A 288,358-nucleotide genomic window follows, 5' to 3' on the forward strand; every position below is an offset into this window, starting at 1 on the left:
TGCGGGCAGGCCTGGAACATAAAGGTAGGCCTCCAGAACAGGAGCTCAGGAAGTTGCTGCTGCTCTGCACCAGCACCTCTGAATAGTGAACACGTGGAGCAGGGCTGGCTCCCTTATATAGAGTCTGGCCCACCCCAAAAACCACACCCAGTCATGCTGCAGGGAAAGCTTCTAGAAGGTCCTAGAAAGGGACCACACCGTGACACTCTCTGTAAGCCTGCAGCAATACCTTGCAAATTAACAATATTTGCAAACATTATTAATAGTGATTTCAAGGTAAAACTCTGCAATGCAAAAGGTTAACAAACTGCATATAAACACAATGCATGAATTATGCTTTTGCATAAAGACTGGGTTTTTGCATTTTATTCGCCCGTAGAGTGTGCACTGTCCTGATGTTGACAAGCCTGTTCGGAACACAAACGTGTGTTCCAGACCTTGATGGCCCTGGCGCAGAGGTGGCAGATACACCCTTTGACATAAATTAACATGACACTGTCTTGCAGGACTCACAACAGTTCCATGATGACAACGCATCTGCCAGTGCCGCATCCTTGGGAATAAGGGATGTACCAGCATCTAACTCCTGGATTCCAAAAGTTGGGGATCTAGTACGTGAAAATATTGCTGTGAAAAAGGAGTTTGGTCCTTCTTATCATGCACCAGTTCCAGTCCTGGGAATACACAGTACCAGAACTGTCATTCTACCACTGCTACCTGGTTCTAAAGAAAATCACTTTGTCTCCATTGACAATGTCAAGCTACACCATATGGCCGATCCTGCACAGCAGTCCTAGGGGACACCTGGGTAGTACCCAGATCCTTCTCACTGCAGATCAGGGTGTTTCTCTACAGGATTTAAGCAGCAACTCTGCCACCTCTCTGAGCTTGGGGAGGGTAGAAAATAAACTTTCATTGGTTCCACTAACTTCTACAACAGATAACACCAATAACATTGATCGATTTTATTCAAATTCTACACAAATGGATGCATAGTCTACTATGAACCACCGAGGGAGTCTTTTGCAAGTTCTCCTCTTCCAAACACGGCTCCAGTTGTTGCACAAACTGCTTCTGGATATTTTGCCGACATTAATGACACTTTCACTAATTCATCTGCCTCTACTGCAACAAAACTGTCAAGAGCACGTAAGCTGATAATTTGGCTCAAAATTAACTATTTCATTCTTCCATTGAACAATCTATGGCTCTTATTAATTGTACTTGCCTTTGTCCTTTGGATTGGGTTTGTCATTGTTTTCTTTTTACTTACACATGGTCATTACCTTCCTGAATGCTCTAAATTGAACTGGTGGATGAGGTATTCTGACCACATTTTTCTTCACAGAGTCATCAGAGACTTGTCCCTAGTGAACAATTCTGCCATACTAATTATTGAAGGGACTGTTTGGGATAGAGTCTTATTTGATATATATGGGCTGACTGAGGTCATTCAAATTCCACATGCATTCAAACTTTCCATGAATGATGTAATTACCACAGGAGTGGTTTCTGATGATTGGAATGTGGAAACTGTTGATTCTATGATGTTTGATTTTCAGGATAATACTGTATTTGAAAAAGAGGATGTGTATCAATCCCCAAAAAATTAAAGAGAAATGTTCTGTTATAATTATTATGGACGTCATTTTATTCACAGAGCAAGTACCCCAAATATAATTTTTAATTACACACAGTGGGAACACTGTCCGACTCTACCAGTGGAGAGTTCCAAAACTTATACTGAACAATTTGCATATTTCTCAGGGTACAATGTTAACAAGCATTTGCAATGCAACCGGTCTCGCGTTTGCTCAAGTTACAGCTATTCGCGTTTTAAACTTCTAACCGGACTTTTTTTGCCACATGAACTGAAAAGTAAAACAGTTTCAAATAAGCGAGCCCACGACCACCTTAAAACGAGATGGAGACACACAAAAGGAAACAGAAGTTTGCTCGCAGTGAAACGTATGGGCAAAAGTACAATTTTCCATGTAACTGGCAAATGTGCAATTAGCCCTGTAACTGGCAAAAGTGCAATTAGGTATGTAACAGGGTCGATGTGATGCAAAGCGCTTTACTACTGCCCAGCCAGCTTGCACTGCCTGCGAAATATAGAGAAAAAGTAGTCCAGAACCAATACGGAAAACACGGACCCTCGTATGTTTTCAGTGGTTGAGCTGTGCGCTCGAGGAGGGCTAAACACCGGAAAAGGCATGACCTATGCATGCCTTCCACTAATGAAATGACGTGAATTGTAAAAGGCAAGCCCACGAACCAACCAAACTCATGGGCCTGACATGGGTGTGGTTACAAGCCCGTAGAGAGATAACAACAGGGACAGAGCGCTTTGCGCCGACCCTAAAAATGCTGAGTCGTTTTATTTTAAATTGCCAGTGATGGAAAGTCAACATATCTTATTGACTGATACAAAATTAATTTATTCTGATTCCTTCGTTTCTCGGTTAGCTATTGAAGGCTATGATCATTAGTTGAAGTCGATAGACTTAAAAAGTGTGTGGGGAACTAACAATTGGCAAATAAGGGGAAAGGAAGCTTTATTTAGAGTATGCCTGATACCTGTTCAAATGATATTTGTAAATGAAACTGTACAACAGACAAGTTGTTTAGGCTTAGCAAAGATTAAGAAACTGAATGCGCCCAACATTTCTACCCCTGTAAAAGTTTACAAATAGCCAAAGTACATAAAAGCATCTGAAAATTCAGCTCAATGAATGGATTCAGAATGGAACATTTAACACATCACTTTCACTTCCTGGTGGGTGGTTTTTGTGGCCTGTAGACACCAATGGGTGCCATACACGTTTTGTAAACTCCACAGGGGTTTTAGAACAAATAGGCCAGACCCTTGTTATGTGTCCTCAGAACACTCAGGTATAGTGACAACATATAGTATAGAAACATTACGCCAACAGTGGTTGAAAAGTTCCTCACTAGATGCTGTTAAAGAACACCTCAAACTCCTGTCCAACAATACAGATTTACAGGATTTCCTGTTAGGCCCCAGAAGACAACTCAGAAAACGCTTCTTATGTGCAGTATATAATGAACTTTGTAAACTTTCCCAACAAGAAGCAAATGCCCGGTTAAGGCAAATTGATCAGGAAAAGTTATAGAAAGCATTAGCCGTGGCAGATAATGGTATTAACATCTTGTTCGACAGAATATACACCTTAAATAATGCATCCTCTGCAATAGACATAGTACAGAGTGATATGTCATCTTTACACCATGGACAGAGTCAGCTTAGGTCCATTATGCAGTTAGGCTGGACACTACAAACACTGAAAGCAGGTCACCTTCCCTGGCAATACGTTAGCGCAAGGGAAATATTTTCAACATTTAATTTAACGTGACAACAACAAATAATGGTTAAAAAGGAAGCAAATTACGTCATGCTAAATATTGAGAAGTTTAAAAAGTTGCCTTTTGCTGAGGCTGAAATACCATCTGCTGAATGGCTAATAAATTGGGTTATAAATCTGCCTATTTCAACACTTCAATTTACATCTTGTTTGAAACACATTCCGGTAGGCAGATATGAAAGGCTGGGAGAAAAACGCCGCTATGGAACCAGAACTGCAAGTTTTCCCGATGATCTTCTATGTTATGCTCCACCTAGAACACCAATGCCGATGAAGACAATGATGGTGAGTACAGCCGCCTAGCACACAAGAGAGGGAGGGAGGAAAACGAGAGTGACACACACACGCACAACACACACCATACACACAACCAGCTGCACACAAAAAACAATTTGCACCCAATACATGGCAGAATAATGCAAGGACAACAGGAATGCACGAAAGTGAATGTATTCATATCAACAGTAAATAAATATCAAAATGTCAATGAAATAGATATGTGAACCTGTATACAAAGGGACACTGCCCAGTCCAATGTTCAAAGGGCCTACATGGCCACAGGGCTCAGTCTAGGGCCCAACTCAACTCCTGACTTCATCTGGATAGAACTCTGCAGGGGAATCAGTTTGCAAGTGGCCAGGTACCTCAGGGAGTGGTGGGGCACCTCAGCCAGATGTGGGAGTAAGCCCACTGGTTCTGGAGGGGGGTCCATGCCCATTGCTCTGTCCTGGGGAGTGCAAGGCCACAGTCTCTCAGGTGAGTGACTTTCCCATTGGTTCTGGATGGGGCAACAAGCCCATTGCTCTGTCCTGGGGAGTGCACGGCCACAGTCTCTCAGGTGGTTCACTTGCCCACTGGTTCTGGATGGGGCATCATGCCCATTGCTCTGTCATGGAGAGAACAAGGCCACAGTAGCCCAGGTGGGTGACTTGTCTTACTGGTTCTTGAGGGGACCCCTCCTACAGCAGCCCCTGGAGGGTGGCCTACATGGCGACCGCCTCTGTAGGTGGTGATGGCTGCACTTCCTCAGCTGGCAGTGGGGACCCCGTGACCACTGGTGGTGGTGGAGGTGTCCCTCTGACAGCCTCTGCTGGAGCAGAGGGCTTCGCGCCTCCAGGACATGGGACGTGGATTCCTTACCCTTCCTGGCAGGGGTGGATGACTTCTTTCCCTTTTTGGATAGAGATGCAGGCTCCTTCCCCTTCTTGCCTGGAGGTGCACGCTTCTTTCCCTTCTTGCCTTGAGGTGTGGTATCCTTACCACCACGAGTAGGTGATGGCACCACTGTCCCTGTGGACTGTTTGGCTGAGGTGCTGGGCTGGGTCTTTGGTGCCCTGCTCTTACGGGCAGGATGGGGGGGAGGGAAGAAGTCAAGTTGGTCAAGGAAAAGCTTTTTAGGGATGGTGGAGAGGGAGGAGTGATGGGAGTGGAGGTAGAGGGAGTAGTTGTAGGAGGCGTATGTCTGCTGGATTTGGGCGCAGTTGCATGGGCTGTTGGGTGTGTGAGTGCTTGCGTTTGTGTCCTTTAGGAGGGGGGACAGACAGGGCGGGAAAGGACAGAGGGGACGTGTGCATGGCTGTTTTGGAGGTGCTAGTGAGGTGTTTGTGCTGCTTGGTGTGGTGATGCTGGTGGTGGATGTTGATGTAGTGCATGCAGATGTGAGTGCGGACATGACTGGGAGGGAGGTGGAGTAGGAGGAGGAGTGGGGAGACAGTGGAGGCAGTGGATGTTGTTGTGTCTGCAACTGTATGGTGTTTGCTGGAGTGCTTGTGTGATGAAGTGTGTTGCTTGTGTTTGTCTGTGCCATTCTTGGGTGTTGTCTTGTGTGCATGCTTGTCTGTATGTGTGCCTAGGATGGGTTGGAGTTGAGTAGAATGGGACTAGGAAGTGGTAGTTGGAGGGGGGAACGGTAGAAACAGGGGCAATGGCTGCCATCAGAGAGGAGGCCAGAACTTGAATCGATCTCTGTTGGGCCACCATCCACCGCGAATGCCCTTCAGGAATGCATTGCATTGCTGCATCTGGAATGCCAGCCCTTGGATGGCATTCACAAAGGTTGATTGCCCTACAAAGATGGATCTCAGGAGGTCAATATCCTCCTCACTCAGGGCAGCAGGGCTGACTGGGGCAGGGCCTGAGGTGCCTCGGGCGAAGGAGACGCCCACCATCCTGGGTGAGCAGGCACGGGCAACTCGCTGAGGGGCTACTGAGAGGGCGGTGCTGGTACGGGGTGACGGCTGTACCTGCAGCTGGGGTGGTCACAGAGGTGTCTGCCACCACTAGGGAGCTTCCATCGGAGGTGGTATCTGAGTCTGTCTTGTCACCTCCTGTCTCCGACGTGGTGCTCCCCTCGCCCTCTGTCCCACTGGTTCCTTTGGCATCGGTGGACTCTGTCTCCTGGGTCCTGTGGATGCAGCTCCCACTGTCGCCAGTGCCCCTGCTCCTCCAGCAGATGATGTAATGCACACAAGGACAGGATGACAAAACAAAAAAGGGGGGGAAGACACAAAGGAAACACTGGGTCAATGACTGCATCAACACCACAGTACCGTCAGCATACATAGCACCGTCACACAAAGGAAACAGGCTTAAGCACTATGCATTGCACTACCAGTGATATGGCTAGATGCTAAGGCAAGTTAAGGGCCAAACACCGCCAACTGCAGCACTCCTGGGACACACAATTCCCTGCCTGAAATGAACTGCTAACAACCTAGGTTACCTGTATTTGCCATATACACATTACCCTAGAGATAGCCCACGCTGCAATATCTGGCCTGGCCTTAGGGGCACCAACTAACACACATCCACCACCCGGATCCCACCCCACCTGCCAAAATATGTAATGATACCCACTGTACTCACCCCCTTGTGGCTGCTGTGATTCCCTCAAGCGCCCATCCAGCTCTGGATAGGCCACTGACAGTATGTAGGCCATCAGGGGGGTCAGGGTCCGACGGGCACCCCTTCCTCATTGTTGGTCTGGAGGCCCATACAGCTGTCCTTATTGGGGTAGGACCCCATCCACCAGTCGCTCCAAATCCTCTGAAGTGAGGGCAGGGTCCCTTTCCCCCGTCACACAGGCCCTTGTAGGTTCTAGGCACAGGTCACAGCACCACACGCAGTGTAGGTGTTCTCCTGTTGAAGGTCAGGAAACAAGTGACGAATCAGATAGAAGATGGCGGTCATGTCCGCGGTGGTGTACACCTTCACCGCTGGTGCAGATCGCCATTGACCACTGTACTCCATAGAGCCCCATATTATCCAGTGAGGAATTGCACCTCACTTCCACCTGTCCCTACATACAGGACAGGCGGTCGCCATTTCAGAGGGGGGGGGAACAGTCATATCGACATTAACTGCGTCACAGATTCGATTGGTACATACCTCGCCATTAACACTGTCCCATTACATAAGTGCACCAAGTAGACTGCAGTTGTGGTTCCATTGTTCCAATTGTGATAGCCTACTCACTCTTGTGTCCCTTAGATAGCTACTGCTGCGGATGAATAGAAGGTGGGGACATACCCCCGTGTACAGACCCCAATGGACATAGATACACTGGAGGACAGGCACATTATCCTCACCTATAGACTAGACAGGGCCACATTCACAGAGCTGTGTGCCCACTCGGAGCCAGACCTGATCTCATCTATCCGTCATCCAACTGGGATCTCCGCTCTTGTCCAAGTGCTATCAGTGCTCCATTTCTTGGCAACTGGTTCCTTCCAAGTGACAGTGGGCTTGGAAGCAGGAATGTGACAGCCAATGTTCTCAATCGTGCTGGCAAGAGTGTTGTCTGCCCTGGTAAAACACATGTGCAGCTACATTTCATTCCCCCAGGTGGAAGAATTGGCCACTGTGAAGGCCAGATTCTATGCAATGGGACATATCCCCAAAATTATTAGGGCAACTGACAGTACACATATTCCATTTGTCCCCCCCCCACCACCAGAATGAACAGGTGTTCAGGAATCGTAAGAGTTTCCAGTCACTGAATGTGTTGATGGTGTACCTGGTAGACCAGTACATCTTCCACGTCAATGCTAAGTATCCTAGGTCAGTGCATGATGCCATTGTTCTGAGGAATAGCAGCATCCCAAATGTGATGGCCCAACTACAGAGGCACAGGGTGTGGCTAATAGGTGAGCCTTAGTCCCCACCCCCTGTTTGTTAGTGTATTACTTCTGTTGTTAACCTCATGGGATTGTGTGAGGCTAAATGTGCTCCCTCAATACTTGCAGGTGACTCTGGCTACCCAAACCTATTGTGGCTGCTAACCCCTGTGAGGAATGCCAGGACAGGGGCTGAGGAACGTTATAATGAGGCACATTGGCAAACCAGACGGATCATTGAGAGGACCTTCGGCCTCCTGAAGGCCATGTTCAGGTGGCTCCATCTGACAGGTGGATCCCTGTGCTACTCACCCGAGAAGGTCTGCTAGATAGTAGTGTCAGGCTGCATGTTGCACAACCTGTCCATCAGACACCATGTACCTTTTCTGCAGGAGGAGGAGACTGGAGATGCCCCTGTGACAGCAGTAAACCCTGATGACAGTGAGGATGAAGAGGCTGAGGAGGAGGATGAGGACAACAGAACATCAGTTATGCATCAGTACTTCCAATGACACACAGGTGAGACAGTGCAACTGCACATTTCCATGACTATTGGTGTATTTGGTGTGGCTGTAGCATGATGGCATTATCTTCCTTTTTATCGCAACTTACTGTCACCTATGGTTTATCATTTTACAGATGTTGGTGATATAACAACTGTGTATTGATGTGCTGACTACAGACAGCTACATGTCATTATTTCTATGCTCTCACAGTGTACAATTCATTTGGATGTGAATGTTTCCATAAATACACATTTTCAATACATAAAATACTAGTAGTCAAGTTGTGTTCAAGGGTGTTTATTGTAGTGCTAAGAAATTGAGGGGAAAGTGCAATAGAATGGAGTGATGATGGAGGAAAGTCCAGGGTATTGTTCCAGCCCGTTTATAGCACAGGTGCAGTGTCCAAGGGACCATTGGAAGGGGAGCAACTGCAGTTCAAAGTGGACACAAGGTGACAGTGTGGGACACAAGGGGGACATTCAGGAGAGCCTAATTTCCTGGCGGGGTCTTGGCAAGTTTCTCTGGCTTCTGTCTGGGTCACAGGGAATGTTTGTGGGGTGGTTCACCTTCTGCAGGGGGAGGGGTGCTGGTGGCCTGTGGGTCCTGTTGTGGGGCCTCCTGCCCACTAGCTGCAGCGGAAGTGGAGGGCTGGTCAATGGACTGGCTAGTGGTAGGGGCCCTCTGGTGTGCTGTTGCCTCCCTCATGATGATGGCCATGTCTGCCAGCACCCCTGCTATGGAGATCAGGGTGTTGGTAATGGCCTGTAAGTCCCCCTTGACCTCTGATATTGTCCCTCCTGCAGCCGCCTGTTCACCTGCACGTTGTCAAGGATCTGGCCCATCGTGTCCATGGAATGTTTGTAGGCTCCCAGGATCTCGGAGAGTGCCTCCTAGAGAGTCGGTTCCCTGGTCCTGTCCTCCCCCGGCGCACAGCAGTCCTCCCAGTGTCCCTGTTAACTTGTGCCTCTGTCCCCTGAACGGTGTGCCCACTGACCCGAAGTTCCTGATTGTCATGAGGGCAAGGTGTGGCCTTGGGCACCTGTACAGGTGGGCACACTGCTGATTGACGTGTCCTGGGGACAGAGGTATGGGTACGCTGGGTGGGTGCTGTGGTGTTGGATACTGAAGGGGCGGCTCTGTGGTGGTCTGTGAATGGGCTTAAGTGACCAGCTGTCCAGTGGTCCCTGATGGGCCAGGTAGGTCATCCAATCCAGAAGTCCAGAGTTACATTCATCACTAGAGGCATCTTCTTTTGGGGGACTTTCTGTGGCACCTCCTGTCTACTGACATTGGCTGGGGTACCTGTGGGGATGTAAGTGATGTATTATGCTTCATGTGTGTGACATATTATACATCACTGGCTTCCCTTCTATCGTTGGTGTTGCCCTGCCACCTTTTGCCTGTGTATGGTGATGTATTGTGGGCTTGTTATTTTCCCTATGCTGTGAATGCTTTGGTGATGGGTGTCCATGCAGGGCTGGGAGGTCTGTCCATTCATTCGTATAGCATACAGGGCTTGGTATTGGGGTTAGTCAGATGTTTAGGTGCAGTATGTGGGATGGAGTGGGGTGATGGGAGTGAGGGTGAGGATGTGAGATGACATGCAGGTATGGGGTGTGATAACCGGTAAATATTGAGTTACCAGTGTCCAGTCCTCTGGCTACTCCAGTGAGTCCCTCAGAATGCAGTAGTGCCAAGACTTGCTCCTTCCATGCTGTGAGCTGTGCGGAAGGAGGTGGGGGTCCACCGCCAATCCTCTGTATGGCGAGCTGGTGCCTTGCTGATATTGAACGTACCTTCCCCCATAGGTCGTTCCACCTCTGCCTGATGTCATCCCTTGTTCTTGGATGCTGTCCCATGGCATTCACCCTGTCCACTATTCTCAGCCATAGCTCCATCTTCCTTGCAATGGATATCTGCTGTACCTGTGCTCCAAACAACTGTGGCTCTACCCTGACAATTTCCTCCACCATGACCCTTCAATCTCCATCAGTGAAACGAGGGTCCCTTTGTGGGGACATGGGTGTTGTGTGGTGTGTGTTGGTGAGAGTGCGTTGAGTAATGTGGTGGGGTGTGTGTTGTGGGGTGTGTGAGGGATGTATGGGTGTAAGTGCTGTGTGTCTAGTCATCGCAGTCGTCTTGGTGTCAGTCTGGTGGCAATGATTTGTATTCGTAAAGAGTTGTGGGTAATGTGGGTGTGTGTTTCATAGTGGTGTGGGTGTGTGTGGGTGTGGTGTGTGTATGGTTGTCAGGTGTGTGTTTTTCATATTGGCCAATGTAGTGTTGTTTTGCATGTGGGTGTCCATTCTGAGTGCGGCGGTATGTACCGCCAATGGTTTACCACCGCTGAATGTCCGCCCTGGTGATTCATGGGTCATAATGTGATTCGCGTTGTCGTAACGGTATGGGTCTTGGGACCGCCACTTTTGCACTGACCGTTGGTCTGGCGGATTTGTGTATGTGGCTGTATTCTGTCGGATAGGTGTGTGTGTGTCAAAATATGGCAAACGGATATTCGCCACCAAGGCAGTATGTTGGCGGCCGTCACCGTGGCCGTAAGCGGCATTTACCACCAATGTCATAATGAGGGCCTCAATATTTTCGAGTGTTTTGGGGGGATTTCTGATTACTTTGGCTATAATAGATGGCATCTTTATGTTGATACGTGTTGTGTAATGGCTGTCCCTTCACAACAAGGCGGACTGAAAGCGCTTCAACCAGCACAACTGTGTTGTGAACGCTTGAAGCAGTATTTCTGAGCACCACTCCTAGAACAACTCAAGTGCGACTGGCCTCTGTCATTCTGACCGGTTTTGGATTGTGTGCAGCCCGTGTTTCGATGTCATAGGTGCCCTTTCAAATGTGCACTGAAAGTTTGTCTTTCCACACGGTGCTTACTTTTATTGGACGCTGATCTGTTGATGTTCTCGATGAGGGCTCATTACCAGAAATGCACGTTGAGGGTGCTTTTAGTATGGGATGCTGTCTATGAGTTGCCCTTTGTGGATACTGCGATTCTTAACTCAACATTGGGCACCAAACGAAATGCTGCTGCCTCAGCTGGAGCTCAGGCTTTAGAACATGAGTACTCTATGGTTTTCCTTGGCAATGATTTGTATATTTTACCACCTGCCAAAATGGAACAATTCCTGGCTTCAATTGTCCTGGATATAATTGGAAATTTTCACAATGACACTGACGTTTGAATTTGATTTTATTGGTGCCACTGCTGAAGTTTAAATTGTCCTTCTTTTTCCTCCATGCTCAAATGCCTTTTTACTTGTCATTATTAACATTTATATTTGTATGCTTTTATAAATAGGTATTTATTGGCTTTTATTTCATTTTAGGCTTTGAACCACCTTTTGAACCGGCTAGGGGAGGGTGTTGTATAGCTATTTTAGCCATATTGTATACACGTTATTCTAGAAAACTAGGCCTGCTGTTGTGCACTTTAGCCCAGTTACATTGATTATTCAGCATCGCTGTATTTTTCTAGAAATAGCCAGAGTTGCGGTGTTGTTTTATTTTTCTCAATCTAATTGTTCTTTCACCTACCAAAGCAATATGTTCTCAGCCGCACATTCATTTCACTTTGTGCTTTCCTCAAGGCTGCAGTCAGATAGGGTTGTCGGCAATAGTGGTATGCTGTGTCTTCAACATTCATAGAAACACATATATTCCTATATGGGGACCTTTTCTTAGAATATCAACTGTTTTATTATAAAAACTCTCCCTTGTCCTATATACGTTAGAGGGAGATTCCAGCCTGATGACCACAACTGAATGCTGATTGCTGATTCCTCGCTACAGCTGTTTGCTTAGACTGCTGAACCCCTGGCCTACATGTGGATGGTAGACTACAGGCTTCCTTATTCAGGTATGAGGGATGATGTCTTCCCAGGGGGGGACACTGAAGGGCAGATTAAGGCTTATTATGCTGTGCTCTAACATAGCGTAGGTAGGAGAACTATAAATGACTCCTAGTGACAGTATGGTGGGACTGTTTTTGTAGTTTCACTCTCCCTGTCACAATCTTGCTTTTACAGTGTTTTATCACCCTAGTTATTGCAATACATGCCATTTTATTAAGATGCAGTTACTTAAATAAAACCTATTGAATTATATTCTACCTCTGTTTGTCTTTGCCTGTGTGAGACTAATGCAACTGAGAGAAAGGGATGAGATCTGATCAACCACGATTCCCCTGATGAGTCTTCCTTGTCATGTGCCCGTTTGCCACAATCATCCTTGCCCTTGGGTAGAGATGAGGTGCTGCTAGTTAACCCGAAAACCCGGGTTAGGCCGACAGGTGTCACATGGTGTGGAATTGTACTTAGTACCCCACAATTTATGTGATCCTACCACCCAAATCCAGTAGCCTCATTAGGATCCTACACAACAGTACGTCTGGCTTTTCGGTGGATGTCCAGGAAAACCTTATGGACATGCCCTTTGATGGGTCTCGCCTATTTCATGAAAAGACAGACTCTGTGCTGGAGCGCTTCAAGGTCTCCCGGGCTACGGCTAAGTCCTTAGACCTCTCGGCGACTCCTTGCCAACAGTCTGTCTTTAGCCTCTTTTGAGGATTCGGAAAGGGCAGGGTACCACGCCATCCTCAGGCCAGCCACCCTTCAGCTCAGCATCCAATAAGGGGACAAGGTCTCGCCAGAGGGTCTGGCCAGAAGTCATCCACCATCCAACCGCCCTCCTCCACAGTGCCGAAGTCCTCATAGTGTGATTCATCAAGACCATACGTGTCCAGTTGGAGGGAGGATTCAATTTCATCTCTCTCACTGGCGGTTCATAACATCGGACAAATGGCAGATCATACAGAAGGGCTATTCCCGCTCCTTCCAGTCTTTCTCTCGTTCTATGCTTCTGTTAAAAGAACAGCTGATAGGGGATCACATAGTCTTGCTCTGCGAGAAAGTTACAGCTCTCTTGGCCAAGAGAGCCATAGAAAGGGCCCCAATGTCAGACGTAGGCAGAGGTTGTTATTCCCACTACTTTCTGATACCCAAAAAGAACAAGGGTCTTCGACTTATTTGAAATGTGTGGGGCCTCAATCTCTTTCTCAAAAAGGAGAAATTCAAATGCTCACTCAAGCTCAGGGCTTGTCTGCCCTAGACCAAGGGGACTGGATGGTAACGATGGACTTGAAGGATGCGTATTTTCACATCCCCATCCTGCCTGCCCACCGGCATTACTTGCGGTTCAAGATGGGCCCTGAGCACTTTCAGTTTACTGTTCTCCCCTTCGGTCTCAATAGTTCCCCTTGGGTGTTCACCAAAGTGATGGCAGTGGTAGCAGCTCATCTGCACAGGTTAGGGGTTGCAGTCTTCCTCTGCCTCGACGACTGGCTGTTGAAGGCTCCTTCTCCCCAGACTGTCGTCACCTACCTCCAGACTACGGCGAACCTCCTGCATTTGCCGGGGTTCAGTATAAATGTGCCGAAGTCACACCTGATTCCCTCATGGACAGTCCCTTTCATCAGGACTGTTTTGGACACAGTGCAGTTTTTGCTTATTCTCCCAAGCAGCAAATCCAAGATATTCAGGTTCTGATTCAGGTGTTTAATCCTTTATTCTGGATTTCAGTGAGACAGACTATGAGGCTGTTGGGCTTCAGGGCCTCCTGCATCCTGTTAGTCAAATATGTCAGATGGCATATGAGGGCTCTGCAGTGGAAATTCCAATGGGCACAGCTTCAGGTCAATCTCAACGACACAGTTCATATCTCAGAAGATACTGCAAAAGATCTGCAGTGGTGGTTAGTGAACTGCGATTGGGTGAGAGGCAGACTCCTCTGCCTTTCCCAACCAGATCACTCAGTAGTGACAGATGTGTCACTTCTGGAATGGGACGGCCATCTGGGAGAGGTGGAGATCAGAGGCCTCTGGTGTAATCCAGACTCCATATCAACTTACTGGATCTCCTGGCGATCCGACTGGCACTGAAAGCATTTCTTCCTGTTGTAAAGGGGAAGATGGTGCAGGTGTTCATGGACACCACCACCGCAATGTGGTACTGAAACAAGTAGGGTAGTGTGAGGTTGTGGACCCTTTGTCAAGGACATGGCTGGAACAGCAGGGTAGAACACTGGTGGTTCACCACCAGGCAGGTTCTCTGAACGGCAGGGCAGGCTAATTCAGACGTCCATGCCTAGCGGATCCTTAGTGGTGTCTCCACTTGGAGGTGACACATGGACTCTTTCAGCAGTGGGGACAACTTTGGTTAGATCTGTTCGCCTCTGCAGAGATGGTCAATGTCAGCAGTATTGTGTGTTGGAGTTTCCAAGGCGTCACTCCCTTGCAATACTTTTCGACGCAAGTGGAGTTCAGGCCTCCTGTACGCCTTTCTGCCCATACCACTTGTGCCCACAGTTTTCAAGAAAATCAAGAACGACCGGGCCCAAATAATCCTGGTGGCTCCGAACTGGGCACGGAATGTCTGGTATCCTGAGATTCTGAAAATGAGCATCGATCCTCCAATCAGGCTGCCCCTTTGGGAAGATCTTCTGTCACAGCAGCAGGGCAAGGGTCTCCACTTGAACCTGTCAACTCTGCACCTTCATGCAAGGAGATTGATTGGCGATAGTTGACAACCTTCAACCTTCCACCCAAAGTCTGTAAAGTTATTCTAGCAGCCAGGGTCCCTCCACTATGATGGTAGGTACCTGCCATTGGAAACGCTTTGTAAATTATTGTACAGAAAGATCTATTGATCCTCTTTCTGCTTCTCTCTCTGACATTCTTCTCTTTATCTTATCCCTTGCCCAGCAGGGTTCTGCCTTGGACACTCTCAAAGGCTATCTTTTCTATTGTTACATAGATTTCTCAAAGGTCTTGCACATATGTTTCCCCCTGCGCCCTTTCTTATGTCTCGGTGGGACTTAAATCTAGATCTTACCTTTCTCATGTGTGCTCCATTTGAGCCCTTTCATAACTGTCCCCTCCAGCTGCTCACCATCAAGGCAGCCTTCTCAGTGGCAATAACATCTGCCAGGAGAGTGAGTGAGATGCAGGCTCTCTCATCTAAGCTGCTGTATCGCCCCATGTTTCCAGACAAGGTGTTACATAGAACTCGTGACTCTTTCCTCCCCAAGGACCTGAATCAAAACATCACCCTGCCCACTTTCTTACTCCACCGCTTCCCTCTAAAGAATACTAGCGATTCCACTGGCTGGACCCAAAAAGAGTTGACCGCACAAAAGAGTTCCGGGTGGATGATCAACTCTTTGTGGGGTATGTGGGAGCAAAGAAGGATTGGGCAGTGCAGAAACAAACCATTTCACACTGGGTCGTTCTCTTCATTAAGATCTGCTAGGCACTGGCCAAGAAGCAGCTTCTTGAGGGCTTGAGAGCGCATTCCACCAGGGGCAAGGCTGCTACCACTGCGCTAGCATGAGGTGTTCCAATCCTAGATATCTGTCAGGCAGCACGGTGGGCATCATTGCACACATTTGCAAGTCACTACTGCCTGGACAGGCAGGTCTGTAAAGATGGGCACTTTGCCCGTTCGGTCCTGCAGGACATTTTAGTGTGAAGACCTGTCCGCAGCCCACCAGGAGGTTATGGCTCGGGCATCTATTCTAAGGTAAGGAATCTGCAGCTAGAAGTCTCTATTGGATGAACAAGTTCCTTACCTTTGGTAACGCATTAGCTGGTAGAGACTTTATCAAGCTGCAGATTCTTACACCCACCCATGCATCCCCGCTCTGCGGACACGTCTAATAGGGTCCTGGGTGAGCAGGCACGGGCAACTCGCTGAGGGGCTGCTGGGAGGGCGGTACTGGTACAGGGGTGGCGGCTGTTCCTGTAGCAGTGGTGGTCACAGAAGTGCCCGCCACCACCAGGGAGCATCCTTCGGAGGAGGTATCTGTGTCAGAACTGTCCCCTCCAGTCTCCACCATGGTGCTCCCCTCACCCTCCTTCCCACTGGTGCCCTCACCATCTGTGGACTCTGCCTCCTGGGTCCTGTGGGATGCAGCTCCCTCAGTCGCCGGTGCCTCTGCTCCTCCGCCAGATGATGCTAATGCACATAAGGAGAGGATGACAAAACAAAAACGGGGGGAAGAGACAAAGGACACAGTTGATTATTGGCTGCACCAACACCACCGTTGGCATACACAGCACTCTCACACACAGGGAACAGCCCTAGGCAATTTGCCATTGCACTACCAGAGAAATAGTTAGCGGGCAAGCCATTGGGATGGGCACACACCACCAAATGCAGCACACCTGGGGCCCACGTAGCCCTGACCAGTAGTGGATGCCTACGAGCTAGGTTGCTTGATTTTCCCTTCAGAACCCTAGCTACCAGGGGACCTACACTGCAATGTCAGGCCTGGCCTAGGGGCACTCACTGACACACACCCACCACCCGGATATCACCCTGCCATGCATAAGTTGTAATGATGGGCACTGTACTCACCCCCTTGTGGCTGCTGTGATGCCCTCAGCACCCATCCAGCTCAGGATAGGCCACCACCAGTATGCGGGCCACCAGAGGGGGTCAGGGTTCGAAGGGCACCCCTTCCTCGTTGGGAGGCCATCCACTGTCTTCCGTGACCATCGTCTCAGGTCCTCCCACCATTTGCAACAGTGGGTGCTCCTCCTGCTATAGACCCCCAGGGTCCTCACCTCCTTGGCGATGGCCTGCCATATACCCTTCTTTTGATAGGTGCTGATCTGCAGAGGCAATAGACACAGAAAAATAGATGTGGACAAACAATCCTGCCTGTTAAACATATGGCCCACCATACCCGTTTCCATCACCAAATACACACACATGGCCCAGCACACAACCTGTACGCTGCCCATGAGACCTTCACACACACAACTGCATGCATTCATGGCACATGCATCATGCCCACAGTGTACTCACCTGTTGGTCTGGAGGCCCCTACAGCAGTCCGTACTGGGGTAGGACCCTATCCACCGGTCTCTCCAACTCCTCTGAAGTGAAGGCTGGGGCCATTTCCCCGGTCACACGGGCCTTGGTGGGTTCCAGACACAGGTCATACCAGCACATGCAGTTTAGGTCCCTTCCCATGGAAGGTCAAGTAGCAAGTAAAGAATCAGATAGAAAATGGCAGTCACGTCCGCGTCTGTGCATACTGTCACCACCGGTGTAGATCACCATTGGCCACTGTAACCCATAGGGCCCAATTATAACCAAAGAGGAGTTGCACAGCAGTTCCCGACCACCTCCCGCAATGGCGCACAACGTCAGCGGAATTACCTCACTTCCACCTGTCCCTCCACACAGGACAGGCGGACACCATTTCAGGGGGGGGGGCAAGCCCTGGAATAATGCTGCATCACAGGAGATATTAGGACATACTGGACAAATCACATTGACCCATTAGAAGTTTACAGGATGCAAAGTTCTGTTGTAGCACCATTGTTCAGTTTGTAACCGGCTCCTAACTCTTTTGTCCCTTAGATTGCTACCGCTGCAGATGAATAGGAGATGGAGACATACCCCCATATACAGACCCCTGGTGGACTTGGCAACACTGGTGGACAGGCACATTATCCTCACCTATAGACTGGACAGGGTCATAATCACAGAGCTGTGTGCCCAATTGGAGCCTGACCTGATATCTGCTATCCGTCACCCCACTGGGATCACCCCTCTTGCGCAAGTGCTGTCAGTGCTCCATTTCCTGGCAACTGGTTCTTTCCAAGTGACAGTGGGCTTGGCAGCAGGAATGTCACAGCCAATGTTCTCAACAGTGCTAACAAGAGTGTTTTCTGCCCTGATAAAACACATGTGCAGCTACATTGTTTTCCCCCAGGTTGAAGATTTGGCCACAGAGAAGGCGAGTTCTATTGAATGGGACATATTCCCAATATAATTGGGGCGATTGATGAAACACATATTGCATTTGTCTCCCCCCCGCCAGAATGAACAGGTATTCAGGAATCGTAAGAGTTTCACTCTATGAACGTACAGATGGTGTGCCTTGCGGACCAGTAGATCTCCCATGTCAATGCTAAATATCTAGGGTCAGTGCATGATGCGTTGTCCTGAGGCATCCCAAATGTGATGGGCCAACTACAGAGGCACAGGGTGTGGCTAATAGGTGAGGACTGGTTACCACCCAGTAGATGTTGGTGTATGGGTATGGTACATATGGGATAGTGTGTGGCTAAATGTTGTCCCTCAATATTTGCAGGTGACTGGTTACTCAAACCTATCATGGCTGCTGGCCACTGAGAGGAATGCCAAGGCAATGGCAGAAGTACATTATACTGAGGCACATGGGTGAACCAGAAGAATAATTGAAAGGACCTTTGGCCTCCTGAAGGCCAGGTTCCGGTGCCTCCATCTAACAGGTGCATCCCTGTGCTACTCACGAAAGAAGGTCTGCCAGATAGAGGTGGCATGCTGCATGTTGCATAACCTGGCCCTCAGACGCCATGTCCCATTCATGCAGGAGGAGGAGGCTGGAGATGCCCATGTGCCAGCTGTAGAGCCTGTGGATAGTGAGGATGAGGAGGCAGAGGATGAGGACACAGAACATCTGTGATCAGACAATACTTCCAATGACACAGGTAGGGCAGTGTTGCTTCACATTTCAATGACATTTGTTTGAATTTGTGTGGCACTGGCATGCTGATATTTTTCACTTCTATGCCCACTTACTGATCCCTTTGGCAATTAATTTTGCAGATGTTGGTGAGCTCATATATTCTCCTGGTGTGATCACTGCAGCCAGCTACAGGTCATTAATCTACGTTCATTTTCTGTTCAGTCGATTTGCAATGTTTGTACCTGTTTCAATGTCTACATATTTGATACACATGACATGCTCCAAACTTCTTTTTTTCCAAGGGTGTTTATTGAAGTGCTAAAATATTGAGGGGTAAGTGCAATGGGATGGGGTGATGATGGAGGAAAGTCCAGGGTATTGTTCCAGTCTGTTTGTAGCACAGATGCATTGTCCAAGGGGACATAGGAAGGGGAGCAATGGCAGTTCAAGGTGGACAGGGTGACAGGGTGGGACACAAGGGTGACAATCAGGAGAGTCTCATTTCCTGGCAGGGGTCTTGGCAAGTGTCTCTGGCTTCTGTTTAGATTGCAGGGAACATTTGCGGGGTGGTTCTCCTTCTGCAGGGGGAGGGGTGCTGGTAGCCTGTGAGTCCTGTAGCGGGGCCTCCTGACCACTAGCGGCAGCGGAGGTGGAAGGCTGTTCAGATGTCTGGCTAGTGGCAGGGGCCCGCTGGTGTGAGACTGCCTCCCTCATAATGTTGGGCATGTCTGCTAGCACCCTTGCTATGAAGATCAGGGTGTTGTTGATGGCCTGCAAGACCTCCCTAATCCCCTGATACTGTCCCTCCTGCAGCCACCTGTTCTCCTACACATTGTCCAGGATCTGGCCCATTGTGTCCTGGGAATGTTGATAGGCTCCCAGGATCTCTGCAAGTGCCTCCTGGAGGGTCGGTTCCCTGGGCCTGTCCTCCCCGTGGCACACAGCAGTCCTCCCAGTGTCCCTGGTAGCCTGTGCCTCTTTCCCCTGAACTGTGTGCCCACTGCCACTGACCCCAGGTCCCTGATTGTCTTGGGTATGAGGTGTGGCCTAGGGTCCCTGTAGAGGTGGACACACTGCTGATTGACGTGTCCTGGGGACCGAGGGGTGGGTACGCTGGGTGGGTGCTGTGGTGGTGTTTCCTGATGAGGGAGGATCTCTGGTGGTGTGTGACTGGGCCTGGGTAACCGGCTGTCCAGAGGTCCCTGTTGGGCCAGGTAGGGCATCCAGATCCTGAAGACCAGAGTTGCTGTCATCACTGTGGGCCTCTTCAGTTGGGGGACTGGATTGTGCTGGCAACTCCTCTCCGCTGACATTATCTGGAGTACCTGTGTAGATGTAAATGATGTGTTATGGTTTCTGTGTCTGACCTATTTGTACATCCGTGGCTTGCCCTCTTTGGTTGGGTTTGCCCTGGCAGCTTTCACTTGTGTTCTCTATGTTGTGCATGCTTTAGTGATGAGTGTCCATGCAGGGATGTCCATGCATTGGTAGAGCATGCAGGGCTTGGCATTGGGATGAGTGAGATGTGATGGTGGGGTGTGTGGGATGGAGTGGAGTGATGGGAGTGAGGGTGGGGGTATGTGATGGCATGCAGGTAGGGGGGAAGTAGTAGTAGAGAGTTGACCTACCAGAGTCCAGTCCTCCTCCTACTCCGGCCAGGCCCTCAGGATGCAGTATTGCCAAGACTTGCTCCTCTCATGTTGTTGGTTGTGGTTAAGAGGTTAGGGTCCACCGCCAGTCCTCTGTACAGCGAGTTGGTGTCTTGCTGCAATGGAACATACCTCTTTCTGATGTCATCCCTAGTTTTTGGGTGCTACCCCACGGCGCTGACCCTGTCCACGATTCTCTGCCATAGCTCCATCATCCTAGCTATCGATATCTGCTGCACCTGTGCTCCAAATAACTGTGTCTCTACCCTGCTAATTTCCTCCACCATGACCCTTAGCTCCTCCTCTGTGAAACGGGGGTGTCTTTGTGGTGTCATGGGGGTTTTGTGAGGTGTGTAGGTGAGGGTGTGTTGGGTAATGTGTTGGAGTGTGTGATATTGGGTGCGTGAGTGCTGTATAGGTGTGAATAGTGTGTGGCTCTAGTTGTGTCAGTGGTCTTGATGTCTCTCTGCTGGCAATGGTTTGAAATGGTAAATGGTTGTGGGTAATGTGGTTGTGTGTTTTATAGTGGTGTGGGTGTGTGGGTGTGGTGTGTGTATGGTGTCAGGTGTGTGTTGTTTGAATTGTCCAATGTGGCGTTGTTTTGTATGTGTGTGTCCATTTTGAGCGCGGCGGTATGTACTGCCAATGGTTTACCTCCATTGAATGTCCGCAATGGTGATTCATGGGTCATAATCTGGTGGGCGTTGTTCTGTTGGCGTAATGGTGTGGGTTTTGAGACCGCCAGTTTATCACTGACCTTTGATCTGGCGGATTTGTGTATCTGGCTGAATGCTGACGGATTGGTGTGTGTGTGTCATAATATGGTGAATGGATATCTGTGGCGGCGGCGGTAAGTTGGCAGCAGTCAGCGTGGCGGTAAGTGGGATTTATCGCCAATGTCATAATGAGGGCCAGAGCCTCTACTAGAAAATGTGTTACTGAAGGTAAGTAACTTGATTTTCATACCACGTACAGACCATATGGTGAAATATATACATTTAAATATGGTCATTAAGGAAGCCTATATGTTTCTGAAACATTCACAGGATATGGAGTTTAAGAGCAGTGGTTATTCATACATCTCTGAATTTTGTGGGTACCCATACTAGCATATGATTTAGAAGGTATTTTTCAGAATGCCTTCTTTATTACACAATGGCTTACAGAAAAACTGGAATTGGACACACCCCTACCCCAAATAGGAGAATCCAGTTTTTCTGCTCCTACCAGTGTAAGACAAGAGGCTTGCCTTCAGTTTACCCATTATACACAGGGAATTCTAAAGGGTGCCAAAACACACAAAAGAAGGGAGCTGCCGACCCTGGCATTGAGCTACACCCCTGCACCAGAAGGGGCAATAAAGTATTTCTCCCCCAAGGGGGCAGATAGGAAGTTTGTTCCAATTTGTGATGTAGCCTCAAATATGTCCCCAGCTGGGAGTCGGGGTGGTGGAGGGGGGGAGGAGGTAGAAAGTCCACCTGCACTAGGAATTTTGCCTTTGGGGTAAGGAAAACTAGTGCAGGTGTTGCACTCTGGCATTGGCCACAACACCACCCCAAATGGGAGAAACCAGAGTGCAAAATTCACATCACTTTCTTTTTGCCAAAATGCATAATCCTGATTGTCAGGTGGACTTTCTGCCCTCCCCGGGGACATATTTGGGGCTACCTCCCCAATGGGGAGAAACCTCACACCTGTACCTGGGGGACAAAGAGATACTATTGCCCCTTTTGCGGTGGGGCATGGTATGGACTGAATAGTCCTGTCCACATGCGAGGATCCTGTAGCACTTCTTAAAATATGTCTTCTTAATTGTACATTTCCACCTTTCTTCAGGAAGGCCTGGAAAAACACTTAATACATGAATAGTTTGCAGCCTACAAGAAAAGGCTACAATGGCCATTTTCATCAGATTGTATTTAAAAAGGAAAATTAATAAATAAATAAATATGTATAAGTGTGGTGTGTGTGCATATGCATGCATAATCCAGATTGTCTGGAAAAGGTTCTTGTGACTGGTTGAATCTCTTTCACAAACCCCTTTTTAAAAAGAGAATGTAAAGGAAGAGAGAACAGCGTAGCCAGATAGGCTGCCCCTAAGTAACTGTGAAAAGTGTGTATGTGCTTTTAAGGACTCAGATACCACCTGTATCCCATCATCCCCAGTAAGTGGCAGTTGCTTTACTTCTCTTTTCCGGCTCCTGGTGACAGGATCTTAGAGCACTGAGCTCGGCCTTTTCTCCTCAAAAATCTAATTAAAAAATTATTGACAACTGTTTCACTCAACGAATTTCATCTGCTTTAGTGTTTTTATGTCTTTTTCTGACAGCCTTTTTTCCCCTGGTCAGATAAAATGCTCTTTATTTGACAATTATCCTGTTTGTGGAAGAAAGAAGGCCAAGTCAGACCCTAATGATGTCTGCATCATCTATCTTCCAGAGAAGCATAGTCCTGACAGGTGTCCGCACTGCAGGAAGTTTTCCAGGTACACCCTTGGGGAAAGGGAGACAGAGAAGTAGTGCAGTCAGCGGGTGCAATCAGAAGGTGGGACCTCAAGGGAGTGAGAAGAGGGTTACTCCTCTACCAGGTCTCTGCCACCTTCCTCTGAGGACTCCTTGCATGGGAGATCCAAAAACAGAAACCCACATCACAAACAACGCAGTTTCCTTTACATCGAGACAAGATACATTTCCTACATGCTTGCCGTCGAGGGCTGGGTCGATGTTGAAGAGCCAATGTTCAACATCAAGACATAGGAGGTCGAAGCACAGGAGAAAGTCAACGTCAAAGAGTCTACTGATGTTGAGAGAGAACAAAATCATCATCAAGAAGTCTGTTGAATTTGAAGCAATAAAGGCCTGTGGAGAAAATAAGAAAATCAAAGTCAAGATATCTAACATCCACTTCTGACTCTGAATACCTAAGGGCATTTTCTCTGTCAATGCCTATGTTACTTCTAGACCCTCCAGCGACTCCTCCGCTTCCGACTCCACCACCCCCTCTGGTGCCTCTTCCACCTTCTTCACCAGCACTGCTTCTGCAACCTGTGGATGCGCCTCCCCTGATGCCTATACAGTCTCCTCAAAAAATAACATTGTAGGTCTCATCATCGTTCAAGGCATTCCAGACATCCAAGTTTAATGCTGATGCCGACATTTCAATACTGCCAGCCCACAGGTGTTGTCATGGTTTGGCATAAGAAGGCACTCTTGCCTTTGTTTTACAGCCCTAAAACAAGAATCCCAACAGCATATCATTAATCTTCCCTTCTCGAGGTCCACATTATTCAGCAGTCATACCGAAGACAAGATGGCTCGAATAAACACCGAGATGGAGACCTTGAATATGGTAGGTCTTGAGAAGCAAAAGGAACCATGCAAACACACGTACTAGCCTTGTCAACGGCATTTCTACCCGCAGAGTCTTCAACCCTCTCACTGGTAATAAGGCCAACAGCAAAGACCTTTTCAACAACATCAGTATTTGCAGCCCAAAAGAGCAGCTAGCCACCATCCTTCTCAAGCGGGAAAGCCACCAAGCAATGAATCTCTGCTTCCCCCTCTTCCATTACCCACTCCTTAGGGGGAAGTATATCTTATTTCCTGACAGACTGGCAATCCCTCACGAAAGATCCTGTGGTCTGATATTGTGCAGAATGAATATTGTCTCAGGTTTACCAGCCCTCTACCAAATATACCACTAAAACTATTCAATCAACATTTGCAGGTCCTGAGATCAGAAGTGAACATGATTCTGCGTAAGCAAGCGCTGGAGATCATTCCTCCCAAAAAACAAGGCATGGGGATTGACTTCCGTTATTTTTTTGGTGAAAAAGAAAGTCCCCAAAAACAAATTCAGACCCATTCTAAAACTGAAAATAGCCAACAAATGGGTTTGGAGAGAACAGTTCTGAATGCTTCTACTGCATCAGATTTATCCCCAAATGCAGAAAGTTGACAAGATGCGTACTTTCATGTTCCTATATCCAAAAAACACCGGAAGTTCTGAGGTTTGTCGTAGGTCACGATTTCTAACAGTACAAAGTGCTTCCATTTGGCCTCAAATCAGCCCCCAGAACTTTCTTGAAGTAGATGGAAGTGGACGCTGCACATCTCAGAATACTCTGAATATTCGTCTAGCCATATCTAGATGTCTGGCTGATCAAAGCAACAACACCACAAGAAGTACAATTTCATTATCAGTTGATGAGCAATCTTCTCTACTGATTAGAACTGCATGTCATTCAAAACAAAGCAACTTCTACTCCAGTCCGGTCTCTGAATTACCTAGGGGCCACAATTAATACCTTACAAGCAAGACTGCATCCTTTGGAGGAAAGACCAATCCATCTTAAGTGTCACCCGCTCATGAAAGTCCCTTCACAGCTCGATGGCTTTGTACATTTTCTGACTCCAAATGCCCCTCTCCACATGAGACCACTTCAAGAGTTTCTGGAGGATCAGTGGGATCAATAATCAGTCAGTTGGGAGGACAAGATCACACTATCTCCCAAAGCAAAACAGTCCCTGAAATGGTGGTGCTCTTTGACAAACCTACTTCATCAGGATGTTCCCTCTCAGACAGTAGTCATAGATGCCTCTCTGTTAGGTTAGGGAGTGCATATGGATCATCTTCAAATCTAGGGAACATGGTCTCTCAGGGAAATGACTTATCACAACAATCTCCTTGGGCTACAAGCGGTTCACGTAGTGTAGGAATTTGGCTCTGTATATACTATTTCAAAGTAAGAAATATTGTGCACAGAGTCCAAGAGTTCCCCTTAGAGGTAAGATAGTGGCAACATTAGATAATTCCAATGCTCTATTTTGTGGTAGTGTGGTTGAGCAGCAGGCTTATCAGAGGGTAGTGTAAGCATTTGTTGTTCACACACAGGCAATAAATGAGGAACACACACTCAAAGACTTACTCCAGGCCAATAGGTTTTTATATTGAAAAATATCTTTCAGAGGTTTATTTTAAGAACCACAGGTCCAAGATTTACATTAAACACTTTAAATGTAAGGCACCTCACTTAGATACTTTAGGAACTTTGAATGAAAACAATATCATGTACAGTGTTTGCAAAAATGGCAATAAGCTATTTTCAAAGTGGACACTAAAAATCAACAGTTCCTTGGGGAGGTAAGTAAAGGTTAGATTAGGAGGTAAGTAAAACACTTACAAGTCTCAGTTCTGGGGCCTAGGCAGCCCACCGTTGGGGGTTCAAGGCAACCCCAAAGTTACCACACCAGTAGCTCAGGGCCGGTCAGGTGCAGAGGTCAAAGAGGTGCCCAAAACACTAAGGCGCCTATGGAGAACAGGGGTGCTCCGGTTCCAGTCTGCCAGCAGCTAAGTACCTGCGTCCTCGGAGGGCAGACCAGGGGGTTTTTGTAGAGCACTGAGGGGGACACAAGTAGGCACACAAAGCACACCCTCAGCGGCCCAGGGGCGGCCGGGTGCAGTGTGCAAAGCAGGTGTCAGGTTTCAGGTAGGAAACAATAGAGGGACCCGGGGGTCACTCTAGCGGTGCAGGAAAGCACAGGGGGGCTTCTCGGGACAGCCACCACCTGGGCAGGGCAGAGGGTCGCCTGAGGGTCACTCCTGCATTGAAGTTCGGTTCCTTCAGGTCCTGGGGGCTCCGGGTGCAGTGTTGGTTTCAGGCGTCGGGTCCCTTGTTACAGGCAGTCGCGGTCAGGGGGAGCCTCTGGATTCTCTTTGCAGGCGTCGCTGTGGGGGCCCAGGGGGGGTCATTTCTAGTGACTCACGGGCTCACAGTCGCTAGGGAGTCCTCCTAAAGGTGTTTGTTCTTGAGCCGGGGGCGTCAGGGGCAGAGTGTGAAGTCTCACGCTTCCGGCGGGAAATGTGCAGTCTTTAAAAGTTGCTTCTTTGTTGCAAAGAAGTAGCTGGTTTTGAACAGGGCCGCTGTTCACAGGAGTTTCTTGGTCCTTTAGTCCAGCGCAGTCCTCTGAGGCTTCAGAGGTCGCTGGTCCCTGTCAGATGCGTCGGTGGAGCAGGTTTTCGAAGTTGGAGACAGGCCGGTAGGACTGGGGCTGAAGCAGTTTTTGTCTTCCTCCTTCTCTGCAGGCTTGTAGGTCAGCAGTCCTTCTTGTTTCTTCAGGTTGCTTGAATCTGATTTCCTGGGATCTGGGGAGCCCCTAAATACTGAATTTAGGGGTGTGTTTACTGTCCTTGAGGGTGGTTACACCCTCTTTGTGCCTCCTCCCTGTGGGGAGGGGGACACATCCCTAATCCTATTGGGGGAATTCTCCAAACTCAAGATGGAGGATTTCTCAAGGCAGGGGTCACCTCAGCTCAGGACACCTTAGGGGCTGTCCTGACTGGTGGGTGACTCCTCCTTGTTTTTCTCATTATCTCCTCCAGCTGTGCCGTCAAAAGTGGGGGCAGTGGCCAGAGGGGCAGGCATCTTCATTAACTGGGATGCCCTGGGGTGCTGTAACAAAAGGGGTGAGCCTTTGAGGCTCACCACCAGGTGTTACAGTTCCTGCAGGGGGAGGCGAGAAGCACCTCCAATCAGTACAGGCTTTGTTCCTGGCCACAGAGTGACAAAGGCACTCTCCCCATGTGACCAGCAACATGTCTGGTGTGTGGCAGACTGGCAGAAACTGGTGAGCCTACACTAGAAGTCAGGTAGGTATTCTCTAAGATGCCCTCTGGGTGTATGTTACAATAAATTGCACACTGGCATCAGTGTGCATTTATGGTGCTGAGAAGTTTGATACCAAACTTCCCAGTTTTCAGTGTAGCCATTATGGAACTATGGAGTTTGTGCTTGACACACTCCCAGACCATATACTCTTTTGGCTACCCTGCACTTACAATGTCCAAGTTTTGCTTAGACACTGTAGGGGCATAGTGCTCATGAACATATACCCTCGCCTGTGGTATAGTGCACCCTGCCTTAGGGCTGTAAGGCCTGCTAGAGGGGTGACTTACCTATGCCACAGGCAGTGAGAGGTTGGCATGGCACTCTGAGGGGAGTGCCATGTCGACTTAGTCATTTTCCCCCCACCAGCACACACAAGCTGAGAGGCAGTGTGCATGTGCTGAGTATGGGGCCTCCAGGGTGGCATAAGACATAGACATGCTGCAGCCCTTAGAGACCTTCCCTGGCATCAGGGCCCTTGGTACCAGGGGTGCCAGGTACAAGGGACTTACCTGAGTGCCAGGGTTGTGCCAATTACGGAGACAAAAGTATATTTTAGGGAAAGAACACTGGTGCTGGGGCCTGGTTAGCAGGGTCCCAGCACACTTTCAATCATAACTTAGAATCAGCAAAGGCAGAAAGTTAGGGGGTAACCATGCCAAGGAGGTATTTCCTTACTCCTAGTATTGAAGGCATTTCTCCCATGCTTGAAGACAAAATCCTTGCTTTTTCAGATGGACAACACAATCATGATGTACTATGTGAACAAACAAGGGGGAACAAGGTCCAGGCCATTGTCCCACCAAGACCACACAATTGTGAATTTGTTGATACCCAGAGACCTGTGAATCACTGCAACTCACTTTAAAGGTGCTCAAAGTGTTCAGGCAGACTCCCTGAGCAGGGTTCTACAGAAAAAACACAATTGGTTCCTTCATAGTGACGTTGTGCAAGCATTTTTAGCATGAGGGGAACTCCCCACTTAGATTTATTCGCTACAGCAGAATACAAAAAATGCCCAGACTTCACTTCGAGATACTTCCAGCCAGGGATGCTGGGGAATGCCCTGTGGATCAACTGGTCTGGCAAATTTCTCTACTCTATTGCCTCAGTGTTCCCTGATTCCGTTAGTTCTCATCAAATTGTCGTAGTCAAGGGCCAGAATGGTCTTGATAGCTCCGGAGTGACCCTGGCAATGGTGGTTCACGGACCTTCGCCACATGTTGGAGCGTCCACATATGAGGGTGCCGTGCAGACTGGACCGTCTGAAATTCAGAAGTCAGAAGGTTCACCCCAATCTTGCCTTTTTTTAGTTTTGTCAGCATGGCTCCTGAGCTAGTACAATATGGGCATTTGAATCTGCGACAGGACTGGATGAACATCCTCAAAGAGGCAAGATGTCCACTAACATGTTCTGCTTATTCTTTTAAATGGAAAATATTCTGTATCTAGTGTTCTGACAAGAACTTTGACCCGACCAAGTGTCAAGAAATTATTCTTCCATACTTTCTTTACCTGGCCAAATCAGGCTTATAGTTCTCTTATATAAAAGTTACTCCCTACAGAAAATGTCCTCCACAACCTCTTTTTTTTAAAAGTCCTAAAAGCCCGGTTGTCAGGGATTTCTTAGAGGGTTTGAAAAATATTTTCCACTTCCATATATCGTCCATCTCTTCCCTCAGAGTTGAATATAGTCCTTTCACACCTCTTGCAGGCCGCTTTTGAGCCCATTCATAAATCCTCATTGCAACACCTATCTTGAAAAGCTGCTTTCCTTGTAGCTTTCAATTCAGCACATATGGTTAGTGAAATTCAGGCTTTATGTTCTCACGAACCATACACTGTGTTCTATTCTAGTAAGGTGGTCATGAGGACTCATCCAAAATTCCTACCGAAAGTTATTTCGGATTTCACATTAATCAAACCATTTCTTTGCCTACTTTCTTTCAGCACCCTTCTACTCCAGCTGAAAGGACTCTCCATACTCCAGATGTCAGGTTAGTCTTAAAATGTTATCTGGTCAAAACAAGATATCTCGAAATTGGATCAATTGTTTGTAAATTTTGGATTGGTCCATGCTGTTTTAGCCACATCCAAACAGTCTATATTGAGATAGGAGATAGGTAGTGTCTTTCATACTGTTTTGCTCTTAGAAGGTAAATCAGGTTTTGTCTGGTAGACCTGAAGCACATTTGAGTAAAAACAGCTACATCTTCTTTAATGAGAAATATGCCAATCGCTTAGATCTGTAAAGTGGCTACATGGAGATCTGTTCACACTTTTGCCAAACGCTATTGTTTAGACTCAGATACTAGAACAGATGCTCAAGTAGGTCAGACCTCCCTGAGAAATTTATTAGCCTAACCTGGTCTGTTGATCGTCTCTCTTCCGTTTTCCACTGCAGTTTTGTGGGGATGGGCTTGCTACTCTATTTAGTGCTTATAACTATCAATGGAGATCCCCTAAGAGAGAAGTAATGGTTTCTTACCTGTCATCCCAGTTCCCTTTCTGTGAAATCTCCACTGAAGCCATAAACAACCCTCACCCCCTCCCAGGTGGGAATAACAGAGATGGCTGCTGGACAATTTTCCTACCGAATACAGCCACTGTCTCGGCAAAACAAACTGAGATAATTGCCACCTGCTGGGCAAGATGGGATGCTGGTGGTCTTTGAGCCCTTAAAAGCTCAGCCGCTCTTTTCACAGTTACATAAGGGTAGCCCTTAGGGGTTAAACTGTCCTCTCTTCCTTAATTTTTCTCTTTATAAAAATGCTTGTGAAAGAGATTTAACCAGTTGGCCATTGTAGCCTTTTTTATAGGTGGTCAGCTAATCCTGTTTTACACTTAACAAGAAATTTTATAAGAAGTGGTCCAGGGTCCCCGTCTGTGGGTGGGACTATTCAGTGCATATGACTTCAGTGGAGATTCCTCTGAGAGAGAACTGGGATTATAGGTAAGAAACCATTCCATCATTATGAAACGGGGTTACAGATCTTACCCTTACATACATTTGGCGATTACAAAACATTTGAAAAAGGATTACACTGTGTATTTTAATGTTCATCGGACACATAAACATTTTCATCATTAATAAGCTCCTCAGCAATAGACCTCCAAGTTCTGTCTGACCATACCCCAGTGTTTATGGTACTAGAAGACCCAGCTCTCATAGCACAGGTGCCCTGGATGTTGAAGATGAAATTCGGGACCATGCATTACTTTAAAGAAACTGAATCAGAGGAGTTGACCTAGTCGATAATAAGGGATGCAGCTAAAGCTGGGCCAAAGGGAATACTTATAAACCATGCAACAGCTTACATTAGGCCGCTCTGGGTTGAAAAACAGTATTTAGAAGCTGAAGTAACTTGTCTGGAACTAGAACACAAAGTTAAAGTCTCAAGCAGAAACTAGAGAGTTCGCGTAGACCAAGATGAAAATGGATGCTATGCTGACTAGGAACATGACCTGGCAACATTGGGCTAGATATTTTATTCAGTTGGTAAAGGATAGAGCTGGTTACTCCAGACTATTTATTCTGGCATTCTGGATACTTTGTTCCATTTTTTCAACAATGTATATATTTAAAAACCAAGTGATCCACTGATAGAAGAGGATTACCAAGAGGAGACACAGTTGGTCATTTCACCTGAACTGAGGGAGGAATTGGAGCAACCAATATCAGAGGAAGAGGACAGAGAGGCAAATAAATCATGGCCCACTCACAACATGCTGGACCTGGTGGGTTCCCTAATTCCATTTATAAAGCATTTGTTGGGGGGCGTGGCCAGGCCTGCCAGCAAAATGGCTGTCACATTGTGAGGCTCTGTTATCCTGCTAGAGCAGACGTCCCAGACATATTTTTCACTAGGAGGCCCCTCGGAGATACGAGTGCCGCTGGCGGTCCACGTGGCGGGTTGTGCAAGGGCCGTTTGTTTCTGTTTCTCCAGGTACAGGGGAGGCAGGCTTTGCAGCTCAGGCGGGGCCCGCAATGCTTTGGAGCGCCTCGCTGGGGGTCACCTCCTTCTCACCGGCAGGTCCCGCAGGCGTGGCGGCGCTGCTTATTATGGCGCCCGACAATAGAGGGGAGCGGTGAGCTCTCCCTCTCGAGGCCTGTTCAGCGGGCAGATCGAACCGTGGCCTCACTGCCCTCGGGGCGCAGGCCCATCTATATCTTGGCGCCGGCGGGCCTGGCTCGGCCGAGCTGAGAAAGGTGGTCTTGGGCCGGCCTACTGGAATCTTTCTTCACTGTGAGTGGAGCTCTGACTGGGCAGGGAGCTTCCCGGTCCTAATACCGGTCTGGTCGCGCCGCCATGGACTGATGGTTGGCTGCTATTCCCTGCGCTGCTGAAGGAGGTGAGGGGCTCAAAGTGCAGGTCTCTTGGATTGGAGACCCGGCGTGATTGCTGCTGTGTGAGGGTGCATCCTGGGCCTCACCTACTGGAGGGTCCCTTCGCTGGTCTTTTCGGCCCTCAGGGAGGAGGCACAAAGAGGGTGTAGCCACCCTCAAGGACAGTAGCCATTGGCTACCTCCCTCCCAGACCTAAACACACCCCTAAATTCAGTATTTAGGGGCACCCCAGAACCTAGGAAACTAGATTCCTGCAACTTGAAGACGAAGAAGGACTGCTGACCTGAAGCCCTGCAGAGAAGACGGAGACACCAACTGCTTTGGCTCCAGCCCTACCGGCCTGTCTCCCCACTTCAAGAAAAACTGCAACAGCGATGCGTCCCCCAGGGTCCAGCGACCTCTGAAGTCTCAGAGGATTACCCTGCATCTAAAAGGACCAAGAAACTCCAGAGGACAGTGGCCCTGTTCCAAAAAGACTGCAACTTTGCAACAAAGAAGCAACTTTTAAAAGACCACACGTTTCCCGCCGGAAGCGTGAGACATTCCACTCTGCACCCGACGCCCCCAGCTCGACCTGCAGAAAACTAACGCTACAAGGAGGACTCCCCGGTGACTGCGAGCCCGTGAGTAGCCAGAGTTGAGCCCCCTGAGCCCCCACAGCGACGCCTGCAGAGGGAATCCAGAGGCTCCCCCTGACCGCGACTGTCTGCTTCAAGGAACCCGACGCCTGGTAAAGACATTGCACCCGCAGCCCCCATGACATGAAGGAACCGAACTCCAGTGCAGGAGCGACCCCCAGGTGGCCCTCTTCCTAGCCCAGGTGGTGGCTACCCCGAGGAGCCCCCCCTTGCCTGCCTGCATCGCTTAAGAGACCCCTGGGTCTCCCATTGAAACCTATTGCAAACCCGACGCCTGTTTGCACTCTGCACCCTGCCACCCCTGTGCCGCTGAGGGTGTACTTTCTGTGCCTTCTTGTATCCCCCCCGGTGCCCTACAAAACTCCCCTGGTCTGCCCTCCGAAGTCGCAGGTACTTACCTGCTGGCAGACTGGAACCGGGCACCCCTGTTTCCATTGAAGCCTATGCGTTTTGGGCAACATTTTGACCTCTGCACGTGACCGTCTCTGAGCTGCTGGTGTGGTAACTTTTGGGTTGCCCTGAACCCCGAACGGTGGGCTACCTTGGACCCAACTTTGAACCCTGTAAGTGCTTTACTTACCTGTGAAACTAACAAATACTTACCTCCCCCAGGAACTGTTGAATTTTGCAGTGGCCAATTTTAAAATAGCTTATTGCCATTTTTGCCAAAACTGTACATGCTATTGTGATGATTCAAAGTTCCTAAGATACCTGAGTGAAACACCTTTCATTTAAAGTATTGTTTGTAAATCTTGAACCTGTGGTTCTTAAAATAAACTAAGAAAATATATTTTTCTATATAAAAACCTATTGGTCTGGAATTGTCTTTGAGTGAGTGTTCCTCATTTATTGCCTGTGTGTGTACAACAAATGCTTAACACTTCCCTCTGATAAGCCTACTGCTCGACCACACTACCACAAAATAGAGCATTAGAATTATCTATTTTTGCCACTATCTTACCTCTAAGGGGAACCCTTGGACTCTGTGCATGCTATTTCTTACTTTGAAATAGTGCATACAGAGCCAACTTCCTACAACTGGGTTCTTAAAATCATCTTAGGTGGATAAGAATTGTCACCCACTGCCCTCCTCTTCTTTCTTTGTCCTCTGTGGGCCATACATCCATTCTCCTGCAGGACATTCTCAACCTTTGGAACAAATGGGTTAGAAAGCTTGTTCCAGAAGACAACATCAGACATGGATTTTACAAATGTTATTTCCTGCTCCAAAAGACGGAGGGGGCCTTTGGTCTATGCCTGATCTTTGTGTCCTGCATTCCTTCCTTTCGGAGGACAAATTGAAATATTTCCTCTTACTCAGATTGTCTTGTCCTAAAGATTGAAATGGAATGATGTTGATTGACCTGCAGGACATGTATTTTTACATAGCAGCTGTTCGGTTGCACAGAAGGTTTTTTCAGTTCACAGTGGGTACCACTAACTAGCAGTTTACAGTCATACCATTTGACCTACTTTTGGGGTGTTGTGTTTTGACAAAGGTCATATCTCTGGTCATAACACGTCTTTACTGGTTGGGACTGCATGCATATCTTGAAAACTGGCTGCTGAAGGTGGGTTTGCTGCAGTTGTTGTCAACCATCTTCAGAGAATCACCTCACTGCTCTTTGACTTGGGTTTCTTCTTCACCCTGAGCTTACAGAGCACCTCTTTTCACCAGGGCAGAGCTAAATATTGTTGCTCTCAAAGTTTCCACCTCCTCAGAGAGTACAGAACATTCAGAGTCTGATTCTAATGTTTCTATAAATGGCTCATCTTCCCGCTCTTACAGTCTTGTCGCTTTTGGGATTGCATTGTTTCTTTATCCTGCTGCTTTCCCCTGCTACTGGTACATGCAAACTCTCCAGTGTTGCCTCCGCTTTCAGTAACCTCACCCCATGGGATTCCTGAAGGAATACATTAATATTTCCTCAGAGGGAGCTCAGGCTGGTTCCAGAGCACAAAAGTTGTGGAATTGACTTTCACCCTTCACTGTCAGTAATGTTAGTGGTGGCGGATGCCTCCTCCCTCGGTTAAAACTGTCATCCTGACACCATGGGCTTATGATCAGTTGAGGAGCACATAAACAAAATAAATGTGCTTTGGCTGGTCCACTTGCCCCTCAAGGCTTTTGTGACCTGCTTTTGCAATCAATTCAAGTCCTTATTATTGATTGTGATGTGGTACACCAAGAAGCAGGAAGGTTGACTTATATCCCCTGTACTTGGAAGGTGCGGGTAAGCATTAAGCATACTCAAGCAGGTGACCTCAGTCAGCAGTACCTTGCTGACCATAAGTGGTGTGTATCCGAAGGTGGTTCCGTCCATCTTCGCTTTCTAGTGTACCTCTTTACCACTCCCTAAAACGCTCACTGTCTGCTGTTTTGCTCCCTCCAGTTTCTGCTATGAGGGCAACTGGGAAACCTGTTCTGCTCACCTGGGACCTCTGTGTTCTGAGGGAAGTGGTTTAGGATTGTGTGCTAATAATTGTGATAGCTGGAAATCTGCTTTCAGATATACTGTGCCTTTCTCTATGCCCTCCACTTCTGCTTCCACTCAGGACAGACCTCCTTTCTCAGTGGTAGGGGCAAGTTCTTCATCTGAATTTCCAAAGCCTCCACCAATGGGAGCGCCTGTGATTTGCTCTTGTTGGTGTTGAATACTTTTTGTTTCTTGGGGAGCTGTGGAAAAGGGAGTCTCACTCAATGAGAACTTTTGCTTTGTTTAGCCCATCAAGGCTTTGCTTTTGACAATGTTAATTGGTATTTGTTGGCCTTATTCACTTTTTTTGTTTGCAGTATCAGCTTTCCTTAAGCAAGTCACCTTTTGTGATAAGTTTTTAACAACTTGCCCTACATGTCCCCTCTTTTATCTCTCTTTATGGCTTGGTGGAACATGAATCTGTTGCTCACCTTGGTGAAGGGTTCACCATTCAATCACATACACAATTGTTGCGCAATTGTTTCTTTAAGTTTCAGTTGTTCCCTAAACTGCCCCAATCTTAAAACTTTCTTTGACTGCCATTACCTTTGCTTGTCGAGTTAGTGAGTAGCAAGCTTTGTCTGTGTGTCCAACTTTCACCTTTTATCTAGTATTGGATCTTTCATAGATTCACATGCTTGAATCATTCCCCATCGATGATGTGAGAGTCCTGTGGTATCTTGGTAAAGCACTATGCAAAAGTATCATAGACCATAATGGCACTAGGCCTTCAGTTTAATATTCTATCTTCGTCCTTTTTAAAAAAAGAACCAAACTTGAACTATGGCCAATCAGGTGCAGGCACCCTCTAGAATACTCCCAAGAGAGGTAGAATTCCTCAGATGTTCACTACATGTCGAGTGTGAAGGGTGACTCCATGAGCTCTGCTCAGTTTGTCTTCTTCAAGAAGGTACTGGAAGTTTATTTCTACTACTATGTCTGACTCTAAAGGTTTTCATTGTTCCTGGGATGAAAAGGGTGCATATGGATGACACACATAAAAATTGCATTTACTTCCTTTACCTAGACCCCAAGTCAAAAGAGTACAAAATATGCTGCACATCTTCACAAAAACATTAAAAGACAGGGAGCGGAGGCTGCTCTTGTGGCTTCAAAAAGCTAAAGCCCAGAGAACATCTTCGGAAGAGGACAGTGACACCTCCTCTAGATCCAACAAGAGGGCCAGGATTCAGGAAGAAACTTCTGAGGACAGCAGAAAGTGCCTTAAAATTTATCATCAGACTAAGGACTCAAAGAAAAAGGAGAAACAGAAACCATTCTCCTCAGAGACAGCCTTATCTGTGCCCTCTAAGCCTTCAAAAAAAGATAAAGATCTCACTCATGCCTCCTCCTCAGACACGTCTTTAAAACTCTGTTGACGACACCATGACCGTTGACAGCAAGAGCATCGATGACAACAATCACAACTATCTTGATGTTGTGACCGTTGATGGCAAAAATGGTGAACAGCCTCCATTTATGATCCCATCTCGTCAAAGAAGATTGTGGAGGTGACTAAGATCACGTCAACAATCCCGTCGACGATGACCCCGCCGATGCTACCTCCGTCGACGACAGCCTCATTTTTGATCACATTGACCGTGATTCCTTCGATGACGACTCCGTCAACAACCGACACACCACAGAGGAGACACAGGTCTCAAGCAATTACCTCATCCAGGTACCAGCTATGCCATTTTCTTCTCACACAGTAGGTGCAAACATTTCCAAGCACATCCATCATTGGGACAGCATCACATCAAACAAGTGGGTATTGGACCTCGTCACCTACAGCCATACCTTGGAGTTACGGAGAGACCACCAAACAACCCAACAAGGAGATTGCCCCCCTCCTTCTGCACTTATTAAGAAAAGAAGCCCTAATAATGCTTGCCAAGGTTTCAATAGAGAGGGTTCCAGTTTCTCAAAAGGGAAAAGGATTCTACTCCAGTGTTTTCCTCATATGCAAGGCATCAGGGGAATGGAGACCTCTTCTAGATCTCAGGAAGCTGAACAAGTTTCTTCGCAAACAATCCTTTTGGATGATTACGCTTTCTGGCATCCTTCACCTACTAAACAGTGGGAACTACATGACATCTTTAGACCTGGAAGATGCATATGGTCAGATCCCCATTCATCCCAAGCACCGCAGATACCGCCATTTCACCATAGCTGATACCCATTACCAATTCAGAGTCCTTCCATTTGGCTTCAAGTCAGCCCCTTGCATATTTACCGGTGGCAGCAGCTCTCAGAAAACAAGGTCATCAGGTATTCCCTAGCTGCTAAAAGCTTCAATTCCAAAGGAAGCTGCCACAGCTACGAAAGTCTGCCTGTCGCTTTTTCTCGAACTGGTCATACCATGAACTCGCAAAAGTCCTCAACCACTCCTAATCAAATGATGACCTTTCTAGGAGCTTACCGAGATACAATTCAGAACAAAGCCTACCTCTCTCAGGAAAGAGAAAATAGGCTAGCAGTCTTGGCTCGAAAAATATCAAGAAAAAAGTATGTTTCAGTGAGGCTGTTCAAGTCTCATGATCTATTACGCAATTGACCCAGTCCCATGCACACACCTCAAGATGAAACCATTGCAAGAATAATTACAACTTGAATGGATACAATCGCATGCTCCTTCAAGGACTTGATATCCATAACCCCACAGGTCTCACAGGCCTTTAGTACTGTTAGATCCGGGCCCATTAGAACAAGGTGAAGGGTGCTTCACTGGTGTTATTCAGTAGTGTTCTAGTTCTGGACGTCTCTCAGACTGCAATGTGGGTTTCAGCCCACACCTCCACCAGGCTTTACTGCCTCAACTCTGAAGTCCACAAAGAGGGCCATTTTGCGAGATCCGTGTGGGAATGCTTCTTAGTTTGATAGACTTTGCAGCCCTCCCAAATCTGTAATATTATTTCGGGACTATGCTCTGTTTACCTGCATATTGCTCACCAACTTCCCTCTCTCCCCATTCTGAGGAGTAGTCTTGCACCTTTGGTCCCAAGTTAGTATTCTGCTTTGCATTCCTGTCAATTTTGTTAGTCTTATCCCAGCCTCTAACGGCCTGGGGACTAAAGCTGGGAACAAACATCAGTGTTCCAGGTGGTGCCATATGTGGTTCTTCAGCGTTGAATCTTTCATATATTCACATTTGAATACTTCCCCATTTTCAGTCTGGCAAAAGGAAACTATTGAAGCATATATTCAAGTGAACGTATTAAAGATCCAGTGCTGATGAACTGCAACTACAGGTAAGTAGCTTTTCTTCTTCAGCATTTGATCTTTAATCGATTCACATGCTTGAATAATTCCCTGTTGTCAGCATAGAGAAAGGGGATTATTCAAGCATGTGAATCTATGTAATATACTATGCTGAAGAACTACAGTTTCAGGTAAGTAGCTTTTTTAACATGCTTGAATAATTCCCTGTTCTCAGCATAGAGAAAGGGGATCATTCAAGCATGTGAATATATGTAATATACTATGCTGAAAAACTACAGTTTCAGGCAAGTAGCTTTTTTCTTCTGTGATGTTATGACTTTGGTGGTACCAGAGTCCAGTGAGAGTTGTAGTGACACCTGTTGACACAGGAGAGGTATATTACAAAGAGTTTTTCTGCCTATATTTTATGCTTAACCTGCAAAATGTTGCATGAAGTGCCCAGTCCACCAGCCGAAGAACAAAAGTGCAGATCTGCAGATCCCACTGCCACAGTTCCTTGTCATTCATCCACAACTGCAAAGAATTGGGATGGACTTGATATGTCTCATTGAACTGTCTGGATGGAGTTATTTATTCCTTCTGGTTATCATAGACTATGCAACCAGATACATACAAGACTTTCCCTTTCACAAGATTAACAGTGGCCCCTGTAAGTGGTGAGCTTAAATTATCCCTTTCTTTGGATGAATTAGGATACCTCAGGAAATTTGAAGATACCAGGGGACAGATTTTAATTTACAGTCCATGGTACAAGTCTGTAAAAGTCTAAGGTCCTTGCGCTAAATACCTTCTATTCCAAATTTTCACCTCGAAAATATACATAACATGCAGAATCTGTTTTGAGCACTCTAAAGTCTCCATATTTTGCCTTTTTGCTGCACGTTACTTCCACCAATACATTCAGCAGGATTGACCTGCTGGAAGCCCTCAGGGAAAACTGAGAGGATCTGATAATTATCACACAACTTGTAGTTCCAGTCTTTGTGTAAACTTTTGTTTGCACAGAGATCAAAATTAAGCTCTTAACTCAAAGACTTTAGTACATCATCCTCAAACAGATGGACTAGCAGAGTGACTCACTAAAAGAATAAAGCATATGCTAAAGTAAGCCACATCCCTAGATGGGAAAGATTCGGATAAGGTTTTCGCTCTCAATTTGAATTTTCTTTTGGGCATTTACCAATAGATATTCTATGTGTAACACAGGAAAAATGGCATGAAGAAGAAGGACCTGATAAAACATTGGTAAATTATAGCCCTCATTACAACCCTGGCGGTCGGTGTTAAAGCGGCGGTAATACCGCCAACAGGCCGACGGTAAAAAAAATGGAATCACGACCATGGTGGAACCTGCCTACATAGACAGCCACTTTAACACTCTGACCGCCACGGCAGTAGCAAAAAACACTGCGGCGGTAACCGCCAACAGACAGGTGGAAGACAATGTACCGCCCACCCTATCACAACCCACCAATCCGCCGGCTTTTCTGGGACGATACAAACAACATCAAAGGTTCGGCGAAAACATGACTTCAAAGGGACTCCACTCACCTCTCGACAAGAAACGAAGAACCAGGACGCCATGGAGTCCGAGCTGCAGGTCCTCCCCATGCTGGTGTATCTTCTCATACACGACGGATATCAAAGGCGGCAGTGACGACCACGGTGAGTACTGCACCTAGCACACAAGGGAGGGACGAGGAAAAAGAGAGTGACACACACACGCAACACCCCCACCCCCACCCTCACCCACAACACCATACACACAAAAACATGTATCAACATTACATTTACACCCCGTTACCCCCTGGAAGAACGCAAGGACAAAAGGAATTGAGTTAAATCAGTGATATATTTGAAATAGGCAGACATAGTAAATGTTTAGAAAAACAGTATATACAAATATTTACAATATGTACAAAAGGCCGTACACTGTCCATTGCAAATGTCCATGGCCCACTGGGCCAAAAAATCATGGGTGAAGCCCACACTTGACTCCTGCCTCAATACGGAGAGAACACTGCAGGGGCATCAGGTCGAAAACACACAGGTACCTCAGGGGGATAGGGAAGGAGGGGCACCTCAGCCGGAAGATGGCACTACGCCACCGGTCCTGGAGGGGGCTACATGCCCACAGAGCTGTCCTGGGGAGTGCAAAGCCACAGTCTCTCAAGTGGGTTGTTTGCCCACTGCCTGGTCCTGGGGAGTGCAAGGCCACAGTCTCTCAAGTGGGTGCTTTGCCCACTGCTTGGTCCTGGGGAGTGCAAGGCCACAGTCTCTCTAGTGGGTGGTTTGCCCACATGCTCTGGAGGGGGCAACATGCCCTGTGCTTGGTCCTTGGGAGTGGAAGGCTACAGTCTCTAAAGTGGGTGGTTTGACCACTGCTTGGTCCTGGGGAGTGCAAGGCCACAGTCTCTCTAGTGGGTGGTTTGCCCGCATGCTCTGGAGGGGGCAACATGCCCTGTGCTTGGTCCTGGGGAGTGCAAGGCCACAGTCTCTCTAGTGGGTGGTTTGCCCACTGCTTGGTCCTGGGGAGTGCAAGGCCACAGTCTCTCTAGTGGGTGCTTTGCCCACTGCCTGGTCCTGGGGAGTACAAGGCCACAGTCTCTCAAGTGGGTGCTTTGCCCACTGCTTGGTCCTGGGGAGTGCAAGGCCACAGTCTCTCTAGTGGGTGTGGTTTGCCCACATGCTCTGGAGGGGCAACATGCCCTGTGCTTGGTCCTGGGGAGTGGAAGGCCACAGTCTCTCAAGTGGGTGGTTTGACCACTGCTTGGTCCTGGGGAGTGCAAGGCCACAGTCTCTCTAGTGGGTGGTTTGCCCACTGCTTGGTCCTGGGGAGTGCAAGGCCACAGTCTCTCTAGTGGGTGGTTTGCCCACATGCTCTGGAGGAGGCAACATGCCCTGTGCTTGGTCCTGGGGAGTGCAAGGCCACAGTCTCTCAAGTGGGTGGTTTGACCACTGCTTGGTCCTGGGGAGTGCAAAGCCACAGTCCCTCTAGTGGGTTGTTTGCCCACTGCTTGGTCCTGGGGAATGCAAAGCCACAGTCTCTCTAGTGGGTGCCTTCTCCTCTGGTTCTGGAGGGGACATTGTACCCAGTGTGCTCCATCCTGGGTTGGATGCGTTGAGTGGATGGCTTCTCCACTGGTTCTGGAGGGGGCATTGTGCCCAGTGTGCTCCATCCTGGGCCGGATGCGGTGAGTGGATGGCTTCTCCACTGGTTCTGGAGGGGACATTGTGCCCAGTGTGCTTCATCCTGGGAAGAATGCGGTAAGTGGATGGTTTCTCCACTGGTTCTGGAGGGGACATTGTGCCGAGTGTGCTTCATCCTGGGAAGGATGCAGTGAGTGGATGGCTTCTTCCACTGGTTCTGGAGAAAGCATTGTGCCCTGTGATGCAGATCTTGGGGACTGCAAGGTCACAGTCTCTCACCTGGGTGTCAGACCCACTGGATTTGCAGGGGCCAGGACGCACAACGATCCATGGAGGCAGGACTACACACTGCCTGCCGGCAGTGACGGCTGCTCAGTGGTGGCAGTGGCGGTGCTGGTGTCGGTGCTGGCACTGGTGGTGGGAGGCTCCAGCATGTTTCCTGCAGCCTCGGATGGCTGCTCACTGGGGCTGCTGTTGTTGGTAGTGGTGGGGGAGGCTCCAGCCCATCTCCGGCAGCCTCGGACGGCTGCCCACTTGGGCTACTACTGATGGCAGTGGTGCTGGTGGCGGTGCTGGCAGTGGTGGGGGGAGGCTCCAGCCCATCCCCTGCAGCCTCGGATGGCTGCCCACTGGGGCTGCGGCTGCTGGCAGTGGTGCTGGTGGCGTTGCTGGTGGCGGTGCTGGCAGTGGTGGGGGGAGGCTCCAGCCCTTCCCCTGAGGCTAGAAACAGGGACAATGGCTGCCATCAGGGAGGAGGCCGGAGCCTGGATTGATCTCTGTTAGGCCGCCATGCCAGAGTGAATGCCCTCCAGGAATGCATTTGTTTGTTGCCCATGGGCTGCCAGCCCATGGATGGCATTCACAATGGTTGACTGTCCAACAGAGATGAATCTCAGGAGGTAAATAGCCTCCTCACTCAGGGCAGCAGAGCTAACTGGGGCAGGGCCTGAGGTGCCTGGGGCGAAGGAGATGCACACCCTTCTGGGTGAGCGGGCACGGGAAACCCACTGAGGGGCTGCTTGGAGGGCGGTGCTGGTACGGGGGTGGCGGCTGTACCTGTAGTTGGGGTGGGCACAGAGGTGTCCGCCATCACCAGGGAGCTTCCATCGGAGGAGGTATCACTGTCAGAACTGTCCCCTCCAGTCTCCGCCGTGGTGCTCCCCTCTCCCTCCGTCCCACTGGTGCCCTCACCGTCGGTGGATTCGGCCTACTGGGCCCTGTGGGATGCAGCTCTCCCTGTCGCCGGTGCCGCTGCTCCTCCGCCAGATGATGCTAATGGACATAAGGACAGGGTGACAAAACAAAAAGGGGGGGATGAGAAAAAGGATACCCTTAGTCAATGGCCGCAACAACACCACTGTTGCCTTACACAACACACTTACACACAGGGGAGCAGCCCTACGCACTAGGCAATGCACTGCCAGTCACAATGCTAGTCAGCAGCCCATGGACAGGGATACCTAACGCCAATTGCATCATACCTGAGACCCACAGACCCCTGCCCAGTAGTGGAGGCCTACTAGCTCGTTTGTAGGAGATTGACATCAGACCCTGCCGAACATGGGCCCTACCCTGCACTGGCCAGCCTGGCCTAGAGGCACCCACAGGCCCACATCCCCCACCCGGATGCCACCCCACCACACACAGGTATAGGGGCACTGTACTCACCCCCTTGCGGCTACTGTGATGTCCCAAGCGCCCATCCAGCTCCGGATAGGCCACTGCCAGTATGCGGGTCATCAGTGGGGCCAGGGTTCGACGGGCACCCCTTCTGTGTTGGGAGGCCTTCCCCAGCTGGGCTGCTACCATCTTCTATGCCCAGTGTCTCAGGTCCTCCCACCATTTGCGACAGTGTGTGCTCCGCCTGCTGTAGACTCCAGGGTCCTCACATCCTTGGTGATAGCATGCCACATACCCTTTTTTTGATGGGCACTGACCTGCAGAGAAATACACATAGGAAACGGTATCAGTCAGACCGTCCTGCCTGTTACACTCATGGCCCACCATAGCTCTCACATCCCCTTACGCACAGACATTGCCCACCATGCAAGGAGCACGCTTCCCAGGGCCCTTACCCCAACCCCCCCACACATGATGCCCTCACACACAGAACTCCATGCATTCGTGCCCCATTCATCATGCTCACAGTGTACTCACCTGATAGTCTGGAGGCCCATACAGCATTCGCTACTGGGGTAGGAACCCATCCACTAGTCTCTCCAACTCCGCAGCAGTGAAGGCAGGGGCCCTTTACCCAGTGACACGAGCCATGGTCAGTTCCACACACAGGTCATAGCAGCACTTGCGGTGTAGGTCCTCTCCTGTTGAAGGTCAGGTAGCAAGTGAGTAAACAGACAGAAAATGTCGGTCACATCCGCGGCGGTGCGTACAGTCACCACTGGCATACACCATCATTGGCCACTGTAACCCACAGGGCCCAATGAGATCCAATGAGGCGTTGCACAACGGTTTTCGACCGGTTCCCGCAATGGCGCACACCGTCAGAGGTATTACCTCATTTCCACATGTCCCTCCATACAGGACAGGCGGACGCCATTTCAGGGGCTGGGGGGAAGGCCTTGGCACCTAACTGCGTCACAGTACACATAGGCACCATTTGGGCCTATACAACAATATTGTGTTACAGTCACAACATGCAATGCAGTGTAGTGTTTGGGAATATCGAATACTGACCAGCTACTCACCGTTTGCCCCCTAGATTGCAACCGCTGAGGATGAATAGGAGATGGAGACATCCCCCCTGTACAGGCCCCTGGTGGACTTATCAACAATGGAGGCCAGGCACATTTTCCTCACCCATAGACTGGACAGGGCCACAATCACAGAGCTGTGTGCCCAATTGGAACCTGACCTGATATCTGATATCCGTCAGCCCACCGGGATCCCCCCTCTTGTGCAAGTCCTATCTGTACTCCATTTCCTGGCAAGTGGCTCCTTCCAAGTGAGAGTGGGCTTGGCAGCAGGAATGTCTCAGTCAATGTTCTCAATAGTGCTGACCAGAGTATGTCTGCCCTGATTAAACACATGCACAGCTACATTGTGTTCCCCCAGGTGGAGGATTTGGCCAAGGTGAAAGCTGATTTCTTTGCTATGGTACATATCCCCAACATTATTGGGGCTATTGATGGTACACATATTGCATTTGTCCCCCTCCCCCCCCCCGGAGAAATGAACAGGTGTTCAGAAATCGAAAGAGCTTTCACTCCATGAATGTGCAGATAGTGTGCCTGGAGGAAGAGTACATCTCCCATGTCAATGCAAAGCATACTGGGTCTGTGCATTATGCCTTTATCCTGAGGAATAGCAGCATCCCATATGTGATGGCTCAACTCCAGAGGCACTGGGTATGGCTAATAGGTGAGCCCTGGTTCCCACCCAGGGGTTGTAGTGTATGGGTATGATGTGGGCCCTAAGGGTTAGCGTGTGGCTAACAGTTGTCCCTCGATATTTTCAGGTGACTCTGGTTACCCCAACCTCTCTTAGCTACTGACCCCTGTGAGGAATCCCAGGACAAGGGCAGTGGAACGCTACAATGAGGCGAATGGGCGAACAAGAAGAATAATAGAAAGGACATTTGGCCTCCTGAAGGCCAGGTTTCATTGCCTCCATCTACCGGGTGGATCCCTGTACTACTCACCCAAGAAGGTGTGCCAGATCATTGTTGCATGCTGTATGTTGCACAACCTTGCCTTACGTCGCCAGGTGCCTTTTCTGCAGGAGGATGAGGCTGGAGATGGGCGTGTGGCAGCAGTGGACCCTGTGGACAGTGAAGATGAGGAGGCAGAGGATGAGGATGAGGACAACAGAAGTGCTATTATAAGACAGTACTTCCAATGACACATAGGTAAGACACTGTAATTACAATTTACATCAACAGTTTTGTATTTGACATTGTCTCTGGCAAGCTGATTTTCCAACTTCTATGGCCACTTCGGCACTTTGGCATCTCTATTTTCAGATATTGGTGTCCCACTATCGCTTCTGGTGTGTTCACTGCAGCCAACTACAGGTCATTATTATGTATACAATACTGTACAGTTATATTGCAGTATTTAAAGCTTGTTAAACAATTACATGGTTAAATGATTTGACAGACTCCATACTTGTATTTAATGAAATGGTATTTATTTAAGTGCTAATGATTAGAGGGGGATGTGCAATGTGCTGGGGTGATGATGGAGGAAAGTCCAGGATAGAGTCCAGTCTATTTGTATCACAAGTACATTGTCCATTGTCCAAGGGGGCATAGGAAGGGGAGCAATGGCAGTTCAAGGTGGACAGGGTGACAGAGTGTGACACAAGGGTGACATTCAGGAGAGTCTTATTTCCTGGCAAGGGTCTTGACAATGTTCTCTGGCTTCTGCCTGGATCGCAGGGACCGTTTGCGGGGTGGTTCTCCTTCTGCAGGGGGTGGGGTGCTGGTGGCCTGTTGTTCCTGTGGCGGGGCCTCCTGTCCACTAGCGGCAGCGGAGGTGGAAGGCCTTTTAATCGGTTTGGCTAGTGTCAGGGGCCCAGTGGTATGCCACTGCCTCCCTCATGGTGTTGGCTATGTCTGCCAGCACCCCTGCAATGGTGACCAGGGTGGTGTTAACGTTCTTCAAGTCCTCCCTGATCCCCAGGTACTGTCCCTCCTGCAGCCAATGGGTCTCCTGCAACTTGTCCAGTATTTGGCCCATTGTCTTCTGGGAATGGTGGTCTCTGATCGGCCTGTGTTTGTGTGGGCCTGGGGTCCCTGTAGTGGTGGACACACTGCTGATTGACGTGTCCTGGGGACAGAGTTATGGGCCCGCTGGGTGGGTACTGTTGTGGTGTTTCCTGAGGGGGAGGCTCTGTGGTGGTATGGGACTGTGCCTGGGTTGCTGACTGTCCAGAGATCCAAGGTTGGTCATCCAGATCCAGGCATCCAGAGCTGCTGTCATCACTGTGAGCCTCTTTTGGGGTGGACTGGAAGTTGCTGGCACCTCCTCTTCGGTGACGTTGGATGGGAGACCGGTAGGAAAATAAATGCAGTGTTATTGTTTCTGTGTGTGCCATCTTGTGCATGGGTGTGTTGCCCTGTATGGTTGTTATTGCCCTGGCAGCTTTGCCTTGTGTGAGTAGTGATTTTGTGGGCTAGGTGATTCTCTCTAATGTGCATGCTTTAGTGATGGGTGCCCATGCAGGTCTGTGAGGGGTGTCCATGCATTGGTGTTGCCTGCAGGGCTTGGTATTGGGATGAGTGGGTTGTGATGGTGGGGCATGTAGGAGGTGGAGTGATGGGAGTGAGGGTAAAGGTGGAATTTTGTGATGGCATGCAGGTAGGGGGGATGATAGTGATAGAGAGTTGACTTACCAGAGTCCAGTGTTCCTCCTACTCCTGCCAGGCCCTCAGGATGCATGATTGTCAAGACTTGCTCCTCCCATGTTGTTAGTTGTTGGGGAGGAGGTGGAGGTCCACCGCCAGTCCTCTGTACAGCTAGTTGATGTCTTGCTGCTGTGGAATGTACCATCCCCCATAGGTCGTTCCACCTCTTCCTGATGTCATCCCGTGCTGTCCCACGGCATTGACCGTGTCCACGATTCTCCGCCATAGCTCCATCTTCCTAGCAATGGATGTCTGCTGCACCTGTGATCCGAATAGCTGTGGCTCTACCCGGATGATTTCCTCCACCATGACCCTTAGCTCCTCCTCAGAGAACCTGGGGTGTTGTTGCGGTGACATGGGTGTATTGTGAGTGGTGTGGGTGAGGGTGTGAGGGGTGCTGTTCTGGGGTGTGTGATGTAGGGTGCATGGATGGTGTATAGGTGATGGTGGTGTGTGTCTGTGGTCTTGGCTGTGGTCTTGCTCCCTCTCTTGTGGTACTTGTTTGTAATGGTAAAGGGTTGTGGTGAATGTGTGTGTGTGTTTTATAGTGGTGTGGGTGTGGTGTGTGTATGTGTGTCAGGTGTTTGTAGTTTGAATTGTCCAATGTGGTGCTGCTTTGTTAGTGTGTGTGTATTTTAAGCACAGCGGTATGTAGCGCCAACGGTTTACCACCATTGAATGTCCGCCGTGGTGATTCATGGGTCATAATGATGTGGCCGTAGTTCTGTTGGCGTAACGGTATGGGTTTTGCTACCGCCTGACCTGTATAGTGAAGGATTGCTATGCGTTGGTCATAATATGGGTGGCGGTAATCCGCTGCGGTGGCGGTATGTTGGCGGTAGTCAGCATGGTGGTAAGTGGGATTTACCACCAATATCATAATGAGGGCCTGAATGTTTTTATGGACTTGAAGAGAAACGTTGAGTTGCATGGAAATTATACAGACAACGGAGTTAAGAATGACAGTCAGGTTGATGAGAATCCTTTACGCACATGCATGCACCTGTGTACACGGGCAATTATGTATAGATTTGTTTTTAGTTTCAGTTATGTAGGTGGTATGGTATTTTTGTGTCATCCTTCTGTTTGAAGTCAAATGTACTACCTGTGTCATTTCACATCATAATGTTATTTATATATGGTACTAATTCTATTAATTCTGTTATTTTTCATAAAGAAGGAGTTTGAATATCCTTGAATGTTTTCTTCAAACATTCTCCAACAATGTTCCAGTAACAACAGTTGTTGGTTGTTCCCCTCCTCCATTGGGTGTAACTTACCTCTCCTTCAATATGTATCCTCTTCAAACGCACTCATGTGTGGATCTTCAATAAGCAGCTGTTCTCATCCTCAGTCTCCCTGCTTGCTCCTTCATTTTTCGCCATCTTAATGATCTCCAACCTCTGGTAGAAGCCAAACAGATTCTATTCAAAGGGCTTTGCATATGCAACCGTTCTTACCATAGCACTAGTTCTCTCTACCCTCAGGGCACTCTCGGGTCTTATATCCCTGGCAAATTGCTCAGTTGTAGCAACTTCTTTTACAGCAAACCACATAGTTCCTCTTCAGCCGTATAGGTGACGATCCTTCCCTCACCTCTCTTATATTTAGAATTCACTTTCTGTTCATACATACTGTATCACTAATCATCTCATCCTCTGCCTTCACATCAAATGCTTTCTTTTCTAATGATACATAGTGCATCACCAGTATATCTCTAGGTAAAAGTATGCACTGCAAATAGAAACTAGATAAATAAATAAATACCTAAATACAAAAGGATGAACTAAGAATATTATATAATTTATGAAGTTGATGGCCCTTAACAAAAAACTGGAATAGACCTTTAGTTTAACATTTAAACTTGATTATTTTTAGGTTAAGCTTTCGAGACCCATTGTTGATACTTTGTGGGCTACCGCTCACCCTCTGCTTTTCAATTGTTTGTTTCAGTGTCCTTTAAAATTGTTGCTTGCTAGTGCTAAATTCTTCCTCTTTGTCCCTCCTTTTTGTCTTTTGTTTACTCATATGGAGTACTCCCAAGTGCTGTATCCTTACGCTTGGCAGTTTATCTGTTTTGTTGGACTACTTTTTTCTTTGATTCCTGTCAGTGTTACTGTTTGCCTGCTCTGTTGCTTGCTTTTAATTGTCTTCTGTACGTGTTCAGCTTCGGCACCTGTCTGTGCCACCCCGCCACCACCACATGTTCATCACTGCTTGCCACGCTAAACCCCTCCTCATTCTGAACCAGCTTTATCCATTTGCTTAGTAAACGGTTTGGATGAGCAGACTTCTCACACATGGTTCTCAGGGCTTCTGTAGCCATTGCCACTCTAAAACCTTCCTGCCTCCAAACCCTCTTTTAACAATTTACAAAGTATGCAATACAGTAGGCGTTTCACAGATGATTCTCAGGGCTACCGTAGCCAATCTGTTTTCAGTGTTTGCTGTGTATTTTTACAAAACATTAAGCTGGAAACTTTTGTTTTTAAACTTTGGACATAAAAGATCCCTGGACATGCAATTTGTCACAGTAGGCCAAATGTCTGTTGCATTTTCTGTTGGTTTACTCCATTCCTGTCAGAGTGCACAATCGGGTCTCTGCTGGCAGCCCTTCATTGTCTTGTTTACCATGCAGTCGCGGATCGCGCTAAGCTGAAGGGGCGGATCGGCACGTGCGGGGGGGGAGAGAATTAAATTAAATACAAAATGTTAAAAATTTTTAAAAACACCTACCTCCTCTGCCGCGCGCCGCTCCTCTCTCTGTCCCTCGTCGACTGCAGCTACAGGCTCCCGGTCTGCCCTTCGGCCAATCCTAACACTGCTCAAAGCAGCGTCAGGATTGGCTGGGAGCGCTCAGCCAGGGTGCTCCCACACAGTTGCAGGGCTGGAGAGTGCCCTGTGCGCATGTGTGTTTGGCTGGCCCAAGATGGCTGACCGAACATACATGCGCTCTGAGGGGAAGTGCTATACACTCCCCCTCAGTGCACGTCACCCCATGGCCCTGCCCCTTTTCCCAAAAAAGGATCAAAAACACAGTTTATGATCTTTTTTGGGAAAAGGTTTGCAGATGCTGGCGGGGGTGACGCTCCTCCACACTTATGGAGGAGCCGCCCCTGTTACCTTGTCTGCAGTCTTGCCTTCTAATGGTGTATTTATGTAGCCCAGGTCAAGCCATTTAATCTTTATGGCCATTGCCAAGGGAAATGTAAGTACTAGTGGTATGTGTTTGCTCCGTGTGTAACCTTCCCACATTTGCTGTTACATTAAGGAGTTTGTGTGTGAGAGCTTATTCTAATTTTAAACAGGGTTCCACTTCTTTCCTTCTTGTCCTTGTTTTGTTTTCAATTTTCAATTTTCCCAGTGCTCAATCTTTATTTTCTGTTATTTTTCACCTCCTGTTAATTTAACCAATAGCCAAAGTAGAAAGAGTGCAGTGGTTCGTATTTCCGCACCTGGACTTCGTTTTCCTGGCTGCTCTATGACGCTTAGTTAGTGGAGAGGGCCTCAGGGCTGCTATACCGCTGGGTAGAAGAGACAGACCGTGGACATACCGAGGCTCCTATCACTGCTCCTGTCACATGACACTGGGTCTCCAATCACTGTAGGTCAGTCCCCACCCATTACAGATGACAGCAGCATATGGGTGTATTGCTTGGAGTTTGGTGATGAGTTGATGGTTGTTCTGCTTCTCAAGTGTGAAGATGCCAAAATCAATTGTAACACTCCTCTCTCAAGTAAAAAAAGGGTTGTTTAACCACTTCACATTTAACGTTCACCACACTCTCAACAAGTGCATGACACCTGCTCTCCTGGTGCCAATTAGTGAGAAGCCTGAAACAGCAAGGTATTATTTCTTTCCACTCCGAATATGGCCTTTGGACCATCTGAGAGCTAAAACTTACTCTACCCTCTCCTGATACAGCTGCATTTCAAGTAAAAATTGATAACACCTTTTGGATGGGTGGTAGAAAAGAAGAACTTTGTACACCATGACACCTCTGCTGCTACTGAAATGGAACTCTGGTTCACAATTGCTCTGCATCTACTCACCTCTTCAGGCATGTGTCGTGGTAGAAGCTTGACAATTGCTGCTGAAGCCTAACAACGCTATGCTACTGGCCAGACGAGTGGGGGATCATGGCCATCATCATAGAATGGAATTCTGCATAATCCAGTAGTGCTACTGTCCAAATTACCCAAACTGATAACATCTTCACTCCTGGCGAAATTGAGGCCACTAACTCCGTAAATAATAGCTTTATTTCCACCTGTGGGTCTGTAAGTGTTTTTCTCTATACAAGCCAAAACATTTGCTTTTTTCTTTGTTTCATTTTTAACTGTGGTCTACGTTCATTGTGTAGTAGCTCCTCCTCCATAGAATCCGAAAGCCATGTCGTTTACTGCTGCAAAACATTTACGTTTTATGTAAAAATCAAGGTCTTTCTCGTCCAGCTTCAAATGTTTCCTCCTCCACACCATACAAAAAGTGTAGATGTTTGTTTCAAGCTCTTGTCTTTAGAAGTTCAAACCTACCCCATTTTGCAAATTTGAGCCATTTTTTCAGCTCTTTGTATGTACTGAAAGGTGTCAGTTTTATTTTGGTGCTCAGGAATATTCTCTATCCCAGTGCAACCTGATTCTAGGCAGTCTACTAGCGATTCCTTTGTTATTTACTGAACAGCAGGCATATACTTGCTACTAAATGGGTGTTTGGATACATAACGAACTGCCTGTAGGAACTTCGATGTGTTTTCCCTAGCATAATTAAGCTGGTTGTTGTTGTCTCATCGTTTCAATTAGTTTCTGGTGGCGATTGTAATATATAGATTTGTTTGCTGGACTATAACTTTTCAGCATGCTGCACAACACCCACACTACTCTACAACGTAGCTTAAAGACATTGGCAAAGCCGTTAGCTCTGGCTAAACACATAAGGACCCAAAAGCGAGACCCTTGAGCTATGCCACTGCTTGTTTATTCATGCCTCCTCTTTGTTTTTACTTTATGAGTGTAGTGCAAGAGTATTTCTGTTTAACAAAGTGTAATGATCCTATCTCCACAGGCATTTATCGGTAGTGTGTGCCCTCAGTTCCAGACAGGAATGATGGTGGTTCAGACACATAAGCAACCTTCAAATTGTGTGTTAGTTTATTGAAAATGTAAATGATATAAAAAAAAATCTTTTTTTAATTCTGTAGCAATTTAGATGGTAGGAATAATATCAGCTTGGTCATCTTGTGACTTTTTTTGTTTTACCTTTAACTTTTCGGCAAAAAAAAATATATTTTTTTTAATTAATACTCACAAAACAATTTTCAACATCAGTTTTTTAGGTCTGGCATGACAGTGATGATGACTGCTGGAATTATTGTTATTGGCTATTTAAAGTATAGAGTGGACTTTGGCTCCACCCTGAAGAGGAGTTCTACTTTCACACACCATGTTATCAGTTGTTTGTTGTATCATTCTGCCTTGCAGGAAGTGCTTCCATTGGAATGCATAATAAACTATTACTTCAGAAATGTACACTCATTCGTTCTGCTGTTTGCAACATTCACTTCTTTATATCCTATACCCATTCTATACAGAAATCAATCCACTTCTGCTACTTTTTTCCAAATAGTGCAAGCTTTATTTAATACGATAAAAAACATTAGTCGTGTAACGCAGCTACACAGCAAATTTGAATGGCTAGGTTTACATATGTTGCCACATTAAAGCAAGGCAGTTTTATTTTGCCAGTGCTTGTTTCTGTCTCTATTTGTAAAAATAAGATTTTTCAAAGTCATCCAAAATCATGGAACACATAAAAGTAGATAGAGAGGGATATGCTATTAGTGGCATTGAACACACCAGGATAGCTAATGGAGGCTCTAGGTGCAAGGAGTGCAAGGAAGTTCTCCATGTGCTATTCAGATGTTGCCCTTCTCCTAGTCCGTATTGCGTTATCAGTTGCTACAAAATTAGACTGTAGATGGAAAACACGAAAATATAACAATGTGGTAACATTGCAGCATTTTCAACATAGTTTATAGCTTCTTTTTTATCAATGTTTATTAACACATTTCAAGATCTACAATGAATGGCTTGTTATGCGGTGTACACAGCAATTAGACAGCACTTATAACAACCAGTGCCACGTCTTTTCAGAAGTTATGTATGCTCAAGCTTGCTTCTTCAGGACTGCATGTACTGCCTTTACCCAGACCACTCTACCAAGGACTGCAAGGTATGTCGCACTTTCTTTTCCAAGACCATGAAAGATAGAGCGGACGGATTATTAATGTGGCTGCAGAAACTTAAATCTAGAGACAAACCAGTCTTTGATTCAGACAGCGATGATTCCTCCACATCTTCCAGAAAGTCATCCAAGAGACCTAGATCTCATTCAAGATCTTCCTCAGAGCATCTAAGGAAGGCCCACAAAAAGACCACCTCAGGGTCTTACCGAGGCCGCAGCCCTTCTTCACCACCTCATAAATTCTCCAAAAAGGGAAAGAAGACATGTCAGCAGTTACGAAAGGCCTAGAAAATCATCTTCTGTGCCTCCATCTAAGTCTGCTGAACCTTTTAAAAGGCCCTCTTCTGCTCCTACGATTGACAGACCATTGGCAAAAACTATACCGTCGATGTAAGCCTCATTGTCGACGACAGCGGTGAGTGCCATTTCACAGTCGACAATGGTTTCTACATTAATACCATCGACGGCCGCGCTGACGATGACATCGTCAGCGATGAGCCTTCCACCATCGACAAGGACAACGTCAATAATGTCATCGTCGACGAAGACCTACACGTCGTCGTCGGTGACAGTGACCATGGTCTCCTCATTGCCGTCTTCATCGTCGAAGACCCTGACGATGGTAGCTCCCACCTTGAAGCTGTTGATGATTAAAATTTCCATGCGGACAACATCGACGACTACACCATCGACGAAGGCGTCTACGACTCTGTTGACGAGCTCGTTGACAACAAAATCGACGAGGGAAAAAATCTGCAGAAGCCAGGAAACAGCAAACATTACTCCAGAGCATACTTCTCCTAGTAAGATAACACCTCTAATTCCAGTACATCTTTTGGAGGATGATGATGACTCAGATGATGAGGGACCATTTGGGACAGAACACATCCCCTCACAGTTGGACGTAAAGTATCAGGATGACAATGAGGAGAACAGCGAAACGTATGATTCACAGTACTGCAGGGGGTCAGCCATATCTGGAGGATGTGCATATGCCAAGCTCATTACTATCTGATCTCAGAGCGATGCTAGCCGACTACAGTAGGTGCTTTCCTCCTCCAGAACAGGTGCAAGCGCAACCTCCTTCATCGCCTGTTTCAAGGATAACCACCCCACGTCAGAGAACAACCATTCTACCACTAGTGAATGTGGCCACACCAGATATGACCATACCACATGACACTGACATTTCGGAGGGAGAACAAGAGGAAAGTGAGCTCCTCGACAACTAGTCAAAGTGGGATGAATGTATTATTCCAGCTCCTCCTTCTCCTTCTCATCCAAAAGTAGATTCACCTCCAGATGACATCGGAGGATTCCATAATCTTTTGGAAAGAGCAGCTAAGCATTTTGCACTTCCAATGCCATCCAAGCTAACTGATTGCTTTCTATATGATTTTAAAGAACCATTCCAGAAGTCAGTACCATCCATACAATGGTCAGTTACATGTGGGAGGAGGGTTTGAAGGTTATGCAAAACCTGGTACAGTCACAGCTGTACTTCCTCGCTTGGATAAGAAGTACAAAGCACCGGAAGATGCACCAGCATGCTTGACTGGTCACCCCCATCCAGATTCAGTGGTAACACGAGCAGCACAGAGAAGTTCCAAAAATCTCTGTGTTCCAATTTCCGCACCTTCTGACAAAGAGGGAAGACGATTAGACAACATCGGTAAGAGACTTTCATCAATGTATGGTCTCATTATAAGAGAGGATAGCTCCCTGGCAGTGTTAGCCAGGCATGATAGACAATTATGGGCAGACATCTCCCCATATCTTGATCAGTTGCCGGAGGACATTAAATCAGAAGCTAAAAAGACATTGCATGAGGGAGAACGCACATCGGCGGAGATAATAGATTGTGCAATGGGCATAGCCGCTACTGGGTTTCGTCACCTTGCAGGTTTGGCTGTCCTACGAAGGCAAGGTTGGTTAAAGGCCACATTGTTCCGTCCGGAAGTGCAGAATAAGATCCTGGATCTTCCTTTTGATGGTCAAGCACTGTTTGGCAAGCATATTGACGAGGCATTGCAGTCAATTAAATCCGACACAGACACTGCAAGAAATTTGGGGACACTCCAGTTTCGGAGCCCTTCCTTTCGAGCCACAAGAGTGCACGGAATGCCTTCAAATAGGGGAGGCTGCCAGCAATTCAGATATCTGTTGTTTCCTTCCTCCTCTTAGCAATTTCATCAACATTACACCCAAAGACAGGGTCTCCAGGGGACGGTCAGCTCGTCCAACTAAAGACTCGGCTCACAGAGCATAAGGATGCGTATTTCCACATCCCCATTCACCCAGCGCACTGACAATACCTGAGATTCATGGTAGCCAGAAGCCATTTTCAATTTCGAGTCCTTCCATTTGGCCTAAAGTCATCTCCCAGAATATTCACGAAGTGCCTCGCGCCTATTGCAGCCTTTCTCAGGAGGCGAAAACATCAATTATTTCCATACTTAGATGACTGGCTGATAAAAGTAGACACCTATGCAGCAGCACGCAGGTCAACAAGAAAGTGCATTGCCTTGCACAGCAGCTTAGGCCTGACTATGAACTGGGAGAAATCCAAACCTCAACCATCACGCACGATCATTTGTCTAGGGGCAAAACTAGACACTCAATCCACTATGGCCTGCCCCACTGTGGAGAGACAACAGAAACTGTTATCTCTAGCAAAATCAATGCAAAGAAAAGAATACATTTCAGTACACCTGTACAAGTCCTTATTGAGGATGATGTCCTCATGCATACCTCTAGTTGCTCTATGCAGACTCAAAATGCATCCCCTGCAAGAGTAGATCAATCTGCAATGGCTCTAGGTTTCAAGAAGCTTCAAAGATCAGATAAAAATTACTTCAGCAATCACCAAGGTTCTGGTGTGGTGGTCTCAGAAACTTCATCTTTCCATCAGTCTATCTTTTCTTCATCGCCCAGCACCATGGACAGTCACTGCAGATGCCTCTATTGAGGGTTGGGGAGCAGTTTTACAAGACCTACATATCAGTGGCAAGTGGCCACTAGAGTTGCAAACAATGCACATCAATCTGCTAGAGCTCAAAGCGGTCCATCTAGCTTTACAGGCTTTCCTCCCAAAGACTGCTGGTTCAGAAGTGGTAATAAGAACAGACAGCATCACTACGATGCATTACCTCAACAAACAGGGAGGCACAAGATCTCTTCCTCTCTCCAGGGAAGCTCAGGAGATTTGGAATGGCATGCTCCTCACAGCAGTGCACCCTCCAGGTATCCAGAACAGGATAGCAGACTCGCTCAGCAGGCAAAAATCAATATGTCACAAATGGGAACTGGACCAGTCCACAGTCAAGCACATCTATTCTCAGTGGGGAACACCCAACCTCGACCTCTTTGCCAGCCGATCGAACCCCAAATGTCGATACTTCGCAAGCTGGCATCACCAGAAGGGATCATGTGGGAATACGTTTTCCATAGCATGGTCAGGAATCTTTGCATACGCTTTTCCCCCAATTCCCTTGGTCCTGAGAGACCTAACAAAGATGAAGAGAGAACCATGCACGCCAATATTAATAGCCCCGTATTGGTCTCGTCAACATTGGTTCACAGAGCTTCTTCTCCTGTCAGTGAAGCCTCACATCTCACTAAGAATATTTCCGCATCTGCTGACAATGAACAACAAACAAATCTTACATCCGAATCCTCAATCAATGCAATTATCAGCATGGCTCCTGATTACCGTGAGTTTGCCCATCTAAACATTCCGCCGCAGTGCAGGGTATTCTGTCCAAGGCCAGAGCAATTAGCACCAACAAGACTTACTCATGTAAGTGGAAAAAGGTTTGTTTGTGGTATCATCAGCAACAAATTGATCCTCTTTCTTCATCTCCGGAACAGATATTACCTTATTTGCTACATTTAGCTCACTCAGGGCTTGCACATTCCTCCATAAAGGTTCACCTGGCGGCGAATGCACCTTATAGACGCTCAGACTCTTCACCTTTGTTATGGTCCTCTAGGTTAATTAAATGATTTCTTAAAGGGCTTTTCAGAGTGTTTCCATCATTCAGACCTCCTCCTCCCTCCTGGAATTTAAATATTGTTCATGCGCAACTTATGAAGCAACCTTTTGAGCCAATCCATAGAGCTTCTACGAAATTCCTTTCCTGGAAAGTCACCCTCCTTGTTGCCCTGATATCAACCAGGCGAGTCAGTGAGATACAAGCACTTTCCATGCAGGAGCCGTTTTTACAGATGAAAAAGGATAGAATAATCTTGCACACTAATTTGTGTTTCATTCCAAAGATCCCTTCGGATTTTCATTTGAATGAGCCCTTCATTCTTTCCAAATCCTACAACTCCAGCAGAGAGAGCATTACACTCTTTAGACATTAAAAGATGTATTAAATTCTATGTACACAGGACTAAACCATTTTGCAAAACCAACCAACTATTTATGGCTTTCAGCTTACCCAGACGGGTTCAACCGCTCTCTAAACAGAGCATTGCTAGATGAATTTCTTCAGCAATTAAATTTTGGCATCAGGCGGTGGGCAAGCCACTGCAAATATCTGTCTGTGTGCACTCAACGCAGGCAGTTTCCTCTTCAGCAGCGCTGTTCACAGGTGTACTGCTTCAAGGCATATGTAGAGCAGCAACTTGGTAGAGCTGCCATATATTTACCAGACATTACTGCTTGGAAGCATTATCTCAAGGAGAGGGAGCGGTGGGACAAGCAGTCATCAGGAATATTTTCCAGTGAAGGTCAGCTACATCTTTCATCCCACCATCCTAATTTCAGTTATGCGCATTGCCTATGACAAAGACGTTTGAAATGCATGCTAAATTCTCATTACAGTGTTGACTATAATGTTTAGAACATTTTTCTATGTAGCGGTGTATTTTAACATACTATTAATGTATGTATTGAACAAGATAGATGCGTAATACAATGTTCATCAATACTGCTTACTACTCTGATTCAAGCATGTGAATCTATGAAAGTTCCAATACTGAAGTAAGAAAATTAGTTACTTACCTGTAACTTTAGTTCTCCAGTATTGGAATCTTTCATAGATTCACATGCAACCCGCCCACCTCCCCGGAGAAGCACACCTTCACCTCTCTTTTCTCTTTTATATCTTATATGCACTTCTGCTTGGAAAATCTGAGGGGCAGGAGCTTCTCACAGAAAGGTTCTAAAGGGTGGTGTTGCCTGATTGGTGGACCCTGAAGTTTCGTCCTTTTTCTTAAAATGACTCTGATAGAGTGTTAAACTGAGAGGCCTAAGGGCCTTTAGTTTTAAACATATGTTAATACTACTTGGTTAAATACACCAGGGCTCCCATTTCAATGACGGGGAATGATTCAAGCATGTGAATCTATGAAAGATTCCAATACTGGAGAACTAAAGTTACAGGTAAGTAACTAATTTTCTTAACCCTAATATGTCAACCAGAGGTACATCTCGAACAAGTGCAGCATCATCTTCACACCCTTCTTAAATTAAATACCCCTCCATGTGGGATATCAAACCATTTTCATAATTATCCCATAATTATACAGGAGCTACTATTGATTCAACATCAAAGTAATCAACGCATACTTTAGTAATCAGGAATCTACAGAGGATGCTTTTTTCATCTTTAGAATGTGCTTTTAAGAATTCCAACATTGCTTCCCACCTGTGTAAAATAAAAGTCTTCTTCAGACCTGCTCACTCCTCTCTATACAAGTACTTACTCTCCGCTTACAGCCACTTTTTGTAATCGTTATGGACAGGGTGTTGGTGTTCTTGCAGTTCATTGTGACATTGTGTTTTGCCAAAAGTAATGAGAGGTCTAAACATCTCCCTGATACTTTTTGAGCCTAGGTCACGGAAATAGGCCCTGCACACGTATCGTGTATTAAGTTCATTGCATCCCCGATTTGGGTATATACATTGGTAAACCCAGCCCAATAGGGTGTCAGTGCACTGCAGGCTCATATCACATGAACAAAATCAGCCTTATCAGCGCTTCATCCAGGGGAATGTGAAGGAGCCCCAAGATAGATTCTTTCATTTTACAACGAGTATTTGATGTGAGTTGGAAGCCTACTTATGACACTTGATGTTACAGCATTGTATACAAGTATTCCGCATGAAGAAGGAATAAGATCGGTGGAACATTTTTTGAGAGCGAGACCCATAAGATTTTATAAGCACAGTGTCATGCTAATGAATATGATTGGATGGTGTCTTAAATATAAAATTTTCTTTTTAACAATTACATTTTTGAACAGCGGTGAGGGACAGCAATGGGTACTTGCTTTGCCCCAAGCTATGCTAATATGTACATGGGCTGGTGGGAGGAGCAAGTTCTTAATAGTCTACCTTTAGGCGTATGGAATGATTACATCATAATGTGGTTGCACTACATAGATGATATTTTTGTGATCTGGAAAGGAAACGTAGAGAGTGCTGGAAAGTTTATAAATGATATCAATGTTAATGATCGAAATAAAAAATTTATGGGCAACTTTAATACTCAAGAAATTTATACTTTTTTAGTGCCGCATTTGCGCCAATTTTTGGCGCAAAAGTGGCGCAAACTCTCAAAATACAATCGTATTTTGTGAGTTTGCACCGCTTTTGCGTTAAAACATGACGCAAATGCGGCTCTAAAAAGGTATAAATACGGGCCTGAGTTTTTAGATGTTAAGGTTATAATAGAAAAGGACAAGTTACAGACCACATTATAAAGGAAACCCACAGCTGGTAATAGCTTACTACACGCTGCTAGTTTTCATCCCAAACCTTTAAAAGAAAGCATCCCATATGGGGAGCTATTACGAGCTAAAAGAATTAGTAGTACTGATAACAATTTTGCAGAGGATGAAAAGGATATGTTGATAAGATTGAGAGAGAGAGAGGATATTCTAACACTACATTAATAGATGCAAGCAGGAAAGTAAGCCAACGTCTGAGAGATAGTATTTTATTTGACATGCCTAAAAGCAGGATGAAAAAATCAGATAACTAGCAGACTGGTCAGTTTATTACCACTTACAATATGGCACATAAACAAGTACGAATTATATTACAAAAACCCTGGCACGTGCTGAGAAGTGATCTGATTACAGGAGAAGACATTAAGAAAAACCCACAAATCACTTACCATAGAGGAAAATTGATGCAGGATGCTTTAGTAAGAAGTGACATCAGGCAGAATGATAATAGGAAGACCTGGTTAGATCAGATTGAAGGTTTTTTCAAATGCTCCAAATGCAAGGCATGTAGTACTGGAGAAATCATTAGAACAGTTGATATGAAAGGTAAAACCATACATAGGATCAAGGTAATGTATACCTGTAAAAGTAACTTTGTCATATATACTTTGAAGTGCAGTTGTCCCAAAATGTATATAGGGAGTACCAAATTACAAGTGCATAAACGTATTTTGCAGCACTTAAGAGCAGTCCAGAATAAAGATGATCCTTATCCAGTGGCTAAACATATTCAGGAGGTGCATGGAGGAGATACGAAGAATCTCAAATACAGTGTAAAATGGAATATCGAAGGACTCTAGAGGAGGAGATAGAGAAAAAAAGTTGAGGATTCTTGCGTCTAGATATATAATAGCATTTGATACAAATGAACCAAATGGATTGAATAAGAGTGAGGAGTTATACATACACCTAAAGAGGTGAATAGAGGTATTGGTAATGTAAGAAATAATATTGGTGTATTGTGATTAGGATTATGTTCAAATGTGGTGAAAATAGAATTTACACTGTTTTTCAAACCTGGTTGTTGGAAGTGTACTGTCAGGTAAATGTTTGATCACTAGCTGTGATCATGGAATTACCTTTGGTGTTTTGCCACGCTAGCTGTATGTATGAACGAGGTAACTATGAGCTAATGTACATTATGGTGGTCATTCTGACCCTGGCGGTCTTTGACCGCCAGGGCGGAGGACCGCGGGAGCACCGCCGACAGGCCGGCGGTGCTCCAATGGGGATTCCGACCGCGGCGGTAAAGCCGCGGTCGGACCGGCACCACTGGCGGGGTCCCGCCAGTGTACCGCGGCCCCATTGAATCCTCCGCGGCGGCGCAGCTTGCTGCACCGCCGCGGGGATTCCGACCCCCCCTACCGCCATCCAGATCCCGGCGGTCGGACCGCCGAGATCCGGATGGCGGTAGGGGGGGTCGCGGGGCCCCTGGGGGCCCCTGCAGTGCCCATGCCACTGGCATGGGCATTGCAGGGGCCCCCGTAAGAGGGCCCCTACATGTATTTCACTGTCTGCTGCGCAGACAGTGAAATACGCGACGGGTGCAACTGCACCCGTCGCACAGCTTCCACTCCGCCGGCTCGATTCCGAGCCGGCTTCATCGTGGAAGCCTCTTTCCCGCTGGGCTGGCTGGCGGTCTGAAGGCGACCGCCCGCCAGCCCAGCGGGAAAGTCAGAATTACCGCCGCGGTCTTTCGACCGCGGAACGGTAACCTGATGGCGGGACTTTGGCGGGCGGCCTCCGCCGCCCGCCAAGGTCAGAATGAGGGCCTATATAATGGTAAACTCATTTAACATTGCCTTTATAGGCTGGGATTAAAATGTTGCGAAGCGCTGTGGCTTTAATAGGAGCATAATGTGATTGTAAGTAAAAATTCTGTAGGGACAAAAACAATGCATATTTGTACATACGATTGGCTTTTTCCAGATATATTTTGTGGCTATCACTGTCGTTTTGATCTCTTTGGGTGTATTCACGAACGATAAGCTTGAAATTTGATAACAAATTTCTTATTGTTATATATTCTGATTAATAGAATGTGAAATGCAGTGTAATGCTGTTCATTTTGTGTAAATAGACTTGAAAAAATAAATTTCGGTTCGAAGAATTCCAAACAGTACGATCATGTGATAAGATATAAATTGTAAACAAAGATGGCGTCCAACAGGCCAACGAAGGCAGAAATGCCGAAACGCGTTCCTGTTGTTTCTTCCAAATAAACTATAGTGAATACACGCTTTGAAATGCTGATCCTCTATTTTATTGAAAGAGGAAAGTGGAAATTCATGAATGCGATGGCGCGCATTGTGTCAAGCACCACCGGCGTTTAGGTGCGGAGCAACCACACCAAATTCGTATATATATATATATATGTTGTCTTTACCCAGGGAGCCTGCTTCACTCTGCAATTTGTTCTTCAAGCAATCCCAGGAAATGGCACAAATCTGGTACGACTTATTGCTTTTTCATAAAGAATTTATTGTTTCATAACAATGAAAGTGCAAAGTGTGAGGTGCCACCCAATATATATATATATATATATATATATATATCATACATTGCGTGATACCTTGTTTTCTTAGATAAGTGTCCTCTATTATTCTGAGTCATCCAACAATCTAGCAATATCAGCTTCTCAATGTGTGCAGAGTTTAATCCAGGCAAGTCTTTGTGGTGCAGAGGCGCCCTCCATAGCCATCAAACTAATCTTTTCCCATTACTATGGTGTGTAATGTTTCAGACTCTAATATACAGGTGGTTCTGCTAGACCAGTGTGCCACAACTCCCGCAATCTGTCCGTAAGTAAGGAACTGCCCCTTAGGAATAGTGCAGTTTTCTACAAGTGTATCAAAGTCCACTAGGGCTCCATTAGTAATTAGAACATGGAATGTTGGGAGGTCCATTGGCCACAATGGAGTGCTCCAGGCCTCTAATGGCTAGCAAAAGTCCGGAGCCTCAACATTCCAAAGTCTTTGTTCACAGCAACCGTTGTGAAAAAAGGCTTCAGATGAGGCTTTTTTTTCATTTATTCAAACATTCTGCCCTCTAGTGGTGGAATGTTCTGATAGCCTCAAAACCCTTTGTAGCTGGGGCTATACCGGCCATTAACGTCCTGGTCCCCTGTTGATGGCCTTCACCTTCGACTTGGGCCTTTAGTGGTGGAGCGAGCCTTTAATGGCTGATATAGCCTGACACAGCAGGCTCTATGGCTATATTAGAACATTGGCATGTTGGGAGCCCCATTGAAGACAATGGAGTGCTCTGAGCTTCTAATGGCTGGTAAAAGCCCTGGGTGCCAACATTCCAGTTTGGGATACAACTACCTGTGGATTCCTCACCTAAAGAATTTTCCCCATGTGCCAGCATCCGACGGAAACTTTCTTCTAGCTCTCCACGTCGACGATGACGTCACAATTGCCCGACTCCCATGCAACGCCGTATGACGTCATCCAGGCAATAAGAGGTACTCGTCAATATGCAGAAGTCAGTTCATTTTTTCCGTGCCTTCGAGTAATAGTTTTTTCTTCGAGGCTACCAGGGAGCTACTGTTTCACTTCGTGTGTTACAATGTCTCAGCCACGGAAGTCGGGTTTTAAACCCTGTAGGTAGTATGGCGGGCGAATGTCGGTCACAGACCCACACGAAAATTGTTTGTGGTGTCCGAGCTCTGACCATGAGGTCGAAGCGTGCGGTTCATGTCAGCGCATGAATCCGAAGGCTCTTGAGGAGCGGGAGGCCAAGTTATTCTCGGCAAGATTGAAGAAGAAGGAGAGACATCATCGTCGTAGGTCTTCTTCCAAGTCATCGAAATCTCATAAGCGTCATCGAGACTCCCGACGCCAGCATGAGTCATGATGCCGATGAAGTAAGGACCGGTCCCGCTCGAGTTCGCCGTCAGCTCGACGCCAAATGACATGGGAGGTTAGTCCGACTGTCACACCTATGCCTCGGGCGACTCCTACTTCTCTGACGTCTCTGCTGTCGGTCTTCGAAGTCGATCCTCACCAGGATCCGGCGGTCTCACCGGCGCAGACGGAGATGCCCGGACCGACGCCAGCGTTGCCTTAGGCGCCGGCTCCGCAGAGATATCCGGCGTTCCCAGCGCCAGGCACAGACCCTGCCGCATTTCTTAATGCGATGTTTAACATCTTTGCCACCATGGCTCCGGGAGGTGGTCACTCGGGACCTTCTGGGCCTTTGGCTTATGACATGGGTGTTCTGGCTCCGTACAGGATGACGCCCTTCACGCCTTTCCTTCCTACGGGAAGTGCTGGCTCGGTGCCAGTACCACTGGCGTCGCCTAGAAGGCCTGTGACGACGCCGACATCTGCTGCCCCGGCGCCGATGAGTTTGCCGCAACTTCCATCGACATTGAAGAAGCCTGCGGCGCCGATGGATCCGGTGTCGGATGAATCCGGGGGTCGACGCCGTCCGAGGTCTTTGGCGTCAGCAGATGCCTTATCGACGCCAAGGACAGAATCCAGGCTCCGCTCCAGGATATTGGCTCTGAGGCTGCTTGAGGAGCAGGAGTATGAGAAGCAGCTCTTGGAAGAGGGGGAGATTGTGGAGCCCCAGGGAGGCCTGCAGGGCTTGGACACTGCTAGTGGTTTGGACACTTACCCGGAGTGGGACTTGGCATCTCTGGGGGAGTACACCGAAGAGGCTGCCTCTTTTCATTCGGTGGTCAGGAAGGCGGCGGATTTTCTTGACCTTCCTCTTCCAGCTGCGGATGTAAAGACTAACATTCTTACTATGGTTTTGCACCCTTCTTCAGCAGTGGCAGAGCCGCTTCTTCCTTTTAATGAGGCGCTGATAGACCCAATAATGGAGGTGTGGAAGAAGCCTGTGACTTCTACAGCAGTAAATAGGTCCGTTGCGAGGAGGTATCGGGTGGCTCCTGGAGATCCAGCATTCTTGTCCAGACATCCGACTCCAGAGAGTTTGGTGGTGCAGGCTTCATGCTCCTCCCGCTCTGCTCAAGGATCTTTTCCAGGGGTTCCTGCGGACAGGGAATCCAAGAGAATGGACCAATCTGCTAAAAAGGCGTTCTCTTCATGCAACATGGCCCTTAAGTCAACAAATGCTACCTGTATCCTGGGCAGGTACATCTATGCTCTGATGGACGAGGCCAAGACACACTCTGGATTACCTCAGGAGGTGCTTAACCTTTTGGCGGATGATCAGGCGGCGGCGACCCAGGTTATCCAATCTGGGCTTGACACATCGGACTCTGTGGCCATGGCTATGGGCACCTCCATAGAGGCATGCCTGGCTACGGCCTTCAGGATTCTCTCCCGATGTGCAGACAACCCTACTCGATCTGCCCTTTGATGGGGATAAACTGTTTGGGACAAAAGCGTTTTAGGTCTAGAGCTTGCCCCCCACGTCCGCAGCACCAACCTGCTGTCTCCTGCCTCTGACCCCCGCCCACACTGCTGCTAGCGTGTTCGAGGCCCTCCTCCACCCGCAGGCATCCTCCTGCGCCTCCTCCCTGGTGTCTAGTGGGCTCTAGTAAGCTTCACTTGACCCGTGTGCCGCTTTCCGCTGTCCTGTAAGTGTTTTTCTAAATTTCAGTGCCTTGCCTCCTTGGGCTTCTGCCCCCGTTGTGCCCTTTCTGATTGTGCCACTTTTCGCCGTCCTGTAAGTGCATTTCTAGTATTTTCAAGCGCCTTGCCTCCTGCGCATCTGCCCCGTTGTGCCCCTCTGATTGTTGTACCCCGATTGTAATTTGTGCCTTATTTGTATTTGTGCCTGTTTTTGCTGTTTTGTGCCTTGCTTTTTGCCCTGGTTTTCGCCCCTTGGGCGCTCCCCCTTGCCGATCTCCCCTTGCCGCTGCCTCCCTGCGGCCCCGCCCCCCTCGCGCCCCCATTCACCGCTCCCTCCCGCCTCCCGCCTCCCAGCTGCTCCTCCCTCCCCCCTCCCTTCTTAATGGCTGGCGCTGCGCGTCGCGAGTGATCGACCTCTGACCTGTTTTAGGTCTAGAGCTCGCCCCCCACGTCCGCAGCACCAACCTGCTGTCTCCTGCCTCTGACCCCCGCCCACGCTGCTGCTAGCGTGTTCGAGGCCCTCCTCCACCCGCAGGCATCCTCCTGCGCCTCATCTCTGGTGTCTAGTGGGCTCTAGTAAGCTTCACTTGACCCGTGTGCCGCTTTCCGCCGTCCTGTAAGTGTTTTTCTAAATTTCAGCGCCTTCCCTCCTTGCGCTTCTGCCCCCGTTGTGCCCTTTCTGATTGTGCCACTTTTCGCCGTCCTGTAAGTGCATTTCTACTATTTTCAAGCGCCTTGCCTCCTGCGCATCTGCCCCCGTTGTGCCCCTCTGATTGCTGTACCCCGATTGTAATTTGTGCCTTATTTGTATTTGTGCCTGTTTTTGCTGTTTTGTGCCTTGCTTTTTGCCCTGGTTTTCGGCCCTTGGGCGCTCCCCCTTGCCGATCTCCCCTTGCCGCTGCCTCCCTGCGGCCCCGCCCCCCTCGCGCCCCCACTCGCCGCTCCCTCCTGCCTCCCGCCTCCCGCCTCCCAGTTGCTCCTCCCTCCCCCCTCCCTTCTTAATGGCTGGCGCTGCGCATCTGCGCCGCTGGCGCACCAGAGGCAAACCCGTCTGCACCCGTCTGCGCCTGGACCGCGCCCAGCGCCACCCCCCCTGGTCCTCACGCCCCCCGCACCCACTGCCTTCGATACTCGGCCAGCGAACTCCTCGCCCTCAACCCAGGCCCCTCCACAGAGTGCTTCCTGGCCACCCCGAAGCACACCAAAGGACCTTTTTCCTGCCGCACCTGCAACTTCACCTTCAACAGAACAACTAAACCAGCAACAACCAACACAAACCACCTGCACTGCATCCTCCTCAACACACGCTCCGCACGAAAGCACGCCATCGAACTCTGGGACCTGCTCGACACCACCGCCCCAGACGTAGCCTTCCTGACCGAAACCTGGTGGAACGACTCCTCGGCCCCTGACATCGCCATCGCCATCCCTGACGGCTACAAGATCACCAGAAGAGATCGCACCAACGGAATCGGCGGAGGAATAGCCATCACCCACAAATCTACCCTCAAGATCCACACCCACACGGATGACACCCTCAAGACAGCCGAACACCTCCATTTCCAGATTCACACAGACCCCAACACTACCCTCAGAGGAACCCTCATATACCGACCTCCAGGACCAAGAGCCCTCTTCAGCGACACCGTCTCCGACCTCGCAAGCACCCACGCCCTCGCCTCTTCAGACTACATCCTCCTGGGAGACCCAAACTTCCACCTGGAGAACAACAATGACGTCAACACCGCATCACTGACCACCAACCTCTCCAACCTCGGACTCCGTCAACTGGTCAACACTCCCACCCACATCGCCGGCCACACCCTTGACCCACTCTTCACTTCAAGCAACCACATCTCTTTCAGCCACACCTCCGAACTCCACTGGACCGACCATCACTGCGTCCATTTCTCCTTCAAGAAAAACACCGAACACCACTGCACCCCTCTACCGCCTCACTGCCGCTGGGGAAAAGTCACCGAAGATCAACTAACCAACACCCTCGCCAAAAACCCACCACCCAACCCCACCGACCCGGACTCCGCCGCCATCAACCTCCAACAATGGATCCTCGACTCCGCCAACATCCTAGCCCCACTCAAGAGACCCACCGCCAACCAAGAAAAGAGAAAACCAGCCTGGTTCACAGACGAACTGACCACCTCCAAACTCACCTGCCAGAAACTCAATAAAAAATGGATCCTCGAGCGCACACCCGAGAACCTTGCTACCCTCAAGGAAGCCAACCGTGAACACCACCAACTGATCCGACTCGCCAAGCGCTCCCACTTCACAGAACACCTTAACAACAACGCTCACGACTGCAAGGAACACTTCGGCATCGTGAAGGAACTCTCCAACCCCAACGCCAACGTCAACGACATCCCTCCATCCCAGAAACTCTGCGACGATCTCTCCACCTTCTTCTACCAGAAAATCACAGCCATCCACGACAGCTTCAACACCTCACCTCCGCCAGACCCCACCCCCAACAACTCCTCCCACGCCGACCATATCACCACCTGGACCCAAGTAGACGACGCCAAAACCCTAAAGACCATGAACTCCATCCACTCAGGATCTCCCTTTGACCCCTGCCCACATCACGTTTTCAACAAAGCCGACGTCACCATCGCCCCCAAACTCCGCAAGATCATCAACCTTTCCTTCAACACCGCTACCTTCCCGGACAGCTGGAAGCACGCAGAAATCCAACCCCTCCTCAAGAAACCTAAGGCTGACCTCAACGATCTCAAAAACTTCCGACCGATCTCCCTCCTCCCTTTCCCAGCGAAAGTCATTGAGAAGATCGTCAACGCACAGCTCGCCCACTACCTAGAAGACAACTCCATCCTAGACCCCTCCCAATCCGGTTTCAGACAAAAACACAGCACAGAGACTGCACTCCTCGCCGCTACAGATGACATCAGACTACAAATGGACAACGGCGAAACCTCAGCCCTGATCCTCTTAGACCTATCAGCCGCCTTCGATACAGTCTGCCACCGCACCCTACTAACCCGGCATCCAAGACAAAGCCCTCAACTGGATCTCCTCCTTTCTCTCTGGCAGAACCCAGAGGGTCCGACTCTCACCTTTCCGCTCCAAAGCCACCAACCTCATCTGCGGCGTCCCCCAAGGCTCCTCACTAAGCCCAACGCTGTTCAACGTCTACATGGCCCCCCTCGCACAACTGGCCCGCCAGCACAACCTCAGCATCATCTCCTACGCCGCCGACAACCAGCTCGTCCTCTCCCTGACCAAAGATCCTCTCACCGCCAAAGCCAACCTTCACGAGGGACTGAAATCTATCGCTGAGTGGATGAGCAACAGCCGCCTGAAACTTAACTCCGACAAGACGGAAGTCCTCATCCTCGGGCGCACCCCCTCGGCCTGGAACGACTCGTGGTGGCCCACCGCCCTAGGCCCCCCACCCACCCCAGCCAGCCAAGCACAAAATCTCGGCTTCATCCTCGACTCCGCCCTCACCATGTCCAAACAGGTCAACGCAGTCTCACCCTCCTGTTTTAACACCCTCCGAATGCTCCGCAGGATCTTCAAGTGGATTCCAACAGGAACCAGAAAGACGGTGACCCAAGCCCTAGTCAGTAGCAGACTCGACTACGGCAACGCACTCTACACAGGCATCCCAACAAAAGACATCAAACGACTCCAACGCATCCAGAACGCATCCGCCCGCCTGATCCTCGACATACCCCGCCGATGTCACATCTCCCCTCACCTGAAGGACCTCCACTGGCTCCCCGTGGACAAGAGGATCACCTTTAAACTCCTCACCCACGCACACAAGGCACTACACGACACCGGACCCACCTACCTGAACACCAGACTCAACTTCTACGTTCCCTCACGTCAACTACGCTCTGCCAACCTTGCCCTCGCCATCGTCCCCCGAATCCAGCGCAAGACCTCTGGCGGCAGATCCTTCTCCTACCTCGCCGCCAAGACCTGGAACTCACTCCCGACCTCACTACGCCAGACCCAGGACCTCCTCACCTTCAGGAGACTCCTCAAGACATGGCTCTTTGAACGATAGCAACACCCGCCCCCCCCACCCCCCTAGCGCCTCGAAACCCTATCAGGTACATAGCGCGCTTTATACATTTATTGATTGATTATTGATTGATTGATGGTCGGTTGAGGCCAATCCTGGACCTGAGGATTGTAAATTGGTTTCTCAAACAGGAAAAGTTCAAAATGCTGACCCTAGCACAGGTTCTTTTGGCATTGAACGAAGGGGATTGGATGGTGCCTGTCGACTTGCAGGATGCTTACTTTCATATCCTGATCCTCAAGTCACACAGGAAGTATCTCCGGTTTGTGGTGGGGTGGCAACGTTATCAGTTTGCGGTCCTTCCATTTGGTCTTACTTCGGCACCTCGAGTCTTCACGAAGGTAATGCCGGTGGTTGCGGCTGAGCTCAGAAGGAGGGGGATAGCAGTATTCCCTTATCTGGACGATTGGTTAATCAAAGCCAAGTCCCCGGAGCTCCTGCGGCATCACCTACAGTCGACAACTCAGTTGTTGTTCAATCTGGGCTTTTTGGTGAACGTGCCCAAATCTCACCTGGAGCCCTCTCAATGCCTCCTATTCATAGGGGCAGTTCTGGACACAACGTTGAATAGGGTCTTTCCTCCGCCACAGCGGATTCAGGACATTCAGGCGCTGATTCCAATGTTCCAGAATGAGGCGGTCGTTCCAGTCCTCAAGGTCCTTCGTCTGCTCGGTCTGTTCGCTTCTTGCATTCTGCTGGTCACTCATGCATGCTGGCACATGAGGGGTCTTCAGTGGTGCCTCTGCAGGGAGTGGTTTCTACACAAAGGGAATCTCAAGGAATCGATAAGGATCTCCAGAGACGCTGCAGCGGATCTTCAATGGTGGGGTGCGGTCGGTAACCTTTCTCAAGGAAAGCCGTCCTCGCTGCCACCTCCAGTGGCCACAGTGATAACGGATGCCTCCACTCTAGGGTGGGGAGCTCATCTGGGGGACCTTGAGGTCAAAGGCCATTGGTCTCCAGTGGAACAGAGATTTCACATCAACCTGTTGGAATTGCGGGCGATACGTCTGGCTCTCAAGGCCTTCCTCCCTTCCCTTTGCGGTCGTTCAGTTCAAGTCCTGACCGACAACACTTCCGCGATGTGGTATATAAACAAGCAGGGAGGAGTGGGGTCGTACCTTCTCTGCAGAGAAGCTCTACGGCTCTGGTCCTGGGCTCAGGACCATCGAATTTACTTGGTAGCAAACCATTTGGATGGAGTTTTCAACATGCGTGCGGACAGTCTCAGTCAGCGCATTTCGACCGATCACGAGTGGCGTCTTCATCCAGACCTGGTCCTTTACATCTTCCAGGTGTGGGGGTATCCACAGATAGACCTGTTTGCCACTCGGAAGAACGCGCACTGCCTGTCGTTCTGCAGCCTCCAGTATCCTGTGCAAGGAGCTTTGGGGGACGCGTTTCAGATGTCTTGGAAGGGTCAGTTGCCTTACGCGTTTCCCCCCATACCCTTGATTCCTCGGATCCTGAGGAAGATTCGCCAAGACTGGGCCTAAGTCATCTTAATAGCTCCGGATTGGCCAAGAAGGGTGTGGTATTCAGACCTTCTCCAACTCTCTCTGTGCCCTCAGCTCCATCTCCCTCACAGGGCAGATCTCCTCTCGCAGTCGCAGGGGCAGGTCCTACACCCCCACCTCCAGAGCCTGAACCTACATGCCTGGAGATTGAACGGGGCAATCTGAGTACTTTTTATCTCCCACCTGAGGTGGTGACGTTTTATTATCGGCCAGGCGACACTCCCCCAAATCTATCTATGCAAGCAGGTGAGCTAAATTTGTGACTTGGTGTGGAGAGAATCAAATTGATCCCTTACGTGGCAACTTATCTGACATTTTGTCATTTGCGTTATCCTTAGCGCAGAGGGGTTGTGCAGTTGCCATTGTTAAGGGTTATTTGCCCGCTGTAGGAAGTTGGCTCTGTATATACTATTTCAAAGTAAGAAATAGTGTGCACAGAGTCCAAGGGTTCCCCTTAGAGGTAAGATAGTGGCAAAAAGAGATCATTCGAATGCTCTATTTTTTGGTAGTGTGGTCGAGCAGTAGGCTTATCAGAGGGTAGTGTTAAGCATTTGTTGTACACACACAGGCAATAAATGAGGAACACACACTCAAAGACTCACTCCATGCCAATAGGTTTTTATATAGAAAAATATATTTTCTTAGTTTATTTTAAGAACCACAGGTTCAAGATTTACAAGTAATACTTCAAATGAAAGGTATTTCACTCAGGTATTCTAGGAACTTTGAATAATCACAATAGCATGTACAGTTTTGACAAAAATGGCAATAAGCTATTTTAAAAGTGGACACACTGCAAAAATCAACAGTTCCTGGGGGAGGTAAGTAATTGTTAAGTTCACAGGTAAGTACAAAGTTGGGGCTAAGGTAGCCCACCATTGGGGGTTCAAGGCAACCCCAAAGTTACCACACCAGCAGCTCAGGGCTGGTCAGGTGCAGAGGTCAAAGAGATGCCCAAAACACATAGGCTTCAATGGAGAACAGGGTTGCCCCGGTTCCAGTCTGCCAGCAGGTAAGTACCCGCATCCTCGGAGGGCAGACCAAGGAGGTTTTGCAGGGCACCGGGGGGAACACAAGCAGGCACCAAAAGTACACCTCCAGCAGCACAGGGGTGACCAGGTGCAGAGTGCAAATAGGCATCGGGTTTTGTATTGAAAGCAATTGGGAGACCTGGGGGACTCCTCAATGATGTAGGCAGGCACAGAGGGGGCTCCTCGGGGTAGCCACCACCTGGGCTAGGCAGAGGGTTGCCTGGGGGTCGCTCCTGCACTGGAGTTCGGTTTCTTCAGGTCCTGGGGGCTGCGGGTGCAGTGTTGGTTCCAGGCGTCGGGTCCCTTGTTACAGGCAGTCACGGTCAGGGGGAGCCTCTGGATTTCCTCTGCAGGCGTCGCTGTGGAGGCTCAGGGGGTCAACTCTGGCTACTCACGGGCTCGCAGTCGCCAGTGAGTCCTCCCTGTAGTGTTGGTTTTGCGCAGGTCGAGCCGGGAGCGTCGGGTGCAGAGTAGAAAGTCTCACGCTTCCGGTAGGAAACGTGAACTCCTTGAAGTTGTTTCTTTGTTGCAAGAAAGTTGCAGATGGTTGAACAGAGCCGCTGTTCACTGGAGTTGCTTGGTCCTTGGGTGCAGGGCAGTCCTCTGAGGCTTCAGAGGTCGCTGGTCCCTGTTGGATGCGTCGCTGTTGTAGTTTTCTTCAAAGTTGGGAGACAGGCCGGTAGAGCTGGGGCCAAAGCAGTTGTCGTCTCCGTCTTCACTGCAGGGCTTCAGGTCAGCAGTCCTTCTTCTTCTTTAGGTTGCAGGAATCTAGTTTCCTAGGTTCTGGGGGGCCCTAAATACTGAATTTAGGGGTGTGTATAGATCGGGGAGGGCAGTAGCCAATGGCTACTGACCTTGAGGGTGGGCTACACTTTATTTGTGCCTCCTCCCTGTGGGGAGGGGGGCACATCCCTAATCCTATAGGGGGAATCCTCCTTCTACAAGATGGAGGATTTCTAAAAGTAAGGGTCACCTCAGCTCAGGACACCTTAGGGGCTGACCTGACTGGTGGGTGACTCCTCCTTGTTTTTCTCATTATCTCCTCCAGCCTTGCCGCCAAAAGTGGGGACAGTGGCCGGAGGGGCGGGCATCTCCACTAGCTGGGATGCCCTGTGGCGCTGTAACAAAGGGGGTGAGCCTTTGAGGCTCACCGCCAGGTGTTACAGTTCCTGCAGGGGGAGGTGAGAAGCACCTCCACCCAGTACAGGCTTTGTTCCTGGCCACAGAGTGACAAAGGCACTCTCCCCATGTGGCCAGCAACATGTCTGGTGTGTGGCAGGCAGGCAAAAACTAGTCAGCCCACACTGGAAGTTGGAAAAGTTTTCAGGGGGCATCTCTAAGATGCCCTCTGGGTGTATTTTACAATAAAGTGCACACTGGCATCAGTGTGCATTTATTGTGCTGAGAAGTTTGATACCAAACTTCCCAGTTTTCAGTGTAGCCATTATGGTGCTGTGGAGTTCGTGTTTGACAGACTCCCAGACCATATACTCTTATGGCTACCCTGCACTTACAATGTCGAAGGTTTCGCTTCGACACTGTAGGGGCATAGTGCTCATGCACATATGCCCTCACCTGTGGTATAGTGCACCCTGCCTTAGGGCTGTAAGGCCTGCTAGAGGGGTGACTTACCTATGCCACAGGCAGTGTGAGGTTGGCATGGCACTCTGATGGGAGTGCCATGTCGACTTAGTCGTTTTCTCCCCACCAGCACACACTAGCTGTGAAGCAGTGTGAATGTGCTGAGTGAGGGGTCCCTAGGGTGGCATAAGACATGCTGCAGCTCTTAGAGACCTTCCCTGGCATCAGGGCCCTTGGTACCAGGGGTACCTGTTACACGGGACATACCTGAGTGCCAAGGTTGTGCCAATTGTGGAGACAAAGGTACAGTTTAGGGAAAGAACACTGGTGCTGGGGCCTGGTTAGCAGGGTCCCAGCACACTTTCAAATCATAACTTAGCATCAGCAAAGGCAAAAAGTCAGGGGGTAACCATGCCAAAGAGGCATTTCCTTACATCCGCGCTGTCAGCTTTTCTGTGCCTTCCGGACCAACCCTCCTAGTTTAAGTCCCCAATTGTTTTGAGGTTCATTAGGGGTCTCATTAACAAGTTTCCGCCCATTCCTTTCGTTATGTCGCAGTGTGATTTGCACTTAGTGTTAGCTTTTCTGGTGGGTTCACCGTTTGAACCGATGCATTCATGTCCCTTGAGGTTTTTAGTTTTGAAAACTGTTTTTCTAGTTGCCATTACATCCGCTAGAAGGGTGAGTGAGCTCCAGGCTCTTTGTGTGGAACCCCCATATACTTCCTTTTTTAGGGACAAGGTGGTGTTAAGGACCAAGGCGGCTTTCTTACCGAAGGTTGTTACACCCTTTCATTTAGGACAGTCCATCACCCTTTCTTCCTTCTATCTTCCACCTCATCCATTAAAGGAGGAAGAGAGGCTACACCGACTTGACCCAAGAAGAGTTGAGCTTCTTCGTCGACAGGACGACAGAGTTCAGACAGGACGATCAGCTCTTCGTTGGTTACGTGGGGAAGAGGAAAGGCAAAGCTGTCCACAAGAGAACGCTTTCCAGGTGGGTCGTTCTTTGCATCAAATTGTGTTATTCTCTAGCAAAGAAGGAATCTCCTGTGGGGTTAAGAGCCCATTCCACCAGGGCTAAGGCGGCCTCCTTGGCCTTAGCTAGAGGTGTTCCTGTGATTGACATCTACAAGGCGGCAACTTGGGCATCCCTCCACACATTTGCTAAACATTATTGTTTGGATTCTGAAGTCAGGAGAGATGGCCATTTTGCACGGTCACTGCTGCAGGATTTCTTGGTTTGACCATTCAGGCACCCACCACCGAGTGCGGTACTGCTTTGGGACTCTACTCTTCAGGTGAGGAATCCACAGGTAGTTGTATCCATCAGAAGAACAAGTTACTTACCTTCGGTAATGCCTTTTTTGGTGGATAAACTTGCTACCTGTGGATTCCTCACGGTCCCACCGCCTCCCCGTTGCCTGGTTGGTCTTACCAAGATTTCCTTGGGTGAGCATCTGTATGTTGTTGATATGTATATACTAATGCAATGATTTATATATGTGTATATAGTTGTTTATGTATATATATATTATTTTTTTCCCCACCAAATGACACATGGTCAAACATGGCACACACAGGAAACCTTGTGTTTGAAGAAGTTATTCTTCCAAAAGAGAAAAGAAACCCAAACTTCACCAACGCGTTTCAACCACCAAAGGTCTTGATCACAGTGAATGAGTGATCCATTTACCACTCAATTTATACTTTTTCCTATTATCTGCCATTATGTGGCATTCTGAGAAATGTAGTTATCAAACAGCTTTTTGTCATTCTATACATTTACTCCTATAACAAATCCAATAAAAAACTTCTATACCACAGTGATAAATCAAAGCATAAATTTTACAGATATATAAATCCGAAAAAAAAATATTAGCATTAAACTACTAACCTTGTCTTTTTTTTGCATTAAAAAAAAATCCAACCTTTTTTTTGGATTATAGATATTTTCTGTAGAGTTTTTCCATGCCTCAGAAATCCTTAAGAGTATTCCATATGGAGAGTTTATTAGAATAAAAACAAATTGTTCCAATGTAGATGATATGGAGTCAAAGTACCAGGAAATGGAACTTAGGTTCTTATCCAGAGGATGTAAGATCAGAGATATAAAGCAAGGAAAACAAAAAGAAAGACAGAAATGTGGAAAGGAAATTTTGGTACAAACAGGTAACCAGAAGAGAAAAGAACAAGATAATAAGATACGCTTGATCCTGGATTATAGCAAGGAAAATACACAAATCTTGAACATTTTGAATAGACATTGGCATTTGATTAAAAAAGACAGAGACATTGGTCAAAAAGTAGATGAACGTCCTAATATAACGTACAGGAAAGCACCATTGTTACGAGATAAGTTCGTGAAAAGTCATTTTGTACTACCATTGATATCTAATTGGCTATCAGCCTCACAAAAGGGCTTCTTCTGTTGCAACAAATGTAAAGCATGTAGAATTGGCAGCAACAGAAAACAAATAGTAGATCCCCATGGCAGAACCTTTACAATTGACGAAAGAATAACATGCAATACTACATTTGTAGTATACATAATAGAATGTCTGTGTGGCATGAGGTATGTGGGCAGTACTATTTGTCCCTTGAAAAAACGAATCTTAGAACACATAAGAGCAGTTCAAAATGGCGACAGCAATTATGCAGTGACTAAACATCTGAGAAATCATGTGGGAGAAAATTGGCTGCACATGAGTTTCTCTGGTATAGTGGTGGTAAAGAAACATGAGAGAGGAGGCGACAGAGTTCTAAAGCCTAGAATCAAGGCTGATAATCAGGTTACGGACTAAGTCCCCATATGGGATCAATGGGGATGAAGAACTTTACATCATCTCTAAGTCGTGTTAGAATTCTAAATACATGCAGAAAGGTAATGGTCCATGCATATTATTGTGTGTGGAATTAGGATTAGCCATTACATGAATATATAGATATTGATACATATGGAGATGAATATGCCTTATATTATAGAGAATGTTAAGAGCTGTCTAGGGTAAGAATCAGATAGGGATATCATATAAAGGAGATATTTTCCCAGTGTCAGTTGAGCAGCAAACATGGGATTTGTCGCTATGAGAGAGAACTGAAGATTTCTAAACAATAAAAACGGAAACCCCAAAAGTGGATAATACACTGTATTAACAATAGGGAATATGGAAATATTCCTTTTCTTTCGCTCGTTTACTTTGTAGCGAAAAAACTTGCTGGTGATGGGATGTTTGTCTGCCCTTTCTCCTCTCTCTCCCCCTTTTCTTCTCTCTTTCTTCCTTCTTCTTTCCTCTTTTTTCTTCCTCCTTTCTTCCTCCTTTTATCCTCCTTGTTTCCAATTTCTGAGACATGGAAAAACTTTAGAGAAAATATCTATAATCCAAAAAAAAGGTAGAATTTTTTTATGCAAAAAAAAGACAAGGTTAAAAGTTTAATGCTAGTATTTTTTTTCTGGTTTTAATATCTATAAAATGTATGCTTTGATTTATCACTGTGGTATCTGGGATAGAAGTTTTTTATTTGATTTGTTATAGGAGTAAATGTATGGCATGACAAAAAGGTGTTTACAACTACATTTCTCAGAATGCCGCATAATGGCAGATAATAGGTAAAAGTATAAATTGAGTGGTAAATGGATCACTCATTCACTGGGATCAAGACCTTTGGTGGTTGAAACGCGTTGGTGAAGTTTGGGTTTCCTTTCTCTTTTGGAAGAATACATTCTTCAAACACAAGGTTTCCTGTGTGTGCCATGTTTGACCTTGTGTCATTTGGTGGAGAAAGTAATTACAGGGTTGGCCCGTCCCTGACACGAGCACCGACTTTATGGAGCGCGCTTTGATTGGGGCCTTTTGGAGAAGAAAACAAAAATATATATATATATATATATATATATATATATATATATATATATATATATATATATATATATATATATATATATATATATGTAGAGATATGGATATATTTCGTATTGTAGGGCTGTATACAGTAGGATGTTTATTTCTACTTGTTATGTTTCATATTGGTTGAATTAAATGATGGTATATAAGTTTGATTGATGTGTTCATGTCAAATATGTAGTGTCAATGTTCACCTCTTCGCCTCAAAGGCACGTAAAAAATGGTGATAACTGACGTCTGCACATCGATGAGTACCTCTTATTGCCTGGATGACGTCATACGGTGTCGCGTGGGAGTCGGGCAATTGTGACGTCATCGTCGATGTGAAGAGCTAGAAGAAAATTTCCCTTGGATGCTGGCGCATGGGGAAAATTCTTTAGGTGAGGAATCCACAGGTAGCTAGCGTATCCACCAGAAAAGGCGTTACCGAAGGTAAGTAACTTGTTTGTGTGTCTCACAGCAACAGCTGTAAACAAAGGCCTCACAGAGCCCGAAGAGATTTCAGTCCCCTCAGGCTCCCTGAGGCCTTTGTTATATTTATTATAACATTCTGACCACTAGTGGCAGAATGTTCTAATAGCCTTAAAAGCCTGCTATAGCTGAGCTATACTGGCCATTAAAGGCCTGCTCCCTTGTTAAAGGCCTTCACCTTCAGCATGGGCCTTGGCGGGCCTTTAATGGCTGGTATAGCCTGCTCCGGCACTATAATAAATTCCCAACCGTCACCACACCCCACTCAGTCCCTAGCTGGAGCTGGTAATCCCTCAGCCATCCTGTGTTCGTAGAAAGGCCAATTATTGCAGTAGTTGGGGCGTAAGGGGGTACACATTTGGTAATTACATAGCTACATTTCCAGAAGGCCAATGTAAATTATGGCAAATAGAAAAGGCAACATAGGCAACCTTATAGAGCTTGTCCTATGTTACCTTTCCTATTTGTCATGGGTACAGTTGCCAATAATACATGAATCTGAGATACTACGCCTATTTTTTTTAACACCAGTAGGGCATTGTGTCCAATGGTGCATGTATGTGCCCACTCCAAATATATGGAACATTCTGTGCATATATCCCCATTTTAAGGAGTTAAATGTTTTTCAGGTCGAGAACTTTAGAGACCACCTGTGGCCATATCACTGCGGAGCAGCTCTTGATGTCCCATAGTCTTAGGATATATACATCCCAGTACCAATGGTCTCTCTTCTAATTTGCCTTTGAACAACACATACTGATTTTCATCATCAATAAGTGAACTCTCCACCTTAAATGAGACATTCACTTTAAGCCAACTCATAGCCCCCTCTCACTGAATACCTTGTACTAAATATTTGCCAACGGAGGTGCAGTCTGGGAACGCCCTCGTGCACAAGGTGGGTCTTCTGCAGGAAAGCAATCGGGCCTTCCACCTCGCCAAAGCAAAATGCATTTCCTATCACTTTTGCTTTTAATTCATTCCCCGCATATTCCACTTTAATATGCTATATACTGTGTTTCCATTGGTATGACAAGTGAAGTGCAGGGATTCTCGATAAGATGTCCAAATACATGACATTATTTGTGTAATTGTAGACTCCACAGCACACAAGCAAATAATTGTGGATTGTAAAACTACTCAAGTTACATCCCTGTGAAAAATAGAAACAACTACCAACCCATAGGACAGATTCCCCAACTATCCATCCAGAGTAAACATCTGAAGAAATTAGGGCCATATGTACGAACACATTTTCCCATGGACACAGAATGGGCAAAACTGTTTGGTACATCTGGCCCTTAGTTCCTTGGCCTGATATAGGGCCGCTTTCCTCCACACCACTTCGTCTTCACACCGGTGTCTCCACATCATGCCAGCGGCAGGACACTCAACTTTGCTATATTAATGGATTTTGTAGGCCCAGCGTGGAGCTTGTTTAAGTGGCAGCTGTCGTGTGCGGCTGCCAGCAACACCCTCGTTTATAATTACTTAATGACCTTATCGCAGGCAGCCTTCAGTAGCAACGTGTTTCCAGGTAGATTTATAATCCTAAACACAGTAGTCTTTGAACTGTAATAGTAAGCACTTTATTTTATTTTGCTTTAATATTAGGCAAATCTCGTTTCATAAGTCATACATCCACATCATAGTTATCTCTTACATTTGATGTATCTTTTTTCCTCTTTTTTTAGAAGAAAGTACTCCAAAAACACCCAGTGGGGATTCTGAGCATATCTCTCCGGATAGCACAAGACACGTTTTGATAGTGGAGTTGTCTAGTCAACTTTCAGTCCAGCGGGAAAAAATACATCATCTGGAATCGATTCTACAGTCTAGAGATGCGAAAATAAAGCTGCTTGAAGCTGAATGTCTGTCCAGGCGCAGTATGACACCTATTCTTCTTAAAGAATCCAAAAATCCTGTGAACGCTGATCACACTCCAAAAGAACAACGTAGTCTTCCTGACCACACTTCGGAGCATAACTACATGCCAGATACTTCACATGCCCAAGATTATCAACACATCATGAATGCTGAAGCACCCAATGAATTCAAACAAGCTGCTGATTTTAACACCACTTTTACATTAGAACACAATGTTGATCCAGAACCATTCGAGTCTCTTGAGGATGCTAATATCATTAAGAAATATGAAAAGGTTACGGAAACTGACATCTCCCAGGACTCAAAGCTCATTGTGGATGATGACTGTACTTGCAAATCCCCTTCAAAAATGGATACAGACTTCAACCAAAATGTGGATTCTGAATTTAATCAGAAATCCGAATACAATGAGAATGCAGATATTTCACCGAGTATGGAAGAAGCTGATTTGACTCAGGAATACATAGAAAAACAATCCAAGGATCCCGAAAACAATAATACGGATGATTCTAATGGAGAGCTTGAGAAATTACTCAATCAAATTAGCAATGAAAATTCATCACATGATGGGACACAAAATACACCTTCCCCTGATAACAGTTTGCTTACTAACAGTGCTGGTAGTAAAACAATGCCCACATCACCAAGGATGCCAGAAAAAGCTTCACCTTCTCCATCAGAATCTCATGAAGATGCACAACATTCAGTAAATGACGTCTTCCTTTTTGGTTCCGATCATAGTGGTAATAATGAAGAATGTGTTAAACTGGATGAGGAAGACTTATTTTAGGTCCCACTGTTACCACAGTACAACACGTACAAAGGCGAGTGATATAGGTAATGAAAACCTTACTCGTTATTGGGTCATCAAGGTCAAAACACAAAATAATTTTAAGTATTTCCAGTAATTAGTAGAACAAAATCTCAGACTTAGTTTTCTGTCTTGCAATTTTTGTAATGTTATATCTAAGATGTATATTTAGCTATGACACTTGACAGTAGTTACTGTGAATTAGATTATAAAGTGTTAAATAAAGATGTTACATTTCTACTTATGATTTATTGATTAGTTTTATACTCAATGATCCAAGTGTTGTGTACTGAGTTGATTGTGAATAAGTGGACTGAGGAAGTTCTTTTTTTGTGTGGATTGGTAAGGGTAATAGAAAAGAGTAGGACTGAATGGACACAGTGCTATTTCTCAGTAATGGTCTGCATTATAAAACCTTCATTGGTAATTGGTAGTCATAAACATGACCTGTCCAAGTACAGAATCCTGTAACCGTCTATGTGTGTGAAGTTATGGTTAGGATTTGTTATAACACCGTGTATGTTTTATTTTTTTTAAATAACGGCTCTACACAGTGGAGCATGGCCTCACTTGGTAGGTTCGATGCATGGTATAGCCGAAATCCTTCCAGCCCACCCACCCACAACCCTTTTGCGTGGCGCAGGCACTACATCATTAAATAACAACACACACTCAAACTAATGAATAATAATATAGTCATAATTCTCATATCAAGTGTTAATAGTAATGTGATAAGTCAGCTGATCTGTAAGAGCATTTATAACATTTTTTATTGCAATTGCAACGTTAAGGCTCAGGAAAGGAGCACTGCATGCATTGCATCTGGTGTGCGACTTATTGGTTACATAGCTGTTGATTCAGTTATGGATTGTGGAGTTAACCATAACTTACAAATCGCTGTTGTTTTTAGTTTTTTTTTTTTTTAACCATAATTCACTTTAAATGTGTTTTCAGAGTAGACATATGCTCTAGACAAATCTAACTATAACTTCACTTTAACCTTTGTATTTTTCAGTTCATTTTTATTTTTTGTCATATTCCACATGCACCTGTTTTTTTGAACTTCAATATCTGTTTACAGCTAATCATTGCTATGCTCAGACTTTTGCTGTGCGTAGTAGAGGCTGGCTACAGGCCTTGCACATAACCTGTTGGCAGGTTACCCCTACAACACATGGTTTTCAGCAATTTCAAGCAGGAGTTGGCAGCAGAGCTTGACCTTTTGCAGGGCCCCATACTCTCAAGATTAGGCGTGGGCCAAAATTTCTGCCGCTCCGGCAGAGTTTGCAGAGTTTTGCCCACTTCGCATTCCGCTTGGAGCGCAGAGTTCGGGCAAAACTCTGCCAACCGCCTCAAGTTTTTTCTCACTCGTGGCTCACCAACGTTAAGTTGGCAAGTTGCATCTGCTAACATGATTTTCAGGTGCTAGAACGTCTCCTGTCGAGATTTCTCAACACAGGTGTTGACAGCAGGTAGTGACTGTTTACATTGCAAAAGCTGCCACTCTAGTTGAAACTCTACCCAAGCAGCAGAATGAAGCACCACCCTCTGGCTTGCCAAGTTGTACCAGAAGATGCTTCTGGTGCTTAAATTCAGCCCAACATACCTGAATTTTGTCCGTTTGCGGAACTCCACAGAATCTCATTGAGTTTTTATGTAACTCCATAGAATTCCGCAAAGTGACACTCTGACAGTTACGCCCATCCCTAGTAAAGATCCTGTTCCTAAACTGCTACCAATGAGCAAATCTCACCATATGGCCTTCTACAAGGCCAGGGTACAGTCTCCTGGCAATGCCCACTGCACACTGTCCAGGCGTTTGTGGCATTCTATGTAGTCAAGGAAGCTGTTGATGGTCTTCTCAATTAGTTTGGTTGTAAAGGGGGGCAGCAAGATGGGTCGGTAGTAGCTAAGAACTTTTGGGTTGGCTGATGATTCTCTGAGGAGTGTGGTGACTTCAATGTGTTTCCAGCTATCTGGTAAGGTGGCTTTCCTGAGGGAGATGTTAGTTAAGGAAGTGAGTGCAGTGATGAATGTGGCTCTTTCCAGGTTGTAGCTATGGTGAGCTGACTCTCTTCATTATTGCTGCAGTGTCTTCAATGCATAAAGGGTTACCTGCTGTCAGTTGGTTGTCTTTGGCTGCTGAGGTTAGCTGGCTAAGAAAGTCAATGGGGGGTGGCTAGGGTTCTAAATTGAGTAGAACCTGGTGATTTTTTTGTGGAAGAAGTTGGAGAGGTTGTTGCTGAGATCTTGTGTAGGGGTCATGGTGTTGGTTGCGGCTATTGGGTTGGTGAGATCCTTGACAATGCTGTTCATTTATTATTATTTTTTTCTATTCTTTTTTTAAATGAGTGCCCTTGTGCCCACCTCGGGTACCCACAACATTGAAATTTTTTGGGGCCTAAGGGGTGCTGTATCCCCGTTGAGCACCTATTGTGCTGTTGGTGGGAGCTGACTTCTTTCTTGTGCTCTGGCCCAGGTGGAGCAAAGTTGTGTTTCCTGCGAGGGAGATGGTGGCATGGAACAATGTTTATATCCCTACCCACCCTCTACTGAGCAGGGAACATAGCAGTGTCCCTGGAAATGGGGTCCCTGGGACACTGTAGCAGTCATCAGGCCCCGGTGACTGGGGTGCCTGTTTCCGGTGAACTCCAGGACAAGCAGGTCAGACGCCAGCTCCCCAAATTGTAAAACTTTGCCTCAGGGAATGGAGTCCCTGGGACCTCCATGAGGCTTGGGGGCCTTTAAGAGGCTGAGGGAGGGGGCTGTACACCTATGCCCCTGAACTGAAATCAGCTGCAGGGTATGGTGTACCTGGGTCCTTTTTAATGCGCAGGGAGGCATGCTCCTCCCCCCTATATATGTTTCAAATTATTTTCCACTGGGTAGTTATATTTAGGACTACATTTCCATAGTAAAACATTTTTTGGTTTGCTAATAACTTTGGCACTGTTGGGCGAATCTTCATGAAACTTTAAAAAAAAAGTTATTCCACCTAATTCTCCTGGAAAATTTCTGGGTGATATGTCAAATAGGGGGTGAAAAAAGTGGAAGTCCCAAAGCACAAAGGGGCATATTTATGAAATTGTGACGCAGAGCCGCGCAGCAACTTATCATGCTACTCTGCGTCACAGGAAAGGGCAGGAATGCTCTATATGTAAGGCAATTCAGCGCATTCCTGCCCTTCCCCTGCGCTAGCATATAAAGGACTGCATAGAGCCAATGCAGACACCCTTGCACCATGGTGGGTGAGTTGGTTGTTGATGGCTTTCTCCAAGACTTTGAGGAGAAAAAGGAGGAGCGGGATCGGGTGGTAATTCTTGAGTTAGCTCAGGTCAGCTGAGGGTTTCTTTAAAAGAGGCTTGAGTGTTGAAAATCCCTGTGACAGTGGATGCTATCTCTTCTTGGCCTAGAGTGTAGAGGTAATGTGGGCATGGGTAGGTGGATGATCCAGAATGGATGAAAGCCATGAGTTTGCAGGTGTTTTCTGTGGATAGTTGCTTCCATTCGGAGATCGGGGGACATAGGGGTTAGTTGGGGAGCTTGGTGGTTGCGTTGATTGAGGTTCTTTTCAGGGCTGCTATAGTGTCTGAGGCGGCTGTGAGCCAGTTGGAGAAGTTGTGCAGTTGGTGTTCAAGGGTGTCAGATGGGGGAGGTTTGTTGTTTAGGAGGGTGGCAGTCTAAGTGGATTCTGTGACTTTGCCCCAGTTGTGGCGCGGGACGGTGTGCAGTTTGGTAGTGGTGTTGTGTCATAGGTCGATGGTGAAGTGCACTATGGAGCAGTTGGTCCCTGTTAGTTTGGTAGTTTGGGTGAACCTCGCTATGTTGCAAGATTGGGTCCAGGGTGTGCCCTGCGGTGTGGGTGGGGGAGGAAACCAGTTGATTGAAACTAATGGTGAGTAGGTTGTTGTACCTCATTGTAAGGAAATAGCTCCCTGTTGCAGTTACCCCCCATTTTTTCCATGATACTGATGCTGACTTGACTGAGAAGTGTGCTGGGACCCTGCTAACCAGGCCCCAGCACCAATGTTCTTTCACCTAAAATGTACCATTGTTTCCACAATTGGCACACCCCGGCACACAGATAAGTCCCTTGTAAAAGGTAACAATGGTACCAAGGGCCCTGTGACCAGGGAAGGTCCCTAAGGGCTGCAGCATACGTTGTGCCACCCTAAGGGAACCCTCACCTAACACATGCACACTGCCATTGCAGATTGTGTGTGTTGGTGGGGAGAAAAAGGCAAAGTCGACATGGCATTCCCCTCAGCATGCCATGCACACAAAATGCTGCCTGTGGCATAGGTAAGTCACCCCTCTAGCAGGCCTTACAGCCCTAAGGCAGGGTGCACTATACCACAGGTGAGGGCATAGCTTCATGAGCAATATGCCCCTACAGTGTCTAAGTCTATTCTTAGACATTGTAAGTACAGTTGTGACCATATTAAGTATATGGTCTGGGTGTTTGTCAAAAATGCACTCCGCAGCTCCATAATGGCTACACTGAATACTGGGAAGTTTGGTATCAAACTTCTCAGAATAATAAACCCACATTGATGCCAGTGTTAGATTTATTAAAAAAATGCACACAGAGGGCATCTTAGAGATGCCCCCTGTATTTTACCCAATTGTTCAGTGCAGGGCTGACTGGTCTGTGCCAGCCTGCTGCTGAGAGATGAGTTTCTGACCCCATGTGGTGAGGGCCTTTGTGCCCTCTGAGGCCAGAAACAAAGCCTGCACTGGGTGGAGATGCTTAATACCTCCCCCTGCAGGAACTGTAACACCTCACAGTGAGCCTCAAAGACTCAAGCTTCAAGTTACAATGCACCAGGGCACTCCAGCTAGTGGAGATGCCCGCCCCCTGGACACAGCCCCCACTTTTGACGGCAAGTCCAGGGGAGATAATGAGAAAAACAAGGAGGAGTCACCCACCAGTCAGGACAGCCCCTAAGGTGTCCTGAGCTGAGGAGACCCCTGCCTTTAGAAATCCTCCATCTTCATTTTGGAGGATTCCCCCTATAGGATTAGGGATGTGCCCCCCTCCCCACAGGGAGGAGGCACAAAGAGGGTGTAGCCACCCTCAAGGACAGTAGCCATTGGCTACTGCCCTCCCAGACCTAAACACACCCCTAAATTCAGTATTTAGGGGCACCCCAGAACCTAGGAAACTTGATTCCTGCAACCTGAAGAAAGAAGAAGGACTGCTGATCTACAAGCCTGCAGAGAAGGAGGAAGACGACAACTAATTTGGCCCCAGCCCTACCGGCCTGTCTCCAACTTCGAAAACCTGCTCCAGCGATGCATCCGACAGAGACCAGCGACCGCTGAAGCCTCAGAGGACTGCCCTGGACTATAGGACGAAGAAACTCCCGTGAACAGCGGCCCTGTTCAAAACCAGCTACTTCTTTGCAACAAAGAAGCAACTTCCAAAGACTTCACGTTTCCCGCGGGACGCCTGGAACCAATACTGCACCTGCAGGCCCCAGGACCTGAAGGAACTGAACTTCAATGCAGGAGTGACCCCCAGGTGACCCTCTGCCTAGCCCAGGTGGTGGCTATCCCGAGAAGGCCCCCCGTGCCTGCCTGTACCGCTAGAGTGACCGCGGGTCCCTCCATTGATTCCTACCTGAAACCCGACGCCTGCTTTGCTCACTGCACCCGGCCGCCCCTGTGCCGCTGAGGGTGTACTTTGTGTGCCTTCTCGTGTGTCCCCCAGTGCTCTACAAAACCTCCCTGGTCTGCCCCCCCCCGAGGACGCAGGTACTTACCTGCTGGCAGACTGGAACCGGAGCACCTCTGTTCTCCATAGGCGCCTATGTGTTTTGGGCACCTCTTTGACCTCTGCACCTCACCAGCCCTGAGCTGCTGGTGAGTAACTTTGGGGTTGCCTTGAACCCCCAACGGTGGGCTGCCTATGCCCCAGAACTGAGACTTGTAAGTGTTTTACTTACCTCCTAATCTAACCTTTACTTACCTCCCCGGGAACTGTGGATTTTTGCACTGTGTCCACCTTGAAAATAGCTTATTGCCATTTTTACAAGACTGTACCTGATATTGTTTTCATTCAAAGTTCCAAAAGTATCTAATTGAAGTACCTTACATTTAAAGTATTAACTGTAAATCTTGAAACTGTGGTTCTTAAAATAAACTAAGAAAATATATTGTTCAATATAAAAACCTATTGGCCTGGAGTAAGTCTTTGAGTGTGTGTCCCTCATTTATTGCCTGTGTGTGTGCAACAAATGCTTAACACTACCCTCTGATAAGCCTACTGCTCGACCACACTACCACAAAATAGAGCATTAGAATTATCAACTTTTGCCACTATCTTACCTCTAAGGGGAACCCTTGGACTATGTACATGCTCTTTCTTACTTTGAAATAGTACATACAGAGTCAACTTCCTACATTGGTGGATCAGCGTTGGGGTACACGACTTTGCATTTGCTGGACTACTCAGCCACTACCTGATCAGACGACTAAATTCCCAAAATTGTCATTAGAAACTGATTTTTGAAATTTGAGCTATTTTTCTAAATTTTTAAAAGTCCTGCTAGGGCCTTATGTTAGTCCCTGTTAGCATTTCTTTTAGAGTTTAAAAGTTTTGTAAAAGTTTGAATTAAGTTCTAGAGATAGCTTTAGATTCTTAAAGAGTATTCAAACTTTTAGAAACATAGGGGGTCATTACAACATTTGCGGGCGGCAACTGCCGCCCACCAAGTTGTAACCGTTGTGCGCCCGCCAATGCGGCCGCACTCCTGCGGTGCCCATTATAACATCCCCGCTGGGCCGGCAGGCAGAAACAGAGTTTCCGCCCGCCGGCCCAGCGGGGATGTGTGCCGCAACATGGGAGCTGGCTCCAAATGGAGCCAGCGGTGCTGCGGCCGTGCGACGGGTGCAGTTGCACCCGTCGCGCTTTTGAAAAGCTGCACAGGGCCCTGTCAGAGGGCCCCGTGACTCCCCGTACCGCCAGCCTTTTCCTGGAGGTTCAAACCGCTAGGAAAATGCTGGCGGCAGGGGGACTCGTAATCTGCTGGGCAGCACCCTAGCGGATTATCACCGCCGGGGCAAAGTGTGGCGGGAAACCCCCGGCGGTGCGACCGCGGCGCTACCGCCGCGGTCGTAATCCCCTCTGAAGCACCGCCAGCCTGTTGGTGGTGCTTCAGCCAAAACAGCCCTGGCGGTCTTGGCCCGACAGGGTTGTAATGAGGGCCATAATGTCTACTACAGAAGAGTTAGTGATGGAACTCAACCTCACCCCTTACCTGCATCCTAGGATGTCAGAGTTAAGGTCTCTCTGTAAAATCAAAAAAATAAAAACTGGTTCAAACCCTACCAAAGTACAGCTCCAGGAGCTCTTGGCAGAGTTTGCTAAAAACAACCCCTCTGATGATGGCCTCACAGAGGGGGACACTAGTGAGTTGGAGGAACTCCCACCTCCAGTCCGAGATAGGGAGACCAGGGTTTCTCCAACCCTGACTCCACATGTGATAGTCAGAGATGCTGCTTCTCTCACAGGAGAGTCCAGCAACTCTGGAAGCATTGAGGACAGCCTCGTTGAAGATGACCTCCTGCTAGCCAGGTTGGCCAAAAGATTGGCTTTGGAAAGACAGATCATAGCCATAGAAAGGGAAAGACAAGGGATGGGCTTAGGTCCCATCAATGGTGGCAGCAATATAAATAGGGTCAGAGATTCTCCTGACATGCTAAAAATCCCAAAAGGGATTGTAACTAAATATGAAGATGGTGATGACATCACTAAATGGTTCACAGCTTTTGAGAAGGCTTGTGCAACCAGAAAAGTGAACACATCTCACTGGGATGCTCTCCTTTGGGAAATGTTCGCTGGAAAGTGTAGGGATAGACTCCTCACACTCTCTGGAAAAGATGCAGAATCCTATGACCTCATGAAGGCTACCCTGATTGAGGGCTTTGGATTCTCAACTGAGGAGTACAGGATTAGGTTCAGGGGGGCTCAAAAATCCTCAAGCCAGACCTGGGTTGATTTTGTTGGCTTCTCAGTCAAAACACTGGATGGTTGGATTAATGGCAGTGGTGTAAATGATTATGATGGGCTGTACAATCTGTTTATGAAAGAACACCTTTTAAGTAATTGTTTCAATGATAAACTGCATTAGCATCTGGTAAACCTAGGACCAATTTCTTCCCAAGAATTGGGAACGAAGGCGGACCATTGGGTCAAGACTAGGGTGACCAAGACTTCCACAGGGGGTGACCGAAAGACTCCCCAGGGGAAGAGTGTTGAGACATCCAAGGGAAAAAGTAAAGAGCCTTCTACAGGGCCCCAAAAACCTGCTCAGGAGGGAGTGTCCAAAGCCTCTTCACAATACAATTCTGGGTACAAGGGTAAAAACTTTGATCCCAAAAAGGCCTGGTGTCGTAGCTGTAATCAGCAGGGACACCAAACTGGAGACAAGGCCTTTCCCAAGAAAGGTTCCACTTCAAACTCTACTCCAGTTAGCACTGGAATAGCCAGTCTCCAGGTGGGATCAACAGTGTGCCCAGAGCAAATCAGGGTTCACACTGAAGCTACATTAGTCTCTGAGGGTGGGGTGGACTTAGCCGCACTGGCTGCCTGGCCCCCTAATATGCAAACATACAGGCAGCAACTCTTAATTAATGGGACTAGTGTAGAAGGCCTGAGGGATACAGGTGCCAGTGTCACCTTGGTGACAGAGAAACTGGTTTCCCCTGGTCAATACCTGACTGGACAAACTTATCCAGACACCAACGCTGACAGTCAGACTAAAGTACATCCCATGGCTATGGTAACTTTAGAATGGGGAGGGGTCAATTGCCTGAAACAGGTAGTGGTCTCCTCAAATATCGCTGTAGACTGTTTGCTTCGAAATGACCTGGAGTCCTCAGCATGGGCTGAGGTAGAACTCAAAACCCATGCAGCCATGCTGGGCATCCCTGAACTGGTGTGTGTCAAGACAAGGACACAGTGCAAGGCTCAGGGTGAAAAAGTGGTGTTGGAGCCTGGAATAATGGCCCAACCCTCCAAGAGGAAAGGAAAGAAGACTGGGGAACCAGCCTCAACACAACAAAAGAAAGGGAACCTCTCTTCCCAGGAAGAAGTTCTGACCTCTGAGGGAACTGAGCCCATGGAGTTGGAACCTTATCAGGTTGAACTCTTAGGCCCAAGGGGAGAAACAAGGGAACAGTTGTGTAAGGGGCAAGAAGCATGTCCCTCTCTTGAAGGCCTTAGGCAGCAAGCTGCTGAAGAGACCAAAGGAAAAATCACTGGAACACATAGGGGGTGATTCCGACCCCGGAGGTCCTTGACCGCCAGGGCCGGGGTCGGCGGGAGCACCGCCAACAGGCTGGCGGTGCTCCTAAGGGCATTCTGACCGCGGCGGTATGGCCGCGGTCAGAAACGGAAAACCGGCGGTGTCCCGCCGGTTTTCCGCTGCCCTGAGGAATCCCCCATGGCGGCGCAGCTTGCTGCGCCGCCATGGGGGATTCCGACCCCCTCACCGCCATCCTGTTCCTGGCGGTTTCGACCGCCAGGAACAGGATGGCGGTGAGGGGTGTCATGGGGCCCCTGGGGGCCCCTGCAGTGCCCATGCCAATGGCATGGGCACTGCAGGGGCCCCCGTAAGAGGGCCCCACTTTGAATTTCAGTGTCTGCTTAGCAGACACTGAAATTCGCGATGGGTGCTACTGCACCCGTCGCACACCTTCCACTCCGCCGGCTCCATTCGGAGCCGGCTTCCTCGTAGAAGGGTGTTTCCCACTGGGCTAGCGGGCGGCCTTTTGGCGGTCGCCCGCCAGCCCAGTGGGAAACCCAGAATGACCGCCGCGGTCTTTTGACCGCGGTACGGTCTTCTGGCGGTTCCCGCTTGGCGGGCGGCTCCCGCCGCCCGCCAAGCTTGGAATGACCCCCATGGAGTCTATTGGGAAGATGGACTCCTCTACACTGAGGCAAGAGATCCCAAACCTGGTGCCACTAGGAGAGTGGTAGTGCCTCAGGAGTTTAGGAAGTTCATTCTGACCTTAGCTCATGATATTCCACTTGCTGGGCATTTGGGACAAACCACGACTTGGGAAAGGTTAGTTAACCATTTCTATTGGCCCAACATGTCCCAGAAAGTAAAGGAGTTTTGTGTCTCCTGTGCCACCTGTCAAGCCAGTGGTAAGACAGGTGGACACCCAAAGGCCACCCTCAATCCACTTCCAGTGGTATGGGTCCCCTTTGAAAGAGTTGGTGTGGACATAGTGGGTCCACTTGAACCTCCCACAGCCTCAGGGAACCAGTATATCCTAGTGGTATTGGATCATGCCACTAGGTACCCTGAAGCAATTCCCCTTAGGTCCACTACTGCCCCTGCAGTAGCTAAGGCACTAATAGGTATCTTTACCAGAGTGGGATTTCCTAAGGAGGTGGTGTCTGACAGAGGTACCAACTTCATGTCAGCATACCCGAAACACATGTGGAATGAGTGTGGGGTGACTTACAAATTCACCACACCATACCATCCTCAAACCAATGGTCTTGTATAAAGATTTAACAAGACATTGAAAGGCATGATCATGGGGCTCCATGAAAAGCTCAAAAGGAGATGGGATGTCCTCTTGCCATGTCTGCTTTTCGCCTACAGAGAGGTGCCTCAGAAGGGAGTAGGGTTTTCCCCCTTTGAACTTCTGTTTGGCCATCCTGTCAGGGGACCACTAGCTCTTGTAAAAGAAGGCTGGGAGAGACCTCTTCATGAGCCTAAACAAGATATATTGGACTGTGTACTAGGCCTACATTCCAGGATGGCAGAGTACATGGAAAAGGCAAGCAAAAACCTTGAGGCCAGCCAACAACTCCAGAAGATGTGATATGACTAAAAGGCTGCTATGGTTGAGTTTCAGCCAGGGCAGAAGGTCTGGGTTCTGGAGCCTGTGGCTCCCAGGGCACTTCAGGACAGATGGAGTGGCCCTTACCCAGTGCTAGAGAGAAAGAGTCAGGTCACCTACCTGGTTGACCTAGGCACTAGCAGGACCCCCAAAAGGGTGATCCATGTGAATTGCCTCAAACTCTTTCATGACAGGGCAGATGTGAATCTGTTGATGGTGACAGATGAGGACCAGGAAGCTGAGAGTGAACCTCTCCCTGATCTCCTCTCCACTGACCCTAAAGATGGCTCAGTAGATGGAGTGATCTATTCAGACACCCTCTCTGGCCAACAGCAATCTGACTGTAGGAAAGACTTACAACAGTTTGCTGAGCTCTTTTCCCTAACCCCTGGTCAGACCACCTGTGTACCCATGATGTGGACACAGGAGACAGCATGCCTGTCAAAAACAAAACTTTCAGACAGTCTGACCAAGTTAAGGAATGCATCAAAGTGGAAGTCTACAAGATGCTGGAATTGGGAGTCATTGAGCACTCTGAAACCCCCTAGGCTAGGCCAGTGGTCTTAGTCCCCAAACCTCACACCAAGGATGGTAAGAGAGAGATTAGGTTGTGTGTAGACTCCAGAGGACTTAGGGCCAGATGTAGGTACAAAAAAATTAGCGACTCGCAATTTGCGAGCATGTGCGACTCGCAATTTGCGTGTCGCTAACTGGAATGCAGGTACAATTTGCGGGGACAAATTGTGACTCGCACCGCAGATAGCGAGTCCACTGTTTGCGAGGTCGCTTTTTGCGACAGCGCAAAAAACGGACTCGCAATTTGCGAGTGGGTGTCGCAAATTGCGATTTTCATGAAAATTGATTGCAGCTGCTGCAGAACACTCCAGAAACCACTCCAGAACACTCTGGAAACACTTCCTGGCACATGATGATGACATCACAGCCAGGAAGTTTACAAATACACCTGGGAGGAGGGAGGACCACACCCTTTTTATTTGCTGCACAGCTAACAGAGCAACAGCAACCATGGCTGACACTCCCAGAAAGAGGAAACTGAAATTTGCTGAGAAGGAGCTGGAGGTGCTCACAGAGGAATGCTGTCAGCACCATGATGAGCTATTTGGGAAGGCAGCCCTCAATGTGTCAGACTCTGCCAAAAAAAGAATTTGGCAGGAAATTCAGGAGAAGGTGAACTCCCTGGGGGTCAGCCACAGGAGTGTCAATGAGATAAAGAAGAGGTGGTATGACCTCCGCTCCCGGACCAAGGAGAGGGTGGCAGAAAGGCTCCGGGAGATGAGAGGCACAGGAGGGGGACCATCTTCCATACCACCACCCACACCCCTGGAGGAAAGGGTGGAGGAGACCCTGGAGCCGGAGTCTGTAACAGGATTCGGAGAATTGGACACCTCTGAGCCCAGAACATCAACCGGTGAGTACCATGTGATATGCCTGTACCCCCATCAATGCCATACCCCCACCCACCATGTACACAGGGGCATGCACAACCAAGATAGCTCCATTTCAGAGTTGCAGATACCAGCATGATGCATTATGGGCAATGTAGTCAAGTAGGCAGTTAATAGGCAAATGTTTGTTAGGAAGTGTGCAACAGATAGTAGACACTGACAGTGTTTTCCCCATGTCCCACAGGTCTCCCACAAGACCCCACCACCAGCCACAGCAGCCAGGTGCCACTGGTCACCCAGCCCCATGAGGAGACAACAGGAGCAGCCACCACTCCCACCTGCACCACCAACACCATCCCCTCTATGACAACACCCGCTGCAACAGTGGTTTTGGAGCCTGCAGCAGCAACAACCAGGAGTGCCACAGCACATATCACAGGGCATCCACCGCTGCGCAGGCGACGCAGGATGAGGAGAGCAGGGCTGCAGGCAGAGTCAGGGCATCCGTCCACCACACTGACAGAGGCACAACTGCTACGTGGTCAGCGCCTACAGAATCAAATGTTAGGGCGGATTAATGGGGTTCTGCACCGCTTCGTAAGGAACAATGAAAACAGCATGCAGCAGCTTCATGCACAACTGGACGCAATAGGCAACAACACTGGTGACCTAGCCCTGTCCATGCGTGAACTGGTGGCTGGACTGCTTACACAGAGCGAGGGTGCGCGGCGCAGGGACCGCCAGCTGCTCCAAAGGCTGGACAGGATGGCCTCCTCTATTTGCAGACTGGCAGTGAACACTACTGGGCTGTCAAGAAGAACAGTCGGCCTCCAGGTGGAAACGGGCCACTTTGCGGTTGATGTGGCAAGGGGCCTGGGCCGGATCACCCATGTGATAGACCTCATGGAGGCACGGCAGGTGTCCAGGGGTACAGGGGACACCCCACAAGACAGCGAGGAGGGCTCCACTGTCAGCAGTGTCTCTGCTGGTGACACCAGGGTGCTCCGGAGTGGGAGTATGAGGCGGAGAACTGCTGAGCAACCTGGTACCAGCCAGGCTGGCAGAGGCCGCTGTAGGCAATAAACTAAACACTGTCCCTGATGTTGGGGCACATGATGGCAATGTGCCCCATGCCAGGTGGGCTTTATGAAGTCCCTGGACAGTTTTTCATTGTAAATAGTTCGGTTTTTGCACATATTAAATAATTTTTTTGTTCCACTTAAGAAATGGAGTGTTTGTTCAATTGGTGAGTATGGTAGAAGTTGGCACTTACCTTCCAAAGTATTGTGTTGCAATGTGTTCCCGTGTCAGTCTACCTTGATTTGCGATGCTCCTATCACCATGATGGTGATGTGGTTGCTCTTGCTCTTCATCCTCAGAATCTGGGTCTGCAGGGGTGAGAGGTAGTCCACGTTGGGTGGCACTGTTGTGCAGGATGGCGCATGCGACAACTATTTTGAATGCCGTTATGGGGGTATACTGGAGGGCACCTCCACTTCGGTGAAGGCATCTGAACCGTGCTTTCAGCAATCCAAATGTTCTTTCTATCAGGTTCCTGGTCCTCTTATGTGCACTGTTGTATCGCCTCTCACATTCATTGCTGGGTGTTAAGTACGGAGTCAGTATCCATGGGCGTAAGGCATATGCACTGTCACCTGTAGGGCACAAAAAGTACACTGTTAGAAAGTCCTGGTTGGTGTGCACATTGATCTGTGTGCATGTCTACAAGGTGTATGCAGCTCTACCTAGGAGGTATCCGTCTCCAAACTCCCCACGTTCCAGTCGTTGGTGTATCCCACTGTGCCTAAAAATGTAGGAGTCATGAGTACTGCCTGGAAATTTAGCTACAATGTCAGTAATGACATAATGGGCGTCACATACAACCTGAATATTGAGTGAGTGGGTACACTTTCTATTGCGGAACAGATATTCCAGGTTTGCAGGAGGGCATATTTGAATATGTGTCCCATCTAAACACCCTACGACATGGGGAAAGTTGGCAATCCGGTAAAAGTCCAACTTGGTGCTGTTGATTTCTGCCTCATTCCTGGGTAGGTATATGTATTGGGACATGTGTGTGAGTAAGGCATCTAGGAAAGCCCTGAGGAACCTTGATAGTGCACTTTGGGATACCCCACCTGCCACAGCAATGACCCCCTGATAGCTCCCCGAGGCCAAGAGGTGCAGTGAGCATAGCACTTGCACATGCGTAGGGATGGCGCAGCCGCGCAGAGTCTGGCGTTCTAGCTATGGTTTGAGTAATTCAATTAAATCTAGTATAGCTGCGCTGCTAAGTCTATATTTATCGTATATTTCCTCCTCAGTTTGCTGGAAGAGTGTCTGCCTTGTTCTGTAAATCTGCTCCTGTCTCTGGCTCCTCCTCCTCCTCTGCTGGGCTGCGTGGGCTTTCCTCCTCACTGCTATCAGGTATATCTCCGCCATCTTGAGTAACCCAGATGCCTTCTGGGTCTCCTTTTATACCTTGGTAATGATTACCACCTGCTCTAAGTTAGTGGTAAATGGGACATGCAAACGGGGCTTTTTGCGACTAGTCGCAATTTGCGAGTTGCTATTGTGTATGGTTTGCGACTCGCAAATTGCGACTTCCTATTTGCGGGTCGCAAAATGGGGTCGCAAATTTTGCGAGTCGGTAACGGCTCGCATCGCTTTTTGCGAGTCGGAAATGGGATTTTTGCATCCCATTTCCGATTTTGCGGAGTCGCAAATAGCGATTCAGGCCATTTGCGACTCGCAAACGTTTGCTACATCTGGCCCTTAATTCTGTCACCAAGACAGATGCCCATCCCATTCCAAGGGCAGATGAATTAATTGACAAACTAGGTGCTGCCAGATACTTAAGTACCTTTGACTTGACAGCAGGGTACTGGCAAATCAAAATGGCACCAGGAGCAAAAGAAAAGACAGCATTCTCCACACCTGATGGGCATTATCAGTTTACTGTTATGCCCTTTGGCTTAAAGATTGCCCCTGCCACCTTCCAAAGGTTGGTGAATCAAGTCCTTGCTGGCTTGGATTCCTTTAGTGCAGCTTATCTTGACGATATTGCTGTCTTTAGCTCTAGCTGGCAGGATCACCTGGTCCATCTGAAGAAGGTTTTGAAGGCCCTGCAGGCAGCAGGCCTCTCTATCAAGGCACCCAAATGTGAGATAGGGCAGGGAACTGTGGTTTACTTGGGACACCTTGTAGGTGGAGGCCAAGTTCAGCCACTCCAGCCCAGGATCCAGACTATTCTGGACTGGGTAGCTCCAAAAACCCAGACTCAAGTCAGGGCATTCCTTGGCTTGACTGGCTACTACAGGAGGTTTGTGAAGGGATATGGATCAATAGTGACACCCCTCACAGAACTTACCTCCAAGAAAATGCCTAAGAAGGTAAACTGGACTATAGAATGCCAACAGGCCTTTGACACCATGAAACAAGCTATGTGCACAGCACCAGTTCTAAAAGATCCAGATTACTCTAAGCAGTTCATTGTGCAGAGTGATGCCTCTGAACATGGGATAGGGGCAGTTTTGTCCCAAACAAATGATGATGGCCCTGACCAGCCTGTTGCTTTCATTAGCAGGAGCTTACTCCCCAGGGAGCAGCGTTGAAGTGCCATTGAGAGGGAGGCCTTTGCTGTGGTTTGGTCCCTGAAGAAGCTGAGACCATACCTCTTTGGTACTCACTTTGTAGTTCAAACTGACCGCAGACCTCTCAGATGGCTAATGCAAATGAAAGGTGAAAATCCAAAACTGTTGAGGTGGTCCAACTCCCTACAGGGAATGGCCTTTATAGTGGAACACAGACCTGGGACTGCCCATGCCAATGCAGATGGCCTTTCCAGGTTCTGCCACTTAGAAAATGAAGACTCTCTTGGGAAAGGTTAGTCTCATCCTCTTTCATCTGGGGGGGAGATTGTGTAAGGAAATGCCTCCTTGGCATGTTTACCCCCAGACTTTTTGCCTTTGCTGATGCCAATTTATGATTTGAAAGTGCGATGAGGCCTGTTAACCAGGCCCCTGCACCACTGTTCTTTCCCTAACCTGTGCCTTTGTCTCCACAATTGGCACACCCTGGCATCCAGGTAAGTCCCTTGTAACTGGTACCCCTGGTACCAAGGGCCATGATGCCAGGGAAGGTCTCTAAAGGCTGCAGCATGTCTTATGCCACCATAGGAACCCCTCACTCACCACAGACACACTGCTTGCCAGCTTGTGTGTGCTGGTGGGGAGAAAATGACTACGTCGAAATGGCACTCCCCTCAGGGTGCCATGCCAACCTCACACTGCCTATAGCATAGATAAGTCACCCCTCTAGCAGGCCTTACAGCCCTAAGGCAGGGTGCACTATATCATAGGTGAGGGCATAGGTGCATGAGCACTATGCCCCTACAGTGTCTAAGCAAAACCTTAGACATTGTAAGTGCAGGGTAGTCATAAGAGTATATGGTCTGGGAGTCTGTCATACACAAACTCCACAGCACCATAATGGCTACACTGAAAACTGGGAAGTTTGGTATCAAACTTCTCAGCACAATAAATGCACACTGATGCCAGTGTACATTTTATTGTAAAATACACCCAGAGGGCATCTTAGAGATGCCCCCTGAAAACATACCTGACTTCCATTGTGGGCTGACTAGTTTTTCCAGCCTGCCACACACCAGATATGTTGCTGGCCACATGGGGAGAGTGCCTTTGTCACTCTGTGGCTAGTAACAAAGCCTGTACTGGGTGGAGGTGCTTTTCACTTCCCCCTGCAGGAACTGTAACACCTCGCGGTGAGCCTCAAAGGCTCACCCCCTTTGTTACAGCACCACAGGGCATCCCAGCTAGTGGAGATGCCCGCCCGTTCCGGCCACGACCCCACTTTTGGCGGCAAGGCCTGAGGAGACAATGTGAAAAACAAGGAGGAGTCACTGGCCAGTCAGGACAACCCCTAAAGTGTCCTGAGCTGAGGTAACTCTGACTTTTAGAAATCCTCCATCTTGCAGATGGAGGATTCTCCCATTAGGATTAGAGATGTTCCCCCCTCCACTCAGGGAGGAGGCACAAAGAGGGTGTAGCCACCCTCAGGGCTAGTAGCTAGTGGCTACTAACCTCCCAGACCTAAACACACCCCTAAATTGAGTATTTAGGGGCCCCCAGAACCTAGGAAGATAGATTCCTGCAACCTGAAGACAAAGAAGGGCTGCTGACCTGAAGACCTGCAGAGAAGACGGAGACACCAACTGCTTTGGCCCCAACCCTACCGGCCTGTCTCCCCACTTCAAGAAAAACTTCAACAGTGACGCGTCCCCCAGGGTCCAGCGACCTCTGAAGCCTCAGTGGACTACCCTGCATCTAAAAGGACCAAGAACTCCCGAGGACAGCGGCCCTGTTCCACAAAGACTGAAACTTGCAACAAAGAAACAACTTTTAAAGGACTCCACGTTTCCTGCCGGAAGCGTGAGACTTTCCACTCTGCACCTGACGCCCCCGGCTCGACCTGCGGAGAAACAACACTACAGGGAGGACTCGCCGGCGACTGCGAGCCTGTGAGTAGTCAGAGCTGACCCCCCTGATCCCCCACAGCGATGCCTGCAGAGGGAATACAGAGGCTCCCCCTGACCGCGACTGCCTGCTTCAAAGAACCCGACGCCTGGTAAAGACACTGCACCCGCAGCCCCAAGGACCGGAAGGATCCGACCTCCAGTGCAGAAGCGACCCCCAGGTGGCCCTCTCCCTTGCCCAGGTGGTGGCTACCCCGGGGAGCTTCCCCCCCCCCTTGCCTGCCTGCTTCGCTGAAGAGACCCCTGGGTCTCCCATTGAAACCAATTGCAAACCCAACGCCTGTTTGCACTCTGCACCCGGCCGCCCCGTGACGCTGAGGGTGTACTTTTTGTGCTGACTTGTGTCCCCCCCGGTGCCTTACAAAACCCCCTGGTCTGCCCTCTGAAGTCACAGGAACTTACCTGTTGGCAGACTGGAACCGGGGCACCCCTATTTCCATTGAAGCCTATGTGTTTTGGGCACCACTTTGACTCTGCACCTGACCGGCCCTGAGCTGCTGGTGTGGTAACTTTGGAGTTGCCCTGAACCCCCAACGGTGTGCTACCTTGGACCCAACTTTGAACCTTGTAAGTGCTTTACTTACCTGTGAAACTAACAAATACTTACCTCCCCCAGGAACTGTTGATTTTTGCAGTGTCCAATTTTAAAATAGCTTATTGCCATTTTTGCCAAAACTGTACATGCTATTGTGATGATTCAAAGTTCCTAAGATACCTGAGTAAAATACCTTTCATTTAAAGTATTGTTTGTAAATCTTGAACCTGTGGTTCTTAAATAAAATAAACTAAGAAAATATATTTTTCTATATAAAAACCTATTGGCCTGGAATTGTCTTTGAGTGTGTGTTCCTCATTTATTGCCTGTGTGTGTACAACAAATGCTTAACACTACCCTCTGATAAGCCTACTGCTCAAACACACTACCACAAAATAGAGCATTAGAATGAACTCTTTTTGCCACTACCTTACCTCTAAGGGGAACCCTTGGACTCTGTGCATGCTATTTCTTACTTTGAAATAGTACATACAGAGCCAACTTCCTCCATGGTGGCTGCAGGATCTCATAGTCAAAGAACAAAAAGGCAGAGTCTAGTGTGTCAACAGTATATGTGTATTGGAAGGGAATATGTGTCAGGTGTTTGTGATCTGGTGCAGGTGTATATTATTATTTTTTTACCTTTGATGCAGAGGTCTCTGCCACGCATGCAGAAATCTTTGCACTGGTTGCAGAGGTGTCCAGGCGGTTGCCGACATCTCCAACCCGGTGGCATAAGTCTTTGATGAGAGAGTAGAATGTGAAATACAATTGTAAAGTGACTAGCAGTAACTTTATGGTCATAAATTATAGTTATGCAGACTTCACCCACTAAACGGAGGGGGTGGAGCCATCTACACCAAGGAGTAACATTACAGTCGGAAATAGTGAAAAACCAAAATGTAGTCAAGTTACTTCTAAGTTTAAGAGTAAACTTACCTTTGTAAATAGATCTCCGAAATGTCAGGGAAGTATCTAACCTCATGGTCTTGACTGTGAAGGATCAGCCTAACACATATTGCAATATATATTATTCTACGTGAGACAGTCAGAAGATATGTCATCATAAACAGTTTCTTACTGCACACATCCACTATTTACTTTCAATGGTCCTGCGCAGCGCAGTAAGTAAGTGCCTGCCCGTGCTCAGCCACGACTGATCTACAGAACGTCAGTCTTTCTTAGAGTGTCCTGTCCACCCTGCCTAATGCTTGGACACTTTTCTGGTTCACGTCTTCGCAGCTGTGCACTAGCAACCTCACTTGGGCTTTACCATGTGGTCTAACAAATGCTACATTGCATTCCATATTTCATAATCCTGTAACTACAACCTAGGTTCGTTAATTTAGCTCTGACTTAATTGCTGCAGACCTGTGGCTCTACTGCAGGTGTCTGTCCACGCTCCATATGCAATTTCTTACCCTTCATACTTCTCATACTGGGAGCCACAGGGAATAACATGCCTGCTGGTCTCTAGCCTCCACTGTCCTTCTCCCTGTAGTCTTGTTGCGGGGGGAATAGTACACCATGATCTTGTTTCCTAAGATCCTTCACAATTACACATTTTCCTTCCCATCCTAGAACGCACTTCACTGTGGATTTTAAATATACCTGTGCCTCTATCGTGCCCAAACTATATGAGACAATAGCCTCTTGTTTCTCATATACTCTGCCTGGGCAGAGTTTTTGGTAGTACCCTCTTCCCCAAATAGATCGGTAAGCTTAACGGTTAGTCTTCGAAAGAGCTAAAAATTGTCCTTCACAAAAACAAGACAAGCAGAATTGAAGACTGTGCATTGTTCAACGTTCAGTTGAATGTTCATTTTTAATTTGATGAGCTTTGAGATTTCACAATAGCTCAAAATGTGTGTAGGCAACAACAAGCACATTTTTGTTTTAAAGACAAACAGTAGCTGGGCTGGGATAACCTGCAACTTTTATTTTAGGAAAATTGCCAAAGGAAACAAAATTGCAAAAATGATTCTTCATGAAGAAGAAACTATAACTTTATTCTGTTTTTACAGTGAAATAAATGGAACAATTGAAACACCCTTTAGGAATTCTATTTTATTGAAAATCCTGCATAGGATCTGCAGATTAATTTTCCCAGAAAATTGTAGATTTTTGCCAAAACATATTTTCACAATTTCATGAGGTACAAATTGATTACATTTCGTCAGTAACAGTAGCATAATAAAGTGCAATGTGAAGTAACATTAAGAAGTCCTTCTACCGCCACATCAAAGGCCATATGTACAAAACCTTTTTGCAATCGCAAATGCTTTGATTTGCAAAATCACAGGGTTTGCAAATATAAAATGTATTTTATGTATGGATTGAATCCAATGTGCGAGTTGCAAAACTTTATCAGACTTGAAAAATGGGTATAGTGACCCATACCAAATTGCAATTATTAAATTGAGTGAAAGGGGCTTCCCCCCTTACAGTGATTCGGTATGGCATATGTCAATATTTGGTGACCACAACTGTGGGCACAAACCCGTTATTAATTAATGACACTTCACAGGCGGTCGTAATTGATTAGCAAAGGGAAAGTTGCCACTTTGGACAGGAAAGGTGTCACCTTGAATGGTGTTGGGTGACTCCGGGGCAGTAGGCTGTGGTCCAGGAACCAATGCATGCTCCCACCGAAGTTTTCCTGAACTGGAACGTTTAAAAAAGAAAACAGCACTGGTTCCTTTGGGAATGCAAATAAAGGTTCTCTGTTCCTAGCAGGGTACAATCCCAGTGTTTGCATCTAATCACAAGGGGCCACAAATAGACACCTGCCTAACTATCATTAATTGAGAAGGTCATTCTGCCACCCTATGCGACTGGAGATTTCATGATGCAACCTAATAGTGAATAGGTGACTGTATAGCAAATCAGAGACGTGCTGCAATTGAAATTTGGGAACACTTTTTACAGCCTGTTTCTTAGTACATCTGGCCCCAAAAGAGGTACGTCAACACAAGAATGTTTGAATACCAACTATATAGAATAGAGAGTTGGAGATCAGAAAACTGCAATATCTAACATCTGATCAGTCATCACATGCAATAAACAATTAAAAGTACTAAACAGTTTTGCCCCTGTTATTCCCCTCAGGGAGTGCACCACTCCTGCCTAGCTTAAGGTGCCTAATTCTGAATGCCCCTCCTATTCAATGCTAGTGTTAGGCACCTAATTCTGAATGCCCCGCCTAATCAATGCTAGTGTTAGGCACCTAATTCTGAATGCCCCTCCTAATCAATGCTAGTGTTAGGCACCTGATTCGGAATGCCCCTCATAATCACTGACACCAATATAGAATGATAGTGATGTGAGGCACTTCAACTTCAAGAAACATATTTTCACTGTGGTGAGACAGTGTGAGAAACAATATGTGTGGTGTGGTGTTCCTCTTCCAGGTAATTGTTTTAAGAAGATAAAGACAGATATGAATTCCAGTGATTTTGAATTAATGTTAAGAATATTGTGATTTTCACAAATGCTGTTCCTTCCAAAGAGGAGCTACATGAATTTAGCTTGTGATACCTATTCACATAACTAAATCTATGTGCGGAGATCTCTGCACACGGATGTATGCGTATGCCTAGGCATAAACCTCCGTCAATCAGCAATTCAACAACTCTGGGCTGAGAGGTACACTCAGTAGTGAGAGTATGTGCCTCCACCTTCTGACGTGATGGAGTGGGGGCATGTACGACTGAAAATACATCCATAAAAATAATATCAGTAACTTTACCATTATATTTTAATGGCACACCAATGCAAATCATACAATGTATAGTAGGCAGAGATCTCCACCGGGCTACATAGAACTAGAAATCGAAAAGAATAGGAAAACAGCCAACACCTGAGGATAATCTTACACATAATTGAAAATATTACCATATTACCATAAGTACAGCCGCAACCTGGGCTCTGCTCCTTCTTCTTGTACTATTTGATTTTACTTATGCAAGAGACCAACTACAGTCACTAGAAAGCAGCCTATCCTGCTCAAGAGGAAGAGGAACTTTCTTGAAGAGGAAATAGAACTTGTGGTTGGTTTCCGAATGAATAACTACAGGAAAATATATGGCCTACCTCCATACGCCTTAAGTAAAGCACAGAAGACAGCCATGTACCAGGTACTCAGAGACTCTGTGAATTCATCAGGTGAAGATGTATATACCATGTGAGGTATCAAAAAAGCCAGCATGAGAGGACTCAGATGAAGGAAATGTTTTGCAGAATATAATTGGCAAAGGCTCTACCAGGTCGCTTTTTAAGATCCTACCATTTTCTCTCCCTCTCCAAAATGCAATCTGAGCTGCTATGCAGCCTGCTTGTAACAATAAACACCTCTATCATTCAACTGCATCAAATTTCACCACTCCTCTCATTCTTCCCTAGAACAGCACACATCTCCCCTTTACATACAGGTACATATTCCTCATATAACTCAAACACAGCTCTGCCCTCCCTTTTAAAGCGAAAAACGTTCCTTTCTACAGTCCCCGTGTCTGTGGCATTACAGGCATCACCTGGGGCAGCAATAGCCCCTTCTGTGGCACGGCCATAATGACGACAAGCCTGTTTATGCAACTCGAGAACTCATCCGGTGAGCATCATTGATATCACTGCAATTCCATAATCACACTCTTGAATAGTTGATATCTTTGATTGTTATAGCTCAACACTGACATAAATGTATTGAATCTTTACATGTAGAGACAGGTTCTCATCATATATTTCCATTATAAGGAAAGGTTTCCTATGCTTCCAGCCTCTCAATCTCCTGCGCTACCTCCTTTGCACTGCAGTGCAGGCAGCCTCAGTGGAGTAACCTCAAGCTCCTGGTGGATAGCAGATCCTGGGAAGTCAACACCCATGCACTTTGATAGGGTGGAATGCAATCTATGTTGCTACCATAGCTCTAGAAGAAGAAAAGACTAATGCTCCCACTCATGATAACAACTCAAAAACTACCTCACTCTCATCCTACGACATTCTTCTGGACTGCAGATCTTCAAAACCAAAGCTGTTATGCGGCTCCTATCAATGCAGGACTCACATCTAACCACCCTTCAGCCTCCGGGTACCTCAAGGTCATCCTCTGTCCCCCAGCACAGCCCTTTTCTATTTTTTGCATACTAACAATTGTTCCTCATGTACGTGGACAAGGCTGCTTGGTAGCTTAATCCAAAAAGTGTAATGTGTTGTCACTGCACAACACGAATTAAAAAATGATGGACGTTTCTAAACATCCCGAGGGAGCTTATACTGCACAGGCACACACTGTTTCTTTGCGGGTTTTTTCTGTGCCCAACTGTGTTCCTCTCCGCCAAACAAATTCACCTTTAGCGATTCCACTGCCCTCAGTGACTGTTGTATGGTAATCTACTTGTGCATTTGCTTAGTGAAGAATATCAGTACCTGACATAACACAGAGTATAGCTTGCCATTGAGATGCCCACTGTAGCATCCAGTGACCCTCTGAAAGATTCGGAGACCAGGAAGTGCATTGTAGCTAGTATTTTTTCATGTGCAGAGATGACCTTGCAGGGGGTTGTAGATGAAATTAGCTCCTGTCCTGCACCAATCAGCAACCATGCTTAGGATCACATCAGGAGAGAAGCAGCCTCTTGCCCCGAATGCTTCCCTGGATATACCAAAGATTTGTATTCCTATTTTCCCTTAGTGCTAGTAAAGAACTGTGCACATCTGAGAAAAGAGCTGTGTTAGCAGAGATCGCCACCCTCACCTTAGTGAAAATAAAATATAAGCCAGTTCAAGATGCTGGCAGCACATTCAGACATTCAGGTTTGGGCGCACATGCATCGGTGGCCATCTTGGAATGGTATGAAAATATTTTAAGATAGGTAGGTGCCTGCTAAAAGTGCAGCAAGTGACGAAAAGTGAGCAAGGGTGCTGGAGAGGAAAGAGTTCGCTTGTTGTGGTTTGAAACCTGGGTATTAAAGAGAGGATAATACTGAGAGAGAGCCCACAGGAGAGAGGCAGAGAGCCCCACACGTGCACTGCAAAGCAAAGTTTGACATTAGTTATCCAAGGAAATGACTGGTAGACTGAAATGCTCCTTGGCGGGTTATAGAATACGGAGGAAAAACATTGAATGAGGAGCAGGAAAATGAGACAGCAACAAAGCCAACGAGCTAGGGACTGAGTGAACTTTAAGCATATAGGCACTAGAAACAATAGCTGTGCCTACTGACAGCTAAAACTGTCTATAGTGGAGACCTAAAAACGGACATTCACTTTGCCTAGAAATGGGTGCATTGATTCACCTCTCACGGTGAATAACAATGCTGGGCAAACAGGGTGAATCCGTTGGTTAGGTAGCTATCTACCAGGACCACCGATATTGTGGAATGTAAACCATGCTTAGATGTATCACAACATACCTTGGAGGAGTTTGAGTAGTCACACAGGAAGCTATTTAAAAAACATAAATCAACAGCATATTTAATTATAGAACTCAGTTGCCCTGAGGGATAACTCATTAGAGAAGTCCAAGTTAGAATAAGTTTGCAATTTCATGTCCCAGCATGATATATGCTTTTATTATTTAGGAACATAAAAGGAAGTCCATTTATGACTGGACGTTAATAAAACGTGTAATTGATTTGTAAAGCACTTTAATATTCACACGTGGAAAGTCACGGTTATCGTTCAGGGACTATTCAGTGGTCTGCTTCAGTTAAATTAAGCGGTCTACCATATTAGTGACAAATGGACATTTACACTCCGCAGCCCATAGCAGTCTGAAGATGTGCAGTGCGCTCAGTAATGTAAAACGACATACGTTTTCAGCCTCCATATCACACTGTTTCTAAAAGACGCCTATGTGCTGCTGCGCTGCTCACTGTCATGGAATGGATTTCTTTTTGTTATAGCTATTGTTTTGAAATGGCTCTGTGAAATGAAAACTCTCAGGATCGACGTTTTAATACCGAACTCCTAGAAATTATTGTGTAAAAAATTTCTGAGGTGCATGCGCCAACATTTTGGTGGTGAAAACACACTCTGACTAGGCCATTAAGTGTGGATGCGTGCGGTATCCTGCAGAGAGGGGAATACAACATAGAAGGCCTTGGGAGAAAGTATCAGTGGTCAGTACAATTTTACCTGGATCGCAGAATTGGCTTGCAGAGTGGTGCTGGCTGCCCCATGTACTAAACGAGCCCACGGACCTGGGAAAGGCACCTTAACAAAAGGTAACTTGCAGGGGAGCCCAGAGACGTCCTTTGGCCTGGTGGCTAGGAGCTGTTCTTAGATCAGGATTCTCCAACCAGAAGAAATCGGGTGCATCCTTGGGAGTCTGGTGCAGAGGTGCTCCTGGTTGTCTAGAGTGCTGAACGGATCCGCAGGCCCTGTCAAAACGCAGCACTCAGCAAAAACACACTTCTTGGTGGATGTTCACTCTACCATCAGAGTGCAGGAGTTTTTGGGGTCCCGCGACCTGGATTCAGGTGCTGGTTCTTCACTACCCTGTCCGGCGTCTCTGGGTACAGAGGTAGCATTTTAGCTGTTACTCACGGGCTGGTAGCGCCAAAGTAGCTTTACCACACTTGAAGACACTACCTTCAGGATGCAGTCTCAGCAGTGGGGTCGTTGATTTTGTCGCTCACTATAGCTGAGTGACGCTCTGGCGTTGGTGATGTCCGGGAAGGGGTTGGTTACCGGGCTGTCGACCAACAAGCCTTGGTAGTGGCAAAAGTAGTCCACATGTGCTTTGACAGCTGGAGGCCTTCAAGAGTGGAGTAGCGTCTTGAAATTTGGAGAAAACCTCCAGACAACTGCAAAGATGAAGGACACTGAGTTTATTTGAGCTCACCCACAAAGAGCCTGTCGGGTTGCAATTCTACTGGCACAACACGTCGTTTCACCAACAAGTCACAGGGGACTGGTCCCAACACGGGTGGAGTACATAATCTCTTCAGGACACTTAAGTGACCTATCTTTGCGCTGCGGCAGAGTCCTAAGTTCCCTTTTCAGTGACGGAGTCTTTTTTCTTGGTGCCTCTCCTTGGGCGTGAAGTCAGAACCGAGGTTCTGGTGGCAGGGGAGCCCCTAAATCCTAGTTTAGGTGGCATTAGGGGTAGAGGAGATAGTCGTCAATGGGTTACTGGTCTCCGCGTCCAGCCCACCCCTGTAGTGTCAACATCCTGTGAGTGTACAGCACTAATCTACCCAGAATGCTCTTATAGAGGGTTTTTCAAAATGTCAGAACCCCTCCTCGGCTGCACAGACCTGCTAGCCCACTTTAGGGATTTGGCTAGCCCATTTGGAGTGTACGCCTCCTTACTACCTAATTTTCCCACCTGCTGCACTGAGCACAGTGGAAAGTCCTTTGTCCTCCTGTGGGGGACAGGAGATCACATAGTCAGGGAGTGGAGAGCCTTTGAAGCTCCCCACCCATCTACAGTAAAGACTAGCCAACCTGGGAGGGAGGAGGTGTGACCTCCTTCCTGCTCAGGCCTTTTGTCTCCATCCTCTGGATGCACTAGCACAACCAGCAGGAGGGCAGACATCTGTCTTGGCAGCAGAACACTCGGGGAAGCCCTTCAAGGTAGAAGGGAGCTGGTACCAAGTGGCCATCCTGTAGGGATGCCACCTGGGCACATGCAATGTAATCCTCGTCACAAGAATCTTGTCCAGGGTAAAAAGCAGTGTTTGATACCAAACACGGACCACCACGGACCCACGCAGTGGGCAGTGTATGGACTCTGCCTGCACTTGGTGTTGGCAGAGTCGAACTCAAGCAGGCCAGCTGCTCGTGCAGGGTGACATGGAAGCTCTGCAGGCTCACTTGTACTCAGGTCGAGCAGGGTGGCACAATGAGTGCTGAAGCCCTGCTGACCCCTTTACCATCCCTGCCATGGGTACCACTGGCACCATTTACTAGGGCCTTACGGGGGGTAAAGCCTTTGCCAATGGGCCTATGTAATTCAACATACAGTTTAAGGGAACGGGCATGGGCACTGAGGTCTGTTTAGCAGGCCTCAGTGCACAAACAGGTTGAAAGCAGCAGCATCTAGCAGCAAAACATGGGGAGTGGTCATCCAACAAGGGGTACTTTACAAATACAAAAATGGAAAAAATGCAGCTACTTAAACGTGGCCACCACATGCTTGCCGTAAACACTGAAAGATATCTATTGATGTTGCCCCTTTGATAGTGATGTTTTTTAATACAAGGTTTTCCGTTGTACCATGCATGCCATCATCATTATTACTACATGTGAAGAAGACAAGAATAAATTATCACTTAAACAAGCACTCAAATCATTGGTAGCTACAGTGTCACAATGTCGCTGAAGGAAAATGAAAACACCAGCTTTAAAAGGAGACATAAAATAAATCACCATCTAAATTAATTCTCAAAGTGCAGGCAAAATAAATATCTGTCATTTAAAGTTAATATTAACAATAAATAAAATGCATGTATGGTGACTATACTAGAATTTTGTCAGGTGTTGATGGAAGATCTTCACTAGCACTGCTTAGCTGTAGAGGGGCACTGGAAGAGTTCAGACTCCAGCGTGATTATATCTGCTCTCCCCCAATGCTTGCTTCTTGTTCCTTTAACTCCTGTCATCAGCAGACACAAGGCTTTTCTTGTTCATTATATTATTAAAGTGAGTGGCACCCACCTCTTGACATGAGTAGAATTACTTCTGTAAGGGTCTAGGCCAAATCAATCCACATCTGCCCTCTTTCAGGATTGATGGAGCCACTCCTACCCCCTGCAGAATGTTAAGAGGGAACCCTGTGTCTCCCATATCCCACAGATAAAAGGGCCTCCTGCACAACAGGGGCTCCAGGGTCCTGTGCTACGCTCCTCAGCAGTTCATATTTGAATTTCACAAATCACTGTGATCTTTTGGTCCTTATCACTGATGGCAAATGGACATCATATTGCAGACCTTGAGCATTTGCACTAGGTCATTGCCCCTTCAGACTTTCAGACACTGCAGGTGCCTGCCTTGGATGCTAATTAAAGGGATTCCCTTGCGCTTGTACTGGGCCTTCAATCAATCAATCAGTTTTTGTAACGCACAACTACTCACCCGTGAGGGTCTCAAGGTGCTGGCGGTGGGTCTGGGCCTCATTTGAAGAGCCATGTTTTAAGGTTCTTCCTGATGATGGTGAGAGATAGGTTTTGTCTGAGTTGCGTGGGCAGGTTGTTCCAGCTCTTGGCTGCTAGGTATGCAAAAGATCTTCCTCCGGAGGAGGTTTTCCAGATGGGTGGGATGGTAGCTAGCTAGAGTTGTAATTTCCTGATATTCTTTGTTGTGGTGCCGGTGTAGAGTGCATTGATATGTATCAATATCTACCATTTCTCCCCTACTATGTGCCCTCACGGAACAGAGCCCCACCATTTATCAGAAATCCAACATTTATAGTTTAATTAAAGCATAAGTAATTATTTGCTGATGTAATTTTTACCTTATGGAACATTGTCTTGAATGTAGCATTTTTTTAAGAAGGGGGCAGTTTACTTGTAACTGTTCTGTAAGGGAAGTGGAAGATGCATGGTGGAAAAGGCTTCTGGACCCAATTTGTATGCTTACTGATATGTGTATGTAAAGCAAGTGATCCAGGGGAGTTCCTTGTACATAAAAGTTTGAGTATATTTGCATGTACATTTTGTTGTTGACTGGAAGTAATAAGAAGAGCCATCATCAGCAGTACATTTCATTTGACAGCTAAACCAATTATCCTCCACAAAAACAGCAGAGGATGGTGTCAGCACAACAGCACAAGCCGACAGACACAATTTGCTATGCGCAACCTTACCTATACTCATTCCTCCGACACCGTGACCACCTTTAAAACCACCGAAACACCATAGATACTTCAAATTGGGGCGTGGACATACAGGACACGAGCTGGACTTGGGCAAGTTTTAGATACTTTTTTGGAATATTCTAACACCTTACACTCCAGTTACAAACTATCCTCTAACACTAGCAATTGATCCGGCAGACTTCCATGTATTATTTGTTGATGTCGTTTTTTACCTTGTAGAACATAGTCTTGAATTTGACATTTTTGTTAAGAAGGGAACAGTTTAATTCTAGCTGTTCTGTTAGGGAAGTGAAAGATGCACAGTAAAAAATACTTTTTCCCCAATTTGTGCACATACTGTGTACGTGGTATGTATGTGTGTGTGTGTGTGCGCGCACTAGGAGCTAGTATCAGTAACACATTCCAATTACAGTGAAACCAATTTGGCTCCATAAAAACACGACAGAGAGGATGGTGTCCAAACTGATGGTTTATTAGAAAATTTAATCAATAGTACAAATCAATCAATTAGTGAATCAATTTATCAAACATGCATATATATCTATGTGGACATGCAGTCTGAATTTGTATATTATAAAGCAAAAGATGCAAAATATAATGTTCTTAAGTATTGGATCTTTCAAAGATTCACATGCTTGACTCATCCCCGTCGTCGAGATGGGAGCCTCACGGTAACCTGAAATACACATAGCAGTACATTTTACACACTATGCCTCAAGGGCCTCCTTAGGATCTTTTATAGCCTATCCATATTGTTTTGCAAAAAAGATCCAAATTTGAAATTCAGCTAATCAGGCATCGACACCCTCTGGAACACTCCCAAAAGAGGCTCTTTCCCTCAGATTTTCTACCGCACGTCGTATGAAGGGAGTCTCCCTGAGCTCTGGTCAGTATATTTTTCTGACAGGAATTCTTCTCTCAGGAAATTTCACTTTTGCAATTCTAGCATGTCTCAGCAGGCTCAGAAAGGTCTGTTTAGAGATTGTGGCAGTTGTGGGAAGAAGAGACTTCACGTTGATGACCCCCACAAAAAGTGTATTTACTGCCTCCATCCTGACCACAAGGTGGGAGACTATAAAATCTGTCGCACCTTTAGTCAGAAAACCCTCAAGGACCGTGAGGGTAGACTTCTGTTGTGGCTCCAGAAGCAGAAAGCTATGGAAAACCCATCCTCAGATGAAAGTGAAGCATCATCTCGTTCCCTCAACCGTCATGGAGGAAAAGAAGAACTGTCTGAGGCACCACCAAGGAAGATGGTAAAAAAGACGAAGCATAAGTCTATAGGAAAGCAGGGGCAGCAGGAGCCTTCCACTGCCAACTCAGAACACCAGGCAAAATTCTTGAAAAAGGTTTGTTCAGAGCCTACAACACCTGTGGCAAAAAAAGCACCCGCAAAAAGTGCCTCTCTGTCACTGTCACCGACGAGTGATCCGGTAAAGCCTACCCCTGATATCACCAAAAAACGTCTGTCTACGACGGCCCGTCGAGGACACCGTCGATGGTAACACCGACGAAGATGACATCCACGTTTACGACGGCTGTATCGCCAATGATTATGACATCGTCACCACTGTCGTCGACGACGATCATAACGGCCAAGATATTCAAGAAGGCATCGTCGACGAAGACATCGTCGATGGCGGGAGCAGAGGTAGTTTATCCGTCGGTGGCAGCATTACTGTTGATGAAGCATCTGTCGTCGAGAAAGACAAAGACAACGTCGACGAGCACACCTGTACCGTCGACGAGACAACGGTCGATGAGACAACCGTCAACGAAGGACCCGTCGACGACACCAGCATTGTCGACGACAGATCCGTAGATGGCGCAACCGTCGACGAGAGTCCTGTCGCCAGCAACACCGTCGACGAGAGAACCATCAACGAGGGGACTGTCAACAGTGGATACTGTAATGTCAGCAGCAGGGATGGAGGTTCTGTCCACTCAACCACTGACTATTATGCCCTCTTCCGGAGACTTGGAGGCACAGCAGGAGTCCTCAAGATTCCTCCCTCTTTCTTTTATCTCCATGGGAGAAAGGACATCTTCAATCCTTCCAAGCCATACATCACCAAGTAAAGTCCTGCCATATCCACCGCAGCATCTATTAAATGATGATGACGACAACTGTTCCCAGGATGAAGGACTGTTCGGTGCAGCCAGTAGCCCATCTCAGCTGCACGTAAAGTGCCAAGACTTAGATAAGGAGGAGGAAGAACAGCAGCAGCTCTACTATTCTTCGACGGTGTATCAAGAGGGCTCTTCATACCCGGCGGGTGAGCCGGAACCGTCGTTTCCCATGCCCAGGTCTCTAGTGTCAAATCTACAGAGTATGCTCAAGGACTACTATCGACGATTTCCACCATCAACGCCGGCAACCCCATCTAGACCGTACGGTCCACTGACACCTATACAAGCCCCGTTTACTAGCCCTCCAGGAACGCAGCAAAGAAGTGTCCCATTCGTGCCACAGGAGGACCACATCTCATCGGATGAAGAGAGAGAGGAAGGAGAAATTTCTGAATCAGCCCCTAGTGAGTGGGATGACTACCTCCAGGAGGAACACATCTCATCAGATGAAGAGAGAGAGGAAGAAGAAATTTCTGAAGCAGCACCTAGTGAGTGGGATGACTACCTCATTGCTACGCCGTCTCCTCCGCCAGCAGCACCAGTTGACTCGCCCCCGGAGGACATTGGGGCTTTCCACAATTTAATGGAGAGAGTGGCCAAGCGGTTCGAATTACCTATTGTTTCCCAAGAAACAGATTGTTTCTTATACGATTTCAAGGAGCCATCAAGGAAATCTATAAGGGCAATACCAATAGTGGACTTCCTATGGAACGAGGGATTGAAGGCCATGAAGAACCCAGCCACAGTGCCTTCACAGATGCCGAAGCTGGAGAAGAAATACAAGGCCCTGGACAACACTCCAGCCTGTTTAATATTGCAGCCAAAGCCGAACTCAGTGATATCCCAGGCTGCACAGCGCAGGTCAAAGAACCCTTCGCCACCTATCGCAGCGCCTCCTGACAAGGATGGAAGGAGTTTGGATAATATTGGGAAGAAGTTCTCCTCGGTGGCGGTGATCACAGTGAAGGCAGCCAACTCCTTAGCCATTCTAGGGAGGTACGACAGACAGTTGTGGGCTGACATGTCAGCTAATGTGGACTTATTACCTGGGGATGTCAAGGTGGAAGCAAGAAAAGTACTGCAAGAGGGGGAGCGGATCGCAGCGGAAATCATTGACTGCGCCATTGACATTTCCTTAACAGGATTCCGCCAACTCGCAGGAGCAGCGGTCTTGCCTAGGCAGGGATGGCTCAAGTCTACCTTGTTCCGCCCAGAAGTCCAGAGCCGCATTCTGGATATGTCGTTTTATGGAGAGAGTCTATTTGGGAAGCATGTGGACGACATGCTGCAATCCATAAAGACGGATACTGACAGGGCGAGATCGCTTGGTACCTTGCAGTACCGCAGGCAGCCCTTTCGTGGGGCAAGAGGCAGGGGAAATTACTCCTTTGAGGGGGTTTTCAACAACATAGACCCCAGTATCAGTCCTCTTCGTTGGACCCAGACAGCAATACGGCCAACATCAACAACATTACCGGTTGCCGCCTACCGCAGCATATCGGCACCCGGCGAAAGGAAGATCAGCGCCAAGGGGAAGAGACACCGACAGGAACAAATGACCAGCTAGCCATACCAGCTTCCTACACTACCAGGGGATTCAAGGTCGGGGTCGCATCACTTCTCATTTCCTTCGTTGGAAGGCCATAACATCAGACAAATGGGTGTTGGACGTAGTAGCCAGAGGACATACTCTGGAATTCATTCAGAAACCACCAAACGTCCCGCCGTCGGGCCCTCCACCTCCGCGAGTAGCCCAACTCCTCAAGGAAGTACAAGTGATGCTACGCAAGGGAGCAATAGAGCTGGTCCCTACCCCTCACAGGAACAAGGGGTTCTACTCAAGCTTCTTTCTGGTGAAGAAGCCCTTTGGAGACTGGCGCCCCATTCTAGACATACGGTTGCTAAACAAATTTCTGATAAAGCAGTCGTTCAGGATGGTGACACTGCAGGACATCTTGCGCCTCCTGAATACCGGAGATCATATGGCATCCCTAGACCTCCAGGATGCGTATTTTCATGTTCCAATACACCGCAACCACCGAAAATTCCTCAGGTTCAAGGTAGCTGGTATGCACGTACAGTTTCAGGTCCTTCCTTTCGGTTTAAAATCAGCCACCAGAATTTTTACAAAGATGCTGGCTCCATTGGTGGCTCATCTGCGCCAGTCGGGCGTACAGGTGTTTCCCTATCTTGACGACTGGCTGATAAAGGCACCATCAAAACACCAGGTGGTGCGTCACATATCTCTCTGCCTCCAGTTGTTCGATGATCTGGGACTTACCATCAACTACCAGAAGTTGCATCTTCATCCAACGCAGACATTGAGCTTTTTAGGAGCAATGCTGGACACTATCCAAAGCAAAGCGTATCCGTTGCAGGAAAGGCAATTAAAGCTCAGCAGGTTAGCCCGCAATCTCTCGGCAAAAAAGTGCATTTCAGTTCGCACTTACAAATCATTGCTGGGAATGATCTCATCATGCATCCCACTGGTTCCGAACTGCAGGCTACAAATGTGGCCCCTGCAAGAGCAACTGGATTTGCAATGGCATCAGGTTCAGGGGTCTTTCGAAGACAAGATTCGCATCACATCGAAAATGAGAGTAGCCATGGATTGGTGGGCAACACCAGCAAATTTATCCAGAGGTCTCACGTTTCTTCACCAGGTGCCTAACTATGTTGTGACAATGGATGCTTCCCTCAAAGGGTGGGGTGCCCATCTTCCAGATCTTCGCATCAGTGGGTCTTGGATTCCGAAGGACAGACAGCTCCACATCAATCACCTGGAGCTCAAAGCTATGGATTTCGCCATAAAAGCTTTCCTACCAAGGCTTCAGGGCTCAGAGGTTTTGATCAGAACGGACAATACCACATGCATGTTTTGAACAAACAAGGTGGCACGAAGTCTCTGCAGCTCTCACAGCAGGCTCAAAACATATGGAAATGGGCCATATAGCACAACATTTCTCTGAAAGCAGAACATGTCCCAGGACACAACAATGTACTGGCGGACACCCTGAGCAGGACAATAATTCCCTACCACGAGTGGGAACTGGATCAGGAGATTCTGGATCAGTTATTCCAGTTATGGGGCAAACCAAACATCGATCTGTTTGTCACGTTCGAGAACAGAAAATGCCCTTACTACGCAAGCTGGCTTCCCCAAAGAGGGTCGTGTGGGAATGCGTTATCGATAAGATGGTCCCTCATTTATGCCTACGCTTTTCCTCCGATCTCACTCATACCGAGGGTCCTCAGCAAAATGAAAGCGGAGGGTTGTCGCATCCTATTAGTAGCACCGAGATGGCCCAGACAGGTGTGGTTCACAGAGCTCCTCATGCTCTCGGAACGACCACATGTGCTACTCAAACGGAAACCAGCCCTATTAACGATGCACCATGGTCAAGTAAGACATCCAGACCCGTCATCTCTCCACTTATCGGCCTGGCTCCTGAGTTCCATGAATACTCCAATGTAAATATCTCTTCTGAATGCAGAAAGATTCTAGCCAGGGCTAGAGCAGATACTACCAACAAGACCTACAGACTGAAATGGAAGCGTTTTTGTCTGTGGTGCGCAGCTGAAGTGATGCACCCAATCTCTTTGCCTCCAGAACAGGTATAACCATACTTGTTGCACCTGGCAAAGTCTGGACTCTCATACGCTTCTATCCGCGTGCACGTGGCGGCAATTTCAAGATACCGCAGATCTCAGGAGGTGGTTTCATTGTGTTCCACCATAATTGTGAAACAGTTCCTTAAGGGGCTTAACCTCCACCTTTGTGGTCTTTGAACGTGGTCCTGGGGCAGCTCATGAAGCTTCCTTTTGAGCCCATTCATAGAGCGCAGTTAAAGTTCATTGCATGGAAGACGGCGCTGTTGCAGGTTCTTACCTCCACTAAGAAAGTGAGTGACTTACAGGCATTCACGATTAAAGAGCCTTTTCTTCAGTTCACCACTACTAGCGTGATTTTAAGAACAAATCCCAAGTACATTCCGAAGTTGCCCTCAACTTTCCATCTAAATGAACCAGTTGTTTTGAAGACTTTCTTTCCTAATCCGCAGACAGTGGCGGAAAAAGCACTGCATTCCCTGGACGTTAAAAGATGTCTGAAATTTTACCTGCAAAAGACTCAGAGCATACGCAGGTCAGACCAGTTATTCGTTGCCTTTGGGAACGCAAGGAAGGGACTTGCAGTATCCAAACAAACTGTAGCTAGGTGGATTGGCCTGGCCATACAGTTCTGTCATACCCAAGCTGGTAAGCCTCTCCACAGCAAGGTACGAGCCCACACGACTATGGCGGTAGCTGCATCGGCTGCCCTCTTCGCTGGAGTACACCTACGGCAAATCTGTGGAGCAGCTACATGGTCCAGCCAGCACACCTTCACGAGACACTACTGTCTTGAGGAGGAAAATACCATGGACACAGCAGTGGGCCAAGCAGTCTTGAGGCACTTGTTTCGCTAAGGTGAGCCTCTTGGATCATCCCACCTCCACATCCAGGGTAAGTTGAACAATGGTTTTTTCTTATATTAATCAAGATTAGTCTGTTTCATTTCTTATGTTTTTTGTTAGAGTTTGATTATCGCAGCATGATATGCATATATATATATATATATATATATATATATATATATATATATATATATATATATATATTTGTTATACAACAGTGATCTGGGCTTATTATGATTGATAGTTACTTGCGGAGTAACAACATTATGCTCCATTGACCACTAACTAGAACTACTGTTGCCTTCTTTCCTATTGATATCCGAATGTTGGTTCGGTTGGTATAAATATGGCTATACATCTGCTTACTCAATCTCACTGCTCGCTACTCTAATTCAAGCATGTGAATCTATGAAAGATCCAATACTGGAGAAGAAAATGTTACTTACCTGTAACTGTGGTTCTCCAGTATTGGTATCTTTCATAGATTCACATGCGATCCACCCTCCTCCCCGCAAAGGCTCCCTTTATACGTAAACTCTTCTCTTCACTCTTGTACTAGAAAATCGGAGGGAAAGAGCCTCTGTTGGGACTGTTCTAGAGGGTGTCGATGCCTGATTAGCTGAATTTCAACTTTGGGTCTTTTTTGCAAAACAACATGGATAGGCTATAAAAGAACCTAAGGAGGCCCTTGAGGCCTAGTGTGTAAAATGTACTGCTATGTGTATTTCAGGTTACCGTGAGGCTCCCACCTCGACGACGGGGATGATTCAAGCATGTAAATCTATGAAAGATACCAATACTGGAGAACCACAGTTACAGGTAAGTAACTAATTTTCATATAGAGTACAAAACAAGAAGTAAATTGCTTCCATAAAGGAGCTTCCGAATTTTAACCCCTTCGGTGCCAGGCCTTTATCCCCCTCAGGTGCCAGGCCTTTTTTTGGCTATTTGGGGCAGTTTGCACCTAGGCCTTCATAACATTTTGTCCACATAAGCTACCCACGCCAACTTTGCGTCCTTTTTTTTCCAACATCCTAGGGATTCTAGAGGTACCCAGAGTTTGTGGGTTCCTCTGAAGGAGAACAAGAAATTAGCCAAAATACAGCGAAAATTTCAAATGGGAAAAAGGGCTGCAGAAGAATGCTTGTGTTTTTTTTCCTGACAATGGCATCAACAAAGGGTTTGCGGTGCTAACATCAGCATTGTCTGAGCTTTCAGGAACAGGCAGACTTGAATCAGAAAACCCAATTTTCAACACAATTTTGTCATTTTACTAAGACACACCCCATTTTTACTATTTTTTGTGCTTTCAGCCTCCTTCCAGTTAGTGACAGAAATGGCTGCGAAACCAGTACTGCATCCCAGAAAGCTAAACATTTGTGAAATGTAGTCAACATTCTAAATTCAGTAAGGGTAATTTGTGTATATCCTACAAGGTTTTCCCACAGAAAGTAACAGCTGAAATAAAAAAAATATTGACATTGGGGTGAAAAGAAACAGCCATTTTTCTTCTAACTTTTTCCTGAGATGTCAGATTTCTGAAAGCTATATACTGTTACGTCTGCTGGATTCTACTGGTTGTGGGAATATATAGTTCCATTACAAAAATGTGGAAAAATGTATGATTTCCAGCAAAGTTGGAGGTTTGCTGGAGATTGTTGGTAAGAAAATGGTACGGGGTGCATGTGAAGCACACCACACTGGACTTACCCAGATGTTTAGTTTTCAGATGTGTCTAAGTCTTGTAGATTTTTTTACATGGCAGCGTTCCAAATTCCAAAAAGTGCAGCCCTCACCATTCCAAGTGGGTCGATTTTGAGAGTTAGCCATGCTCTCATGGCCTAAATGTGAAATCAAAACCTAAAATAATCAAATGTCCTCTTGCATGCCGTGGGATAAGATGTTTTAGTGTGTGGGGGGACCGCTGAAAGACTGTTACCCCCTTCAGTTGGAGTGGGGGCATACCCATGCTCATACTGGTTGGTAGCCACTACCACACTATTTTTTGTTTTTTTTAAAGTCCCTGGCATCTACTAGACTTTCGACCCCTTCCCCCGGGGTGTGGATCGGGGGTAATTGCCCCATCTGGCCACTGGTGGGCAGAACAACTTTGGCCCCATTTATTTGGGGTGGGGATATGGCCATACCCCCACCCTCTTATTTTGAAAAATAAAATCTTCCCTGGTCTCTGGTGGGCTTGGCCTTCCAAAAATAGGCCGATCTGCCCCCAAGGGGCGCAGATATGGCCAACAGTAATTTGCCCCCATGGGGAGCAACCCTTGCCCAAGAGGATTCCCCCCCAAACAAAACACACACATACACACACCCCAATCCCTGGTGCCTAAGTGGTTTCTGCCCCACCCCAAGGGGAGCAGAAATGGCCTAAAATAAATTTGATCCTCAGGCAAGGGTCGCTCCCCTTGCATGAAATTGGGGCAAAAAAAATCCCTGGTGCCTAGTGGTTTCTGCCCCCCTTCGGGGAAGATCGGCCTAATAAAAATAGATAAATAAAATAAATTTGCCCCTAGGGGATCGACCCTTGTCTAACTACTGTTGCCTTCTTTCCTATTGCTATCCGAATGTTGGTTCGGTTGGTATAAATATGGCTATACATCTGCTTACTCAGTCTCACTGCTCGCTACTCTAATTCAAGCATGTGAATCTATGAAAGATCCAATACTGGAGAAGAAAATGTTACTTACCTGTAACTGTGGTTCTCCAGTATTGGTATCTTTCATAGATTCACATGCGATCCACCCTCGTCCCCGCAAAGGCTCCCTTTATACGTAAACTCTTCTCTTCACTCTTGTACTAGAAAATCGGAGGGAAAGAGCCTCTGTTGGGACTGTTCTAGAGGGTGTCGATGCCTGATTAGCTGAATTTCAACTTTGGGTCTTTTTTGCAAAACAACATGGATAGGCTATAAAAGAACCTAAGGAGGCCCTTGAGGCCTAGTGTGTAAAATGTACTGCTATGTGTATTTCAGGTTACCGTGAGGCTCCCACCTCGACGACGGGGATGATTCAAGCATGTAAATCTATGAAAGATACCAATACTGGAGAACCACAGTTACAGGTAAGTAACTAATTTTCATATAGAGTACAAAACAAGAAGTAAATTGCTTCCATAAAGGAGCTTCCGAATTTTAACCCCTTCGGTGCCAGGCCTTTATCCCCCTCAGGTGCCAGGCCTTTTTTTGGCTATTTGGGGCAGTTTGCACCTAGGCCTTCATAACATTTTGTCCACATAAGCTACCCACGCCAACTTTGCGTCCTTTTTTTTCCAACATCCTAGGGATTCTAGAGGTACCCAGAGTTTGTGGGTTCCTCTGAAGGAGAACAAGAAATTAGCCAAAATACAGCGAAAATTTCAAATGGGAAAAAGGGCTGCAGAAGAATGCTTGTGTTTTTTTTCCTGACAATGGCATCAACAAAGGGTTTGCGGTGCTAACATCAGCATTGTCTGAGCTTTCAGGAACAGGCAGACTTGAATCAGAAAACCCAATTTTCAACACAATTTTGTCATTTTACTAAGACACACCCCATTTTTACTATTTTTTGTGCTTTCAGCCTCCTTCCAGTTAGTGACAGAAATGGCTGCGAAACCAGTACTGCATCCCAGAAAGCTAAACATTTGTGAAATGTAGTCAACATTCTAAATTCAGTAAGGGTAATTTGTGTATATCCTACAAGGTTTTCCCACAGAAAGTAACAGCTGAAATAAAAAAAATATTGACATTGGGGTGAAAAGAAACAGCCATTTTTCTTCTAACTTTTTCCTGAGATGTCAGATTTCTGAAAGCTATATACTGTTACGTCTGCTGGATTCTACTGGTTGTGGGAATATATAGTTCCATTACAAAAATGTGGAAAAATGTATGATTTCCAGCAAAGTTGGAGGTTTGCTGGAGATTGTTGGTAAGAAAATGGTACGGGGTGCATGTGAAGCACACCACACTGGACTTACCCAGATGTTTAGTTTTCAGATGTGTCTAAGTCTTGTAGATTTTTTTACATGGCAGCGTTCCAAATTCCAAAAAGTGCAGCCCTCACCATTCCAAGTGGGTCGATTTTGAGAGTTAGCCATGCTCTCATGGCCTAAATGTGAAATCAAAACCTAAAATAATCAAATGTCCTCTTGCATGCCGTGGGATAAGATGTTTTAGTGTGTGGGGGGACCGCTGAAAGACTGTTACCCCCTTCAGTTGGAGTGGGGGCATACCCATGCTCATACTGGTTGGTAGCCACTACCACACTATTTTTTGTTTTTTTTAAAGTCCCTGGCATCTACTAGACTTTCGACCCCTTCCCCCGGGGTGTGGATCGGGGGTAATTGCCCCATCTGGCCACTGGTGGGCAGAACAACTTTGGCCCCATTTATTTGGGGTGGGGATATGGCCATACCCCCACCCTCTTATTTTGAAAAATAAAATCTTCCCTGGTCTCTGGTGGGCTTGGCCTTCCAAAAATAGGCCGATCTGCCCCCAAGGGGCGCAGATATGGCCAACAGTAATTTGCCCCCATGGGGAGCAACCCTTGCCCAAGAGGATTCCCCCCCAAACAAAACACACACATACACACACCCCAATCCCTGGTGCCTAAGTGGTTTCTGCCCCACCCCAAGGGGAGCAGAAATGGCCTAAAATAAATTTGATCCTCAGGCAAGGGTCACTCCCCTTGCATGAAATTGGGGCAAAAAAAATCCCTGGTGCCTAGTGGTTTCTGCCCCCCTTCGGGGAAGATCGGCCTAATAAAAATAGATAAATAAAATAAATTTGCCCCTAGGGGATCGACCCTTGTCTAACTACTGTTGCCTTCTTTCCTATTGCTATCCGAATGTTGGTTCGGTTGGTATAAATATGGCTATACATCTGCTTACTCAGTCTCACTGCTCGCTACTCTAATTCAAGCATGTGAATCTATGAAAGATCCAATACTGGAGAAGAAAATGTTACTTACCTGTAACTGTGGTTCTCCAGTATTGGTATCTTTCATAGATTCACATGCGATCCACCCTCGTCCCCGCAAAGGCTCCCTTTATACGTAAACTCTTCTCTTCACTCTTGTACTAGAAAATCGGAGGGAAAAAGCCTCTGTTGGGACTGTTCTAGAGGGTGTCGATGCCTGATTAGCTGAATTTCAACTTTGGGTCTTTTTTGCAAAACAACATGGATAGGCTATAAAAGAACCTAAGGAGGCCCTTGAGGACTAGTGTGTAAAATGTACTGCTATGTGTATTTCAGGTTACCGTGAGGCTCCCACCTCGACGACGGGGATGATTCAAGCATGTAAATCTATGAAAGATACCAATACTGGAGAACCACAGTTACAGGAAAGTAACTAATTTTCATATAGAGTACAAAACAAGAAGTAAATTGCTTCCATAAAGGAGCTTCTGAATTTTAACCCCTTCGGTGCCAGGCCTTTATCCCCCTCAGGTGCCAGGCCTTTTTTTGGCTATTTGGGGCAGTTTGCACCTAGGCCTTCATAACATTTTGTCCACATAAGCTACCCACGCCAACTTTGCGTCCTTTTTTTTCCAACATCCTAGGGATTCTAGAGGTACCCAGAGTTTGTGGGTTCCCCTGAAGGAGAACAAGAAATTAGCCAAAATACAGCGAAAATTTCAAATGGGAAAAAGGGCTGCAGAAGAATGCTTGTGTTTTTTTCCCTGACAATGGCATCAACAAAGGGTTTGCGGTGCTAACATCAGCATTGTCTGAGCTTTCAGGAACAGGCAGACTTGAATCAGAAAACCCAATTTTCAACACAATTTTGTCATTTTACTAAGACACACCCCATTTTTACTATTTTTTGTGCTTTCAGCCTCCTTCCAGTTAGTGACAGAAATGGCTGCGAAACCAATACTGCATCCCAGAAAGCTAAACATTTGTGAAATGTAGTCAACATTCTAAATTCAGTAAGGGTAATTTGTGTATATCCTACAAGGTTTTCCCACAGAAAGTAACAGCTGAAATAAAAAAAATATTGACATTGGGGTGAAAAGAAACAGCCATTTTTCTTCTAACTTTTTCCTGAGATGTCAGATTTCTGAAAGCTATATACTGTTACGTCTTCTGGATTCTACTGGTTGTGGGAATATATAGTTCCATTACAAAAATGTGGAAAAATGTATGATTTCCAGCAAAGTTGGAGGTTTGCTGGAGATTGTTGGTAAGAAAATGGTACGGGGTGCATGTGAAGCACACCACACTGGACTTACCCAGATGTTTAGTTTTCAGATGTGTCTAAGTCTTGTAGATTTTTTTACATGGCAGCGTTCCAAATTCCAAAAAGTGCAGCCCTCACCATTCCAAGTGGGTCGATTTTGAGAGTTAGCCATGCTCTCATGGCCTAAATGTGAAATCAAAACCTAAAATAATCAAATGTCCTCTTGCATGCCGTGGGATAAGATGTTTTAGTGTGTGGGGGGACAGCTGAAAGACTGTTACCCCCTTCAGTTGGAGTGGGGGCATACCCATGCTCATACTGGTTGGTAGCCACTACCACACTATTTTTTGTTTTTTTTAAAGTCCCTGGCATCTACTAGACTTTCGACCCCTTCCCCCGGGGTGTGGATCGGGGGTAATTGCCCCATCTGCCCACTGGTGGGCAGAACAACTTTGGCCCCATTTATTTGGGGTGGGGATATGGCCATACCCCCATCCTCTTATTTTGAAAAATAAAATCTTCCCTGGTCTCTGGTGGGCTTGGCCTTCCAAAAATAGGCCGATCTGCCCCCAAGGGGCGCAGATATGGCCAACAGTAATTTGCCCCCATGGGGAGCAACCCTTGCCCAAGAGGATTCCCCCCCAAACAAAACACACACATACACACACCCCAATCCCTGGTGCCTAAGTGGTTTCTGCCCCACCCCAAGGGGAGCAGAAATGGCCTAAAATAAATTTGATCCTCAGGCAAGGGTCGCTCCCCTTGCATGAAATTGGGGCAAAAAAAATCCCCGGTGCCTAGTGGTTTCTGCCCCCCTTCGGGGAAGATCGGCCTAATAAAAATAGATAAATAAAATAAATTTGCCCCTAGGGGATCGACCCTTGTCTAAGGGGTCGCTCCTCTTGCGTGAAATTGATGCAAAAAAATTAAAAAATCCCTGGTGTCTAGTGGTTTCTGCCCCCCCTTGGGGACAGATTGGCCTAATAATCATAGGCTGATCTGCCCCCAAGGGGAGCAGAATTGGCCTAAATACAATTTTCCCCCCAGGGGAGCGACCCTTGTCTAAGGGGTCACTCCCCATACATAAAAACATAAAGTAAATAAAGAAACAATATATCCCTGGTGTCTAGGGGTTTCTGTCCCCCCCGAGGCCGATCGGCCTAATTATAATATGGGGGGCAGAAAAGGCCTAAAAATATTTTGCCCCCCTGGAAAGCGGCCCTATCCAAGGGGCCGCTCTCCTTATACGTAACTATAAAAAAAATCCCTGGTGTCTAGTGAGCATTTCTGCTGCCCAATCGCATCACGATCGGGCAGCAGAAATGCTTGCAGAGACATGAAAGGAAAGGCCTTTCCTTTCCTTTCATGCCTCTGACTGCCCCCTCCTCCCGAGCAGAAAAGAAATGCTGAGCACTTCTCTTCCACATCACGCTGGAAGCATGCTTCCAGCGCAATGGGAGGTGACCTCTAATGAGGTCAGCATGCAATTGAGTGCTGACGTCATCAGACGTTACTGGAGGGGGGGAACGGAGGTGTCAGGGATGGAAGGGGAAGCGATTTCCCTTCCATCCCCGATTGGGGGTGTGGGAGGGAGGCCGCTCCCCTGTGGGCCCAGTGCAGGAGGTGCTGGTCTCGTCCCTGGCACACAGGAACCGTGTGCGAGGACGAGACCAGCTCGCCCCAGGCACCGTTGCAGTTAAAGCATTGAATGTGGTAAAGGGGACACTTTTAGAGGAAGGTGCCAAGTTCAGAAGAATCAAATTAAGATTAAGGCAAAAATCACTGGTGTCCAAGCATCAAGCTCAACACCCAGGCAGGAGAAATCAGCAGAGTAAGAAAGGTCTTCTTTCAGCAAAGTCCGGACAGGATTTGCTAAACAACTGCTAGACCACTCTAAGGAACACACAATACAAAACAGAAGATTCTGAATGCTTCTCCCCAACAGTTCCCTCTGCACTGTCCAATCAGGAGACAATCTGGGAGCAGGTAGACCACCTAGGTTCTCAGCATCGAACAAAGAAGCACACAGCTCACAACCTTGGAAGGGAGCAACAGTTTAGTAGGTATACCTGGTACAAGAGGGCTCCACTAGTGTGACTGCACAATGCCCTATGCCCCAGTTTGATTTACGTCTTTTATGGTTACAACTTTCAGCGTTCTTGACTTTTCACCATCAGTTTTCAATTATCCCAAAACAAACAGACGTCCTGTGCAGCACTGCAGTTTTAGCTAACAAAGCTATTCAGTGCTTCAAGCGTTGACCTCACATTTACTGGTTCATATTGACACTCGAGATGTAAACAATGAGGCAGCGTGCTCCATTGAGCATCAATCGGTTTGTCCCTGAAACTGCTGTATTGTTCTTGAACATACAAAACAAGTGTGATAAATATTTGGACTTTCAGGACTTTGCTGAAGCTGTTCCTTTCAATGTGTTTGTTATTTCACATAACGCAGATTGATATCACGGTCAGATAGTCCAGCGGATTTTAACATGTATGCCTTGCAGCTTGTAACCGTAGCTTTAATTTGTTTGCTCTACACACTCCTGGCACCTGAACTCGCCATGAAGTTTGGGTTCACTTTTTATTGCTGTGTTTTTGCTGGCACAGAAAAAGTCGTGTTCTATAGAGACACAGCACAAATAGTTTGTGCACATTTGTACATTTCTGTTGGTTTGACTGTGTTAGCACATCGCAGCCAGACATAATGGCTTTGCCACAGTTTAATTTATTTTCGCGAAGGTCTGATAGTTGCACATTGCTACTAAGCTATAATTTGTGTGCCGTTTGCTTTTAAAATGCCAACTCCTCGCACCCCTTCGTTCGTCCATTTCCACCATGCTCTTTTTTTTGTTACTGATGAAGCAGAAAATGAAGGTTTTTGATTTATTAACGCATAAACGTAGTGTGAAATAATCACGTGTGACTTTAACCGAACTAATAAAGATTGTACGGGGACAAAATGTGCCCTCAGAGTAGTTTGCCAACATTTATAAGCGTGCTTTATATAACGTGGTGTATTAGAATTGCACTAATCCGACATAATCATAAACGTGTGCTACGACTTGCTTGTTTGAAATGCTTTAGCTTAGCATTACTTTAATGGAGGCTTTGGCCTAGTGGCCTGGTCTCACGGTTTAGATGCTCGTATTTTTCCAATGTGCTATTAAACGTGTATTTCTGCTTGAAGCTGTACTTTTCCACAGAAACTGTTCACATGCTTATCTTAAAGTTTCGTGCCAGCCTGGCATATTTTCTCTTTAATTCAAGGTCGACTTGCAGGTGCGGACAATGGAGGCTCTGAAAGTGAGCTAATTGGTAGACAATGTTGCAACTTGCATACCCATCTCCAAGGATAATGTATGCTTAAGTAAAAGCTTGAGAACTGTCGTTTTTGATTGGACAATTTGAAGCTAACCTATGAACCCTCCAATGGAGACCCTACTGGATTCGAACTGTTGTCTATAAAAACCAGGTGCACGAGAAGAAGGTAGCCATTGCGCTATTTAGCGGCCATTACCCGGACACTACGCCATTTTGCAGACTTCGTAGCTATTATGGCCCACTTTGCTGCGACGCCATTTTGAGAGACTTTGATGCTTTCTCTAATCGAGAGAAAGAGACTTTAATGATTCTTGCCCTAGAGACTTTAACTTTGAAATGCCCTTTGCATGGAGTAGTAGTTTTACCTTGCCGCCGTGAGGCAATTGCCCGTCCACCCCTGCCCCTTTGCCCCGTCCCATGCGGATCGAGAAACGGTACCTGTGAGACGAAGACTTCCTTGTACGCTGATCGTAATTGGTAAATATGAGAGGAAATTGTAAAATTGCATTGTGTTTCTTTTAGGTACCCAACTGCTGATTTTGATAAGAGCCCTAGCTAGGAGTTTTCTAAATTTATGTTGCTAAATTGTTTTTGCATGAAGTCCCACATGCCGATGCTAATTTGAGGTTAGATGAGGATTCCATATGTTGCACGATGCAATTTGAGATCTTGTTATGCTGACTAAATGTATGCAATTAGTTCATTACAGATTATCGTATTAGTGCTTTGCATTGCCATTATCGAATGCCTTGTGATTCAAATGCTACATAGATTACACTTGTTTCGCCGTTATGGACAGCTATTAATGTTCATTTATGTTTATCATTTGGTGTTGAGACACATATATATTGTGCTAGCTTTGTTAATATAGGGAAATAAATTCACTAACTTTGCAATAAACTGGTGTGGTTATTCCTGACTGAAAGGTCAGGGTTCGCCGAAATGTATTCTGGATTAATTGTTAAGTGTTATGTTGATCAAGGTATTGCTTATGTTCGTTATTGATTATTGATTTATGCAATTGATCGATGTAAGAGTACAGAGAGTTCCCACTTAGTCAAAAGATTCATCGGCCTAAAGAGCGTCCGAACACAGGTAAATTATTACTACGGACCGCTCTATCAGTAGATGGTAGCAGAGGACGGTTACGTCTTTTGGGACCCTGTACTATTAGAGTACATGGTGTTGGATTAACGGTTACGCATTTTGAGGCCTCATTCGAGAAGTTGAATTAGATTTTTTTTGGGATAAAACTGATTGACAGAATGATGATGGGCTAGGTCCACCGCGACTTTCCCGGGATCTCGGAGCTTGCGAATGGAGAGAACGGAGGTGTGGAAACAGCGTTGCCGGTACTAGTGATGGTATGAGTGAAGTTAGGGTTTTGCGCTTGCACAGCTTATTGCCGCAGGGTGTGTGAAAAGGTCGCGAGGATTTTTTTCTTTAAAGGATAGCGGAGGTGCGACTCCGAGTGTAGAAGTAGAGAAGTCGTCGAACTTCATAGAGATAGCGGAGGTGCGGCTCCGAGTGTGAGAGTAGGGAAGTCGTCGAACTTCATGTGCGTGTGGCGCTTTGTGCATAAAAAGGTCCACGTGGTTGTTGTTGTTGAGACTGGCCCTGCGAGGTCAAGAGACTCTGGAGTATGTTGATCCATGTTGTGGTCTGGGCGGTTTAGTAGGTTGATCGGGCGTGGTCAACGAGTCGGTACGTGTGTTAGGGAGTGAAAGAAACTTCGACTTCGGGCTTTGACAAGATTCTAAGTGCACTAGAATAGATCATTGACAAGTTTAGAGTAGGTCTGCAGGTCAGATTTGCTTGCGAACGTGGGGACCGAGAAAGACGGAATAGCGGCCGAGGCTAGTGAAAGGTCCCTAAGGTCCTGAAGCGATTGTGTTACCCTTCCTGTAGTAAACCGACAGATCTGTTTTAGTTTTTGGTAGCTCGCGATACATGCAAGAAGTTGTTACGGGAGGAGCTGAGTGAAGGAAGACTAGCCGCGAGGCTTTGTCAGCCGCAGTGTGTGTGAGTGTGACGTCACTAGGAGCCGCGCTGGGATAGGTTGGAGAGAGAAGGGTCGCGCACGGATTGGACGCAGTCCGTGTGGCTCGATTGGAAGGGGAAAGGCAGGCGAAGAGTATTCCGGGAATTAAAGTCACCTATTGATTACAAATTTTGTGGAATAAAAGTGACCTATTGATCATAAACTTTGTGAAATAAAAGACGAGAAAATGAAATTCCTTAAAGCATTTAGGAGTGCGATGAAAGGGGAGTCTTACATCAAAGCGAGCGTAGGAGAGGAGACGCCGCCCGAGGGCACACCAGCTTACATTGTAATGGAGGAAAAAGGGGTAGCTCCGTGTCTTTGGCTAAAGCAATGGCACAAACTGACAGAGAAACATGGGAGCGTAGCATTCCCGATACATGGGACATTCAATATAAGGATCCTAGAGAATTTGAGATTCACGATGTATGACATGAAGGTGCCTCCAAGGCCAGCCCAGTTTGAGGCTCTAGCGATCTGGGAATTAATGGCTAGACAGCAACAGAAAAATAAGTTTGAAACAAGGATGAGGAAGGTAGAAAAGACACTAGCGGATGCTAGGTGGGATAATGCGCAGAAGGTGTGGAGGTCAGATGTATTGCAGGGGATAACATTGTTTCCCGCAATTACTAAGGAAGAAGAGGAGACAGGTAAGAAAGCTACCTGTAAGACAGACAGGAAGTGTTTGAAGGATAGAGAGGACGAGGAAAAGTTGAGAAGAGAAGAGGAGTTAGAGGATGAGGAGTTAATAATGCAATTGCTGAACGACCGTCCACCACCTTATGCGGAGAATGGACAAGGTCCAAGTACCAGTTCTGCCCCTCCGGCACCGGTACAGAACAGTGAAACCCAGAGTTCAGGAGCGTCATCGGGGTCTAAGGACCCGAGTTTACTGTTCACCCGCAGATACCGCAGGTTAGGAGAATGTATCCAGATGTGCCCATAATGAAACCAGCAGAAAATTATCAACCGCAGATGCCAGGGTACTACAGCAGTGACAATAGTGGAGGAATGGTTCTAGAACCAACAGTAAGGGGAGTACAGAATGGTCACAACCCAACAATGATACAGGCTGGATCAACTCAGTTTATGATGCCTCAAAAGCAGATGCAGGGAGGAAACGCACATGCTCAGATGACGGGGAGTCAGATGGGCATGCCGGCAATGATGACCCATAGTATGGGAATGAACATGCCTCAGAACATGGGAAATGGACAGAACCCAGACGCGATATCACTACCCATTACTGTAGGTCCACCGGTACCTCTGTACAGTCAGCCTAACTTAGGTATGAGCGGTCAGGGATCAATACTGCAGAATGGGACAGAAAGGAGGTGCATAGAGAACACTCCAGGGATAACTCCTATAGCGGCTCAGCCAAATGGATCTGGATCCTTGATGGAGTTTAGTCCCATATGTGCTCAGTCTACACTGGTGAGCTCGAGTCCCCCACTGATAATACCTCTAACATCGAATACTGAAAAGTTGCCGCAACCATCAATGGCAGTCGATGTGAATGCTACACTGATGGGGGTAAATGCGCAACAGCTGACACAGTGGTTCAACAGTCTAAATTCCACACAAAGTTCAGCCAGTGGGAAAGGAGAAGACTATATGAATAGGGTCAGGTTGAACATGGAAGCACAAGAATTGGTGGAAGGGACTATGGGTGTAAATAGGTTAGAGTCCTACACGGAAGAAGAGCTGAGGTATCTATGTCCCAGGATTACGAAGGAAGTGAACAAGGTACATAAGAGCTTGCAGGAAGCAGCTGACAGAAACGGGGTTGACATAGACAAGATGAAACACTTGAGCAGAAGCTACAGGTTGGATTTTGGAACCACAGATTTTGAACACATGAGGTCAGCAGGCATGAAGACACACCTTAGAGAATTGTTACAGAGTGCACAAGTGTGGAGGTGCTTAGACAAGTGGGAAAGCAGATGGGTAAAGAGGAAGGAAAAGAGGAGGGACAGTGCTACAGAGCATAATGAGAAAAGACCACAAAGCAGCGAGACAGTAACAATGTTACCAATGAGGGAGACAGCAGGGGGAAAATTAATACATGTACCATGGCACAGAAGCGACATTCAGTCATTTACGGATGATTTTCCCAAACTGAGAGAGAAGCCAATTGAATGTTATCAACAGACTGATAGGTTTGTGAAGCTTGCAAAATGTCTCTGGGAAGACCTGAACACTCTCTTTGAGATCGTGGTTCCGGCAGATTTGTGGGAGGATTGCAAAAGAGCTGTAGGTTGGCCGACAAGTGAACCAGAGAGAGACAGGGAGACGGGTGCACCATCACCTATGGTGATGAGTTTGTACTATAAGGTGATTGAGCATTTGAAGACGAAGGTTGCCGCGAAAAATATGGATTGGCAGAAGATTGATCGAACTGCCCAAGAGGCTAAAGAATCGATTTCTAGTTACTATGAGAGGTTGTTGAAGGCGTTCAAGAATTACAGTGGCACGGAAACAATCGAGGCAAAGGATATGCTTCATTTTGTGTTCAGATTTGTGGAAGGGTTGAGACCAGAGATAAGTCAGATGATAAAGTCGCATTTGATTTGCTGGCAGTCGAAACCGATTGATGAGGTCTTGAATTATGCGAAATATTGTAGCGACGAGATTGAGGTGAAACAGAAAAAGCTGAAAGAGAAGGTGATGATGATGCAACTTAAAGCAGCTCAGACAGGTCTGCAAGGTTTGCAAGGGATGCAAGGGTTCCAACAGCAGGTACCGCAGCCGCAGCCGCAGTTGCAGGGAAACATGCCGTTTCAGCCACAGGCTAGAGGCAGAGGCAGAGGCAGAGGAGGTTTTGTGAATTACGGTCCGGATTTAAACACTGTTGTAACGGGTGTGCAGGCAATGAAGAAGGTGATGCCGTGTCACGTGTGCGGAATTGTAGGTCATTGGAAACGCGAGTGCCCGATGGTGGTGCAGGAAGGTGCAGGTGTAGGTGTTGGTCAGCAAAACAATGATGTCAATGCATTTCAGACAATGAGGGGACCGAAAATGAGAAGTCCAAACCCAAATTTTCAGACCATAAATCAATTGCAGGGATTACAACCTATGCAGCCGCAGCAGATGCAGATGCCTCGTATGCAGATGACGCAAATGCAGCCGATGCAACAGCAGTTACCCATGGTACCTAATCAGCAAATGCAAATACCTTTGGCACCAATGAGTCAGCAGCAAGTGATGGTTCCTCCACAGGTCTTGGGTCAGGTAATGAGTACAAATGGCACCGTACAATAGTTCCCATTACACAGTGAGAGTGGAATAAACAATGTATGGGAGAGTGAGAGCTCAGAAGAGGAAGGAGATTGTGTGCTTGCAGCATCCGTAGAAGTTGATCAAATGGGTCCGTACGTAGAGGGAAGAGTAATGGGTCATCGTGTTTCATTCTTGGTGGACACGGGAGCCACACGTTCAACTGTTAAGAGCAGTGAAGTACCAAATTTGCCACTCTCAGGGAGGACAGTTCAAGTGGTGGGAGTAGCAAACAGGCACCTGACGAACCCAATAACAGATCCGGTACCAGTCAGCATCGGTAACTATCAAGGGGTGCATCAGTTTGTGATATGTGACTCAAGCCCGATAGCACTGTTAGGGAGAGACCTATTGTGCAAATTGGGTTGTTCGATCATGTGTTCGAACGAAGGAATAACAATCCAGACGAGCAGTGATGGGGAAGAAGAGGACAGTGTAGAGGGGGATGAAATGGAAACGGTAGATGAAGAGTATCCTCTGATTTGTCTTTTCCCGATGATAACTGAAGAAGATATTCCAGCTGAATTACGGGAGACAGTCGGGAAGGAAGTGTGGGACATGACAGGGAAAGAGGTGGGATTGATGAAAGGAGTGGAACCAGTGAAAGTGACTGTAAAGCCCAATGCAATCTTTCCCCAGACCCCACAATACCACATGGCACAAGACACCCTCATGAAAGTCGCCCAACTCATTGATGAATTTGTAAAACAAGGAGTACTGAAAGAGGTGTTAAGCAGTCCATGTAATTCGCCAATAATGGGACTAATAAAGCCGAGTGGAAAGGTCCGACTCGTGCAGGACTTGAGGAAAATAAATGACATTATAGTCAAATGCTGCCCAGTAGTATCGAATCCAGCTGTGATAATGTTTCAAATTCCTTGCGATGCCGAATGGTTCTCGGTCATCGATTTGTCACAAGCATTCTTTTCTGTGCCTCTTCATGAGGACAGCCAATTTCTCTTTTGTTTCAAATTCCTAGACAGAGTGTACAGTTGGTGTCGAATTCCTCAAGGGTTTTCTGAGTCACCGTCAATCTTCAATCAGATTCTAAAGAAAGACCTGGAAGAGTTAGAATTGCCATTCGAGTCAACCCTAGTACAGTACATTGATGACTTACTGGTTGCATCAAAGACAGAAAACGACTGCACCGCCGATACCATTGCTCTGTTGAACCATTTGGGAAGGAATGGACACAAGGTGTCTCCTTCCAAATTGCAGTTCTGTCAGAAGAAAGTGAAATACTTGGGTCACCAGATAGAGAAGGGGTCACGGAGAATAATGAAGGAGAGAATAACAAGCGTGCTTCAAATGAGTCCACCAAAGACAAGGAGGGAGGTGAGGAAGTTTTTGGGAATGGTGGGCTACTGTCGCCAGTGGATTCCCAACTTCTCCACTCTAGCGAAGCCTTTACTGAAACTGACCCAGAAGGATGCTTTGGATCAAATTGAGCTGAAAGGAGATGAGATGGATGCTTTTGTCGAATTGAAAGAGTGCATGTGCAGGGCTCCAGCTTTAGGTATGCCTGATTACACAAAGCCTTTCACATTGTTTTGCCATGAACGTGATGCATGTTCTTTGTCTGTCTTGACTCAAGCCCATGGTGGCGTAAACAGACCAGTAGCGTATTTTTCAGCTACTTTGGATCCGGTCGCAGCAGCACTCCCAGGGTGTTTGCGCGCCGTAGCAGCAGTTGGTATCAGCCTCACTCAGAGTGAAGGAATAGTGATGGGACACCCAGTAACAGTCATGGTCCCTCACTCAGTTGAGATACTTTTGACCCGCTCCCGAACGCAACACATGACCGGAGCAAGACTCACAAGGTATGAAACGATAATTCTGGGCTCACCGAATGTGCAGCTGAAAAGGTGCACTACGTTGAACCCAGCAACCTTGCTTCCTGGAGAAAATGTCGAAATTGAGAACGCTGAAGACGTCGAGCATGACTGCCTTCAGGTGACTGAATTTTGCACAAAACCTCGACCGGACATTAAAGATACTAAGCTTGATGAAAATGACCAAATTCTTTTTGTTGATCGTTCATGTCTAAGAGATGGGATGGGGATTTTGAAAGCAGGATACGCTGTATGTACTGTAACAGGTGTCTTGGAAGCGGGATGGCTCCAAGGAGTCTATTCTGCACAAGTAGCAGAACTTGTAGCCCTTACCAGAGCATGTCAACTGTCTGCATTGATGAAAGTCACCATTTACACTGATAGCCAATATGGGTTTGGGATTGTGCACGACTTTGGACAACTATGGTCACAGAGAGGGTTCCTGACTTCTTCAGGATCCCCAGTGAAGAACGGGGAGAGAATAAGGGAATTGTTACACGCTATTCAAGTGCCAGCCGAAGTTGCAGTGGTAAAGTGCAGTGCTCACACGAAAGGACAGGACTATGTTTCTCTGGGAAATGCATATGCGGATCAAGTCGCAAGATTTTGTGCCTTGAACTGTATATTACTGAGAGATGAATGGAACTCAATAAGTGAGCCAGAACTCGAACCAGCTGAAGCATTTGCCTTGAAGGTCGTAGATACAATAGAGGAACTAAAAGCACTACAGAATAATGTCAGAGAGAATGAAAGAGATTCCTGGATTAAATCACAATGTATAAAGAGACAAGACGAGTTATGGGTTTCACATGAGGGAAAATTTGTTTTGCCAAACAGTCTCCTATCACAGCTTGCGCGGTTCTATCATGGGCAAGCTCACCTAGGGAGAGATGCCATGATAAGATTGTTCAAAACTGATTGGTTTAACCCCAGATTTCGTCAAGCTGCAGAAGCAGTTTGCCATCGATGTGTCACTTGCCAGCAGATGAACCCAGGAAAAGGAACGGTTGTGAACGCGAGTCACATTGGTAGGGCAAGCGGGCCTTTTAGTCGTATGCAGATGGACTTCATTGAGATGCCTGTGCATGGAGGTCTGAAATATGTGTTGGTGATTGTGTGCATTTTTAGTCACTGGATTGAGGCATACCCCACACGTAGAAATGACAGCCTTACAGTTGCCAAGCTACTGTTGAGAGAGTTGATACCACGTTTCGGATTCCCGATCTCTTTAGAATCAGATAGGGGAAGTCACTTCAATAACGAGGTGATAAAGTTACTTTGCGAAGCGCTGAACATTGAGCAAAAGCTGCATTGTAGCTATCGCCCAGAAGCATCAGGACTGGTGGAGCAGATGAATGGTACACTGAAATCAAGAATGGCGAAAATATGTGCCTCGACAAATTTGAAATGGCCTGATGCATTGCCCTTAGTGCTAATGTCAATGAGAAACACCCCTGATAGAAAAACTGGATTGTCTCCGCACGAAATTCTCATGGGCAGGGCTATGAGACTTCCTGCAGTTCCCGCAAACGCGCTTTTGAATATTACAGATGATATGGTGTTAGACTACTGCAAAGGACTGGCTGACGTGGTTCGCTCTTTCTCTCACCAGGTGGAAGCGACCACCTTGCCACAATTGATCGATGTAAGAGTACAGAGAGTTCCCACTTAGTCAAAAGATTCATCGGCCTAAAGAGCGCCCGAACACAGGTAAATTATTACTACGGACCGCTCTATCATTACTTAAAAAAAAAAAAAATTGAGAGCCTTGCAGCTGCACAGTGCAACCAGGCAGCTCGCTTCTCCTCACTTACACAGCATCCTGCACAAAATATATCTTTTCATTTAGCTTCTGGAATGGCCGTTCGCCATCTTGGAATCGTGCTTTAACAGTGAAGTATAACAAGCATTGGCAAAGCCAGTAGATCTCGCCCATATAAGAGCTATTGACTTTGGCAATGTGTGTTGCCATGTTATACACCAGTGTGGCTGCTGTCCAGAATGGATAAAAGTTAGTGGTGTGGTGTGTCAGAGTGGAGTGGGGTGGGGAGAGTAGAGTGTCAAAGAGTGGATTTATTGTGGAGTAGAGTGTTGTAGAGTTGAGTAGATGGGAGTGGAGTCAAGTGGGGTGGAATAGAGTGGAGAAGGTTGGTGTGGATTGAGGTACTGGGGTAGATTGGATTGAGAAGTGTTGGGTGGATTTGATTGGGGTCGAGTGGGCTGAATTGAGTGGAGTGCGGTGGATTGGTGTGAGGTGAATTGGAGTGGGGTGGATTGGGATGGATTGAAATGGAGTGGGGTGGATTGGACTGGCGTGGATTAGATTGGATTGGAGTGGGTCGTTTGGATTGGAGTGATGGGGTGGGGTGGATTGTATTGGAGTGGGGTGGACTGGAGTCACTGGACTGGAGTGGGATGCATTGGACTGGAGTGCGGTGGGTTGGAATGGAGTGAGGTGGACTGGATTGGAGAGAGGTGGGCTGGATGGATTGGATTGGAGTGTGGTCGACTGAACTGGGATGCAGTGGTTTGGACTAGGATGGAGTGGAGTGGAATGGAGTAGAGTGTGGTGGATAGGATTGAAGTGGGGTAGACTGAACTGGGATGGGGTGGATTGTAGTGGGGTAGATTGTAGTGTAGAGGATTGTGTTGGATTGGATTGGGGTGGATTGGAGTGCATTGTACTGAAATGGGGTGTGGTGGATTTGGGTGTGGTGGATTCAAGGGTGAGGATTGGATTGATATGGGGTGGTTTGAATTGGGGTGGCTTGGGGTGAATTCGATTGGAGTGGACTGAAGTGGGTTGGGTTGGATTGGGTGGATCAGATTGGGGGGACAGGATTGGGGTGGATCATGCTGGAGTGGATCATATTTGGGTGGATTGGATTGTGTGGATCAGATTTGGGTGGATCAGTTTGGATTGACTGGTGGATTGGATGGAGTGGAGTGGGGTGGGTGGATTGTATTGAGAGTGGTAGATTGGATTGGGGTAGATTGGATAGAGGTGGGGTGGATTGGATTGGGATGGGGCATTGCTTTGGGGTGGTTTAGGTTGGAGTGGAGTGGATTGTAGATTGGACTGAAGTGGGGTTGGGTGGATTGGAGTAGGTTGAGTTAGATTGGAGTGGGATTGATTTGATTGGATTGGAGCGGGGTGGATTGGATTGGTGTGGGGTGGATTAATTGGAAAGGGGTGGACTGGATGGAGTGCAGTAGATTAAGGTGGTTTGGAATATGGTGGATTGGATTGGAGTAGGGTGAATTAATGTGGATTAGACTGGAGTGGGGTGGATTAAAGTGGATTGTATCGGAGTGGGATGGATTGGGGTGGTCTGGGTGGATTGGGTTGGAGTGAGGTGGATTGGGTAGCAGTGGGCTTGATTGGAGTGGTATAGATTGGAATGGGTGGATTGGTTGTATTGGAGTGAGGTGGGTTGTATTAGAGTAGGGTGGGTTGGATTGGAGTGGGGTGAGTTGGACTAGAGTGGGTTGGATTGGAGTGGGTTGTGTGGATTGGACTGGAGTAGATTGGGGCAGGGTAGATTGAATTGGGGTGAGGTGTAATGGATTGGAGTGGGGTAGATTGGACTGGGCTGAATTAGGGTGGATGGGATTGGTGTTCAATGGACTGGATTGTTGTGGGGTGGATTGGAGTGCACTGAATTGGGACGTAGTGTGGTGGATTGGAGTAGGGCGAGTTGCAGTGGGGCAGATTATTTTGGATTTGGGTGGGTTGTTTGGGATTGGAGTAGGCCCGGGTGAAGGGAGGCAGGTTGGAGTGGGGCAGACTTTTTTGATTGGAGTGGGGAACACAAGAGTGGGGCATGTTGTTTTGGATTGGAGTGGGGCAGATTTTATCAGGATGGATTTGAGTGGAGTGGAATTGATTTGAGTGAGATGGATTGGGTTGGTGTGGGGTGGAGTGGATTGGAGTGGGTTGAAGTGAATTAGATTGGAGTGGGGCATAATGTTTTGGATTGGAGTGGGGAAGAATGAACTCGGGCAGATTGTTTTGGATTCAAGTGGGAAAGATTGCTTTGGATTAAAGAGGGGAAGATTGGAGTAAGGTGGAGTGGAGTGGGGCAGATTGTTTTGAATTGAAGTGGGGCAGATTGTTCTGGATTGCAGTGGGGCAGATTTGTTCGAATTGGAGTGCAACAGATTGCAATGGGGCAGATTTCTTTGGATTGGGCAGATTGGAGTGGGGCAGATTATTTTGCATTGGAGTAGGGCAGATTGTTTTGGATTAAAGTGGGGTAGATTGCAGTGGGGCAAATTGAAATGGTTTGGAGTGTGGCAGTTTGGAGTGGGGTGGTTTGGAATGGGACATATTGTTGTGGATTGAATTTGGGCAGACTAGAGTGTGGCAGATTGTTTTTTGTTGGAGTGGGGAAGGATGGGATTGAAGCGGAGTGGATTGGATTTAAGTGAGGTGGACTGGATTGGGGTGAACTAGATTGGATTGGAGTGGGGTGTATTGTTTTGGACTGGAGTGGGACAGAATGGAGTTGGGTGGATTGGAGTGGGGCAGATTATTTTGGATTGGAGTGGAACAGACTGGAGTGGAGCGCAATCGGTTGCGACAGAATGTTCTGGATTGGAGTGGGGCACATTGTTTTGGATTAAAGAGGGGCAGATTAGAGTAAGGCAGATTGGAGTGGGGCGGATTGTTTTGAATTGGAGTTGGGCAGATTGTTTTGGATTGTAGTGGACAGATTGTTTTGGACTGGAGTGCAACAGATTGCAATGGAGCAGATTGTTTGGGATTGTGCAGATTGGAGTGGGGCAAATTGTTTGGATTGGAGTGGGACAGATTGTTTTGAATTGGAGTGGGGCAGATTGGAGTGGAGCATATTGTTTGGATTGGAGTGGGGCAGATTGTTTTGGATTGGAGTGGGGCGAACTGAAGTGAGGCAGATTAGATTGGGGTGGATTGGGAGGAGTGGACTGGATTTGGGTGGGGTGGATTGGGGTGAGGTGGGGTGGATTGTAGTGGGGCAGATTGGAGTGCAGTGGGTTGGGGTGCACTTCTCAATTATGTGTTATTGCAAAATTCCAGAAATACACACAATAAAGAAACAATGTTGATTTGCAATATTTAAAACAAGATAATCATAAGAGAACATCTCTCGCTAGCAAAAACAAAAGGAAACCTGAGTGCAAAGTGAGAAAAGACGAATGGCGAAATAAAAGAAGATTAGCTATAAAAAATAAAACTTTGCAATTTTGTTTGGCCTGCTGGGCACATTTTGACAGTCACAAGCCATCTGCTTGCAGTGCACTAAAAGTTTAAAAGAACAAAATAGTACCTCTGTCACATCGGGAGCAGTGGACAGGCACTGATTAAGTTGAAATAATCAGTGCTTGGTCCCTGCTCCACACAGAGGAACAGAAATTATGCCAGGACTGCAGTGACAAATTACAAGGCTTTAAAGAACAGTACCATGCAAGACAACAAATGGTAAGCAATAGATGGGCTCCAAGCCCTTTACCATGCTTAACAGAGTCTTGCAAGTGAGACGCATGTGATAGCCCATGGACTCGCAGGCTGAACCCTATAAATCATCTCAGAGGTGAATGCCATTCCTGAGAACATATGCACACATACCATCAGCCTTCTTCAAATGATTATTGTTATGCTTTTTGTTATGCTTTTTTTTTATTTAAGTCCAAGATGGGCAGCCATTCATGCACATTTGTAGTCACACATGGTGGGCATTGTGCAATGTTTGTTTTGAAGTAAAACACAAATCATTCCAAATGGGTGTCCACAGTGGACATCTAAAAATAGTTTGCCATGCTTAGGAAAAAAATCCAATCCACCTATGTCCCGAACGCCTATCAACTCACAGAATTGTTTTGGTTATCAACTATGCCAAAATCAACAAGCATTAAAAAGGTGGGAACTTTTGGCATTGCCTTTACTTTACCTCATTACTCGCACTGAGAGTGCTCTAGTGGGGTTCTAATATATTAATAAATTGTTTTCAAAAATAATTTGTTTGTTTTCTAAATTCTTTTAATACAACGAATATTTGTGTAGTAAACATTCTTCACATATGTCCTTCTTTACAATTAATGTTGTGTGTTATTAACCAATTTTCTGTGCTCTTGAGTCTCTCCCGTGCCCTTCCTCAGAAGAATTAGAAATACCAGTGTTTAAAAATAAACCTTTACATCTTAGAAAATCATCTTTAGACTATGAAAATCTCAGCCCAAGTAACAATTTTGTCACTTTAACCAACCCACTTCACCTTTTGTCATGAGTGCTTTAAACTCCACACACTACATTAGATGAGTAAAGAAACAAAAAGGATGGGAGAAGGGAGACATATGCAGCTATAAAAACACAAATACAAAATGGTAAGTTACTTGCAACTCCCCAGAGGTACACCCAAATCTATGTTGGCAGTACTACAACTAAAGTAAGCTCAAATCTATCCCAAACAAGCCTTTGAATACGTAAGCACACACATGGCCACTCACTGGTACTGCAAGAAAATCTCATAGAAGTGAATGGAGACAGGAAATCACATTAACACGAGTAAGGGAAAAATAGGAAGAAAAACATTTTATGTATTGAAGTGTTAATTTATTGTTATTTTTAATTAAATAAAAACAACAAGTGATGGACGGAATGCTGAACATTGTCAAACACTCACCCCCAGTCATAGATCTGGGTTTAATCCATTGTTCTTTTGCTCACCATGCCACCCCAGTTTGGACCCAGCCATATGCAAATCAGTCTTGACCCTGTTCCTCATGGAAACAGTCCAGACCGAACTGCCAAGCAAGGTCCTCACTGGACCGGAAACAAGCATCCTGGGACCGGTTTCGGGGTTTCACCCCTCATCAGCCAGGCTAGCTTGAATCCAGTGGCATGGGAAGCACGGGACACACTGTAGGAAAGTACCATCTTGCCTGGCATGTTACCCCCATTTTTCACTGTATATATGTTGTTTTAGTTGTATGTGTCACTGGGACCCTGGTAACCCAGGGCCCCAGTGCTCATAAGTGTGCCTGTATGTGTTACCTGTGTAGTGACTAACTGTCTCACTGAGGCTCTGCTAATCAGAACCTCAGTGGTTATGCTCTCTCATTTCTTTCCAAATTGTCACTGACAGGCTAGTGACCATTTTTACCAATTTACATTGGCTTACTGGAACACCCTTATAATCCCCTAGTATATGGTACTGAGGTACCCAGGGTATTGGGGTTCCAGGAGATCCCTATGGGCTGCAGCATTTCTTTTGCCACCCATAGGGAGCTCTGACAATTCTTACACAGGCCTGCCACTGCAGCCTGAGTGAAATAACGTCCACGTTATTTCACAGCCATTTTACACTGCACTTAAGTAACTTATAAGTCACCTATATGTCTAACCTTTACCTGGTAAAGGTTAGGTGCAAAGTTACTTAGTGTGAGGGCACCCTGGCACTAGCCAAGGTGCCCCCACATTGTTCAGAGCCAATTCACTGAACTTTGTGAGTACGGGGACACCATTACACGCGTGCACTACATATAGGTCACTACCTATATGTAGCTTCACCATGGTAACTCCGAATATGGCCATGTAACATGTCTATGATCATGGAATTGCCCCCTCTATGCCATCCTGGCATTGTTGGTACAATTCCATAATCCCAGTGGTCTGTAGCACAGACCCTGGTACTGCCAGACTGCCCTTCCTGGGGTTTCTCTGCAGCTGCTGCTGCTGCCAACCCCTCAGACAGGCATCTGCCCTCCTGGGGTCCAGCCAGGCCTGGCCCAGGATGGCAGAACAAAGAACTTCCTCTGAGAGAGGGTGTGACACCCTCTCCCTTTGGAAAATGGTGTGAAGGCAGGGGAGGAGTAGCCTCCCCCAGCCTCTGGAAATGCTTTGTTGGGCACAGAGGTGCCCAATTCTGCATAAGCCAGTCTACACCGGTTCAGGGACCCCTTAGCCCCTGCTCTGGCGCGAAACTGGACAAAGGAAAGGGGAGTGACCACTCCCCTGACCTGCACCTCCCCTGGGAGGTGTCCAGAGCTCCTCCAGTGTGCTCCAGACCTCTGCCATCTTGGAAACAGAGGTGCTGCTGGCACACTGGACTGCTCTGAGTGGCCAGTGCCACCAGGTGACGTCAGAGACTCCTTGTGATAGGCTCCTTCAGGTGTTAGTAGCCTTTCCTCTCTCCTAGGTAGCCAAACCCTCTTTTCTGGCTATTTAGGGTCTCTGTCTCTGGGGAAACTTTAGATAACGAATGCATGAGCTCAGCCGAGTTCCTCTGCATCTCCCTCTTCACCTTCTGATAAGGAATCGACCGCTGACCGCGCTGGAAGCCTGCAAACCTGCAACATAGTAGCAAAGACGACTACTGCAACTCTGTAACGCTGATCCTGCCGCCTTCTCGACTGTTTTCCTGCTTGTGCATGCTGTGGGGGTAGTCTGCCTCCTCTCTGCACCAGAAGCTCCGAAGAAATCTCCCGTGGGTCGACGGAATCTTCCCCCTGCAACCGCAGGCACCAAAAAGCTGCATCTCCGGTCCCTTGGGTCTCCTCTCAGCACGACGAGCGAGGTCCCTCGAATCCAGCGACACCGTCCAAGTGACCCCCACAGTCCAGTGACTCCTCAGCCCGAGTTTGGTGGAGGTAAGTCCTTGCCTCACCTCGCTGGGCTGCATTGCTGGGAACCGCGACTTTGCAAGCTTCTCCGGCCCCTGTGCACTTCCGACAGAAATCCTTCGTGCACAGCCAAGCCTGGGTCCACGGCACTCTAACCTGCATTGCACGACTTTCTAAGTTGGTCTCCGGCGACGTGGGACTCCTTTGTGCAACTTCGGCGAGCACCGTTTCACGCATCCTCGTAGTGCCTGTTTCTGGCACTTCTCCGGGTGCTACCTGCTTCAGTGAGGGCTCCTTGTCTTGCTCGACGTCCCCTCTCTCTGCAGGTCCAATTTGCGACCTCCTGGTCCCTCCTGGGCCCCAGCAGCGTCCAAAAACGCCAAACGCACGATTTGCGTGTAGCAAGGCTTGTTGGCGTCCATCCGGCGGGAAAACACTTCTGCACGACTCTCCAAGGCGTGGGGGATCCATCCTCCAAAGGGGAAGTCTCTAGCCCTTGTCGTTCCTGCAGTATTCACAGTTCTTCAGCCTAGTAAGAGCTTCTTTGCACCAACCGCTGGCATTTCTTGGGCATCTGCCCATCTCCGAGCTGCTTGTGACTTTTGGACTTGGTCCCCTTGTTCCACAGGTACCTTCAGACAGGAATCCATCGTTGTTGCATTGCTGATTTGTGTTTTCCTTGCATTCTCCCTCTAACACGACTATTTTGTCCTTAGGGGAACTTTGGTGCACTTTGCACTCACTTTTCAGGGTCTTGGGGTGGGTTATTTTTCTAACTCTCACTATTTTCTAATAGTCCCAGCGACCCTCTACAAGGTCACATAGGTTTGGGGTCCATTCGTGGTTCGCATTCCACTTCTGGAGTATATGGTTTGTGTTGCCCCTATCCCTATGTTTCCCCATTGCATCCTATTGTAACTATACATTGTTTGCACTGTTTTCTAAGACTATACTGCATATTTTTGCTATTGTGTATATATATCTTGTGTATATTTCCTATCCTCTCACTGAGGGTACACTCTAAGATACTTTGGCATATTGTCATAAAAATAAAGTACCTTTATTTTTAGTATAACTGTGTATTGTGTTTTCTTATGATATTGTGCATATGACACTAAGTGGTACTGTAGTAGCTTCACACGTCTCCTAGTTCAGCCTGAGCTGCTTTGCTAAGCTACCATTATCTATCAGCCTAAGCTGCTAGACACCCTATACACTAATAAGGGATAACTGGGCCTGGTGCAAGGTGCAAGTACCCCTTGGTACTCACTACAAGCCAGTCCAGCCTCCTACATTGGTTGTGCAGTGGTGGGATAAGTGCTTTGAGACTACTTACCACTCTTGTCATTGTACTTTTCATAAGAGAAAAATATACAAAACAAGGTCAGTGTATATACACATAGCCAAAAAGTTTTGCATTTCCTCTTTTCACTCTTTTCTAAGTGCTGAAAAGTACTTCTAAACTTTCAAAAAGTTCTTAAAAGTTTAAAAAGTTTTTTTCTGTCTTTCCAAAAAGTTCTGAAAACTTTTTTCTCTTTGTCTATCACTTTAACTCTCTCTAAAAAATGTCTGGCACAGGCCAAAAAGTTGAACTGTCCAAACTTGCATATGATCACCTTAGCTGGAAAGGAGCAAGGAGTCTCTGCATAGAGAGAGGTTTGAGTGTAGGGAAGAATCCTTCTTTAGAACTGTTAATTAATATGCTTAGAGTACAGGATAAGGCCATAAGTGCCCAATCTGTAGAAAAAGTAGCTAATGGTTCTCAATCTGATCCAGGGACTCCCCCAGGAAAAGGTTCAGGAAAGAAACTTCTCAGCCTGCCCATTACTAGACAGTCTAGCATAGTTGGTACAGAGGTTGAATCACATCATACTGATGATGTGCTCTCACATTATACTGGTAGCCAAGCTGTTAGGGTGCCCTCTGTAAGGGACAGGTCTCCTTCTGTTCATTCCCATCATACCTCTGTATCTAGAAATGTCCCTCCCACCCACCCTGATGACAGATTGTTGGAAAGGGAACTCAATAGATTGAGAGTGGAGCAAACCAGACTGAAGCTCAAGAAGCAACAGCTGGATTTGGATAGACAGTCTTTAGAAATAGAGAGGGAAAGACAGAAAATGGGTTTAGATACCCATGGTGGCAGCAGCAGTATTCCCCATAGTCATCCTGCAAAAGAGCATGATTCCAGGAATCTGCATAAGATAGTTCCCCCTTACAAGGAGGGGGATGACATTAACAAGTGGTTTGCTGCACTTGAGAGGGCCTGTGCTGTACAGGATGTCCCTCAAAGGCAGTGGGCTGCTATCCTATGGCTATCATTTACTGGAAAAGGTAGGGATAGGCTCCTTACTGTAAAAGAAAATGATGCTAACAATTTCCAAGTTCTTAAGAATGCACTCCTGGATGGTTATGGCTTAACCACTGAACAGTACAGGATCAAGTTCAGAGATACCAAAAAGGAGTCTTCACAAGACTGGGTTGATTTCATTGACCAGGCAGTGAAGGCCTTGGAGGGGTGGTTACATGGCAGTAAAGTTACTGATTATGACAGCCTGTATAACTTAATCCTGAGAGAGCATATTCTTAATAATTGTGTGTCTGATTTGTTGCACCAGCACTTGGTGGACTCTGATCTGACCTCTCCCCAAGAATTGGGAAAGAAGGCAGACAAATGGGTCAGAACAAGAGTGAACAGAAAAGTTCATACAGGGGGTGACAAAGATGGCAACAAAAAGAAGGATGGTAAGTCTTCTGACAAGGGTGGGGACAAATCTAAAAATGAGTCTTCATCAGGCCCACAAAAACACTCTGGTGGGGGTGGTGGGCCCAAACCCTCCTCTAATCAGAACAAGGAAAAGAAACCATGGTGCTATTTATGTAAGATAAAAGGCCATTGGACAACAGATCCCAGTTGTCCAAAGAAAGGCACCACAGCTCCTACCACTACAACCCCTACTGCTACACCTAGTGTCCCTACTAATAGCAGTGGTGGTGGGAGCAAACCTACTAATAGCCAATCCAAGGGAGTAGCTGGGCTCACTTTTGGTAATTTAGTTGGGGTTGGTCTGATTAGGGAGACCACAGAGGCTACTTTAGTCTCTGAAGGGGCTATTGACTTAGCCACTTTGGTTGCTTGCCCCCATAACTTGGAGAAGTACAAGCAACTAACCCTAATAAATGGTGTTGAGGTCCAGGCCTACAGGGACACAGGTGCCAGTGTCACAATGGTGATTGAGAAACTGGTGCACCCTGAACAACACATACTTGGACACCAGTACCAAGTAACCGATGCTCACAACATAACACAAAGCCACCCCATGGCTGTTGTAAATCTCAACTGGGGGGGGGTATCTGGTCCAAAGAAAGTTGTGGTAGCTTCAGATTTACCTGTAGACTGTCTATTAGGGAACGATTTGGAGACATCAGCTTGGTCAGATGTGGAGTTGGAGGCCCATGCAGCAATGCTGGGCATCCCAGGGCATATTTTTGCTTTGACAAGGGCTCAGGCCAAAAAGCAAAAAGGACAGGGAAGGTTGGATCCTGGAAGAATGGACCAAGTGCTCCCTAAAGCTAGGGCTAGTAGAAGCAAACCACTTCCTACTATCCCTCCCTCTACAGTGGATTCTAATTCTGAGGAAGAAGAATTCCCTCCCTGTGCAGAACCTACACCAGAGGAGCTGGAAGCAGACACTGCTGAGCTTTTGGGTGAAGGGGGGCCTGCCAGAGAGGAGCTGAGTGTGGCACAGCAAACCTGTCCCACATTAGAGGGTCTCAGACAGCAAGCTGTCAAACAGGCTAATGGGGATGTCAGTGACTCACACAGAGTTTACTGGGAGGACAACCTCTTGTACACTGAGCATAGGGATCCTAAACCTGGAGCTGCCAGGAGATTAGTGATTCCTCAGGAGTACAGAAAGTTCCTCCTAACACTGGCACATGACATTCCCTTAGCTGGGCACCTGGGTCAAATGAAAACTTGGGACAGATTGGTACCACTGTTTCATTGGCCTAGGATGTCTGAGGACACAAAAGAATTTTGTAAGTCCTGTGAAACCTGTCAAGCCAGTGGCAAGACAGGTGGCACTCCAAAGGCACCCCTTATCCCACTGCCTGTGGTTGGGGTTCCCTTTGAAAGGGTAGGGGTTGACATAGTTGGCCCCCTTGACCCTCCTACTGCTTCAGGCAATAGGTTTATCTTAGTGGTAGTGGACCATGCCACAAGGTATCCTGAAGCAATTCCTTTAAGGACCACTACAGCTCCTGCAGTGGCAAAGGCCCTCCTGGGAATATTTTCCAGGGTGGGCTTCCCAAAGGAAGTAGTATCAGACAGAGGAAGCAATTTCATGTCTGCATACTTAAAGGCCATGTGGAAGGAGTGTGGTGTAACTTACAAGTTCACAACACCCTATCATCCACAAACAAATGGACTGGTGGAGAGATTTAATAAAACTCTCAAAGGCATGATTATGGGACTCCCTGAAAAACTCCGCAGGAGATGGGATATCCTTCTACCATGCCTCCTTTTTGCCTACAGGGAGGTACCCCAGAAAGGAGTGGGCTTCAGCCCCTTTGAACTTCTTTTTGGACACCCTGTTAGGGGTCCACTCACACTTGTAAAGGAGGGTTGGGAACAACCTTTAAAAGCTCCTAAGCAGGATATTGTGGACTATGTACTTGGCCTCAGATCAAGGATGGCTGAGTACATGAAAAAGGCCAGTAAAAACCTTCAGGCCAGCCAAGAGCTCCAGAAGCAATGGCATGATCAGAAGGCTGTTTTGGTTCAGTACCAACCAGGGCAGAAAGTGTGGGTCTTGGAGCCTGTGGCCCCAAGAGCACTCCAAGATAAATGGAGTGGTCCACACACAATTGTTGAAAAGAAGGGTGAAGTCACCTACTTGGTTGACTTAGGCACTGCCAGGAGTCCCCTTAGGGTGCTCCATGTCAACCGCCTGAAACCCTACTATGACAGGGCTGATCTCACCCTGCTCATGGCAACAGATGAGGGACAGGAAGAAGACAGTGATCCTCTACCTGATCTCTTCTCTTCCACAGAACAAGATGCTCTTGTGGAAGGGGTAGTTTTGGCTGATTGTCTTACTGCTGAGCAGAAAGATAATTGCATAAATCTCCTAGGACAATTTTCAGAACTCTTCTCCATTGTGCCAGGCACCACTTCTTGGTGTGAGCACACTATAGATACTGGAGACAGTTTACCTGTCAAAAGTAAGATCTATAGGCAGCCTGACCATGTCAGGGACTGCATAAAGCAAGAAGTTCAGAAGATGTTGGAACTAGGAGTGGTTGAGCACTCTGACAGTCCATGGGCTTCTCCTGTGGTACTGGTACCAAAACCCAATTCTAAAGATGGAATGAAGGAAATGAGGTTTTGTGTAGACTATAGAGGTCTCAACTTGGTAACCAAAACAGATGCTCACCCTATACCCAGGGCAGATGAGCTAATAGATACACTGGCATCTGCCAAGTATCTAAGCACTTTTGATTTGACTGCAGGGTATTGGCAGATCAAAATGTCAGAAGATGCTAAACCTAAGACTGCATTTTCTACCATTGGAGGACATTACCAGTTTACTGTAATGCCTTTTGGTTTGAAAAATGCACCTGCCACTTTTCAGAGGTTGGTGAACACAGTCCTGCAAGGGCTGGAAGCTTTCAGTGCAGCATATTTGGATGATATAGCTGTCTTTAGCTCCAGCTGGGATGATCACCTGGTCCACCTTTGGAAAGTTTTGGAGGCCCTGCAAAAGGCAGGCCTCACTATCAAGGCTTCAAAGTGCCAGATAGGGCAGGGTAAGGTGGTTTATCTGGGACACCTTGTTGGTGGGGAACAGATTGCACCACTTCAGGGGAAAATCCAAACTATTATTGATTGGATTCCCCCTACCACTCAGACTCAGGTGAGAGCCTTCCTAGGCCTCACTGGGTATTACAGGAGGTTCATTAAGAACTATGGCTCCATTGCAGCCCCTCTTAATGACCTCACATCCAAGAAAATGCCTAAAAAGGTATTATGGACAGCAAACTGTCAGAAAGCTTTTGAGGAGCTGAAGCAGGCCATGTGCTCTGCACCTGTCCTGAAAAGCCCTTGTTACTCTAAAAAATTCTATGTCCAAGCTGATGCATCTGAATTAGGAGTAGGGGCAGTCCTATCACAACTTAATTCTGAGGGCCAGGATCAACCTGTTGCTTTTATTAGTAGAAGGTTGACCCCTAGAGAAAAGCGTTGGTCTGCCATTGAGAGGGAGGCCTTTGCTGTGGTCTGGGCTCTGAAGAAGTTGAGGCCATACCTGTTTGGCACTCACTTCATTGTTCAGACAGACCACAAACCTCTACTTTGGCTAAAACAAATGAAAGGTGAAAATCCTAAATTGTTGAGGTGGTCCATATCCCTACAGGGAATGGACTATACAGTGGAACATAGACCTGGGAGTAGCCACTCCAATGCAGATGGACTCTCCAGATATTTCCACTTAGACAATGAAGACTCATCAGGTAATGGCTAGTCTTATTGTCCTTCGTTTGGGGGGGGGTTGTGTAGGAAAGTACCATCTTGCCTGGCATGTTACCCCCATTTTTCACTGTATATATGTTGTTTTAGTTGTATGTGTCACTGGGACCCTGGTAACCCAGGGCCCCAGTGCTCATAAGTGTGCCTGTATGTGTTACCTGTGTAGTGACTAACTGTCTCACTGAGGCTCTGCTAATCAGAACCTCAGTGGTTATGCTCTCTCATTTCTTTCCAAATTGTCACTGACAGGCTAGTGACCATTTTTACCAATTTACATTGGCTTACTGGAACACCCTTATAATCCCCTAGTATATGGTACTGAGGTACCCAGGGTATTGGGGTTCCAGGAGATCCCTATGGGCTGCAGCATTTCTTTTGCCACCCATAGGGAGCTCTGACAATTCTTACACAGGCCTGCCACTGCAGCCTGAGTGAAATAACGTCCACGTTATTTCACAGCCATTTTACACTGCACTTAAGTAACTTATAAGTCACCTATATGTCTAACCTTTACCTGGTAAAGGTTAGGTGCAAAGTTACTTAGTGTGAGGGCACCCTGGCACTAGCCAAGGTGCCCCCACATTGTTCAGAGCCAATTCACTGAACTTTGTGAGTACGGGGACACCATTACACGCGTGCACTACATATAGGTCACTACCTATATGTAGCTTCACCATGGTAACTCCGAATATGGCCATGTAACATGTCTATGATCATGGAATTGCCCCCTCTATGCCATCCTGGCATTGTTGGTACAATTCCATAATCCCAGTGGTCTGTAGCACAGACCCTGGTACTGCCAGACTGCCCTTCCTGGGGTTTCTCTGCAGCTGCTGCTGCTGCCAACCCCTCAGACAGGCATCTGCCCTCCTGGGGTCCAGCCAGGCCTGGCCCAGGATGGCAGAACAAAGAACTTCCTCTGAGAGAGGGTGTGACACCCTCTCCCTTTGGAAAATGGTGTGAAGGCAGGGGAGGAGTAGCCTCCCCCAGCCTCTGGAAATGCTTTGTTGGGCACAGAGGTGCCCAATTCTGCATAAGCCAGTCTACACCGGTTCAGGGACCCCTTAGCCCCTGCTCTGGCGCGAAACTGGACAAAGGAAAGGGGAGTGACCACTCCCCTGACCTGCACCTCCCCTGGGAGGTGTCCAGAGCTCCTCCAGTGTGCTCCAGACCTCTGCCATCTTGGAAACAGAGGTGCTGCTGGCACACTGGACTGCTCTGAGTGGCCAGTGCCACCAGGTGACGTCAGAGACTCCTTGTGATAGGCTCCTTCAGGTGTTAGTAGCCTTTCCTCTCTCCTAGGTAGCCAAACCCTCTTTTCTGGCTATTTAGGGTCTCTGTCTCTGGGGAAACTTTAGATAACGAATGCATGAGCTCAGCCGAGTTCCTCTGCATCTCCCTCTTCACCTTCTGATAAGGAATCGACCGCTGACCGCGCTGGAAGCCTGCAAACCTGCAACATAGTAGCAAAGACGACTACTGCAACTCTGTAACGCTGATCCTGCCGCCTTCTCGACTGTTTTCCTGCTTGTGCATGCTGTGGGGGTAGTCTGCCTCCTCTCTGCACCAGAAGCTCCGAAGAAATCTCCCGTGGGTCGACGGAATCTTCCCCCTGCAACCGCAGGCACCAAAAAGCTGCATCTCCGGTCCCTTGGGTCTCCTCTCAGCACGACGAGCGAGGTCCCTCGAATCCAGCGACACCGTCCAAGTGACCCCCACAGTCCAGTGACTCCTCAGCCCGAGTTTGGTGGAGGTAAGTCCTTGCCTCACCTCGCTGGGCTGCATTGCTGGGAACGGCGACTTTGCAAGCTTCTCCGGCCCCTGTGCACTTCCGGCGGAAATCCTTCGTGCACAGCCAAGCCTGGGTCCACGGCACTCTAACCTGCATTGCACGACTTTCTAAGTTGGTCTCCGGCGACGTGGGACTCCTTTGTGCAACTTCGGCGAGCACCGTTTCACGCATCCTCGTAGTGCCTGTTTCTGGCACTTCTCCGGGTGCTACCTGCTTCAGTGAGGGCTCCTTGTCTTGCTCGACGTCCCCTCTCTCTGCAGGTCCAATTTGCGACCTCCTGGTCCCTCCTGGGCCCCAGCAGCGTCCAAAAACGCCAAACGCACGATTTGCGTGTAGCAAGGCTTGTTGGCGTCCATCCGGCGGGAAAACACTTCTGCACGACTCTCCAAGGCGTGGGGGATCCATCCTCCAAAGGGGAAGTCTCTAGCCCTTGTCGTTCCTGCAGTATTCACAGTTCTTCAGCCTAGTAAGAGCTTCTTTGCACCAACCGCTGGCATTTCTTGGGCATCTGCCCATCTCCGAGCTGCTTGTGACTTTTGGACTTGGTCCCCTTGTTCCACAGGTACCTTCAGACAGGAATCCATCGTTGTTGCATTGCTGATTTGTGTTTTCCTTGCATTCTCCCTCTAACACGACTATTTTGTCCTTAGGGGAACTTTGGTGCACTTTGCACTCACTTTTCAGGGTCTTGGGGTGGGTTATTTTTCTAACTCTCACTATTTTCTAATAGTCCCAGCGACCCTCTACAAGGTCACATAGGTTTGGGGTCCATTCGTGGTTCGCATTCCACTTCTGGAGTATATGGTTTGTGTTGCCCCTATCCCTATGTTTCCCCATTGCATCCTATTGTAACTATACATTGTTTGCACTGTTTTCTAAGACTATACTGCATATTTTTGCTATTGTGTATATATATCTTGTGTATATTTCCTATCCTCTCACTGAGGGTACACTCTAAGATACTTTGGCATATTGTCATAAAAATAAAGTACCTTTATTTTTAGTATAACTGTGTATTGTGTTTTCTTATGATATTGTGCATATGACACTAAGTGGTACTGTAGTAGCTTCACACGTCTCCTAGTTCAGCCTGAGCTGCTTTGCTAAGCTACCATTATCTATCAGCCTAAGCTGCTAGACACCCTATACACTAATAAGGGATAACTGGGCCTGGTGCAAGGTGCAAGTACCCCTTGGTACTCACTACAAGCCAGTCCAGCCTCCTACACACACGTCTGGGCATACCCTCAACAAGTGATGGACGGAAGCTGAACATTGTCAAACACTCACCCCCAGTCATAGATCTGGGTTTAATCCATCGTTCTTTTGCTCACCATGCCACCCCAGTTTGGACCCAGCCATATGCAAATCAGTCTTGACCCTGTTCCTCATGGAAACAGTCCAGACCGAACTGCCAAGCCAGGTCCTCACTGGACCGGAAACAAGCATCCTGGGACCGGTTTCGGGGTTTCACCCCTCATCAGCCAGGCTAGCTTGAATCCAGTGGCATGGGAAGCACGGGACACACGTCTGGGCATACCCTTCAAACTTAGGGCGACAAAGCAAAAACAACAAGTGATGGACGGAATGCTGAACATTGTCAAACACTCACCCCCAGTCATAGATCTGGGTTTAATCCATCGTTCTTTTGCTCACCATGCCACCCCAGTTTGGACCCAGCCATATGCAAATCAGTCTTGACCCTGTTCCTCATGGAAACAGTCCAGACCGAACTGCCAAGCAAGGTCCTCACTGGACCGGAAACAAGCATCCTGGGACCGGTTTCGGGGTTTCACCCCTCATCAGCCAGGCTAGCTTGAATCCAGTGGCATGGGAAGCACGGGACCCACGTCTGGGCATACCCTTCCCACTTAGGGCTACAAAGCAAAAACAACAAGTGATGGACGGAATGCTGAACATTGTCAAACACTTACCCCCAGTCATAGATCTGGGTTTAATCCATCGTTCTTTTGCTCACCATGCCACCCCAGTTTGGACCCAGCCATATGCAAATCAGTCTTGACCCTGTTCCTCATGGAAACAGTCCAGACCGAACTGCCAAGCCAGGTCCTCACTGGACCGGAAACAAGCATCCTGGGACCGGTTTCGGGGTTTCACCCCTCATCAGCCAGGCTAGCTTGAATCCAGTGGCATGGGAAGCAGGGAAGCCTGGCTGATGAGGGGTGAAACCCCGAAACCGGTCCCAGGATGCTTGTTTCCGGTCCAGTGAGGACCTGGCTTGGCAGTTCGGTCTGGACTGTTCCCATGAGGAACAGGGTCAAGACTGATTTGCATATGGCTGGGTCCAAACTGGAATGGCATGGGCAGCAAAAAAACGATGGATTTAGGCCCAGATCACTGTACTGGGGGTGAATGTTTGACAATGTTCAGCATTCCGTCCATCACTTGTTGTTTTTGCTATGTCGCCCTAAGTGGGAAGGGTATGCCCAGACGTGGGTCCCGTGCTTCCCATGCCACTGGATTCAAGCTAGCCTGGCTGATGAGGGGTGAAACCCCGAAACCGGCCCCAGGATGCTTGTTTCCGGTCCAGTGAGGACCTGGCTTGGCAGTTCGGTCTGGACTGTTCCCATGAGGAACAGGGTCAAGACTGATTTGCATATGGCTGGGTCCAAACTGGAATGGCATGGGCAGCAAAAAAACGATGGCTTTAGACCCAGATCACTGTACTGGGGGTGAATGTTTGACAATGTTCAGCATTCCGTCCATCACTTGTTGTTTTTGCTTTGTCGCCCTAAGTGGGAAGGGTATGCCCAGACGTGGGTCCCGTGCTTCCCAGGCCACTGGATTCAAGCTAGCCTGGCTGATGAGGGGTGAAACCCCGAAACCGGTCCCAGGATGCTTGTTTCCGGTCCAGTGAGGACCTGGTTTGGCAGTTCGGTCTGGACTGTTGCCATGAGGAACAGGGTCAAGACTGATTTGCATATGGCTGGGTCCAAACTGGAATGGCATGGGCAGCAAAAAAACGATGGATTTAGGCCCAGATCACTGTACTGGGGGTGAATGTTTGACAATGTTCAGCATTCCGTCCATCACTTGTTGTTTTTGCTTTGTCGCCCTAAGTGGGAAGGGTATGCCCAGACGTGGGTCCCGTGCTTCCCATGCCACTGGATTCAAGCTAGCCTGGCTGATGAGGGGTGAAACCCCGAAACCGGTCCCAGGATGCTTGTTTCCGGTCCAGTGAGGACCTGGCTTGGCAGTTCGGTCTGGACTGTTCCCATGAGGAACAGGGTCAATACTGATTTGCATATGGCTGGGTCCAAACTGGAATGGCATGGGCAGCAAAAAAACGATGGATTTAGGCCCAGATCACTGTACTGGGGGTGAATGTTTGACAATGTTCAGCATTCCGTCCATCACTTGTTGTTTTTGCTTTGTCGCCCTAAGTGGGAAGGGTATGCCCAGACGTGGGTCCCGTGCTTTCCATGCCACTGGATTCAAGCTAGCCTGGCTGATGAGGGGTGAAACCCCGAAACCGGTCCCAGGATGCTTGTTTCCGGTCCAGTGAGGACCTGGCTTGGCAGTTTGGTCTGGACTGTTCCCATGAGGAACAGGGTCAAGACTGATTTGCATATGGCTGGGTCCGAACTGGAATGGCATGGGCAGCAAAAAAACGATGGATTTAGGCCCAGATCACTGTACTGGGAGTGAATGTTTGACAATGTTCAGCATTCCGTCCATCACTTGTTGTTTTTGCTTTGTCGCCCTAAGTGGGAAGGGTATGCCCAGACGTGGGTCCCGTGCTTTCCATGCCACTGGATTCAAGCTAGCCTGGCTGATGAGGGGTGAAACCCCGAAACCGGGACCTGGCTTGGCAGTTCGGTCTGGACTGTTCCCATGAGGAACAGGGTCAAGACTGATTTGCATATGGCTGGGTCCAAACCGGAATGGCATGGGCAGCAAAAAAACGATGGATTTAGGCCCAGATCACTGTACTGGGGGTGAATGTTTGACAATGTTCAGCATTCCGTCCATCACTTGTTGTTTTTGCTTTGTCGCCCTAAGTGGGAAGGGTATGCCCAGACGTGGGTCCCGTGCTTCCCATGCCACTGAATTCAAGCTAGCCTGGCTGATGAGGGGTGAAACCCCGAAACCGGTCCCAGGATGCTTGTTTCCGGTCCAGTGAGGACCTGGCTTGGCAGTTCGGTCTGGACTGTTCCCATGAGGAACAGGGTCAAGACTGATTTGCATATGGCTGGGTCCAAACTGGAATGGCATGGGCAGCAAAAAAACGATGGATTTAGGCCCAGATCACTGTACTGGGGGTGAATGTTTGACAATGTTCAGCATTCCGTCCATCACTTGTTGTTTTTTATTTTTAATTAAATATCCATATTATTTGATTTACAAAAAAAACTTAAACCCAACTATAAATAGAGGCAGAATTAGAAGAGAATACTTATAGCAACAAGGTTACATTATCCACTATTGGATCTTTCCTAGATTCACACGTTTGAATCATCGAAGTGGGAGTCCCACTGTGAGAAAGTAGCCTCTTTCTAGCCTTGTCACCCCCACTTTTGAGCTGTTTGTGAGTTTATGTCAGGGTGTTTTCACTGTCTCACTGGGATCCTGCTAGCCAGGCCCAATTCTCATAGTGAAAACCCTATGTTGTCAGTATGTTTGTTATGTGTCACTGGGACCCTGCTAGCCAGGACCCCAGTGCTCATAAGTTTGTGGCCTATATGTGTTCCCTGTGTGATGCCTAACTGTCTCACTGAGGCTCTGCTAAGCAGAACCTCAGTGGTTATGCTCTCTCTGCTTTACAAATTTGTCACTAACAGGCTAGTGACTAAATTTACCAATTCACATTGGCATACTGGTACACCCACATAATTCCCTAGTATATGGTACGGAGGTACCCAGGGTATTGGGGTTCCAGGAGATCCCTATGGGCTGCAGCATTTCTTTTGCCACCCATTGGGAGCTCTGACTATTCTTACACAGGCCTGCCACTGCAGCCTGCGTGAAATAACGTCCACGTTATTTCACAGTCATTTACCATTGCACTTAAGTAACTTATAAGTCACCTATGTGTCTAACCTTCACCTGGTGAAGGTTAGGTGCAAAGTTACTTAGTGTGTGGGCACCCTGGCACTAGCCAAGGTGCCCCCACATCATTTAGGGCAAATTCCCCGTACTTTGTGAGTGCGGGGACACCATTACACGCGTGCACTGTACATAGGTCACTACCTATGTACAGCGTCACAATGGTAATTCTATACATGGCCATGTAACATGTCTAAGATCATGGAATTGTCCCCCCAATGCCATTCTGGCATTGGGGGTACACTTCCATGATCCCCCGGGTCTCTAGCACAGAGCCCGGGTACTGCCAAACTGCCTTTCCGGGGTCTCCACTGCAGCTGCTGCTGCTGCCAACCCCTCAGACAAGTTTCTGCCCTCCTGGGGTCAAGGCAGCCCTGGCCCAGGAAGGCAGAACAAAGGACTTCCTCTGAGAGAGGGTGTAAAACCCTCTCCCTTTGGAAATAGGTGTGAGGGCTGGGGAGGAGTAGCCTCCCCCAGCCTCTGGAAATGCTTTGATGGGCACAGATGAGGCCGATCTCTGCATAAGCCAGTCTACACCGGTTCAGGGATCCCCCAGCCCTGCTCTGGTACGAAACTGGACAAAGGAAAGGGGAGTGACCACTCCCCTGAACAGTACCTCCCAAGGGAGGTGCCCAGAGCTCCTCCAGTGTGTCCCAGACCTCTGCCATCTTGGAAACAGAGGCGTTAGGGGCACACTGGACTGCTCTGAGTGGCCAGTGCCAGCAGGTGACATCAGAGGCTCCTTTTGATAGGCTCTTACCTCTCTTGGTAGCCAATCCTCCTTCCTAGGTAGCCATGCCTGCTTTTCTGGCTATTTAGGGCCTCTGCTTTGGGGAATTCTTCAGATAACGAATGCAAGAGCTCATAAGAGTTCCTCTGCATCTCCCTCTTCACCTTCTGCCAAAGGATCGACCGCTGACTGCTCAGGACACCTGCAAAAGCGCAACAAAGTAGCAAGACGACTATTTGCAACCTTGTATTGCTTCATTTTGCCGTCTTTCTCGACTGTTTCCAGGTGGTGCATGCTCTGGGGGTAGCCTGCCTCCTCTCTGCACCAGGAGCTCTGAAGAAATCTCCCGTGGATCAACAGAATCTTCCCCCTGCAACCGCAGGCACCTAAAGACTGTATCACTGGTCCTCTGGGTCCCCTCTCAGCATGACGAGCGTGGTCCCTGGAACTCAGCAACTCTGTCCAAGTGACTCCCACAGTCCAGTGACTCTTCAGTCCAAGTTTGGTGGAGGTAAGTCCTTGCCTCCCCACGCTAGACTATATTGCTGGGTACGTGTGATTTGCAGCTGCTCCGGCTCCTGGACACTCTTCCAGGATTTCCTTTGTGCACAGCCAAGCCTGGGTCCCCAACATTCCTTCCTGCAGTGCACAACCTTCTGAGTTGTCCTCCAGCATCGTGGGACTCCCTTTTGTGACTTTGGGTGGACTCCAGTTCACTTTTCTTCTAAGTGCCTGTTCAGGTACTTCTGCAGATGCTGCCTGCTTCTGTGAGGGCTCCCTGACTTGTAGGGTGCCCTCTCTGTCTCCTCCTCCAAGTGGAGACATCCTGGTCCCTCCTGGGCTACAGCAGCACCCAAAAACCTCTACAGCAACCCTTGCAGCTAGCAAGGCTTGTTTGTAGTATTTCTGCGTGGGAACACCTCTGCAAGCTTCATTGCGACGTGAGACATCTATCCTCCAAAGGAGAAGTTCCTAGTCCTCTTCTTTCTTGCAGAACTCCAAGCTTCTTCCAACAGGTGACAGCTTCCTTGCACCCTCAGCTGGCATTTCCTGGGCTCCTGCCCACTCTCGACACTGTCGCGACTATTGGACTTGGTCCCCTTGTCTTACAGGTACTCAGGTCTGGAAATCCACTGTTGTTGCATTGCTGGTGTTTGTTCTTCCTGCAGAATCCCTCTATCACGACTTCTGTGCTCTCTGGGGGTAGTAGGTGCACTTTACACCTACCTTTCAGGATCTTGGGGTGGGCTATCTTTCTAACCCTCACTGTTTTCTTACAGTCCCAGCAACCCTCTACAAGCTCACATAGGTTTGGGGTCCATTCGTGGTTCGCATTCCACTTTTTGAGTATATGGTTTGTGTTGCCCCTATACCTATGTGCTCCTATTGCAATCTATTGTAACTTTACACTGCTTGCATTACTTTTCTTACTATTACCTGCATAATTTTGGTTTGTGTACATATATCTTGTGTATATATCTTATCCTCATACTGAGGGTACTCACTGAGATACTTTTGGCATATTGTCATAAAAATAAAGTACCTTTAGTTTTAGTACTTCTGTGTATTGTGTTTTCTTATGACATTATGCATATGACACCAGTGGTATAGTAGGAGCTTTATATGTCTCCTAGTTCAGCCTAAGCTGCTTTGCCATAGCTACCTTCTATCAGCCTAAGCTGCTAGAAACACCTCTTCTACACTAATAAGGAATAACTGGACCTGGCACAAGGTGTAAGTACCTCTGGTACCCACTACAAGCCAGGCCAGCCTCCTACACCCACTGTGCCTTAGAAAAGTAGTAAGTGACAAATTACCATAGGCTATAATGCTAGGAAACTTAAACATATAGCCTATCCATGTTGTTTTGAAACAAGAACCAAATTTGACCTATGACAAATCAAGCACCAGCATCCTCTAGAACACTTCCAAGAGAGGCTCCTTCCCTCAGATTTTCTACTGCATGTCGTGTGAAGGGAGTCTCCCTGAGCACTGCTCAGTTTTTTCCTGCAAGAATAACTTTCTGTCTCAGAAAATGTCTGATACTTCTAAAAAATGCCTTTTTTTTGCCCTTGTAAGACCTTTGGCAAGAAAAGGCTCCATGTAGATGATCCACATAAGGATTGTTTGTACTGCCTGCATCCCAGGCAACAGGTTAAGGACTGCAAGACATGCTGCACCTCCTTTGCTAAAACTCTGAGGGACAGGGAAGAAATACTTTTAATTTGGCTACAAGCTAAATCCTGTACTTCAGGTGAGGAGAGTGACCAAGACCCAAATCCTCAAAAAAGGTCTAGATCATCTGACCTGGGGTGGTCTGAGGCGGGCAGGAAACATCATAAGACACACCACAAATACCTTTCACAAACCTTTACAGGGTCATACTCCTCCCAGCCATCCTCTCCATGTCGCAAGAAGGAAACCTGTCAACGTTCTACTTCTTCAGAGACCCGTCAACATCCAAAAAGATTCCACTTACTTTGAAGTCAACGAAGGCATTACCGTCGATGAATGTATTGATCATGACTACCACAACCACTGTCATCACCGTTTCCTTGATGAGACCTTTGTCGACAATGACATTATCGACGTCAGTTCTAAAAACTCCAAACTTGTCGGTGCGGGTGAGTGAGAAAATAGATTCTACTAATTTTAAGAAGAAAAGAATTCTATTGATGGAATCGTCAGTGAGATCTCTTGCATCGTCGATGACCTAATCGTTGACAAAGACAACATCGGACAAACCCTCGTTGAGAAAGACATCGTCGGCGAAGACATCGTCGACATATACAGCGACAAAGACACCATTGACGACTGCACCGTTGATGACTGCACCGTCGAAGACAGCACCGTTGACAACATCGGCAACGGTAATCCTATTGACGAGACCACTCTCAGCTACGCCTCCCATGACCAATCCATCGTCGACAATACCACTGTCGACAATGGAAGTAACAATGCCTTGAAGCAATGTGGTTCCTACCTTGATCCTAATGATACGTTCCCTCATAAGGTAACTACATTTTTATCTAGCCATTTGCTACGGAAGTCCATTCAGAAACACAGATAGTCCATCTCAATTACACGTCAAATACAAGGATGACGACGATAAGTGCGAACATCAGGGATATGAGCCCTATTACACACATCATAGGCATTACTACGAGCCAATGCAACATCAACAACTGCAGGATACAGTGCAGATGCCTACCTCCTAAATTCAAGTCTTACAGTTCGTGCTTCAGGGCTACAAAAATAGGTTTCCAGTTTCAGCTACCGAGCAGCTGCAACAGTCACAACAGCTACTACCTTCTTCCTCTCCGGCTACTCCGAGAGCCATGCCTCCACCTCCAGCAACACCTAGGTTCACACCTACTTCTTCAATAGCTGCTCCACCCAGAGAAGACATCACTTCTTCAGAGGATGAAAGAGAAGAAGGAGAGATCATCACTCCTCATCACGCTTGTGAGAAGTGGGATGATTATTTGTTCCGTACGCCATCACCACCACCTCCTCATCCATCTGATTGTCCTCTGGAGGATATAGCAGGATTTCATGATCTAATGGCCAGGGCCGCCACACACTTCCACTTGCCAACATCTGTCTCTCATTCTGACTGTTTTCTACATGATTTTAAGTTTAAGGAGCACACAAGAAAATTGGTGAGGGCAATTCCCATCATAGATTTCATCTGGAGCGAAGGTCTAAGGATTATGAAAAAACAAGTCACAATCCCACCAGTGCCACCTAAACTGGACAAAAAATATAAAGCTCATACTCATAGCACCCAGGTGGCCCAGGCAGTGTTGGTACACAAAACTCATTCTCCTGTCGGAGGCCAATCCCATATGGCTTCCCAGCAAGCAGAACCTACTAACAAAGAGCCCAGGGCAGATACTTCATCCGAAATCAGCCTCTCTCCAATTGCATGCATGGCTCCTGAGTTCTTTGAGCTTCAGGACTTGAACATTGATCAAGAACGTAGAGTAATTCTTTCTAGAGCACGGGCGGAGAGCACAAACAAGACTTACAGGCTCAAGTGGCTAAGATTTTGTACTTGGTGCCGACAAAACAATGTTCACCCATTGGCGCTGACCCAGAGCAAATTTGATCATACCTCCTTGCTCTATCCAAGACCGGACTTCGGCATGCCTTAGTAAAAATTCACCTGGCAGCAATAGCCTCACATAGACATTCTATAAATACACCTTCAATAGGTTCATCCAGGCTCATAAAGCAGTTTATGAAAGGACTGTTTCTCACTTTCGATCGACCGCAGGTCGACCACCTCCTCCTCAATGGCACCTAAATATTGTCCTTTCTCAATTAATGAAAGTGCTGTTTGAGCCCATACACAGCACAGATCTGAAGTTTCTCACATGGAAGGTGGCAACTCTACTTGCACTTTCTTCCACCAGGAGAGTCAGTGAAATACATGCATTTACTACCAAGGAGCCGTTTCTAACTTTCTCAAATGATTTTGTTCTTCTCAGAACGAACCCAAGATATATTCCCAAAGTGCCTTTATCGCTTTCCTTAAGCAAACCAGTTATATTGAGGACTTTCTTTCCAAACCCAACAACTGTAGCTGAAAAAGCTCTCCACACACTGGATATCAAACGATGTTTGAAATTCTACCTCCAGCGTAACAAATCTTTCTGTAGAACAGACCAACTACTAGTCTGTTAGGGCCAAGCTCGTCAAAGTGCAGGAGTCACTAAAGCAACAATAGCCCGATGGATTGCATCCACCATTCAGTTTTGCCATTTAAAAGCTAGAAAACAGATAACCAACCGACCTAAAGCACACTCTACAAGAGAAATCTAAACCTCTGCTGCTCTGTTTCAAGGCATCGCCTTAGACAAGATATGCCAAGCTGCAACGTGGAAGACTGTTTTGAATTGGCACAACACAGCGATTCAGTTGTGGGACAGGCTGTTCTGTGTCATCTATTTCATTAAGGTGACTCTCATTACAATTTAACTTACTTTGATTTCTGCTTGTATAGTTCTTCATGCATATGGGTTTACTGTGCTTTACAATTGCTTGTAATTTCTGTGCAATTATTATTCATATATATATATATATATATATGTATATATATATATATATATATATATATACATATATATATATATATATATATATATATATACATATATATATATACATATCTATACAATTTGTGTATTATATAAACCGATATGCCTGCTCCCACCATCCGCTATGGGCGGGCATTCGAGCTATGTTGAGTACTGCTGACTATCCAATACTGGATAAGAAAACAAGTTACTTACCTGTAACTATATTTGTCCAGTATTGGTATCTTTCATAGATTCACATGTGACCTACCCTCCTCCCCAGTGAGGCTTATCTTCCTTTTCAGTGTATATTCTTCATCCAAGTGCTTGAAAATCTGAGGAAAGGAGCCTCTCTTGGAAATGTTCTACAGGGTGCTGGCACCTGATTGGTCATAGGTCAAATTTGGTTCTTTTTTCAAAACAACATGGATATTCTATATGTTTGTTTGCTAGCATTATAGCCTATGGTTATTTGTCAGTTACTGCTTTTCTTAGGTACTGTGGGACTCCCACTTCGAAGACAGGGATGATTCAAGCATGTGAATCTATGAACGATACCAATACTGGATAACTGTAGTTACAGGAAAGTAACTTGTTTTCTTCCCATTCAAACCTTCTAATGTAAAGGGGTGGGTGAACCAAGAGTCACCACCACACTCATCACCTGCCAAAACTTGCTACATCATCGGGCAAACACACACAGCCTGGCCATATAAAAAGGCAAGTCAACGCCAAAAGAATTTTTGTTACTATGTTTGTGAATTAATTTGTCCCTTTGCCCTTTATTTTAAAGAAAAACTACTTTTGGAGGAGAGAGAGGATGTAAAGGCATAGCATCACTATTTTTGGTATGTCCAAGAATGCAGTAGTGCCTAGATACCACTTCTGGCCTGATGTGATCTTCAACATGGTTGCTGATTGTGAGCAGGAGCTCACTTCACCTACATCCTGCTCCACAACCATCCCTGCTGTGTCGAACTACTTACTTAAGTCCAAATGCTCACCACTGGAGCTTTGTCTAGCGTCACTGGAAACGGTGGGCATTTCACTAGCAAGACCATCATGGTGCTTCAGCCAATATACTGAAACAAATGTGCCAGTACATCGAGATGCCACAGTCATGAATGAAAAGGCAATGGGTGGCAAGCAAATTTTGGTCCATTGCCCACTTCCTGTTGGTATTAGACACAATTGAATGCAACCATGTGGCCATTCAGCCACCCTGACACAAGGAACACTGTTTCCACAACAGGCACCAACGGCACTCCATCAACAATGCAAGGTGTCTGCGATTCTAGGGTCTCCTTCACTGATGTGCGCGCTGTCATTTTTGGGTGCACACGCAACTACTACATTTTCAGACAATCGACAATTGTATTTCGGTTTTATTCTGGGGATTAGAGTGATATGTGCTTACTAGTAACTTTAACTAACTTACACCAGGACTGAATGTATATGTGAGGAATGGAATCACAAATATAGCCACTAATAAGTTCACTTCAACCCAATGCACCCATGAGAGTAACTGATTGCATGTATGTATGGAATGTCAGCTGCATTCTCATAGTAACTACATAATACGAAACATCACATACCTTTGTTGTAGGCGATCCCTGGTAAGCCCATTCTCCTTATCTCTTCTCTTCCATCTGATGTCCAACCAACCATTCTGCCTTAAAAGAGGCTCAACAGAACACACCTACATACACAAGCCATCATTGACTGCACTTTTTGCCATCCTTAGGTTATGCTTTTTGGTTTTGAGGCGGAGAGGCAGTGGTCCACAGAAGTAGTGTGCAAGAGTATTTTGACTTGTTCTGTGTTGTATAACAGTGCTTTGTAACAGGGCTAACATGTAGACTTTACCCTTGAACTACATCATAAATTATGTTTCAAGCTCTTGTAGACTCAGACCAGAACTCAGTGTCTGCATGTGCTTGACTGACTATCAGACTCACAATGCACCCAGGCTGCTAGTTTGGTTGGTGGAATATCGCGGGTGGATGGTGGTGAGTCAATGATGAATGGTGGACTACGGCATGTCCACATATACCTCTGTTTCATTACCATGATGGCACATAAAGCATGCAATTCTGAATGTAATGTGCATCCACAAATATCACTTACTTGTTCATCAAAATTCTATCATACATCTACATACATCATTTATCCACTCTTATAAGCGCGTCTCATATCAGGCACCACATGTAGGGGCTCATTTACAAGCCCCTTGCCCTGCCATAGCGTTTTTTGTTTTTTTAACGCCAAGGTGGCGCAAAACAGTCCCCCACCCAGTGCCATATTTACAAACTAGCGCCCTGGTACCATTGCACCAGTCTGTAAACGCTTGCGCAACAACATACCTGTGCCAGGCATAATGTATGCAAGGGAAGAGTTCCCCTGCTAGGAGGCCTGCAGGAATGGGGCTGTGAAATCTACAAGATTTCACTGCATCATTCTAGCTTCATTTTTTAATGCCTGCTCAAGGACAGGCGTTAAAGCGATGCTAGACTGCTTTAAATGGGCCTCCCGAGCTTTGCTGGACTAATGTCAAAATTGTTGATGCTAGTCCAGCAAAGGGCCACAGCCATGTCAGAAATTCTGACACAGCTGTCTTAACAAGCACCATGGTGCGCTGTATTGTAGATTTGTAAATACAGAGGTACCATGTTGTTGTTAGGGGGCTGCTGGGTGGCGCAGGCAAACAGGTGCATCATGATCGATGCGCCTGTTTGTTGTAAATGAGGCCCGTAGTGTGCATAGAAAAGCAGCTGAAATATGTAGGTTTATGCCCACATGCCTTACTTCACAAATTTTAAGTATATATTTTTCACAGAGTGTTATTTTACTAGAAAATGAATTTAGCACCGAAAGGGAGCCGTTCATAATTCCAGACATATTGTCTCCTTCACCCTCCTGTCCCTAGTTTAGATGCCTATATAGTAGATTTCCCTAATAATCTTGACAGACAGAAAGTTACACACCAGAACAGCAACTAAGGCCATTCTTTAGACCTTGGTAGGATTACAGCTCACTCCTATTTTCTGCTGCTTCTTTTGATCATGAATCCCAAAATGGCTGAGGAGACAGAAGAGAAGGTCCTACGTTCCTCCCAGGATGACCTAGTAGTGGTGGTGAGGGCTGCAAAGGTTTTTCTGCTATATAGTGAACAGAGACACCCAGAGCAATGCACTGAGCATGGAAATAAGGATTGACATCTCCAGATGCTTCGGTGCAGAGGGTGTTCGCATCTGTTGAGCCAGGGAGTGTCTTAAGTGCTGGGAAGATCTCCGAGGATGCTGGGCACATTGGAAGGCATAGGATGTACTGAGGGTATCCTTCGAACCTATATGCCGTACCCCAGGCTCTTCACATTGCACAAAGGGCCCTTAAAAGAAATTGGCTAACCTTCCAAGCTGAGGTGGAGACTTATGAGTAGTATAAAAACAGTACGTTTTACTGTGCAGAAAATATATATTTTTTCGTTTATGATTGCAAGTTTTGTACTGTCACGTCTCATGTTTAATGCCTCATATTATGTCCCTGCTATCTATATACCATGCTGTTTTAAAACTGCGTAGTTAAGAACATGTAATCAACTAATATTTGCATTTTTTTATTTTTCCTACTATAAATGTATTAAATGAGGTTGTATCCTATATTGGCACAGAGGACTTTAGCAATGATTAATTGTTTATGAAACATAAACAGTTCACCATGGACATATCAACTAATTTTCGAACTTCGACTTTCTAATGCTAAATCCACATGAGACCTATGCTCATGACTAATTCTACCATGCCAGACACAGATTATGACTGCTAACAGCAATGCACTCTGTAGCCGTCATTCTTTACCTGCTGCCCTCAGAATCATCCATGTGAAAGTGAACTTGTTTCAGTGAGCCAAGACATGCCATGCAAAGGAGAACTTTCTGAATGTAAACTCTTTGATGTTCATGTTTGAGGGGAAAATAACGTGATTCAGTGCATCCTTCTTGACCAATAGTCAGCTACTGTAAATCTGACGTGATAATGCTGACCTTGCATGGGACGCGGGGGAGAGCACTTGACAATCTCAGTCTTTGTCAAAGTGGCTATTGTAATAATGAAATATGTATATTTATGTAAATGAAGTCAGGAATGTATGCACTCATGAATGTTTTCTTTCTTACCTTTCTTTTTCTGCATGCCACCAAGATGGAAGAGGGGAACAATAGGACCAGGGGCAAAGAAGAAGGAGAACCTCAGCTGTCCAGCAGGCCTCAAAGAACACCACTACATATGAGGAAGATGAAGACACCAGCAGGGTGACTGTGCCTTTTCCAAAAGTTACAAGGCTTCAGTCAAGAAACCACTGAGAGGGTGATATAGCTGGGCACCACATGCCAGAGAGGCCTGGTAATAGGGCTCCTCCTGGTCCTGAAAAAGAAATAGCTGTGGTGTCCCTGTAACAGATCTCTTCATCATCAGGACCTAAAGCCACTCCCTCCAGAAGTCAAAGGCCTTACAACACATGGTTCTGCAAATGCACTGCATCACTCCTCCTCCTCCAATAAATGCCCACCCTGAAGAACAGCAGCCAAGGGTAACATACACCTGAGACACCTTTGAGCCCATGTGCACTATTCCACCCTGTCCTCTCAGTATGTTTCTAAAGCTCCTTTAAAAGAGGCCATGTGGCAGTTGGCTACAGGCCAGGTGGTGCTCTGTAGGTACTTTCATGGGGTGTTCCTGTGAGTATAGGCCCACAGAGAGGCACAGACTAACCAGCAGAGCCAGCTCTGCTGCTTCCTCCCCTCTTGAAATTCAGCCACTTCCTCACAACTCCCTCACACCCGCTTTGTTTGTCTCTCCTGGGGAGTCATCCCCATTTACCTCTCAAAATGTCCCAGGGCGTACTTCAAATTTGGAGGTGACAAGCCTTCCCCTACAGGCCACAATCTGCACCAGAGGAAAATAATCAAGTGGTCCTAATGTCAGACCCAGTAACCTTTGCCCTCAACCCAGAACAGTTTAGACACATCATCTGGATTGAGGTCTGGTTTTCATTTTATTTTGGACTTGGATATGTTGTAACTATTCTTAGTATGTGGCCGTGCATCTAGATGGATATAAATGTGTTGACATAAAGGTGAATTACACATGACCCAGAATCTCAGACTCTCAAACACATTCCATTACTTAATTTGCATGCACAGAAATTCCCTTTAGTGGTGTTAGTGATCATCACAATAATATAATATTGGATGGCATCCTCATGGGTTCACAACTGGTTACTTGGTTGCTTACTTGCTTCACCAGGTGAATGGCAACTCCATCTGAAAGGATAATAGTGGGATCTGTGCAATTCCGAAGTGAAGCTAAAATTACCTCCTGGACCCAGACTTTCAAATTTTAATCCAAAATTACAAATTAAAAAGGGGTTAGATTACAAAAATGAAAAGACAGTGATATAATGCGGATGTATTAACTATCCGGTGTGTTACATTAGATGGTCATTTGCATGCATCCACCTTCATACCCGGGCACATATCATCAGTGGTGGCATGGGTATGTTCTGTGAGGACTAGAGAGCAAATGTTAAAGGGGGTGACGTTCTCTGTCCACACTAACAGGATAGGTGAGGTGGTGCCTTCTGCATCCACAGCTATGAAATATTGGGCCACATTGGTTGAGGATCTGCTGTGGACTGAGAGCCTGTGAGGTGATGTGGGTTCAGGTGACTTGTTATTTTGGATTGGGACTTTCATGTGTTTGTTGACCCCTTTTAGACATGGGGACTAGTTGGCAGGGGTATGCACCCAATCCAATTAAGGACCACCACTTTAGTCAGGGTAAGTCAGATACACACTAAAAGATAACCTGTGCTCCCCCCTGGTAGCTTGGCACAGAACAGTCAGGCTCATCTAAAGAGGCAATGTGTAAAGTATTTGTGTAACACACCCACACAGTAACACAATATAAACACCACAAGTAGACTCCACACAGGTTTAGCAAAATTAAAAAAATATTTTATAATTAGATCAAGACCTATATGACAAAAATCAAATGAGTAGAAGTTGAGTTATGAATTTTAATAAGTGTAAAAATAGTGCTTAAATGCAAGTAGCACTTTAGGGGTTACTTGAGGTCATGCTGAACCGGGGCAAAGTTACCAGTTCAAGCCAACTGCGACAGGGGAGCAAGGCCCGGGGAGCAAAGTACCTTGATCCTGGTCGCAAACACAAGATGCAGGGATGATGAGTTGGTAGTTGCGTTGATGCCACTCCGGTAGTCAGGTATGAGTTGATTTTTCCTCCGTATTGATTGCGCTGAGCTGTTTTCCAAAGAAAAGCGTTGAGGCAGCGATGTGTTGATCCCAAAGCCAATGAGCCAATCATCCTCCAGCGATGGCTGCGTTGCGCTGGTTTCAGTGCACTGTCAATGCCACTGTGCCAGTTCCAGCAGGCAGGGAATGCGTAAGTTGCTCGGATGGGATGTGCTGATTTTTACTTCTGCAACAGGGTTGATGCGTCAGTTGCCACTTCCAGCAGGCAGAAGACACATTGATTTCACTGGTGCAGGTATCTGGGTCCACTTTCAGTGACCTAGGTGCATGGGTAGAGCAACAGGAGGCAAGCCAACAAGCCCTGGGAGATCACTTTGGGGTGCAACGCAAATTCCAGCTCTCCCTCAGCAAGGTCAGCGACGTGCAGGGCAGCAGAAAAGCTGTCCATCCAAGTCAGCAGTTCAGCACAGTGACAGTCCTTGATGCAGCACAGCAGTTCTTCTACACAGGCTCTGCAGTGGCAGGCCTAGGACATGTTTAAAGGGCTACTTGAGCGGGTGCACAATCAGTGGTGCAGGTCCACTAGTAACATTTATTGTATAGGCCCTAGATATATGGTTTACCACTTCGTAAGGGGTCTTACAGTAAATTAAATGTGCCAATTGTGTATATTGTAATTGTGTTACCTTGTTTAGTGAAGAAGCACATACACTTTAGCACTGGTCAGCAGTGATAAAGTGCTCAGGTAAGCAGGCAAAAGGTTTGGGGGAAGACCCTAAGGATGACAAGTCTAACAACCCCCAAATTGCTGATGTGCTTGACCTAGCCCTGAAGCTTAAGTTGGACCCCTATGTGAGTGGGCCTACATATGCTGCATAACCATGGCATGGCTCCTTACATCCTCCTCCCTTTACTTCCAGAGATGTTTCTGGTGCACTTATGCCATGTCCTAGCGACATTTCTTCATGTCTTTAAGGAGCCTATGCCGCTGTATAAACCTTGGAATGTCTTGCAGGTGGATAGAGATGTTGGTCATAGCTTCACCATTTCACAAATCTCACCCTACACAGCACAATGGTAATGATGCTCCTAGAGGACAGCATTACCTCCTAACAACATCCCCGCCTACGTAAGCATGGCCTTTTTATACAGTCAGTTGGTTGTTGTGCATGAAGGAGGTTGACATCTGCAAGATTTGAATAGGCAGGACTGCTCAGCTGGGAAGAGTCACCATCACCTGGGGTTTCCTCTTAATGAGAAGATGGAGAGAATTTGGATGTGAAGCTAAAACATAGAGCGCATCTAAGGTTCCAGCTGACTGAGGGGTGGGTGGTGGTGATTTCTGTGTAATGTTGTTTTTTAGCTGTTTTTTAGCTGGTACCTGGAGGTTTTCAATCTGGAGAACATCCAGAGGAGGTGTTGGTTCCCACAATCTCCTCTGGTGGAGACCTCAGAGGTAGTGGTTTTTCCCAGGAGTTCACATGATGCTCTACTTGAGGATGATATGTCATCATCGTCAGTCTGTTTTTCCACACATACTGCAAGCAAAGTAAAATAAGCGTTGTTACTTCGACATTAGAAACGTCTCAGAGGCAATTACAAAACACATTGTACAGACTATACTTCAGCAAAGACAGATGAAACATGACACTAGTTTAAACGAGTATCTGTTGCTTGATGTTTGCCCATACACATGAAATATCGTGTTGTATTACTTGCCACTGCTACTAATGTTTGCTGTTACAGCAGACCCCTTCACGTCAGCTGCTAAAGAACTGTCATTGAAGATGTAATGAGGGTGGACTTGGTTCCCTTGAAGCAGTTGCAAAAATGAATCATATAACTTTAGAATTGTGAGAGTGTAAGAAGCTGATGTGATGATGGGATAAATTGTGTCCACAGTGTAGAAGAGTGTTATAGCATATTTCATTTACATGAAGAAAGACATTTGGGTAAACACAGTAGTATTTGTATTAGGGTCACAGACTTACCTGATCCATGCATAGCAGAGAGGTGAATTGTTTCTTCCGGGTTGCTACACTATGTGGTCTCATGAGTGGAAAATAGTGTGAATAGTGTGATCCCAGTGGCCTTTGTATCATTGCAGCTGTGGAAAGAAAAATATCAAGTGTATTGAAATATCCCATCACAAATATTATGAATGTATGGAAGCATGTTACTGTTACATTGGGAATAAACGTGCACGGAGTCCTGTCATTGCATTAAGCAGGCTTCGGCTGGCCCCTGCCTTGCGCCTGCACCCTTATCTGTGTCTGGTCCTCTGACCATGTTCAGCCCTTTCAAGCCCAGCTGCAGCACTGTCTCAAGGCTCCCCACTACACCTCCTCTCTCTTCTTAATCATCCACTTCTGTCCTTTTATTCTTCGGTTCTCTCCAGTTTCACTACTTTTTCTGCCTCTTTGCCCTTTGACCTCCTTTGCTGCTTTCTGTGCTTTTTCCTTTTCCTTCCTCTTTTATTCTATAATTCTCTCTTGAGCATTTCTTACTGTTTCTTTACCATTTCCAATGCATCTCTCATTCTCGTGTCCATTTCATGCCATTTTATTGTGCATTTGTCAGCCTGTCTATGCCACTTTTCTGTTCTCTCCCATTTCATCAATTTCTCTGCCTCTTTGCCATTTGAGACACTTTCTGGACTTTTTCAGATCTACAATTCAACTCAATAAAATACATTTAGCTGCTAGAAACGGACCAACTCAAATGTAATTCTTTATTATGTTAATTGGTAAAGACTTTTTAGAAGGATTGAAAAACACTTTTCTTCTTATTAGGCAGCATGCACCTCCTTCAGAGTTAAATCTAGTTTTATTCAAATTAATGGCTCCTCCTTTCCACCTAATATATCAGACCTCAATGCTGCACCTTAGTTGGAGGTTAGCTTTTTTGATAGCTAATATGTCAGTAAGAAATGACAGTGAAGTTCAAGCTCCTTCTTCTATAGAACTATAGTGTTTTACAACAATAGAGTAATGTTAGGAATACAGCCTTCTTTTTTTTTTACCAAAAGTTGTTTCAGATTTTCATATCGATCAAACAATTTCACTTCCAGTATATCTCAGTATGTTTTCTACAGCAGCAGAAAGGATTTATTATTCCTTAATTGTTTGAAGAGTTCTTACATTTTATTTGGCCAGAACTAAAGAGATTCACAAAACAAATCAATCGGTCATAAATTATGAACCTTTTAGAACTGGTATGGCTCCCTCTAAACAAACTATAACTAGAGGAATAGTTTCCTGTAATACTTTGTGTTAACATTTGATTAACAGGTCCCCTCCAGGTAAACCTAGAGCTCACTCTACACTTAATGAGGCATCATCTGTGGCCTGGATATAAAATGTCCCAATAACAGGCATATATAAAGCAGCTATATGGAAATCTGTTCATGCTTTCTCCAAGCATTATTGAATGGATGAGAATCCAAGAGCTGATTATTTACTAGGTCAAGCAACATTAAAGAATCTGTTTATTTAGAGTGATTCTTACTTGCCATACTTCTGGTGAGACCACCTTTGTACATTTTTGTATGGTTTATGGCTTTGTATTTACATCTGTGGGTTAGGGATAAGCTCGCTACTCTAGTCTCTGTTTCTGAAAATCAGTGAGGACCCTACAATGTAGAAAGAAATATGCTATGTTAATATGAGTTATGACTCTCTTGGCCAAAGGAGACATAGAAAGGGTCCCGATATCAGAAGTAGGTAGTGATTGCCTTTAGTCAGGTGCTGTAATGTAGTCATATCCTATTAAGGAATGTCAATTTATGGTTCAGAAAAAATGTGTAAAAACAGACCTGTCTTGTTTTTAATGGAAATAACACCTATTTTATTGATATTGAGGTGACTACCTCCATCTAAAAATTAACGTCTGATAGAGACTTACCTTAGAATTTCCAGACATCAGCTTGGAATCCAAATCTTTTTGCTGAGTGTTAGACCTGACAGCCTTAGGGTGGTCACCCCTAACTTTTTGCCCTCCTCCCTCCACTTTTTGGACACTGTTTGTGCTGGTTTTTAGACTCTGCACACTTTACCACTGCTAGCCAGTGCTAAAGTGCATATGCTCTCTCCCTTTAAACATGGTAACATTGGATCATACCCAATTGGACTATTTAATTTACTTATAAGTCCCTAGTAATGTGCACTGTATGTGCCCAGGGCCTGTAGATTAAATGCTACTAGTGGGCCTGCCCTGCAGCACTGGTTGTGCCACCCACTTAAGTAGCCCCTTAACCTTGTCTCAGGCCTGCCATTGCAAGGCCTGTGTGTGCAGTTTCACTGCCACTTTGCCGCATGGCATTTAAAAGTACTTGCCAAGCCTAAAACTCCCCTTTTACATCTAAGTCACTCCTAAGGTGTGCCCTAGGTAACCCCTAGAGCAGGGTGCTGTGTGGGTAAAAGGCAGGACATGTACCTGTGTAGTTTACATGTCCTGGTAGTGTAAAACTCCTAAATTCGTTTTTACACTACTGTGAGGCCTGCTCCCTTCATAGACTAACATTGGGGCTGCCCTCATACATTATTGAAGTGGTAGCTGCTGATCTGAAAGGAGTAGGAAGGTCATATTTAGTATGGCCAGAATGGTAATACAAAATCCTGCTGACTGGTGAAGTTGGATTTAATTTTACTATTTTAGAAATGCCACTTTTAGAAAGTGAGTATTTCTCTGCACTTAAATCTTTCTGTGCCTTACAATCCAAGTCTGACTGGGTTTAGTTGACAGCTCCTTGTGCATTCACTCAGACACACCCCAAACACAGGGAACTCAGCCTCACTTGCATACATCTGCATTTTGAATGGGTCTTCCTGGGCTGGGAGGGTGGAGGGCCTGCTCTCACACAAAGGACTGCCACACCCCCTACTGGGACCCTGGCAGACAGGATTGAACTGAAAGGGGACCTGGTGCACTTCTAAGCCACTCTTTGAAGTCTCCCCCACATCAAAGGCGCATTTGGGTATAAAACAGGGCTTCTGATGGATACAACTACCTGTGGATTCCTCACCTCATGAATACTCCCATGGCGCCAGCATTCTACGGAAATCTTCTTACTAGTCTCTGCACGTCGACGAGGACGTCACTGTCTCGCACGCGACGCCGTCTGACGTCATACAGGCAATAAGAGGTCCTCGACGACGTGCGGACGTCAGTTCCCTTTTTTCCGTGCATTCGAAACGGTTATCTTCGAGGGAGCAACTGTTACTCTTGCGGTTACAGTGTATATCTTGCTGCGTACTCTTTCTCCGTGGAAATAATGTCGCAGAGAAAGTCTGGATTTAAGCCTTGTCGTGAGTGTGGAGGCAAGATGTCGGTGACGGATCCTCATTCCGATTGCCTTTGGTGTTTGAGCTCCGACCACGACGTCTCGACTTGTGATTCATGTCAGCACATGAATCCGAAGGCCCTTAAAGAACGTGAGGCGAAGCTGTTTATGGCCAAGTCAAAGGAGAAGCATCACAAGAAGTCTTCTCCAAAACATCGGCGTCATCGAGACTCCCGGCGCCGTAGAGAATCTCGGCGTCATTCAAGGGAGGCTCGTTCCAGGTCTCCGGATCGGCGCCGAAAGACATGGGAGGTCAGCCCCACGGTGACGCCGCATCCTTCGACGCCGTTGCCCTCTCCGGCGTCACCAACTTCGCCTGGACAGGCGTCGGTGATTGAGGTATTGGAGCCTCAAGTGTTTTCTCCGGCGCAGACGCCGATGCCGGAGTCGGGGTCGCCTCCGAGACAGGCACCCCAGTATCCGGCTTTTCCCACCCCTGGAGCCGATAGTTCCGCATTCTTGAATGCGATGTATGCCATCTTCCAACAGATGGCTCCAGGGGGTGCTCCGGCTGGGCCTTTGGCCTTTTCTTTGGGTGATCCTGCGCCTCTTCGGCCGGCACCCTTTATGCCCTTTCTCCCGTTTGGGAACGTGGGCTCGGCGCCAGTGTCGGCGCCGGTGGCCGCTCCGGTGGCTTCAGAAGGATTGGCCCCGGGGATTTCCATCCCGTCGACGTCGGGATTTCGGCCTGTGACTCCGGTGGGTCCATCTGCTTCAGCTGCTCTTTCGTCGGCGCCGAAGTTACATGTGGCGCCGGACGCGGCGTCGGTGGCTTCTGAAGATCGGCGCCGATCTTCGACTTCGGCGGAGGCATTGTCGACTCCGCGTATTGAACAACGACTTCATTCGAGGAGACGTGCTCTCCGGGTACTAGAAGAGCAGGAGTACCAACGAGCCCTAGAGGAAGGAGAGCTAGAGGACTCGGGTGATGGGCTGCGTGGACTGGAGTCGGCCAGTGGGCTGGACACTTCCCCTGAGTGGGACCTTTCGTCCCCGGGGGAATATACTGAGGAAGCTGCTTCCTTTCATACAGTGGTACGGAAGGCAGCTAGTTTTTTGGACCTGCCTTTGCCGGTGGTGGAGGCAAAACAAAACCTTTTGACGGAGGTGTTGCATCCGGCCTCAGCCGCGGCGGAGCCTCTGTTACCTTTTAATGACGCTCTGCTGGATCCGGTTTTAGAGGTGTGGAAGAGGCCGGCATCTTCCCCAGCAGTTCACAGAGCCGTGGCCAGGAGGTATCGGACGGCTCCAACTGATCCTGGTTTCCTATCTAGGCACCCTACGCCGGAGAGCTTGGTAGTGCAGGCCTCCTGTTCGTCCAAGTCAGCGCCTGGTTCTTTCCCGACGGTGCCTGGGGACAGAGACTCAAAAAAGCTAGAGGCGCAGTCGAAGAAGATTTTTTCGTCCTGCAGTCTGGCGTTAAAGGCCACTAATGCGACCTGTATCCTGGGGAGGTATATTCATGCTCTGATGGATGACATCTCCTCTTCGTTTACAGAGCTTCCCCAGGGTCTTTTGGATCTTGTCTCTGATGCCCAGGCTGCTGCGACCCAAATTATCCAGACGGGACTGGATACCACCGACTCGGTAGCCAGAGCAATGGGCACAACTGTGGTGGAAAGGAGACAGGCCTGGCTCCGTAACTCGGGCTTTTCGGCGGATGTACAGTCCACATTGTTGGATCTCCCGTTTGATGGGGACAAACTGTTTGGGGCTAAGGCTGATTCGGCCTTGGAACGTTTTAAGGAGAGCAGGGCCACGGCTAAGTCGTTGGGACTCCAAGCTCCTTCTTCCACGGCCTCTTCCAGATTCTTCAGGAGGTTTCGTGGATTTGGGCGTGGCTCTTCCTCCTCTTCCTTTCGGGGAAGATATCAGCAACCTGCCTCTTCCCACCCCTATAGATCTTTTAGGGGGAGGGGTAGGGTCCGCACCAGGGGAGCCTCTCAGCAGCACTCTGCCTCTTCCTCATCCTCTGGCGGGGTGCAGCAGGGGAAGCAGCCTTAGGCTTCCACCATTTCCCACTCACTCCTCTCCTGTAGGGGGAAGATTACAGCATTTTCTCACCAAATGGGAGACTGTTACGTCGGACACTTGGGTTCTCAGTGTTGTGGGAAAAGGCTACACCCTTCCCTTTCGGGAGTTTCCGCCCCTCATCCCGCCCCGCCCTTCGTATTGTTCACAAGAACACCTCCTGTTGCTGGAACAGGAGGTAGAAGTCCTCCTTTTAAAGGGCGCGGTGGAGTTGGTCCCGGAGCAGGAAAGGGGTCAAGGAGTTTACTCAAGGTATTTCCTGATTCCCAAGAAGGATGGTCGTTTGAGACCAATTCTGGACCTGAGGATCTTGAATTGGTTCCTCAAGCAGGAAAAGTTCAAGATGCTGACCCTAGCACAGGTGCTTTTGGCGTTGAACATGGAAGACTGGATGGTGTCTGTCGACTTGCAGGATGCTTACTTTCATATCCCGATACTCAAGTCACACAGGAAGTATCTCCGGTTTGTGGTGGGATCGCAACACTACCAGTTTGCGGTCCTTCCGTTTGGTCTTACTTCAGCACCTCGAGTCTTCACGAAGGTGATGTCGGTGGTTGCGGCAGAGCTCAGAAGGAAGGGGATAGCAGTATTCCCTTACTTGGACGATTGGTTGATCAAAGCCAAGTCCCCGGAGCTTGTGTTGCGTCATCTGCAGTCAACAACCCAGTTGTTGTTCGACCTGGGCTTTTCGGTGAACGAGCCCAAATCTCACCTGGAGCCCTCTCAGCGCCTCCTGTTCATAGGGGCAGTACTGGATACGACATTGGGTCGGGCCTTTCCTCCGCCTCAGCGGATTCAAGATATTCAGGATTTGGTTCCAATGTTTCGAAACGGAGCGGTAGTTCCAGTCCTCAAGGTCCTTCGTCTGCTCGGTCTTTTTGCCTCCTGCATTCTGTTGGTCACGCATGCTCGCTGGCACATGAGGGCTCTTCAGTGGTGCCTCCGAAGGCAGTGGTCTCAACACAGAGGGGATCTAGAGGGTACTGTCAAGATCTCCAGAGATGCTGCTGTGGATTTGAAGTGGTGGATTGCAAGCAACAATCTTTCACAAGGAAAACCGTTCCAGCAGTCGCCACCAGTGGCCACAGTCATAACGGATGCTTCCACTCTAGGGTGGGGAGCTCATCTGGGGGATCTGGAGATCAAAGGTCTTTGGTCTTCAGAGGAACAGATTTTTCACATCAATCTGTTAGAGTTACGGGCTGTACGTCTGGCTCTCAAGGCCTTCCTCCCTTCCCTTCGTGGTCAGTCGGTACAGGTCCTAACGGACAATACTACCACGATGTGGTACATAAACAAGCAGGGAGGAGTGGGGTCGTACCTTCTCTGCAGAGAAGCTCTTCGACTATGGTCCTGGGCAAAGGACCATCGGATTTGCTTGATAGCAAACCATCTGGCCGGAGTCTTGAACGTGCGTGCGGACAGTCTCAGTCGCCACTTCTCGGCAGACCACGAGTGGCGTCTCCATCCAGATCAAGTCCGTTTAATCTTCCAGAAGTGGGGGTTTCCTCGGGTAGATCTGTTCGCCACTCGAGAGAACGCGCATTGTCCGTTGTTCTGCAGCCTTCAGTATCCGATGCAGGAAGCGTTGGGGGACGCGTTTCAAATGACCTGGTGCGGCCAGTTGCTTTACGCGTTTCCTCCCATACCCTTGATTCCTCGAGTATTGAGGAAGATTCGCCAAGACCGGGCTCTAGTAATCTTAATAGCTCCGGATTGGCCAAGGAGGGTGTGGTACTCCGACCTTCTCCAACTCTCAACGTGCCCGCCGCTCCGTCTCCCTTTCAGGGCAGACCTCCTCTCACAGTCGCAGGGGCAGGTTCTACACCCCAACCTCCAGAGTCTGCACCTACATGCCTGGAGATTGAACGGGGCAACCTGAGTTCCTTCTCTCTCCCGCCTGAGGTAGTGGATGTTATATTAGCGGCCAGGCGACACTCCACTAAATCTATCTACGCTAATAGGTGGTCTAAATTTGTTGCGTGGTGTGGAGAGAGGCAGATTGATCCTTTACATGCTCATCTATCGGACGTTTTGTCTTTTGCTCTATCTCTGGCGCAGAAAGGCTGTGCAGTGGCTACCATTAAAGGTTATTTATCGGCCTTGTCAGCCTTCATATGTCTTCCAGACCAACCATCTTTATTTAAATCCCCTATTGTTATCAGATTCTTGAAAGGTCTTCTAAATCAATATCCTCCAAAGCCATTCGTTATGCCGCAATGGGATTTGTCCTTAGTCCTGACTTTCCTTATGGGGTCCCCTTTTGAACCTATGCATTCCTGCCCCTTGAGGAATTTGGTTTTAAAAACAGTCTTCCTGATAGCTATAACATCAGCAAGGAGAGTGAGTGAGTTGCAGGCCTTATCAGTAAAACCCCCTTATACAACTTTTTATGGGGATAAGGTGGTGTTGAGGACCAAGGCTGCTTTCCTCCCGAAGGTTGTTTCACCCTTCCATTTGGCTCAGGCAATTACTTTGTCCACGTTCTATCCTCCGCCTCATCCTTCCAAAGAGGAAGAAAGACTGCACCGTCTGGACCCAAAGAGAGCGTTGAGCTTCTTTATCGATAGAACAAAGGATTTCAGGCTGGAGGATCAGCTGTTTATTGGATACGTGGGCAAGAGGAGAGGAAAGGCAGTCCACAAGAGAACACTATCCAGGTGGGTTGTTCTTTGCATTAAAATATGTTACTCTTTGGCAAAGAAGGATCCTCCTGAGGGCATTAGGGCTCATTCCACCAGAGCTAAGTCGGCCACTTCGGCCTTAGCCAGAGGTGTTCCTGTGGTCGACATCTGCAAGGCCGCAACTTGGTCGTCCCTTCACACTTTTGCAAAACATTACTGTTTAGATTCTGAGGTTAGAAGGGACGGCCATTTTGCACGGTCAGTGCTGCAGGATTTCTTGGTTTGACCATTTAGGCACCCACCGCCGGGCGTGGTACTGCTTTGGGACTCTATTCATGAGGTGAGGAATCCACAGGTAGTTGTATCCATCAGAAGAACGAGTTACTTACCTTCGGTAACGACTTTTCTGGTGGATACATTAGCTACCTGTGGATTCCTCACGGTCCCACCCGCCTCCCCGTTGCCTTTATGGTCTTGCCAAGTAATCCTTGAGTGTGCTCCTCTTGATCTTTGAGGGTGCAATAGATGTATATATATAATATATTTATATATATGTAGGTATATGTCTATATATCTTTATGTATATACTTGGTGTGTGTATATATTTTAAAAGAGAGAGTTTTATATATATATATATATATATATATGTACATAAAAAGATTTACAGTTATTCATACAATGTGGTGTATTTTTACATTATAATGGATGTTGCTTTGTTCTTTCATTGCATTGCCTGGTTGTTCTCATGCACGTAAAAAATGATTGGTACTGACGTCCGCACGTCGTCGAGGACCTCTTATTGCCTGTATGACGTCAGACGGCGTCGCGTGCGAGACAGTGACGTCCTCGTCGACGTGCAGAGACTAGTAAGAAGATTTCCGTAGAATGCTGGCGCCATGGGAGTATTCATGAGGTGAGGAATCCACAGGTAGCTAATGTATCCACCAGAAAAGTCGTTACCGAAGGTAAGTAACTCGTTCTTCTGCCCTACCACCTTGGACATTTCCTGGAGAAGAAACTTGTAACCAGAACCTGCATCCTGCCAAAAAGAACTGCCTGGCTGCCCAAAGGACTCACCTGACTGCTTTCTGTGAAGGACTGCTGCCTTGCTGTTGCCCTGCTGCCTTGCTGCTCCCTGGCTGTGGTGAAGAAGTGCTTTCCAAGGGCTTGGATAGAGCTTACCTCCTGTTCCCTGAAGTCTCAGGACCAAAAAGACTTCTCTCTTGCAACTGGACTCCTTGTGCGGCGAAAATCCGACACACAGCTTGCTAAAAATAACGCCCAGCCTGTTCCGCAGTGAAAAATTCACTGCACGCCGAACCGGGAAGACCCCGCTCGACTTCACAAGGAAAAGATCCACGTAGCGCCTGCGGTGCAACCGGAACTTTGACGCACGGCCCACCAGATTCACGCACAGCCGACCTCGGACGATGACGCCTGACTTCCAGAGGGGAAATCGACGCAGCACCTGCTGTGGCGGATAAATTTCCCCGTACCACCCACCAGAACGAGGCAGGGCTTGTCAACAAGCCCAGGATTCCACGCACAGTCCCCGTGGCATCGGGAAACCCCGCATCCCGAAGAGGATCCACGACCGAGCGCCGGAAATCGATGCCCAGCCGTCCCTGCGTGGAAACTAAACAACGCATCGACCTTGTGTGGCCTAAGAAATCGACTCACACCCCTTTGTTTCCACAGTTCTCCTCCTCTGCAGCCCTTTGCGGAGATTTTTCACTCAAACCAGGTACTTTGTTCTTGAAAGAGACTTTGTTTGCTTTTAAAAGACTTAAGACACTTTATATCACTTTTCAGTGATATCTTTACATTTTCTTATTGCCTCGTTGATCGTTTTGACCTGCAAATATCCAGATAAATATTATATATTTTTCTAAACACTGTGTGGTGTATTTATATGGTGCTATATGGTGGTATTGTATGATTTATTGCACAGCTACTTTACACATTGCCTTCTAAGTTAAGCCTGACTGCTCAGTGCCAAGCTACCAGAGGGTGGGCCCAGGATAATTTGGATTGTGTGTGACTTACCCTGACTAGAGTGAGGGTCCTTGCTTGGACAGGGGGTAACCTGACTGCCAACCAAAGACCCCATTTCTAACACTGAGCAATACCCCTGTGCGCCGTCAGATGGCTCAGTTCGGCTTTGTGTGGCCTCATCGCCATCGTTGGAACTGTCTATGGCGTCACCATCACCTGTAAAGGCACCACCCAGGTATGCATATGTCAGTTCTTTTTCTTCTGTGCCAGTGAAGCGCAGATTCAAGATAGAGCTACCCCTCTGTCTTTTTTTACAAGCCTTTTTTTGACTTTATGTTGAGGTTTTTTTGGGTCATTGAGAATGACAAGATTCAAGCCGAGTGGTGCTTGCCATCGCGCCATGTCAGTGATGGATCCCCATCTAGCATGCCTTTGGTGTCTCGAGTGTGACCACGACTTAAAGTTGTGTTCGGATTGCTGGGTCATGGCTCTGAAAGCTTCGAGGGAGCGGTCCCTGAAGCTCCTTGTGGCCCAGCAGTCGACAATGGCAGGCACGATTCCTGGGAGATAACGGTCCCCATCAAGGAGAAGGTTGTGGGACCACTTCAGGAGCTCCAAGTCCTCTTCATCCCACTTAAGGTCCTCAGATCCTCAGGGCATTTGGGGAAGAAGCACAAGAAGAACAACAAAAAGAAGAAGTCAAAACGGACTTCGACTTCACCTCGTCTGTAGGCCGAATGTCGACGTTCCAGGTACGGTTCTACGGACTCATTGCAAGGGCCGACTCTGAGGCTTCCCCCCTTTTCTGGAACCGGAGCAACCCCCGCACAGTGGAAGGAATTTTATGAGGGCATGTGCTGGCTGTTTGAGCAGGCCGGCCTTGTTGGAGCGCCTTTGGGCCCCGTGGGGTCAGAGGAGGCCCCATCAGGTTCCACAACGGCGACTTCGGCCCTGGCTTTGATGGGGCCTCAGGTATCCGATTCCGGATCCAGAACGACGCCGTCCGCACACAGTTGACCTTTTCTAGCACCATGCACAAAGTCGACATTCCTGGTGCCATCGACGTCCACTGTTGACGTCAGCCTCATTTAGATCTCTGATTCCAGCAACAACGGCGCACACAGGTGCAAGATCATTGCCTGGGAGTTTATTAGACCATCCAGGCACTGGAGTGAAATGGGAGGGGTCTCTGGACCCTTTAGAAACCCAGGTGGAGCCTATGGACTGGTTTGAGGAACTAGGAGAAGCCAGTGAACTGGGCACCTCTCCAGATTCTGACTTGCTCTCACCCCCTACTGTGGCTACAGAGGAGGGGGCATCCTATGCTATAAGGGTGCGAAGGGCAGCAAAGTTCTTGGACCTCGAACTGCCCTAGGTGCAAGTCAGGACTAACCTGCTAACAGAGGTGCTTCAGCCAGGAGCTTCCTCATCCGAACCAATGTTGCCCTTTAATGAAGCCCTTACTGATGTCCTGCTGGAGACCTAGTCCAAATCCAGCACAGAGGCCCCTGTAAACAGCGCAATTGGCCGCCGCCATTGCCTGGCTCTGTGTTTCCTCACTTACCACCCTACCCCTGAGAGCTTGGTAGTCCAAGCCTCCACTTTCCCTTCTGCTCCCTGGGATAGAGAATGCAAGAAGCTGGATCATCTTGGGAAGAAGATGTTTTCATCCGACAGCCTGGCATTGAGATAGGTGAACACTTCATGCTTATTAGGCTGTTTTTCCCACACACTGTGGGATGCGGTGGTACAAGTGCTGACTCTGATCCCAGAGGACGCACGGGCCATTCTCTCCCAAGCAGTGAAGAACGGGAGAGATGCAGTGAACTTCACTATACGGTGTGGCTTAGACATGACTAATTCACTTAGCAGAGCGATTTCGTCGATGGTGACCCTTCAGCACCACACCTGGCTACAAACATCTGGCTTGTCAGGGGATGTCCAGGCAAACCTTATGGAGATGCCCTTCACACCTATTTGGTGAAAAGGCAGACTCGGTGCTGGAGTGCTTTAAGGACTCCCAGACTACAGTCAAGTCCTTAGAGCCTTTTGGCGGGGCCTCGCCAACCATCTGTCTTTCGGCCCTTTCCTGGCTATAAAAGGTGCATGGCACCACACCAACACCAGGCCAGCCACTATCCTTCACTAGGCCATCTGCTTGTGCGGGGACGCAGTTGTAATCCCTTCAGACCCAGAAGGTCTGGTCAGAGGTCGTCCACCACCTCGCCCCCTACCTCCACAGCATCCAAGCCCTCCTAGTGTGATTCTGCAAGACCATATTTGTCCATATATATATATATAGAAGACCATATGGAGGGAGGATAAGTCATCATCTCCCTCACTGGCAGGCCACGACATCAAACAAATGGGTCTTGCAGATCATACAGAAGGATTATTCCCTCCCCTTCCATCTTCCTCCCCTCCAATGCCTCCCTCAAAAGAACAGCTGAATGAGGATCATTTGGTTTTACTCCGCAAGGAAGTTATGGCTCTCCTGGGCCAATATCAGAAGTAGGCAGTGGTTGTTATTCCCATTACATTTTGATAGGTCTTGTAGGATGTTGGCTCTGTATGTACTATTTCAAAGTATGAAATAGCATGCACATACTCCAAGGGTTCCCCTTAGAGGTAAGATAGTGACAAAAAGAGATAATTCTAATGCTCTATTTTGTGGTAGTGTGGTCGAGCAGTAGGCTTATCAGAGGGTAGTGTTAAGCATTTGTTGTACACACACAGGCAATAAATGAGGAACACACACTCAAAGACAATTCCAGGCCAATAGATTTTTATATAGAAAAATATATTTTCTTAGTTTATTTTAAGAACCACAGGTTCAAGATGTACAAACAATACTTTAAATCAAAGGTATTTTACTCAGGCATCTTAGGAACTTTGAATCATCACAATAGCATGTACAGTTTTGGCAAAAATGCCAATAAGCTATTTTAAAATTGGACACTGCAAAATTCAACAGTTCCTGGGGGAGGTAAGTATTTGTTAGTTTTCCAGGTAAGTAAAGCACTTACAGGGTTCAAAGTTGGGTCCAAGGTAGCCCACCGTTGGGGGTTCAGGGCAACCCCAAAGTTACCACACCAGCAGCTCAGGACTGGTCAGGTGCAGAGGTCAAAGTGGTGCCCAAAACGCATAGGCTTCAATGGAGGAGGGGGTGCTCCGGTTCCAGTCTGCCAGCAGATAAGTACCCGCGACTTCAGAGGGCAGACCAGGGGGGTTTTGTAGGGCACCGGGGGGACACAAGTCAGCACAAAAAGTACACCCTCAGTGGCACAGGGGCAGCTGGGTGCAGAGTGCAAACAGGCATCGGGTTTGCAATTGGTTTCAATGGGAGACCCAGGGGTCTCTTCAGTGAAGCAGGCAGGCAAGGGGGGGGGCTCCTCGGGGTAGCCCCCACATGGGCAAGGGAGAGGGCCACCTGGGGGTCGCTTCTGCACTGGAGGTCAGATCCTTCAGGTCCTGGGGGCGGCGGGTGCAGTGTCTTTACCAGGCGTCGGGTTATTTGAAGCAGGCAGTCGCGGTCAAGGGGAGCCTCTGGATTCCCTCTGCAGGCGTCGCTGTAGGGGATAAGGGGGGGGGGGGTCAACTCTGGCTACTCACGGGCTCGCAGTCACCGGAGAGTCATCCCTGTAGTGTTGTTTCTCCACGGGTCGAGCCGGGGGCATCGGGTGCAGAGTGGAAAGTCTCACGCTTCCGGCGGGAAACATGCAGTCCTTTAAAAGTTGTTTCTTTGTTGCAAGTTTCAGTCTTTGTGGAACAGGGCCACTGTTCTCGGGAGTTCTTGGTCCTTTTAGATGCAGGGTAGTCCTCTGAGGCTTCAGAGGTTGCTGGACCCTGAGGGACGCGTCGCTGTTGCAGTTTTTCTCGAAGTGGGGAGACAGGCCGGAAGGGCTGGGGGCCAAAGTAGTTGGTGTCTCTGTCTTCTCTACAGGGCTTCAGGTCAGCAGTCCTTCTTTGTCTTCAGGTTGCAGGAATCTATCTTCCTAGGTTCTGGGGGGCCCTAAATACTCAATTTAGGGTTTTTTTTAGGTCTGGGGGTTAGTAGCCAATGGCTACTAGCCCTGAGGGTGGCTACACCCTCTTTGTGCCTCCTCCCTGAGTGGAGGGGGGCACATCCCTAATCCTATTGGAGGAATCCACCATCTGCAAGATGGAGGATTTCTAAAAGTCAGAGTCACCTCAGCTCAGGGCACCTTAGGGGTTGTCCTGACTGGCCAGTGACTCCTCCTTGTTTTTCTCATTATCTCCTCCGGCCTTGCCGCCAAAAGTGGGGCTGTGGCCGGAGGGGGCAGGCATCTCCACTAGCTGAGCTGGCCTGTGGCGCTGTAACAAAGGGGGTGAGCCTTTGAGGCTCACCGCCAGGTGTTACAGTTCCTGCAGGGGGAGGTGAGAAGCACCTCCACCCAGTACAGGCTTTGTTACTAGCCACAGAGTGACAAAGGCACTCTCCCCATATGGCCAGCAACATGTCTGGTGTGTGGCAGGCTGGCAAAACTAGTCAGCCCACACTGGAAGTCGGGTATGTTTTCAGGGGGCATCTCTAAGATGCCCTCTGGGTGTATTTTACAATAAAATGTACACAGGCATCAGTGTGCATTTATTGTGCTGAGAAGTTTGATACCAAACTTCCCAGTTTTCAGTGTAGCCATTATGGTGCTGTGGAGTTCGTGTTTGACAGACTCCCAGACCATATACTCTTATGGCTACCCTGCACTTATAATGTCTAAGGTTTTGCTTAGACACTGTAGAGGCATAGTGCTCATGCACCTATGCCCTTACCTATGGTATAGTGCACCCTGCCTTAGGGCTCTAAGGCCTGCTAGAGGGGTGACTTATCTATGCCATGGGCAGTGTGAGTTTGGCATGGTACTCTGAGGGGAGTGCCATGTCGACTTAGTAATTTTCTCCCCACCAGCACACACAAGCTGGCAAGCAGTGTGTCTGTGCTGAGTGAGGGGTCCCCAGGGTGGCATAAGACATGCTGCAGCCCTTAGAGACCTTCCCTGGCATCAGGGCCCTTGGTACCATGGGTACCAGTTACAAGGGACTTACCTGGATGCCAGGGTGTGCCAATTGTGGAGACAAAGGTACAGGTTAGGGAAAGAACACTGGTGCTGGGGCCTGGTTAGCAGGCCTCAGCAAACTTTCAAATCCTAACTTGGCATCAGCAAAGGCAAAAAGTCAGGGGGTAACCATGCCAAGGAGGCATTTCCTTACAGGTCTTGTCTACCCTAAACCAAGGAGAATGGATGGTAGCATTGGACTTGCAGGGTACGTACTTCCACATCCCCTTCCTGCCTGCCCACAGGCATTACTTGCATCTCAAAGTGGGCCACAAGCATTTTCAGTTTACTGTGCTACACTTCGGACTTACCAGTACCCCTCGGGTGTTCACCGAGATGATGGCGGTGGTCACAGCTCATCTGTGCAGGTTAGGGGTTTCAGTCTTTCCCTGTGTTGATGACTGGCTGTTGAAGGCTCATTCACCCAAGACTGTCATCGCCAACCTCCAGACTATGGCAAACCACCTGCATTGGCTGAGGTTCACTATAAACGTGGAAAAATCACACATGACTCCCTCTCGGATACTCCCTTTCATTGGAGCTGTTCTGGACACAGTGCAGTTTCAGGCTTTTCCTCCTGAGCACCGATTCCAGGATATGCAGGTTATGATTCTGATTTTTAGGCCTCACTTTGTGGGATACGTTGGAGCAAAGAAAGGTCGGGCAGTGCAGAAATGAACCATTTTGCAATTGGGTCATCTCTGCATAAAGATCTGTTATGCTCTGGCCAAGAAGCAGCCTCCTGAGGGCTTGAGGGCCCATTCCATCAGGGGCAAGGCTGCTACCACAGCATTAGTATGAGGTGTACCAGCCCTGGACATCTGCCAGGCGTCAACCTGGGCATCTCTGCACATGTTTACCAAACACTACTGCCTGGACAATCAGGTCAGCAGAGACGTGCATTTTGCCCGTTCAGTCCTGCAAGATGTTTTAGTCTAAACTGAATTTGCCAGCAACCCACAGCCAGGAGTTTATGGCTTGGGTATCTATTCTAATGTAAGGAATCTGCAGCTAGAAGTCTCTATCAGATGAACAACTTACTTACCTTCAGTAACGTATTATCTGTAGAGACCCTATCTAGTTGCGATTCCTTACACCCACCCATGCCTTCCTGCTCTGTGGACTTATTTACTAGGGTTGAGAGTTGTCCTTTTCAGGGCCCTAGTTTTGTCACAGACAAACCTTGACAGTTTCTTCCATGTCTCTGTGATTCTGGCATGGAGGTTTGTGCAAAAGCAACTTACATACGCGCAACTGGGTGGTGCCTTTATAGGTGACCGTGACATCAAAGGTGGCTCCATCGATGCCAGGTGAAGCCGAACAGAGCCACCTGACGACATGTAAAGGACTACTCAGAAACTTAAATAATATTAACTGTTTAGGTCCCCAGCTTTCAGTAATGACTCAGTGGGGGGGGGGGTCCCCGGATTTCAATAATGATTCAGTGGGGGTCCCCGGACTCCAGTAATGATAAAGTGGGGGTCCACAGAAGTCAAAAGGTTGGGAGCCACTGCTTTACGTAATTGAAGAGAAAGTTTTCCAGGATCCCTGCAAATGCACTGGAATGTTCTCTGTTTATGACTTCAGTGAGGATCCTATGATGCAAAACTAGGAATACAAGTAAGTAACATTTCCTTATCAGATGCCTTGTTCAGACGAAATTATTGAACAGCTAAATATTTATCCACCTTAGATTTTATAAAGTGTAAATAGTAAAATCCCCTACCCCCAAAGGCAAAGAAAAAATTGCTTTTTCCGCACCCCTGGGTTTATGTCAGCTTATGGTACAATCCTTCACACATCTCTGGACCTACCTACCACATTTCAGTGCTTAATTAATCATGTTAGGGGCGTGGATGTGGCTTTACAGCCTGAGCGGCCAACTTTGCAACTGGGGAACGAGGTTCAAGTCTCAGCATCGCCTCACCATCCTAAGATTCTGGGCAAATCACTGAATCGCCCCATGCCCACAAAATGAATGTGTCCTTGTGTAATATAACTGGTGCTGCTGTAAGGCGCTCCAGTACCTTTGGGTCGGGTTCACGCTACATAAAACTGAATAAAAGTTCGCCTACTCTTTAAGCATTATGCAGCAACATGCATTGACAAAATCGTCACCTAGAGTAACACATTTTAAAAGCATGTGAAATATTTGACGTCAAACGTAAGCTGCTTAGTCATAGCTTGGCTTCATATCAATCACAAACCAGTATAATTGTTGCCACGCAGCTGCTCACTTCAGGATATTTTCTAGGAAGTACAGTTATTAAAGCTGGGCAAAATAAGTACTATACAACATTTTCATTTTTCTCAAGAAAAGAAAAAAACCGTCTGAGGTTTCCTGGGCTTTATTGTCTAACATAGAGGATTCGTTCCCACATTTTCCCGTACAGTAGATATCTTCGGTAACCCTTTTATAGGAGCTCTCAATGCCTTTAGGCAGTAACACACTTCATATGTACAGAAAGTGCCTGCAGTGTTCTGATTTTTAAAACGCTTTTCTTCTTCAAACCAAAAACGTCAGAAATGGGTTAGGAGCTTTCATAATCCAATCTAATGAGCAAGGAAAGAATCAATGTATGCATGTACATTGAAAGTCATATCTACAGGAAACACAGTATTGAGCAATAGAGAAAAATTCGGTTTGCGATAAAAGGAGCAATCGAAACCCTTACTTGCTATCCTATTGCTACATCATTAATTGTGTTCACTGATACAACTTTAACATGGTAAGCTCAGAACAATGGATCCAATTGCTGCATATTACATTGGTTCTTAGAGCTGCAGGCTTACTGTTTTAGACAGTTGATAAAGCTTAGTGACTCTAGTAGAATGTTGACGTCTTTTTGCTTCAAGGCAAAATCCAACTCCAAAATCAGCACAGGAAGTCTCCAGAAGCCCAGGTAACCTGGAAGTGAAGCCTACGAAACATAATTAAGATGAAACAACTGGGCCGTTAAAAGGTCACTCATCCTTGTAGAAGAGATCATCACCCATTAAGGAATCTCGAAGCCAGAACGTAGACGAAGAGAAAGGTCACGTCAGCACTGTTGATGCTACTAGCGTATTAAGCCATGGGACGGAAGCCATGGAAAATAAAGCTAAAACCTCATCAAAACATAAAGCATTACTGTCAAACCCTATGCCTGCTTCCACCCTGACACGGAGAATTTTCTTTCAGTGGTTCGGGCCTTTGTTGATTTTCCTTTCATACATACGCCATGTCTCATATGGCAGTCAGGCAGGGGAGATTTGCATTTTAGTGGCAGCCCTAAATATAGAGGACATCCCGATGCATCAGACTTGATGGCCTTGTGCAGGACAGGTCACTACCAATGACTGGCTGCTGACAGAGGAAATGGAAGCTCTACCAGCAGTCATTCAACAGTACCTCCCACCTTTAGACGAGATGAGAGTCAGCTGGCTGGGGTGCTGTGAGCTCCATTTTACCCAAATGAGACCCTTTCTAACGCCCGTCCTCCACCACATGGTCGAGGTTTAAGAGTGGATAATGTTCCAATTTTCCACAGTTCAACATAACAGTACCCTGCTTCAGCTATGTTTCAGCCATGTTTTTGTGCGCATGCTGTCAGATGCCCAAAAGAGGTGCATGTCTCTGACGTTTAGTGCCTCTCTTGCATCTTGACTTCCGAGATCAGAAAGTGTTGATTAGCTTCCTCGTGCAAAAATATTCACATTCTTGTTACAAAATGAAGGACGCCTTCTTCTTTTCTCATGATCTCAGTCTTCAGACACCTTTATTCCCGCTTTGTTGAACTCTAACGCATGTTTCCCTTTGTCAGATTGCTTATGAAATCCTATAAATATGTGCCTTGCCTTTGCTTAGCCAGGGATGCTCCATCCCAGGTTCCCATGGGACACTATGGCCAACTGGACTGATGCACAGCATATTAATTTTTCATTTTGCTAGTAATAACCCTTTTCAGATGGTGTGTGAGAAGGTTTTACATAACAATGAGCTTGCTGTTGCAGTTTTTTCACTCTTCATTATATGCATCTTATGTCTTTAAAGCGGATACCTAACATTTACAAAGGATTTTTTTCTTTAGGTGGGATACATAGGTCTTGCAGTCTTGCTGGTACAGGTTTTAGCCCTCATCTCATGGAGGGGGTCCTGGTATTTTAAAAATTGTTCCCAAACCATGTGGGCTGGAGTATTACCTTCTCAGGGATTGTGATAGGATCCTGATCGCCTTACATTTTCAGACTTTCTTTTGTCATTGAGTGTTGTGATTGAGACCCATCATTGTTCAATTGGGTGAAAAATTATCTGTCTTAGGGTCTCATTACGAGCTTGGCGGCTGGAGCAGCAGCCCGCCAAGTTTGGTAGTCCTGAAAAGACTGCCATGTTGGCTGTCTTTCAGACTGTCTTTTACTAGTCATACAGGCAGGACTGCCAACTGCACACCAAACAAGGCAGACTGCCAGTGGTGAAGCGGCCTGGAAATAGATGGTCTGACCTCCAGCGCCGACAGCACAGAAGATAACCACTGACATTATTACAAGCACACAGTCGCTGTGGCGGTCCCCTATGGCGGTCAGCCATTGGTGGTCCGCACCGCGGCGGTCTGCTGTCAACAAAGTAATACACAACTGCACATTGAGAAAAATTTGAAAACAACACAGCTAACACACATTGCCACACTGGATACACCTGCAAATGACCATATAAAACAAACCCCTTCACAGATCACAACCCTTTGCATTTTCAATGCACATTGCAGATGCCAGAACACTTTTTGTCCACAGAGTCCATATATTAGGCATCCCTTTTTTACCATCCCATTGAATACCCTGCACACACTTTTGTGCTTTCACACCTGTTAGAAATGGGGTCTTTGGCAGTCATGTTACTCCCTGTCCAAGCAAGGACCCTCACTCTAGTCAGAGTAAGTCACACACAATCCAAATTATCCTGTGCCCACCCTCGGGTAGCGTGGCACTGAGCAGTCAGGCATAACCTAGAAGGCAATGTGTAAAGTATTTGTGCAATAAATCACGCAATAACACAGTATAAACACCACAAAAATACACCACACAGGTTTAGAAAAATATAAAATATTTATCTGAGTAGATTAAGGTCAAATCAATCAAGATTTGATAAATACAAGTTTAAATGTCACTTTTGTAATGATAAATAGAGTCCTTGGTTTTTTAAACCAACAATGGTCTCTCGTGAGCGCAAAGTGCCTGGGGTGCATCTAAATTATCCGCACAGGACCGTAGAGGATGAGATGCGTGGAACACGGGGAGGTGTGCGTCAGTTTCTCCAGGCACACACAGACGATGTGTCGATTATTTTCCACGCAACTAGGGCTTTGCGTATATTTCTGGCACGCAGACTTGGACCCTCTTTGGGTTGTGGGGTATTCGGACACCCCGGGGACGATGCAGAGAAATCCTGGGCATGCGGGACGAAGTCACAGGAGCTGCGTAGATCCGGTGGGTGATGTGAGGAAGTTTCTGTTGCATGGCTGACGCTGCTTGGATTCCTCTCGTAGGAAGTCGGGCTGTGTCGTTCCGGCTCGGCGATGGGTCGATCCAGTGGGCTGTGCATTGAAGTTCCGATCGCAACGCTGGCGCTGCATCGATTTCCACTCAGGGAGCCGGGCTACGTCATTCCAGTTTGGCGATGTGGGGAGTCTATCCCCGCTAAGCAGGCTGTGCTTTGTTTTCGGCTGGCTGTGCATCGATTTTTCACTGCACAAGGAGTTCTGTGCAGAGTTGAAGTCTTTTTGGCCCTGAGACTTCAAGGAAACAGGAGGAAAGCTCAATCCAAGCCCCTGGAGAGCACTTCTAAGCAGAGCCAGAGGCCAGCAAGGCAGCAGGGCAACAGCAAGGCAGCAGTCCTTTAAAGCACAGCAGTCCAGGTGAGTCCTTTGGGCAGCCAGGCAGCTTGTCTTAGCAGGTTGCAGGTTCTGGTTCAGAGTTTCTTTTGCAGGAAGTGTCTGTGTTGGTAGGATCAGGGACCCAGTTTATATACCCAAATGTGCCTTTGAAGTGGGGGAGACTTCAAAGAGTGGCTTAGAAGTGCACAAGGCCCCTTTCAGTACAATCCTATCTGCTAGGGCCACAGTAGGGGGTCTGGCAGTCCATTGTGTGAGGGCAGGCCGCAGTCCTTTGAAATGTAAGTGTCAGGCACTCCACCCTTCCAGCCCAGGAAGACCCATTCAGTATGCAGATGTGTGCAGGTGTGACTTAGCATCCTGTGTTCGTGGTTGTCTGGGTGAAATGCACAAGGGAGCGCTCAATCAGCCCTGTTAAGAAGTGGATGGTGAGGCACAGAAGGATTTAAGTGCAGAGAAATGCTCACTTTCTAAAAGTTGCATTTCTGAAATAGTAATATAAAATCCAACGTCACCAGGATTTTGTATTACTATTCTGGGCATCATAAAGATGATCTGTTTACCCCTTTCTAATCAGAATCTACCACTCAAACAGTTTATGAGGTTAGCCTTCATGTTAGCCTATGAAAGGAGCAGGCCTCACATCAGTGGAAAATAAATTTAGGAGTTTTCCACTACCAGAACATATAAAGACACAGATATATGTCCGGCCTTTTACTTACACAGCACCCTGTCCTCTGGGTTACCTAAGGCCTACCTTAGGGGTGACTTATATGTAGAAAAAGGGGAGTTTAAGACTTGGCAAGTACTTTTAAATGCCAAGTCGAAGTGGCAGTGAAAATGCACACACAGGCCTTGCAATGGTAGGCCTGAGATATGGTTAAGGGGCTACTTATGTGGGTGGCACAACCAGTGCTTCAATCTTCAGGCCCTGGGCACATGTAGTGCACTTTACTAGGGCCTTACCAGTAGATCACATATGCCAATTGGGTATGAACCAATGTTACCATGATTTAAGGGAGAGAGCATATGCATTTTAGGACTGATTAGCAGTGGTAAAGTGTGCAGAGTCCTAAAACCAGCAAAAACAGTGTCAGAAAGTGGAGGGAGGTGGGCAAAACGTTGAGAGTGATCACCCTAAGGCTGTCAGGTCTAACAGCACCCTATTGCACTTTCCCTCCTTAGTATGTCACTGCCACCTTTTTTTATGTTCCACCATGTGACGTTCCAAAAACCCCAATTTTTCTGAAGATGAGTTATGAGTCATGGTGGATGAAATCATAACAGTTGAGCCACAATTGTTTGGAGCACAAATCCAGCATACTCCTCTGAGTAGGAAAAAGTAAATGTGGAACAGGATAGTTGATAGAGTGAATGCTGTAGGCACCACCTTGCGCACAAGGGAGGACATCAGGAAGAGGTGGAACAACCTCAGGGGCAAGGTCTGTTCCCTGATCTCCAGGCAACAGCTGCAGGCCAAAAATACTGACAGTGACCCTCCCAGTGCCCTAATACACTTCTTTCTTGTGAGAAGAAGGTCTTGGCCATCCTGCATCCTGAGGGCTTGACAGGAATACCCGGGGGAGAGGAGTCAGTTACAACTCTATAAATGTCAGTAAAATGCAATGTCATACATGCTCATAGCTCACCTTGCGCCTCTATTACTGTTACTCCAATCACCGGCCCAGTGTTCACCTGTCCAAAGACTTCTATTTGGCAACTCACAATTAAAGTGTACTCACCTCAGGTATAGGTATAGTATAGTATAGTGTGTGTGGTACAGGGACTGACCTGACTCCAACTACCAGCTGGCACTGTTTCTAAAACTCCAACCACCAGTCCAGTTTTCACATGTCCAAGGACCAGTGGCGGACCATCCTTTAGGGTGGAGGGGCCACGACCCCCCACCTTTTGCCCCTCATGAAGAGTGTCTGTCAGGCTGAACAAAGGTCAGCCTGACAGACATTCTCCATGTTCAGCTCAGGCAGGCAGGAGCAGACTCCTGGCTGCCTGAGCTGAACTTTGCTGGGCTGAGGAGGTCACAGCTCCTATGGGCGTGACCTCCTCGGCTCAGCAAAGGTGCCTCGAGGCCCTCCCCTGGGTGACGAGGAAAGCGTCACCAATTGATACTCTTCCTGGGCGCTTCAGGTTTAAGCCCTGAAGTGCCCAGGGTGAGTGTCAATCAGTGACACTTCTTGTGAGGTGGGGTCAGCAGTCTCACTGACCCCATCCCGCTCTGTGAAGAGGCTGGGACTGCTGCCAATGAGGGAAGGCAGCAGTCCCAACCCTCCTGGGATCTGGAAGCTGAAGGTAAGTGTGTGTGTGTATGTGTGTGATGTTTTAAATTGAATGTTTAGTGCACCCATGCATGTTTGAGTGTTATGAGTGTTGTTAATGGATGTGCGTGCATGCGTGTGTGTGTGTGAAAGAATGAGTGTGTGCGATCCTTTAAAATGAATGTTTGATACGTGCGTGCATGTTTGAATGGTATGAATGTTGCTAATGGATGTGCGTGCGTGTGTGAAAGAATGAGTGTGTATGATGTTTAAAATGAATGTTTGGTGTGTGCGTGCATGTTTGAATGGTATGAGTGTTGTTAATGGATGTGCGTGCGTGTGTGTCTGTGTGTGAAAGAATGACTGTGTGTGTGTGTGTGTGTGTGCGTCCCGCCCGTCCCCCTCTCTCCTAAAGCTACCGGCCACTACTGCCAAGAACCCATGTTTGTTATCTATCATTTTAATGATACACACCTGAATAGATAACATTTGCCGAGTGTGTGTAGTACAGGCACTGACATGACTACAACTCCCAGCAGGCACTATTCCTGTAACCACAAACACTAGCACAGTGGTCACATGCTACATAGCATCTATTAGTGAACTCTCAATTGTAGTGTACTCGCCTGGGGGGAGAGAACATTGGTCAAGTGTGTGTAGAAGATTGAGTGACATGACTGCAAATCACAGGAGGCACTATCTCCAACAACCAGCACAGAGGTCATATGCCCCAATATATGTGTTTGACAATCATCAATTGCAGTGTACTCAACTGGGGGGATAACATTTGTATAGTGTGTGTAGTAGAGAGAGTGACATGACTGCAACTCCCTAGAGGCACTGTTTATATGCCCCAAACACCAGCCCACTGTTCCCTTGTCCAAAGACCTCTTGGTGTCAACTCCCAACTTAAGTTTACTCACCTGGGGGGATATCATTTGTCAAGTGTGTGAAGTACATGGAATACCCTGACTGTAAATCACAACAGGCACTGTTTATCTGCCTCCAGACAACAGAACAGTGTTCATTCATTCAAAGACCCCTGTTTGCCAATTCTCAAAGTATGTTTATTCAGCTGGGAGGATACCATTTGTATAGTGTGTGGTGAAGAGGGAGTGACATGACTGCTAAGGCCAGGAGGATCCATCACTGTGACTCCACTCACCAGGACAGTGTACTCTTCTCCAAAGACTTCTGTTTGGTAACTCACACATGAAGTGTACTCTGCTGGGGGATAATATTTGTATTGTGCATGTAATACAGGGACAGACATGACTGCAACTCCCAGGAGGCTCTGTTCCTATCACTCTAACCACCAGTCCAGTGTTCTCCTCTCCAAATATGCTTGTTTGGTACCTGAAAATGAAGTGTACTCACCTAGGGGGATGTCATTCATCAAGTGTATGAAGTAGAGGGAGTGACATAATGCTAAGGCCAGGAGGCTCTGTTTCTCTAACTCGAAAGACAAGCTCAGTGTTCACATGCCCAAATAGCCAAGTCTGTTAACTCTCAGTTGAAGTTTACTCACCTGGAGGATACCATTTGTATCATGGTGGGAAACAGAGGGAGTCACCGGAATTCAAAGCACAATAGGCCCTGTTTCTCCAACTCTAACCAAAAAGACAGTGTTCACTTGTCCAAATCCATCTATTAGTGAATTCTCAAATGATGTGTATTCACCTGGGAGGGTAACATTTGTCAAGTGTGTGTAATATGGAGAGTGACAAGACTGCAACTCCCAGGAGGCACTGTTTCTCGAACTTCAAACACCAGACCAGTGATCACTTGTCCAAATACCCTTGCTTGCTAACTCTCAATTGAAGTTTAGTCACCTTGTAGTGACCAAGATACAGAGTATGCTCAACTCTGAGATGTGTTTGGCTACCTAACTCCCCCTTGACCTGCTAACCCAAGATGAAACTACTGAAGTCAGGAAGGTCAGCTTACCCAGTGTCCAAACAATGATCCCAAAGGCCTCAAGATGCATAACCAGAAGGGTTTTTGCAGCAGACACATTCACACTGCACTGGCCACATGATGACTCCAGTAACATATACAACAAACTCCTGGGTCTGTCCGCATCAGAATCAACTGGGCCTCAAATGGCCAAAAACATATCTTGCCTAGCCACTGTTTTGCCTGCAACGGTGGCAAGGTGGCATTCTCAGGCCATTCTCCCAAGGGCTATTGATCTGCATATTTCAGGAGCTGCTTCAGTCAAGAAGATCGGGTATGCTCTACAAATGTCATGTCAATACAACCAATACCATTGGTACTTGCCACAACAGGATTAACTTCAACTTAACTTTGTACACTGTCTCAGCTTAATGTAACAGTAAACTGTTGGAGGTAGATGACACAATACGGCTAGTAACATTATGGGGGTCATTCCTACCCCGGCGGGCGGCGGGCGCCGCCCGCCAGGCGGTGACTGCCAAAAGACCGCACTGCGGTCAAATGACCGCAGCAGTCATTTTGACTTTCCCGCTGGGCTGGCGGGCGACCGCCAAAAGGCCGCCCGCCCGCCCAGTGGGAAAGCCCCAGCAACAATGAAGCCGGCTCTGAATGGAGCCGGCGGAGTTGCTGGTGTGCGACGGGTGCAGTTGCACCCGTCACGATTTTCAGTGTCTGCTTTGCAGACACTAAAAATCTTAATGGGGCCCTGTTAGGGGGCCCCTGCAGTGCCCATGCCACTGGCATGGGCACTGCAGGGGCCCCCAGGGGCCCCACGACACCCGTTCCCGCCATCCTGTTTCTGGTGGTGAAAACCGGCAGAAACAGGATGGCGGGAAGGGGGTCGGAATCCCCATGGCGGCGCTGCTTGCAGCGCCGAAATGCAGGATTCCCTGGGGCAGGGGAAAACCGGCGGGAAACTGCCGGTTTCCATTTTCTGACCGCGGCTTTACCGCCGCGGTCAGAATTGCCCCTGAAGCACCGCCAGCCTGTTGGCGGTGCTTCCTCCGTCCCCGGCCCTGGCGGTCCATGACCGCCAGGGTCGGAATGACCCCCTATATCTTTAACATCAATGGGTTGAGCTTCCACTGGGCAGACAGAGGTCACAGAAGAGACTGCCACTACCCCCCTGGATGAAACCCTCAGTGAAGAAGACACTCCTGGATGTCTGGAAGTAGAGGACGGTTCTGGCCCATATGGGCAACCTGGTCAGACACCAACAGTGAGCCTCAGTGTGGCCACATCAACACCTCCATGCCCAGTTCCCTCAACATCACAGGCATCCATTTGCCCCCCAAACTGTGTACCAAGCACTGTGTCTACCATCTTGTGCCCCCCAGTCCTGGATCCTGAGTTGCAGTGCAACAGCTCATACAGTGAGGTTCCAGGACCCAGTGGGAGAGGGCACCCTGTGGCAAGGGCACATGGCTGTGGAAGTAGGGTGTGTGGGAAGCATACTGTGGGCTAGAGGGGTGAGGCCACTGGGGCTGCTCCTGGCCAGGAGACCATAAGCACGCCTTGGGGGTCTATCAGCAGTCTCAAAGCATGATGGGCCAGATCTTGACCGAACTCCGGGAAATCAAGCAGCTAGAGAGGGACATGCATAGAGGCATGTGAGAACAGATGGAGGCCAAAAATAACAACATGACTTCCCTAACAGGGGTAATGAGGGACATGCACACGTTCCGGAGCAGGGCCTTTCAAAACTAATCTTCCCCTTCCTATAGCTCATTAACACCAGGCACATCAACATTGTGCCAGCCACTGGAAGGGAGGTCCTACCAGACAATGAACCTATCCCATACACTCCTGCCTCTGTAGCAGCAGATCCACCCTCCCCACGCAAGAGGGGACATCCAGAAAAGAATCCCAGAGGTGTGGATGGCAAGACACCCACCACAGCTAGCAAGTGACCTCTTCCTAAAGGACCGCCTTTGTGTGCCACATTTTCTCTGTTGACTGATCCTGAACCACCTACTAGTTTCAATGGGAGGAGTACTCTGGACTCCCAGTGGTGTGACGTCTACTCCAATGATTTCATTCATCATGACTGACACCTTCGCTTTACTTTTTTGTTCCTTTCTGTCCAAGTGTAATTTTCTGTATCATCATTGTAATAAATTCACCCATCACAAACTCATTGTCTCCTTGCTTAATTTCCACATTTTGCTTTGTAGAGATGTACGACCATTTGAACCATATGATGAAGACACAAGCTACTTGTACAAGTAGGGATATATTACAGGTACACAGTGTCCTGTTCAGGATTACAACCATTACACACAAACACATTAGTACATGTGTCTGATCATACCAAACATTTTATTCCAGTGTACAGCACACAGGCTGTTTATATGTCTGGACTTTTTGAAGCAAAAATGTGTGACTCGTACTGAGTAAAAGTACATTTTCCTATGTACAGCCCCCCAAGACAAGGAAGGAAGGAATTTGTCAGACACTGTCCTGTAGAATAGGCAAACATTAAAGTGAGCATTATCACATACCACACCACAGTAATCCAACATCACATAATCCAAGATACAGAGAGATGACAGTACAATAGTCACTGATCACACCCCCAACATATTCAATTTCCTGTGCATCTGGGGGTTTGACACTAACACATGTCAGTGTTGTGACACATGCAGTGTGGCCTACAATGATGAAACAGATTTACAGCTACATACAGGTCATACAAGAATAGTGTTTAGCCAATGTGAAAGGAAAATGACTTGGTCGCAATTTATGACTCCATATTTCATGCCCACATGATGACACACATGATGGAATTGGCCATCCACAGCACACAAAACAAGTCCAATGTGCACTTCTGACCTTCCACCCAAACAACGTGCAAGCCGTCTTGACACAGGTCTCATGTACCCCTAATCTGTGACCTACATTACCTGGCACAATCCATGTGCAACTTGTATGTCAGAACACCATCACAGATACCTACCAGTGTCACAACTCTAAAATGCCCACATGAGGATGCCATGGTGAAGGTACCTATACAAAGACAAGAAGTATAGGCTTGAAAATATACCTATTACACAAATCACATAGCATGTATCTGTAAATGAAATTACATTGCAAGGAAATTGACACAAACAAAGCAACATCATCAAGACGGGGATATGTCAAAAGCTAACTCATCACGCAGCCTTTGGCTGAGTATCAGCTCCCTAGTTGTTTCTAAAACACTCAACTCCACACATTCCCACAACTACAGTTCATTGTACAGTCAAAGTCATTACATCGCATGATATAAACTCATTAAAAAGGTAGCTGTTGATGAGATCTTCCTGCAAGTCAGCTGCTTCCTCTTCACCACTGTCATCCTTACTTGGCATTCAAGAGTCTCACTCAGTGGCACTGCAGGTTCCCCCTCCTCTGGGATGTATGGGATATTCCGCCACAGGGCAATGTTGTGTGGCATGCAGCATGCCACAGTGATCTGACACACTTTTCCGGGTTAGTAGAGGAGGTCTCTACCAGTACTTTCCAGATTCCTAAATCTGGCCTTCAGGAGCCCAAAAGCCAACTGCATTACCCACCATGTTCTTCCATGGGCCTCATTGAAATAGACTTCTCCTGGCTTAGTTGGATTCCTTAGTGGCGTCAACAAAAAATGTTTCGGTAATGCGGAGTCTCCTGTTCAGGAATGGGACATATGTGCAACAATGAGTCACTCGGTTCATGATTGTAGCACCTGACATTGCAGATGTGACTTACCAGCCAGCCAGGCCCTCTCTAGGTACAGTTGTGAGTATGGTGCTGTTCTGCATTATGAAGGACTCATGGGCTGAACCCAGATAATGGGCGCACATGTGAAATGTAGAGATCCACCTAACAGACAACTTGCACGTTGATGGAATGGAAGTTTTTTCTGTTACAATAAATGTGTTCATTGCCCTACGGTGGCACCAAGCCAACATGTCTGCATCAATGGCCCCCAGCACACGTGGGAGGCGTGCAAAACCATAAAAGTCAGCCTTCACATAGACTAAATCCTCACGTCAGGTAAACCGGACATAGCTGTCAAGGTGTTTCAACATTGCTGAGAGGATATCCTTTAACATCAGATTGAACATAAGTTGGGACATACCAGCAGATAGGTCCATTGTGTGTTGGAAGGACCCTGTGGCTAGGAAGTGCAATACTGACGACTTGTACAATGGGTGATATGCTGGTTGGATAACTAATAGCTGGCATCAGATGTGGCTCCAACTCACGACATAAGTCTACTTTTGTTTGCCTATCCAGGCAGTAGTACATGATAAGGTGCCTTTTCTCCATGGTCTGAAGGTCGGGCAGTGGGCGGTAGACAGGAGGTTGTCACATCCTCCTTCTCCAATGGTACCTATGTATGACAATACATGATTTCTAATATTAGTCGGTGTGTCCACAGAAACATACATGATGCATGGCAATGAGATCATGTGACAAAGCAGTTCTGAGTGGATAGACATGGCACCCAGTACTCATCACAGCTGGCAACTACACAAGGTTCACATATGACCCCCATGGTTTTCACCACGTGTCCACAACGTGGATTTGGATGAAGCTCAAAGATGTGCAACACAATTGCCCCTCGAAATGTGCCTGTATATTTCAAACGCAAACATGACCGTTGGTGGTTGTTGACTGTGCCCCACTGTTCAATGCCATCTGTGCCTTGCAACATACTAAATGTAGTAGGACCTACATGACAAGACAGGAGAAGGATGTTTGTGAGGTAAAAAAAACATGTTTTGTAGGTGTGACACCGTTTATAAAGCCCAATACAGCATTTTGGGCTGCCAAAATCGCAGATGCCTGATCGACTCCACTGGACATTTGGAACCGTCCGCCACTGCCAGCGGAAGTTGTCATGGCAATAGGCGGTTGCAACCACAGCAGACACAGCCATAGGCTAACATTGTTGCCAGTGGCAGTCGCAGATCAATGGTTATGTATGCCGGCAGTTGAGACCGCGTACTTGGCTGACGTGACCACCATGTTCTGCAGATTCACTCACTTGACTCTGACACTGCTGTCAGCAACACCTCTATGGCCTGAGTTGCTGAGTGCTGCCTCTGGGATCAATCATGCCATGTCCAGCAGGTGATAGGACCCCCGCCATCTCTCCAGAGGAGCTGGAGAGGCTTGTTACTGAGGTCCTACCCCTGTATGACCAGCTATATGGTTCACCAGAGGAGCAGGTAAGTACCTCATGTGCACAATTTTATAGGTAATTCACCATCCTTTTCCTCCTCACAGGCTAGAATGTGCCCGTGTGCCATTTAGACTTTTTGTTTGCCTGTTGTTGCAGTCTGTGTGGCATCAATGGGATGTAGAATGTTTAGGTATTGGTGGCCAGTACCATATGTTAGATTCAGTCACATTGTACCCACAATGTGCATTTCCATGCCATTGATGTATAATCATGTAGCAAAGTGGACTGCACATAGGTGATGGGTAAGGTTTGTAACCTTACTGTTGACATGCACCGCTCTCCGACCCAGTGCAGGCATAGGCTCCCAGCCTGCCCTGTGTCCAATCATAATGCTGCTCAGAGCAGAGTTTGGCTGGAGTGCCCTCGCTGGAAAACTAGGAGCCTGGGCCTGCTCTCTCCAGACCGGCACCCTATGCTCTACAGTATTGCTGCCGGCTCTATTAAGAGCCAAAGACAATGCTGTAAGCCGTTTCCTGCTGAGCCAGCGGGAAACTTGTAATGGCCCCGGCGGGGAGGCGCCACATTGGCAGCAACCTACCCATCGGAAATTCAATGGACAGGCTTTTCTGTCCTCCGAAATCATAATCAGGGCCATAGTTTGTAATTTTTTAAGTGTTCTACTAATTAATTTTTAAATTTAGTTAGTAATTTATAGGGCAATAGCAGGTTGGGTTTATAGGATAATAGGGTGGAAAGTTCATTAAAATAAAATGAATTTAAATGTAATATTAACTTATATTGTATATTACTTCAAATATTATGTACATATTAATAATAGAAATAACTTATATTAGACTATAAATAATTTAAATTTATTGATAATTATTTGTCATTGTAAATGAATGATTTAATTGAATATTAATTATGTAAACTGTTTAATGGTTATGTTGTATTTTTAGTTTAATATGTTAATGTATATTTTATTTAATGTATATTTTATGTAAGTTATTAAGTTATATTTTAGTGGTCATTTCATGGGTTTGTTGGGGGGTTAATTAGAGTATAGATTTTAATTTAATGGCAATTATTTTTTTTATTACAAATTAAATATTTATTTGATTATTTTCCTTATAAATTGTTTAATTATTATAATATATTTTTTGCTTAATTTGCAAATTTTAATGTATGTCTTAATTTTATTATTAGTAATAGTAAGCTATATGGTCGCAGGTTGTTGTGTTTGTAGGGTGATAGGGTGGGAAGTTTATCAAAATAAAATGACTTTAAATGTAATATTAACTTATATTGTGTATTACTTCAAATATTATGTAAATATTAATAATATAAATGACTTATTTTTTATTTGTAGTGTTTTATTTCTTTTCATGTGTATTTTTATTCTCATATTTTACTATGCATGTATTTTTAATATTCTGATATTTGTGTGGAGGGACGTATGGTAGGATTTATTAAAGTTCTAATAGATTTTATATTAAGTGTTATTTATATGTAAATCAGTAATTGATAAATAATTATAATGTTATTGTGTACTTATGATGTTAATTATTACTTTTATTTGATTTCTTATTTTATTTAATGGTAAGTGTTTTTGAAATGATTTTTGTTTTTACATTTAATTTAAGTATTAATTAAAATTAAATTAGTTTGCTTCCTATCTTTACATTTTGTATTTCTTGCTTAGGCAAATGAAGGTTGTATTAAGTCATTGTCTTCTTTTTCCTCTTAACTTTTTATTTTATGTTGTAAAGAGAGCTGTGTTTTTTGCATATAATAAAGTATTTGTTATATGCTCTATAATGTAATACTTTTTTATTAGGTATTCAAATATGTTTAGCAAATGATTAGGGCTTGTATTTTTATATGCAATGGTTTAAAATTCCAGCACTTTCCCAACTGTTGCTTAGACTACAGTGGGAATCGTAATTATGAATCCTACTAAATCCAATTCATTTTCTACTGTTGCTTACACTGGAGTGGGAATAGTAAATCTAATACCTGCAAAGTCCAACACTTTCCCAACTGATGATAAGAGTGGAAGGGGAATAACAAATCTAACCCTTCTGAAATCCAATATGCTCCCTAGAGGTGCTTAGAGTGAAGTGGAAGTAGTAAATCTAAGCTCTCCAAAGTCCAACATCTTCCCTATTGTTAGTGAAACTAGAATTCTCTTATTATGTATTTATTTGTTCATGTTCAATATTGTTTGTTTTTATTTTGTTATGCTCATATTATTTTTTAGTAAAACTTGTTTTTGGGTGGAGTTTAATGTTTTACCATTTAATACATTGGTGAAATGAATTATTGCAATGTAATTGTTTTCAATGTACTTTGTTTACTTTTTTTATAATATTTACGTTGCTTTCTAATTGTGTATATATTGTGTAATGGGCGAGCACCTTGGCCCTGAGTACCTCAACTGTACTGATGTCTGGATTCTAAAGCTGGTTTTTGTTGTCTTTTGCGAACACAGATCATGTGTGTGCACCATGACTTAGGCCAGTGGTTCCTAACCTTTTGACTTCTGTGGACCCGCACCTTTTCATTACTGGAACCTGAGGACCCCCACAGAATAACTATTGGAATCCAGGGATCCCCTACTGAGTCATTTCTGGAAGCCAGGAACCCAGGCCTCAACATTATTAATGGTATGAACCTCAAAACAATATGCACAAAATACAGAAACAAGCATTCCATCAAACACATACACAAATGATAATGCATTTTATTTCATTTGCAAACAAAGAAAACAAAAAAAATAAAAAATGTATTTTTAATAGGAAGGTGGGAGCTTTTCCAAAGTCAATTGAAGCCACACATTGTCCATAGTGTATTCTGTTTGATGTTCCTGCACTACTCGTAAAAATTAATCTGAGGATACTAATTTAAGTTTTAGCCTCCAATTCCAAATTCCTTGACATTTACAGTACATTTTAAAATGTTCAATTGCACATTTAGCCACTTTTTTACATGCACTTTATTAATCTGTTAATAATATTTAATTTTCTAAGCAGTCTCCCTAAGGAGGCTTTGCGGACCCCTTGGGTCCCCAGACCACCGGTTGGAAACCACTGACTTAAGCCTGTCTCACGGATTGCCATCTTGTTGGACTGGGAAGGGCGCTTAAAGTGCTACCCTCATGGTGGTGAAAGGCTACTGCCTTTACCAGGAGTTAAGCAGCACGAGTGTGGTGATGACAGCATACCATGTAATGACCAGTAGGATTGAGCTAGTTCTTTTTAAAGTTAGTCACTGGAGTGAGGGGGACAGAATACATCAATCAGAGCTCTGTTGCTGTATGCTTAACTCACCCTTTAGCCTACATCGGTTTGATGTGGAGTGCTGCACAGGGATAATGCAGCACTTTTTAGTGTCTGCAGTTTGAAAGCATGTGCTGGGTGTGTGTGTGCCTGTGAGTTGTAAAATACATGGAGGAGACAGTGCAGGGCCGTGCATGTATATTAAATGCATGTGCTTGGTGTATGTGTGCCTTTGAAAAGTACAATACCTGGCAGACTATGGGTTCCATTTTGGGATACCTAGAGCTCAATGGCAAAACATGAGGAGAGGAGTTAGAAGACTCTTCTCCCCCACCTCCTCCTTAGCACCTTGAGACCTGCACCGGTGAGTAGTGCACCTTACAAATTCCTGATTGATTAATTATCGCTGTTCTGATTGGGCTGTCACCTGTGTCCAGTGAGGGTGCATGCATTCTACCACCCGCCATGAGGGAAAAATGAGGAGCAGGCACTCAAAAACAGGGGAAAAAGCAAGGAGAAAGCAGTGTAAACTAGGCAAAAGCAAAGAGAAGGCGCAGAAAAATGATGGAGAATATAGTGAAAACGAGGGAAAACTAACAAAAAAACAAGAAAAAAAGCAAGAAGAAAGCAGTGAAAATGAGGAAAAAGCAAGGTGAAAGCACACAATAAGGGAGGAAAAATGAGGGAGAATGCACTGAAAGCAAGGGAAAACTAAGAAGGCATCCAAAAAAAACAGGAAAAAAAGCAAGAAGAAAGCAGTGAAAATTAGGAAAAAGCAACGTGAAAGCACACAAATAACGTAGGAAAAAGCAATGAGAAAGCAATGAAAACAAGGGAAAAGCAGGGAGAGGGCACTCAAAAAACAGGGGGAAAAGCAAGAAGAAACTATTGAGAATGAGGGAAATGCAAGGAGAAGGCAAACAAAAAACATGGGGAGAAAACATTGAGAAAGCAGTGAGAATAAGGGAAAAGCAAGGAGAAGGCACACAAAAAAACAAGGAGAAAGCAGTGAAAATGAGGTAAGATCAAGGAGAAGGCAGTCAAAAAAAGTAGGGAAAGCGAGGAGAAAGCAGTGAAAACAAGGGAAAAGAAAGGAAAAGACAGACAACTAACAGAGGAGAAAGGAGTGTAAATGATGGGAAAAGCATGGAGAAGGCACAAGGAGAAAGCAGTGTAAATGAGGGAAAAGCATGGGAAGGCACACAAATAAAAGAGAAAAATGTAAGGAGAAAGCAATGAAAATGAAGTAAAAGCAAGGAGGAAGGCACTCAAGACACAAGAAAAAAAGCAAGGAAAAAGCACTGAAAATGAGAGAAAAGGAAGGAGAATGCAGACAAAAATTTTAGGAAAAAGCAAGGAGAAAGCAGTGAAAACAAGGAAAAATCAAGGAGAAGACACACAAAAACCATGGAAAAAGAAATGAGAAAGCAGTAGAAATAAAGAAAAGGGAAGTGTTAGAAATGGGGTCTTTGGTTGGCAGTCAGATTACCCCATGTCCAAGGAAGGACCCTCACTTTAGTGCTGGTTTAGAAAAATAGGCAATATTTATCTAAATCAAACAAGACCAAAACAACAAAAATCCAACATACACAAGTCAAGATATAGATTTTCAAAAGAACATGAGTCTTACTCCATAGAAAACAATGAAAGCGTTGATTTTGCACAAAGTACCTGGTTAGCATAAAAAATAAAGCCACACGTGCGAGCATTTTTTCCTTCCTCGTAAGGGAGGCCGTGCATCGTTTCTTCTCCGGTCGGGTTGGCGATGCGTAATTTTTTCTCCTTCACAAGAGAGCGATGGGGCACATCGGATCTGCGCAGGGTTGGGCTGATTTTGACTCCTAGGGACGATGCGTGGAAAATTCGGTTACATGGTGTTAAAAAACTGTGCAGCCGCAAGCGGGTGATGCACGTTGTTTCTTTAGCCACGATGCATCAATCTCCCAGCTGCGATGAAGGTGGAGCATTGATTTTAGCCACGAAGCCAGGGGCGTGCCGTTTATCAGCTGCATTGCAGATGGTGCATCAAAAATGTGCCCGTGCGGTGTTCTGGGCATGGAGTTTCAGCTCTTGTTCTGCCAACTTCACCTTTCAATGGCCCAGGGACTGGATGGGACAACACTTGGCAGGGCTGGAGTCTCAGTAGAGAGTACAGGTGTTCGCAGAAGTCTTTGATGGCCCTGAGACTTAAAAACAGGAGGCATGCTCAGTTCAAGCCCTTGGAGATTCTTCACAAACAGGAATATACCACAAAGCCCAGTGTTTGTCCTCTTTCACAGGCAGAAGAGGCAACTGTGGGATAGTCCAACAAAGCACAGTCACAGGCAGGGGCAGTACTTCTCCTCAGCTCTTCAGCTCTTCAGCTCTTCTCCTTGGCAGAGGTTTCTCTTGAATTCAGAAGTGATCTAATTTTCAGGGTTTTTGGGTCCAATACTTATACCCCTTTCTGCCTTTGAAGAAAGCCTACTTCAAAGGAAAGTCTCTGTTGTTCACAAGATACTGTCTTGCCCAGGCCAGATCCCAGGCAGCCACACCAGGGTGTTGGAGACTGCATTGTGAGAAGGCAGGCACAGCACATTCAGGTGTAAGTGACCACTCCTCCCTCTACTCTAGAGCAGATGGCTCATCACGATATGCAGGCTACACCTCAGCTCCTTTTGTATCACTGTCTAGTGGGGATCCACAAACAGCCCAACTATCAAACTGGCCCCAAACTACATATTTCTATCTGCTCTCAAAGGGAATCTGCAATATTTTTATTTAAAGACTGAATTTAACAGTATTTCACTGTTAGAACATGTAACCCACATCAGTACATGTCCTACCTTTAGCATACACTGCACTCTGCCCATGGGGCTACCTAGGGCATACCTTAGGGGTGCCGGACATGTATGAAAAGGGAAGGTTTGAAACTGACAAGCGGGTACACTTGCCAAGTGGAATTGGTAGTTTTAAACTGCACCTATAGACACTGCAATGGCAGGTCTGAGCCATGTTTATGGAAATATTAATGTGGATGTCACAACCGGTGCTGAAGGCCCTCTGGTCGCATTTGACTTACAGGCCCTAGGCACCTCTAGTGCACTTGACTAGGGACTTACTAGTAAATCAAATGAAATGTGTCAATCATGGATAAGCAGATTACATATATACTTTACATAGGAGTACTTGCACTTTAGCACTGGTTAGCAGTGGTAAAGTGCCCAGAGGACCAAAAACACCAAAAACGAAGTCCAGCACACATCAACAACCTGGGAAGAAGAGGCAAAAAGTTAGGGGAGACTACACCAAGGATGCCAAGTCTAACACGTGTCCCCCCCAGATGAAAGTGGGGAGAAACTACCCAACCTCATGGGAGTTCTCATCACTAAGGCAGAAGAATGTGGACAGACCATCAGCATTGGTATGTTCTGGTGCCGGGGCGTTTTTCCGCCGTTAAGTCCATCCCCTCTAGGGAAATGGACCACCTCAATAGTTTTGGATTCTCACCCCTCACCTGCATTAACTGTTTGAGGGGCATGTGGTCTGTCTGAACCCGGAAGTGAGTCCCAAACAAGTAGGGTCTTAGCTTCTTCAGCACTCAGACCACAGCAAAAGCTTCACGCTTAACTGCACTCCACCTGTTCCCCGGAAAGTTACCTCCTACTAATGAAGGCTACAGGTTGATCTAGGCCCTCTTCATTTAGCTGTGATAACACTGCTCCTATACCATGTTATAATGCATCAGTTTGCACAACTGTAGGAGGCTGGACTGGCTTGTAGTGAGTACCAAGGGGTACTTGCACCTTGCACCAGGCCCAGTTATCCCTTATTAGTGTATAGGGTGTCTAGCAGCTTAGGCTGATAGATAATGGTAGCTTAGCAGAGCAGCTCAGGCTGAACTAGGAGACGTGTGAAGCTACTACAGTACCACTTAGTGTCATATGCACAATATCATAAGAAAACACAATACACAGTTATACTAAAAATAAAGGTACTTTATTTTTATGACAATATGCCAAAGTATCTTAGAGTGTACCCTCAGTGAGAGGATAGGAAATATACACAAGATATATATACACAATAGCAAAAATATGCAGTATAGTCTTAGAAAACAGTGCAAACAATGTATAATTACAATAGGATGCAATGGGGAAACATAGGGATAGGGGCAACACAAACCATATACTCCAAAAGTGGAATGTGAACCACGAATGGACCCCAAACCTATGTGACCTTGTAGAGGGTCGCTGGGACTATTAGAAAATAGTGAGAGTTAGAAAAATAACCCTCCCCAAGACCCTGAAAAGTGAGTGCAAAGTGCACCCAAGTTCCCCTAAGGACAAAATAGTCGTGTTAGAGGGAGAATACAAGGAAAACACAAATCAGCAATGCAACAACGATGGATTCCTGTCTGAAGGTACCTGTGGAACAAGGGGACCAAGTCCAAAAGTCACAAGCAGCTCGGAGATGGGCAGATGCCCAAGAAATGCCAGCGGTTGGTGCAAAGAAGCTCTTACTAGGCTGAAGAACTGTGAATACTGCAGGAACGACAAGGGCTAGAGACTTCCCCTTTGGAGGATGGATCCCCCACGCCTTGGAGAGTCGTGCAGAAGTGTTTTCCCGCCGGATGGACGCCAACAAGCCTTGCTACACGCAAATCGTGCGTTTGGCGTTTTTGGACGCTGCTGGGGCCCAGGAGGGACCAGGAGGTCGCAAATTGGACCTGCAGAGAGAGGGGACGTCGAGCAAGACAAGGAGCCCTCACTGAAGCAGGTAGCACCCGGAGAAGTGTCAGAAACAGGCACTACGAGGATGCGTGAAACGGTGCTCGCCGAAGTTGCACAAAGGAGTCCCACGTCGCCGGAGACCAACTTAGAAAGTCGTGCAATGCAGGTTAGAGTGCCGTGGACCCAGGCTTGGCTGTGCACGAAGGATTTCCGCCGGAAGTGCACAGGGGCCGGAGAAGCTTGCAAAGTCGTGGTTCCCAGCAATGCAGCCCAGCGAGGTGAGGCAAGGACTTACCTCCACCAAACTTGGGCTGAAGAGTCACTGGACTGTGGGGGTCACTTGGACGGTGTCGCTGGATTCGAGGGACCTCGCTCGTCGTGCTGAGAGGAGACCCAAGGGACCGGAGATGCAGCTTTTTGGTGCCTGCGGTTGCAGGGGGAAGATTCCGTCGACCCACGGGAGATTTCTTCGGAGCTTCTGGTGCAGAGAGGAGGCAGACTACCCCCACAGCATGCACAAGCAGGAAAACAGTCGAGAAGGCGGCAGGATCAGCGTTACAGAGTTGCGGTAGTCGTCTTTGCTACTATGTTGCAGGTTTGCAGGCTTCCAGCGCGGTCAGCGGTCGATTCCTTATCAGAAGGTGAAGAGGGAGATGCAGAGGAACTCGGCTGAGCTCATGCATTCGTTATCTGAAGTTTCCCCAGAGACAGAGACCCTAAATAGCCAGAAAAGAGGGTTTGGCTACCTAGGAGAGAGGAAAGGCTACTAACACCTGAAGGAGCCTATCAGCAGGAGTCTCTGACGTCACCTGGTGGCACTGGCCACTCAGAGCAGTCCAGTGTGCCAGCAGCACCTCTGTTTCCAAGATGGCAGAGGTCTGGAGCACACTGGAGGAGCTCTGGACACCTCCCAGGGGAGGTGCAGGTCAGGGGAGTGGTCACTCCCCTTTCCTTTGTCCAGTTTCGCGCCAGAGCAGGGGCTAAGGGGTCCCTGAACCGGTGTAGACTGGCTTATGCAGAATTGGGCACATCTGTGCCCAACAAAGCATTTCCAGAGGCTGGGGGAGGCTACTCCTCCCCTGCCTTCACACCATTTTCCAAAGGGAGAGGGTGTCACACCCTCTCTCAGAGGAAGTTCTTTGTTCTGCCATCCTGGGCCAGGCCTGGCTGGACCCCAGGAGGGCAGCTGCCTGTCTGAGGGGTTGGCAGCAGCAGCAGCTGCAGTGAAACCCCAGGAAGGTCAGTCTGGCAGTACCAGGGTCTGTGCTACAGACCACTGGGATCATGGAATTGTACCAACAATGCCAGGATGGCATAGAGGGGGCAATTCCATGATCATAGACATGTTACATGGCCATATTCGGAGTTACCATGGTGAAGCTACATATAGGTAGTGACCTATATGTAGTGCACGCGTGTAATGGTGTCCCCGCACTCACAAAGTTCAGTGAATTGGCTCTGAACAATGTGGGGGCACCTTGGCTAGTGCCAGGGTGCCCTCACACTAAGTAACTTTGCACCTAACCTTTACCAGGTAAAGGTTAGACATATAGGTGACTTATAAGTTACTTAAGTGCAGTGAAAAATGGCTGTGAAATAACGTGGACGTTATTTCACTCAGGCTGCAGTGGCAGGCCTGTGTAAGAATTGTCAGAGCTCCCTATGGGTGGCAAAAGAAATGCTGCAGCCCATAGGGATCTCCTGGAACCCCAATACCCTGGGTACCTCAGTACCATATACTAGGGAATTATAAGGGTGTTCCAGTAAGCCAATGTAAATTGGTAAAAATGGTCACTAGCCTGTCAGTGACAATTTGAAAGTAATGAGAGAGCATAACCACTGAGGTTCTGGTTAGCAGAGCCTCAGTGAGACAGTTAGGCACCACACAGGGAACATATACATGCACACCTATGAGCACTGGGGCCCTGTGTGACAGGGTCCCAGTGACACATACATATAGGCCACAAACCTATGAGCACTGGGGTCCTGACTAGCAGGATCCCAGTGACACATAACAACCATACTGAAAACATGGTGTTTTCACTATGAGCACTGAGGCCTGGCTATCAGGATCCCAGTGAGACAGTGAAAACAGTGACAAACACCCTGACATACACTCACAAACAGGCCAAAAGTGGGGGTAACAAGGCTAGAAAGAGGCTACCTTCTCACACAACCCCCCCCCAAACGAAGGACAATAAGGCTAACCTTGGCCAGTTGAGACTTTATTGTCTAAGTGGTGATAAGTAGAGAGTAGCTCTGCAATAGACTGGTTACTCCCTTTATCATCCACTATATGGTTACTTCCCTGTGGGGATGTAAACCACCCTGTTTGAAGTTTTTTAGCTAAGCAACAATGTGAAGATGTATTTTCAGAGTTTCTATCAGTAAGTTTTAGTTTAGAGCAGTGGGAATTGTCCACTGAACCTATTTGTAGTGATGGAAATGCCAGACAGGGATGCTGTCTCAGAAAAGCCATAGCTGGGCAAAAACTTTGTCCATGTGGCTGGAAGAGAGAACAGGGATGCTGTTTCTCTTGGGTTGGAGCAGGGCAGGGATGCTGTCCTATGAGCTCCACACTAGGGCAGGGATGCTGTCCTAAGTGTTGTGAGGCAGTGCAGGGTTTCTGCACTAAAGTTTCTCTGGGAGGGTTGGAGGGATGCTCCATGTTAACTAAAATGGTGCTCTTTTTCTCACCAATGTTAGTTATCCCACAGAGAGGTACTTCCACCTCAGGGAGTCCAGCTTTGCCAGCTGATGATTCCCTTGGAACAGGTACCACCCCAGGAGAGGTTTCTCCCACCACAGGAATGGTATCCTGAATGGTAGGGTGGTTAGGGGATACTGTGATACCCTTTTTACCTGTTGATGGAGAGGGATCCTGAGTTTTCAGGCCTTCTCTCCTTTGCTTTTTCATTTCACTTGAAATGAGAGGGAACAATTCCTCAGGGATGCCCAGCATGGCTGCATGGGCATAAAACTCTACATCAGCCCAACCTGAGGCCTCTAGGTCATTACCTAAGAGACAGTCTACAGGTAAGCTAGGTGATACCACCACCTGCTTAGGGCCAGTAACTCCACCCCAACTAAACTGAATTATAGCTAAGGGAAGAAACTTAGTGGAGTTATGGACATCAATAATCTTATACTGTTGTCCAATGATGTGTTGTTCAGGAGGCACTAGGTTTTCAGTCACCAAAGTGAAACTGGCACCTGTGTCCCTGTAGGCCAAGGCCTCAACACCATTTATTGAAACTGTCTGCCTGTACTTATCCATTGTAAGGGGACAAGCAGCCAGTGTGGCAAGGCCAATGCCACTAGGTGTGACAGAAACTGTCTTGGGACTGATTACATCAGTTTCCACTATGGACCCATAAGTGAACCCAACTACACCCTTTGCTTGACTGTTGCCAGCAGTCCCACCACTAGTACCACTACTGCTAGGGGCACTAGAGCTTGATGTATTAGTGGTGGTAGGCTCAGGGAGTTTACCTGGACAGGACTTATCCCCTGGCCTATGGCCTCTGTTTTTACACACAAAGCACCAAGGCTTTTTAATGTGTGCAGGTTGGGAAGAAGAGGAAGAATTTGTTTTATCCCCACCCTCTGAAGAGTGTTTAAGATTTGAAGTGGGATCTTTGGTTTTACCCTTATCCCCATGCTTATCTTGAGATTTTTCACCATCTTTCTTCTTATTGCCATCTTTGTCACCCCCTGTATGAACTTTTCTGTTCACCCTTGTTCTGACCCATTTGTCTGCCTTCTTTCCCAATTCTTGGGGAGAGGTCAGATCAGAGTCTACCAGGTACTGGTGCAACAAATCAGACACACAATTATTAAGTATATGCTCTCTCAGGATTGTGTTATACAGGCTTTCATAATCAGTAACTTTACTGCCATGTAACCACCCCTCCAAGGCCTTCACTGAATGGTCAATGAAATCAACCCAGTCTTGTGAAGACTCCTTTTTGGTCTCTCTGAACTTTATCCTGTACTGTTCAGTGGTTAAGCCATAACCATCCAGGAGTGCATTCTTAAGAACTGTAAAATTATTGGCATCACTTTCTTTCACAGTAAGGAGTCTATCCCTACCCTTTCCACTAAATGATAGCCATAGGATAGCAGCCCACTGCCTTTGAGGGACATCCTGTACAGCACAGGCCCTCTCAAGTGCAGCAAACCACTTGTTAATGTCATCCCCCTCCTTATAAGGGGGAACTATCTTATGCAGATTCCTGGAATCATGCTCTTTTGCAGGATGACTATGGGGAATACTGCTGCTGCCACCATGGGTATCTAAACCCATTTTCTGTCTTTCCTTCTCTATTTCTAAAGACTGTCTATCCAAATCCAGCTGTTGCTTCTTGAGCTTCAGTCTGGTTTGCTCCACTCTCAATCTATTGAGCTCCCTTTCTAACAATCTGTCATCAGGGTGGGTGGGAGGGACATTTCTAGATACAGAGGTATGATGGGAATGAACAGAAGGAGACCTGTCCCTTACAGAGGGCACCCTAACAGCTTGGCTACCAGCATAATGTGAGAGCACATCATCAGTATGATGTGATTCAACCTCTGTACCAACTATGCTAGACTGTCTAGTAATGGGCAGGCTGAGAAGTTTCTTTCCTGAACCTTTTCCTGGGGGAGTCCCTGGATCAGATTGAGAACCATTAGCTACTTTTTCTACAGATTGGGCACTTATGGCCTTATCCTGTACTCTAAGCATATTAATTAACAGTTCTAAGGAAGGATTCTTCCCTACACTCAAACCTCTCTCTATGCAGAGACTCCTTGCTCCTTTCCAGCTAAGGTGATCATATGCAAGTTTGGACAGTTCAACTTTTTGGCCTGTGCCAGACATTTTTTAGAGAGAGTTAAAGTGATAGACAAAGAGAAAAAAGTTTTCAGAACTTTTTTGGAAAGACAGAAAAAACTTTTTTAACTTTTAAGAACTTTTTGAAAGTTTAGAAGTACTTTTCAGCACTTAGAAAAGAATGAAAAGAGGAAATGCATAACTTTTTGGCTATGTGTATATACACTGACCTTGTTTTGTATATTTTTCTCTTATGAAAAGTACAATGACAAGAGTGGTAAGTAGTCTCAAAGCACTTATCCCACCACTGCACAACCAATGTAGGAGGCTGGACTGGCTTGTAGTGAGTACCAAGGGGTACTTGCACCTTGCACCAGGCCCAGTTATCCCTTATTAGTGTATAGGGTGTCTAGCAGCTTAGGCTGATAGATAATGGTAGCTTAGCAGAGCAGCTCAGGCTGAACTAGGAGACGTGTGAAGCTACTACAGTACCACTTAGTGTCATATGCACAATATCATAAGAAAACACAATACACAGTTATACTAAAAATAAAGGTACTTTATTTTTATGACAATATGCCAAAGTATCTTAGAGTGTACCCTCAGTGAGAGGATAGGAAATATACACAAGATATATATACACAATAGCAAAAATATGCAGTATAGTCTTAGAAAACAGTGCAAACAATGTATAATTACAATAGGATGCAATGGGGAAACATAGGGATAGGGGCAACACAAACCATATACTCCAAAAGTGGAATGTGAACCACGAATGGACCCCAAACCTATGTGACCTTGTAGAGGGTCGCTGGGACTATTAGAAAATAGTGAGAGTTAGAAAAATAACCCTCCCCAAGACCCTGAAAAGTGAGTGCAAAGTGCACCCAAGTTCCCCTAAGGACAAAATAGTCGTGTTAGAGGGAGAATACAAGGAAAACACAAATCAGCAATGCAACAACGATGGATTCCTGTCTGAAGGTACCTGTGGAACAAGGGGACCAAGTCCAAAAGTCACAAGCAGCTCGGAGATGGGCAGATGCCCAAGAAATGCCAGCGGTTGGTGCAAAGAAGCTCTTACTAGGCTGAAGAACTGTGAATACTGCAGGAACGACAAGGGCTAGAGACTTCCCCTTTGGAGGATGGATCCCCCACGCCTTGGAGAGTCGTGCAGAAGTGTTTTCCCGCCGGATGGACGCCAACAAGCCTTGCTACACGCAAATCGTGCGTTTGGCGTTTTTGGACGCTGCTGGGGCCCAGGAGGGACCAGGAGGTCGCAAATTGGACCTGCAGAGAGAGGGGACGTCGAGCAAGACAAGGAGCCCTCACTGAAGCAGGTAGCACCCGGAGAAGTGTCAGAAACAGGCACTACGAGGATGCGTGAAACGGTGCTCGCCGAAGTTGCACAAAGGAGTCCCACGTCGCCGGAGACCAACTTAGAAAGTCGTGCAATGCAGGTTAGAGTGCCGTGGACCCAGGCTTGGCTGTGCACGAAGGATTTCCGCCGGAAGTGCACAGGGGCCGGAGAAGCTTGCAAAGTCGTGGTTCCCAGCAATGCAGCCCAGCGAGGTGAGGCAAGGACTTACCTCCACCAAACTTGGGCTGAAGAGTCACTGGACTGTGGGGGTCACTTGGACGGTGTCGCTGGATTCGAGGGACCTCGCTCGTCGTGCTGAGAGGAGACCCAAGGGACCGGAGATGCAGCTTTTTGGTGCCTGCGGTTGCAGGGGGAAGATTCCGTCGACCCACGGGAGATTTCTTCGGAGCTTCTGGTGCAGAGAGGAGGCAGACTACCCCCACAGCATGCACAAGCAGGAAAACAGTCGAGAAGGCGGCAGGATCAGCGTTACAGAGTTGCGGTAGTCGTCTTTGCTACTATGTTGCAGGTTTGCAGGCTTCCAGCGCGGTCAGCGGTCGATTCCTTATCAGAAGGTGAAGAGGGAGATGCAGAGGAACTCGGCTGAGCTCATGCATTCGTTATCTGAAGTTTCCCCAGAGACAGAGACCCTAAATAGCCAGAAAAGAGGGTTTGGCTACCTAGGAGAGAGGAAAGGCTACTAACACCTGAAGGAGCCTATCAGCAGGAGTCTCTGACGTCACCTGGTGGCACTGGCCACTCAGAGCAGTCCAGTGTGCCAGCAGCACCTCTGTTTCCAAGATGGCAGAGGTCTGGAGCACACTGGAGGAGCTCTGGACACCTCCCAGGGGAGGTGCAGGTCAGGGGAGTGGTCACTCCCCTTTCCTTTGTCCAGTTTCGCGCCAGAGCAGGGGCTAAGGGGTCCCTGAACCGGTGTAGACTGGCTTATGCAGAATTGGGCACATCTGTGCCCAACAAAGCATTTCCAGAGGCTGGGGGAGGCTACTCCTCCCCTGCCTTCACACCATTTTCCAAAGGGAGAGGGTGTCACACCCTCTCTCAGAGGAAGTTCTTTGTTCTGCCATCCTGGGCCAGGCCTGGCTGGACCCCAGGAGGGCAGCTGCCTGTCTGAGGGGTTGGCAGCAGCAGCAGCTGCAGTGAAACCCCAGGAAGGTCAGTCTGGCAGTACCAGGGTCTGTGCTACAGACCACTGGGATCATGGAATTGTACCAACAATGCCAGGATGGCATAGAGGGGGCAATTCCATGATCATAGACATGTTACATGGCCATATTCGGAGTTACCATGGTGAAGCTACATATAGGTAGTGACCTATATGTAGTGCACGCGTGTAATGGTGTCCCCGCACTCACAAAGTTCAGTGAATTGGCTCTGAACAATGTGGGGGCACCTTGGCTAGTGCCAGGGTGCCCTCACACTAAGTAACTTTGCACCTAACCTTTACCAGGTAAAGGTTAGACATATAGGTGACTTATAAGTTACTTAAGTGCAGTGAAAAATGGCTGTGAAATAACGTGGACGTTATTTCACTCAGGCTGCAGTGGCAGGCCTGTGTAAGAATTGTCAGAGCTCCCTATGGGTGGCAAAAGAAATGCTGCAGCCCATAGGGATCTCCTGGAACCCCAATACCCTGGGTACCTCAGTACCATATACTAGGGAATTATAAGGGTGTTCCAGTAAGCCAATGTAAATTGGTAAAAATGGTCACTAGCCTGTCAGTGACAATTTGAAAGTAATGAGAGAGCATAACCACTGAGGTTCTGGTTAGCAGAGCCTCAGTGAGACAGTTAGGCACCACACAGGGAACATATACATGCACACCTATGAGCACTGGGGCCCTGTGTGACAGGGTCCCAGTGACACATACATATAGGCCACAAACCTATGAGCACTGGGGTCCTGACTAGCAGGATCCCAGTGACACATAACAACCATACTGAAAACATGGTGTTTTCACTATGAGCACTGAGGCCTGGCTATCAGGATCCCAGTGAGACAGTGAAAACAGTGACAAACACCCTGACATACACTCACAAACAGGCCAAAAGTGGGGGTAACAAGGCTAGAAAGAGGCTACCTTCTCACAACAACAAACTCCTTGGGGAAATCAGGTGCTTTCAGCACAGGTGCTGTGCACATGGCTGCCTTCAGGGCATCAAAAGCTGTCTGGCAAGACTCCGTCCAGATCACCTTCTTTGGTTGCTTCTTGGAAGTCACCTCATTCAAGGGAGCAACAATGGTGCCATACCCCTTGACAAACCTCCTATAATAGCCAGTGAGGCCTAAAAAGGGCCTCACCTCTGTTTGGGTCTTGGTAGGCTCCCAAGCCAGAATAGTGTCAATTTGAGGCTATAGGGGTGCCACCTGGCCACTCCCCACCTGGTGTCTCAAATACACCACAGAACCCTGCCCTATTTGGCACTTACTAGCCTTAATAGTGAGTCCTGCCTTTTGCAGGGCTTTCAACACTTTGTAGAGGTACTGCAAGTGTTCCTCCCAAGTGGAACTGAACACAGCAGTGTCATCCAGGTAGGCTGCACTGAAATCATCCGCTATAGCCAACACCTGGTTGACCAACCTCTGAAATGTGGGAGGGGCATTTTTCATCCCAACGGGCATTACTTTAAACTGGTAGTGCCCAACTGGGGTAGAAAATGCTGACCTCTCCTTGGCCACCTCAGTTAAGGCAATCTGCCAATACACTGACGTCAAGTCAAAGGTGCTAAGGCACTTGGCAGCTCCCAACCGATTAACGAGCTCATCAGCTCGGGGGACGGAGTGTGCTTCAGTCTTAGTGAGCACACTGAGACCCCAATAATACACACAGAACCGGAGTTTTGGTGTGGCACCAGGAGGAGCAGCCTTTGGGACCAAGAACATTGGGCTGGCCCAAGGACTACTGAAAACCTCAATTACCCATAAGGTTAACATCTTTGATACTTCATCTTTGATGCTAGCCCTGACCTTGTCAGTCACCAGGGAAACCTTCTGTTTAGCAGGTGGACTGTCCCCCGTGTCCACATCATGTGTACTCAAGTGTTTGACCCCTGTAATCAAGTAGAACAGGGACGCAAACTGACCCAACACTTGGCAAAAGTCCCTCTGTTGTTCTGAGGTCAGGGAGGGGGAGAGGTTCACACCCTCCACAGACCAATCCTTCTCTCCAGCAGACAGGAGGTCAGGAAGAGGCTCACCTCTTCCTCTACCCCATCATCTGTTGCTCGGAGCATAGACGCTTCCGTTCGCTCAAAGTGCGGCTGGAGGTGGTTCACATGCAAGACCCTCAAGGGGTTTCTGGGACTCCGCAAGTTCACCAGGTAAGTGGCTTTGCTCTTGCGCTCCACCACATCAAATGGCCCAGTCCACTTGTCCTGGAGCGTCCTAGGCTCCACTGGCACCACCACCCACACTTTCTGGCCAGGCTGGTACTCAACGAGAGAGGCATTCTGCTTGTACCAGCCCTTCATATCTTCCTGGCTTGCTTCCAGGTTCTCTTGGGTGAGCTTCCTGAAGCGAGCTGTCTGGTTCCTAAAAGCCAGCATGTAACTGAATACATCCTGGGGGGTTTACTTGAGGCTTTCTCCAAGCCTTCCCTAACCATACTCAAAGGTCCCCTATCAGGGTGGCTATACAGTAACTCAAAAGGACTATACCCAAGCCCTTTTTGAGGCACCTCCCTGAAGGCAAGCAGAAGGCATGGCAAGAGGACGTCCCACTTATGCATCAAGGGCTCTGACAGGTCCAGGATCAAGCCTTTCAAAGTATGGTTGAACCTTTCAATCAGACCATTGCTTTGGGGGTTGTAAGGAGTGGTGAACTTATATATTACCCCACTCCTGCCACATAGACTTCATATAAGTAGATATGAAGTAGGTAGCCCTATCAGACACCACTTCCTTGGAAAACCCCATGTGGGTAAGAACCCCCATCAAACAACGTCCCACCACAGGGGAGGTGATTGACCTCAGAGGAATGGCTTTTGGGTACCGGGGGCATGGTCCACCAAGAACAGGATTAACCTATTGCCCAAGGCTGTCTTGGGATCCAGAGGCCCCACAATGTCAATACTAACCCTTTCAAAAGGGGTACTAACCGCAAGAAAAGGTTTGAAGGGAGCATTGCACTTCCCTCCACTCTTGCCACTTGCCTGACAAGTCTGGCAAGAACTACAATGTGCATGTAAGCGCCTGCACATTAGGGGCCAGTAAAAGTGGGTGAGAAGTCTGCCAAAGATCCTGTCTTGCCCCAAATGTCCAGCAAAGGCACATCATGAGGCAGACCCAGTAGGAAGGCTCTGAAACACTGGGGTACCACAAGCACACAGGCTGACCCACTCTCAGTAACCTTAGTCTCACTATACAGGAGGCTGTCCTCCCAATAGATCAGGTATGATCCTGGCTCCTGGGCAGCCACCTGGTCTGCAGCCTGCTGCCGCAAACCCTCCAGAGTAGGACATACTCTCTGTGTCTCACAGAATGCCTCCCTGGTGGGACCCCTCCTGCTGCCACTGTGACAGCTCAGGGACTTCCCCCAGCTCAGCCACCTGTTCCCCTGTAGGCTCTGGGGCATCACCTTCAGGTTCAGCCTCCTCCGGGACCATGGGAACGTCAAGGGCTGGTTTCCTGTGCCCGTTGCCCTTCCTCCTGCTGGAGGACCCCTGGACCACTGTTTCAGGCTCCAGGGGCTTCTGACCACCCTGATGGGCTGCCATTGACCGGGTAGACACACACACACACCAGGCAGACCCAACATCTCCAAGTGTGACCTCTGTTCCACCTCCTTCCAAGGGGAATCCTCCAGTTCATTGTCAAGCAAACAATTTACAGGAATGGTTGGACTCACAGCTACTCTCAAGGAACCTGAGACACCCCCATTTAAAAGGGGAACCTGTGCACCTCTGCACAGGTGCTCTGCGTTGTCCACTGCAATTACTTGGTGAAGTACACCGGGATCTATCTGCTCTTCAGACATCATGTGACTCCTCACAGGAGTCACACTGGCTCCTGTGACTCACAGAGCCTCCACCCTCTGTCCATTGATTTGATGGTCCCCCACTGCCTGTACTTCTTAGTGTTTTCAGACACCAGGGTTCTCTGGACCATCTCACTGTCCTCTAGTGAGACAAGGATCATCTCAGCTGGTTCCCACCCACCTGGAACCAACTCCTCCCCAAGAGCTACACTGGCCAAACCCTGTGACTGAGCACCAGTGGGTGCCGGTGTCCCCTTGTGTCCTCTCACATGACCCACCTGCTCACATGCATAAGCATTGCAGGGATCCCCCTCCGCAGCAAGGCAAAGTCAGACAAAAAAACAGAGGAAAAAGCAAGGAGAAAGCAGTGAAAAGGAGGGAAGAGCAAGGAGAAGGAGCACAAAAAAGGAGGAAAAAGCAAGGAGAAAGCAGTGAAAACAATGGAAAAGCATGGAGAAGGCACGCAAAAAACAGGTGAAAAAACAAGGAAAAAGCTGTAAAAACAAGGGAAAAGCAAGGAGCAGGCACACAAAAAACAGGGGGTAAAGCAAGGAGATAGCAGTGAAAAAGAGGGTGAAGCAAGTAGAAGGTACACAAAAAATGCAGTAAAAAACAAGGAGAAAGCAGTGGGAATGAGGACAAATCAAGGAGAAATCACTACAAAATGGTGCAAAAAGCAGGGAGAAGAAGGAGCAAGAGCAATGCAGCAGCACGGGGAGAGCTAAGCCTTTTTTTTCAAAAATGTTGCTGCAGATTTGTTGATTCACTGTAATTTTGTGACCCAAAAAAAAAAAAAATGTCTTTCGCCCCTGGCAGGGCCCCTCTGGACCCCTCCACCAGGCCTTCTGATTTTTTTTTACTGTTTTCTTGGGACTTGGCTGAGTCGGAGCCCCAAGATTGTTGACAGCACTTCCAGGTTGAATTGTTCGCAGGCAATCAGATCTCAGCAGGAGGTCTGCCAGATCCACAGAGGATCTGAATCCCTAGGATATCTGTATTTATTTTTCCTTTAATATCTCTAAAACCACTGACTAGATTTACATCAAATCACAAAAAGAGATCTTTGTGGACCAAGAATTAGCTTTCTGCTAAATTGGGTGTAATTCCATTCAGAGGTTCGGGCTGTAATTGTGTCTAAAACCACTATGAGAAATAACAAGAAACACACATTTTTTTACCCCTCTTTTTCTTTGCGCCCTCTTGACAGATCACCCCAAAACCTTCCATGCAGAACTAGACAAAAAAGCACACTTTAAAAAAAAAAGTATGCATCTCCCAGTATATGAATCTATCTATCTATCTATCTATCTATCTATCTATCTATCTATCTATCTATCTATCTATCTATCTATAAACATAGAAATATATATATGTTATTATTCTTATTATTTTTTCCTGAAAGCAAAGCTGTCGACAGTTGAGGAGGACCATTCCTCTCAATATTTCCAAAGCGAAGAACGACACGGCATTTCACAAAATCTAATTTCATGTTTATTCAATAAATGGCATGGCAAACACCAACGCTTTTCAACTCCACAGAGTCTTTCACGCAGTTAATGAGTCCTTCTTTGCTTTAATTTATATATATATGTCAGACATACTGCTCATCATGAAGCATCCTGGGAATTGTAGTGTGAGTTTAATATTTATATTCCAAAAAAACACAAATTCCTAGAGTTGAGCTGCTGTGTGATTGTATGGAATAGAAAGAGTATTTAAATCTCTTATTGCATTTTGTTCTAATGTTATATGCAAATGTTTGCATAGTTATAGGTAAATGGCTCTCTGTTGCAGTTACCCCCCACTTTTTGCCTGATATTGATGCTGACTTGACAGTGTGTGCTGGGCCCCTACTAACCAGGCCCCATCACCAATGTTCTTTCACTAAAAATTTACCATTGTTTCCACAATTGGCACACCCCTGGCACACAGAAAAATCCCTTTTAAAAGGTACCAGTGGTACCAAGGGCCTGTGACCAGGGAAGATCTCTAAGGGTTGCAGCATGTGTTGTGCCACCCTTAGGGACCCCTAATCTAACACATGCACACTGCCATTGCAGATTGTGTGTGTTGGTGGGAAGAAAAAGGCAAATGTCGACATGGCATCCCACTCAGGGTGCCATGCACACAAAATACTGCCTGTGGCATAGGTAAGTCACCCCTCTAGCAGGCCTTACAGCCCTAAGGCAGGGTCCACTATACCGCAGGTGAGGGCATAGCTGCATGAGCAATATGCCCCTACAGAGTCTAAGCACATTCTTAGACATTGTAATTACAGTGTGGCCATATTAAGTATATGGTCTGGGAGTTTGTCAAAAATGAACTCCACAGCTCCATAATGGCTACACTCAATACTCAGAAGTTTGGTATCAAACTTCTCAGAATAATAAACCCACACTGATGCCTTAGAGATGCCCCCTGTATTTTACCCAATCCTTCAGTGCAGGACTGACTGGTCTGTGCCAGCCTGCTGCTGAGAGACAAGTTTCTGGCCCCCCTGGGGTGAGAGCCTTTGTGCTCTCTGAGGCCACAAACAAAGCCTGCACTGGGTGGATATGCTTAACACCTCCCCCCTGCAGGAACTGTAACACCTAGCAGTGAGCCTCAAAGGCTCAAGCTTCGTGTTACAATGCCCCAGGGCACCCCAGCTAGTGGAGATGCCTGCCCCCTGGACACAGCCCCCACTTTTGGCGGCAAGTCCAGGGGAGATAATGAGAAAAACAAGGAGGAGTCACCCACCAGTCAGGACAGCCCCTAAGGTGTCCTGAGCGGGGGATGACCCCTGCCATGAGAAATCCTCCATCTTGAGTTTGGAGGATTCCCCCAATAGGTTTAGGGATGTGCCCCCCTCCCCACAGGGAGGAGGCACAAAGTGGGTGTAGCCACCCTCAAGGACAGTAGCCATTGGCTACTGCCCTCCCAGACCTAAACACACCCCTAACTTCAGTATTTAGGGCTCCCCAGATCCCAGGAAATCAGATTCCTGCAACCTGAAGAAAAAAGGAGGACTGCTGACCTACAAGCCTGCAGAGAAGGAGGAAGACAACAATTGCTTTGGCCCCAGCCGTACAGGCCTATCTCCAACTTCGAAACCCTGCTCCAGCAATGCATCCGACACGGACCAGCGACTTCTGAAGCCTCAGAGGACTGCCGTGGACTAAGGCGGCCCTGTTCAAAACCAGCTACTTCTTTTCAACAAAGAAACAACTTCCAAGGACTTCACGTTTCCTGCCGGAAGCGTGAGACTCTACACTCCACATCCGACACCCCCGGCTCGACCTGCAGAAAACCACCAACACCTCAGGGAGGAGTCCCCGGCAACTGCGAGCCCGTGAGTAACCAGAGATGACCCCCCTGAGCCCCCACAGCAACGCCTGCAGAGAGAATCCAGTGGCTCCACCTGACAGCGACTGCCTGTAACAAGGGACCTGACGCCTGGAACCAACACTGCACCCGCAGCCCCCAGGACCTGAAGGAACCGAACTTCGATGCAGGAGTGACCCCCAGGCGACCTTCTGCCTTGCCCAGGTAGTGGCTGTCCTGAGAAGCCCCCCCTGTGCCTGCCTGCACCGCTAGAGTGATCCCCGGGTCCCTCCATTGAAACCTATACAAAACCAAACGCCTGCTTTGCCTCTGAGGGTGTGTTTTGTGGGCCTACTTGTGTCCCCCCCAGTGCTCTACAAAACCCCCCTGGTCTTCCCCCCGAGGACGCAGGTACTTACCTGCTGGCACACTGGAACAGGGGCACCCCTGTTCTCCATGGGCGCCTATGTGTTTTGGGCACCTCTTTGACCTCTGCACCTGACCAGCCCTGAGCTGCTGGTGTGGTAACTTTGGGGTTGCCTTGAACCCCCAACGGTGGGCTGCCTATGCCCCAGGACTGAGACCTGTAAGTATTTTACTTACCTCCTAATCTAACCTTTACTTACCTCCCCCAGGAACTGTTGATTTTTGCACTGTGTCCACTTTGAAACTAACTTATTGCCATTTTTACAAAGACTATACATGATATTATATCTATTTGAAGTTCCGAAAGTATCTAAGTGAAGTACCTTACATTTAAAGTATTAACTGTAAATCTTGAACCTGTGGTTCTTAAAATAAAGTAAGAAAATATATTTTTCAATATAATAAAACTATTGGCCTGGAGTAAGTCTTTGAGTGTGTGTTCCTCATTTATTGCCTGTGTGTGTACAACAAATAGTTAACACTACCCTCTGATAAGCCTACTGCTCGACCACACTACCACAAAATAGAGCATTAGAATTATCTACTTTTGCCACTATCTTACCTCTAGAGGGAACCCTTGGACTCTGTGCACACTATTTCTTACTTTGAAATAGTATATACAGAGCCAACTTCCTACAATAATATATTGCCTAAGTGCCATATTATTATAGACCAAAACCACTTTATGCAATTTTCCGACATCAATGTGTACCAACATATCAACTTCGAAAAATTTGGTGTATTTGAGGGCTATGTGTCCGATTTATGACTGCAAAGTTCTCTGTAGCAATGGTTTTAATAGTTCACTGCAATGCAAGTTCCAAATATTGTTTCAATCTTTTTTATAGATATATACATTTCTTCGTCCGCTTTGAGACCAAACAGAAACTTAGTAAGTAGTCTCATTAAGAACTTTGATTGTAAACGGCACAGTTTCAGTATTCAATCTCACCCTCTCTCTTTTTTGGGAATGCTAGCAATAACATATTATCTTATGGTCTGCTAATTGTTGGTGTCATTTTGGCAGTGATATTGTGCTGTTCCATAGCTCATGTCATTGGCTGGGGTCGCAGGGCTTAGGAAGGGGGTTTTGCACCCTGGTTGGGGTTGTCTGCCCACTGGGGTTGGATGCAGGGTCTGCAGCCAATTTTCTGTCACAGGGTTGGCTTCACGTAAGGTAGTAAAATGTTACTTTACATTATGCTTCAGAAGTGCCCTAGAATTTCACTGAAAAAGCAAAGGTTAAAGTGGCCTCTTTCCTTTAAAGGAATCAGCCAAAGGGTGTGCTCCCTGGGGCCTTTTCAGGCTCAGGAAAGGGGCCTGCGTGTTCCCTTTACCATTTTCTTAAATTTTGGCCCTGGGGGTGAGCTCCCCTGGCTCTTCTGAGCCTAGGTGAGAGGGATACATGCCCCCTCTCCATTTTCTAGTATTGCAGCCTCAGGGGTGGGCTCCATGTGACCTCTGAGGGCTTGGGGAGGGGGCTGCTTTGCCTCCCTACCCATTTTCTTATATTTTAGCCATGGGGGTGGGCTCCCTGGGCCTCTCAAGACTCGTGGAGGGTGGCTGCTCGGCCTCCTCCACATAAAAACTAATGTTGGCCCTGGGTGTGTCCTCGCCAGGGCCTCTGGCAGCTCAAGGAATGTTTATATTGGGGGGAGGATGCACCCCCAATATAAACATTTTTCAGGCCCTGGGACTGGGCTCCCCAGGGTCTTTGGAGACTTGGGGGGAGCACGCAGCTCCCCTCCCCTATGTGAAATCAGCCCTGGGGGTAGGGTCCCATGGCATTAAGTATTTAAATAAAGCCAGGCCTCCATTTTGCTTTTTTTTTAATCCTGCGAGACTGCCACTAGGCTTTATGTATGTATGTATATATATATATATATATATATATATATATATATATATATATATATATATATACCACAAACACATGAGTAGTTATGATTTGGTCAGATGTTCCACTGGAATACATATATATGGATATATATATATATATATATGGAAGACTGTGAGCTAAACAGATTAATTACTATTTCTTTGAAATAGTCATTAATCTGTTTAGCTCACAGTCTACCATTGTTAGTCTACCCATTACCCATTCACTCTCTACAATGTATTACGTATTATCACAAGGTCATGGAAACAAGTGTGGAGAGTCTCTCAAGAACCTGTTACTATGACGAGGTGATCAAAAACAAGTATAGAAAGCTCTTGAGAAAAGGGGCTGGATAAGAAAGACCAAAGAAAAACTTAAAGGACATCTAATCGTCATCAGCATGATGGGCACTATTGCAACCCTCTGAATGTGAACGCTGTCTTCATGAGTAGTTGAAATGTTGGCCCTAGATAGTAAGAAAATTAGGTAATTGGTTTCTGTTGCGATTTGTGTAAACTTATGCACCCCCTCTGAGTTAATTATAAAACCTGACATCCCTTATATGACATCTTCTAAAACAGTGTGCAGTATTCAACATAAAAGGAAATATTAAGCAGTGGTAGGTAACGTTTATTAAACTAAGCATTCTAATTCCACATTAATGACACTTTTAATGGCATTACCCTATTTCTTGTTATCTTGTGAAGAGTGGCATACCGAGAGCCATGCATAATATCATGCCTAGTGACTCATTATAACATATTGAGGAATAAGGTCCGGTCTTGAAATTAAATGTAAAGGACCCATGAAAATAGTTCAAGAGTTAATATTGCTTTCTGATCATGAAAGGCTGGGTGGCCTGTCTCTGATAGGTAGGTAGAATTGGAGACACCTCTATATGCCTTTATAGCGAGAACCAGGTGGGTGTAACAAAGTAATTGGCACATTTTATACATATAAATGCAGGTTTCAAAAGCATGAACTTTCTAATTTGCCTGAGAGACTCTATGCTATGACAGTGCTGGATTGAAACTCAGCATGTAAGGAATGTCCTGTAGGAAGCGAAAACATATGTGTGGTAGGGGAAGAAAACAATAAAGATCTATCTAACGTAATAATGCAGGAGCAGGAAACAGCCTACGGTCATGAGGAGCACACACAGAGTAGGGTGCTAAACGCTAATGGAAGATGTCGTTGCTCAAACCTGGTGGAGCGTACCATAAGGGTATATCGCCTCATCAGCAGGAGTGGCACATCTTGGACCAGAGGTTGAATAAAGGAGGACTCAAGTCACAGTAACCAAGAAATGATAGCTCAGAATTTGCTGGGAAAATATCTAAGTCACCAGGGCAGACTCCAACATGTTAGTGGAGCTAACTTTTCTTGGTGGCCTGTGGAACTTATAGCTGTCCCTAGGTTTCACCATGCAAGAGCTATGTGCTGTGAAAGAGGGAAGGGACATCACATAAAGTCATTCTAACACTGCAGTGGTCACAAAGGAAAAGGGCATGTACCGTTGATCTTCAAGATCAATGCTTAATTTGAGCCAGTGGTTTCTGGTGCTCAGCACCAGCATGTAATTCTCAGCACCAGCACTTTTTTCCAGTCTGCCACCTTGTGGTGCTGATTGTCTAATTTAGAGATGAGCACAAGAACAGTTGTTAATTAATTAAATACATAATAAAATGATGAAAACCTGCCTCCAAAGCCATTCTTATAGGTTTGAACGTCTAAAATTGTTTGAATTGTCACGCATGTAGGAGCGTGTTGGTAACTAGTTATGCTGGTAGCGCTCGAAGGGGCAATAGGTGATGCAAGCTGCAGTGGACTCCTGATGAGGGCCATGGCACTTATTTTGTTATGATTAAGCATTGTTCAAGATCATAGCTAAGAAGAAGAATATGATCTCCCAATCTCAGTAAAGCTGTAGCATATCAGTACAATAATTGATTGCATTGGTATAAAACCCATATTTTTCAGAGACCCAGGAAATGTTTCCATATTTTCCTGAATCTTACCAAAAAGACAGCCATGGCAGAGCATCACCATTGCTCATTGTTTAATTAGCAGCCTCTTCATAAAAGTTAAAGCAAAGCTGCATTCACAGTCCATTGTTGGCTGAACGTTGAGGACAAGTTTCAAATATATCTGACCTTGGCCAATGCCCATTGTTGTGTTAGCGATATGTTTGTGAAAAGAAATTAAATACTAAACACTATAAATACAATCAGGGCGCATTGTCAGCTGAATATTGCAGGGGAAGCTTCATAAACAGTCTATTCTTGAAAGGTGAATATTGTAAATGCAGTGGGACCCGTTGTTAGCTTTACCTTTCTAGCAGTAGCTTTAGCAATCACTAACGTATATAGCCATAATCGTTTTTAATACAACAAGGACTATTGTATCTGAAACCGTGTATTCTCAAGTGCACATCAAATAATGTTTTCTTCTTTTTACCACTGAACACACTGTTTTCAATGATCGTTTCTCAGCTTGAAAACGCATACTTCATTTTAACTGCACCGAAATTAATGTGTAAAATTAAAAAATGCATAACGTATAACCTGTATAGTATGTTGCTATTTTGCCAGCTAAAGATTTTGGTGACATTTGCAAACCACTTGGTATTTAGCCTTGCGGCTTACATCATCTCAACATCTCAATATCATTTTACATGTTTTTTCAGCAAATAAGCTAGTCATGAAATACTGATGAACATGCTGTTGACACTAGATTATGCACATCTTTTGAATTAGACCATTTGGGCAGGACTGGATTATAATGCAATCACTATTAGTGATTTAACATTTGCTTACTTCTTCCTTCAGCTGAACGGAATGTGTCCAGGAAGATTGATGAAATGAACTCAGCGATTATTCGTGTGTTGTCAAATAGTTAATGAATAAACATTTTATAGGACTAAATATTTGTAAAAAATTACAAATACATAATTACAGAATGAATGCATTTGAAAAACTAAATAGTTTAAGAACCTGGAATAACGTTTAGGAATACAACTTGATTTGTACATGTTGTATGAAGTAGTTTCCATAGCTGTGTTGAAACTATGACACAAATGATTTTCTGCGTGTATTGCTGTGGTACTTGTGGATCCGGGTTGTATGAAGTCCATGGATGAATTTAGACAAAACTTGTCAGTGTACTAACTAGCTGCGTTTTGGCGGCATGCCAAGTTTCAGGAGGATCTGTCCTTAAGAACAAAAAGTTAGGGAAATGTTACGAAGGATAGAGAAAATGCTGAATGGATTTACACCAGACTTGGCATGAAAGCAGAATTTTCTTGAGAAAGCTTGCTGTTTTCATTTGGTGTAAATCTGTTCAGTTTTTGAGATATTAGCATTTTTAAAAAGGTGCCCGCTGGAATTAAAATGTTTCTATTGGTGTGTTAAGTTCCAACCAATACATAGAGAGCGTAGTAGAAGGGAATGAGGGCAAAACATTGTTCATTTGTCGATAACTGGTGCTGTTTCATCAATCTGTGTTGAGCGTGGCAAGTACTTAGCAAGTAATATTCAGCGCAGGTCTAATATGTTTCCTGAAGATCCAATGGGGGTAAAGTTAAAGGGAAAGGTTAAAAATAGTTCTTATTTACCAACAACTTTGACACTTTGTGATGGATCTGCATTAAATTTGGCAGAAAGGAAGCATGTTTAACATTCTTTCAGTATTTTTAGGTTTGTGCGGATCACCAAGGGGGTGCCAAGCTAAAAAGGGAGGAGGCTAAAAAATGTAATTTGCTGATAACATTGGTAAAGTGTAATGAATCTGCACAAAATTTTGCAGAAACGTTTAAGGCATGTTTTTTAATCTTTGCATCTGCATTAAATGTGGCGGGCAATTAGCAGGCTACATGAAGTGCACGTGGTTTTGTGAAGATCCAATCAGGTGAGGGGTTAAAGAGAGTGTCACAACATTTTCGATTGACTAAGAACATTGGCAACGTCTGATGGATCTGCACGAAATTTGATAGAGACTTAGGGGCATATTTATACTCCGTTTGCGCCTGAATTGCGTCGTTTTTTTTAACGCAATTTCGACGCAAAACTAACTCCATATTTATACTTTGGCGTTAGACGCGTCTAGCGCCAAAGTCCATGGAGTTAGCGTCATTTTTTAGCGTAGACACCTACTTTGCGTTAATGAGATGCAAGGTAGGCGTTCCCGTCTAAAAAATCGACTCCGAGGCATGTGCGTCGGATTTATACTCCCGGGCAAAAATCACGCCCGGGAGTGGGCGGGTCAAAAAAATGACGTACGGCCGCTTTTGCGCCGTTTTTTAGCGCCTGCAAAAGGCAGGCGTTAAGGGACCTGTGGGCTCTGAAGGAGCCCAGAGGTGCCCTCCCATGCCCCCAGGGACCCCCCCTGTCACCCTTGCCCACCCCAGCCCTGTCACCCTTGCCCACCCCAGGAGGACACCCAAGGCTGGAGGGACCCATCCCAGGGACATTAAGGTGAGTTCAGGTAAGTATTTTTTTAATTTTTTTTTGTGGCATAGGGGGGCCTGATTTGTGCCCCCCTACATGCCACTATGCCCAATTGCCATGCCCAGGGGACATAAGTCCCCTGGGCATGGCCATTGGGCAAGGGGGCATGACTCCTGTCTTTGCTAAGACAGGAGTCATTTCTATGGGGGTTGGGAGTGGAAAAAAATGGCGCAAATCGGGTTGAGGCGCAAAAATTGCCTCAACCTGACTTGCCCCATTTCTTGACGCCCAAGCTCCATTTTCCCCTACGCCAGCGCTGCCTGGTGTACATCGTTTTTTTTAACGCACACCAGACGGCGCCGGCGGCAAACGCCGGCTAACGTCATTCAATAAATACGGCGCCCGCATGGCGCTTCAGAATGGCGTTAGCCGGCGCTAATTTTTTTGACGCAAAACTGCGTTGGCGCAGTTTTGCGTCAAAAAGTATAAATATGGGCCTCAGCATGTTTAGTCTTGGTTTCTCATGCAGATCCACTTAGGGAAGGGTGATATTGGAGGTGTGGGGGTGAAAGGAGTGAGAATCTGCAAATATGATTTGCACTGTTTGAGGATCCACACAACATGTGGCATTCTTTTAACAGGTTCAGCATATTGTTGGTTATGTCAAGTTTGAAGTATACAATGGACACATGGCAGGCCCTGGTCAGTGTGTGTTGGGCAGCATCAGTGGGCTGCGCAGAGGCCCCGTTGCGCGTGACCAGTGCTGCTACCAGAGCGGTAACCAGCACATCTGACAAGCCTACCCTTGTGGGACCATCCTTGATGCAAGCATCTACTTCTCTAGAGTGTGAAAATAAACATTGTAAATGCAGACCCTGGTCAGCAAAACATTTTGCTGTTCTAAAGTGCCCTGCATTTTCTTTCTTTATGTACTATGAAAGAAAACCACGTTTTAGTGTGCATGTTTTCAATTTCCTTACAATGCACTTGGCATTTAAAATGTGATTTATAACATTACACATTGTTGCTTAAAACACATTTTAAATATTAGCATGTTATCCCCAGCAAAAACACACTTTTCTCAAAATATTGACAGACACAGCTGCAGTCTCACACTACAGTGTGTACTGTTTGAAGTCAAATTTTAAATGCAAATTGCTTTTTAAGGAAATGAAAAGGACACATTCCGAAATGCCTCTTATTATGTAGTACATTACATATATAGAGAAAGAAAATAAATTGAAGTGTGGAACAGAATAACTTGTTGACATGGCTTGGTTTAGTTTCACAGACCGAGGAGGATTCTTTAGTAGATGCTTGTACCAAAGATAGGCCTACAAGGGTAAGCTTCTCACGCGTGATTACTATTACTCTGAGAGAGGCACTGTCATTGTGAAAGAGCATTTTTACCAGAAATAACAAAAAGACAAAATGCTGTGTTAAACATTCAATGAAGTTGTTTATTTGTTTAGGGAAGCTAAATGGCCTGCAAATTAATTCAGCACTGTAAATTGTGGGAAATAGTTTATGATGCAACAGATACTATACCTATATATGTTTTTTGAGTTATTCTGAGCATGTGAACATGTTGCCTTTAATCCTTCATCTGAACCGGGGGACTTGAGAAGCTATCTAGCAGCAATCATAGTCATTCAAGTTTTTTTACTCAATAGTCTAGTACCAGCTCAACAAGCTTTTCGCTCATGTAGACCTCGATATACGTTCACATTGCCTACACATATTCAGGCACCACGTATATTTTAAATAACAAGCAACGTCTGCAGATAGCTGTGCTGTAAAAACAAACTAAAAAAACCTAAACTACAGCAGAACCTTGCATCTTTACACACCGTACTCTGTACACACTAGGAAAGGCAAGCTAGAAGGAAAGAATGACGTCACAAATGCCTTGTATAATTATATAATTGAGCACTCGAAGTTGTGTTGTCTCCGATGCATCCTCCATCCAACCACTTCAGGACTTGAGCTTGCAATGGTTTCACATCTAGAACTGAAGATAAGAGCTTATGATGACGAAATAGGAGGTTCAAGTTAACTGTGTTTTATTAACAGAACATGAATCAAGCTTTTTTCCTGTGGTTCCTTCCAGATATTAGCTAGTAATGTAGATTTTCCTAGTCCCATGACGGAAAGTCTTAATTTTATTAAAGACACGTAGGCGAGTATTATGAGTTTCTTTTCTTACTTTAATAAACAGAAGCAGTCAAGAAACGTACTACCATACCCAGAAGGCACGAGAACCAGAGCCAATGGGAATGAAAACGTAGTCAGAATGATATACACCAATCACAATGCATATAAGGCCATTAAGACATCACTCGACTGCGAACAGCCCTCTTTTCTTGCGAGAGAAGTCAGTTAGAATTAAACAAGGGAAAAATAGCCAATAAAATAAGAATTACCATGAGGAAAGATAACAAATCAGAACAAAAGTTCAAAATCCCAGAAAGCCATGAAGGATCCTGGCAAGTAACGTCGGCGGGAAAGCCAGCTTTGAACGGTGCCATAGAAGTTTGAAGAGTGGAAATCCATGACGAAGACGATATCTTAAGAGGAAGGTTGAATGTTGGTCGATGGCGCTAAAAAGGAGGGAAAAAATGAACAAAGTTAAGAAAGTGGCGGGATAATACTCCCCTCTGTGTCTTTAATAAAATTAAGACTTTCCTTCATGGGACTAGGAAAATCTAAATTTTATGACAAGACCGGAGGCTTCTATTATGCGAGTTGAAAGCATATTAATTATATTCAATGAAACATTTTCATCAGGTTTGCAATAAAAAACTTTAAATACTTTGTCGTTAGACCAGTCTGCAGATTTAAGAACATCCTCTAAATGGGAGCCTGCTCAGAAAGCTTTGGAAGCCATAGCTCCTCTGGAAGAATGAGCTCCGAACATAGAAGTGTCTATCCCCGCCATTTGACCCACCGAGCCAGAGTAGCGGCCGAAACCGGATTGTGGGGTTTCTTAAATGAAATTAGGAATTGGGAACGAGAAGGTGTTCTTAAATCTGCAATCTTTAGCTCATACACTTTTAAACATTGTCCAACACATAGTTTTGGGAGATCTGGAAAATATGGATAAAAAACTGAGGATAAATTAGTTTTGGTTTGACGAACCACATTAAACAGAACTCCAGATGGTGTAAATTGACGGTTAGAAATATCCAGTGCTTTAACATCGGAAAGACGTTTGATAGAAACAAGGCACAATAACATTGTCAATTTTGCAGATAACATTTTTAGAGAAAGCATGGAATTATCAGGCCATGACAATAGGAATTTTAAGACAATGTTAACATCCCATAGCTGACTATACTTAGGCATCGGAGGATTAGAAAACTTTATTACCTTTAATAAACAGCAAATTAGAGGATGTTCTCCTACTGGTTTCCCATTAACGAAAGAATGATTGGAAGAAATAGCTGATCTGTATAAATTGATGGTACGAAAAACCTTACCTTTGCTGGCTTCAGCAGCTAAAAAATTAACAATAAAAATGACATCCGCTGAAAAGGAATCAATGTGTTTTCCCAAACACCAGATGTGCCAAATAGACCAGGCTGATTTGTAAGCTTTCCTTGTGCCTGGGGCCCAAGATTGTGAGATGTATTGTGACGCTTCTGTCGAAATGCAAGGGAGAGATTGGGATTGCCCGAGAGGGTTAGTAAGTTGTCCAAAATGAGGGGATGAGGACGACAGAGAGGGTCTAACAACAGGTTCGGGAAGGAAGGAATCAGGACAGGGAAGTCTATTGACAGTTCTAATAAAGTTGGGAACCAGCGCTGAGATTGGCAAAAGGGAGTTATGAGTACTAAGGAAGCTTGTTGTCGTCTGAGTTGGGCTAAGACTCTGCTGATCATGAGGAAAGGGGGAACTGCCTAATTGAGGGAAAGAGACCAGTCCTGTAAGAAGGCATCGGATGCTAGGGGCAATGGATCTGGACACCAACTGAAGAATTGGGGAAGCTGAGTATTGAGACGTGATGCGAAAAGGTCGATAACTAGAGGGCCCCATTTGTTCTGAATGTCTTGAAAAATTGAAGCGTGAAGTTTCCAATTGCTTGAGTCGCGAAGGGGGCGAGAATGCCAATCTGCAACTGAATTGAGAGATCCTGGCAGGTACTCTGCATGAACCGAAATGTGGTTTGAAAGGCAAAATTCCCAAAAGCCCTTGGCCAATTCCACCAAGGGTTTGGATTTTGTGCCCCCGAGATGATTTATATTACGAACCGCAGAAATGTTCTCCATTCTGAGCAGAATGGCACAATGAACCTTGTTTTTTGCAAGGCTTCTGATTGAAAAGGAGCCTGCAAGCATCTCTAAACAGTTGATATGCAGTCTGGACTCCTCTAACGACCATGTGCATCCAGTCGAGATTGGTCCACATCGGGCCCCCCCCATCCGGACTGGCTTGCATCTGATTCTAATACTAGATCTGGGGCTGATGCAAAGATAATCCTTCCGTTCCAAGCGTCTAAACGGTCTATCCACCACTGCATAGAATCTGCAAAATTTCGGACTTTATGGACTTGATCTTTGCAGAAGGAAGCAGAAGAGTGGCTGAAATTGAGTTTATTTGGAAACCTAAGAATTCTATAGATTGAGATGGGATGAGAATGGATTTTCCGCTGTTGATGATGAACCCTAGATTTGACAGAAGGGAACATGTGAGGGATAGGTGAGACAAGAGAGACTGTGGAGATTGGCTCATTATTAGAATGTCATTGAGATAAATGATGAGTCTTACCCCTTGAGCCCTGAGAAAAGCTACTACCGGTTTCATGAGTTTGGTGAAACACCATGGAGCCGATGATAGACCAAAGGGTAGAGAGGTAAAATGAAAATACTGGGTTGACCACTGAAATTGGAGAAACTTTCTGAAATGAGGGTGGATTGGGACAACTAAGTATGCATCTTGAAGGTCCAAGCGAACCATTCAATCTCGTTGGAGGAGCGTATCTATGAGATGGAGCATGGTTTCCATTTTGAAATGATGGTAAACCACAAAGTGATTGAAACCCGTGAGATTAATTACATCTTTTTGTTTTTCTTCTGAACCAAGAAAATGGAGCTAGTGAAACCTGATGGATCGGGATGTGTAGGAGCGATGGCCTGTTTTTGCAAGAGGGATTGTACTTCTGACGAAATATGGAGTAGCATGTCTGTGGAAAAACGTGGAAGAGGGTGTTGCTGTGTTTGAACAGGAATTGAATAAAGTTCTATGGAGTAACCCAGACAGTGTTTAGAATCCAAGGGTCTGCAGTGATTTCCGTCCATTTTGACAGGAAAAAACTGAGACGCCCTCCTATAGGTATGGAAGAAAAAGGAAGACTTACATGGTTGAGAGGAGGATCTTGAATTTCTGAAGCCTCGGGAGCGGAAACCTCTGCCTCTTTGAGGATAGAATTGCGGCCTATACTCCTGGTAGGATGCGTTGTGGTATCCTCTGGAACCTTGGTTGTGGTATGAACGGCCGGCAAAGCGGTTCCTTCCTCTGCCAGCCCTTGCAAAAACACGTTGGGAAAACATTTTTTCAGCGATTGCTGCGCCTTGTCCAACTATGTAAAAGTTGCCACATATTTGCTTAAGTCTTTAATAAAAGATTCCCCAAACAGTGCACCATCAGTCTGTGTGTTAGGTTAAACAGTAGCCAAGTTGACCAACTTAGGATCAAGTTTCAAAAGCAAACCCGTTCGTCTCTCATGAGTGAGCGGAGAATTTGCATTCCCCAGAAGGCAAAAGGTGCGCTGGACCCATAGGGTAAGTTCTTCTGGGTCTATGAAGGAACCATCTATTCTGGCTGCCTCAGCGAGGTCAAAAATGCGAGTGAGAGGACCAAGAACATCAAGCAATTTGTCTTGACAAGAAGACCGCGCCTTATCCACTCCTTTGCGTGGATCCTTGCCCAGTTTCGTAAAAAATGTCAGAAGAGGTTGGCCAATAGGGGTAATAGAAATTTTATGGGAGAGAGAGGGGTGAGGGCATTCAGACTGTAATTTAGCCCTTGTTTGTTTGTCCAAGGGCAGTTAATTTTGGCGGAAACATATTGAGCTACATGGTCAGCAGGGACCCACTCAGTAGAGTTGGGATGCAGGATATGGGAAGGGTCAAACATCGGGAAACCTTCAGGGTCTAGAAGGGGAATAAGTTTGGAAACGTCCAGGGAGGATAACCTGGGTTTCTTTAGAGGAGAGGGGGGGAATGTACTATTTGTCTTCATTGTCAGAAATATTGGAATCAGAGTCCAAATCAGGAACGTCGTCATCCGTATCAGGGATGGAAGAAATAATCAAAGGGGGAATAAAATTTTTTGATTTAGATTTATGTTTTAAACTTGGTTTCCCGTTGTCCAAATTTTTATACTCCTTGGTGGGAGCCTTGTGAGGAACCGCATCTTCTGTCACATGTGAGGAAACTTCACTTTTCTTTTGCACCAATTTTCTTAATTTTTGGGGGGTTTTATTGGGAGAAAGGCGCTGACTGCATTCCCCTGCAGCCTGGGCCGACATAGACCTGGAAATAATATCAGAAAACGATGATTCCAGATTTCTAGAAAACTTTTGAATCGAAGAGGTTACCGCCTGTTGAACAGAGGATTTAATGAAGGCAGTGAGCTCCTGCCTCATATCCTCAGCGTCATCATGTTGTAAAGGGGAATTATCTGTGTCCATAATAAAAATGAAAAGGACCTGGTTATTAAGGGGTTAAAAATAATGTCAGAGCCGAGAACAGCTAAAGCCCCGCCTATGGGCGTCGCCTGAGGAATCAGGAAGCTGTGTACGGCAATCGGCAGTCGGAGGAGGTAGGCAGAAAAAATAAAATGACAGGTAAAATGAAAGGCATTCTGTCAGGAAAGCGAACGCGTCAGAAGCGGCAAAAGCGGCTGAAGGAAAACCGAACCCAGCGTTTCCTCAGAGGCTGCGAAAGTAACTGCTGTGTGAGTAAACGTTGGGCAGTTCGAAACGAAGCGTGCAAGGCCCTGCACGCGGTGTAAACATGCGGCAACTTGCCGACTAGGGGAAAGAGCTGGGAGGAGCGCGTAATGGCAGCATTCATAAGATTATGAAGTTAGCAGAGTGCATAACACATAAATACAGAATAAATAACAATATGAATCGAATACATAAACATAAAGGGTACTTAACTTGACTGCGAGCAGCAAGAAAAAAGGGCTGTTCGCCGTCAAGTGATGTCATAATACCCTTGTATGCATCGTGATTGGTGTATATCATTCTGACTACGTTCTTATTCCTATTGGCTCTTGTTCTCGTGCCTTCTAGGAATTGTAGTACATTTCTTGACTGCTGCTGTTTATTAAAGCAAGAAAATAAACGCATAATAGGAGCCTCCGGTCTTGTCATAAAATTTTAAATGTCATGAGTTGTAGGTAACAAAAACTGGGCATCTACAAGCACATTTTACCAGATAATGCAATTGATAAACGCGCTGTGTATTCAAATTATTTCTAACTGTGTATGCTGTTATGTGCATAATTTAAATGCGAATAATTTGACAAGAAGTCAAGGTATCCACTATTGTCAGCAAATTTAAAGAAATCTTCTCTGAAATCATGTGTCGATTCTCTCTAGGGTTAGTAGACTTGGTCCCCTTTTTCTCATTGGCCCCCACCACATGCACCGGAGGAGTGCAGGGTCATTGTACTCTTCTGTGTGCAAGGTCTATTGTGGCCTATCAGCCTGTAAAGAAGCAGTCATAGAATGTGCACCCACTCTGCCTCCTGCAGTCAGTATTATTACACTAATATATCCTTTTCTCTCTACTGCCAGTATGCTCTAGGAGGGCCAGGCCTGGTTCCAGGAATTTTTTATCTAGATGGGCCAAGGATACGTTCGGGTGGGCCAATGTGGGCCCAATTTTTGTCAATTCTGTAGGTAGCCCACCAGCCCTAGATGTACATCATATCGTCTTCCAAACAGGAATACCGTGCATGTAGAGAGTTATTTTAGAGAAAGAGCTGATGTCTAAATGATGTTATAATTTCCAGCAGACCAGACCTCATAACAAGCACCAGGATTTCAAGCAGATTGGAATAGCAGTTCAAGCTTAAGGAGGTCCCTGTCACCACACCTAAGCCTTGACATTTCGTACTAGGAAGACAGGCTACTTACTCCTTGCAATTTGCCCAACATATATTTCTTTGCACACTGTGAACTTTATAGCTGTTTATTTTCATGTCATTCTTTTGCGGTGTATTTTGATTGATAAAAACTGTAAAACATTTGGAAAAAAGGAAAGCAGTATGGTTGACAACTAAGAGCAGTTTCCATGCCTGATAAGTGCAAAACAGGTAATTGCAGTCAAAGAGGTAACCTTCTAACGCCATATGACACAGAGGGGGTTATTCTAACTTTGGAGGAGTGTTAATCCGTCCCAAAAGTGACGGTAAAGTGACGGATATACCACCAGCCGTATTACGAGTTCCATAGGATATAATGGACTCGTAATACGGCTGGTGGTAAATCCGTCACTTTTCCCTCACTTTTGGGACAGATTAACACCTCCTCCAAAGTTAGAATAACCCCCAGAGTGTCCCGGTTACAGAAGGGGCCACAGATGCTTATGCAGCCTGTTCTGTAATACTGATAGCTCTGGCACACATGTATATCCAGAGCTATATTCAGAGGGTGTTCCCTCACTTGCAAGGTGCGTGACCCCATGCAAATGAGGTAATCACTATCCCTCTGAGCCGACCCCATATTATGGATGCGGGCAGAGAGGCAAACAGGCACACAATGTGGAAAACAAAAGCAATCATCCAAACTAACAAAATACTTCAGCCATGTTTGGGTTTTGTACCAGTCTGAACTGAATGCTCCATATATCGTGTTCACTTCTCTCAGGTCATGTCATGTTATGTTGATGTGTAAAGTGCATTCCTATGCAGGAGGGTATCCTTGCACTGAGCAGGTGTGAGATTAGCCAAGCCTAGTACCTAATGTGGCTGCTTGAAAAGCCAGGTCTCCAGCTTCCCGTAGAATTTAAGAAGAGAGGAGGAGGCTCTTATGTGTAGCAGCAGATTGTTCCATGCTTTTGGAGTGATGTAGGAGAAGGCTCAGCCACCAGATCTGGTTTTTCATATGTGTGGAATGTGTGCAAATAGGAGTCCTGCTGAGCTAAGGTGTCTGGAAGGTTTGTGAAAGCAGATGGTATTGTTGAGGTATGCTTGGTGAGAATGCCTTGAAAGTTTGGGAAGGAGGTTGAAATGTGCTCAGCTGTGTATGGGTAGTCAGTGTAGCTCCTTCAGATGAGGTGAGAAGTGTGAGTGTTGTGGGAGGTTGAGAATGATTCTGGTTGCTGGCTTCTGGATTTTCTGCAGCATCCTAAGGTGATGCTTGTTGATCCCAGTGTAGAGGGTAGTCTCAGAGTCTAGTATGCTGGTGGCAAGAGTGTGGATGATGATTTTCCAGGTGTTGCGCGGAAGCCATATGAAAATCTTCCTCATCATCTTCAGTATATGGAAGCATAAGAAATGATTGGGCTCTGCTGTGTCAAGTTTGTGCTATGTAAACACTGCAGAAAACTTCAGAAAGAGGTAGAAACAAAGCATTAACATAAAAATGTGAGACAAATAGATAGCCATTTAGTGGTTGATGTATACAAAGTGGAACCATAAAACCTGAATAAATTGAGGATTGACCAATTAAATTGCGTGACAATAGGCAAATATTTTATTACACCAAAAGTCGATTTTCGTCATATTTGTGCATGAAAGCATGTTCAAATTCATGAATCAGAAAACCAACTATACAAAAACCTATTCTGTTTGATTTAACAAACTAATGTTCTATAATAAACTGGGCCACATACAGCATCCATGTGACAACTCTCTTGCCTCTTTGTACACTAATGACACTGTCACTAGTGCGAAGACAGGGAGGGGAATGACTCTTTTAAAAACTTTTATTAAGTACTTCTCAGTGCAGCGCTATAATGTGACATATCAATGTCAAAGCTTCAACGTGTTAAAGAACTTTGAAGAGACATTATCATATTTTACATGATGTTTGTGAATGATTTACATAAATGTTTTCAGGGCTCCTGCACTTTTCTTGTGCCCCTTAGAAGCCCCCCTAATGCTATGCTTAAAATATGGTGCACCATGGCGGTAGTCAGGGGGACTAGTGTCATAGTTATTTACGGTAATCCGGTGCTTTGCAGAATTAGTGTAAAAAATGATGACGCTAATCCTGCAAAGCACCCAGAGGCCCATTGTAACCAATGGGAGCCTCTTTGTAACACCTGCACTTAGCAACAAATGTCAATAAAAATTGTGCAAAGGAATCTCGTGGATTCCTTTGCACACTTTTTACAGCCCCCCTAGTGCTGGAGTGCTCCCCTTGCATGCAATATGCCTGGTGCAGGCAAAATGTGGTGCAAGGGGTTACAAAGTGGCGCAATGCAAGCATTGTTTCACTTTGTAAAAATGGCATGGCGTTTTTGCCCTTCCAGCGCCACATTAGCATTACAAAAAATGACACTAATGTGGCACTGGAATGACGCAAGGCCACCAAAAATCTGGGCCTAGGTCTAAAAGCCAAGCCAGACCCTTTGCTTGGCTCTGGCTCGGCTCTCTATGTAAAGTTGGTGGCACGCCCCCCTACCTCTGCACCCAATACACACCTCCCAATTGCCGGTTGTCTCAGACTCCAGCTAGGGTTCCTACTGGGCGTGTTTTTTTTTACCAACATGAGCAGTATTTTAATGTCTCAGCCAGTACAAAAATAGGGAAAATGAAATAAAGCCAGTATATTCTCACCTTTCTCTTACACGCTGAAAATTGTAATATTACAAACAATGGCCTTTGAAAAGAGTTTGAGAGGTTCCTTAGTGACCCCTGAATGATAACTAAAGTAAAGGCAGTGAAGCAACAGCACAATGTTCCGAGATTGACATGGAGGAAGCACTTAACAGGTGCCTCCTCCATGGCCTCTTCTGGCCCACCTGGCCCCCCTGCTACAACGGTGCCTGAGGAGGGCCCGGGTGGAAACCCATCCCCACACCTATGTCTGCACTCATCTCAATCCAGTCAATCAGAGTTAACAGGCCCATCACTCAGGCCCTGTGCCAGAACCCCCTCTAGCCCTCCAGTTGTGTTCAGCTCCTAGGGCCAGATGTATCAAACGTTTTTGCATTCGCAAACGGTGCGAATCGCAAAATTTGGGTGTTTGCGAATACAAAAACGTGGTCTGCGATGCATGAAAGGCATTCGCAGACCAAAAATCCGAAATTGCTAAAATAGCGATTTTTTGCGTTGCGACTTGGTTTTGCGAGTCGCATTTTGCGTCTCGCAATTTGTGACATGAAATACCGAATCGCGATTCGGTATTTCGAGTAGGAAATTGCGAGACGCAAAATGCGACTCACAAAACCAAGTCGCAATTCGATGCACCAAAAAATCACAAATTGCGATTTTTCGCAGAATGGCATTTTGCACATGCAAAATACCACTAAGTGAAACCAGGTGGTAACCAGGTGCAACCTACATAAAGAGGCCCAGAATGCCTCAGACCCTTTTCCACAATGGCTGCACTCTACGTCATGGCGAGGAGAATGAGGATCTTGGCAGGTTTGAGGAGAGGGAGGAGGAGACAGGAGCGCATTTTCAGAGTGCGCATTACACTTTTTGACCAGACTGAGGAGGAAATATTTGAGAAGTACAGGTTGAACTCAGCCATGATACTTGACCTGATAGCTGAGCTACAACCCATACTGCAGTGCACAACACATAGGACTCATAGCATACCCACTCATGTGCAGGTATTATGCTCACTCCACCAACTTGCCTCAGGGAGCTATCAAGGGGTCATAGCAGCAGCTGGAGGGGTCTCACAGAGTACCCTCTCCAGATTTTTCAATGCATTTATCAACGCCATGCTGAGCAGAATTCACCAGTACATCTGATTCCCCCACACCCCGCAGGAAATACAGCAGACAAAAATTGAGTTCTACCAGATAGCACAGTTCCCCCACGTCCTAGGTGCCATAGATGGGACACATGTTGCAATATGTCCACCATCAGCCACAGAGTATGTGTACCGAAACCGTAAATACCAACATTCCATGAATATACAGGTGATATGCAATGCCTCCTATATCATAACTGATCTTGTGGCCAGGTACCCAGGGAGCACACATGATTCGTACATCTTTCGCCACAGCGGGATTCACACAAGACTGCTAGCTGGGGAGTTTGGTGAAGGATATCTACTAGGTATTGACCCTCTGTACACTGGCGCATTGATGGCGTGGTGATGTCAGATGGCTCAGCTACTCATCATACCCTCTGTTCCTTCCAGGAGACAGTGCCTACGCAGTGCGCACCTACATGATGACGCCCTACCTCAATCCTACAACACCTGCTGAATGAAGATACAATGCAGCACACAGGGCAACCCGCAATGTGGTGGAGCGCACCTTTGGGCTGCTGAAGGGTCGCTTCCGGTGCCTCCACAAAAGTGGAGGGGCACTACAGTACAGCCCAGAGACAACATGTAGAATAGTGGCTAATTGTGCAATCTTGCACAATATAGCTACCACCAGGGGCATACCTGTGGAAATATGTGAGTCTGAATCTGATGAGGATGATGATCCCATTCCACCCCTACAACCAGCAGACAGGACCAGTGCAGCAGAGGGCAGGCAAAGGCGTGCTGACATCACGCACAACCATTTCAGATGTAAGTATGAACAACACAAATCCACTGACATTTTTACTTGTAGTAAGCAAATGTATTACCTTAATGTCAGGTATCATCAGTTTCACTAGTAGCAACAATAAGTAAATGAAACAATAAACAAAAGCAGATAACAGGTTTTCACTCTTCCTTCTATTCCTTCATAGTTTCCTGTATGGCACAAACATTAACAGTCCCCTGTGGCCATTACTCTCATTTCCTCCTGCCACGCAAGGCACTCGAGTGTGCAGTTGCCTCACTGGCACCTCTGTTTTCTGCCTCAGTGACAGTGCTGTGCCTGGCACTGCGACGTCAAGCATCAGTTGTGGGCACAGCTACGCTGTTGAGGATAGATGTGTCCTCAGTGTCCCCCAGTCCCAGTTCACTGGGTGTGGCGGAGCGGTTACCCATCATATTGTCTTTCACATTTGTGATCAGCACCAGTCCTTGTGCCACATCCCTACTGCTGTGCGCTGCCTCCACCTGTGCGGCCACAGCACGCCACAATATGAGGGCTGTAGAATTTGCCAGATGATTGACAGAGCGACAAAAACCACCAAACATCCCCATAAAACGTCTCTCCTGCCTGCGGTGACTAACTCTGTTGTGGCGCAGCTTATGACACAGTTCCCTCACTGCACTAGTCATCTCCCTGGTGTTCTCCGATGCTTGGATCTGTCCCTCATGCAGTTTATTGAGGTTTGCACTGAGGCACTCCACCTGGAAACGCAGCCCCCCCATGTTTGAATTGTGTGCCTGCATCTGCCTTTGTAAAGCAGAGATTTTCTTGTTTTGCAGGCGCTGCTGCTTTAACATAGCAGATTCCAGGCCACCGAACACTGATGATCCCTCACCTGCTTCGAAAGCCTGTGCGCCTGCATACATAGGAATCCTGCGGGGTGTTGTGCTATGCTGGGGCCGGGTCTCCTGCATACCAGTGCATCTGCCACTTGGGGAAGGTGTGAGGGAGTCATCCTGCAGGTCATCAGAGTCCTGGCTAAGTTCGGGTAGTGGTACTGCCCTAGCTCTGCGTCGGATGGGCGCTATATTCTGTGACTCGCTGGTGTTTGAGTCAGAAGCAGGGTGGGTTTCTGTATCCCCCGCAACAGCACGTGCAGAAGCTTCTGGGCCTGGGCCACCTGCAACGACAATATGCAGCATGTCAGTAATGTATGTATCACCAAAGGTCACACAATGGTAATAAATGTAGAGTTACTTCTCATCCCAATATTGTGCGTGTTGTGTTCTTCTGGGTGTCGCTCTGCCTAATTACATTCTATGTGCTACTTTCAGCTCTGGCTTGTGGACTACCACTACCATAAGGCATTGTTGTGCTGCTTCTAAGATATGGAATGGACTACTTATCACAATGCTTTGCCCTACTTGCTAATTCCTAAGGGGCTTTTGTACATACACATATGGGGTTACATTTCAATATTGCACTTACCTTTACTGGTACTTGGTGTGCCTGATGTGTCGATGTCAGTGACCCCACTGACTGCTTCTGGGAGGAGTGTCGACTCCACTAGGTCTTCCATCGGGGTGGAGGGTGTCTCTGTGGGTGGGCCGCCTCCTGTGCTCCTGGCCTCCTGGAGTCGTCTTGCCACCCTCTCCTTGGCACGGGAACGCAGGTCATACCACCTCCTCTTTATTTCCTCCACAGAGCGCTGCGCTACTCCAACAGTGCAGATTTTGGTCTGAATGTCTGCCCAGAGTCTGCGCTTTTCACTCTCAGGCACCTGGAGTGAGCTTTTCCCAAACAAACGGTCATGGCTCCTCACAACCTCCTCTGTGAGCACCTCCAGCTCTTGCTCACTAAACTTTAGTTTCCTTTTCCTTTCTCCCTTCTCCTTTCCCTGTGCATAGGTCTCCATGGTGGTTCTGCAGTCCTGCCTTCTTCACAGAGTTGCTCACTGTGGCTGGGCTGTCTCTCTCTGAGTGCTACTTTGGGTGTGGCACCTGCAAACTGCCTGGGATAACTCACTTCCTGCTTGTGATGTCATCAGGCTCCTCCAGATGTGCGTTCTCGCAATTTGTGATTTTCAATTACCAAATTGCAATTTGCGTTCTCGCAAATTGCGATTCGGTATTTGGGCCTCGCAAACCACAAATAGCGATTTTAAAGAAATCGCTAGTTCCGAATCGCAATAGTGATACATGGCCTATTGCGACTCGGAAATAGCGATTTCTTAAAAATTTCTGTTTGCGAATGGCAAGGCCCTATCATGATACATCTGGTCCGTAGTTCCCTCGCATCAATGGGGCCGCAATGCTGCTTGGCCAGTCGCCTGGGGTGTAATGGTAGTGCCCCCCTCTCCAGCTATGTTCTGTAGGATTCTCTCACCTCCTGCCATCGGGAATTTCAAAAAAGGAAGTTATGCTGGTTTCCGATCGCGGCTAATCTCGAGTTGGAGCTGCAGATACTAAGACTACTGCACAAGTGCTCTCACATGCCCCAGGCCTCCTTACTGCTTCCGGCCACCTCCACAGCATGGCACTCCCTCTCAGGGAGCCAGAGATTTTTCCACACCCTTTAGGCAGCTGCCAGGCAACTCTTGACACCTGGGAGGTGCATAGCTGTCAATTGCCATCATGGAGCTTGGCCTCTAGGTATATCAGACAAAACCACAAGGCAACAAGAGGATCTCCTTAGGCTTCCCCCTGCTGGCCCCACTTGTAACCACTGTCCACCACATCTGAGTCAGCATTGGTCAGGATGTAGCGCCAGGGGAATCACGGATGGTGTCCATTTTTGGTTGTTATCAGCGGCAGTATACATCACTTGTGACATCTTGGTTTGCCCATTCTCTGACTCATCCTTCTCTTATTATAATTTTACCATGTATAGCAAACAAAATGCGTGGTATATGTGGCTACCATACTATCATGGCACTTGGACCAAAGTGCAGCATTAAAACAGTTGTAAATGATTTTAGGTCTCTTTATATTGTAGAAGTCCTATGGTACACTATACAATACATAGAGCAGCATTGAGTTGTAGTGTAGCCATTTTTAATATAGCTTCATGCATGTTAGTTTAACATACTAGGCCGCTGTGCACTTTGCCCGAGATACATTTTATTCAACCTCGCTCTGTTATTTTACAATAACCAGTTTTACGGTCTTGTTTTTATTTCCTTCTATCTCACTGTTTAGCTTAGTTCAGCTGTTGTTTTTCCGCAATGGCTGTCCCGCCGCAACAAGGACGAATGTGGGCGCTCCCATCTGCGCAGCTGTGTCGTTAACGCATGATGCAGCACTTTGGAGCAACACTCCTGGAACATTTGGAGTGTGACTGGTCTCTGTCATTCAGACCGGTTTTGGATTGTGAGCAGCCCGTGGTTCAGTGCTGTTGGTGCTCTTTTGAACATGCACCGGACGTTTGTCTCTCACAGCAACGCCCCCCATTGATTGATGCTGATCTGTTGATGTTCTTGATTAGGGTTCATTACCAGACATGCGTGCTGCGGCTGCGTTTGCTTAGAGAAGCTGATTACGAGATACCCTTCCTGTTGGAAGTTAATATTAACTCGTTTGGAGGCACAGCACGGGATGCTGCCTTGGTTAACACTGGGGCTCTGGAACACACCTGCTCCTTGATAGTTTTTGGCGTGGATTGACCGGTTTTGTCATCTGCAGAGGTGGAGAATCTCCTGCTTTCCATGACTGATGCTTGATTTGGACTTATTCTAAATTGACATTTGTACATTGAATTCGGCGTTTGGTCGCATGCTCATTTTTAAATTTGCTAATTAGTATGCTTGTGTGTCCTCTTAACTTGTTAAAATTTGAATAGGGTTTCAACAATTTTTTAGTTTAGGGCATTTAAGCTTCGACTTAAACCACTTTCTACCGACAAGGGGAGGGTGTAGTGTGGCCATTTTTAATATAGCTTCATGCACGTTAGTTTAACATACTAGGCCGCTGTGCACTTTGCCCTAGATACATTTTATTCAACCTCGCACTGTTATTTTACAATAACCAGTTTTACGGTCTTGTTTTTATTTCCTTCTATCTCACTGTTTAGCTTAGTTCAGCACTGTGTTCTCAAATAATGCATTCTTGATCGCCCTGTGCTTCAGTCAAGGCTACAGTCTGGTACATTGCCGGTAAACGTGGTAGAAGTTTAGTCTCCAGTATTCGTAGAAGATACACATTCATACGTAGGGACATTTTCTTACAACATCTGCGTGTTAATTATAAAAACACTTCTTAGTCCTAGTACAGGTCAGAGGGAGATTCCAACCAGGAACTTACAACTAGATGCTGACTGCCCCGTTGCAGATGCTGATGCAGATTACAGGCCTTTGCTCAGGTGTGAGGGTTGATGTCCTCCCGGAGGAACCTGAAAGGCAGGCTTAGAGCTTCACATGCTGTGCTCAGAATATAACTTAGAGAGAACATAATCTAGTTGCACTATGATAGCCTTATTCTTGTGTTTCACTCTCATCGTTACTATTTCAAACCTACTGTGTTGTGTAGTTCTGGTTATTGCAGCTCACGCTTTGCTATCTAAAATGCAGTCGTTTTATTAAACCAATCTTTAAAACTTAAACTGCCTTTGTCATTTCTATATGAGACCATACTGTGTATGAGAGAACCGGTTGGGACCTGAGTGACCACGACTTCCCTGGGAAGTACTAAAGATGTCATGCGCTCGGCTGCCCAATTGTCTCTTCCCTTCGGGAGAGATGAGACACTGCTTGTTAGCCAGAGCAAAACCCGGATTTAGAGTGACAAGGGTCCTTCACCGTGGGTCAGACTTAGTCCCCCACACTGTGAACTATCTTACCGCTAAAAATCCAGTAGTCTCATTAGGATAATGAGAGCCTACACGACAGAGTCAGCTCCTTGATCATGACTGGGTGGCTTTCTACTCCATCTCAGTTTAATGCCTCTTCATTCTATTCTTGTTTTTGTCCAGACTCTGTAGCATATCTTTTTTATCATTGTTTTGACTGGATGCATGGTATCTTCCACTGCTGACATCAGGACACCATGGGTCCCCTTAGCACCCCCTACTGCAACCATGTGTGCATCGTATCTAAAATATTGGTGCTAACCCTGAACAGTACATAGGGGCCCATTGGTGTGCCCCTCTTATCGCCTACTCTGAGCAAGCCTTAAAAAATGCAGAAAAAAATGACACAAAGAAATCTCTTAGATTTCTTTGCGCCCTTTTTTTGGCCCCCCTAATGGGGGAATGCCCCCTTTGCATGCATTATGCCTAGCGCAGGCATAATGTAGCACAAAGGGATACAAATATGGCACAGGGAAAAGGCCACCTTAGTGCGACCTTAGCGTAAAAAAAATGATGCTAAGGCGGAGCTACAGTGGTGCTAGGCTCTTTTAAATCTGGGCCTATGTTTTTTAGTTTGTGTTTTAGCTGATCTGTCCCTCCCTGTCCTTTATTTACAAGAGATCAAACACGTGTACATGCACAGCGAATATCTTTAAATGCTTTTTCATAAAGTTTAAGAAAAGCCGTTCAAAGATGGAGACCATCCGCATGGATGCATCCCAGCCACCCGGGGAAAATAGCTTTGGCAAGCCCAATAGCTATGTGTCCACACTTAAAAGGCAAGACCTGCTGACTTTGCAAATGCTCGTTATTGTTGTACTTATTATATGGGGAGCGCAGATAGTGCTGCTTTTCTCAGGTTTAGCAGTCTCATGCTCCACCAGCTCCCAGATGGGCAGTGAAAGAGAGTTAAAAAAAATCTGAAAAATCAATAAGCACAAATTCGTTTTTTCTCCTGCTATGAGATCTAAATAGCCACCATCTTATCACAGTGGCACCAGTGTTTGCCACTGCCTTGCATCTCACTTCTGTTAGGACTGCAACAAACATCCTGCAGAAAATGGATTGATGCAGTAATTCCCCTTCATTGTAATGCACATCACTTACCGTTAAGCCACTTTGTAGGCTAAAGTGATACAAATTTTAATCTGACTGCAGCTGAATCGGCTCGCTTTATTATCTGCATTCTATTGAAGGAACACATAAATATGTCTGCGTTATGACTTTGCTGATATTAAAGCACTTGTTGCTTAGTAGTTCAAACATGAATATTTTATATTTTCTGTTCCTTCTATTACATATGGTTAGTCCTGTTTCTTTTTATGCTCGGTTTAAATATAGCTTTCAGTTCACAGGCGACTCAGTGACGAGCTGGGAAACATTTTCTGTAGACAAATCATGTGGCATTTTCCCATTTTTCTGGGTAATGCAATACTGTATGAAAAGTGACTCACCCATCCAAAGAGACAAACCTATTGCCATTTCCATAGTTTTTCGTAGAAGAAATGACCTCATGGCTCCTGTGTTTTGCTACTTAAAACTACACGGTATTTTAATCCTTTCTCCGTCATCTCATTGAAGACTAAGGGCTAGCTGCATACTTATCTACTGCAGCTACTCACAGTCTGCACTACTGAAAAGTGTTAGCTGTACCAGACTTAACGTTAAACTGACGGCCTTCCCTCTTAAAAACATATTAGGGAATTTCATCTACTGCACAAATGCCGTAGTATATGTATTTTCCCATCAAGTTCAACCTTTCCGTCCAAAATGCAAAGGCCATTGCAGTTCTACTTGTAGTCATGTATATTTGCGAAATTCAATGGGCCCGAGTCACAGAAAAGTAAAAACTTAAAAGCATGGGTGAAGATGTACATCTCCGACAGCACAGGCTAATATAGAAAGTGCCCGAATCATGCAAAAAAAACCGTAAAAATATGGGTGGAGATTTACACCTTTGTCTGAACGTACTCTGTTTTTTGTCGAATCATAGATACCTGCAGAAGTAATCCTGGAAGACTGTTCCAGGCAAAGGTTTTCATGCTTGCTACTGGGAATGTCATGTGATATCTCCTACAGCCTTCTTTCCTCTGTGTGGAAATCTAAATGGTATAGATTTCCACAGGGAGGAATGGTGCTTAATGTCCAGATACATATGTTTTTTTTTATTTCCCTCCCCCACCCCACCAAATTTTGATGAGATCTGTTCCTCTTCCCATTCTTGAACTGGATAACTTTTCGACTATTTATAGCATGGGAAGGGGTTGGATCTGAGTTTGAGAATGTTTACAAATGTATAGGCCTGTGGGCATTCACAAACTCAGGGCCTGTTTAAGATACTGTTGGATGAGTTACTCCTCACAATGGTGGTGGCTATCCCCCTCCCGAAATCCAAATCCCATAGAAAATAATGGGATTTAGATTTCGGTGGATTGTGTATCAAATCTTTCACCCATGTGACAGAGTAACCCATCCCTAATATCTAAATCAGGCCCTTACTGTGCAAACCATGCCTTGTAACACTCACTTCCAACTGCTTGTGTATCATGTACTACTAAAGATATTTCTACACTTGTGGTGGTGGAATCCACAATAGAAAATACTTTTACGAATACAAGGAATCGTTTTGTGAATTCCTGGTGGGGGTCCATGAGGTAAATTAGGTATTTTGGCCATAAAACTATGTTCATTGATGAAAGAAACATTTGTGAATAGAGTCCATACTGCCTGAGAAGAGACTTTGGCGTTCAGCCACACTTGAGAAAATGGAGTGGGGTCACTGGCAACACTGCACTTTAACCCCTCGGGTGCCCTGGACGCAACGGTTCGTCCTGGGCAGCACTGCTCGGGTGCCCAGGATGTAACCGTTATGTCCAGATAGGGGACCTCGGGGGAAGCGCTAGCGCTCCCCTGGGGGCCTCGCATTCCCCTCACCTGGGCAGGGATGGAAGGAGAATCTCTTCCCCTTTCACCACCGCACCTCCCTTGACCCCCCCAGTGGCATCTGATGACATCAGCACGCGATCACCCCCTGACCTCATCAGAGGCCTACCCTCCGCTCTGAAAGCTGAGCTTCCAGCACGGATCGGAGGAGAAATGCAAAAGCATTTCTCCTCTGATCACATGGAGGGGCAGAGAGAGGCATCAAAGGATGTCTCTCTCTGCATTTCTGCTGCCTGATTGCGATGCGATCGGGCAGCAGGAATGCCCACTAGACACCAGGGAGTATGTTTTTTTTGTTTGTTTATGGATAAGGGGAGCGGCCGCTTGGGCAAGGGCCGCTCACCAGGGGGACAAATTATTTTATGGCTGTTTCTGCCCCCCCACCGGGGGCAGATCGGCCTCCTGTCCCCAGGAGTGGCAGAAACCCCTAGACACTAGGGATCTTTTTTTTTTTTTTTTATATATGTGGGGAGCGACCCCTTAGGCAAGGGTCGCTCCCTGGGGGCAAAACTAATTCTTGGCCATTTCTGCCCCCCTTGGGGGCAGATCAGCCTATTTTCATTAGGCCAATCTGCCCACCACTAGACACCAGGGTTTTTTAATTTTTTGCGTCAATTTCATGCGAGGGGAGGGACCCCTCAGTCAAGGGTCATTCCCCTGGGGGGCCAATTTATTTTAGGCCATTTCTGCCCCCTTGGGGACAGATCAGCCTATTTTTATTAGGCCGATCTGCCCTCAAGGGGGAGCAGAAACCACTTGGCACCAGGGATTTTTTTGCGCCAATTTCACGCAAGGGGAGTGACCCCTTAGGCAAGGGTCACTCCCCTGGTGGGGGCAAATTTATTTTAGGCCATTTCTGCTACTTTGGGGGCAGATAGGCCTGTTTCAATTATATAGGGGCCAAAGTTGTTCTGCCCACCAGTGGGCAGATTGGGCAATTACCCCCGATCAACACCCCAGGGGGCAGGAAGTCTGCTAGATGCCAGGGGATTAAAAAAAGAAATGTGTGGTAGTGGCTACCAACCAGTATGAGCATGGTTATTTCCCAGCCCAACTGAAGGGGGTAACAGTCTTTCACCCCCCCCCCCCCACACACTAAAACATCTTATCCCATGGCAAGCAAGAGGACATTTGATTATTTTGGGCTTTGGTTTTACATTTGAGCCATGAGAGCGTGGCTAACTCTCAAAATCGCCCGACTTGAAATGGTGAGGGTTGCACTTTTTTGGACTTTGGGACGCTGCCATGTAGAAAAATCCACAAGACCTAGACACATCTGAAAACCAAACATCTGGGAGAGTTGATGGTGGTGTGCTGCACATGCACCCGGTACCATTTTCTTATCCACAATACCCTGCAAACCTCCAACTTTGTTGGAAATCACACATTTTTTCCACATTTTTGTGATGGAACCTTCCGGAATCTACAAAATTCCTACCACCCAGCATTGTCTCATCTATATCGACAACAATTCTGCCCCACTTGTCAGCCTAAAAATATTTTTTTTCGAACTGCCCTTTTGGACCCGCTTTGGTTCCCCCTCAGTTTCAACATGTTTTTTTCTCTTCCCTGTCACAGGCAGTTGGCCCACCTACACAAGTGAGGCGTCATTTTTACCAGGAGACTGAGGGGAACGTTGGGTGGTAGGAAATTCGTCCCGGTGCGCTGATCCCACACAGAAATGTGGGTCCAATTAGATTTTTTAGCTAAATTTGTGGTTTGCTGAGGATTCTGGGTAAGAAAACGCTGGGGGATCCACACAAGTCACACCTCCCTGGACTCCTGCGGGTGTCTAGTTTTCAGAGATGTCTGAGTTTGGTAGGTTTCCCTAGATCCCTAGATGGCTGCTGAACCCAGGACCAAAAACGCAGTCCCCACCCCCCCCCCCCACCCAAAAACAGGTAATTTTGTATTTGATAATTTTGATGTGTCCATGTTGTGTTTTAGGGCATTTCCTGTCGCTGGCACTGGGCCTACCCACACAAGTGAGGTACCATTTTTATCAGGAGACTTAGGGGAATGCTGGGTAGAAGGAAATTTGTGGGTCCTCTCAGATTCCAGAACTTTCTGTCACCAAAATGTGAAGAAAAAGTGTTTTTTTGCCACATTTTGAGGTTTGCAAAGGATTCTGGGTAACAGAACCTGGTGAGAGCCCCACAAGTCCCCCATTCTGGATTCCCCTAGGTGTCTAGTTTTAAAAAATGCACAGGTTTGCTAGTTTTCCTTAGGTGCTGGCTGAGCTAGAGGCCAAAATCTACAGCTAGGCACTTTGAAAAAAACACATCAGATTTCAATGTAAAAATGTGATGGGTCCATGTTGCGTTTCCTATCGCGAGCATTAGGCCTACCCACGCAAGTGAGGTAACAATTTTATCAATAGACTTGGGGGAACACAGAATAGCAAAACAAGTGTTACTGCCCCTTTTTCTTTCTCCACATTTTTTCCCTCCAAACGTAAGATAGTGTGTAAAAAAGACATCTATTTGAGAAATGCCCTGTAATTCACATGCTAGTATGGGCACCCCGGAATTCAGAGATGTGCAAATAACCACTGCTTCTCAACGCCTTATCTTGTGCCCATTTCGGAAATATGAAGGTTTTCTTGATACCTATTTTTCACTCTTTATTTTTTCAGCAAATGAATTGCTCTGGGTACCTAGGGTTCTCTCGTAGGGGATTTCCATGTATAGTCATAAGCTGTGAATATTCCCCACCCGTCTGCGGGGATCCCAGAGCACTTTTTCCAATATAACTTCTTAAGTGTCAATGTTCGCCTTACTTCAGACAGGCCTGCCAAGTCACTTAAGAATGTTCATATGCAGCCTAGGGGAAAGGCTACAGTGTCCAAAATTATTTATCCAGTCTACCTTTAAAAGGGACAAATTTGAGATATCTGCATTTAAATGCCTGAATGAATGGTACATTTTGCAGAAAAATTACTTCACAAACTTTTTATATATTGTAAAACACTAATGAAGAAGTGCAGGGCAATGTAGCTCAGAGGCTGCCATAGTAATGAAGAAAAAAGTGACTGTGCCTTTAAGAGCAGCCAGTCCTCCAGTATCCCATCATACCCAGCGAGAGGCAGTTAAACATTTCTGAAAAGTAGCCGAAATTCTGAATTTAGCAAGGGGTAATTTGTGTAGATCCTACAAGGTTTTCCTTCAAAAAATAACAGCTGAAATGAAAAATATTGAAATTGAGGTGAAAACAACAGCCATTTTTCTCCACGTTTTACTCTGTACATTTTTCCTGCAATGTCAGATTTTTTAAAGCGATATACCGTTACGTCTGCTGGACTCTTCTGGTTGTGGGGATGATTAGGGCTTGTAGGTTCATCAAGAAGGAATAGTTTCTTACCTGTAACTCCAGTTCTCTCGTAGGGGTATTTCCATGATAGTAATAAGCTGTGAATATTCTCCGCCCGTCTGCGAGGACCACAGAGCACTTTTTCCAATATAACTTCTTAAGTGTCAATGTTCGCCTTACTTCAGACAGGCCTGCCAAGTCACTTAAGAATGTTCATGTGCAGCCTAGGGGAAAGGCTACAGTCTCCAAAATTCTTTATCCAGTCTATCTTTAAAAGGGACACATTTGAGATATCTGCATTTAAATGCCTGAATGAATGGCAAATTTTGCAGAACAATTCCTTCACAAACCTTTTATTTATTGTAAAACACTGATGAAGAAGTGCAGGGCAATGTAGCTCATAGTAATGAAGAAAAAGGTGACTGTGCCTTTAAGAACAGCCAGTTCTCCAGTATCCCATCATGCCTAGAGAGAGGCAGTTACCCCAGTTCTTTTTTCTGGCTCCTGCTGACAGTACCCTGGAGCATTGAGCTCGACCTATTTAGTTTTTTTTCTTCAAAAATACAGTTTACATTTCGAAAAGAACTGCTACATTCGACGTGTTTTGACTTTCTCTCTAGATTTTTGTCATTTTTTGTCATTTTCTGACTGGACTTAAGGCTTTCTTACCACAAAAATGCTTTCTCTATTTGACAAATCTCCAAAATGTAGCAGGAAAAAGGCCAAAACAGACCCCCACGAGGTCTACATCATCTGTCTGCCGTCTTCTCATATACCTGTCTCCTGTAACATCTGTAAGACATTTTCCAGGCGCACCCTGTGCGACAGGGAGAAGATTTGCCTTCAAGGGAAAGCGGAGAGACGACGCCAGGAAACCAGTGGGACCTCTGAGCGAGGGGAATGTCAGTCTTCCACCAGGGCTCTTACCTCAGCCTCCAGTGGTCGTGGGAGGTCTGAGAGGCGTTCTTCTACCAGAAAACGCTTTAGGTCCCGGTCGACGGCGAGGAGATCGCCGTCAAGGAGGTCGAGAGGAGGTACGGCGCCTACAAGTCTGGCTCGACGTTGCTTAAGCGTCGCCGTTCGTCGTCAAGACACCGCACGACGTCGAAGACTCCACGTCCCACGATGTCGAGAAGCATATCGACGTCATTGGAATCGACGTCGATACGAAAATGCATACAGCATATTTCGACGTTGAGGTCCCACTCAAGACGTCAGAGAAGATCGGCGTCGGGGAGTCCATCGACGTCGAGGAGGCCATCGACGTCGAGGAGGCCGAAAAGGAGAAGGATTTATTTGTCATTGGAATCACACCATTCTCCTTCTATAGTGCCTATTCCTTTGTCGCCTTCTCCTCAGGCCTCTCCTACAGCAACACCATTGCAGCCATCTGACCCGATTCTTCCGGCACCACTTCCAGTGCCTCAAGTGCCTATCAGTGTCCCAGCCCCTAGGCCGCGCGCTACATCACGCCATCGGTCTTGACATGACCATCAGTCATCAGGCCGTTCAAGGTCACAACACTCTCACCGTAGATCTAGCCATAGTTCAAGATCACGTGATCATCAGAGAGATTCTTCGTCCTCTAGCAGAGATTACTCCCCTACCTTATCGGATACCCCTCCACCTCGGTCTTCACCGGTGGATGATATCAATACATTTCATGAAGTTCTGGTAAGAGGTGCGACAAAACTTAACATTCCGATGGCTACCTCTACACCTACTACTTCGATTATATTTGAGACTCTCCAACAGCGTATAGCCGCCAGACCTTTGCTACCTCTGGTACCTGGCCTTTTAGAACCTTCTATGGAAGTCTTCCTTACACCGGCTATGACCAGACCTGCTCCCACCAGACTACAGAAAAAGTGTCATCCTCCAGAACAAGACCCTTTGTTTCTACGTTCTGACCCTCCACCTGATTCAGTGGTCATACTGGCTGCTCGCAAATCCCACACAACATCTCTGTCTTCCACCTCTCCTCTGGACAAAGAGAGTAAGAAGGTAGATTCAGCAGGCCGCAAAGTCTGTGGTTCGGCCGCAACCTCCATGAAGACGGCAAGTGCAACAGCCCTTTTGGGCAGATATGACAGGTCCTTGTGGGATTCCCTTCTCCAGTTTGCAGAGCATCTTTCAAGAGATCATAGGGAGGATTTTATGGAGATAGTCCAAGAGAGTGCTATGGTCTCAAATCAGATCATCAGTGCAGCAGCGGATTCTTCATTGCTCTCCGCGCATACATATTGCCACAAAGTGACACTACGGAGACATTCATGGCTGAGGCTTACTTCACTGAAACCGGATGCTCAGCAGCGCATTTTGAATCTGCCATTTTCAGGCTCCACTCTATTTGGCTCCCATGCCGATGATTAGATGGCAAGGATGAAGGCTGAGGTGGACACGTTAAAGGCAGTGGGTCTTGGAAAACCCAAAGAGCAAAGAAGGCCCTTCCGCCGAAATCCACCACTTCTCATCTCGACCTCCTAAAGGCGGAGGTTTCCATCCACCTAGAAAAGAAAGCAGGGGAAACCATTCCCCTCAATCAGCGGAGGAAGTGCATTTACTCCAAGTATTTTCTCATTCCAAAGAAGGACAAGAGAGAGTTCAGACCCATTCTAGATCTCAAAATTGCCAACAAATGGGTCCGAAAGGAAAAGTTCAGGATGCTATCCTTACACCAGATATGCCCTCAGATTCAACAAGGGGACTGGCTTTGTTCAGTAGACCTTCACGATGCTTACTTTCACATCCCCATCGCGAAAAAGCATCGGAAGTTCCTGAGGTTTGTGGTGGGTCAAGATCACTTCCAAAACACCGTCCTACCATTCGGTCTCAAGTCAGCACCCAGAACCTTTTCCAAATGCATGGCTGTGGTGGCAGCACTTCTTCGAAGACATTGGATCTACATCTATCCATGCCTGGACGACTGGCTAATCAAAGCATCCACCCGTGCAGAAGCCCAACTCCATTTCCAGTGGACCTGCGAGCTCCTTTATCGGCGAGGCCTTCATGTCAATTTTCAAAAGTCAATGATAGTTCCTGTCTGGAAGTTACACTACTTAGGAGCTACCATAGACACTACAGGCAAAAGTGTGTCCTTCAGAGGAATGATGCTTATCCATTCTCCAGAAGTGTTGAGCAGTCCAAACTATGGCCCTCATTCTGACCTTGGCGGGCGGCGGAGGCCGCCCGCCAAAGTCCCGCCGTCAGGTTACCGTTCCGCGGTCGAAAGACCGCGGCGGTAATTCTGACATTCCCGCTGGGCTGGCGGGCGGCCGCCTTCAGGCCGCCCGCCAGCCCAGCGGGAAAGAGGCTTCCACGATGAAGCCGGCTCGGAATCGAGCCGGCGGAGTGAAAGCTGTGCGACGGGTGCAGTTGCACCCGTCGCGTATTTCACTGTCTGCGCAGCAGACAGTGAAATACTTGTAGGGGCCCTCTTACGGGGGCCCCTGCAGTGCCCATGCCAGTGGCATGGGCACTGCAGGGGCCCCCAGGGGCCTCGCGACCCCCCCTACCGCCATCCGGTTCCCGGCGGTCGGACCGCCAGGATCTGGATGGCGGTAGGGGGGGTCGGAATCCCCTCGGCGGCGCAGCAAGCTGCGCCGCCTTGGAGGATTCAATGGGGCGGCGGGACACTGGCGGGAGACCGCCAGTGTTGCCGGTCCGACCGCGGCTTTACCGCCGCGGTCGGAATCCCCATTGGAGCACCGCCGGCCTGTCGGCGGTGCTCCCGCGGTCCTCCGCCCTGGCGGTCTTTGACCGCCAGGGTCAGAATGACCGCCTATGTGTCACCCAACAGTGCGCACTGTCTCTTCCCTTCTCGGCTCCATGGCCTCCTGTATCTTTCTGACACCCAACGCTCGCCTTCACATGCGACCTCTTCAGGAGTGTCTGGAGGACCAATGGAGTCAACTGTCGGGGAACTGGGAAGATCGGATTCGTCTGTCCACCCATGCAACCAGATCTCTCGCTTGGTGGTGTTCTCCAGACAATCTCCTAAATGGGATACCTTTTTGTCCACAGTCTCCAGCACAGACTATTGTGACAGATGCCTCTCTCCTCAGATGGGGAGCTCATATGGGTCACCTACAAGCACAAGGTCTCTGGTCTCCCAGAGAGTCGTCATACCACATCAATCTCCTTGAGCTCTGTGCGGTGCACCTAGCTCTCAAGGCCTTTCTTCTGTCATTCACCACCAACAACTTGCTTGTACAGACAGACAATACTATCACCATTTACTATCTGAACAAGCAGGGGGGCACCAGATCCAGAGTCTTGTCTCAAGAGTCCCAGACAATATGGCACTGGCTCCTAGCCAGGAAGTTGAACATAGTGGCAACCCACCTTCCAGGGGCTCAGAATGTACAAGCGGATGCTCTCAACAGACTTCTCGAAGAGAACCACAAGTGGGTGCTCAACGAAGATGTCGTCCAAGATATCTTCTGTTTGTGGGGCACACCTTCTATTGACCTCTTCGCCACAGAAGAAAACAGAAAATGCCACGTCTTCGCCGGCAGGTTTTACCACCCAGAATCGATGAGGAATGCTCTGTGGATAGACTGGTCCAACAAATTTCTGTACACCTTTCCACCAATTCCACTGATCTCAGCAGTCCTCCTCAAACTCTCAATGACTTCAGACACATTGATCCTCATTGCACCAGAGTGGCCGAGACAGTGGTGGTTCCCAGACCTTCTTCACTGGTCACACCGTCCACATCTCAGGCTACCATGCAGACCGGACCTCCTGACGAAGTTCGGAAAGCAAATGAGACGCCCCAATCTCTCCTCCTTGAATTTGGCAGCATGGCTCCTGAGTTAGTCCAGTACGGACACCTAAATCTTCCACAGGATTGTATGGAAATCCTAAAGGAGGCAAAGCGGCCATCTACCTGTACAGCATATTCCTTCAAATGGAAGAGATTCTGCATCTGGTGTTCTTCTACGGGGATAGACCCTACACCTTGCTAGGAAGATGTCATTCTTCCATACTTGTTACATTTGGCTCAATCTGGTCTGCAACTCTCTTCCATAAAGGTCCATTTGGCAGCTTTGACTGCAGACAGAAAAAGTCCTTCGCAAACCTCTTTCTTTAGGATGCCAGTCATCAAAGATTTCCTAGAAGTGTTAGAGAAGGTTTTTCCTCCAGTTAGGCGTCCTTCCCCACCATGGGAACTTAATGTGGTCATTTCGAGGCTCATGAAAACTCCTTTTGAGCCCATACACAAGGCATCTCTCCAACATCTAACTTGGAGAACTGCTTTCCTTGTGGCAATCACATCAACACGAAGGGTTAGCGAGATTCAGGCCCTCTGTACCCACGAACCTTACACAGTATTTCACTCCTCCAAGGTAGTACTGCGTACACATCCTAAATTCCTACCCAAGGTTATATCTGATTTTCACGTCAACCAGTCGATTTCCTTACCAACTTTCTTTCAAAACCCATCTACTCCAGCAGAGAGAGCTCTCCATTCTCTAGATTTAAAGAGGGTGTTAAAATTTGGGGATACTGGAGGACTGGCCGCTCTTAAAGGCACAGTCACTTTTTTCTTCATTCCTATGGCAGCTTATGAGCTACATTGCCCTGCACTTCTTCATCAGTGTTTTACAATATATAAAAAGCTTGTGAAGGAATTTTCTGCAAAATTTGCCATTCATTCAGGCATTTAAATGCAGATATCTCAAATTTGTCCCTTTTAAAGATAGACTGGATTAAGAATTTTGGACACTGTAGCCTTTCCTTTAGTCTGCATATGAACATTCTTAAGTGACTTGGCAGGCCTGTCTGAAGTAAGGCGAACATTGACACTTAAGAAGTTATATGGAAAAAGTGCTCCGGGGTCCCCGCAGACGGGCGGGGAATATTCACAGCTTATTACTATCATAGAAATACCCCTACAAGAGAACTGGAGTTACAGGTAAGAAACTATTCCTTCTTGATGACCCTAAAAGCCCTATATATCCCCGCAACCAGAAGAGTCCAGCAGACGTAACGGTATATTGCTTTAAAAAATATGACATCGCAGGAAAAATTTACAGAGTAAAACGTGGAGAAAAATGGCTGTTTTTTCACCTCAATTTCAATATTTTTTATTTCAGCTGTTATTTTTTGTAGGAAAACCTTGTAGGATCTACAAAAATTACCCCTTGCCGAATTCAGAATTTCGTCTACTTTTCAGACATGTTTAGCTGTCTGGGATCCAGCATTGGTTTCACACCTATTTCTGGCACTAACTGTAAGGAGGCTGAAATCACAAAAAATTGTAATAATATGGTATGTCCAAGTAAAATGCCAAAATTGTGTTGAAAAATTGGGTTTTCTGATTCAAGTCTGCCTGTTCCTGAAAGCTGGGAAGATGGTGATTTTAGCACCACAAACCCTTTGTTGATGCTATTTTCAGGGGGAAAAACCACAAGCCTTCTTCTGCAGCCCTTTTTCCCATTGTTTTTTAAAAAACAATATTTTTTCTGTATTTTGGCTAATTTCTTGGCCTCCTTCAGGAGACCCACAAACTCTGGGTACCTTAAGAATCCCTAGGATGTTGGAAAAAAAGGACGCAAATTTGGCGTGGGTAGCTTATGTGGCCAAAAGGTTTTGAGGGCCTAAGCGTGAACTGCCCCAAATAGCCAAAAAAAGGCCTGCCACTTGAGGGGGGAAAGGCCTGGCCTCAAAGGGTTTAAAGCAGTTTAGTACACATTCTAATGCACCATAAAGAGGCCCACAATCAATACAACACATACACACTCATACAAAGCACAACATTCTATGTTTAGCACTTCCACTTCTTGTACCAGATGGTGATAGTGCACTGTCAATTATAGAGCAAGTAAGTATTGTGCAATTATAGAAGAACACATGGATGTTAATGCCTTTCAGATGAACGTATACAGGTGCTGAAATGTGTTGGATTTCTAATGCTTTGGATTGCCTTTCATGTTGTAACTGTCCTGTTACAGGTTGTTTCCACTTCGTGTTGCCAACAATATTGCATTTTGTTTACACTGACTTTGTGCTGTTGAACTGAGTAGTATAACGTGGTGATATGCTTAGTGTGTGGTAGTGTAAATTGTAGAGGTGTGAGTGTTATTGTACTCCATGCGGTCTGATATTGGTGTGTGTGGCATGAAGAAGTATTCTTAGGTATAGTATGAAATGAGAAGTTATTGGTGGTGTTAATGTGCTATAGTAAGTATGATATGGTGTGTCAAAATATGTATGACCTCAATCTTGTGTGCAGATGTGTTTACCAAAGACTCGATGGCTGAAGAGGGGTGTTTTGGAATTAAGTAGTGCAATATGATGATACAATCAGTGATCAGCAAAGGTATTTGGTGTGTGATGGAGCGTCACATTCAGTAGTGGTGCATTATGTATCGGATTGTTATTGTGTTTTTGTGAGGTATAATGTCATGTGGAGAGTAGTGTTGTGTTGCCTAATGTGTTAAGTAGGTGAAATGTTTGGAATGTTGTTAGAAATGGGGTCTTTGGTTGACAGTCAGGTTATCCCCTGTTCAAGCAAGGACCCTCACTCTAGTCAGGGTAAAAGAGAATCACCCTCAGCTAACCCCTGCTTACCCCCTTGGTAGCTTGGCAGAGCAGTAGGCTTAACTTCAGAGCGCTAGGTGTAAAGTATTTGTACCAACACACACAGGCCCTCATTCTGACCCTGGCGGTCTTTGACCGCCAGGGCGGAGGACCGCGGGAGCACCGCCGACAAGCCGGCGGTGCTTCAATGGGGATTCCGACCGCGGCGGTAAAGCCGCGGTCGGACCGGCACCACTGGCGGGGTCCCGCCAGTGTACCGCGGCCCCATTGAATCCTCCGCGGCGGCGCAGCTTGCTGCACCGCCGCGGGGATTCTGACCCCCCCTACCGCCATCCAGATCCCGGCGGTCGGACCGCCGAGATCCGGATGGCGGTAGGGGGGGTCGCGGGGCCCCTGGGGGCCCCTGCAGTGCCCATGCCACTGGCATGGGCATTGCAGGGGCCCCCGTAAGAGGGCCCCTAAATGTATTTCACTGTCCGCTGCGCAGACAGTGAAATACGCGACGGGTGCAACTGCACCCGTCGCACAGCTTCCACTCCGCCGGCTCGATTCCGAGCCGGCTTCATCGTGGAAGCCTCTTTCCCGCTGGGCTGGCTGGCGGTCTGAAGGAGACCGCCCGCCAGCCCAGCGGGAAAGTCAGAATTACCGCCGCGGTCTTTCCACCGCGGAACGGTAACCTGACGGCGGGACTTTGGCGGGCGGCCTCCGCCGCCCGCCAAGGTCAGAATGAGGGCCACAGTAACTTAATGAAAACACTACAAAATGACACAACACCGGTTTAGAAAAATAGGAAATATTTATCTAAACAAAACAAGACCAAAACGACAAAAATCCAACATACCCAAGTCAAGTTATGAATTTTTAAAGATTAAACTCAAAAATAGCGCTTAGAAACAAAAATGCTTCAATGAGATGTTAACACGGCGTCGTGACGGAGTCGTTCCCAACAAGCCGACACCAGTGGCGCCAGACACGGAGTCGTGTAGACCCCCAAGTACAGTACCTTTGGTGAAGAGTGAAAACAAGCCGATGCGCGAAGTCGGGGATCGCGGCGTCTGTGCGAAACGTTGAATCTGCGCACTTCGAGCAGTGTTGGTCACGACGTGGGGCGGCGACTTCCATGGAGTCGCGGATTTCAGCGGGGCTGCTGCGGCGTCGGGCCTGCGGAGACCGTCGCGTTCCAGCGAAGGTCACGGCGTCAGGTGCAGGCGGCGTTACCGGATTCAGCTGCGGCGCCGGTCCGAAGTCATCCGAAGTCGATTTCCTTGGATTCCACCAGCTTTCCTTTCAAGGGCCCAGGGACTGGATAGGGCACCATTTGTCGGGGCAGGAGTCTCTCCAGAGACTCCAGGTGCTGGCAGAGAGAAGTCTTTGCTGTCCCTGAGACTTCAAACAACAGGAGGCAATCTCTAAATCAAGCCCTTGGAGATTTCTTCACAAGATGGAAGGCACACAAGTCCAGTCTTTGCCCTCTTACTCTGGCAGAAGCAGCACTGCAGGAAAGCTCCACAAAGCACAGTCACAGGCAGGGCAGCACTTCTTCCTCAGCTATCAGCTCTTCTCCAGGCAGAGGTTCCTCTTGGTTCCAGAAGTGCTTCTAAAGTCTGTAGATTTGGGTGCCCTTCTTATACCCATTTTAGTCTTTGAAGTCACCTTTCTTCAAAGGGGACTCACACCTACTTGTGAAATCCTGCCTTGCCCAGGCAAGTCATCAGACACACAGCAGGGGGTTGGAGCCGGCATTGTCAGAGGCAGGCACAGTCCTTTCAGATGAGAGTGACCACTCCACCCTCCTAGCAGAGATGGCTAATCAGGAAATGCAGGTTACACCCCAGCCCCCTTTGTGTCACTGTCTGGTGTGAGGTGAAAAACAACCCAACTGTCAAACTGACCCAGACAGGGAATCCACAAACACGGCAGAGTCACAGAATGGTTTAAGCAAGAAAATGCTCACTTTCTAACAGTGGCATTTTCAAACGCACAATCTTAAAATCAACTTTACTAAAAGATGTATTTTTAAATTGTGAGTTCAGGGACCCCAAACTCCACATGTCCATCTACTCTCTAGGGGAATCTACACTTTAATCATATTTAAAGGTAGCCCCCATGTTATCCTATGAGAGAGACAGGCCTTGCAACAGTGAAAAACGAAGTTGGCAGTATTTCACTGTCAGGACATATAAACCACATTACTATATGTCCTACCTTATCCATACACTGCACCCTGCTCTTGGGGCTAACTAGGGCCTACCTTAGGGGTGCCTTACATGTAAGAAAAGGGAAGGTTTAGGCCTGGCAAGTGGGTACACTTGCCAAGTCGAATTTACAGAGTAAAAATACACACACAGACACTGCAGTGGCAGGTGTGAGACATGATTACAGGGTTACTTGTGTGGGTGGCACAACCAGTGCTGCAGGCCCACTAGTAACATTTGATTTACAGGCCCTGGGCACCTTTAGTGCACTTTACTAGGGACTTAACAGTAAAACAAATATGCCAATCATGGAGAATCAATTACGTACACATTTTAAACAGGAGCACTTGCACTTTAGCACTGGTTAGCAGTGGTAAAGTGCCCAGAGTAACAAAAACAATAAAATCAGAGTCCAGCACCCATCAACAACCTGGGGAACAGAGGCAAAAAGTTAAGGGAGACCACGCCAAGGATGAAAAGTCTAACAAATGTGTTATGCAGTATTTGAAGAGTGGCATTGTATTGTGTGGCTTGAGGTTTTTTTTGTGGAAGAGTTCTTTTGTGGTGTATTTCATAATTTTTATGGTCATTAGTAGGGTTGCAAATTATGCTGGAAGGATAGTGTGCCTTGGGTGGTATTGCGGAGTGATTTGATGTACTGGGTATATTTGCATAGAAATCATCATCCAAGTGGCTTGTGTGACATAGCTTTTATTAGGTGTGCTCCAAGAATTTCGACCCCAAAAAATCAATGGGGCACAATATTAAGGAAACAATATTGAAAATAAATATCAACAGGTAAGTAAGGCTAGATTTTATATACCTAACTTCGCATATGTGCACCTCTGTTGTACATATACCTTCAAGGTATGTAGGTGTGGAGTTCAGAATAGTAAATCTATGCACTTACTTTCTGATATTTTGTCCCTTGATATTCTTGTACCACAATATTCTGGGGGACAATATTCAGTGGTGTAATTGTTTTATTGCATATAAATGTGGTGTTACTTGTGACACAGGCCTCGCTAGATATTAACCTGAGTATTGTTGTGCATGAAGCATACTATGGAGCATAATAGTAATTTATGGGACAACACAGGTGTGTTTAATACTAGCATGTACACAATCTTTCAAGATTTTATAATTATGTGTGATTAATAATCACATATGTTTCTGTAGCTCTTGTTAGCAAATCAGGCAAAGGATTTTCCCACTCTCTACAGAGGCTAACTAACCTTTACTGTGGTTAAGCTGCCTTGCTCAGTTCTGTTTCAGAGGAACTGACAAGATACAATAGCAGTGGCTTCAGTGTAGTTCCAGAAATCTGAACGCAAGTATTATTCATCTTTTATTGTAACTGAAACTAGAGTAGAGCTTGAGCCGACCTCTCTTCACTCCACCGGCTATCATGAAAGAAAATGGTATAAATGTTACAGGTAATTGGGAAGCGCAAAGTAGAAGGACGGGTTGCTGACAGGATGCTGAGAGCAGAAATTCCGACTTTAGGCCTTATGGCGCAAAGATGTGTGTGGTTATGCATGACCCTGCATAGATAATATAAGTCAAAACAGGCTGTAATCCAGCAACATAGTTAGAGGCTAGATTAATTGATTAGAAATGCATATTGAAATATGATTGAAGTGTATTTACGGTTCACCTTTTTATCCATTTGTTTGCCGAGTTAGTAATAATCATGGAAATAATTCTTACTGAAATTATTTGTAGGACAGTAGTTGCTAATAAATATCAGACTGCGGTAAATACAAATACTTGTGTGTATGTACGTATGTAAAGGCTCATAATGGAGTTTTGCTTTACTCCTAACACCTTTCCTCACAAGAGCATATCTCTATAATTTTTCTTTTTCTCTGAAAAGGTTACAGTTGCCTTCCCTTTGGGGCGTATAAAATCCACTGATTGTGACCCCAATAATTCAGTGAACCTGACACAAGTTTGTAAGCTGTCATGAAGATTGTTACTGTTGCAGCCACAACCAAAAACCAGCAGTTTTACCATATTTTGACTTACATTGTTTTTTACGTTCAGACTTTATACTCTGCCAGGGCTTGACTATATGTCAAAATGGATGTCATTTGATGACATGGAAGCTTGTTATTGCAAATGGGCGGTAGAGACACTGTTTAGCACTTTATGCCCTTTTGGACCCCTGCTATGAGTGAGTTGCCCTACCAAGCCTTGCCAATTGAAGTGTCTGTCAAAAATGAATTTGAGCTGTAATCTCCAGCGTGTACCTTTTTTAATTGTCTTTAATTATCAATTGTGAAGAAAGGATATATAGAAGTGCAACAATCCCTTTGCAAGTCACATGTTCCTCATTAAAAAATACGTAGTAAAGTAGTGCCTCAAACAGTACAAAATTCCTCTTACAACTCACCCACATTCCTAAGGATCAGTAAAGATCGAATATAAACGGACAAAGATCCCCGAATCCCCCTAAAACTATTGTCAATGTTAGTGTTAAGGACAAAACTCAATATGAAAGGACAAATAAAGAGCAAGACTGAATACAAAGTATCACTACAGGACATATCAAAAGAATGATATATATCATCAGCGAATGGAATGTTTGATAACATAGATATTTAATTGCCCATTCCAGTGCCTTAAAGGGTTCTGTTACATCTATATATCATGTGGAACTATAATGGCCTGGTGGATCATCAATGACACATTCCTATCACCCATTTGTCATCCAAAGTGTAAAGCTACAGTGGTATAGGCTCCAGCCTCCAAAGGGAACATGATAGTTTATGGGATAAACAGAGCCACAGAATCCAGGATACAAGGAAGGCCTACTTCCCCAAGGGACAGAGCCAATTGTCATTTACACATCGAGAAATAGCAATGAGTGAGGAGTGTGACTTTGGGAGAGGCTAATTACCAATGAAGTGGGAGAGCCCATCGGTGCAGATCTCTGACTGGGGCCACAAAGGATTCCTTTACTGAGTAAAAGTTCCATATAATTATTAATTCCGTAAATAATCCACTGGCAGTCTACAATTGTGGCTATCTTAGATGACCGATGTGAGCGAGATGGAAGTGAACGTCTCCTCCAGTGCCTGAGGATGCGTTCTTACAGGTGGTAGCACTGTGGTCAACCATCATCCACCGTTGACTGCGTTTTGTGGGCATTACGCTATTCAACATGTTATGTGGAGGTGTCAACCTTATGGAAGGAGAGATAGTCACATCGGCGGTTTTTAACAGGGTTGACCATATCTCGAACTAGTACTGTGAAAATTTGGAACCATGCAAGAGGGTGGGAGCTATGCCCCAGTTCTCTACCCTACATCCTCAACAGTTCTTGTGTTGTAATTTATGCAACCTGACATGTGACCTGTGCCAATTATGTAAGAGTTTAGAGTAGAATCATTTCAGTGTGAATTCCCTTTGAATGGATCCTTGGAGTCCATAAAGGCAAACCAATCCTCTATCAAGTAAGCGTGCCCTGGGAGCATCGGCCAGTGCTGTCTAGTGGCATTTAGTGTAGGGTTTGAGAGAATGGATTTTGTCATAAATGTATACATGCTTGACACTACCGCTCTGTGACTGTCCCATTTTTTGAAGTGTACACGTATAGGGGAGATGTAACAGTAAAGGGGGCCTTGCTCATTCTGTTTCTGATGCAATGAGATAACTCAGCAGTGTATGGACTTTTCTAGCCCATATTCCAATCACAGATCTTGAAAGGGTTTGACTGTGCCATCATTTATTAACTGATCTGCCGAGCATAGCACATTTGACACCTAAAGGATGTATGGCAAAACTGACTTACCTACTCCCGTGCCCTTCTTATCCGAGAGTGAGGCAGAGTCTTGTATCCAAAAATTATCTTTCATCACGACATGGCTCTTCTTCCACATTTGTAATGCAGTCTCAATTATTGGATTATATATTTGAGGTGTAGGTGAGTTAAATTTGTATAGCGTGTTGATACTGGGGGTGCAGGAAAAGATTTCCTTCTCAATTACAGTCCAGATTGGTTGGTCTTTAACAGTTGATCTCCAGTTGGGATAGATGATGGGCTGAGAAGTAGAAGACCACTAGTTTCAGTCTGCTCACATAGGCCCATGTTTATACTTTTTTTGCACCGCATTTGTGTCATTTTATTACTGTAAAGTGGCGCAAACTTACAAAATATAACTGTATTTTGTACATTTGCGCTGCTTTTGTGTCAACAAATGATGCAAATGCGGCGCAAAAAAAGTATAAATGTGGGTCATAGTTTGTTAATCCAAAGACAATGCCTGCCCTGGCCCATATGAAAGAATTATGGTCTGAGTCCAAGCGTGTCATCAGAACCTTAAGGATAGGAATAGGCAGCATATCAATAACATAATGATTGTATAGTGCGGTCACCATCTTCACAACCTGTGTCTGGCCCCATGCGCATATTTGAAGGTGGGACTGCTTTGCAAAATCTAGTTTAGTTTTTTACTGTTGGGGTAATAGACTGTTCTTCTTCATATTGGCTAGGCCAATATTCAATTAGAAGCCTAGATAATATATGCCTATTAGAACCTGTTTCAGGTTAAATCCCTCAATGCTGGCCAGTGGCATGACTGAGGACATAGGCATCACTTTAAACTTCCCCCAGTTTACTATATAACCAGAGAAGCCAGAAAAAGAGTGAGGTACGAAATGAGCAACTGGATACAAGTGCCTGGCTTAGGCGCCACCTTCAAGATGCCATCACCATAAAAAGATGAGTTTTTGTGCTGGCTCTGGTGGGGCCATCCTAAATCTGCTGGGAGTAATGAATGGCAATAGCTAAAGACTCCAATGACAGGAGGTAAGGCAGTTGAGATAGAGGTCAGCTCTGACAGTGTCCCACTTTATTTGTACCTCACGTAAAAGATATCTTGTACCATGCTGATGATCCCAGGTACAGCCATTTGACCTTGGAGATCAATTTTTGACCTAGACAGAACTTGTCCATAATCTTGAACAAATAAAGCAGCTCAACTTGGTCAAAGGCCTTTTCAGCATATAGGAAGCTCACTGCAGCCTCTTCCCACATACCCCTAAAATACCAGAGATGGTATGCCAGTTTTCACATCATATTTCTTGGTAAAAAGCCAGTCTGTGGTGGATGGATTAAGGATGACTTGGTGGAGTCTAGCAACCAGCACTTTTGCTAAAAATGTTACACCAACCAACATTTATGATGGAGATTGGCGAATAGCTCTAACATTGCCCTCAATCCTTCCTCTACTTAGGTAAAAGAGTTATAACTGCTATGTTAGAGAGTGCTCTCGAGGACCCCAAGGAGTGTACCTCTCTAAAGGCCTGATAGAAATTCAGGACCACCAATGCTCAGTGCGTCTTGAAGAACTAAACTGAGATCAGAGATTTCCTTGGTAATCTCTTCTAGTGAGATTTTGCCATATAGAATCTGTCTTACTTCGTCTATAAGAGTGGGGATATTGATAGAGTCCAAAAAAACATTCTCAGGGTCCAAGGTGCTGGGCCTAATTCAATCACATAATGACTCTTTGCAGCTGTTTCAGAAGTGTCCTCTGTATTCATGACCAGTTCCCCAGCAGAAGTGCTAGCTGCTGGGATGGCTAATTACGAAGCACTATATTTAAGCTGACTGGCAAGCAGACTTCCTGCCTTCTAACCTCCTTTTTCTTAACATACTTTATTGAATGTTAACAGGCACACATCACAACATACTGACAGCCTCAGCCATATGACATCAGCACTGAATGGGTAATTTTTGCAAATTCAATAGATCGTACTGGAGATGTGCCTAAGTCTACCCAAAATAAACATTTAATAATTTTATCAAAGTAAATTCAGTGTCCATGCAGCATTATTAGTAGTGAATCCTCTCGACCCATGTAGTGTAGAAGCTCATAGGCTCCCAGCGAGTGTGCCTCCGCCTTCATTCCCCCCTTGTGTCTCATGCCATTCAGGAGCTCTGAAGTGCAGCGTAAACCTATTGTCTTGTCAGGTGTCCCCAGGATGGTCCCGCAACCCCTCCCGTGAAGCTGCTTCAAGTAGTGTAGGCTTCAAATGGAGGGAGAAGATCCCTGTCCTGTAGTGTGAGAAGCCAGCTGCGCCCCAGGCATCATGGAGGGGGCACAAGGTCCAATGGCTGCTCAACCACATTCTCTAAGGCACACACCAGGGTACCCCAGGGTTGTGCTGCCTCGTTCAAACCCTGGCCTTGCTTAGCTTCTTGGAGTCTCACTGGCCCCCACCCCCACTGCCCATTCCAGCAGTTTTCGCTTCCAGGCCAAACCCTGAGGGCCCCTTGCTGCCTTCCAGTTTCTAGTTATTTCTCTTTTAGCCAGCAGGAGTGGCAGATCCTGAAACTGGTTGGATACCTTAAGCCGAGCCATGTGTCAATTCTCACTGAGTAGACAGTGTCTGGTGTGGTAGGGATTCTCTCGGTCGATCACCTCTGTTAATGTGCTAATGATGAATTACCAGAATTCACCCAAGGCCAGGCAGGTCCAAAACATATTTTTAAAATCCTCTGCTTCCTCTCTGAAGTGCAGACACTTGGCTTCCGCCAGATCAAAGTGCCGAAAAAGCCTGCTTGGCATGAGGTAAGCCCTGTGTAAGACATACAAATGAATGAGCTTGAATCTAGCATTCCTGGAGACTTTAGGCACCTGGCCCAGGATGTCCCCTCCAACCTTCATCTGTGATATGTGCGCCTATGTCGTCCACCCATTTTTGTTTGAGGGCCAGGAAGGGTAAAGTGAGGTCTGCTTGTATGCTCCTAAAGAGGCATGTTACCGCTTTATGGGTGCCTGTAGCACTCATCAAGTATTGGCAGACACCTGAGTAGGGAGGCTCTGTTCGCCCTTGTCTCCAGTGACTACTCCTTTCTCATCTCCTTCATAGTGCTTCCTTTTAAGTTTCAAGAGAGAGTTTTCTGCAGCGTGTATATATATATATATATATATATATATATATACATATATATATATAAATTTCTCTGTCTCCAGGTGGCGTGTTGAAGGCGTTGGAAGTACATTGAATGTTGATGTCAGAAAAGAGCTCGAACTCTAGGCATTTTCGCTCTGATAGGGCCTTGAGATTCATAAATGCCGAGCCTCTTTGCAATTCGCTTTATCAGCTGCCCAAAACACTGGTGAGAAGCTGGCAGATAGGTCATTATTGGCTGTATAAATTTGTACTAGTGCGTTTAGAGCTCATTTTCCTTCGGTATGCTATAAATCATAATCATAATCCTCTGGAGTGGGAGGGAGAGAGCCTGCGATTCAATCTGAGGTGCAAGAAGATTGGTTTATGGCCTAATAATCTGCTTGGTAGTATTTCAATTTAGAACTGAACTTGCAAGAGGGATCCATGTACTAGAAAGAAGTTGAGGAGGCATGCTGGACCTGAGACAAAAAATGCACATTCTTTGTGGTGTGTTTGATTCGTCACATGTTGACCAGTGCATGATCACTCACAAAGTCATAGAACATCTCTCTGTCCCATATGTTACATTTGTGAATTGCTCTTGTTCTATCTTGTATAGGGTCTAGTATGAGGTTGTTCCATTCACTCACTACAATCAGCTTGGTTTCCCCAAATTTGACAAATAGTCTAGATCATCGTGTCCTAAATCTGGGCTTGTCATTTTTGAGTGCCATGGATAAATGTTTGATCAGCAGAATGTATTTATGCAAATACATATCTACCAGCGGTGTCTGTCCGTGTTTTGAGAATCTTACTGGAGGAGGACATAAGTATCAGGATTGCAAACCTGCATTTTCTAAGGGGAAGAGAATCAGGAATGTGGCTCCAGATGTTTGAGTCTCTGCATTGGTGTGGCAGGTGCCCACCACTATCCCAGTTCCTTCTCAGTTCGCCCATCTCAGGCAGTGGTATGTCTCTATCCTACTGTGGGGCTAGCCCCATTATGATGTACATGATTCAGGATTTTCTTTATTTTACCATAACTGTTAAGACCATTTTCATTCATCGAGAATATGCTCATGAATACATTCGAGGTATACCTCTGTGTTTAAGCATGTAGGTACCAACTGTCCTGTAACAGAGAGAGAGAGGAAATAGAGATCAGCTGGTGCACTCATGCTTAAATACTCTACAGTGGGGAACACTGTAAAATGGGGCACTCAATTGTGATCGTGCTGCACATTACTCCAGGCAGTGAAAGCTTTTAGTGGTTCCGCAGTCAATTATCGGCTCTGCTCAAAGTTCAGTAATTAGAACACCCTGTTATATACGCAGAGACTTTTCTGTTTGCAACAACACATCAAACAAGTAATTAAACATTTTAGAAAAGCAAATACTCACTAACCCTAATCTATTGGTCATGTCGCAGCATAAGGCTGTCAGAGAGACAAGTTGAGGGCAATCTAGGAATAACGTAGCCGGAGGGGATAATCACACAGCAAGTCGGACATGGTAAATATTAGCTCATACCGCATCACAGTGAAAAGAAAGCAATATTTTATTGATGTTTGTATCATGATATGACGATCATAATCATTAATATGGGGCCTGGCATGAGCAGTGAAGTGGGCAGGGGTTAGCTGTTAATGTCAAAAAACTTTGAAAAACATCAAGAAAGGAGTACCACTCACCTGCATGGAATTAACCCTGTAGAGAATCCAGGACCACTGACAGTGTGCAGAGAGCATCCCAGGCACAAATATACCCAGTAAGAAAAACATAACAAAAAGAGGGTTGCAAAGAGAGAGCATGTGGAATTGTTATCCATCAGTAATATGAAGGTTCAGAGTATCCTTCTTTCAAGTTTAAACACTATTTGTCTCTCTCCCTGGTTTACTTGATTGCCTCCAAGACCTTATTGAGGCCCTCTCTCTGACTTCTAGCTTCCCTCAAAACTCCATCTGCAGCAGCCATGGTCGTAAAGATCTTAGGCATGCAATTGTACCTATACTCTCCGTTTCCACCGGGACACCATAAATCCATGTGTTGTCCCTGCGTGAACAGTCTTCCATGTGAGTAGTCTTCCTTTTCATTAATTCAGAGCGGCCACGAGTTAATCTGGTTGTCCAGGTCATCAAGACAGGTAGAATCCAGCCAATACAGTTTTGATGTCAGTGAGGAGCTAATTTATGTCCATTGATAATTCTAAAATCTTTAAACCAAAGTAATTAATTTTTCCCCAGAGAAGTGTCTTCTTCAGGAAGGTGTTGCTGTGTTGGGCATAGCAGCAGAATTCTGGGGAACATGTGGCGCAATCCCTGAGAGAGTTTCACCGAAAGTCCGTTCCTTGGAAGATTTTGGAACAGGCATAAGACTACGAGATTGGCGCTAGACTGCTCCCTGAGCTAACCGGATGAATTCTGAGAGTGATTACTGGCAACAGAGCATGACGCATGTGTTGTATCCTGCCAGCAGTTTTCTGATAATAGCAGCAGCCAATACGCCTTAGTAGAAGAGGGTTGTATACTTTAGATTCTCCCCCACGTCAGTCAGGCAGCACATAGTTGTGATATCTAGAGTAGCAGTGAAGGAAGACATAAAATCACTGTTGGCCTTGGCTTTCTCTGCCGGGTGACCCCCAAACGTTTTGCCTTTTACACTCCACTTTTATCTAAATTCGTTTTTGTTGGCGTTTGGATTCTGTGCACCTTACCACTGCTAACCAGTGCTAATGCTCGTTCCCAACTCCCATGGCCTATTGCTTTGTGGGAATTGTAGCTCAGTTCACGGCCACCAATAAAATGACCTTACACACTTAAAAACAATGTTTAAGTGGAAGCTTTTCATTTTTGAGCTAGGTCTTTTTGTTTACTGCTGTGAAAATCCTTATTTTTTTATTCTAAAAGATAATGAAATAATAAAATAACTTTTCTTTCTAATCTTATTTAATTCTGCTAAGTTTTATGAATATCTGTTTAAGTGTATCCACTCCCTATGAGTTACAGCACTGTGTGGACAATTTTCACTGTCTTCACTTTCACTAGAGAATATGGATTCGTCGTGTAATCTTTTTTATTGGCCCTACAGTGCCTGCAGTGAAAATGGCAGTGATCTAGAACCTTAAATACAAATAAACTGTACAAACACTAGTAGTCAAAAGTATGCTGCTTGACTGGTTGCCACATTGACATTGGCACATTGTGAAGGTTTTTATAACTAAATTGAGAATTGATTGCTACACATGAACGCATCGAATGGCCTATTTCTTCCGGGTGACTGACCCATTTTGTGACCCAGAAATATACAGGAAATATGTAGGTCAGACATTTGTCATCAAATAACGTTTCCTTGTAAAGAGTATTTTTGGACCCAGTCCAGCAGGAAGATCGGAAGAGAGCAAGAATTCAGAGTGACTCAAAATGCATGCATCTATTGTTCAATTTGTTGCAATGGCTACAGGAAAGAAAACAGGAAAGCTAAAATTCAGAAGGGGCAGTTCATACAAGCGTGGAGCTTCCCTTTGACCATGAATTACTGTAAAACGCTCAAGCGCGTAAACGTAAGCTATGGAGAGGAAAGGTGGTGGAGGAAATGGGGGCCGTTTTCTGTCCTTCCTCCAGCACTGAACTTCCCCTCAGCAGCAGACACCGAATAGCCCACCACTAACGAGCACAGTTTCTTGTTACTTTAATGTTTAGAGAAGGCTTAAATAGGTTGTATGCAGCTGAGACAGGACTGCTGGGAGCAGCAGGAGCAGGCCAGTGTACTTGGGACACTGAGTGCTGGGGCACCCCATCGTTTTTCCATCAAAGAAACGTCCCAGTGAGGGCCACATTAGAGGTGTTTATTTGTTTTGCCCTTCTAAGTGTCAAGATACGATTTAACAGAGTACTCCTGTTGATGCTTTAAACAATGCCAAGCACACGCAGGATCTAAAAGGCAGAACACTAAAGGTTATGGTGTCACATGTGTTTCTAGGGGATACTGCCGAACAAAGCAGCAGTCGTGAATTCTTTTACAGTAAAAAAAATAAACCTTCGATAAGCTACGAGAATGGTGCAAGAAACATCGCAAGTAATTAAAACAAATAAATTGTGGTGACTGGATATCTAAGGTACGTCACCCTACACTTCTTGTCCCTTTCTGTCTCTCTTGTAGGTTTTTCATCTCTGCTTTTCCCTTCATAACTATATGTCCTCTTTCTCGTCCTCCTCGTTCTTCCTGCCTCGTCTTCCTCTCTTTGCTCTGGGTCAAAGTGAAATGCTGAAAGCTAAGCCCTGAGTACCAGACTCTGGCGGCGGTGCTCACCGTCTGCAACCACCAGCACAAATTAAGCACTGATTGCATGCATAACAACGCCAGACTATAAAATGCAAAGCAAATCCTATAGAATACATGTAAACGACGTATTCACTTCAGGGAGTAACATTTCTGACACCTCATCAGGTGGTCTTTTACACGCCTTTTGCTTCACTGGTGTTTTAGGATGCTGGGTATTTTAATAATGGCATGGGTATTTTCAGTATTTATGACCCTGTGGCTGGATTTCACTTGGCGCTCTAACTGCTCGCAGTTTCGTCTTAAAAAATTTGGAGGCCTCGGAAAAGGCATAATTTGGGGGGGCCCAGTACGGAACAAATTTGATTTGTATTATCCGTTTACAGCTAATTCAAGCCCACACGATGACAAAGAATACTAAACTATATGTACATGTATAGAGTTGAAATATGTCTTGTACAGGACCCTAAAAAAGGTAGAGCTGTTCAGACAGTGAGAGGTCTAACTAGAGAAAAAAGAATAGACAGAGGTCAAAAAGAAAGTTATTGCACTTTCCCAGGGGACCAGCTTAGAAGGTGGGGGCCCTGGGCAGTTGCCCACTTCGCCCATGTCTTAAAACGTCCCTGACTGTTCAGTGTTTTTGAGCGTGTGCCCCTCTGCCAATATTTGAGACCGCCAAGGTGTGTGGGTTTAATCACAAATTGCTCCCACCTTTGTAGAGGCTTTCTGAGGAAAGTTGTTAAGTGTGCGCCACACCTCAGATGGCACACACCTAGCACCTTTATGCCTGTGGGCCTGCACATATATGATTCAGCCACGCATCCCAAAGTGTTCTTTTATTTGCAAGGGGCTATGCACCAATGCACTAAATTTGTGTTGTAAAATGGGCTGCACAAATTTCTCAAGTTTCTTCTGTAATGCCAAATTACCCATGCGTGCAAAATGTACACAATTTACCTTAATGCACCTAGAGTAATTTCAATGATATGGTTCATAGTAGCACGCAGCATGCCCGTCTGCGCAGTTTTATATTTTTCATTCATATCAACCTTGCCTATTAAAATACATAGGTAAACAGTGTTTGCGTGGAAGAGTTTTTTTTCAACAGTCTTTGTCCTTCTTTCTTATTGCTGTCCTTACCTTGTATGGCGACCCACACCTACTGTGAAGCACTTTGTTGGTTTATATAAAAACTTGTAGAAAGAATAATTATAATATTTTCCCTAATACGCCCCGTGCCCACAAAACAATTTGGACCTTTTTTAGGTCAAGCGTGCAAGTGCTCTGGCCTGTTGTAATCTATCTGTGGACTTTTAACCACGAGCATTGCACGCCCATCACTATCACTCTTCATGGGCTTGCCTTTCAAAAATCCTTTGTTTTCATTGGTAAATGCTTTACATTTGTCCATCCTTGGGACAGTTTTGTTACCACCACTCCATCGACCCTGTTACATGGATAATTGAACGTTTGCCTATACCTTTGACTGCGAGCTAACTTTTCCTTTTGTGCCTGTCCTTCGCACTCATACTAATGGCGGCTGTGGCACTTTGAATAGGCTTGCTTTTGTGAATTGTTTTACTTCTCATTTTCAGTTTATATGGCAAGAAAAGTCCAGGTAGGAATTTACAATACTAATAGCTCTAACTCGGACCATTGCATTGGAAATGCTTGTTTTAAACTCTTGTCCATCTAGCAGAGGGTATTTAAGGACATGAGCAAGGCAGGCCCAAAGGACCTGGCTGATGTCAGTGCGATAATGCAAATCTTCACTAAAAATGTTAGTTATTTTTAGATGAATCTTGTATTTTTAATGACTTCTGGCTGGGATAGGAAATAGCACTACAAGACAGTGACCTATTGTAGTGACTGTGTCTCTCTCTAGAGTCGACACTGTTGTTGTTTGACTATAGCAGTATGGAAGTACTTTATGGTACCAATATCTGACAAAAATAGAATGCCCTAAATATCAAATGCACAAATATTGCTCCATTGATGTTAATAGTAGAAAATGATTATAAAATTAAATATGCACTCCAAAAATGGGCGAAGGGAATATTTATTGAGTAAATAATTGGCAGCTTCTCAGCCACATTGGCTGTTAACAATACCTCAGACAAAGTGAACTGTCAGAGTTAACGGTTAATGGAATGTTGGTAAGTAAGTACCAACTAGGATGACAAGGGAATGTGGGGGAGGACGGAAAGGTACACTATAATATATATATAAACAGATAAAATCCAAATAATATAATGAAAGTGACAAACTTGTATAATATTATTATGTTAAGCAATTATGCTGTGGATAGATTACAGCAAACATCTACACCCAATGGGGCAATATTTTTGTAAAAATATTTGGGCTACAGTATTTATGACAGAAGGTATTTTTGTTATCAATAGTCTAACATAATTCCTTTGAGGAATAGTCTCACAACCCATCTCTACACTGTCCTTTTTCGTGGAGGGTTGGAGAGTTTTGTCACACCATAGGGTATTGCAAGCTGGGATCTACAGACCGATATGAGCAGAACGCATTGAAGTCTTGGCAGGAGCTGGCACTGTGGAGGACTTCCTGTCGGACTCCCACAAGGCGTCATCTCCTACCTCAGGTTTATCAGCAGTGCTGATGCACTGAAGGGGTGCCACCAACCTATTAACCACTGGGAGATCGAAAAGCAACAACTGAGATGTAGGAGGTTTTTATGTGTCGACTGATGTGGACTGCAGAGGGGAAATTTGTAGATGAGGTTGGTGGCTTGCATTTACTGCAATCAAATGATATGTTGTTTATTTATTGGCAGTTTGGTTTTGAACAAACAATGCTAACAGTATTGTGATGTGTTTTGCAACTGGCCAGGGCCGGCTTTAGGGCAGTGCAGCTTGTGTGGCCGCACTAGGCGCTGACCACAAGGGGGAACGCTGTGTCTAGCAATAACTTACTATTCAAAAACAACTGCTGCAGAGTTCATTGTATGCCCAGCTTTCACGCAGCAATAGCAATCTCAAGATAACCCTTGTGATTAATGATCCTACAAGAGAGAGAGAGATTAAAGATTTGTCTAGTGGTAGTTTTGACTCATCATAAAGTAGCACAGAGGGCTGATATGCCTCCTCCAAAGAACAGATCTGTATTTCATGTGGATAGGTGCATGGATTAGTAAAGCCAGCTTTTACCAGTGCTTTAAAAAAATGAAATGTATGTGAGAGAGGGGTTATGGAAAGATTAGGGTCACTCTTACTGGGTGTTAGTGTGGGAATCCGAAGAGGAGACCACTGGGAGGAGCACCAAAAAGATTGTAGCACCAGGCGCCACCAGTGCTAAAGCTGGGCCTGCAACCATCCATTGCATGTTGAAAGTTCACAAGCTACTTATTCTCAAATAGGGACTCATATTCACTATCTTGAAGTTAACTTGGGGTCAGAGTAGATATAAGCAGCATCTAAAACTCTGCAAGAGGGTGTGCCTCTCTTTGTCTGTTATTACATTTCCAATTACTGTGCCTGTGCTTACTTCAGTTCTGGTGCAATCCCATGTTTCTCCTCTTGTGCGTATTCCTAATCCTATTACAGCTCAAGGCCCAGTCTCTCCTCCTCTGGCATCCATGATTGATCACTTGCAGAAGCTTGTGAAATGTGCTAACGGTGCTGCACTGGGAAAGAAGTTACCCACTATGCCATTGACTTTGTGGCCATATCTTCCTTCTGATCATATAAAATAGGTCAGTGATGACGAACCACGGAATAAGTAGAACGACGTGGTGAATATAGGATCAAATATTTGTAGAGAGGACCTGGGCATTGTAACAGCTCATTTTTGGGGCTCCATGTGCTGTCACTTCCCTCAACTTCTTTGGCTAATGAGACTTATGCAAAGGACTTTTTGGATTGCTATGAACCATCGGCATTCCTAGAGTTGCCATTTCTTCATAGTATTCGGAAAATTACCCTTACGCAAACTAATGAGCTGGAGAAGGTGTAGGTACCGAGATCCTTGCAAATTTCAGTGATTTAAAGTCGATGTTGCCGGAACAGGATGGGCATGCTACTGCCTAGCCTAGCAGGATGCAACTCTGTCTGACAGTTTGGATAGAAATTTAGATGTATTTCTAAATAATGTCTCTGATTTTGGTAAGTTTTTCATTCATTGCAGGGGCACAAGGGGGCAGATTTGCACATTTTGCATGCAACACAGTGCTGCAACCAAATTTGCAATGCTACATTGAGAAATGGGGAAAACAGCACAGTTATATCTACTAAGACTGGCCTGCTGTTATCGTTTGTACTGTTGATCTAATTAAGCTGCCTTGCACAATGTGCTGCCTCACATCATGGGACAGAGCTTACTGTTTGGTGCGAAGCCAGGATTTCTACTGAAAGCATACACATCCAGTACAAATTCCTCAGGTTAGACACATTTCAGAAGGATCCATAGCATTGGATGTGCTGTGCACTTCAGCACACATGCACTGAGTAGTTTTATTAAGAAGTGAAAACAATTCCCCTTATTAATCCCTGCTTCAAGGAGATATTAGTTACTGATGTGAAGTCCCATCTGGGGATTTAAGTAGATTGGGCTCTGCATATGAGCCGCCACATTAACATCCCTGTAACACCCTCTTCTGACAACACAATCTCTTTTTTTTGTTGAGATAGGGCATATTTCAGGCTTAAAATTTGTGTTGCGTCATTTTGCAACTCTTTGCAAATGTGAAAAGCCTTAGTTAATCGGGGCCAAGGTCTCATATGATCTTATTGTTCTAAAGACAAGAATGCTCTACTACACCGGGGTGAAGCTTTCTGTGACCATTGTTCCTGTGCTCAATGGACTACAATAAACTAAGACTTGTTCACAGGTTGTAATCCAGGTGTTGTAGTCCAGAGTAGTGGAAGACAACAGTGGCTTTGGAACTAGGGTGCGGGAGGTGCTGCGGCACCCCATAAATGTTGAACGATTTTAAATGGCGAATGAACAACAAAGCACCTATTTTTGTTTTAAGAGAAACACTGTCAAGTATCCCATATGCTTTAGTGAGGTAACGTTATTGGACAGCACTCCATTAGAAAAAAACTCTAGATACTTGAGATTTCACTACTGATGCTCTAAGATGGAGGGAACAATGTTGCGACCAGGCTTTGACGAGGTTACTTGCGCCTGTCCCCTGGACACCATACAGCAAGGAAACTTGAACAGCAGTAACAACAAGTAGTCACACAAACAATAATCAATCAACAATAAAGGGAATGTCACAAGCAAAAGGACAGGGACTGGATCTCCAAGGAACTTGGAAGAAAGAACACAGTAAAAGTTTTTGAACCCAAGACTGAGGGGATGAACTGTATGGGAGTGGAAAGTCATTAAAGCTATGAGATGTTGCCACACACAGAGCCATGTTTGCAGAGATGTTAAATGTGCCCTGCTCATGTTAAATATGTCCTGCTCATAATAATCTGCAAATGACTTTCATATTACAAAGTTCCAACCTCGCAGTGTCAGTGCTCTAGACATTTCTCGGTTCCATTGCCCCATTTCCATAGCCTGCAATCCGGGCCTGTCTGTATTGGGTAATTCTGTAATTCCTCTGTAAATAGTGATGCAAGGACTACTTTCACAAGCTCTTTCATCGTGAGGCACATGTAACCCTTTCCTGTTCACTTTTGTGCTAAAATTTTGAGGGCTGCCCTAGCAAATGAACCATCAGGTGTAAGATCTTAAGGATAAAGGACAGAGGGTCTTGAGTGCTTGGAGAAGGGGAGGCATAAATGACTCATAGAACACGCATTGACACAGCCAGTTGGCCAGGTAGTGCCCAATCCAGATGATCCTGAGCAGGAGTCTGGAGGTCTAGATACTTCTATTAGGGATTGTTGCTCTGAGCTGTCAGAAGGACAGGCAATAGTTTACTTTGTCATGAAGTACTGCTGTATCATACTCTGTAAGTATGCCCAGCCTGAGGTAGAGGACCTTGAGGCACTCCTTAAAAGCCTTGATTAGCCAGACACACGATCAGCTGCAGGGTGACCTGTAAAATTGCACAGAAGGATGTTTGGGGCCTCTAGATGGTCTCCGACTTAGTGTTCAGCCGCGGTTATTTATAGTAAGGACTGTGCATAGGAAAAGCATTTTTTTGTTTTCCTAAAACCGTTGATGCTGTTTGACGACAAAACTTCATTAAACTTTCCAAAATAAATGTTTTTTAATGTGCTTCTTCCTGGAACGTTTGAGAATCCATTCATCAAGCAGGGGCTGAGAAAACAGAGGGGTCTCAAAACATGTTTTCCCCATTCATTTGCGGTCTTGTTTTATTTTTCTCTATCTAACTGTTCTTTGCTTAGGCCAGCACTACGTTCTTAAACAAGACATTCTTGTTCACTCTGTGCTTCTTTCAAAGCTGCAGTAAGATAGGTTGCCGGTAAATGTGGTAATAATTTTGTCTCTGGTATTCATAGAAACATACACATCCTTACGTAGGGACATTTTCTCAGAACATCAGTTGTTTTATTCTAAAAGCACTTCCCTGTCACAAACACATTAGAGGGAGATGACCACAACTGTGTGCTGATTGCTGAACGCTTCGCTACAGCTGCTTATACAGATTTCAGGCCTTTGCTCAGTTATGGGGGATGATGTCTTCCCAGGGGAACCTGAAGGGCGGAACTAGAGCTTAACACGCTCTGCTCTAATATAGCCTAGGTAGGAATTAGTCTATGAACTCCAGTGACAATATGATAACGTTATTTCTATGCTTCACTCTCCTTGTCACAATTTTAGTCCTGTCCTGCTTTATCATACTGGTTATTGCAGTACATGCTTTATTGTATAAGACGCAGTTGCTTTATTAAAACCATATTGAAACATATACTGCCTCTTTGTCCTTGTATACGTGAGACTAATGTAACTGAGAGAAACGGATGAGATCTGAGTAACCACGATTTCCCTGAAGAGTCAATTGTGTCATGCGCTCGGCTGCCCAATCATCCATGCTCTCTGGTAGAGATGAGGCACTGATAGTTAGCCGAAGCAAAACCAGGATTGGGGCGACAGGTGTCACTTGTAGTGGATTAAACCCAGTCTCCCACACCGCAGGCAATTCTGCCGCTCAAAATCCAGTAGTCTCATTAAAATAATGAGAGCCTACACAACATGGCACCGCCTACGTTTGGTCAGGCTCTAATTTTGAGGTCCTCCTGAGTATCTCTGTCTCACTACATACAAAGACACCTCAGTTCTATATATGGAGACGTCCGTGGTATTGAGGAATTTCCTCCTCAGCTAAGTAGGGAGTACCTAACTAACGCTGTAGGTTGTTCAAGCTTGAATCTTTAAAAGGATAATCACCATTTGGCGTGCTTATCTCTGAACAAATTTACCATTCATTATGGCGAAACCACAACAGGTAGCAATTGCAGTCAATATGAGACCACCCCTTACTGCCCATTTTCTGGCACATGGCCTAACGGCCCAGGACGGTCCAGTCACATTTGTTGTTGAGGCTAATGCAGCCAATAGAACAGAACTTTTTTATTCTTGGGTCACATTTCCAGCAGTTGATGGGAACACAAATACATTTCATCACTATACACCTGTAAATATACCTGCACAATACAGAGCATATACATATTTAGAAATACCCTTATCTTATCAAGAACATAATAATTGGCTTGACGGCGCCCTACCCACACAATTTTACACATTAGGTTCGGTCCTCTAAGTAATGATGGTCCTACCTGGCCTTTATTAGCCACTTATACACCTCACCCTTCTGCAGCGAACCTAGCAGTAGCTGAGGTCCGCCGCTTATACGTTGAGCTGATGGAAATATATAGAGGATTAGTACAGTTTGTAATACAAACATTAAACACAAACCCAGCACGTGCTGCTCCAGCGCAACCACATGCAGTAACGCCAGGCATTAACCCAGCGACTGTACATTCGGTCATGGGTAAAGTATTTCCCCATACGGAACCTCATGATAAACACAGAATATTGACAATGTGCTTGCCATTTGGGATGGTTCCTCAGTAGATATTTGTAATACATGGGGCACGGTATTTGCCACGCTCTATACTACTGCACACGGTACACCAACACTTGCCAATTTACCGGAAGTGTTAAAACAAATTCAAGATGAATATGGGGCATCCCCAGCCCTGGATTTGGCGATGCAACTAATGGGCAATTTTGCCACAGTATCCTCAATTATATTATTTTAACCTTAAAGGGGAAGCGGTAGCATTAGCAGTGCGCCGGGACGTTCCTCCACAGGATCAAGAACGTGAGCTGCCAAAGATTATCACGGAGACCTACTCTACCATTGGTTGAGATAGTCTGGGGGCCAGACGCACAAAACCACAATTTCAGGGTAAATCTAAAAAAGACTCTACCAAGCAAGCACCTGAGGTTACTAAGAAACGCTGGGATAAAAAACAACAAACTCCTAAAAAAGAGAGGGGAGAATCTCCACATACGGAGACCCCACAAAATAGATATAATCTCAGAAATAGAGATAATATAAAAATGTCTGACAGATATCATTATATTGATACACGACAATCTCATTCCTTTCAGGACTCATCTGAAAAACGCAATGAGAGAGGTGGGCAGTCAGAGTGAAGAAATGAGTACATGAAACCGAGACAGGAATCACAGCGCTCAACAGAAGTCTCTGTTAAAAAAGAAGAGCAACTTCCCCAACAAAAACCACAATTCAAAAAGAAAAAGGTGGCAGCAGCTGCAGTTCGACATGCCACTCAAGAAGAGGGCTCTCTTGAAGAACAAGAAGTGAGCACTAGCGCTAATAGACAGTGTGGCAGAGGCCACAATAGTTCGCTGGGATCTTCTAGAGCATCTGGAGGTGAAAGCAACTGATGACTTCTTACAAGTAGAAACCGCAGACATGCATGTCTCCACGCCTGATAGGGTGTACAAAGTAACGTTACTGTTAGAAGGAGACATAGAGCGCCCAAAAAACGCACTCTTTTGGGACCGCGTCGTAAACGTATATGATATTTTGCTGGACCAACAGGATTGGGCACCTGAATTTGTCCATACCTGCCCATACGGGGAAGATGTTCTCAAACCTTCTTTCTCGCCCATTGTTCCGCAGGAGCTCGCCGAATCCTGCTCCATCGACTGGGCATTATCGCATGGATGGGAGAAAGATTCACCCTACCATTTAATTCCTATTAAAAATCAACCCCAATATCCAATAAAACATAATGCCAGAGCACCCGTGAGGGAAATCCTCACACAAGTGGATTACCAGAGCATAATTGAACCCTGTGTCTCACCGATGAATAATCCATTATTCCCAGTAGCTAAACCAGACCATTTGTACAGAATAGTCTTAGACTACAGACATTTAAACAGTCATACACGCACATATGCTATACAAAACTCACATAGCACAGCACTCATCAATAACATAGTGTGCAAAAAATACAAAAACAGCACTGGACATTTCCAATGGTTTCTTTTGCCAAAACATAGTGCCTGAGAGTTAACCAGTTTCAGCGCAGACTGGGCTCTCAGAAACAATTCTGTCATATACCCCAAGGGTATAAGAACAGTTCAGGGCTGTTCACAGCTCGTGTGACTTCACTATTGCACGAAATTGACCCTGAAGCATTGTCTTATGTAGATGATATTTATCTCCCGGATGATGAATTACTGCAACATTTAAGACGGGTAGCCTGCATTGTTGTGAGATTTGCCAAGTTCGGCTACAAATTAAATAAAAAAATAAAAAAATTGCCTTCCTTAACATCCTGTTTCTGGGATATGAGCTATCAAATAGAGGAAAGAGCCTAGCGCCATAATTCTTGGAAAAATGCGCACAGTTACAACTTCCAAATACAATTAAAAAACTCCACTCACTATTGGGTTTCCTAAATTTTGGCAGAACCTACATTCCTGATTATGCATCATGCATAAAACCTTTATATGACTTAATACGTCCTGACTTTTCAAGTAAATTTTGGACAGTCGAACACACGGATTCTCAGAGCTTTGCAAACAGACATGCTTGCAGCATAACACTTACACACGAGGAACAACAAAACACATTTGGTCATCAGAGTAATTGCTGGTGCCATTGGTTTCACCTATGTAACTTTCAATGAGGGTGAAACTGTCCCGATAGCATAGAAAGCACATTTGTACTCAGCAGCAGAACAACGCTTTGCTCCCACTGAGTAAATTCTCACTGCTGTTCAGATGACTGTCATTAAAGAAAGACCTCTAGCCCAGGGCAAACGCATTATTGTTGTCTCTCCAATTCCAGCCCTTGAGGCTGTTACCAAAGCTAGCATTCCAAATGCTAAAGCATTACATCCACGTTGGATTGAATGGGCAATGTCTTTGACAGCCACTGATGTAAATTACATTTTTGACCCAAAATTACAAACTCAAGAATTTTTGCAAAATGAACTAGAATACCCAGTTCCAGCAAATACACTGCCTATTCATCAATATCAAAGAGTCATGTACACTGATGGCTCAGCACAACCTGCAGTAGGCACAAAACATCAATACTCCGCTGTTTGCGCAGTCGTAAGTGGCTGCATGGAGGATAATAAATTTTGTCCCCAACACACATTCACGCAAACCTAGGGGATTGCACAGCACAACTAGCAGAGCTTAAGGCTCTAGTGATGGCACCGGAACATACTGTTCCTGCACAGTTAACACTGATTGCTTTTGATTCGCACCACTGTGTCCAGTCCTTCAACGAATACCTGCATTACTGGTGCCAGAATGGGTTCAGAGATTCTAAAGGCAACACCATCAAACACAGACTTCTGTGGGGGGAAGTAGCAGATCTGAAGGAAATGCTACAGAATGTCCATGTTGTACATACACCTGGACACCAGCGCAGTGGAATACACATTGCTGGAAATACACTGGCTGATGAAGACGCAAAATCAGCAGTAGCAACGGCTACTGTTGGCGCAGTAACCCGCTCAGGAGTGAAACCGGACGATGACATATGGGCTGCAGTGAAAGCTACGGCTGAAGGCACGCTTTATCCAAAAGCATTTCCTGCTAAATATTCTTACTGAATGGGAGGCTACCTAGAAGCCGAAGTAAAAATACCAGGCGTGCGGGTTGGAGTAATTCCCAACAAAGACATAGGATCAGAGTTGATTAAAGCAGCGCATGAGGGGGTAGTATCTGCCCATGCTGGTGTGCGGCTACAATATCATTGTTGCAAGCACGTTATTGGTGGCAGGTCTATATAAACAGGCCAAACAGTATGTCCTTTGTTGTGACATTTGCCAACAAATTAAGGGTTCCACCATTAAAAGCCCACCGCAGACACCCCTCCTAATTACCAACAAACCATTGCAATGTGTGTACTTGGACCATTGTGGTCCCCTAACACTGGATAGTGCATACAAATATACTTTAGTCGCTGTTGACTTCAGCTCCAGATTTCTATGGGTGTGGCCACAACTCTCGGCTGACGCTTGAACTGTTATTAAAGATGTGCAAGCCTTTATCGGTACATATGCAATTGCGGCTTTCCACTCAGACCAGGGCCCTGCTTTCGCCTCAAGGGCATTCAGGGACGCCATGGCTTTTTTAGGGGTCCAACCCCATTACTCGTCTCCATTTCATCCTGAGGGAAATAGTGTTGTTGAGCGACAAAACCGTGATTTAAAGCAGTCCTTAACAGCCAGAGTCTTAGGTATGGGTAGTAGTTGGCTTAGTCACCTGTATAGAGTCCAGAGAGCACTTAACAATCTGCCTAGAAGTCCCTGTGGGTCGTACTTCATATGAGGGCCTGTTCGGAACTCAAATGTATGTTCCAGATCTTGATGGTCCTGGTGTGGAGGTGGCAGAAACACCCTTTGACATAAATGAACATGTCATTGTCTTGCAGTAATTACAACAGTTCAGTGATGACAACGCTTCTGCCAGTGCTGCCTCCACAGGAATTAAGGATGTACCAGTAACAATGTACCAGTAACACCTACCGGCTGGATTCCTAAAGTTGGGGATCTGGCACGTGAAAAGGTCGCTGTGAAAAAGGAGTTTGGTCCTTCTTATCCTGCACCGGTCCCAGTCTTGAGAATAAACAGTACCAGAACTATCATTTTACCACCATTAGCTGGTGCTAAAGAAAATGGCTTTGTGTCTATTGACAATGACAAATTACATCATGTGGCCGATCCTGCACAGTAGACCAAGAGGAACAGCCAGTAGTTCCCGAATCCCTCTCACTACAGGTCAAGAAGTCCCTCTACAAGTTATGAGCAGCAACACTGACACCTCTCCGAGCTTGGGGAGGGTGGAAAATGATCTTGCATCAGTTCCACTAATATCTATTTCAAAAAACAGTACAGAAATAATTGATTGATTTGACACAACTTCAACACAGACGGATGGCGTAATTTATTCTGAACCACTGCGGGAAACCACCACTGCTTCTCCACCTACAGACACGGCTCCAGCATTTGCTTGAACTGCTTCTGGATACTTTGCTGACGTTAACGACACCTTTTCAGACTCATTCGCCTCTTCTACATCTGAACTGCCAAAATACACATAAGCTGATAAACTAGCTTAAAACAAATTACTTTATTTTCCCATGGAACTACCTGTGGCTTTCTTGACTATATTAGCTTTCCTCCTTTGGATTGGTTTTGTCATAACATTCTTTCTATTAATACATGGTCATTTTCTTCCAGGAAGCTCAACAGTTGAACTGGTGGATGAGGTCCTAAAACCCCATTTTCCTTCTCACAAGATCAGCAGAGACTTGTCTTTTGTGAACATCTCCGCTATACCAATTCCTGATGGGATTGTTTGAGATAAAGTAACATTTGATATATTCGGCCCGACAGAGGTCATTCAAATACCATATGTGTTTAAACTCTCAATGAACAATGTAATAATACCCGGAGTTGCTTCTGATGACTGGGATGTGAAGACAGTTGATTCTATAATGAATGAGTTACAGTATTATACTGCATTTGAAAGTGAGGATGTTTATCAATCTAAAGAGAATTATGGTGATATGTTTTGCTATAATTATTATGGGCACAATTTCATTCACAGAGCAAGTACCCCCAAAGACTATTTTTAATTACACACAATGGGAACATTGTCTAACTCCACCACAAGGGAGTTCTCAAACGTATTCTGAAAAGTTTGCATATTTTTCTGGGCACAATGTTAAAAATGCTGAGTCGTATTATTTTAAATTGCCATCAATGGAAAATGTACATATATTGTTTACAGATACGAAATGTATTTATTCTGATTCCTTTGTTTCCCAGTTGACTATAGAAGGCTATGAATATTGGCTGAAGTCAATTGTCTTGAAAAGTGTGTGGGGAACACAAAATTGGCAAATAAGGGGGAAGGAAGCTTTGTTTAGAGCATGCATGATACCTGTTAAAATGATATTTTTAAATGAAACTGTGCAACAAATAAGTTATTTAGGCTTAGCAAAAATTAAGAAATTGAATGTGCCCAATATTCCTGCACCTGCAAAATTTCATAAATGGCAAAAATATATAAATGCAACTGAAGATCAGCTCGATAAATGGGTCCAGAATGACATGTTTAATGCTTCACTGTCACGTCTTGGCGGGTGGTTATTGTGGCCAATGGATACCAATGGGTGTCACAAACGTTTTATAAACTCCACGGGGGTTTTAGAACTAGTAGGCCGGACCCTCGCTATGTATCATCTGAACATGCAGGTATAGTAATAACATGCAGTGTGGGGAAACTATGTCAGCAATAGTTGAAGAGTTCCTCACTAGATGCTGTTAGAAAACAACTCATTCTCCTGTCTAATAAAACAGAATTGCAGGTCTTCCAGTATATAATGACATTTGGAAGCTTTCCCAACAAGAAGCTGCTGCCCGGTTAAGGCAAATATACCAGGAAAACTTACAGAAGGCATTGGCTGTTGTTGATAATGGGATTAATACCCTGTGCTACCGGATATACACCCTAAATACCATTGTCTCTTCTGCAATAGACATAATACAAAGTGATATGTCTTCTTTACACCATGGACAGAGTCAACTAAAGTCCCTTATGCAGTTGGATTGGATACTTCAAACATTGAAGGCAGGTCGCGTTCCCTGGCAACACGTTAGAGCAAGGGACATATTTTCTACATTTAATTTGACGCAACAACAACAACTAATTGCTAAGAAAGAAGCAACTTATGTTCTGTTAAACATCAAAACGTTAGAAAATTTGCCTTTTACTGTGGCTGAAATACCATCTGCTGAGTGGTTAATACACAGGGTCATTAATCTGCCTATTCCAACACTTCAATTCACATCCTGTTTAAAACACATTCCAGTAGGCAGATATGAAAGGCTGGGAGATAGTTACATCCATGAGGTGTCGGAGCTGCCCTTCTCGCACAAATGTCTCAGTGGCATGAAGGAAATCTTTCTTAACCGTAGTGAATGCAAGACTTCTGTCAGCTATTCAATAGTTTGTGAACAGCTTTCCTTGCACGGTGCGTGACACGCTTCAGCAGCCAACTTGGCTTGTTATCTGAAGGGAGTTCCAGTCCCTTTGATTAGGCCTGTGCTCCAGGTGCTTTCAAATGGCAGCTATGTTCTCCTCAATAGTGAAGACTGTTGTGGGATGCGAGCCGGAATAGTTTATGTTGTTTCAGTCTCTAAGATTGTTACATGCTGTGGGAACGTACTATTTCCTCCCACTAGACAAAGAGAGGTAGCTGACATTTGGCCCCATTTTGCTACTTCGAATGTGAATTTTGACAAGTTGAGCAGAATCAAGGCTTTATTATTCCAAAAACATGTGGTGCTCCCATCTCCACGTGAGACGTACCCACTTCAGGTGGCAAGGTCATCAGCAGAGATACAGTCCCTTTTAAGTACCAACTTTCTGAGACACTTTGGTGAGCTCGTGGGACGAATATTTAATGCATCCAGTATTACTGGAATCGCAAATTTCTTTAAGGCTGTTGGTTCTGGTTTCATTCACACCTTCTCCTCTATATTCGGTTTAATACCGTCAGACATCCACTCAATATTCAACCAGTATTTTCGGGAGATTTCCAATAACTTTGACTATAATAGGTGGCATTTTGCTATTGCTACTTTTTCTGCGCAGTGGCTGTCCCACTGCGACAAGGAGGAATGAAAGCGCTCCCACCAGCGTGAATGCATGATGCAGTGCTTCCGAGAAACACTCCTGGAGCAATTAGAGTGTGACTGGTCTCTGTTATTCAGACCGGTTTTGCATTGTGTGCAGCCTGTGTTTCGATGTCTCTGGCGCTCATTCGAACATTCACTGAAAGTTTGTCTTTCTACGCAGCTCTTGCTTTCATTGGATGCCAATCTGTTGATGTTCTCGCTGAGGGCTCATTACCAGACATGCGCGTTGAGGGTGTGTTTGCTATGGGAAGCTGCTTATGAGTTGACCTTCATGGAGGATGCTACTTTGAACTCATTACTAGGCACACCACGGAATGCTGCTGCCTTGGCTGAAGCTCAGGCTATGGAACATGAATGCTCCTTGGTCTTTCTTGGCAATGCATTTCCTACTTTACCACCGGCTGAAGTGGAAGATTTTCTATCCCCAATTGTCCTGGATTCGATTGGCAACTTCCAAAATGACTCTGACTCTTGAAATTCGGCCTTTTTACGCCACAGTTTACATTTTTAAATTGTCCTTTTATATTTGCTCAAAGTGTCCTTTTTAACTTGTCATTATTGACATTTTATATATATCTTAGGTTGAATTTTAGTAGCTTTCATATACAATCAGGCTTTGAACCACCTTCAAACC

The sequence above is a fragment of the Pleurodeles waltl genome, chromosome 1_1 (genome assembly GCF_031143425.1).
Source record: "Pleurodeles waltl isolate 20211129_DDA chromosome 1_1, aPleWal1.hap1.20221129, whole genome shotgun sequence".
Classification (NCBI taxonomy): Eukaryota; Metazoa; Chordata; class Amphibia; order Caudata; family Salamandridae; genus Pleurodeles; species Pleurodeles waltl.